A 222,763-nucleotide genomic window follows, 5' to 3' on the forward strand; every position below is an offset into this window, starting at 1 on the left:
AAGATACAGTGATATTTAGATAAACATCTCAAAGAATGTAGATGTAGTATACAGATGTGGTGTAATGGTAATCTGTTACTCTGTATTAAGGATAATGTGCATAGCTAATTAAGTTAGTAAACAGAGTAAGGAGTTCCCTTTAACCTGATCATTGGGTCAACCTGTTTTCATTCAATTTCGATTTTGATTTTTGATTAACAAATGTGCCAATGGTCTGAATAATCCATTGGCAGGTAAATGCACAGCTTTGTTCTTCCCATTATATTAGAGAGATTAAGCAAAAAACTAGTTTTAATCACTAAGTACACAATGAGAAAAGATATACCATTCTGTTAACTACCATGCTACCTTTCAGCACAACCTTCAGTTAAAAATCTTTGCATTGTAGATCGTTGCCATTAATATTCTCTGAATGTAAGTGCAGAAAGCATAACGTACATGTATGTTTACAAAATGTGCACAAGTCTGCAATGCCAATAAAAATAATTTTATTACTTGCCTAATAGCCTAATGGAGGAGTACTGGCTGTATCTGATGGCAATGCATATTTAGTGAATTAATCGTTGCATTTTTAATCAAGGGTAATGACTGGAAACAGGTAAAGATCAGAAATCAGTTTAAAGGGAAGGTCTTTGCCTAGTCAATTTTCATCTCAGCAGCCACCACTGCTGTTACTCCATTAGGAATAAGACACATGTAGGGGTCACTTATTAAATAAGAATTCAGGCTCGGAATTTCTATGTGATCTGGGTCTCTTCTTTGGGACTGTGAACTTGATTCCACTGGTCTAGAGAGTGGGCTTAGCTATCTCCTTCTATGCACCTCATTCATCACTGACTATTTCTGGAAATTCGCCCTTTCCGACCACACCGAGAGAATTCAATCTTTCCATGCCTTCGGGCCACCTCCAGCAATGCATTTGATTGCCCTTCACAGAAGTCTCAGCCTGCCAATACTGAGGGCTAGGAGAATGAGTGACAAGAGGACCAAGGCTCATGAGCTTTCTGCATGCGTTCTGATTCCTGTTTGCACTATCCTGACAGAGGAAGGGGATATTAAACTTATATTAAGAGCTGTTAAGGCACTTACGCAAACCAAAAGCAGTGGTTTTAGGAGAAGGAAAAGGTGGCCATGTGCCAAACATGTGCAATGAAATGAGTATTGTTGGTGAAATTCACCATTTTGCATATGTGGAAACTGATATTATAAGGCACCCATGATTGTTCTGATCTCTGAAACATTCAGCAAATGTATCTAATTAGAGACTGAAATGTGTTTTGTACCTGTTCCTGCTATTGTTAGGGGTTTAAGCAGTGACATTGCTGCAAAATTATTGTTATTGTTATTTATTTGGTGGTTTATTTATTTATTTTCCTTTTTACTGCTGGAACTTGTGGACTGGTGTAGTGTCAGCATGTGGCTAATCAGTGAGGAATTTGGCGAATTCGTTTTTTTTTGAGTAACTCTCTTTCAAAGTGTCAGGTTTCATTAGAATCGGGGTGATTAGGCCAGAACTAAGGACAGTGGCCAGAAAGTAATCATCTAAAATGACATTAATCAAAATATCATGGATTAATCATAGAGATTGTATGAACTGCTGATGAATCTTGGTACAAAATTGGTGATCTCATGTCATATGGGTCAGAATGCTTTCAAAATGTGCATCTTATATAGTACCACCATGTGACCAGTTCCACAGAAACCATGCTTGAGCAATTTACTGTTCTCTATGAACACACCAAATCTTGTGTTCGTCCCTGTAGTTGTATTGCCATTTTTGGCTGCCATAAAAAAAAGAAAATCCGAACAACTTATATAGGGTATTTACACATCGGATGTGTTTTCTCCCCCAAAGAAGTCAGTAAAATGACAATGGGGTTCCAGCACATACAATGCTGTACTGTTGGAACCCCCTCTAGGTGTGGTTATGGATATCAGCATGCGCACCAAGAGTGAAGAAACCCATGCAGGGCTGGCTCAGATGAAATGAGATACACTGGTCCACAGGCACTGCTTAGGCTTGCCTTGTATAGCCATTTTTACCAGCCAAAGGCCAGACGACGTCCGCTGGGAGTATGAGGGATCGACGTCCGAAAGGTGGCTTGGCGGGTCAGGGCGCCAGTCGAAGCTCAGTCTAACTGTGCCTCATCATATCAGGAAACTGATCTTGCTGGGTGCAGCGCACCGTTTTTCCCCCCTTGAACTTACAGAGACGCCAACACCGATCCTCATACAGCACACGTCTGCTGCACCATGGCGACCGCTGCCATTCTGCGCTCTCTGTCAGCGTGCGGCGTGAAAAAGGTCCAGCACGCTGTCCTCCAGAAGTGATTTTGCAGAATGGTGTCCCTAGGGGCCTGGCTGAGGCAGTGCCCCGAGGAAATCCAGTTCATTTTCTGCAGCGCCTGGTCATTTTGGTATGAGAAATAGGCTGAGCTGCTCATTTACGGGCAACCTGGAAAGGGAAGTGCTACTTTAGAAACTGTGTATGTAGAATTGCACTTGACTTTTGTGACAGAATCACTGAACTGACCTGCACAGGATTCTAGCTTAGAGAATGGGCTAAATAACAGCATGTCTCTAGTAGATTTAATAATAACAAAAATAATAATGTTATATATCAAATTTGTAATGCGCTTTTCATTATATGGACAATCTCAAAGCTAAAATTAATATATGTGGCATTTTGGAACAGTTACATGTATGTATACATGTATGTATGTATCTACAGTATGTGTGTGAGTATTTTCGTACGTATTTATGTCTTGTCGTTTGTAACAGTTTACTTCATGCACAGTCTTGGCAGCATCTGATGTTTCCTGCAGGATGTGTGATATGGCACTTAGTTATTTAAATGGCAGACCATTTTAATATTTATGCATTTTGTGAATATTTTTTGGAAATGACTTGATATATCACAAATGTCACAGTACACTTCAGAAAATACAGGCATTGGGAGGAATGCATAATTTTAATAAATTACTCCCTGAGATATGAATAAAGCTTATAATGAAATGAATAACATCCAATCGAATATGAGCAATAGTGCAACTGGCTCTGTGTTACTTCAATATTGGCCGCTACTAAACATAATCAAGAAAATGTCAAGTTTGGTCTTTCAGCCAGCTCCAGGAATTTGAATACAACCATCCTTAGCTCTGTAATTAAATGTAATAACTGGGGTAATGTAACAGCTGGGAAATTTCAGCATCTGTGAATTTGTAAAAGAGAGAAAAATGCACCACGTGGAATTAGAACACGTGAATGAATGGAAGAAGAGAGGATTGTGCAGAGCTGTTTCAGGGAACTTCATGGATTCAAAGTTCAGTGCAAAGGCAGGGGTATGCAAAATATTATGTCCCAGGGAGATAGTGTTGGGGTCCATGAGATACTATGCACCTCCTCAAACGGATTTATGCAGTCCTACAAAGAACTGAACTTGCCATTGTAACTTGGTGTTCCAAATGAGAGAATAAATAATAAATTGGGAAAATTGGTTAATAATTGCAAAACAATTCTGCAGTGTGCCTGCATACGTGTGTGCATGCAGGCATGCATGCGTCCATGCATGCTTTTGCATTTAACTTACTCCTTTACAGTACACCCCGAATATAGTGTGAATATTTCAGAGAAGTGCTCGAACAAGGCAAATGTATAGACACAGTTTACAAGCCAAATAAAAATTTATGCTACAATGAATGTTATTGACACTGGTATTCTGTTCAAAGTAATGCTTGTTCTGTAAAGTGAATGTCCTACCTGACTGACACTGGTTTTCATTTGTTGGTATCCTTTTATTTATAAAATAGGTTTCCCTCATGGTCAGGTTGTTGGTAATATTTGGCAGAAATATTTTATCTCAAAAAGGGAATTCAACTATGATGCTCTTTGCATCCCTACTGTGCCTAGAGTGAATTACCATACTTATTTTACATACAATTAATAATGTAGGATATTTAACTGAGGTGCATCTGGTAAGTAGAGTACTCGAATGTGTACAGCATTGTCTCTCTATGAATTTGAATTGTAACGTTGAGGCTGTAAGCCTAATTCATCAAGTACTTCATTGAACGGCCATCCCATTTAAATGAACTCAGTTACAGGCATTTTCTTTCCATGGATGCAGCTGAATGTGCATCCATCATGCTTCAGGGAATGTAGAATCAGTTCTTCAATGCAATTAAAGTGAGCTGATGTGTTAAGCAGTGAACACAAGCTATCTCCGGTCACTGGAACTTGGTTGGCATGACAGCAGTTTTCAGCATAACATGGCCTCCTTGCAGAACCTGTTCCGGCAATATCCAGGGAACAAAGAGACCTCACCTCTCAAACCATTTTTTTCCAGGCAAACATTAGTTTTAGCCGAAAAGCCGAATTCCAAATAAAACTCGAAGCTTCAGTCAATCAATACCGATTCCATTCTAGATATGTCCCAACACTGTCCCCAAGTGGAAGAGACTGGGTATAACATAATACTGTCATGCTGATCGGCACTTAGCGGTTTGTACTTTCACCTTATTTGAGGTGGGGATACTTTTATTTTTAAGATGTGAGCTTAATAGTATGCTGTTCTGGGTGGATGTTCATTTTACAAAGTGCGATCACCAGGTGTTTTTAATGAAGGGAATTAGAATTAGAATTGAAACCTTTCAACACGATAAAAAATTTCTAAATGTATCTTACCCAATATTATTCTTTTGATCAGGATGTCTCCATTTACATATTTTTTATTTATTTCATTTTTTGTGATAACTTGTAAAAAATACTTAACAATATATATATTTTAAAAAGGCCTCAACATGCACTTGTTTACACTTTCCAGTTTTAATGTCAAAAGATTTTACTTATTTTAATCTATTTTAGCTGATTCTTCTCATCAAACAGACCAAACTTTTCATTAAATGGGCCATTGAAAATGTGATTTATTCTGAGAACTCGTTTTGTGGCTGAGTGAGCTCTTCCATGCGGATGGGCTGCCCTTCAGGTTTGCAGTGGATGTTATTAAATATACAGCGGGAAAATGTTGACAATCATGTCAGAAAGTTTCAGTGAAAGTGACTGAAATCCCGACCTGCCACGGTGACATGCGAGTTTCTAATCGGTAGGTACAGTGCGCATCGCAGTGCAGGTCCAGGAGATGGAGCAGGCTAAATAATTCAGTAGGCACAATATGTTGCACCCTGCGCAACCTGTCTAAAATCACAGTCCTGTCAGCCAGCTGCCTGCAGCCATCGAAACATCGGTGGAAATGTCAAAAAGACTCTGCAGTGACACTCTAACTCACTTCTCTCTCTAATCCCACGGCGCAAGACAGTGCAGTGATTTCAGTCTCTCTCGTTGTTTCTTTTTGCTTTCTGAAAAATGTCTTTTTTTCAGAAAATCATGGAAGCCTGGTTGCCATGACAACTAAGTGGAATCTCATACTGGATATCACCTCCGCTGTTTCCACTCACCTGACGCTCCCTCCACTGAGCAAACATGGATCCCTCCCCTCACAGAGTCCGCTGGGCTGGTCTTGAACTGCCGCCTTCCTCTCTCCCCTCATTCTCTTCTTTGCCTCTTCATTTCCTTTTCACCCGCCAAAATCCCATCTCTCCCCAAAATATTTGTGTGTCACACTTGCCCTCTTTCAGCTCCCCTTGCTCACTTCTCTTTTTCTCTGTCTCTATATCTCTCCCTGTCTCTTTCTTACTTCTTGAATCTCTCTCCATTTTGGTCTCTCTCTATCACACACACACACATACAGTATACTCTCACCCTTTCTCTCCCTGTCTTTTTGTTTTCTTGGGCTTAGAGAGAAGACAAGTTTGCAATCAGATTTCTTTTTGTATCCAATGAGCAAAATAAAAGGTAAATTCATAAAAAAGTGGGCCCTTGGGAAGTTCAAAGAAGAAAAGACAGTTTGAAAAATAGAAGACCAAGAGAAGATCCCATAAGTAATGGCACCAGTTTGTCTTCCCTTGTTTTCTTGCATTGTATTTCAGTACTCAAACAACTAGAAGTCACAATAGTCTCCGTCAAGCCATTATCCCATTTGCACCACTTCAATAATCTAAGCTGATACTAATTGCTGCTAATTAAGCAAAGATGATGGTTGACAGTGATGTTTACAAGTGACACTCACATGTTAAATTTTTACTGTCGTGGATATTCCACAGTATTTTTAAATGTTGTTAGAAGCAGTGGGGAATTCCTACATTACAAATTAGAGCAGTTATATAACATTTAACTTGCACACAAAAAGTAAAAATTCATGATTCAACTAATTAGTAATCAAGGTCTTCAATGAAGACTTTAATTAGAATCAGGCGTCTGAGTGCTGGGCTAAAACAAAAACCTGCAGCCACACCAGTCGGCACCCTGAGCCGACCAGAGGAGGATGGGTTTCCCGCTTGAGCCTGGTTCCTTCCAAGGTTTCTTCCCATCTGCCACAGGGAGTTTTTCCTTGCCACTGTTGCCTTAGGCTTGCTCCTGTGGGGGTTTAGGCCAGGGTTGTCTGTAAAGCGTATTGTGACAACTGCTGTAAAATACGCTATACAAATAAAATTTGATTGATTGATGATTTGACACCAGCCCTTTTCAGGTTAAATTGGACGTCCCTGCATTTTATTCATGGGTTTTTCTTTTTACTGCAATGGTCCTGGAGAGGCACAGAGACTGCTGAATGTAGTTTTTGTCTCAAGATTAGTGACCGATTCAGACCCAAAAAACCTGGTGACCCGAGTTAACTGTGTAATAAATTGGTTTACTTGGTCAATGGCTGTGCTATTCAAGTTCTGAGTAACAACAAGTGCCATCAGACCAGAAGTGAGGACTATTGGCTCAAAGACATGCTTTTTATAGCATTTAAACTTCCATCCATGTTTTCTTTTCATTCAGACTCTTTGCATATTATCAACAGAATGTATTTAATAAACGTCTCAATTATAAACTCAAATTCGCTTGAATGTCTGTTGGAGTGCCTATGGGGACCCCTGGTGGATAACCATTGAAATACATGTTTAAATCCCTGCAGGTCACATGGTGGAGACAAACTGGTGGCCCTAATCATAAGTATGTGTAAACAGCTGTTCTTTTATTTAATATTATTCACTTTTATTTCTTTATTTTCTTTTACAATCATTGATTTATTGTTTACAAATACATATGTCGTAAAGGTTTTTAGCAGGCCGATGCCCAGGTTGGCCTCAAAGTCCCATTCCCCAGTTTGGGGGGAAATGGGTTTTCTCTGCCAAAAAGTACTGTAAGATGAGACAATGTCTTTTTATGTCGTGCCATCTTCTCAGTGGGAAGCAAAGCATGTGAGCGCAGCTGAACAGGTATAAATGCCAAGCATCACTCTGTATTTTATGTTTCATATTTGTACTCAGGTGTTTTGTAGTGTTGCCAATGGCTCTCTTGTTTACCATCCTCTTCAAAGTCACCTTTCATTACGCATTTTTATTTTTTTCTTTGTGAAAATAGTCATTAAACTCTGTTTTGAAACAGGCTTGCTAAATCTTTTTTTAGCGCAATGTTGACATGCAATTGCATGCTGGGATGCCAAAGCATGTGCTTTGCTTGTGGATCTAAAGTATGGAGTGAGAGAGAAGGCCGATGCTATGACATCATGCTCATATGCTCAACTACACTCCTTGCTCCTCCCCATCTAATCATGCAATAGTTGATTTCACAGCTACAGTTTGCCTGCAGCAGTTGCAAAAGATGTAGTTCTCTATGTAGTTTTATTTTTAAAAAGTTGTTTTTAAAAGACAATTTACATTCTAAAATAATCATCAGTGAGTCTTCCGAATGTGAACATTTGTTGTCAATATAAATGGCAATCTTGCAAGTTTTGGAGATACAGTATATACCTTTATCCAACAGAATAGACTTTGATCTGTACTCAAATCTGACGTCAAAACATTTATAACTCAGCCAAGAGTGGGCCATTTTATTGGTTTTTATTTTGTATCTCTAATGCACAATTGTTTTCGTTTTAAATAATGTATTTGTTTTTTTTTTAAATGAAAACATTGCATTAAAAGTGAAATGAACAGTCAAGTCTTTGGAGGCTGTTGAGAGAATTTGCTTTACAGATAAAAATGACAGGTCATGGCGGTATTCATTGCTCTGTAAAATGTTTCCAGTGACGAAAGTCCAATAAAGAGCGCAACAAAAAAATACACTAGTTAAAAATTAAACCATGATCTGTTCATCAGTATAAAACACTGGCCTTTTCCAAAAAGGAGCATGAGTATGAACACTTTGGCTTACATCACAGTGCTTTAAACTCATGCATTAAATTTTCAACTTTTTAACAGAAGGACCACGTCTTGAATCTCTCATGCATATCGTATGCCTTGTTCTCCATTTTTCACAGAAATAATTTATTGCACATCATATACACAGTATAGACTAGATACTGAATTCTCTCTTATACACACACCTAACTAATCAAATAAACCTGTGCTCTTTGCTCTTTGTCCCAAACATCATGGCTGTTGGACCTCACCAGTGAGGATGGGGGTGAGCAGTCTCACCCACTTTTCCAGGGTCCCACATTTCCTGCTCCACAATGCGCTTGAAGGTGTGCAGAGAAGCTTCCAAATCATCACCTTCAGCCATTTTGGTGAGATGATCTTTAGCGGTGGTGGTATGACAGGGCACGGTGGAGCGATGGCTGCGCAGGACTTCAACCAGGTGGGCAACTTGCCTGGCCGCCATCATAACTGAGCCTCTTTTAATATGCTTTGAATTGCTCTTCGGCCATGATGAAATTAGCAGTTGACTATGACACAAAGGTACAGTTTTTAAAGAAAGAAATGGGGTGATCTGATCATATACCCAAAGCCCCACCACACCTGCAGTTATTTTTTCTTATCAAACTGCGTCACAGTTGTGCTGAAGCCTGGGGTCATAAAATTACGAAAATTGAGTTAAACATGGTTACCCCCCTAAAGCTTTGTATTCAGCAATATTTAATTTGCACTCATAATTCTTCAATCAATTCAGTTTGATCTCCAACTAGTCCTACTTCTTAAGGCATTGTCACTCCTGGGAAATCAGAAAAGGAAAACAGCCATTGTCTTCGGTTAATAACATACCTTCATCAGAAGATCATGGGGTAAAATCAAGGTCATTTCCGAAAGGGCCAGAGGTAGAGGAGTCCCACTGAGACAAAATGCCTTGCAAATATGTCCTCAATTACAGTTTAAATCTATAAAGTTTATTCACAGCAAGCCAACCTCACAGAAAACCTGAATTATCTATGGATAATGTAAAGAATGCAGAGAAATGGCCCTGGGTGAGTTTATGCAGGTGGCTCAAAATGACATGCAGTCTCTTCTCTCTTTACAATATATAATATATAAATGGATACATAGATATAATATATAAATAAATTAACACAATTAACACACTTGAAAAATCATGGGAAATCCTCACCTGAAACAATGCATGACAAACAACATTTTTTGTATTCATTCACAAAATTCATCTGATAAAATAAAACTTTTTTTTTTAGTTTAAGATAACATTTGGCACCAACCTGGGGCTGAACATGTCCCGGTCCCACTCTAATTTTGAATATCCAATTCCAGAATCAATAACAATTCAACTGGGTCCCCACTTGAGTCTCATTCCTATTTGAAGCAGTCAAAACTCATTATGGGGATATTTTGGGGACATAGATATATGACAGTATAGCCATGAAGGTCTCTGTGCCTTGTTGGTGACACTGCATTTATGTATTCCTGAGAGTGACACTGATGTTTTACACTATAAAAAGTGATTGTAATTTAATGAAATATAGAGAAAGGAATCTCTCTTTGTTTCCAAAGAACGGCAGAAAAGTTCAATAAATATTTTGGGAGATTGCCAAAAGTCTACAGGAATCGTGATACGTGAAGTGTTCAGTTGAGCGTGTATTTCAAGGAATCCAAATGTAAACAGTCAGATTGCACAACAGATTGCATAGTTCTGAAATAGCACACAAGCTTGCAGAGATTGCTAACCAGGCAAAGGGGCAGACTCCCCTTCTTTGTAATATAAGGAAATAAACCCTGGGGACAGCTAAACCAGCACAGACAGGTAAGCAAAAAAATACATTTTTTAACTATTTTGTTAAAATTAATTTAAAGACTCACACACTAACCATGGTTCCCTCTCCCCCCTTACAGGAACCCCCGGTTTCAGTAACACGTACACGCACACGCAGGGGCTTCATAGTGGGGGGAAAAGTGGAACTGACTACCCAGGGCCCGAATGGGGGGAGGGCCCTCGAAAAGCCTGGAATGATGCGTGAGAGACATGGATCGAGATAGGAAGGGGGCCCACAGAGACTGCTTATGTATAGGGCCCAGAATTTTGTGCTACACCCCTGCGGCACACGCACGTAATGCAGCTGAACTCACACACTGTTGTGCCTCCCCCCAGGTCCCAACAATGTCCCTTTCCCCTTCTGGCCAGGCTCAAGTACACTGTTGCGTGTGCCATGATCGTTCCCACTGTATAGACATCCATTCATCAAAATTAAAAACCCAAATTCCTATACCGCCTTTCTGAATGATTAGCACAGGCCAGGATAAATTGTGCAGTGACATCAGGAACCTCCTCCCACTCCCCACTACTTCCCCACACAATCAGACAAATTAACAAGGAAATCCCACTCTCCCCCAATCTACACCTTTTCCACTTCCAGTCAATCATTGCCCTAATTCACAAACCAATTGCATGAACTCCATTCATTCCCATTCACGCTTGTAGGCAAAAAAGCTTCACTGTAGCTTAGGGTAAGGAGTAAAAAGGCTGAAATGAAAAAATCAGGCATTTAAGGTTTCATTTTTTTAATGAGATCGCTGATTTGTTTACAATTTGGAGTCCACGTGTATGGCAATGAACGGGTCCTCATCCATGTTGCTAATTCTAAAGTGAGCACGCCCATCGCTGTCCACGGTCACCTGCTTGCCACTGCAACGGCTGCCCTCCTTCTGACCAGAGATGATGTCACAGTATGTCCCACCGGACAGACTGGTGTTCAGAGTCATGTCAAGGTGCCTGTCGGTCAGAGAGATCATGTCATAGTTTGTGTGGCTTGGGAACATGTAACACTTGTCAGTGTCAAGGTCAATTATGACAATGGGTGACAGAGGGGATATCATTGGAACAGATGAAAAAGCACATTCAAGTTTGAGAAATAATTGTTAATATTTGCTCAAATATGTACATTATATAATATATAGTGTATACTATTATATAAAAACAATATTACAATATTCATACTCATAATGATACATATTCATAATGATAATGTATTCAATTTTGCTTCACAAGGTTCCAAATATTTGACTTATGTAATATTTTTTATGAGGTTTATTATTTTTGGTGTTTTGATTCTTTTTAGAATATCTCTTCAGAATACACAGAGAGTTTAATCTGAATTATCCTTACCGGTCATCATTATTGAAGACAATGAACCCACGGTTTCCACGGCCAAAAGCAACCTGGTTGCTCCCGTTATCCCACCAGTGTGAGATTGGCTGGTTGTTGACAACATTACGGAAAATGACCATGTTCCTGCATAAGGAAAGGACAGAGTTCACCTAATTTTGTATGAGTTCTACATTAAAGGTTCCATTTTCGCAAATGTAACCAATAGTTGTCGGACAACATGCTCACCTGATCTGGCGCCACCTGTGCTCGCACACCCAGTTGTCCCCGCAGGTGGTGTCCGGGTTGATGAGGACAGGCTTGGTAGAACCGTCTGGGTAGCTTGGCGGACCCATCCAGTCATTCTGGTCCTGAACAGTGCAGCAAACAGTGTAAATGTGAATGTCAGCATGGGAATAGCACTGAATGTGTTAATTGCTAACGGAGGTTGCAGCATGTGAAATCACCTTTCCATCCACGATATGACGATTCCATCGAAAGCTCGACATTACCCTGGTTACTCCATATGGATGGGCCAGCATAAAACCTGTAGCCATTTTGTAAATTCTGAGCAACAAGAATAACAAAAATTAGACACAACAGTGAAGGGAACTCTTTCCTATGGTCCCTACGCCTAGAGTGGTACTGAGGTAACAAAGGTTACCTGGGGTCCCAGAAGGTGATAACTGAGCTACCCCCGGCTCCATGGCCCCTCTGGTTGTCGTGATTGTCCACAAACACCAAGGCATTGTCCGAGGTCATGAATCCCCATCCTTCACCCCAGGTTCTGGAACAGACCCAGGGCAATTTTCCCAGTTAGGAACACATATGCACAAGCACACATATACAGGAACACACAAATGCATATATGCAAATAAACATATGCCCACACACATACACACAAAGACATACAATCATATCCAGATTCAGTAACTGCCTCCTGTTCAATCTACAAATACAAAATAATTTATCTTAACTGGTTTCTAAGGTTTCATTTATTGCCATCATTGTTAACAGATCTATACATTCATTTTTCAGACATTGCTTTACAGGGCCTATATACTAAAACCTCAGATATCTTACCTCAGATAGGCCATCTTTTCACCATTCCATTTCCGGATGACAGTTCCCAGTTTGGCACTATACTTGAACTCTGTGACCCGACCAATTCCAGCATACTCACTTGCCGTAATGGGTTCTCCACCAAGGTCAATCACCTAGAATGAGGGAAACACAAAGGCTAAATTAACGCTCCATCCACAGGGTCAACATACCCTTATGCCTGATGTCCTTACTATGTGAATGCTAGTAAGCACACCTCTTGGTAGATGAAAGGCTTGGAGTTGTTGGGGAACCAGCTGGTGTTGAGGTTGTGGAGGCGACTGGACACAGCCTGCAGGTCTCCAGGCCACATATGCTTGCAGGCGTCTACCCTAAATCCGGCCACGCCCATGTCAATTAGTGTGTTCATGTACTCCGCCACCTTGTCACGGACATAGTCCTTCTGCAGGTTCAAGTCCAAGAGGCTCACCAGCCGGCAGTCCCGCACCTGTCAGAACCATAGGCTGTAAATAAATATGGACAAAGTGACTGATGTCACCTATTGACATTCCCTGGGCTTGCAAAAAGCATTTTGAACCCAGGGAAGCCAGGGAAGTGTAGTTTTTGTATCGCCACATAATATTAAGATATTGTCCAAATATAACAATAACTTAAGAAACTGGAGAGATATTAGACAAAGAAAAAATGTGTTGCAACTACATGTTCTTGTGGGAATTTTTTTTTAACTTTGCATTTTGACCGCATCGGTACCACTGACTTACACTGAAACGAGTGGCAGAAAGACCTATACTGGAGCCATCCGCGCTGGCACTAGAGGGCAATGTCTCTCAACAAAACCAAGAGTGAGCTTAAAGAACAATGCCCGTACCTGGCCCCTTTGTCAGAACACATGCAGGTATCCCATCACCCAGACAGAACCCTGGGAGTGCCGCCACTTTGAATACATGCTACTAAACAATACGTATGTACAATAAGTACTGTATGTTCTACCATAATCCCTGAAATTTCATAAAAGTACAAATGTGTCAAATGTTCAAAATAACAAGTCTACACAGAGAATAGGTTAATTCAATCAAATATGAAGTTATTCTTTATAATTATACCTGGAATATGTCATGGTAGTTCTCGATTTCACCGCTGTTGGTCTTGCATTTGCCATCGTTGAAGTCCCAGGAGGAGTAGGGCACGGCGGGGAAGTCCTTCTTGTGGGAATTAAAGTATGAACCACAGGACGAATGCTTACCTTCTCCCCCACCCGCTCCACACATGTGGTTGATAACTGCATCGACGTAGATATTCACCTGGAGGAACGTGTCATCATTATGTGCCACACTAATGAACATGGCATTCGGTAGGTAGAAGCACACAGACCACTGCATGTTACCTCGGCACATGCATGATATGAAGGAGTGAACAAAAAATGAATGTAAATACAGTTGACATTTTTTAATGTAAAAGTTGTTGCCATGCGTATGATAACACTGTGAATCAAGACTAGCAAGTAAGTGTATGTATATAAATATAAAAGCTTGGAGAAAAATATATCTACAAAACAAATAGGCGTTTGTAGGGAAATTCATTATTCTAGTGTGAATTTGATAAGAAATACCTGTTTGAAAGTTGCATGCTCACTAATTACATCTAATTACTTCTACCTAATTTTCTGTCTCCTTTGGTTACTGCAGTACATGTCTCATTTCTGGACTTTCTGCTGCAGAAGTGTATGCTGCATTCAATCACAGAAAATATAATGTTTTACCCCAACGTTATTGCATCTGGTGACCATATCTCTCAGTTCTTTCTCAGTTCCTGATCGAGAGCACAAGTTGTAGCTGATTGGCTGGTATCTCTCATACCAGGGCCTCCAGGGATTTTGGAGAACAATGCTCTCACTGGGAGGGGAAATCTGACAGAACAGATATGTCCATCAATCAAAGGCACTGTGGTCTAGCAACAACAGAAACATCACCATAATCAACAACACCAGAGTCAAGACACCCTTCTTATGGTCAAACAAGCAAAATTACATGCTCCTGTAGATGATTAGACCCCTTCAAGAACACTTTTTAGATCAATGGTTGTCTCTTCAGTTTGTGAAGTACCTGTGGCAAAAACTGGTGAGTCTGTGGTTTAAAATAGCTGTAGTTTAGAATGTTAGTTGGATGTATATATGTATTATTTGATTTTATTTTTTAAATGGACAACATTTTTTTACCACTTCATTTCATTGCATTCCATTAATAAAGTTCTAGAGAATGCACTGGATTGAGTGAAATGCATACGGTAGTAGCATTAATAGTAGACAGATAATGGGTATTGTAGTTTGAACTGTGTAAACAGAGGTTAAGCTCTACATTGCTATTCTATAAAGTAGGGACCTTTCCTTGGTCAAGGAGGTTTATAAGACCTTATTTAATCATGCTGTCTCGTTCAAACTAACTGCAATAGGTTTTGCTTGCCATGACATTTTGAGTGAACTGTTACTTTCAATGCCTTTCACAATGCAGTCAACCATTTCCAACAATCTTATGAGTCAGATGTGTATATATACACACATTGCGTTGCTGAGAATAAAGCCTAGTGCTAGATATTATTGACAGCATACTGAAATGTGCACGCTTGTAGATTAGCAGGCCAGTTCTTTTGGACATTATACACGGTTAGCTTAATGGGTCTTTGTGATTGTACTTACCTGAACTCCAGCAAAGCCATTGGGTGCTAAGTACCGCTCACATTCATCCGCTATGTCAGCCCAGCGCCACTCAAATAAGTGAACTATGGACGTCCTTCCATGTTTCATATGAGGGTCATGTTGAGCAAGACTCACACCAAGGACTAACGCCAATATGAAAATCCCCATTTTCACCTGGTGAAGGGAAGACACATCACCCAGAGTTTCAGCAACTGTATATATACACACGGTAATACATTCACACTGTCCAATGAAATCTGTCAACTGTTTTTTTATTGTATAACTGTATCTGAATCAGAAGTAAGGAAAGTGATTAGCTAACAGGTGCAAAGTGTTGTTTGTTTCTCATCAGAAGGCTGGTTACACATTCACAAATCAAGGCTGACCTGTTTATTTAAACAGGATATATATAGTATACAAAATACCCAGAGTAAGTTTGTGAAGGTCATATCACTAATTCAAGCTGTGTATACATCTGTATATCCATTAAAGTTTGTCATAATGGTTAACAACCTAATGGATGCATATTGCTGTGGATACTTTATCAGATTACCATATTCAGTCCTTTAATATTCCAGCACAAATGTTTTTTTTAAGGAATTGTGTACAATATATTGTTGCCAAGTAAAGCAGAGCAGTAGTTTTGTGCCTTCCACAACAGATCTGTGTAATGACAGGAAAATTGAAATGCCACTTACTACAACCTCCTGTATGGCCACAGTGTCCAAGTGCCGTCTTGGGAAAATGTTCCTAAAAGTCATGCTGAACAGTTTATGTAAACAAGTGAATGGCACAGACATGGCTGCTTGGAAAATCATTATGTAACAAAAATACATACATTACTTTTTTTTAAATAAAAATGACGATGTTAAAATATATGTTGAGTTAACTGGTAAATGTCATACATGGCATGATCAAAGCTATGTAAATTATGTTATAAAACTGTTGGGTAGTTTTGAATCAGCACTCTTTTGTTTTATATTCCCGTACCTAAATTTGTCCTCAGAGCAATTATTATACCAATGGCACCAAACAGGCTTTTAAGGAATGTAGTTTTTCTAAGAGAAAAACCTTCGCTTGATCAGTCTACGAAATCTGAAATCAAAAGGCAACTGGGGTTGTTTGGTAAGAAATATAAAACCAGGATTTTAATGGATATAGTACAAAATATTTATAAATCAGCCTTAAAATGGGTTACTTGATTGTTCTCCAATCTGTATCTCTACCAACCGATTGTTTTGATTTTAAATACAAAATTTAAATACAGAATAATTAGCAAAACAGAATTATGATTAAATTGCAACTACAAATGAAATGTGTGGTCTTGAGTGACCTTTTTAAAACACTGTCTTGCACACAGACAAATAATGGCAGTATTCAATTGACTACAAAATGTGGTTTTCCAACAAAAATAAAGACGTAAGAAAATGTGCAGTTTTTTGAGAGATCAAATAAAAAAATCTGCAAGATAACGCCACTTTCTGTTTATTCATTACACAACATTGGCCTTTCCCCTTTCCACAAGCAGTGTGCACACCTGGGATTGCCTCACAGTGCTTTAAATAACTCATGTGGCGTGTTTTTTAAAAAAAAAAACTTTTTTTGAGTCTTTTACTCATAGACTACATATGGGCATATATATATATATATATATATATATATATATATAGATGTTTATCTGGCAAAGAACACTGATCACTGAGAAGGTCAATGCAGCATGTTTGTATTGCCAGGCAAAGTGCTTTCTTCTCCAGTGACTCACACTTTTACTGAAAGCATAACCTTTGTCTTCAGCAATATTCAACTTACACTCATAATTCTTCAATCAATGTAGTCTAAACTACAATTAGTCCCTTTTCTTAAGGCATTGCCACTCCTGGGAAATCAGAAAAGGAAAACAGGCATTGTCCACTTTTAATAACATTTTTTCCCTAGGAGACCATGGGGTAAAAGCAAGGTAGGTGACACGTTTCATTTTAGACAGGCCAGACGTAGAGTAATTCAGATATTCTCATTGCAACTAAATAACTTACACATCTGTCCTTGATCAAAAATCAATTAAACTTTAAAAAGCAAATTCAAATTTAGCCATCCTCTGTGAAGACTTGAAATCCACGAATAGTGTGGATTATCAAGGACTTTCCATAAAACTTACTGGGTATGTTTTTACAGGTCACTGTTTTCTGTTTTCTCACAATACATGCATAGATAAATAGCACACTTGAGAAATTGTGGAGCATGCTCAGATGAAGCTAAATCAGTTGGAATTGTTTTACAGTTCATTCACAAAATCCATCATTACGTGATAAAAGTGTCAAATCTAGTTTTATTAGACACCTGTAGCGCAGATATAGAATCCATAAGTACTGGCCCACACTTGAGTTTATTTCATTATATTCGAAGCAGTACACATTCAATATGGGGATATTTTGGAGACACCGCGAGATGACAGTGCTAAAAAAAATGCTGCATGGTGTAATACAGACATGAAGGATGGATAATGGCAGGGACTATTAGTGAGCCGAGGTGAGGCCAAAAACCTTCCTTTAAACTTATCATGGGTATCATCCTCTTTTTATTCATTACCTTTGATAAACAAGCGTGCCAACGACTTGACTATTCAATTGACAAGTAACGCGCAGTTTCTTCACATCGTGTTAGGGAGATTAACTGATAAATTCCATTTTTTAAAATCCGTTTTAATCACTAAGTGCACTTAACGATCAAGCTACACCATTCTGTTAACTACAGCCTCAGGTTTCAGCTAACCAGCAATAACAAAATATTCACTTCATGATTTGCACATTGCAGATCTTTACCAGCTGAGTGTGGGTATGGAGAAAGACGTGGTCACATAATGTTGATAATGTCCATCATTTTTCAATGCAGGTAAAAATAATTGTATTAGTCGCTAAATGGCCCAATTGAAGAGAGCTGGTTATATGGTACTGAGTAGGCTATTTTATAAATTATTCGCTTTTTTGATAATCAAAGAAAATGACTCAGTTTAAGGGAAAGACCCCACCAGTTTTGCGCCCGTCAACCGCTGCTGGAAAATGGACTTTCATTATCCTGGAGTCAATAAAGTCTGTCATTGCTACCCGAAAGTACGGATCCTTAATATAATCGCCATAGCATGTCGTTCTAGATGACCCGACCTATTCTATTCATTATAAATTTTACGTTCCCTGCCCCTCTATAATTGTGTATTGTAGCCTCGCATTAATTAATTAATTATAATCATTGTATAACAATTAAACGAAAACGCCCTTGAAAGAAACACACATGGTGTTATTTCGTTTACCCTTACTATAGTGAAAATGCTTGCTAGCGATCTGACTGGTGACAATGTATAGCAATATGGGAGAATGAATGAACGGAGTCTATGTTGTCGGTTGCCAACGTTAGTTGACTTGGCTAACTTGTTTCATTAAATCACCTTAGTTCAATCCAAACTACCTACCTCTCAGAATGCGGGTGGATCAGGGTTAGATTTTTTTTTCAACAGTGCAGGTGTGCTTAGCTTTGAGGATACTTGCTGTTGCATGGGCAGCAGTAGTAGGGGGTTGGACAGCCCTGGGTATTTTTGGGTTCAGTCTTTTGGCCTACCCCCCATTCCAAAGGGCACAAATCAAAAAAAAAAGGTGGAACAGAGGACACTAAGGGCATATGCATCCAATTCAAAGAAAGTCTGAAGCTCTCATGAGCAGGGCATTTGAAATATTTGCCTAAATTCCACTTCAAAGGTGCTGAGATGAATGCTTCCCATATGGGTCTGTTTAATGGTGAGACAATAAAATAAGAAAAATACAATTGACAAAATATGATTCCATGGTTTCTTCAAATACAGTTTTTTTTTCCCCTCTTGAATGGTACCAAAATACAAATAGATACAACAGTATTATTTCATTTCACTTAACACAGTACTTTATAAAACTGGTAAAACCATTATTAAAACAATTTTATGTAGTATACTGTAGTAATAATAATACTAATAATAATAATAATAATAATAATAATGTTTGACCACAACACATTTTATTGTACATAAGCTTAGTAACCATAGTTTTATCAATTTCAGCTTAATAGCAATTGAATCCCTTGTTTAGAAAAAAAATAAAAAAACTTGTAACCAATACCACCATCATGAAATGATGCTTAAGATGGGAAACAGACCATGTAAAAGAACTCAAATCAAGATGTTGTAGGGTCAATTGCTACATGTTTAGCTGCAGTTTAAACCTCAGTTTTAAACCTCAGAACTGGATTACAATTGGAACATATATCCAAGTCTGTTAAATAAGGATTAGTTGTTCCAGTTGTAATGCAGTTCTGTGGTCTGGGGCTTTCCACACTGCAATTCAACCATGCTGTCTAAATAGATGTTCTCTGGCTAAGACATGAGAGATGAGATCAGAGACACAAATTATTCAGATAGCAGCAATAAAGGCTGTACATGTTTGGTGGGCAGATTGAAGTGAACAATCTATCCTACAGGCCTTGAATTTGACTGCTTGTGCTATATCTTTAATGTCCATATTAAATCCTGCTCATTGTAATACAGAATACACTGCCAAAGGAGGGAGCTTTAGGCCACTTGGCACAAAACTTGTATTGGTCCTTTAAGTTGCTGGATATTATTTTACCAACAGAGGTCACTATTAAGCAACAAAATAAATGATGGTATTTATGTCCTTTTGAGCACATTATGAAAAGTAATGGGATGTTGAATATTTTCAGCTATTGACATGCAGATGTATTGTATAATATGGATCAGCTTCCAATGAATGGCTTAACGCAATACTTAACATAGTAAATTAGAGGTAAGCTAAACCTTTCTGCCAGGAAATAAAATTAAAACAATAAAAATCCTCATTTCAAGACTACTTGTCTATACTCCGATTACAAATAAATTGACACATGTTTATGTGTTGATATAGATTGTATTCAGCTAACCTAGTGATCTTTGCCTGTAATCAGACACCTGACTTATATTACCCGGCTTCTGACCAAACTGGCCTTCTGTTAATTACAATGAGGGCAAACCATAAGTGCATAGGTGGATGAAATAATGAGTTAATTGCCTAAGGAATATTAACAATATGCTTGCCCTTCCATATGAACATGAATTTCAGTAGATGCTACCAAACAAGAGACATCTGAAACTTGTTAACAGGTTGAAAATATAAAATTGTATTTATACAGTACATATTACCTGTTCAAATAGAAAAAAGTGTCCTTCTCAGAGATTAACAGCAGTGCCCCACCTGGAATTCTAACTGGTAACCTTCTTGTTAGGAACCCAGTTCTCAAAACATTGCTCCCTATTGCTGCCATAGTAGAAAGTTCTCTTTCTTTAGTAGATGGGCTATAAATACAGAAGCATACAACTGCAAAGATTTGTAAACATGTATATGACCAAATCTGAGATTTGGTAGTGTGTGGTTTTACCTTTTAAAAAAAAGTCCAGCTACTTCCTCTAATATGTCCACTCTGATGTGTAAAAGTACGATACAGCCAGTTTTGTATTTCAGTTTCAAAACCACGGGGGATTTCAGCTCTCTCTCTCTGTGGAAAATGAAGTTTTTATTAAATGGAACAGAAATGGTGACGTCTGACCCATTCTTGTGGCCCCGTATCAGGTGGTATGGAAACTGCATCCACGTAGATGACGTACAGAGGAACATTTCGAAGAAGAGCAGCAAGGTTGTGAGGGCTTTAGCACAACAATCTTCCCTGCGTTCTCAGGGAGACTCCACATTCTTTCCGGTATGCAGTTTTTTTTGTACTGGCTCAAGGCATACTTTTGGGGATTGGGAGGGAGGTGGGACGGAGGGGTGTTGGACAATGTGTCTTTTCAGTCACTCTCTGAAATTTTTATGAGTGAAGGGACAGTGGTGGTCATACAATCACACTTTCCGACCAGCAGAGAGAGTGAGAGAGAGGGCTAGTCCTGGATGGAGCGGTTAGTCTGCCAGGCAGTTAGCAATTATGTGGCCAGGCTGCAGGCCCCTGTGAAACAAGAGCTCTCCCCTGTGGTGTGTGACACTTTGATTAAATACACAACCCTGCAGATTTTGTGCATATTTTGTCATCATAAATTTACTGATGTATATAATCAAAAGGCTAACAAATGGTCAGTTTTTCTCACCAATTGTAAAAATTGGCATTATATAAAATGCATTCATGCCCTTATACTCACACCTTGTAAAGTAATGTTTCTAAATGAAACTGCTTTCAGAAATGTTTATTTTCAGTGCAGAATTGGAAAATTCCAGTGCAAAAACAACTTAAAACATCTTTCTGTTGGCTGACAGTCCATCGTTCCTCAATTTACATGAACTATGGCCCACATTTGGATTTCAGCCTCATCACTCTAAGCAATGCTACGTTTTAGTCGTAACAGTCTTTACATTTGTGACAAACTGACCAAAAACTGACGAAAGATGAAAATCAAGCTGGGGACTTAGCGGTTTCCATTATTTGTACTGCGCTGTGATTTATGCGCAACTTTGAACAAGTCATGCAAACATTACTTGTTTTTGTTTCCTACCCACGAGTTTCGGTGACACATTCACTCATGCTCATTGTTAAAAGCTGAAGGCAGACTGCAATGTGAGATGGCAGGCCACATAGTCCCTTACAAAAAAGATGCCTGATTTTCTGCAGTGCCAAAACATGGAGATGTAATGATCTGCAATTATCATTCAAAGAATTAGTCAACTCATTTGGTACAGGACATGCCTTGAAACAAAGAATATTGAGTCTGTTCACACTGTTGCCATTATCAGTTTTTTCCAGAAAATAATACAAGATGTTACAATCCCAGTGAGCATGTTCACTGTTGTGACAGACATGGATTGGAGCGTCCATGAATTGAAACTGAGCCATTGTAGTATAGCTCAGCATAAGTTCTGCGATGTGTTTGTTAGTCTTTTGTCCATATGTATACCCTATTTTTATTTTTCCTCGAAATATGGAATGCCTAATCATATTTGTAACTTTTGTCCTAGCACTGTAAAATCTTTAATCAATTCATAACAGCGTAGTCTAGGATAAATGTCCACCAAAGTGCATGCTGCCACACTTTTTTACCCCTGTCCACAATCTGAGCTGCGGTCAATATACTGTATGTTAATGACAATACTCCTCACACAATATTTATAGTAGACAAATAGTAGTATACTCGGACACAGTTGTAGCAATAATTTACAAAGAATATTGTCATACCATAGAGATGTCCCCCAACTGAAACTGTGGATAGCTTACTCCCAGATTTGTTGATGATCATTTCATGCACTCTATACAGTCTGTGAATTGTAATTTAAGTCAAAGATCAGGAAAGAAAAAAGCCCGTGGAGTAAACCTGAGCAATTTAAAAACAGTCCCACTGCTGAAGAGTTACTTTTCACCATCTCTTACTTCCTATATATTCCCCAAACTTGTACTCTTCAATATAAGATCACTGAGATCAAGAATTTATTGTTATGACATTATTGAACAGCATAAGCTTGATTTCATGCTCCTAACAGAAAACTGGCTGGGCTCAGACACTGCAGTCTGTCTCAAAGAAGCCAATCCTCCCCCCTATTCCTTATCACACGAATCCAGACAACACAAGTGGGTTGGTAGTATTACAAGTATTTATTTATAAACATATGATTGCAAACAAGTGTCTTTTGGTGATTTCTCCACTTTTGAATAATTTGCAATGATACGTATGTGTGGTATTCCTGTACTACTGTACTTATCACTGTTTATCGTCCAAAAATAGCCCGCATTTCTCTCAAAATTAGCTTAATTCCTATCTATAAAGTCGTTGGAATATGATATGAGTTCTTGTGGCTGGGGATCTAAACCTACACTGTCAAATACCAAAGCAAGGCACAAAATTTTGTTACACTGTTTGAAAAACTGGGTTGGTCTATCCGAAACAGTATTACAATGGTTTTCATCTTATCTAACAGGAAGAGCATTTTATGTCATTCTTGGAGACTATGCATCTGAAAAGACTATGCATCTGCTCTTTTTTGTATATGCCCTCTCTTTGTAGAATAATAAGTGATCATGGGATACATTTTGTATACATATGACATGCAATTGCACACCTCTGTGTCACTTGAAGATACAAGCTCAATCTAAAGCTCTTAATGGATCAGCACCTGAATACATTTCCATTTCTTTTAATTTATTAACAATCAGAACTTTGAGATCTGCTGAAGCAAAGCTCTTGTGTGTTCCAAAGCTGACTTATATACAAAGTGGTAAAGCATCCTTTTCTGTGTATGCAACAAAACTATGTTTACCAGAAAAAGAGAAACTTCATTGCAACTGCATTCCTGTTTAAGATGTAATCATTGTTGATTTTATCCTCTTTTTCTGTTTTTATTATTTTATCCATGTATTTGACTCTGTATTGTATCCTAATTTTTAACGTATCATTGATTTTTACTCCACTATGAAGCACTATTAAGGTTGAATGAAAGGTCTGGAAAAGCTGTCCATATAGGCACAAAGTCCCTTTCATCTTTCTTTCAACTTTTCTCTCTCGTGCGCAGAATGATTAGAACAACTCGTTTGTAATTTATCCTTAATATGCAAAGAAAGTATTCTTTTCTATTTGGTGAAAAGGTTTAGCAAGTATATTTTAGTGATTGCTGATTTGACCGAACTATATTTTTGAAAGAATAAGGCTGGACCATTGACCATTTTCAGACCTTTCGCAATTGACAATACATTTCAGTTCAGTGTGTTTTTTATTTTATTTTATTTTATTTGTTGGGTTTTTTTTACATATTGTAAACAATTTTATAATATATGAATGAAACAAAATACAAGAAAATACAAAACAAAAGAAATAGCACATGTTCTTCAATTCATTAGCCAGATAGAAGAACAATTGTTAACATGCTAGGATGGAAGCCAGGCATTGGCCTAGTGTTAGTGACAAGCAGAGGAACAGACGAGTTTGGCTCTTCTAGTCAAAAACAATAAAACATATTAAAAACAAAAGGCATGACAAGAAATGTCTCTCACAAAGAGACACTTCAATACCCAAAGGCAACTTTTATTTTCAGGTTCGACTAAATGTGCCAAATCAGACCAATTAATCATGTCAATCTTTCAAATAGAAAAAAAAGTCTTATATGAAGCCTCTTTACTGCTCATTTTAAACCCCTTTAATCAACAACTCTGGAGCAGGTCAAGCTATGTCTCTAAATCTACTTATTTTTTTCTTCTCTTTCCATCTTTCCATACATGTGGTAAACGATTTAATGCTTCGCGAAGAAGAGAAGGGGGGAAAAAAAACAAGGGCCGGTCCGGAGGAACACCGCACTGCATCGGATCGCTGGAAAGTCGGCTGTAAAAATACAGATGGAGGCAAGTTTATTATCCTCTTTCACAGTAGTCAGCAGGAAAAAAAGCGTTTCAGTTTTCATGGTCACAGCCCCAGAATCACTGCACTATTAGGAGCCTTCCGAGTTGCCTAGGGAACCATGCCACGTAACGTTCCTTTCCATTCCTGCCATACCATTGCCTCCATTGGATTCTTGGCAAACAGAAGTCATGGCAACTCCGGAAACCCACAACCTGGGAGGAGGTCTGGTTCCTCGCATAGCGTGTGGCTTCTCAAAAAACCTTAGCATAATAGCCGCAGCCTGGATTCAGTCGTGACTTTTTAGGTTTCTTTTTTGTTACTACAAATGTGTTTCAAAGAAATCCCAATTTTTATCACTGTATGTTTGTAACAATTAGCTTATAAATAAGGATAAATGTTCATGAAATCCAGCCCTGGAAGCTGATACTTATAGTAATTATACTGTCATAGGCCCATACTGTCTCTTAAAGTCTCCTAAAACAACAGGATTTTAAATTATTTTAAATGTTTAAATAACATTATTGCAGAGGTTTTCAAACTTTTCTAATCCAGGAAGCTTCAGCCAGTCTCAAACACATCATAAGTTAATAATTTTATTTTTAATTTTTTAATTTTTATTGTCAAATCTACAATAAGTGATCACTTTATTTGGTACACCTATCTTGTACCAGGTAGGACCCCCCTTTTGCCTCCAGAGCAGAGTTCTTCAAAGCATGGATTCAACAAGGTACTGGAAACATTCCTTAGGGATTTTGGTCCCTGCTGACTTGCTAGCATCACTCAGTTCTTGCAAATTTTCAGCCACACATTCATGCTTTGAACCTCTCATCCCACCTCACCCAAACATGCTCTATTGTGTGGGGGCGCTGTGCAGGCCATTGGAGTAAACTGAACTCACTGTCATGTTCCTGGCACCAGCTTGAGATGATTCATGCTTTGTGACATGGCACATTATCCTGTATGAAAAAGGGTCAACTGTGGCCATAAAGGGTTCCATGTAGTCAGCAACAATGCATAGGCATGCTGTGGAAGTCAAATGTGGTCAATTTGAAATAAGGGGCCAAACAACTTTCCCCACACCATCACACCACACCAGGCGGGATGGATCCATGGACTCTTGCTGTTTTCGCCAAATTCTGATCCTACCTTCTCCATCTTTCAGCAAAAATATAGATTTCTCAAACCAGGTGACATGTTTTTCCTAGAATGTCACATCTTCAGTCATCTAGTATTGGGGATCACGCGGCCACTTTCGCCTCCTCTTCCTGTTCTTAGCTGACTGTGAAAACTCTGAGGTCATCTGCTGTAGCCCATCCACTTCACGGTTCATGTGTTATGCATTTAGGAATGACCTTCTGCACACCACTCTTTTGACCAGCTCTTATTTCAGAATTCCTGGCCTTTCTGTTAACTTGAACGAGTTCAGCCATTCTCCTATGACCTTTCATTACCAAGGTGTTTTTGCCTACAGAACTGCAGCGCACTGGATATTTTTTGTATATCACACCATTCTCTGCAAACTCTAGAAACGGTAGTGTGTGAAAATCCCACCATGTCTGGCTCCAGCACTCATACCACACTCAAAGTCACTTAGCTCATGTGTCTTGCCCATTACTAATGTTTGGTTAAACAACAACTAAAAAGCTTCACAATGTCTGCTTACTTTTTAAATTGATTTGCAGTCACATGGTTCACTGTTTGCAGGAGCAGGCTATTTGCATTAATATGCCAGTGTGGGCCTGCTTAATTTAGTGGGCATGAGTGTATATATTGTCATTGCATATCAGCTCTGACCAGGTACCCCCTGCAGCACCTTTTAGTACCCCCAGGGGTCTGCAGATCCCCTGTTTAAACCCCAGGCACTATTGCATCATACTACTACCACCAGTATATGCATAGCTTTGAATATCATCCATTGTCACATAGTGACATTAATCACAACTGATGACACAGACAGAAATAGCCCTGTCAAACAAAACCTGGCATAGACTGTTTTTCAAATATTAATCAGACCTGTAAATGATGTTAAGCTTATTTAATTACTCAGTGATTGTAGCTTCTCATGAATACTTAATGTTGAAGAAACGGACATGAGCCTCAGCTCTTTATTAACAAGAACTTTCAATTTGCTGAATATCTCTGGATTAGATTTTACAAATGTCATTTTGAAAGATTCATCAGACAGTAGAGTCACCAAATGGGATTCAGCGTCAATCAATATCTGGCCATAGTATTTGGAATAGAACATAGAAAATAAAAGTGCTAAACCCCATATAGAGTGTGTTTTAAATTTTACTTAAAAACTGAACTTATTACATTGTCCTACAGTGTGACATATCTTGATATTCAAGTATTAGTACTGTAATTTACTGTATCTAGTTAAGCACACAGTGGCGCTTATCAACATAAAAAATCATAAAAATAAGATTTGTGATTTCCTCCCTGCCAACTGTCACCCACATTTGTCTACCCCCTGCAGCCCCTCTTTCCATCCACCAGCATTTATTCATGTCCACCAGCATCAAATTTCAATTCCTCCTTTCCCCAAAAGTGTGCACCACCTTTAAAATTTTAAATTGAATTTTCTATTTTAAGTTTCTTGGCGCTTGGTGACTGGTTGGCTCAATGACTAAATTTAAAAATAGTTATTTATCTGTTTATCAAAAACAGATCAAAACAGTAGTGTTTGGTTAGACATACCAAGCATTTTTAAACCTGAATTGCAATAGACAGCGTTGTGTGCTTGGATCATCTAGCCAAGGACTTGTGTTGGGTTGACATACAGCAATGTGCTTGCTCCCACATTGGGTATGAGACAGTTTGTCTGTTTTTGGCTTCGAAAATCTGAAGGGACTAGACTGACGAGACAAGCTTTCTGAAATCTGAGAACCTTGTCCCTTTGTTCTCTGCCATGCTATGACGTGTTTTATTCTGCTATGGCCCTGCTTTTTTCAGTAAATCACACTGTAAAGGGCTGAAACAGCTGTTTCTCTTGTTGGCGTCTCCTCGGAGAGTGAAAGCAAGATCCGGGTGATAATTGGGTGGGGATTTATGCTTTCAGCACACAGGCGGAGACTAAAGGCAAATTCTGTGGGTAGGCCTTGCTTGCTGCTGACAGTAGAGATCAATAAAAGCCACTCTCTCTCTGTCTCTGTTTTGCTCACTCTTTCACCATTTTTTCTCACCACCATTCTCTCCTGTTCTTTTCTTCTGTCTCCCTGTTTCTCTCTTTCTATTTTCCACCCATTCTTTCTCAGAAATTATTTAATAGTTACAAGTACTTCGTAATTTAATTTCTTATAACTTAATTTAGTCCCTTCTCAAGCTGCTATATTTTCTCTTCATTTTCTGTCTTGACCCTTCTGCCTTTTCTCCTTCCCCTCTCTTCTTTTCTGAGAATTCAGTTTAACTCATATATGTATATACATCCACAAAAAGAAAAAAAATTGAATGGATATTTAATTTATAGGAGTATAATATAGACATATTGTTTGTTTGGCCAGTCCATGGTTCTCTCTCTCTCTCTCTCTCTCTCTCTCTCTCTCTCACATAACACACACACGCGCACACACACACAAACACGTACTCTCTCGCTCTTTGTCTATTTCTCTTTTATCTATATCATCTATATTTGTTTAAAAAGAAACCTTTGTGAAAGCTGTATGGGATGTAGGCTATGTTGTGCTATGGTTTATACTTTAAACAACATGAAACACAAAGAGCCTTAAAGATAAGATATTTCAGGGAACTATCAATATATTAAATATAGAACTGCAAAAAAACCTGTTCTTCCCCATTCAAATATTAAAATGTACCTGTAATTTGTTCAACAGTGGCTTGCACATTTAGATTTGCCTTTATTTTAGCATTTGAAGCATCCGTCTTTATTATGTTTACAGTCCATAATGATAGCCAAAAGGAGTCTATGCACAAATTTACATCAACATACATGCTTTTAAATTAACTAAACTACAAGTAGTTCAGACTCAATTTGCATTTTGAATGGTCTATTTTGTTTTTAAATAAAGTAAATTTTATGTGACTGCCATCTCTTCCCAAACATATGGGAAGCAAAAATATTGTCCTAATTATTGTGAATGATGAAGGGTTTTGATGTATTTTATCAGTAGTAATTAACATTAATTGGGGATTGGTTGACACAAGTTTCATTTAATACATTTATGGATTGCATTTAAATTCCTCCTTAAAGTGAGGCAGGCTTCAGTAATGCCAACTACCCGTTGACAACTCCATATTTTTGTTCTGTAAATTGATTCTGGGTTAGAATTCCCAGAATCAAACTGGGGCAGAGTAGATCTAGTTTATCTAGAGGTGCACAAAACAGGAAAATAGAAAACCTAGGATGCCCTCAATCATTTCTAGCAACATACAATTTCCCTGTGAGCAGATGTAATCTACAGAATTATTTCTGGGTACTGCTGAGTGGCAGAACACTTTTGTCTGGCTGCAAATGATTTGTTTAAGTTTGGCTACGATCCTTCCGTTCTGTGTGGACAGGGGCAGTTTAACTGTTTTGTTTGTAAGAGCTTTTTCCAAGCCACATGGACAAGAATGGCGGACAGCAACACCAGCAGTGCTGCCCAGACATGTTTAAATGTCCCTGAGGGTGGAGAGAGGCCAAAAATCTGGGACAGGGTAAAATGCTGAGAATGTTGCCCAAAGCTGTTAGAACCCAAGAAGTCACTTTTGGATTGGAAGTTTTCCAATGTTTTATGTCTCCTTCCCCACCAGCTTTGTGGCTGTGTAAATATGAAACAGAGCATCACCCTTCTGCCAGTGTAATGCTATGGTGATTGCAGTTAAGGTCTGCTCTAGTGAAATGTTATATATTTGTGAATGCAATGTGGTAACAAAGCAATATAGCTTCGACAGCTGGCATAAATGCTGGTAAGTTCTTTTTTTTTTTTGTAGATTTGTAGTTTTGTAACCTTTATGTGAAAATAGCTAATTACAAGATCCTAATTTTAAGTGAACTGAAAATGCAAATATGAGAAATATGATTTTTAAGAAATTACTTATGAATTTGGATTGGTACAACTGAATCCTAACAATAAATACTAAAATTTGTATTTTAGTTATTTTTATCCTATTATTATTAGGACTTAACTACACAGCTTGTGAAAATTCAGTGGGCCCTTTAATATGTTCTACTATGGTAGAAAAGGTTTGTTTGGCTGGTCTTGACACCTACTGTAAGTACTGTATGCACACGCAAATACTCACACAGTAACACCTTATAAGCACTGCATAAGCACCTGTATGCACTGCCATTAGGCTACACACTTTCCTAATGCTATGACATGATCCCCATCGAAAGTGATATCACCAGTCTGATTTCATTCAACAAGGGTGCTGATATATCACATCATTATTCAGGACTTTTTGTGTGGCCAGTGCAGTTACTCTTCATTGTTGTTACAGAACTGCCCTTTGCTGCTACTACTACAGTATATGAGGTCTGGCGCTCAAGGTCTATTCTACACATGCAACAGATTTATAGTTGACATCTGTTGAATTACACAATTATCTAGCCTACAAATCTAGTTACGATGTACCTCAGGCTGTTCCTGCTATCTTTTCATTATTTATGTTCATGACCTTACCTTGCTTTTTGAGGCTGTTGTGCATGAATTTCTGCCAGTTTTATTTGGATCTGAGAGATTTCCACGGAAGAATAAATAGTGGCGACTGGAAGACGTGGATCTGTGAATACTGCCCAACACAGAGAAACACACAGAAAGCATACTTGATACAACCACTTAATATAAGGCCCAGGGAAAATATCCAAAAGCAGATGGGTACTCTGGAGATGGAGGTAAGTGAAATAACAAAGGACTTTCCTAGAACGTGGAAAAAAGAAACAAAACAACAAACAGTAGCAACACGAGGGGAAAAAAACCTATGTCTAGTCACAAGGTGGCTAGCGGCTGGTAATGCGTTCACAAAAAACACTAAGACACGAATACACAGTGGGAGCAAGGAATTTAATTACACAGTGAAACGGGTGAAAAGGATAATACACTGATAATGAGGACTGACCGTGCAGAAAAAAAGGACAAACTAGGGTTAGGGAGCTGGCGGCTTCTGGTGGTCAGGACTAGGAACTGTAACACCACTGGCATGTAAACACTCATGATGCAGAAAGCCTGGCAAGACATCACTGATTTTTTGTATTTGGGCTTAAAAACTGATGTTCTATTGATTTTGGTCCAACAGAACATTTGACACACATAATTAGGACATTTTATTCATGGAGAAGAAAGCAAGCCTCAGACAGACATTGTGTATACAAACAAATGACTTAAACACAAATTTCTCTCTCAAGCCTACCTTTTTCAAGACTGAGTTTTGTTTTTTTAAACAAATCACAGTATGCTTTCCTATTTGAGTTGAAAAAATACAAATCAGTTTGGCAATGCTCAGTAGAAATATAATTTGTGAACCTGGGAATATGCAATATCTTGTCTTATCTTCTAATCATCTAAATGAGGATCCAAGCCCTAAGGACTTGCCTAAGTCCTAACCAAGCCTGACCTATGATCTATATTTTACATATTTTTGGTCAATAAAACTTGTTGTAAGATACTGGAATTTGAAACAATGGTCTTGTACCACGAATTGCAGCAATGCCTGAGTTTATGAACAACTACAGTAACTGGAAAAAATATCTTGCAGCCAAATTTGCTTGCCAAAGAGTTGGATAGACTAGCTAAGCCAAGTTAAAAGACCTTATAGTTCCGCACTTGGCTAACCTTAGAAATGACACTGTTTTTCAATTAAAATGCATTATTTGTTCTCAATTCTGGCAAGCACAATTTCCCAGAAAGGATGTTTATGTGTGTCATTTTCACAAGTTTATATATGTAGACTGAGGTACGCTAAAAAAACGAACGCCATATATTTGTACTTTAGAATAATTTTTAAAAGTGGTGGCTCCGAAAATAAAATCTATTTGTTCAAAAAGTGGGCCATGCACTGTGAAATTTTGGCAACAGCTGTTTAAATAATCTCCTCCATGTTAAGCTATCCATCAGTTTTGCCATCTCATCTGACTCCGTCTGAACAAAGGCATATGCCATAACATCAAGAAACTGAGTTTATGCACCATTCTTTGAAAAAAATCTATTTTTAAGTCAATTATAATTCTACAGTATGCCCCACTTCAACCATACATGCTCCCCTCTCTTCTCTTATTAAGAGAGGACATTGTGGTTCAGTGGTTAAGGTGCTGGTCCTGCAGTCTTAAATTTGAAGGATTTAATCCAAAACTGGGTACTTGACATTCCCTACACATGCCTACTACTCTCTCACTTCAGTAAATATCCAGCAGTATAAATGCGTACTTCAAATATTATTGCTGTACTATAACCTTCTCTGGATAAGGGTGCAGTAATTTTTAAACTCATGGCCATCTAAAAAGAATACCCTGTGGCTGAGGACCCCCCCAGTTCAATTCAATTTAATTTCATTTGTATAGCACTTTTTTACAAAAGGCATTGTCACAAAGCAGCTTTACAGAGATGTGGGCCTAAACCCCCAAGAGCACTTTGCGGGCGACAGAGGCTCAGAAAAATTCTCTGGCTGGAAATCAGAAGAAACCTTGAGCAGAACCTGACTCGGGGGGGGAGCCCATCTGCCGCCGGCTGGCATCGGTTAGGTGACTATTTATAGACTATCCGTCTATAAAACAGACGTAGACACCATAGACACATTCATCCAACACCAAATGGAATAGTTGTTTAATACACCAGTATTTGCGTTCAATCAGTATTTCTCATGAAAACATAGAAATATAAACAAAATACAAAAAAAGTCCCCCTTTTGTTAAAGAACCCTAGTTTGCAAAATCTGGAGTCATAATGTTAGGACGTACATGGGCCTCTGCCTGTGGAGTTTCCATTCACTGTTATCAGCCTCTTTACTCTCACTATATTGTACACAGCAAACTCCACTCCCCCATCTTCATCTCAATCTCCATCTCCTTTGAGAAAGGGTTTTCCAACATAAAATAATTGTAACAAGCAAAAAGTGTAAAAAAAATAATAATCTCTCGACTGCCTTCCTGAAATGTTTCATGCTGGAAATAACCTAGAAAATTGACTGGAAGCAATGTGAAAGATCTCCCAGCTTTCTGTTAATATCTTCAGTCAGTATACACAAATTCCATCCATGGAAAAGGGGGGAAATACCTGAAGTATTATAAAAAAAAAAAAATTTTTAAAAGCTCCAGTTCAGGAAGAAATTACTCCACATGCAGAATCCATTCAAAGTGTTTAAATGATTCCAGACATGCTATATGCTTCACACAGTTAGTAGCTGCCACGTTAATATGAAGACTGCATACCATTTCTGTAGTGTTCGTGTACTCTTCTATCTGACACTTGTCAAAGACTTATCATAGTGGCCAAAAGCCAGAAGCAAAAATGCACAGAGGATTGTGCGTAAGCTATCCTCTGTCTTTTCTTTTTTCACATTGTTTCCGTTGGATGGAAATGTATCAAAGTCAGAAAAAAAAATGTTTATGATGGTCTTAAATATTATTGCAGCTCCTCTGAAGCAGGAAGCCAGATGTTGGATTCTACATAATTTTTGCAACTCTTTTATGATCAAACCCTATCAGCCAGCTTTAAAAAAGTGACAGTTTGATGGGAGTTAATTCCATGGTCAATGTTGCACATGCCTTATTTTTTGGCTTGCACTGGATGTTAGACAACACATGTCTAGAATGGATGAAAGTTATTTGAAGAGGTTCATTTGTAATTTGACATATTAAAAGGCATATTGTTACAAAATATGATTGTGAATGAACTTGATGATCAGCAGTAAAAGACCTCATTTAAATTTAAAAGCTAGTAACTAGGGTTCAATATGCATTTGTCCTTTGTTTTTGGAAAACATTCATCCTTTTGTAGACTGAATGCTGGCATTTACAACCCTTCTGGGAAAAAGACAGGATTTGCAGGTTAACTCAGGGGAAATGCTGGATGAACTGATTGCACACAAATGGGCCTTGTGGGGCTGGATTGCAAATGCTTGAAAGGGCCAGACGTTTTCTCTGAGGTTTGCCCTGTACCACACTCTCTCCAGAGTTACCCTTAAAAGGCACCTACTTCTGTCCTGTGCTTATTATTGTAGCATTCTTCTCCCACGCAAACAAGTCGTTGGATACTTAACTCCATCCCAGCTTTTTAAATTCCACCAGCCTTTTTACGGCACCTTTTACAGTAAATGACCACATCTGTCTTTATATGGTCCTAGTGTGGACAACCAAAGGGTTCCTCTGTTCCTCTTCTCGTTGGAGAAGAAAACCAAATTCATTTAGAGAAATGGCTAACTATCCTGCAGTTTAATGTTTTAATGTGCATCGATTACAATCCTGCTGAATTCAATTACTCCCTCATTCCAGTCAATTGATAAATCTTTATTAAAGCCTGGCTGTCAGTTTGTTTTATTGTATAAATTTACCTGGCTGCTTAGCATTGTTGGTTGGTTCAATCCCTAATTCACAAGGACCCCTGTGCACTGAGTACACAAAGACCCAAGCAGTCTGATAATTACCACTTTTGGTCCCAATGCCTGGTTGCATTCTTGTGTGCCCTTATGGAGGACCTCCCTCGCTGTCCTATGGATTGCACTGGTTTGGTTTCGGTCTAGAAACTACACAGGGGAGACTTTCAGACAAGGCTCATTTTCTGACAGCCAGTGCCTCCTCCTGAATTGACAATGGGGCTTATACTCTTATTGTAATAACAACAGGGAGATCAGAAGATAATGGGGAAATAACTTCAGGGTAAGAGTGTACTGCACTGCTGAAATTAAGGCATAAAATTGGTCAAATTCTGTATTTGTAAAAAACAGATACTCGGCTCCACATTCCTAATATTTAATCATATCCTAATCATTTATTTAATCTTTTGAAGGGATATGACAAAATGTGGTGTTGCACCAGGGGTGTTCTCTACCCTAATATTACATGTGCTACCAAACACAGCCTCCTGTCATTAGGAGATAGACAGGAAGAAACACAGGAGCTGCCAACCTGGTAAGTTTAGCATTTGAGGCAAAATAGACCCTCCAATCATGTTTTTATTGTTCCACGTTTCATTGTTCCATGAGCACTGTCTTACACAAGTGTGACAACAGACAAAATAACTAAATAATCTCTGTCCTCGAAATGGTGGGGTCACAAAAAGAAAATAAAAATTCCAACTGAAATCAAATTAGAAAGGTAAATTAACAGAGGAATTACATTAATGATGTGCTGAGTTGAATTGGGGCTTCGGAATATTTCAGACTGCATTTTAAAAATGTGCCACCCTGAAGGAACACTAGCCCAACATGATGTTCTGAAGAGAGGCAAAGGGCCTTTTCACAAGACCAATTAAGTGAGCGCACACAAGTTCTACTTTGCGGTTACTCCAGCCAGTTCATTAAGGAGAGAATTATTTGGCCCTAATACGCCAACATGTAGCTAACTTACTACTCAATGATCGTGGAGTGAGTGTTGCCTGCCGCAGAGTTACTTGAACTACATGATTATGAACTGACACACAATGCAACAATCGTGGCCATTGTGAATGAGTTGATACAGGCCAGCTCTGGTTTGCAGCCAGTGTGAATGTAGAAACATTGATAAAATGTCTCTTAATGGAAACCCAGTGTGGAGCTCCTTCCTTTCTTTAAGCATTTAAAGGAATTCTCAGTGACTGCTGTCTAGTTTGTGGACGGTTTTGTAATTAAAAACGGCATGCACATGTGGAAACAATGTTTATACAAGACAGTAATTTAAAAACCATGATTGTAGCAACCCGGCTATTAGCATGTGCGATTCTGTCAACTTTTAACTTATATATATCATTATGCTACTTTGACTACCCACCTTTTCCTGAGGAAAGCATTTAAACTTCCAGGACATTTCAAAAAATGGACTAAAGATTTTTAGCTTCACTGCTATGAGTCACGGGACAGATCTTTTGTACGTGTAATTGCCATTGAAAGAGATCAGGTTTGCTGATAAGCCCTGTAGATGTGTGTTTTGGAAAATATTACACTAAGATTCCCTTTCTTAGTGGTATCCCTTGTGTAACTCATAAAAGCACGAATATTTGGATACAAAAAACATCTTTCATTATGACACAGGGTCTGCTCAAGGTAGAAAAAGAGGCTGCTGATTTTCCTCCCATTGAAAACGATATGATGAACTGTGGCTCGTAATCAAATTCACGTGTTTTTCCGACCCCACCAGCCAGAAATGGCCTCTTTGGTGCTCAGCTTGGATTCACTTGGATGGCTGGGGAATCACGTCAAGATGTTTTGGATTTGTATTTTTGCTGTTGTGATGAGTGGCGACGGGCAGCCATATCCCTCAACTAGATAATAACAGCAATGATACATAACTACGACACCTTTTTAACAAGAAGTGTTGTACCTATGTGCTTTGCATGATGTTTTCATGCATTCATCAATAGTACTTATTTATCAGTCATTCGACACTTACAATGGCAGGAAGCCAGATTTTACCTTGCTACTATTTGCGTTGAGCAAAAGTAACGCTGAGTGATATACTGTATTTTGGTAAGTGTCAAATTTTGCAACTCATACCAAATAATTCCCATTTGCTTTAGCAGCTTCTTGCTTAATATTTTGTAAAAATAGTAATGCTTCTGCTGTAATTAATTTAATTAAAACATACTGCGGTCACACTGAATCTGGGCTCGGCCGACAACGAGTATGTGCAAAGTGTGTGTTCTGCTCATAAGAAAATTAGATAAATCTTGTACGGATGTAAAGTGCATACCAGGCAAATTACTTCCAGTGCTGACTCAGACAAGCAGCATGGCAAAACTGCCCGGTGATTGACATCAGCAACATTTTCAAACCCCTAAATAAATTTGTTTGCTCAAATCATCACTTTCATTTCTCTGTTATTTTTCCAAAAATAATTGACTGCAATATAAAATGAGAAAGTTTCTCAAAGTAAAACGAGAAGCTGGGAAAGTCTGGCTTTATTTATTTATTTTGCAATCCCCAACAGTAGTCATTCAACAACAGTAAAAAGAGAAAAAAGGCCATTGTAGTATCAGAACTAAAAGGCAGAGCATAGCTGTATTCTTCTTCCTGCAGTGCTATAGTAAATCGCATGAGCAGGTTAGCTAAATAAACCATACTGCAGTAGCGGGAAAGGACTACTGTAAATGTCTTCAGGCTGTGAAACGGGGAAAAAGCATTATAAGCACAGAAGACCTTCGCCATTGGTGGTTTAATGATTTGTGATTTTCAGTGTGTTATGCATGAGGCTCAGATTCATAATTTCATAACTTCCCATTATTACTGTATGTACTGTATATACATACCACATGTACTGTATGTTTTGTATTGCACTACTACATGGTTTTTATATGCAGCACATGCCAGGTTCATGTTTAGAACAAATCCCCTTTGTGAATTTTAATGTTGTTACAGTGGTGTATTCACTGAGTTTCCCATCTACATGGATTTTAACAATGCATCCTCTGTGAATGGTGAGAGTCTGCTTAATGAAATAATTTACAAAATAATAAATTGCACAATATCTAAATCAAACGTATACTATTAAAACATTTTAAACATACCAAAGCAAGAATCAAAATATTGTCTAAATATTCATGCATTATGATTTTAAATGTACGGATAATACAGAATATAGCATTTCACATGTATTTCAGTATAGAAAAAGATGATATTTTGGGCTTCCCAAATATTCACTTTGCCAGCCTGGTTTCTAGAGAGGAATGAGTATGGTATCTGGTTTGGGTAGAATGCTTAACTTCCTGTTTAGTCTATGAATTTCCCCTGGGCAGACTTAAAGGGGATGGAACGTCAGTGTGTGTGTGTTCTCAAGTATGCATAGTCCAAAAAAAAAGACAACAAAAAAAAAACCATGTAAGACAAAAGAAGCAAAGGAACAGAGTTGGTGTTTTTTTTTTCTTTTTACTGAAGAAGCCGGTCCTTGGGCTAACCCATCACTCATTATATTAGAAGTTAGAATGTTAGAATGTACTAATTCATCATTCATGCTATCAGAAGAGGCTTTTCTCATAACTTGACATTTGTAAAGGACATGCCATTTCCATAATCATATGCTTAACAAATAATTTTTACAACATACCAGTACAACCTTTGAATAAATGTCATGCATCACAGCTTGTCATAGCATCTTTATGTGGCTGGTTCTAGTGGTGCACTGTACAAAACTTCTATTGTGATTCTCTGTGAGCAGGTATTCGAGGGAGTGGCATAGTGGACTCTGGAGCAGTGGAAATGCATTCTCTGGAGTGATGAATCACGCTTCACTATCTGGCAGTCTGACAGACGAATCTGGGTTTGGCGGAATGGATAGTGCCAACTGTACTGGCCCGAATAGTGCCAACTGTAAAGTTTGGTGGAGGAGGAATCCTGGTCTGTGGCTGTTTTTCATGGTTCAGGCTAGGCCCCTTAGTTCCATTGAAGGGAAATCTTAATTCTACAGCATACAGTCACATTTTACAGAATTTTGCGCTTCCAACTTTGTGGCAACAGGTTGGGAAGGCCCTTCCCTGTTTCAGCATGACAATGCCCCCATGCAACAAAGCAAGGTTTTCTGAGTTTGGTGGGAACCTGACTGGCCTGCACAGAGCCCTGACCTGTACCCCATAAAACACCTTGGGGATGAATTGGAATGTCGACTGCGAGCCAGGCCTTACGACCATCATCAGTGCCTGACCTCACTAATGCTCTTGTGGCTAAATGGAAGCGAAACCCTGCAGCCATTTTCCAAACTCTAGTGGAAAGTCTTTCCAGAAGAGTGGAGGCTGTTACAGCAGCAAATTGGGGGTCCAACTCCATATTAATACCCATGGTTCTGGAATGAGATGTTTCACAAGTACATATGGGTGTGATGTTCAAGTGTGCACATACTTTTGAAAATCTGTGTGTGCATATCACATTTTTTTAAACAAACACACTTTTTGAAAACAAAAACTTAAGAACTTGTTAATATTTCAAAGTGTCAGTATTGCAAACCTTGAAAAAGTTAAATTCAAGATCAAATATTGGGCCTTTACACACATGAATACTAAGACACAGCATGTCACTGTTCCATTGTGGTCTGGATCTATTGATTCACTGTCACCTTTGCAGCTCGATAAGGAATGACAATGAGTGGTTTCTGCTGAAGGGATATCTTTAAGATCTTCATCAGTCACCAGTGAGATATCTATCACTCCTGCAAGCTGTCCGCCATGTCACAGTACTTCACAGAGAGGAGGCTTAGCTCTGGGCAGGATTGGAGAGCCCCCTTCACAGTGGAATGCTTGTTAAATGACCGGATCACTGTCAGGCAAGGGGTGATTATCACCACCCCTTGACCCCACTGTGAAATACGATGAACATAGCTTCATGTTGTCTGGTGTTAGAATATGTGGCACCTTATACTGACTCAGCTAAGATGTCTAGCAATGGTTAAATAAAAATGATACATTTTTACAGTAGCATGCCGAGTTCAGCACCACAGAAAACAAGGCAGTGCGGTTGAAGAGCTGTCTTTTAATATATCAAAAGAGCCAATCTAATCTGATAATGTGTTAATGATTATCTGTCGTCACTTGATTCATTTACAACATAAGATATAAACGTGTCTGCAGTTTAAAATGTATGACTTACATAGAGTGGTTACATAGAGCAACCAATCGCATGTGGTAGGCGGGGCTTACTAACTTGCAGCAAATACTGTGCCATTTTTATTTCCCAGGCAGGGTCAACCCTGGCATGTGATTTGGCAGAACTGACATATTATGTTTCATACAGCCATGAGAATGATCATTTGTGCTGTAAATTATGCTACACAGATGAATGCAAATAGAGTTATGTTGTCTACTGTTTTATTGGACCTAACTAAATTTATCCTGTGAGAGTAAGGGCTCATACATTTTGATGTTTTCAAGAAAATAAATTTTGTCTTGTGTTTTTTAAGACCCGTATTCAGTCAATATTTGTGCATAACTGACGTTCAAACGAATGCATGTGCTACTTTCTCAGTGTACGCACACATAAAATCATAAACGGTCATTGAATGATCATTGCATTTAAAGACAAAAGACGACTGCATTCAGGCCTATGTTATAAAATCACCAAATGATCATCTTTAGAAAATGATTACCTTCAAATGGTTTCTATTTAAATCTGAGGGAAATGTAGTTCTGCACCTTAAAGATTTAATTAGGCAGGGGTTTTAGTTACCCTATAGCTATAACATGCTTGCCCAGACGTATATGCATTCCAGTCCTAAGCAAAGTCTCATTGTCTGGATGTGTTGTAAAAGCTCTTCCCATTTACAAATGATGCTTCTTTTTTCACAAAGCCCAGAAGTACTTGTTCCAAATGAGTTACCGCATATCTGAAAGCAAGAGAGCCTCAGTCCTTTAGTTCCTAATCTGCTGCTTATTTCAGAAAAATAAACCTGGCTTCAATTTAAAAATGCTGCATGTGTATGACATATTTTAATTATCTAGCTTAATAAAACCAAGATATGAGAGTACAAATACATGTAAAATGTTTAAAAGAACATTGGCAATAGTGCTTCCTGATCATCAGTGCTAATTCACTGCAAATGAGATAATAGTATGTACAGTATGTAACACTGATACATATCCAGTTACCCAGTACATACTGCTGATTTTCTTTTCTTTTTTGCACAATAAATTACAAGCATGATTCAAATAAGGTTCTTTAGGAGGAGAAAAAACTATAATTTATACTTTGTCCTGTTCAGTTTGAGTCAAATTCGCTGACTTTCGAAATTGAATTATTGTAAAATATCTTGCTATATTTCAGTTCACAAAATCATTATCCTGGAAGTAAAGTTATGACTTTCTTTTCAATGCCTCCATACCCGGAAGTTATCATCCTGTTCTAAGACATTCTAACTGAATTAAGTTAACAGACATTGGCACAGCAATTAAAATGGTGCACCAAAACCATTTGCTATGTAAATGAAAAACCACATACACTCATACATTTTCATTTGTATTGTGTGTGTGTGTGTGTGTGTGTGTTGTGTGAGGAGAATGTCAAAAAGTCTATTAAACAGCATCTTTGCCAATGTGAACCAAGCTCAAATTTAAAAAAGAATGTTCTAGAGAAAGAACGTGTTATACTTCTTCCATAAAGCTACGAGTTTAGACACTGACTGTGTAGCTGGCGGGTGGGGGGGGGGGGGTGGGGGTGGGGTGGGGGGGGGTAGTGTGTATCTGTGGAAACTACTTCTCTTGTGACACTGCACAATAGTCAGTCTCATCAGACCCAAGTTGCAAATGTGGAAAAAAATCCTCATTTATTAAGAGTTTTTTTCTTGAGAGTTTATGTACTTCTGTATTATATCATGGAAAAACATTGAAGATTCCACAGACCACATCATACCACAAAGAACAATTGCTACTTTTTATGACAGGAAAAAAAATGTAAAAATTCACACTAAAGATTTTAATATGTGAATTCTTTAATTATATTGTGTCGTGGGAATGCTGAGTTGCCTGGAGGTTTTTATAGTGTCACTGCATTTGATGTCTGTTTTTCAAAGCATTAAAACTAAGCTAGTCCTGACTTTGGGGTTTAGTTTACCCTATTAGAATCAAGTCTTTGCATGCCCTGGATCTGAGGAAAATGCAGCCATGTCCTTTTCTATCGTCATCTTTTCTACTCTCTGGTTCGTCATTACCCATGACTGGAAACTGGTGATTTTGAGGTCGTAAAATAAAAGATTTAGCACCACCTAGCATGGGGTCAAACAGTCAATTCCCTTGTGAAGGACATTGGAATCCACCTTTGGTTACAAAAGAAGCCCTTTTTCAGCATGGTGCCAATGTGCAGCAGCAGTTGTAGTGGTAGCAGTTAGAGACATGAACCTTTAATGAAACAACGTCACAGTGAAATTCTGAGTAGGGCACAGCTTATGTACTCTTATTCAAAACACATTTTTAAATTTTTTTATTTATTTACAAAACACATTTTTTTATTTATTGTAGTCTGCAAGCTAAATGTAGACTAAATATAGACTTTCATTGCTATAGTTAAATATTACCTATAGTCAGGATTATGCTTTTGTTTTCCAACAAAACAACTGTTTTCTGTAACACTGTTAAAAAGTTACAAATGTCATGTACATACTGGTTATAATACAGTAATGAATACAAACTTTAAAAACCTGCATAGCATCACTCACTGGTTTTGCAGTTTAAAAGAGCTTTACTGGCTAACTAATGTATCATCCTAATAAAAAAAATATGTGTGCATTTCCCATAAAAGCCACTGAGGTTCAAAATGCATATGTATAATTTTACCTAGCTGTCAAAAGGACAGATTTCCCATAGACATAGCATTGATGCATGATGTAGCGCAGTTCATACTGAAGTAATAAAATAGTCTAGCCAACTAATTACTTTGTTTTCATTATACAACAAAGAACAGTGAGGTACCCAGCAAGATGCATTAACACCCAACTAGCTGGTGTCTGTAAACTGAAGGTAAGGCCAAAATAATCAAACATTTCACCACAGAGAAGTGGAACAAGTGGAGCAAACTCATAATCAGCTCATTTCTGAACTCAAGGAACTGTGATTTTAACTGCTAGGTTACACCAGCCTTAAACTGCTCTTAGTCCTGATTACAGAGGGATCCTGTACTCAAAGACAGTAAATTGGAGATCCATAACCGTGTGAATTATTATTTTCGTAATACTAAGGGTCTGATTTTGGTTTTTGAACTTAAAAATAGATATGAACTTGTTTAGCCTGGAAGGGGGCTAAACTTCTGCACATGAGCAGCCTTTTATGTAAACACAAAAAATGACAAAAAAAATATGAATCAAGAAAAACAAGATTTTTTTCTGCAGTGAAAATAACCATCCAACCCAACATAGTTTCAGCATCAAACTTTTTTTGGACTGTTAGTCTATTTAAATGCATTAAATTGTACACACTTTATAACATATTATCACAAGAGGTCAAGACCCACTGGGCAGACCACCAATTTTATTAGAGCCAGAGAGATACCAAAGTCAGCTCCAAAAGCAGCTCCTGGACTTCTTAACACTGCTCAAGGCACAGCAGTTGGTGGATTTACTATATCAAGCAACTCTTGTTTCCTCCAAATGTGGCCAAGACCACTGTCAGATCTGAAGTGCATCGTCATGCTGGAGCCAACTGTTCCTTGGGAATACTGGATGGAGGAAGCCTTTGAGAGAAAGAAGGCTGGATTCCAGGGTCTGGTCAGCATTGGCCAGAAGCAAGACTGGAGAGTAAGGTGCTTGCACATTAAGGTGGGGTGAAGAGGCTTTGCAGGGTGATCACCCTACAAGACCTACAGTAGTATACTTGGCATCACAGCGGCACACAGATGAAGGGCCGTTGTTGGCCTCCAGATCTATGGCTATGGATCTGAAGAGCTGATCCATTGGAGGCTGATCCTAGGGCAAAAGCTGAGACTTGATCAACCTTGCCTGGGTCGCCTGGGTGACAATGTCTGATGTTGAAAGACCTGAAACATGCAGGTTACATCATTGATGGTGAGCCCTAGCCAGCATCTGAAGATGCATCTTTTAAACAGGAAGCAACCAAAATGTGTGGAACATAGGTTTTTATGCATATTTGCCCACTCATATATGTGATGTATTTACATACCCCCCCATTTCAACATAACAGTTTCATTTACTATATCTCTCTACCTTGTAATGAAAGTGCCCATGTGTGATGAAGTAGTGGGAGGTAAGGTTCAGGAGCTGGAGCTGGGTTCTTCAGTTGGCTGTTGGAAGCAGTAAAGAAGCTGCTGATATCCCAGCCCAATTCAACAATATAGTTAAGATACTGAAATACTGAAAAATGTCCATAGTTTATCAATAGTTTAATTAACTAGCATCTTAGGAGTAGTGTTAGTCATTAGCATGTTCACTAGCATGTGAATTATGTTCTGGTTTTAAACATTTGTTTCATAATATGTAATTAATTGGAGACGTAAGTAACATTTGCTTTACTTCTCTGGTACTTGGTAAAATGTACACACATGTGTAGATGCACAATGGCTTTATTCACTCAAACACACATAAAGTAAGTATATTGTGACTGTTATAAGAAAAACACAACATAAAACATACAATGTACTGCTTATACATGGTGGAGGAATTATGTACCAGCTGAAATGGGGAGACTACGTACGAAAAGTGTGTAGGTCCTACAAGGTTGGCCCAATGGATGAAACAATTTTCAAAATAAAGCTGACATTTTATTGTTTCATTTCAAATGCAATGTGCCAGAGTACAAAATGATGTACTGTGAGACTTTAAAAAGTGCTGCAATTTCTGCATGGAGGCATTAACATGTCTAAAAATACCTTTAAACTCTGAGAATGTGCACTGTAACCACATGTGAATTGTTTGATTACAAATCTAAAATTGTGGAGTAGAGCCAAATCAAGAAAAAAATCAAATCTTTATTTTCCCCAAACATTATGGACATTGCTTCTCACAAATTGTACAGAACACATTAAGATGCATCATTCAGAAACACGTTTAGAATACTTTTCGGTTCCCAGGATCTCTGGGGTTTCTGTTAGATGTATTTCTTTCCAGATACTTCACACAGAACAATTATAAAACTGTTACTGTTTGGCAGAGAATGTGTTGGTCCATTCTTGCTCAAATACACTACTTAAGTCTGACGTAAAATTGCAGGCCTCTGTATTTACCCCACTTTTATATCCCTGTATCTAAAGTCTGCCAGGCAAAATCAAATAAAAGTTGTATTTTTAGGCAAAGTTGCATTTTATTTGTGTCAACACTGGCTGCTCTTAAATGAAAGTAATTACTTCTGGCTGCTGTCCGAAAAAACAGCACGAGCTGCAGGTCTGCAATTTCCTCTAGACGTGAAATAGCCCCACCCATGTTGTGTGTCATAAGTTTTAGGAGCCTAGCAGTGAACCAAGCTGAGAGAATACAGCTGTACATGTACCATGGGGCAAGAACTAATTCTAGGAATCCACCATATGCATTTAAAGCCATGGCTCAATGTAAAAAGACATCCAGTGGTTTTCTTACTGAAATCAATCTAAAGACAAGTTCTGGTAGTCGGCAGTCACACAAATATATATTTTTTTACCATCAAATTTAGAATGCCAAATCCAATCCCAACTGCAAGGCCATCCCCACTTCTGCAATGCCCACTCTCAATTTGAGCAGCTGCAGATTAGTATACACATCCTCCCAAAGGCATGCAGCCAGGAACTGCTTCTTTTCACCCCACAAGTAACCACTGAAGTGCAAAGATATTGCCCTGGAGGACTGCAAATCTTGTGTGCCCGGGGCAAGTAGTCATGCAGACCTGGCCGTGACTGACCACAGGAGCGATTACGTGACATAGCATGAGGTGTGCTGCTGACCCGAATATCCCCCCCAGCACACTCATCCCCCAACACCCCCCCCCCCCCCCAAACAGGAGTCCTGGCCACCGTCAGTGCAGACATGGTCAGGGTTTGATTACAACTTATGGCGCATATCACTGCACTGAGAGCCAGCGCTTTAGCTGGAACGCCAAGTGGGAGCCTCCATAAATCATCTCAGAAAAAGCCATTGACAGGCATGTGCTTGGTACATCGAACTTAAGTTTTCCAAAACAAAACGTCATCGTTTTCGCACGGGCTTTCGGAGGCACAGAAATGCACGTGCTGCACAGAAGTGTCCGTGCTGCACAGAAGTGTCCATGCTGCACAGAAGCGCCCGTGCTGCACAGAAGTGTCCATGCTGCACAGAAGTGTCCGTGCTGCACAGAAGTGTCCGTGCTGCACAGAAGCGCCCGTGCTGCACAGAAGTGTCCGTGCTGCACAGAAGTGTCCGTGCTGCACAGAAGCGCCCGTGCTGCACAGAAGTGTCCGTGCTGCACAGAAGTGTCCGTGCTGCACAGAAGTGCCCGTGCTGCACAGAAGTGTCTGTGCTGCACAGAAGTGTCTGTGCTGCACAGAAGTGTCCGTGCTGCACAGAAGTGCCCGTGCTGCACAGAAGTGTCTGTGCTGCACAGACTCATCGACTGACAATCATTTGGTGCCATGTGGAAACACTCCTGCTCCTGTTCCCATTCAGCTCTGGAAATCAGCCTCGCACAAACAAAATGATGTACTGTGAGACCGAACGATACATCAGTGCTCAAACAGACATTCTGGCCGGCAGCGTGTGCTTCGTCAGATCTTAATCCAGTTCAAACATTGAAAGAGGAGGAAAGTAAAGAAAGAAAGGAATCCCTTCTGCCACAGATTTGATGTATTACTTCATATTGTACTCAGAGAAGATTTTTCATTTTCGTCAGCCTTAGCCACACCAGGGACTTTACTCACACGGTGAAGGTGAAGCAGTATAGTATGAAACAAATAACTTTTTTTTCCCTTGCCTGGCCTGGTTAGTGAGAGGCAATAAGCTAATTTAAGGTGAAAGGACTATGGAAATGAAACTGTGTTAACCAAAATGTTCAGGCACACCATGTGGCAGAGTGTGATAAATATTTCTGTAGACAGTGGGTACAATAAGAGCGAAAACAAAAAACAATACCATATTGTGGTTTTCTAATTAATCACTTTATTATGTACACTTGGATTTCCATTCCCTCGAAAGGATGACAAAACAAAGACAAGGAAGTTATTGGCAACACAGTGGCTGAATTATAAACACACTTTGCTGGCGTTTCTGTTTCTTCAGCCATTTTCTCACAACTCTTGAGGCTGAGACATTTGCTGCACATCAGAGTCCCTTAAATCATTTCTCCGTAATATGAGAATGAAATAGTTCATTCTCCACTTTCACAAAAATATGCAAAATGCAACTACGTACAAGCCAACAGATCTTTAGTGTCTGGAGCCAGAGCCACCTGAGGAGGTTTACAGATGAGGAGGACAGACGGTGCCTGTCCTGGATGGAGTGCATAGCTTACCTCTTCTTTCTGCCCCAGAGGTATGTCAGTACGCAGTGAAACAATTACTCAATGGACAGGTTCAGTTGCAATAGTTATAATGCATGGACAAATAAGTAAATAAATAAATAAAGTTCTTGAAATCTGTTCTAAATTTGCGTAGCAATTATTGTCATTACACAGTCACAGACAGTTTTAATGTTGCGAAAAGCACAGCACTGAGCTCAAAATTATATGGCTGCCACCTGTACTTCCATTCTGCATCAGCCAATGGTCCTTTTTTTCCATTAATTATTTTCAGAAGGGGAGAGCTGCTTCAATCCAAAAAATACAGACTGTAAAAGAAGACTTTTGAGAACGTGGAAAGTATTTTCTCCTGGCGAGGGTAATATCTGCCCCATCGTTTGGCCTGGCCCCTGCGTGCTGTCTGTGCTTTCCATCTTATTTTCAGATTCCACACACTTTCAGGAAATATTTGGGAGGACTGAGCGCCCCTCCCTGCAATTTAACGTGCAATACCAATGAATAACCTTGTTTCAACACAGATCTTTCTTTTGTGTATCCATAAAGGAATTTCCTCCCATTTGTAACAGAAAAGGTTTATTCATGTTAGAAATTTTGATGTGTTGAGAAAATTATATATAGTTTTGTAGGCTGGGGGACACAAATAAATACCAATATGACCAAAAGTATGTGGACACCGCTCAGTCTAGGACAGTTTTTCATGGTTTGGTCTAGGTCCCTTAATTCCAGTTAAGGAGAATCTTAATGCTACAGCATATAATCACATTCTAGGTGATTCTGTGCTTCCTCAACATTTTGGGGAACGCCCTTTCCTGTTTCAGCAGGAGAATGCCCCCAGGCGCACAGCGAGGTCCATATAAAAATGGTTTTGTCAAGAATGGTGGGGAAGAACTTGACTGGCCTGCACAGAGTCCTGAGCTCAACCCTATCCAATATCTTTGGGATCAATTGTAAAACTAGCTGCGAGCCAGGCCTAATTGCCCAATCTGTGCCCGACCTCACTAATGCTCTTCTGTCTGATTGTAAGCATATCCCTGCAGCAATGCTCCAACAGTATAAAGCCTTCCCAGAAGAGAGGAGTTGTTATAGCAGCAATGGGTGGACCAACTCCATATTAATTGCTATTAAACTGGTAAAAGTTTCAAAATATGCCGGGACTTCGACAAAGTATGAAAGAACTTAAACTCATGATACAATATTTGTACCTTGCTGGATGGATTATCTGAGGTCAAGTGGAATATGATCTATGATCTGAAGGGGGATGTGAAATGTATTTTCATGTCATTGTTTTTGTGAGATTTTTTTCTTCATCAGATGCATGCACCCACACACTTTACTGATACAATATAGACAGATACCACTCTTTTAATCACCTCATCCTACATAGTCTTATACTGAGTACACACATATTACAGGGCTGGACTGAGAAAGAAACTCTGGTATAAAAATGTAAATGTACTGTAAAAAAACAAAACAAAACACCCGAGTTAGCTGCCTCAAATTCACCACCATAGCTAATATGGTGTAGTAACTATGTAGCTAGGTGTTTTAGTCAACAAATAAACTCATGCCTCAAGAAAGACATAATGGCCACTTGTAGGCTTCATAACTTTACTGTGACAATCTAGGTACAATAACGCAACTAATAGTATTCTATGAATAAAATGTTTATCATGTACATGTAGTGGACTCAAAGAAACCAACTGAAATCAGACAGATACCTATTTACATACCTCATAGTCATTTGGTACAGTATTGCAGTTCTGACTGAGAAAAAAACGTTAAGATATGCAATCTCCAGACTGCAGTAAAGTGGTAATATCAGACTAGGCCAACTCATGCCTCAAGAAAGACATAATGGCCACTTGTAGGCTTCATAACTTTTACTGTATATCAATCTTAAGGTACTAAAACTATATTAGTTCTACTAATAAGGGGAATGGTAACATGTACTGTAGTACCCGGAAAGGAAACACAATCTGATGAGGTAGCTAATTCTACAACCCTTACATGTCAGATTTTGCTACAGTAGCAAATTCTGACAGAGGAACAAAAAGTTAGATTATGGCAGCCCAAAATAGTAAAAAAATCAGACTGGCCCATCTGCCATTTGCCCAAACTTCCAGATGGCCAGTCCGGGCTTGAACACATGTAGATAACATGTATTTTATTTGTAAAACATCAACTAGATCGCCTAAGATAAATCAGTGAGTGTAATGAGTGTAGCCAGTGAGTGTACACAGAATTGGTTACACTGACTGACTTTCCTTGTGTAAACAAATTTTTACAGGGAATTGCTTTGTCATCTATGCCATATCATGATCCTGAACATAAATGTATATATTGACTGTGTATATATTTCTGTTAAAGAAAATCGTTTAAATAGTACAATTTAACTAATGGTACATGACCTTCACAAGCATGATGAACACGATTGATCATATCATGAAGTTCACATCATTAATAATGAATTTAATTTTAATGTTTTGTGTTTACTTCAGTTTCCCTTTGTCTAATATTAAATTCTGTCGAAAGATATGAAACAAATTCAGTGTGACAAATATTCAATAACAAAGGAAAGGGCAATTTTTTTTTCATAGCATTGCATATTATCAAATAATTAAGGTAGGCTTAGTCAGGACTCTATGCAAGAGTCTTTATCATATCATGTCCTGACATGGGTACTGTTAGTGATATGAACAAAATCAGTGTTTTCTTATTGGCATGCCATTGATTTTGGAAATTGTGGAGTGCAGAGCCAAATTAAGACAAAAAAATATGCCTTTGTCCCATACATTATGGAGGGCACGATAGTTTACTGTATAGAACAAGAACGCACAAGTTGGAACAGATTCCCCTGACAATTTATAAGTTATACGGACAGATGCATTTGGCTTCCTGAAATTGGACTGCACCATAGGACAACCTAAAAATAGGAAACTCCCACATACCTATTCTCAGGAACAGGGCTGGTTCTAGCCATAGGCAACAAGGGCAATTATAGGGCACCACCCGTCTCAGTGGGCAGCAAATCAAAGGGAAACAAATAAAAATAGAAGTGCTGTGTCCATCATAGCTGGTGGACCCCCCAATCTCATCTTGGGTGGCAGAAAGGCTAAAGCCACGTCTGTGCAGGAATTAAATAATATTTTGAAAAAGATATGAAGAATTCTTATTCACAAAGTATCTTAAGTATCTTTAGTAATTATAAATGCACACAAAAACGTATCATCATAAAAATAAAATCTAATGGTTCTCTTTATCAAATCTATCATGCAACCATGATGGAAACTACTGTAGCCTACTATTACATGATAATTACATTATTTAGTATATTAGTTCGTTTAGTTAAAATGAGGAAAACTTAAAGAATACCACATTCATCACTTTCAATCATATCGTCACGACTGCAATAGAAACATAACGATATACTTTCTAACGAAAGTCCCAATGTGAGGCTAAGTGTCACGTTTCTGGCATATCAAAGAGCATACTCACTTCATTATTGGTGATGTCTCCTGCAAAGTTGTCCCTGCAGTTAACCTATTCTTATAATTTTTTGTTGGTTGCAGTGATCGCGCATATCTTGTTTCCAGTTGTAAGCGCATAATTGATGAGAAAACTGGCTTGTTCAGTCATCCATAAAGGCGTCAATCCGTGTTGATGCAATGACGACTACGTGCTCACGCATTGTTGTAGTACTGCAGGGCTCGAGGTTATTTGATCCTCGTCACACACAACAAGCATGTCGAGGGAACACGCTGATTCACTGTGTGGGAAGTCAACAACTTGCGTTTAATTCCTGAGTGAAACCTAGGCGATGCCTAGGTGATGTTGGTCGAACAAGCATCGGTATGTGGCATAAGGTTGAGTACTCAGTGTGCGTATTCGGTGGATTGACAATACGAACTACTGCTAGTAATACCCCCCTCCCCCGGCATTCGCCCAGTCATTCCGTCTGTCCCCCGGGGGGCGGGGGGTGATTCAATCAAAGTTGGGAGACTTGGAAAGTTCAGTAAAACTGAGGGGCGGGTCCAGAGACAAATCTGAAGGCCGTGATTCGCTAATCAAAGGATTTTCACTTGTCATTTTCCTGCAGCCGTGGGTCTGGTTTACGCTGCTCGTCCGGCCCTCCTTACGGTAAGGCTCTAGTGGAATCTAATTGTCTCTGCATTTTGACTGAAGCCCAAATACCTTCAGTCTGAAGGCAGGGCTCAGGGAAGGAAGAACGGAAGGGCCTGGACCGGCCGCACGAGGAAAAATTGCTTTTCACTTATGGCTGCATAGAACAGGTTTAACACATTTTTGTTGGGATTGTGGAAGGGACTGACTTTTGCGTGAAGTATCCCGTTTTTGTCACTGTCGTGGGCGCCGATCATGGAGATGCAACTGTGGTCCACGAGGTGGAAAACGAAAAGGTGGCTTTTGGATTCCGGTTTAACCACAATTATCACCTTTACTCTCCTTCTGCAGGCTGCCAATGTCAGAGCAGGTAAGACACGCAAGGGAAAACATATATTTGTTAATAGCCTGCTAGACATTTTAAGTCAGCCCTTGGACATCCTGACTTTAGTCGAGTGATACAACTGCTGTTATGATAAACGATTCATTGACTCACAGCTGAAGTTCTGGAGTCGATTATAACTCGCGTTAATGTGCCCAAGATTTCCGAAGCGCAAGGCATCTCACAGAGACGAGCAATCCCTTCAGATGAGTAATTTTAATAAGCGGTCTGTGTAACACACTAGGCTGTTTAACGGAATGAAACACAGGTATTCTCATAAGATAAAGTGTGAATACAAAGTCATTGTGTACTTTTGATACAATTCTGAGCTCAATAGCCTACAACTTTATATTTTTAAGATGCCTCTGTGTTTCATTTTATCCACAAAACGTTTGTATTCATCTGACTACATATTTTATTAATTTTGTAGGCATAATTTAAAGTATTTCCATCAGTTTCCGTTAAACGTGCTATGACTGGACTTTAGTTCGCACACTTTTGAGACTGATGCTTGGATGTCGGCTTGGTTACACGTATGGTACGTGGCATTACGTATTGATGGAGCCAAACTCAAAATGTGTGGACGCGCTTTCTACACTACTGCTTTAAAAATATTGAACCTTGTAGAGCCTAATAGCCTGCTTTTTACCAGTATGGTCCGTTAGGTGTGTGTGGACACGGTTAGCAGGGTGGAATTTTGTTGCGTTTGCGCTCTCTTCCTCAGTTTGGTTGAAAATATACAGACCTGGGTTATCCTTGATTTTTGCGTTATAGCTAAGTATCCACCAGTTATAAATGAACGTGCTGATATTGGTGTGCATATAATACTGGTGTGTATCACATTGGCATTATTACATATTAATTGTTTAATTTTTGTCACATTTAATTTATTAAAAGTCTAATTAAAATGTAACATTGGGTGTGTTTACGAATATTCATATTGAATTATTTATTTCTACCAATACTCATATTTATAAATAATATTTGGAGGTGTCACATATCGAAAATCGAACTCTGCAGAAGGTCTTGCCTATCGGATGGTCACGCCAAGACTGCTTTTTTTTTAAAAAAAGGGGAAAGATTATTTGAACGAGTTGTACTCCTCCCCCACGCAATTACGCACATAGTCTATGTAGGATACCAATCGACAGTGAGCCGATTTGATCTAATTGATGTTATGTCATCTTTTCTTCTGAAAAATATCCTTTCGGCGTCAAGTTACATTTTGGATTAGTATTTGATCCCCTGTACGCATTGAGTTATGGAGATATGTTGCATAGGCCTATGCGACACCTGGACGGTACGAGAGTGATAGATTCCTGAGGAACTTTCACTGGCCAGAAGGAATACCCTTTCACCACACTACCCCGGTTCTCACTGAAGACTAGAAGGGATATTCACAGACAGTTATTTCGGGAATTTTACTGTTTTTGAGTTTCCATAATAATCTTTATCTGTTTACATATCAAACATTGTTAAATTTATTGAACAAAATATTTCTGAGATAAAGATGGTATGTATGATGATTATCACCTCTCATTATTATTCTTTTAGATTTTCCCCCATGTGTAGCTCCAAAAGGTTGAGTAGTGTATTTGTCTTTGTATGTGCCTCAGTCATAAAATACGTAAAATAATACCTATATATCACAAACGTACACATTTATTTGCTGATTTTAAATTTTCCTGGTTTACGTGCAGTTTCATCAGCCATAAATAAATAAATTCAACTTAAATGTCACTGCATTGAGTACTATATTACATTCTGAATGTAAAAGTGTGCATTTAGTCCATGGACTACTGATCTTATGTTTTGTGTTTTATGAGTGTGCGGTGTTTAGACATACCATAATTGTATGATGTACTCTTTTACAGTTCTTTTACAAGCCCTCACAAGTAATTATGTCTTATATTGGCAACTTTATGTGAAATGCCCATGATAACTAACAGTGCAATGATGCTATCCCTGGATGGGCTCTCAAATTGTAGGGCACCAAAATACATTGAAAACCCAATAATTTGCAGAATCGCAAAAGGCATCTCATGAGAAAGACAGAATGACTCTGATATAAGGACTGTGTCCAGGCTATGAGAGCAGTGCTTTCTTGTGCTCTCAGAAGAGTGGCATTCTGGCTGAACAGATTATTTGAGTCTCAGGGACCAGGAGGAGAATAGGTTTTATTTTTTCTTTCCCAGAATTGTTCAAAAACAAAGCAAAGAACTAATATGTATTTTTTGTTCTGCCTGTTTGATTCCTTGTGATGCTGCCGACTCCTCAGTCAGCTGACCTCAGCTGCACTAAGCGTTCTAGTGTGTGCAGCTGGGCTGCATCATATCCTTTAATATTGTCTGTAATGTCTGCTTGTTAACATGAGATTAATTAAATCAGGCATCGAGAAGCACTATGCAAATGTAGACAGACACCTCCCACTCATATCCCTGCTTGTGGGTAACCAATAGCTTGCAGCCAACATGGAAGCCTCTGTCTGCTTGAACCATTTCCTTTTTCGAAGAATGTCTCCCTCCTGGCCGTAAAATTTAGGGTTTCCCCTCAAAGGTGTAAGGATTGGAATCCTTGTTTCAACAATGACCAGGGGTGTGCAGCATTGTGTCATCAATTAAGATTTTTTTTTACTGGCTACTGTGCATGCTTTTTTGAGTTTTAATGCACTTCAATGAGGGGTGCAGAGTGTGAGCATTGGGGCTGGGGAGCTGGGGGCTGTAGCACAGTTGAGAAGGGAAGGGGGGAGGGGGGGGGGGGGGCTGGCCAAGTCGGCACATCTGGAATATATGAGCCTGGAGGTATGCAGTATGCAGAAAGGAGTTCTGAAGCTCACAAAGAGATCCTTAGTTCAGTTTTCTTTTTTCTTTTTTTTGAAAACCGGTAGCAGTGTAGTTTTGCAATATACAGCTAAAGCAAGTAGTCAGACACAATTTCCCCTCTTCTTTTCAAAAATTTTAGATGTTATTCTGTTTCTTAGCTTCACCTATAACTTACAAAACCTCAGAAAAGTGGCTGGACATACCAAGCGTTTATAAATCTACCAATTAAGGGACATTACATTGTTTTGTGGTAGGCACTGTACATCCCCCAAATACTTCCTGTTGAATTCATTTGTCAAGCTGATGGGACTACAGGAAAAGTTCCAAATTTGTATACATGCAAATTGACAATTTACAACAGGTAAACTACAGACTTTTTCATAAAAAAGACCTGGGAACTCTTTGGAAGGTGTTGCGAGGGCAGGTTACAATTTTGTTTTGTGCTCAAGGGTTCTGGAATTTTGAAGTATTTAGCGAGAGCGTTTGTACTGCCACCTAAATCAGATTAGAAGATGTTGAATCGTATGATGAGGCCAGAAGAGGCCATGTGGGTTTGAGATCTCTGGTAATGTCAAAGGCCCCTCGGCACATGTGTTTCTTTAAAATGGTAAACACCGAAGACCCAGGGAATGGGGGCACATGCAAGCGGTATCACAGTCTTAATGCATTCAAGATGCTCAGAGGTTCACCTGGGTACCACAGCAGACCGGAAACTGCAAGCTCAGCATTTCCTGCAGATGTCAAGCAATCCGGCCAGTATATTTCATAAAATAGTAACCAGCCTGTATTTAATCAATGATAAAAGCACAGGAACACACATGTAATGATAATGGATGCTTTTACACAGCTGTTTTCATGCCATGACCTCAAAATGCTTTACAATAGAGTGTTACAGTTACCTCAAATATCACTAATACTAATTTCACAAATAGTGGTGTTTTGCACTGTACTGTATTGGAAATTAGAAATATGATTGATTGCATGATAATGATAATTTATAAACAAATAAAATGTAAAAAGAGAAAAAGTATCTACTGTAGGATACCTTTTATCAGCCATTGTCATACAATGTGACTTTCAGAATTAATGCCTTAAATGCATTGGTTTCCAATGGGGAAGTATAAGGGAAATGATTATGTGCATTTGTGTGCATGCGTACCATTCTATTGTGTCATTCTTTTACAAAGAATGAAGCCATTGTTTTAGTTGGAAGAGATTCATGGTGGATCAGGGCATTACTTTTTTCATGTTGATCCAAGACATTATTTTCCAAATATTCCATAAAAGTAAATCACAAGGTTACCGTCTGCTTACCCAAGGTGAAACTGGAATTTCCCTGGTAATGTGTAAGTAGAAGGAGATTAGAAAGACATTATCTATGAAATCCTAGAATGAAATGCATTAAGAATTCTGAATAAGCTAGCTTACAGAAACAGTATTTTTAGACCTTTAAAAACATTTTTAAACCATGCTTAGAGAAAGTAACACTTCTGGTAAGATAAAGAATTGAACTGTTTGTTGTATGTGGATTTTTGCATTTTTGAATCATTTAAGAAAAACACTCATACTGTGGATGTCTGCTCAAAGGATTAGTGAGTCTGTTATGCAGTGTGGCGAGTTTGGCCTGGGATATGTACATGTCCTATTCTGCAGGAACTTCCTTTGCTTTTTTCCATTATTTGAGATTGGATAGTAAGAGGCATGATATGTTTTAAGAAAGGCTGCATTATTGTCTGTCGAAGGCACTTTCCCAAGGGATCCTCTGGGTGAGATCAAACAAAAAAAGACACTATGCAAAATAAATCAGATAGCAAGGAACAGAGAGCACTGCTTATCATTGAAAAAAACATCCGAAAATTCCTTTTGCATTTTTGGCAAACCACGGACACATTGTTGGGCTTTGAAAGGGCCATTTCCTGTCTTGTGAACAGCACAGTTCATCAACCAACCCATTGGTGGAAGGCAACTAGTTGTATGAAGCTTCTGGTCCAACCACCCCATTGGTTGGACCGAAAGTTTAGGCCAATTGATTGCCTTCATTAATTAATAATTATATAAAAATAATAAAATAATGATAGTACTACTGGCTAGTGTTTCAAAAGGAACAGTGACTAAAGTGAAATCTGCATTTAGATATTGTAAATAATAAAATAGTACTACTGGCTAGTGTTTCAAAAGGAACAGTGACTAAAGTGAAATCTGCATTTAGCATCTGTGAATTGGACAGAAAAACAAACAGAAAAGAAACAGAAAAACAACTGTTCTTCACGTGGATGAGAATGTCAATGCAGGACATGATCAGACTGTGTCAACAAGAACAGTCTATCGACAACTAGCTATATAGAGAGGGATATTATAGTAGGGTTGCATTGCATAAACCCCTCATTACCATAGGCGCTGGTCTACAGAGATGTGGAAAAAAGTGATATGGTCAGAGGAGTCACCCTTCACTATATTTTTGTCAAGTGGGGGAGTGCGTTTGTGGTGTACACCAAGAGAACAGTACAGGCCTGAATGCTTGACCCGTATAGTGAGGGGGTCCAGTGGCTCTGTTATGCTGTGGTGTTCATTTTCCTGGCATGGTTTGGGTTCACTATTCCCCATAGAGGGAGGAGTCACTGCAAGTTATTCTGAGTGGTCACCTTTATCCTATAAAGAAACATTTATGTCCTGATGGTCTCTTCCAGGAAGACAATGCCCCTATTCAGTGGGCATGAGGGGTCACTGAATGATTTGATGAGTATGGAAATGATGTGAATCTTATGCTATGGCCTTCACAGTATCCAGATCTCAACCCAATTGAACACCTATTGGAGATTCTGGACAGACATGTTAGACGTCGCTCTCCACCGCCATCATCAAACCACCAACTGAGAGTATTCCTTTCAGAAGAATGATATTCCATCCCTCCAGTAGAGTTCCAGAGACTTGTAGAATGTGTAACAAGGAACATTGAAGTTATGGTGCCTTGTGGTGTCCCAATACCTTACTAAGACACTTTATGTTGGTTTTTCCTTTAATTTGTCTCCTGTCTGTATATGTATATATACTTCAACATATAAACATTTGTGTTGCTGTAAAGTGGCATCTTTTTATGATTATTGTCCTTGTTCGAAAGAGAGGCATTTTATCAAAGATTAAAAGGTTATGTGGTGAAGAGGGACTATGAATGAAGCTTTTGGGGTGGTGGTTGATTGGGTGGTTGGCTGGTATTGGTGCAGTTGGGTTCAAACTATAGCAACCGTGTATGTATATGTGTAATGTGTGTGTGGGCGGAGGGCAGCAGGGGTGCTACTAATGCTACTGGAGAAGAAACACAGAGCTAAACCTAAATACCAGTTGTGTGTTATGTTGTCTTTTGTGCGGTTTCAGTTCAACGCTGCCATTTAAAAGCAGGATAACCACTCTAAACTATGCTGAAGAAATTTATCAGAACATTCTGTCCATCAGAGCTTTTACAAGGAAAACAATATATTTTGGGTTATTGGAACTACAAATTATATTGTTTACCCACTGGCTTCACAGTGCAACTTAAGTAGGTCAACCATTGCTTGTCTGTGGATTTGCACGTTCTGTCGCACTTCTTCAGATGGGTTTTCACCCTGTTGCTTTCACATGCTGCTTGTGGCTTCCCCATGGACCACATTTGGATAGAATTGTGTAGCATTATGTGTTAATCGCATTGCTTATTATCAACACAGACATCTGTAATTAGTTTATCACTTAGCTCAAATTTAAAAAAAAATAATTTAAAAAACTGAGGTCATGAGTACCTGGGTGGGTTGGCTGCACTGCACAGATTTAGGGCTTCCTCTGAATGACGCATGAATGATGAAAATGTCCATTTTCCACAGTGTGAGTCAGTGGGCCGTTGCTGCTCCTGGGGGGAGCTTCAAAGTCATAAACTGCGGGGCTTCGGAATCTAATCTGGATGGATTGTAGTAGCCACGTCGTCTCCCTGTGGCCTCATCTATCAGCCCTGTCCTGGTCATGGGACCCTACCACACTTTACATTCATGATTTTAAAATAAAACTCAACATAAACATTGGTGTCCTTCTTGTATACAGTGTCTATCAATAGGTTATTGCAGGAAAGCACTTCCCAGGCATTTGAACAACTTTCAATTTTAAGATTTCAGTTATTTAATTCTTCCCCATGTCTGTTGTCGTTTCACCCTGTGTGTTCTTGTGTCTCTGCTTTTAGCTGTGACTACATTGCCCCTTGGGGATGATAAAGATGTATGGAATTGTAACTGAATTATTGGGCTATTACTATGTCATTCAAGTACCAACTTTCTGTGTTAATTTAAAAACCATAATTCTGGACATTATGGGAATCTTAAGAATCCTGTGACAATCAGTCTTAACATAAAGCTTTAAAGGGAGTTTGCTCCCTTTGTCTAACTGTGACACATTAGCTGTGAACTTGCAAATATTCATTATTAGGGGGCCAAGCACTGAAGATCCTATTGTATTCCCTGTTATTATCATTATGAGATCTGGCACAAATCCCGGGCAGCGTTTTTTTTTTTTTAACCAAACTTGGCACATTGATAGAGGGTTACTCTGAATAGCCAATGAGTGACACTTAATGATGCTACAACAAATGGTTGAAAATTCAGATTTGGACCACAACACTGTATTGAAAAAGCATAAAATCTATCTCTTCCAAGACATTTTTACCCATTTGCACCTTGGAATGTAGCATATACTTGCAAATATCTTTAGAAGTTATATACACAAAAGTTTCTACACTTAAAAGTGCCCACAATCACAGGAAAATCACAGTTGTTTGCACTCAGCTGGCTACAGTGACTAATCACTTAATCAGGAGTATGAATATTTACGTTGCGGTCATTGTGATCTTGAATTGGCGGCCATTTTGGATTTTGATTTTTCAATTGTTACTTTTCCCACTTTCACCTGGTTGATTCACATGAAACTTGGTACACTTATACAGGGTACCGCCCAACCAGCACTGATCATTTGACCATATTCTTTGCTATTGCAGTAAACTGAATTTCCAAATATAAATTAATGATAAGTCCAGCTCCATTTTACTTGGAACTAATGTCACAAGATTCCCTTCTCACACAGAATAAGTTTGTCCATTACCCATAACCCTACTATTGTGGATTTACTGCCATTTTGAGTTAATATAAAGCACTAAATATCTCCTCCAAGACAGTTTGTTCCAATTACATGAAACTTGCCATAAAACATACATCTATAGATGAACTCCTCTAGGTATTGTATAGAAAATATTGCTATGCAAAAATTGTGGCAGCAGTAAGCTATCTAGAATGCAAAGTTTATGAATTAACTTTAGTGTGGTTGCTTCAGCAGTTCATTAGCTGTTACCTTATGAAAAGGTTAGAGAGCTGTAGTATCTTAAAAATTTACCAAGGTTACCTTATGACCATTACAATCTAAATTAATTTTGTACTCTATCAAATAGTGGCACTATGTCACCAAATTGTCCCCCACTTCCAGACATCCAGAAAAAGGACCCAAATTAAATACTATGAATATCAACTATTATGACAACTCAAAATATATACATGCAATCTGCTTGGAATGGGCAGCTTAAAATCTGTTGTTGTACTGTGCAGAAATTTAGGCAGAAAATAATACTATGTGCAGTACATGGGGGGAATGAGAAACTTTGAGATGCACCCATTCCTTCATTTTAAAATCGCCCCATATTATGTGAATGTGTGTTTTTTATATTTTTTTAAATCTAGACATGAGAGTATGCAAACCTTTTTGCTAATTTTTCTTTTTACGTTTTCAATATCACCTTTGATATAAAAGGAAAACGCAACAATCAAATAACACAAAGTGCATTTATTTAAATTAAGTGGTTTTGCATGTGTCCATGAGTTTGCTTCACCACTCTTTTCAGGATGTGCTGTCTGCCTCTGAGAAAAACAAAAAAAGCCATGCACACATATGATGCTAGTCCATTTGACACAGTCGATCGTGCAAGCACACGCTTGTCTTCAGTAATTTTCTTAATTAAATTCAGGAAAGGTACTGCAGTCATGAATGACATGTCATGTTATGGTATAAATGTGCAAATACAAGCTCATGAACCTTGTTCCTTGAGTTTTTTTACAACACAAACTAAATGGTTTTCCATCCGCTCCCTTTTCATCAACACTAGCCTATCTCCATTTATTTTACTGGTTTTACAATTCAGCTTGTCCCTGGTTGAGGCCTCCATTCTCTCTCATCAACTAACATCAGTTTAAATGATAAGATAAATGTATAATTGATTATCAGCAGCCTAACGGCTAAGCGGATTCTGAACGGTAACACTAATATACAAGTTCACACTGCAGAGTGCAGCATACCAGTGTATCCTGCAAGAAGATGTAACCAATATTCTGCTTTTGTCACACATCTTGTGTGACTTCAATACGGTAGCTAATGAATAGGTTTAAGTGTGTGCTATCGTGGATAGTATTACAATTAATACTATTATAAGTATTTGGTTCTTATTATCAGTTTGAGCTGCTCAGTCAACATGCAGGATCTTAAGTATTTTTCTCTCGCGAAATAGCATCACATGTACTAAGTCGTCACAAGGCTCAGCATTCCGTATTTATTGCATTCAAAAAACTGTGTACAAGCACACCACTCTCAGAGCCAAGCTGAATATTGTAAAGTTGGAATGACATGTCTAGCTTAAAAGCTATAGGAGATGTGTGCACAAATTTAGGCAGAAAGAAAATAAGAATAGAAAGTATGCAAGAGAACAGGCAGCGAGTTGCTGAAGCAACCACACTAAGCATTTAAGCATAGTTTATTGAAAAGAAGCTAATAAATTAAATAATGAAATAGTTTGACATAAAGTGATGGAGTTGGAATGTTTATTCACACATAAATCCTGATGGCAACCCTTAGGAAATAGACAATTCAGAAGACACGGTGGTGCAATAGAGCTCCAAATATGAAAAAATAAAAATTAATTTAAAATAACTGTTATTTAACAGATATTTCAAACATGCGACTGATTTCCGCATCAGGAACATGCACATTTGAATTGTGCTACATAGTCTAGTCAAAATAAAATGTTGCTTTGCATTGCATGCAAATTCCAAAATTCTGAAGGTTGGAAGTTCTGTAATAATGGAAATTCACGTCTAATTCATTATAAATTAATGACAAGAATATACTATAGTAGAGACAAAATTCATAAGTTTTACACCAGCTCCTCTGATAGATGTTTAAAATGTGGCACGCAGAGTGACTCTCTCATACATGCCTTTTGTTATTGTGAGAAAATTAGAAAGATTCGGGAGAATATTGAAAGATGGGTTTCAAGAACTTGTAATTGCAAAGTTGCATTTTCACCAATGATCTGTCTCTTTCAAAATGTTGGGAAAATAAGATACCCAACTGGATGGCAAATTCTTTTTTCGTCATTAGTTTATAAGAAGCTAATATTGCAAAACTGTAAAAAATAAAGAAGCACCTACACTTCAAAAATAGAAAACATTAATGAAATATTACTTGAGTGTTGAAAGGACAATGTCGGAGAACAGTAACAAAGAGAAACAATTTCACAAGATATGGAGCTCAATTTGCTAAGCTCTGTAGATTGAGTGGAGCCGCAAAATCACCCAGCATCCATACATTTTAAGGAACCTTGTGTTTTGTGTTCTGTTTTGTTGTGTGTTTGTGTGTGTGTGTGTGTGTGTGTGTGGGCAGGTATTACTATCTTTGTGAGAACCAAATGTCCCCACAAGGATAGAAAGATGAGGAAAATTACGCAAGGTGGGGACCTTTTGCTGGTCCCCACAAGTTCAAGAGGCTGTTTTAGGGTAGGTAGGGTTAGGGTTACAATTAGGTTAAGGTTAGGGTTAAGGTTAGGCATGTAGTGGTTGGGGTTAGGGTTAGAGGTTAAGGAATGAATGTAAGTCAATGGGAAGTCCTCACAAGTATAGCAATACAAACGTGTGTGTGTGTGCGTGTGTGAGTGATAAGTGTGTATAAGTTTGCATGGGTGGGGATGCAGTATTACCTGTGATGACAGCCGTATGTGACTGTAGGGTGCTTGTGGGTGAGCAACTCAAACAGGGTCAAATCATATAATTTCATTCCTTCAAAAAATGATGATTATGTAACATGTTGAAATATTGTTTGTATTATATTCAGACTCTTACTCACTCAATAAAAAATAATGAAGGTGTTTTAGCCTACAATTAATTTTAGAATTGTAGCATTTGCAGCTATATTGCTTTTTATATTTCTCATGACATTACATAACAGGCATTTAGCTCTTATCCCGAGTGACTTACACAACGTTTTACATAGCATCCATTTATACAGCTGGATATTTACTGAAGCAATGCAGTTTTAGTACTTTGCTCAAGGGTACAATCCAAGTATTGAACCTGTGACCTTTAGGTTACAAGATCATCTCCTTACCCGTTATACTACACTGCCGCCCCATGATTCACATAGTGTTTATTAATGCCAGCAATCATTTATCTGATCATTTGAAATTATGGACAGAACATTTTAATGTTAAAGGTGGAGGGCCTAGGGTCAATGCATAGATGGAGTAAAGGCAGCTGTGGCAATATAACACAGTAGTATTTCATTTCATCATTGCGAGTGACGTTGTACCAAAAGGAGAATAGTTTACAGGGATGCAGTGCTTTTATAATTATATGGGTTGTCATAGAATGTATCAGCTTGATGTGGTAAAGCCTGCTTCCCTGAACTCCAAACCCCGAAAGTCATGTTTTACCCCAGACCATTTGTATATATTTTTCATGGGTTTATGTTCAGGATGACCAGTTATCCCAGCTGCATGCCTCTTTTGATGCCATTGCTCAGGGCTCTCAGGAAACAGTTGCACAAACTGTAACATCACAGATGTAGCATGGCTGTCAATAGCTTGCTTTCTAGACATAATAATCAAAAGTGAGTTGTCTGTCTGTTTTACACATTTCTTTTCTGTGGCTGAATGTTATCTTGAACAATTGAAGTTGAATGTCTTGTATGAGGACATAACAATAACGGAGAGTAAAACAATCTGATCTTCAAATTCCCCACCTTCTAGCTGCAAGCATGGTTCACTAGGATCAATACGCTCCTGGCCACAACCTTATACTATATGGAGAAAATAAATCTCTGGACACTCAATACACTCAGATGTTTACCGTAGTGTAGTTGGCATATTTATATGTTTACTATTATACAGGCATTAAGAAAATGCATTTATCATCTTCAATATCATTACTCCATGTGTTCCTTATGGTACACATGTACATTCTATCTTGACATTATTTTATAATACTATAGGTTCTGTGTTTTGCAATTAATTCACTAAAGTGGTATTGAACATGAATTACTGATGGGTCTAATGGCAGAAACCGACAGGTCTGAACTTCAGCAGACTCAGAAAAGGACCAACTTTAATATGTAGTGTACCCAATGTGGATGTATACCTCAACGTTAAGTCTTGTCCCTTTGCTCTTATCTCACACAGCAGAGCCAGTGGACGTGCTTAAAGTATTAGAATTTCACCAGGCTCCGGAAGGGGTCAAGAAAACGACGGGTTTTTGCGTAAATAGGAAAGCATCGCAGCCAGACACAGCCTTCAGAGTGGGGAAGCATGCACAGATCAGTGCCCCGACCAAGCAGCTCTTCCCAGGTAAGCAATCCCATTCTTGCCCTGACCTTTGTTCTTGCCTTGGTACATTGTCCTCGTCCTCTTTTCTGTTGCTGGTGAAACTATTTACTCGGGGGATTGAGGTCAGTTAGGTCCAACTAAATTTTTCTTGACAGGGAATGTTCACAAAAAAGACTCCTGAATAAGGTAGGCTGGCAAAACCATGTAACACCAATTACAATATGAAAAACTCCACTTTCAGATACTTTATGCTAAAAATTTAATTCAAACGTTACAACAGTCCAACGTTCCCTGTCAGTGAAACTTAGTTTGACCTAATTTGTCTGCTTGGATACTTCCCCTTCCTCTTCCTGCGCTGTGTGGTCCACTTTCCCTCAGCCTAGTGTTTCAGTGCAGTGTCCTAGAACTATAAAATTGGCAGGAAATGCTCTCTTTTTCCTCCCATCTTTTCTGAATGCACAATGAGTCATAACTTTAGAGATGCAGTTCCCAGCCCTTGATGTCAGAAATGATCTGATATTTATATTGTTTTAGGAGTGAGTCCATCAGAAGAGGCAAAAAAAGGTCCTTGATAATGTTTCCTTTGGGCTGGCTACTGTCTGAAGCTACTTATTACTTTCTGGCTAACAGTTTTTATAATAAACAACCTAAGTTACCCGGTAAATAAGGAAGTTTTTCATTACTTGAACAATGCAATTCCTGCTCAACCCTTGTCTGGCAATGCAAAGCAATTTTACCAGCTAATTTTTTACTTCATAAAACTCATAATATAATGTTTCAAGGATGTCTTTGTGTAAGAAACATACTGGGCGATATTTCAGTTTTACATAATATCTGAACATTTTGTTGTTTTATAAGAGCTGGTCATATAGTAAATGCCTCGACAAGAAATTAATAGCTCCAGCTCCAGGGTGTATTCCTGTCTCTCGCCCAATGCGTACTGGAATAGGCTCCAGCATATCCCGCGACCCTGACCAGGAGTATTCAGGTATAGATAATGGATGGCTGGTTAAAATGGTTAAAGTTCTTAGAGTGCATGGTAATTTAATAAGCAGAATAAAGGTCTTGTATTTCTGCACTCTGAAGGCACAATTACTGAGAGAAATGTGTTATGAAATTACAAATTTTCTTAGTGTGCTTTGGTTTTGGTTTTTTCCAAATTGGCAAGTCTGTACAGGAAAATTGAAACACTGAATTGCGGGAGATTAAATTAATAATTCCACTTCTGTGAGTTTTGGCAGAAAATAATTTCCCCAAACCCTATGCCTTTAAGACTGGAAACTTAAGTAACTAATAGGTTTTCATCAGAAAATGAAAAAGAAAAAAACTTTCTTTTTGCATAACTTTTGAATGAGCTGTCAGAGGTTTCATAGTCTGAGGAATATTTCCTTTCCAATTGTTTTACTTAATTTCCATTTCTTTGGGAACCAAAAATGTTATTTATAACGTCTGTTACAATTACTCATTGAAGTGGGCCCAGTATTATTTTAAAACAAAAGAAGCTCAAAGAAGGGTAATTTGACATGGTAAGATTATTTGTCTTCTTTTAAGGCCTGGCCAATAACTTTGTTTGTACTTTGTTTTTGGAATTAACAAAAATTATTTTTGATATTTGCTTGGCTGGAGGTATGACTAAGTTATCAAAGCAGTACACAGCAGTATAAAATAAATAATGAACCTTTTTCTACTCGTTTCAAAATTGAATCAATCAGTTGTGCAATCCATCTCCTGGATTTCTCTGTCTTGGGAATATTCTCAAGGTATACTTTTGCATGTGTACACAATTAAGAAATAGTTCAGCTGTAATATGTGTTCATAAGCCTCAGGTTTTAAACTTTTTAGAAGGCATACCAAAAGATGTGATGAACTCCCTGACCTTGAGACCAAGGTCTCCAGGGAATCAATCACACTTTTGTTTGGGCTCTAAGCATGTGAAATCATCTTACAGTGGTGGTTCCCTAACCATGATCCTGGAGTGCCACATGTTTTTGATGTTACTCAGATCTTAACTGAACTTTGAATGCGTTTCATTGCACAGTTTACACAAATTGCATGGTTTATTGTGTGTAAATCGGTTGCTCTCGTCCCAGCTGGAGTGTTCCCTGAGGATTTCTCCATCCTCATGACCATCAAGCCCAAGCCTGGGATTCAGTCCTTCCTGCTGTCCATCTATAATGAGCAAGGCATTCAGCAGCTGGGAGTGGAGGTGGGAAGATCTCCTGTCTTCCTGTATGAAGACCAGCACGGAAAACCTGCCCCCGAGGACTACCCCTTGTTTCGGACCATCAACCTTGCTGATGGAAAGTAAGTACAGTAAAGCTTGGCCCAGTCCACATACCTTAGTAGGTTGAACTTTAAAAAATGCTCACCACATCCAAGAAGATACTGTCTGTTCCTTATAGTGAGAGGAGAGCAAGTCTTGCAAACCCTCATTGTGGCTTCCAAGTGCCATCAGTCACAGATTTGTTATTATTACAACCATGGCCCAGATTCCATCAACATTTGTCCTTAACTTTGAAATGCAATTAAATTTTTACCTTGTTTCTTGACAGGCATGTTTAGCAAATTCATTTTGCCAATTGTGATTATCTTGTCAGTGTGGCTGCAGTTCAATCAACATTTCTTTTTGAATTTGAGTAACACTTAAAAGCAAGAATAAAAAAGCAAAAAAAAGCACTTGCTTAATAAATTGAGACTGTGAAGAAAAAGTGTAACACTTGTGTTTACCTGTAATTAGTTAAAGACATAAGTAAATACAGGTTACAAAAGTTTAAAAAAAAAAAGTTAATACAGTTAAGCATTTGTCCAGAAACGAAGTAACAGTTGTTTGTAATTGACAGCCAAAGTTAAACACAGATGTTGATTGGATCCAGGCCTCAGATACAGTCAGAGAGTTGCTGGTAACTTGTGGGCATCGTGGGAGTCCGTGACCATTCACTGTTACATCGGAACTTTCTAATATTACATAAGATGCATGGGGCAGTAAAATCCTTAGAGGCTTCTAGAATTTATACACAGTCAAATGTTCAGTGTTAAGTCAACTCTTGCAGAGTACATACGGCCCCTGTTGGGCTCATATGCACTGCAAGATCACTTAAAAGCAGCAATTTTTTCCAAACGTATGTAGCAAGGAGGTTGTGATGCTGTATTTGAAGGAGACAAACCTATCATAGCACACAGGCCTCGTCATCTCGGCAAAGCAATCTCCACTCTGTTGTTTGAAAGAGGAGAAGATTATTCCCTTCCTGGATTACCTCAGCCAATTCATGCTTCTCGGAGTCTCGTTTCCTGTCGGTTGAAGCCATAGGGCTTGGAAACCCTGGATTCCTTAGTAAGTACAGCAGCTTAGTTATAAAAACCGGAAGTCTGGAGGCAGGGAGGACCAAACAGGCTGTTTTATAATGTTATGTCAGTATTCACAGCCTCTTTTCATCATTAACATTTTGGGCTGAACGTTCAGATTTTTAAAAAATATTATGGCTAGCCTAGTTTGGACTGTTGAATTATTTTGAGTTTCATTAAATAAAATGATGAAGTGTGTTTGGAAATGGCACTTTATCATTGAGTTTCTGACAGTACCTTATCTGAAAATGACACAAAAAGTCACTTAATACATCTGCCATGAGCTTTATATCCACAGTTTTTGGATTTGGCAGTACTGCTCTGCTCTGGTTTCACCACACGCAGCACACACGGCAGCCGCGCGTCTGCTTTTCTGCCACGAGTCATAGATTTTCCACACTACAACCCAAACAGTGTACTGTGGGAGAGCGTGCACCTCTCAGCTGGAAGACAGGCATCAATGTTGATTGAATCCAGACCTCTGTCATAGAAGACTAATGAATCCTAAAAAATATCTCAGCATCGTCAAATATATTCTTGAGATTAAGACCAGGGATTCATGTCACCTATAGGGAACAGAATGAAGTGCAGGGTCTTAGGAGGCTAAAATTAAAAATAACAAGAACTAACATAATAGGTAACCATATCTGTACACGTCTCAATATATTCACCACTTTTAGGGGTAAAAACCTTAGAAAATTAGCAGTAATTTATACAGGTGTTATCCACAAGCTAAACATTTTCCATTTTGACTTATATTTCAGAATTTGTGGTGTTCTGAGTGTATCTTGATGGGATAACCATCATATTTAAAACTATTACACAGTTGTGTCTTAACTTGGCAACCCATTTATGTGTGACTACCCAAAGCTTTTATTTACAATGCTTCGGGGGTTATTGTACAGTTATTCACCAAAGTACATGTATGGCTCAGATTTTATTTAATTTAAAAAAATAATTTATTAAACTGTCAAGTTATAATGTTGCTCATGAGTCAGATCTCAGTTTAATTTGAAACAAGTGTGCTTTTCTGTCAAACACAATGCCTGTTATTGTACTGTGCGAAAGGGCTGCAAATGAAATCCGTTCCTTTTCTAAACCCACTGGTGAGACTTTCAGATTTGGTCCTCTTTGCTTCTCATGTATATCAGATGATCTCTAATCATTTATGCTGTCATAGCCTCTCACCTGGACTGTGGTTGGTCTGGAGAAGCCTCAGCCTGAAGAGGCAGTTCAGTCCAACAGCAGAGCAACATGGCTTTAAAGGGAATCCTGTGTTGGCTCTCTGTAAAATCAGAAGTATTTTACATTTCACTTAACTCTTCTACCTAATTTGAGATTCTGGTCATTATTCTGTTATTCTTTGCTCTTTATTAGACAGGATCTGAAAATTAATCCCAGGAAAAGCCCTTTGTTGAACACACTTATCCCAGACCCAGGAATGTCCAATTGAACATTTTCCTTGAGTTTCTCAAAGAACGACTAAATGTGTGTACATTTGAGAAAGAACTTATTCTGCTGCCAATTACCGGACACATTTAACATTTTATTTCAAAATGAAATGTAAAACTATTGTAAGATTTTTTTGCGGTCAAAAAAGTCCTTGACTGGTAATGGCCCTGTAATCTACAGTTCTGCTCAATAAGGTTACTGGCGTTTCTTCGTGGTGTTTACAGTGTCTGTCAAAGTGAATACCCAGGAAGAGGATTATATTTAACAAGTATTTAACAAGTTTAATCCAGTATAATAAGGTTTGAAAAAGAAAATCCAGTGTGGAGGAATGGAGTTGTATGCCATGGGGCAAAATGCAACATTTCACCATGGTGGCTAGTCACAATGATCAGAACAGGCTTGTCTCACATATAATTCTTGTCAATTTGCATTCTTCATTGATAGGTGGCACCGGGTAGCTATCAGTGTCCATAAGAAAACTGTCACCATGATTGTGGACTGTAAAAAGAAAGTCTCCAAACCACTGGGCAGAGGTGACCGCGCCGCCATCAACACCAACGGGATCACCGTGTTCGGGACCAGGATTCTCGATGACGAGGTCTTTGAGGTAATGCCTTCCAAATTCCAATTTCTCGTTTTACAAAGATTTGATTTTAAAATTGCATCCATTTACTCAATTTATCAGCATTGCTAAGGTTGGTTTTGCTTTGTCTTCTTTTTTTTGTTTCTAAAATGCAAACATGAAGCATTAATTATACTGTTTCCTGAAGCCATATGGGCTATTCTATTGTTGAACTGTTGTAATCATCACAGACTTTTGATTCTGGTGATGGTATGCATCACTCATACCAGTGATAGTTGCAGACTGTACATTGTACTTGTACATTTTATAAATACTGGTTATTGTTATTTTAAGTGAATGAGATGTTCAACACAAGTATTAAGATGGTTTTGTGCATATACTTAGCATTTGGCTTCAAAAATGTGTAGACCAAATTTAAGTCATCAAATGCAGCAATCATTATTGTGTTGGCTCTGCACAGTGTATAGCTAGTTGAAACACAGTTTGTATATTGATTATTACAGTGCTAGATACATGGTTGGGACATCCATGGTTGGGAGAAAAGTTATCTATATTTCTGTATTTTAAATAGTTGTTTTCTTGTCATCACAACCAGTTTTTGTATTCACCCAATGTACCATGCTAAATAGTAAATTACAGAATTACATTCTAAATTATAAATTCTGTTTTATTGGGCAGAGTTCCCTGCTGAAAATTACTGGTAAGACGACCTGGGATTCTAAGCTAGTTTAAAATGGTTTAAGTGGTGTTTATGACTCTTCTAGCTGGTAATTTCTGGTCTGTGGCTGATCAAAGCTGGTCTCTAGCTGGACAAAGCAGGTCAAAGGTAGTTAAACTGGTAGGGTGAGCTAGTGCTCAACTGAATATAGGCTGATCAGCTGGTGAACAGCTGGTTGACCAGCTAAAAATGTCGAAAGCATAGCTTAAACAAGCTTCACCAGCTTTGGCTGGTTTAAGCTTTCATTTTCAGTTGGGTTAACCAATAAAATAGATGCCTAATAAATGAGCAAAGGGTTTATTCCAGGATAACTTAAAACACTGTGCATTTTGAGGCTGCCGAACAGCCAAACTATTAATGAAAGTGCCACTCGCAAATATCTTGATTGATGGTTGTGGAAACATGTGTCTGAATAGAGGGGACTCTGAAGAAAAAAAATAGCCAGGGAAATTTGGTTTGGCATTTGGTTTGAAGTGCGTTCATTCACATAGGAAAACCTTGTTACTTCAAATATTTTTATTTTAACAACAGCTGTAGTTCTATAGTTCAAGACTATTCACTCAATAATGAGGAAAAAGAGACCACCTGCAACTGCCAATGAAATTAATTCATATTTACTACAGCAATAAATTTCTAATCCTATTTCTGAATGTCCTTTATATTTAATAGGGGCCAAGGTTTTCTTTGGTTGGGGTACATGTGCAGTTTCATTTGTGCAATAATTTATTTCTGAATGTTTATAGAGAAAAATTGTGGCAAAAATATTTTTTGACTTGGTAAAGTATGCTTGCAGAAAGTATAGTGATCTTTCTGAGTGAAAAGTAGCTTATATTACTGCCATGGCTAGATTAACTGCAATGCATTACTGGCACCGTGTAACCGGAAACCATTTGTCTGTGAAGTCAAGTGTCCCTCTGAGATTACATGTCCACCGTTATTTGTCCATGGTGGTGACCTGTTTGAGTTCAGTTGTTGGGAGGTATTTATTCTTTGGAAGTGAAATATTGTAGACTCCCCAAAGCGGTTTGGGAAGAGGGTGGGGGGTGCTTGCTGGGTGCTAATACAGAGGCAATGAAGAAAGACTTGGCCATCGGGCAATCTTTTTCAGAGTCAAGTTAAAGCCAGTTAAAGGACTGCAAACTGAAAATAGCAGAGTAGTTTACCTAGCATTTACTCTTGATCGTGTAGGTAGTCAGTACATTTTTCATATTGAATCACAAGGAAATTATTTGGTTGGACATTATGGACACAAGACAATTCCCATGGTGCAATGCGTTGTGGTATTTGTCCTAAAGCCTGTAAATAATGTTTATTGGTTGTATTGGAGTATTGAACAGAGGCAACCGGGCCATGGCTATTTTTCTTCCGAAATGGGCAACCAGGCTGTTCCTATTTTGAAGGACAGTCAGGTTTGCAGGTTTTACGTCATAGCACAGACTTGTTTTCACCTCCCAACAGCCCAATCAGGCCTATTTGTAAATATGATTACCCAACCACTTCCCCAGGGTTTATATTTCCTCTCCGGTCAAAATGCTTTTTAAGGCTAGAGGATGCCTGCTCTGCTTTGAGTCTGCTTAATGTCATAGAGTTTGGGAAACTACAGCACAGCATGACTGAGTGTGTCACACTCCCCTAAAGGTGCATATGCCGTTTTTTGGGGGAAGACTTGTCTGTATTTGTTGAGGAACATCTGGCATCACATTGTAGCCAATTTAGTTTTCTGGGCCAGGGGTATTAAGAAGATTGTTTTATTTGTCCCTCAGTTGCTATTGTTCTCAATTAAAGCCGGCAGTGGGCATGTTCTGGATTTTCACTGCATTTCTTTGTAATTCAAAGCTAACTACAAATGTTGATTGAATCCAGGCCATGGTGCTGGAAACAAACCACTCAGTGATTACCTCCGCCAGGGAGGTTATGTAATGCTTTTCGTCTGTCTATCCATCCATTTGTCTGTCTGTCCACGACAGATATATGTGGAAAAGTAATACTTGGATTGTCCTAAAAATTTTACTGTGCCCATCCATGTTCTCTAAGGAGAAAACCTATTGATTTTGGTGATCTCATGACCTTTCCACTAGCACCAGCATCACCCCAAAAGTTCAATTTATGACTGCCATATCTCAAGAAGTAATGGCTGGATTGCCATGAAATTTGCAGTGCACATTCATGTTCCCAAAAGAATATTTTTGGGACCCCATGACCTTTCCTCTAGCACCACCATCAGGACAAATATATCTTGAAAAGTAATGACTGGATTGCCGAAACATTTTCAATGCACTTTCATGCAAAGGGGGGTTGTTGTGTCTTGGCAGAGGTCTGCACTTTACTGAGTGCATTCTTAATGGCTTTTGAGTGGTTTTTTTCTGATTTCAATCTGCATAATTGAAAGCAATCTGTGAAACAATAAACACTTTTGGTGGGGAAGAAAATGTATTGTGGGGAGTTGCAATACAGTGCCTATCTGATACTGGTGGGAGCTGAGGCTGTTAGGCCTAGTTTTTTTTTTTTTTTGCAAAACTTCAGAAATCGTGTTTGCTAGCCATTTATTGTTCCTGGTAATTTGCTGAGTGTTTTCTCTGCATCCAGGGTATGCCTGACACGACATCTTGTTCACCCTATTTCACCCTAAAATTGTTGCATTATCTGACATTCCAATTTAAATTTGTAAAAATAAAATTTTACGAATTGCCAAAAAATAAATTTTCATAATATGCAAATGTAATGAGTGCAGACGATTTACACTGGAATCTCTTATACATATGTGGAGGATATGGTTTCTCAGTACCTGAGACGAAGTCGTGTACTGGCATACAGTCCAGCCTTCTTATCCCAATTTTGAGAGAGAGAGAGAGAGAGAGAGAGAGAGAGCTATAGTGGAATCTTGTGTGTCTGGCATTTTTTAATTAGTTTTTTTTTTTTTAAGCACATCACATTTCCAATGGTGAGCCCTAGGTGGTCGCTCGCACGTATGGGTGTAATTTAGCTGAAATCCATTTGTCACGTGGCATCAGAACGCCTGCCTTAATGGACTGGGAGCAGCACATCTGGGAACCAGCAGTCATTGTTTGACGGTTTGTTTGTTTGTTAGAGGCTGTGAATTTGTGCCAGGCAGCCCCCCCACGTCTCTTCCCAACTCCAATGGTTCACCTTGGCTTGACTGATGAATCCCTTCACGGCTTCAAAGGGACCCTTGGTGTGGCTGTGTCATCACTCCAGTTAGTGATATCCCAAAGGGCCTGTGAGACTCATTTGTGATGACATAGAAGTATGAAGTCTGATAGGCCATAGTAGGTAGGAGTCTGCTTGCTTCTTCTACTTGATGATGCAACATTCCCTCCTTAAAAATTTGGCTGAACGTGAGATATTGCAGCTATGTTAAGATGGCCAAATAAACATGGCCTTCTGCTTCCACTTGCTGGACCCCACCTTGAATTTGCAACATTTAGTGCGTTCTGACTTCTGCAGTTTACTGTTTACTGTATATCCCGTTTAAACAATAATGGAGAATATAGTTAAAGTTTTAATTGGCTTAGCAACTTTCTCCCCAACCTCAGCTGGAATGTAATGCACACTGATAAAATGAAGGACAACCATAATGCAGGCAGCTTACACATTGGTTGTGAATAAGGTGAGCCATCCCCCTTCACTGTGAAGGGAAATTATGAAAAAATGCTATATAAATTCAATCCATTATTTGTTATTATAACTGAGCAATGAGCCAACATGGAGGTGCCTCAAAATGACATTCACTGATACTTCACAAAATGTACTCTGATAAATGGATTAACAACGAGCAGATTATTCCTGTTAATATACTAATCAGCATCTAGAATGGTCTTGTCAAGACTTCAACCCCATGGAAAGTGTTTTGTTTTGTGTGGCAAGCACTTACCAAAACTCCCTGAAAGATGTGCACATTCAACCAAACTTACATTAAAATGTTAACACCAAATTATATTGGTAGTGTTTTAGGGGGGAGGGAAACCATACATATGTGCGTCGCAGCAAATTTGTTTCTTGACGTCCCAGCTAAATGCTTGAGTGTGGGTGTGGCTCCGGAGGAAAAAAAATTGTGATCGTTGCACGATTTTTTTCTGGCAATGGAAATGTGGCTGTTTTAGAGATACAGTAAGCAGCCGGAGTCTGGCTGGTCAAGTCATTTGTGCGATGAAACCCACAAGAGGCATTACTCAATGTCACCAAACTGTTTTATCTTTTCTTTTTCAGAAGGGTGCACAGCCAGACTGAAAATAGAGAACCTGCATGGGTTCCCATCAGGCAGCGATCTCTCCAGGGGGGGGCCCATAGACTTTGACTCCCCTCCCTTGTGTATAGACCTCATAATCAATCATAACTGGTTTTAATATGGCTTTGGCAGACGAATAATCAGGTTTGCTAAACAACAGCTCATTTAGCCAAACACCATATTTTTGAGTACCTTGTGGATCTGGTCCTGTTCCAACAGTGTCGGACACTTTTATCGATCATGAATGTGATTTTTGAAATACATTGCGTTTCAAATGTGTTTTTTTTTTTTTTACTATAAAAAATTTTTTTTGTTTATTTTCTTTTTTTCTAAAAAAAAAAAAAATCCTGCCAGCTCACAGCTGATTGGGAACCTGACAGTTTCAGCCCTGCGAACCGCACTTTGTGAATGAAGGCCTTTCATTCCTCCTCTTCCCTTCTTCTTCCCCCTATCCCCCTAGCCTAGCTCTCTGTGGAGCCGAGGCCATAAGACTGACTATTCATCAGGCTCTGACATTTCTTGTCAGACGCATGGATGTTATACACCCCCAGATTGCCCCCATTACCCTCCCCTTGCTCTGTCTCCTGCACTCCTGCTTAACATGCTTTACTACTTAAGGGGTCCCAACAGAACTATAAGGTATCGCTTGACTGTTCTGGGGCGCGTTCACTGGGGCGCTTCGGTGGAATTCAGTAGCTGCTGCAAAGAAAGAGAGAGTATATGGGGGAGATATTAAAATCAAAACCTACCATGGAGGTATTGCATTGTGTGAGCCCGTCTGGAGACTGCATTAATATTCATTCTGCAGATGCCATCTGTCTCTCCCTCCATTCTTAAAAAGAAACGTTATCCCTTCTTTGTCCACAGAGGCCACATTTGATGAAGGCTGTAGAGCATTAAGGCTTTTTGGTATTTGCTGATGTCACCAGCGCAGGTCGGAAAGGAAGCGATCGGATTGAGGCGTGCCCGCCTTTATGCACGTCAGCCCGCTGTCTGGGTTGTGGTTGAAAGTTGTGGCCTCGGGGACAGCTGACTTAATGTCCTGCCAATGCAGACATTACTTCTCATTGCATTTGTGCCTGCCATCATTTCTGCACAGCAGCCCTGTAATTATTATCACTACTATACTACAAATTATAACAGTAATTATGTGGATCCATCTGAAGATGGTAGTTTTATATAGAAGGAAATTTTCAGGCCCTATTTCCTAGCTTTGTTTGATGTTACATCTGAGTAAGTTTAGACTTGCTTTGTGTAGTCATTTCTGGTGCTTACCCAGTTTCAAAAACACTACAACCATGCTTTTGTTACTCTCTGAAATACTTTATAAGATTAAGCTATATAATTTACGACTTGAAGCATTGTGTCAATTTAAGGAGTAACACGTGAAATAGTAATTGATGTACAGAAACAGAACATTCTGTCATTCTGTTTCTATCAACAGGCTCAACAGCCATTGAGCTGATTCCAGTGCCACAATAATAGCACACACCAGTGAAAACACAGAAACACACAGTATGTGCATTGCACTAAAGTAACTGTCAAGTGTAATAACAATCTATAAAAACATTGACTCAGGGCTGCTCTGAGAAATTATCATGGTGCTTATTTATTCTTATTTAACCTGTGTACCTAACTGGAGCTCACTGAGCACAGTGGGCCATGTGTGGCATATAAATGCTTGCTGCTTCTAATACTGTCCTTAGAGTTCAGTTTCTCAGAGTTCTTCCCAAGGTATCTTTAATGACAAAGGTCAAAGCTCAGTGACCTAGGGGTTTAATGCATTTTTAAAAAATATATTACTGGGGGCAAAGTTATGGTTCCCATTCCTGTTTAGAGGTTTCTGTATGAAGAGAATTGGAGCAGGATTAGGGAATTGCTTGTGACCAATAACAGTGAGCAAATACTGAACAAATGTATGATGTGTGATGCTTTCTTCTTTGCCAAACCTCAGAAGTGGTGTTTTCCTGTGTTTTCCAAAAACTGGTCACATTTGTATCTTTACATTCGGGGGACGACCTTCCTTATCTCTAATCTGTGACCGGATGTGACTGTGCAACACAACCTCAAACAGGTCAAATTTAATACACTATATGCTGAACTGCGGTCAAAGAAAGGTCAGGTTTTTACTCTTCGTTGATAAAGAAAGGTTAAAAGATCATTTGTTTTTTTCAGAAATACAGATCTTTGGATAAACAGTGGCTCAAAATACAGTGACATGCAGTCACAATTATGAAACTGTGGATGTCTGACATGTTATTGACCTCAGAACTTGCCTTTCACAAGTTTTAAAACACACATACCATAGGGTAGCCTATATCTCTGACAAACATAACCGCGTAGATCTCTACTCACTTTGTGCATGTATTGAATGCTGGGCCTTAATATTTTTAGTTATGGAATAGCATAGTAACTATTTGAAAATGAGCCCAACAGGAAGGTGTTTTTAGGAATGTACCAGAAAGGGGATGACCTTTACGTGGCTTTTTGTAAAGACTTGGTTCATCCAACCAAACACTTTCACTGAGTTTATGAGGTGAGAAGAGCTCCTTGTTGCCCCCTTAACTTCATGCTATGCACCTGAATGATCACCTTTGCCCCATTTGCAAGAAGTGGGGCATTCCAACTACAAACAATGCATTTATAATCACAGATGTCTAGGAAGCCAGGGGCTGTCCCCTGCGACCTTAGTGAAAATCTCCCCCCAGCTTACTACTGAATATGTGCTTCAAAAGGTCTTCTGCACTTGCCAGGTGTTCACAAACAAAAAATGCAGACACTTTTGTCTACCTGGACTCAAAATAACTGTTTTCTCCAGCATATCTAAAGCCCCTACATGACACACTGAATCAGAATATATGAATGCACATATAGCTATTGTCTTACAGAGTGACATATAGATATTGTCACTTTACAGTAAAATCTGAAATTTATTGTAACGCATGTCTTACAATGGCTTCTCTTGGTAATTTGTTCTTGCTATTTCACTGAATCCATTCATAGTGTTCGAAGAGGGATAATAACAAAAATGTACAAAAAATTGGCCCTTCACATCTGCACTCTTAATCATGCCCGCATATTTGATTAGCTACACAATTCTTTGCATTTCCTGTCTACTTTGATTCTCCAAGTTATCACTGCAAGTAACAATTGAGTTCTCCGTTAAATTAAAATCAAATGAAAGTAAGTATTTTGGCAGAGCAGTGGACAGGTTACTGGGCTTTTAACCAAAGGGGTGTTTAATCAAATTCTGGCTGGCACAATCCTTCTGTAAAAGCCCAGTGTGTAAAGATGTGATTATAGCAGAAGCTTTTTAAGTTTCTCCGGATGATGGGGTTGTGCCAAGCAGATGGTGCAGCAATGTGTTTTCAATTGGCCGTTGCAGCCAATAACTTTACCAAAAAAGAAGCAGTAGCAAAATTCTGCAGACAGCAGACTTTAGCCTGGATTTAATTAGCATTTTAATTTAAACATTCCTTATGAGTAATTGTGATTGTTTATTTTTTCAGCTTGGCAAGTTAATGTTGATTGCTGAACTTGGCCCAGTGTTCATAAAGAGAAAAATCTAAGTTACAGGAAAAGTTTCATTGAGTCCAGGACATAGGTGTATTAAGCCATTCCTCAGGTGTGGCTTAATACAGGGATTTGCTTCTGTTCAGCCAGCAGAGCATTAGTCAGGTCGGGCGCTGATTGGGCAATCAGGCCTGGCTCGCAGTTGGCTTTCCAATTGATCCCAATTTTGTTGGATGGGGTTGAGATCAGTGCTTTGTGTAGGCCAGTCAAGTTCTTCCACACCGGTCTTGACAAAACCATTTCAATATGGACCTCGCTGTGTGCTTGGTGGCATTGTCATGCTGAAACAGGAAAGGGCCTTCCCCAAAGTGTTGGAGAAGTGCATAATCATTTAGAATACTGTCTAGATACTTGTCCAGATAATTTTGGTCATATAGTGCAATGCTTTTTTTCTGCCCCCCCCTTTGCCCCTCCCACTGCTGTTGTACCAACCCTTGATGTTATATAGGTGATAATCTTAATAAAGATTTAAGAGTGCACTGCCAGTGATGAGCTAATCTGGGAGCATCCTTCTAGGTCATACATGCAATTTATAGTCTTAATACTAGTCAGGTTCAACAAGCACAGTAAGACACTGATTCAGTCATCACTAAGCTTTCAGTCAGGCTGCAGTTTATTTGCCCAGCTCAGTGTTCCCACTCTCAGTTTATTGCCAAGTGTAGCTGGTGCATGGGCTTATGTTATCATACACATACAGCATGTACCCTGCTGTGTTTGGACTAACTCTGCAAGGCCTGCCAAACAAAACAAAAAAAGAAAGATTTTTTGAAGAAGATTAGAAAAATGTGACATTGGGCAGTGAAGTTAAGTCAATGGCAACATGCAGCAAGATCGTAGGAGTTTCATCCATGGCTCTGGTGTTGATATTGTACTGTATATGTGTATGTATGCTTGTGTATTCCAATGCAAGTGAGTGTGTGAACATTTCACAGTGCTGCATGTGAGGTGAAACGTGAATGAAGTCCCTAGCAGTAGCTCATAATGTTCATTTATATTATCTGGAGACAGATTTATTACTTCACACTTTCTGCCAAACATCCTGCAACAAAGCCACGCTGATGTATCATCAAAAGCATTCTGAGCAGCCTTCAAATCATGCCAATGAGGCTGGAGGTCTGTAAAACAATATGAATAACTGCTGCACGAGAGTCTGAGGCCAGGGTAACTATGTTCTAGGAGCTCGTCTTAGGAGTTTTAGTTTTTTTTTTTGAGTGTAAACTCCAGAGCAAACAAGAAGAGACGTCATTGCCGTGTGTCAATTAAACAGAAACTGATACAATAAAATGAGCTGTGTAACAGCTGAGTGTAGTGCTGAGTAATGAGATGATGCAAAGTTGAAATTTAAATTAAAGCCTCGCTACATTTATGGTTCACCCTTACGATATTCCACTTTGTGCTTAATTTATGAACTGTGTCATGCAAGAATTGTTTTTAATTCTTATTTTATTACTTAAAAACAGTTCATTGGTGTTAGCTGGATTGAATAGCTATCATAGTTTTATTTGCTGATAATTTTACACACATAGTTTTGCACAGTACCTTCACAAAATTAAGTAAACACATTAAAGGCTATATTTTCTGTGTAGTTCTCTGAAATTCATGACCCTAGCAGAGGAAAAGTAATAAAATAGCACGTAGATAAAGAAAAAAGGAAATTACATGCAAGTTGCACAGAGCATACATTGTGTGGGGTCAAGCAGACCTGAAACGTAATAGCTGGGTTTAGTTCTTAAAAATTATGAGGCAGTAAATTTGAGTGTGTGAGTGTGCATGTATTAGGGTTGCCAGATGTAAAATGTGTCAAAACCAGACAACATGCACAGCTGGAAGCATGGTCACAAACGAGCCTTTAGACCGGGAACCAATGTCAGAACAGAACTACCTGTAAACTACCAGTAAATTTATTTTGTCGGTTACTCAGACTGGACTTTACACTGTCCGGTCAGGACTGCAAAGTGGAGATGTACAAATAATTTGAAGACTGGATATTTATATATTCGAAAAACGGACGTCCTGCAACCCTAGCGCGTGTTTGTGTCTGTGTTTGTGAATGTGATTCCATGTGTCATTTGCATCTCTGCATGCTCGAGGTTGTCAAAAATAAACATTCCCTATCCATTGCAGAAACAAGTGTCAGAATGCAAATATCTGAAAAATGAACAACTTCACGTGCCGCCTCATGAAGATTTATGTGGTGGTCTTTCACAACATATATTTATGAGACACCAGGTAGTGGGGAGTAACACACCTCCTAGAGAGTTAAGCTCACACAGATGGAATGTCTGTTGTTATGTATCAATTGCACATCTTTATTTGTTTTCAAGGGCCACCCTGTTTGTGTTCATATTTTCACATGGTGTCAATTTGAGGCAACATCTCATTTTTATGGCATAGTATACCATAGACTGATTGTCACCCCCAGAGCTTATGCAGGTCAAGTAAGGTATTCATGTGGTCTTGTGGAGGCACATTTTCTGCAGTGGCTGAAATGATCCTGGTGAGGCTTTGGATTTTAACCTCCCCTCCCCCACTTTTGGTGGAGCATTTGGGGTGGGGGTATAATTTCCTTCTCCAAATGTTCATGAAAAACAGACCATTTAGGATGTTTTCACATAAGTACAGTCTCTGGTTATTTATCTTACCATTCCTTTACAATTAAAGCACAACTCTACTGTGAAATGTGACTCTGAATCATTAATGCTTTGGGAAGGAAAATACAGTGTAACAGCCCCTGAGCTGCAGACAGACCCCACCCATCCAACGTACACACAAAGACGGCTGCCGCCTGCCATTTTTCTCTCTCCAACTCTACCATTCCTTCTGTCTGTGTTGGGACCCACTCAGCATCAAGCACAGGGTGTTGGTCTTATAAAATTTAAATCTGGCTGAAGTAAAAAGAGATATGCAAAGCAGAATACAAATCAGATGTCACTGTTGATATCATAATACATTTCATTGTTGTCTGCTTAACAAAATTCCAAAATAAGTATTGTTTTCTGAGAAGGAATGATGGCTGGTCAATTTTCACAACCACAATGGCTAATTAACAGAAAGTTAATTTCCTCATACAAATGAATCATTTATGTATTTTTTTATTTATTGGCACTCATTTTGAGAGTACATTAAATAATTGACAATTGTTAAAATGATTCCCCAAAGTTTGATCAATAATTGTATATGTGAGTGATTCTATGTTCTAAAAACATAAAAATAAAAAAGTGCATTGTTTGATTCCTACATACTGAAAGACAATAATTAATATACCTCAATAGGCATGGAGCTTGGAGTTTCTTTTGCTTCCTGGAAAATACAGGATATATAAGGGTATATATCAAGGCACATTGTGCTCAGAACTGGTTGCTTTGATATCATATTAGTTCAAATTCCTGCAAAACTGTGTAATTCAGGTTGACTGGTTTCCTGTGAAGGAAAATGCCTAAGCCATGAGCATGAGCAATTTGGTTACCATGGGAATGCAGAAAGTATATATATTGGCAGTGATGTGTAGACTCATTTGGCTTAGATTGACCGTGCTTCCCAGGAGAATCGAGCAGCACCATGAGCTATGTGATCACAATGCAGAAGCGCAGAGGCATGAGGTGTTAACGCACTGTTGAATGTTATGATTTTTTTCCAGGGCGACATCCAGCAGCTGCTCATTGTGGCTGATCCAAGAGCTGCCTATGACTACTGTGAGCACTACAGCCCCGACTGCGAGACTCCCCACCGTGACACACCCCAAGCCCAGGAGCCCGAGGACGAGGTTAGTATCGGGGGCCCCATGGCCTGTACTGTATGTGACTACCAAGAACATCCCTACGCTTGTCCCTGAGGGCCTGCTACCTGGAGAGGGGCCTTACCAACCTCTGCAGCCTATTAGAACAGGACTTTTAGAGGTGTTCATTTTCAACCACTGAGCTCACAGCACACATTTGTTCTAGATTGTTTACATATGAGGACTTAAAAAAAAAAATATTGTGTTGATTCAAGAAAAGTAGCCAAGGGAGTACAGCTGAATAAGTTGCTTTAACTATTTGAAGAAATATCTCTATTTGTCTTTGTCCATATATTTCATTTCAATGTGGGGTTTTATGATTACTGGCAGATACAGCTTCAGTTTTACCGTCTCATAGGGTTTAACTTAGTAGTCGATTTCATAATCGAAATACAGTGCATTCTGCCTGGCCTTTTGGTATTCATTTTTCCTCTGGCAGGCAGACATTTTCCTTTGGTATTTGACTAAATAGCGGATGAGATCACGGTGGAAACTTTTTTTTTTTCCGTGAAGTCTGAGTCCACTTTGGAGTTGCCTGTGATTTATTCCATTAATGAGTTCTGCAGGTTCTTCCCTTTGCTCAGACTGAAACTGTACCCCTCTACTCCATAGCCCTCAAACAAGGCTGAGTCTGAAGGCCCAAAGCATATTGTCTTATAAGACCATCAAAAAGCTTTTAAAACAAGGAACACATTTCTTAAATGTAATTATAACCAAAACCAATCAGTCATGGGAATGTTCAATTTGCTTACTATAATGTTAAAAAAACTGGATTTTATTATGCTAAAATCATTTGGGAAATCAGCTTGTCAATAGTGAAAGAAATTAAAGACGTGCAATGCAGCCTGATTGGTCTGATGACTGCAGCTTGGCTCAGCATGCCCTTTGTTTACTTAGAAATTAAGGCTCCCCATGCTGTTTTTCAAATGACTAGAACGCATCTCCCATCGCTTTATGGCTCGGCTTTGGCTTTCACAAATTCCTTCCCAAGAGGCTTTGCTGCACAACGCCACATGCTGGAGCAATATACCTGCTAACACATGCGGGCGGAGGTGGAAGACGTTATTATTGCAGCTAGATATTTATGACTTTCATTCAGTGGCCCTGCCTCTCACGGTGAGTGCTCTTGGCCAGGAATGCGGAGAAACATAAATTGACATGCTCTACTGGCTCTCTTTTCCACAGTCCTTCTCTGCGGTCTGGTGGAAGGTGGCCAGCTCAGCAGACCCTGAGTTTTTTTTTATTAGCTCAGCTGCTGTATCGGGACTAATATTTATTCATCCCTGATGGATGTGGAGATATCAGGATTCGCCTGTTAACTTAATCCGTTTTGTCTTTGTTTTGACTGCTGATGTTCTTTAAAAAAAAAAAAAAAAAAGAGCAGGGGAAAAAAGAAAAAAGCGAGACCAGGAACTCCCTGCAAATATGCAGACAAAAATAAATAATTAACGGATGTGTTTGAAATGTTTTTCAGCTCATTACAGTTTGGTGCCTTTATTAAAAATGTAAAATGTATTTACTTTCTGAGAGCTTCTGAGTAAAATATTTTTACAGATATTTTATTTATGTGGTTGCAGAGTTGACTGCCATTTTTGCAAACATTTTTGTGTTTATTGACGTCTCCAGTGAGGCAGAAAGGCTTCTGACACAGAGCAAATTTATAATAGAAATTATGGCAACACCAATAGACCCAGAGCCTGATGGTACCTGGACAAAGTTACAGTTATGCCACATACAAGCTCCATGCCATTCGCTTTCCTCCCTGCCAAATGTCCTGCTTGATGCTCACTTGGATCTTTTGCTGCTCCTGTTGACAGGAGGGGTGGTGACAAGGAGCTTTCCACAGGTTATGTGACGTGGCATACACAGGGACCCAGAAAAATATTGTATCAATTAGCACAGGCCACAAACTGAAACCTTTTCTTTCCCAGACTAGATTTCACTATTGTTCATGGTCAAATATATTTTTTTATGCTGAAGTTGGCCATGAGCAACATTATTGCACTGTATGCTTTTCTTTTTTCTCACATTGTCAGCACTAAATTCATGCTCTTTTACTTGTGTGATGCATGTCATGTAAGCTCTATGTGTTAAAATATAACAGCAATATGGCTGCGAAGAGATGCTGACATCTATGAAGTATGACACTACATATTTGCACAAAGCGATTTTTTTCTTCTTAAAATGAATAAAAATAGATGTGTGTGTGTGTTGTGCATACACATACACACTATGTAAGTGTGCAAACATGTGAGAAAATGTTGGTTATTACTACTACCCATTTACAATGCTATTATAGAATATATAAAATATACATTTTATATAGTAAAATGTATTCTATGCATTGCATTTATTATAGTGGAAATAACTGACATTAAAATACTGGATTTAACATGATTTATAATTTGGTTTAGCTTGCTGATGCATAGAGAGAGCTCTAGAATGTTTGGGACAAAGCTACACTACATGGCCAAAAGTGTGTGAACATCTCACATCCAACAAGTCATCCATAATTATGGGCATTAATATAGAGTTGGTCCAGCCTTTGATGGTATAACAACCTCAACTGTTCTGGGAAAGCTTCTGGGAAAGCTCTGGGAATACTAGATGTTGGAGCTTTGCTGCAGGGATTTGCTTCCATTCAGCCAGAAGAGCATTAGTAAGGTCGGGCACTGATTGGGAAATTAAGCCTGGCTGCAGTTGGCTTTCCAATTGATCCCAAAGGTTTTGAATGGGATTGAGGTCATTAAAGTTTTTCCACGCTGGTCTCAACAAAACCATTTTTATATGGACCTTGTGTGCCCGGGGGCATTGTCACACTGAAACAGGAAAGGGTCTTTCCCAAACTGTTGGGGAAGCACATAATCATCTATAATGTCATTGTATGCTGTAGCATTAAGATTGACCTTCACTGGAATGAATGGGCCTAGTTCAAACCATGAAAACCAGCCCCAGATCAAGTGGTGTCCAGATACTTTTGGTCATGTAGTGTATTTTTTCTTGATTTGGCTCAGTATGCCACACATTTTCACGTGGTTAAAATGCACATTCTCAGCTTTTGTTTTTGCATTTTGGTTTCACCATGTAGAAATTACAGCACTTTTTATAAATAGTCCATAGCATTTGAGACAAATGGCTTCACAGGTCACATGTATTTTAATTTGTCAGGTGTGTTCAGTTGCTTTCTTAGTGCAGGTATAAGACAGCTTTCAGTGTCTAGTCTTGATTAAAGGCTTTTCATTGCCTTTGCAGTCAGAGTACAGATCCAAATGAAGAAAAATGTGTCTTTGTCCCAAACATTATGGAGCTCACTGTATGGCCATATTCACTCATGTTGCTTAATTTGCTTCTACTATGGCCATACGTTAAATGCATAAAATAAAAATGTAAATATGTTTAATAGTTTTAGAGGTTTGGTATACACATTTGGTTACAAACCCAATGTGTTGTTTACATTTAACACTGGCACATACTAACAGTGCTGTGCTTCATTTCCTTCTCATTGAATCCAGTACACCACTGATTTAGAGTACAGTGAATTCTATGAGTACAGTGAAGGAGATCAAACTGAACCTGCAGTCCCCCCAACTGAAGAGGCCTATTCCGAAACAGAGGTAAAAAAAAGTGTCTTACTATCAGTCCTCATGGGATTCACTGTTCCCCTCCCCCTTAATTAACACCATGGCCACTGTGTGTGGTCTGTCACTCTGTCTGCCCCAGTTCATCTCTGTGTGTAACTCCACCTCCTTCCTCGCACCCAGATGGAAGACCACCTGAAAACCCTGGGTGTTTATTACTCATCCCTCTTTCCTCATTCTGTTTCATCTGTTTCCTCCTTGTTTTATGAGCCCTCATGTTGTCTTTATTCCATTCATTCTTTCACCGCACTTTTTCCAGAAAATGAAACTTATCTCTTCAGGCAAAGCGAAGAGAACCCTAAAGTTGTCTAGCTCTATGGCTGGACTGCTAAGGGATAAACAGGTAGCTGCTAAGAAGAAGCAAGCGATGTCCGACTACCAAGCTACTGCACCGTTGAAGCCAGCAGTTGCTCTAGGGGTAAAGATAGAGCAGATGAGCACATCAAGACCTTTCCTGTGACTGTAACAGGAAAATCTTTGATGAAGACTGAAGCTCCCTGCCTAATCCGCTGTAGACCATAGAAATTCTAGACCAAGGATAGGCAAACCTGACCCTGGGCTTCCAGAAATGTTTATGTTCTTTGTTCCTTCTAGCTTGATTACACCGTTTGATTAACCACATGCATTGATTAAACTTTATGATAATTAAAACCAGAAACATCTCTGGTACTCCAGGGATGCCTATCCTGCTCTCGACCAGTGTTTCTCAACCCTGGTCCTGGGGACCCACTGCCCTGCATGTTTCCCTGCTCCAACACACCTGATTCAAATGAATGGGTCGTTATCAGGCTTCTGCAGAACTTGATAACGACCCATTCATTTGAATGCAGGGCAGTGGGTCCCCAGGACCAGGGTTGAGAAGTACTGCTCTAGACCATTAGTAGTTCCTAGTGACATGCTCCTTCTGTTTTAACACTGTTATTTTTCTTCTTCTTCTCTTTCAATATGACATGAATGCAGCTTAATGTTGATGGGGAATATTATACTGACAGTGAAACTGACTACGGAACTGTAGAGGGTTATCAGACACAGGCTCCAGTTAAACCAAAACAGGTAAATGTTCCATGTTTCTATATTTTTTATTTGCTTTATGTTTGTGAACCCTGTGAAAAGACCAATGTACCTCTCGGGCTGGTTACTGGGAATGTACAGAGAAAACCATGGATGACAATGTGAGTCAATCTGTAGCAACTGCTTTCTGTTTTTTTTATTTTTTATTTTCCAAAAATGTGTATATATACAACATTTGGAATAAGGCTAGAAATAATAGTAGGACACTTGGATTAAAGCTAGTATTACAAAATACAGATTAAAAAATTTAACATCAAATTCCTGTTTGTTCCAGCCCCTTGAATTTACAACCGTAATGCCTTTTGGCACTTCTTTTAAGTGTCATATATTATTTTAGAGAATTGCAAGTGCATTCATTCTATGAGGAACCAGTAAATTCAGCATTGATATAGAACATTTACTGGCCTTATTTTGTATGTTAAAGATGGGTAAGGCTGCAATTCTGCAAAACCTGTCAGACTTTAATGTTGTACAATGTTTGAGAGGGAAAAAAATCAAGTGAATCACCACAACCAGTTTCCATTTTTTCATGTAGTTGCAATGTGCATTCTCATTAGTTCTCATCAACCCATTTAAAATTGTTTTTCTTTTTTGCTTTAATTGTTTTGCATTCATTTAAGTACCATCCAAGATAATAACGGTTGTGTAAGCAATTAAAAAGTAAATTAATGTATACATTCTTAAGGACAACGCAAAGACTGGATAAACTGTTAAGGCCTTAAATCTCAATTCCTAAAGAAAACCTAACATACAGTAACTCTCAAATATTTATGCAAGAAAAAGGTTGAGAAATTGTGTCTTTAGAAGTGGCACCTGACAGGTACAGGGAAGCATCAGGGAAACACCTGCTGTGACACCTGCAATGCATTCAGACTGGCATTTCAATGATGGAAAGTCATATCAACATATCACAGTGATGCCTAGCTTTGTGATATGCCAAAAATCTCTTAGAGGGAAAATATAAGCCAACAAAACATAAGCTGGCAAGTCAGATCAGGACTGCTTGTTCCAGGAACACCACCATCAGTTTCAATATCAAAGCCTTTTGTTACATTTTTCATTTAATTGTGTCTTAATGTTGGCAATTTATCCACTCTTACTCTAACATGTAGCATGGGTTGCCACAAGCATTCACATCACTTCCTGCAGCCTGCATAAAGTCTCTAGCTCAGCAGCCAAATTATATTTCTTTGTACAGTTTGCACCATACAATAGTTCTATTTGCCTTTTCATGGCTGTCTGTGACTCCAAAGAAAAGACCAATATGTATCAGGAGGCTGAGGTTGTGACAGAAATGAAGAAGGAGGAGACATGTTAAGCACATTAGCATGAGTTGGCATTCATTACAGGAAATGGCATCAGAGTCATCAGTTCTTCTGCCAAGGGACCCAAAATGCTCACTTGACGTGGTAACCAGATCTTCTGGCACGCTGTGCAGTCATGGTTCTTCTTCAAAACCTGCAGTCATTTATATGCCATTTATAAAGAGATGGAAAACCACAGAATCATAGCCCTTGTGGATTACAGTTGGGCATCCATGCGCTATGACATCATTTCATTCCTTGCTCAAAATGGGCAGCATTAAATATTTCTGCTTTGAAATCTGTTGATCTGCATCCGTAAGCGTTCACTGATGGGTAAGTAATTCTGAGCGTTAGAGATTGAAGTAATGAAAACAAAAGCTGAAAGCAAGTTAGAAGTTCAAATAAAAGATCAAATAAAGAAAGATTTGGATGGTAGCCCTGTGTTTGTTTTGAAAATTTGGTAGTTGCCATCTAAAAAAAAAAAAAAACTCTTGTAAGTACAAATAAAATAATGAAAACCATCCCGTGAGAAAGCAAAAAAAGAACATTTTAATTTGAAGAGAAGCAAGCATTGTGCCTCTTCATGAACCTAAAGGCAAAAAAGGGTTGGCTTGGTGGGCAAATGAGCCTCCAATCTGCAGAATTACTGTGGTAATAAAGGCCTTTATCAAAATCTATTTTGCTTTCTGCTTGAAGAAAATTGGCTCAAATTTGGCAAATGCAGCTTTACCCATAATTGACATGATTATATGGCAAGTAATTGCTGTTTTTAAAATATTTTCTTTAGAAAAGAGAATATTTAACTGCGTAGTTAAGCCACATTGCTACAAAGCTATGCTTTTCTGGATCATGTTATGCGGTCCATCCTCCAGTGAGATATGACATCAAAGCTGTTGCTCCTGCATTTCTGTGCTGTAGCTCATCACATCATCTGCAACATACTGATTTAACGGTTCTGATCTGATTGATCAGTGTTGCTGCAGGGTATTTGCAGCTACTGTAGCACTCTGTAAAACCATGTTAACTATAGGCAGACTACTGGCTGAATGGATATGATGCGACAGGTGAGTAAGTAGCTTGGTCCATGTTGATCCAGGGCTGTATAGGTGCACCTGTTGCATTATATATATATATATATATATATATATATATATATATATATATATATATTGTGCACACATCTAAATGATCCAAGCCTGTCAATTGCACGTATGTATTTCTCCCATTGTTATGTATTTAAGAGGTGTGTCAAGTACTGAGTACTTTTCAAAATCTTCCAAAATTGTTTAAAAATGTTAATTGATCACTCCTGTGTTCATATGAAATAAGTGAGAATATCAGTGCTTTTCTGTACATTGCTGCAGGTTATGTATTTTACACACCTCAGATGTCATTTTTTGTTTTTAGCAAATAATTAAAAATTGGCCTAAAAGGTCCCTATTCATACTTGCAATGTACTTTGGCAAATTTAAGACATGTATGTTGTTTGATTCTTGCATGTTATTTTGAATTCTGTTTTCTTACCTCAAAATGTCCTGAATGAAACAACAAAAATACATTAACTGCTTAAAGTCATTTGTCAGACAGACATCAGATATTCACATCCCTTTTCCAATACACATAATTTTAGTTTAAAATGATGTGCATCCACTGAAGAGGGGGACTACAAATAGGTTTGTATTATAATTTATGATTAGCTGATAATTTTGCAGAATAACTTGTAATCATCAAGCAATACCTTATTTTTTGGCCCCTGTGTATTGCCGTGGAAATTATGTTTTGGGTTACTTGGCCTTGTAGAAGTTTTCCAAAGACTACTATAGTTGAATTGTTAACAAGGTGGCCCACTCTTCTCTCTTATATGTGTCAGAAGATCAAGCAAACCAAAATGATACTAACATCTAAATATACAATTTTGGTGACTCTGCCAACAGTCATTAATAAAGATATTTTGTCTTTGTATTGTAGCGGCATAAAATAGAGTAAAGATTGGGCACAGTTAGATATTGAATTATTGAATCGCTATTTGAGATTATTTAGTTATTTAAGTGAATCTAACCTGAGTGGTACGTGTGATACAGTGGTTTGTTTGGAATTTTTTCTCCCTGTTCCAGTTTTGCCAAACATCTACTGTGCATTAATAAGTTGCATTTTGAAAGCAGTGTTATAATCACACTGACTGAAATTAATTACGGTTTACCATTTATGGGTATAAAATGAGGTATTGCCATTGATAGATTACCTGTCCAACTGCATTTTCTGTACATGTTCATTTTCTGAGCTCTGGAACATGAACATGTGTGTCTGTGGCCTAACTGCTTAACTAACAATCATGTCCATTCCTTTTTTCAACGCTATGCTTTATTGCTTGGGCAATAAAAGCCGGTTGAAGAGGAAATTATTGATGACTATATTACTGGAGTGGATCAAGTCGGTGTGGATCCTAGCCCAGCTACATCCGTGGTGGAGACAGTGGAGACCAAAGAGAAGGTGGACCTGGATTCCGATTCGTATGACTTTAAGGAGTACGATATTAAGGAATACAATACGGGCTATCCTGACAAAAAGCCATATGAGTACTACGATGAGTACGACATTCTTGAGCTTAAGCCCACCACCAGCTCCTACAAGGATGAGTTTGGGCCTGGCGAGCCTGCGGAGACTGACATCACAGAAAGCAGCGTGAGTATGCACTGTCCCCTCACCCCCACGTGCCACTGTCTCCTCCCACTTTGGACCGGCACCAATCAGGATTGGCCTGTAATCTGGATCCGAACACATGATCATTATCTAATTTACATTCTAACGTGACAGTTCGATAATTTGCATCCAAACCTGATCATCCAATGTTTTTGTCTTGTGGTTATTATATTGCATTATGTGCATGCTGCTACATTAAAGCTATAGATCTTTATTCCAAGCACAAAGCACATGCACATGAAATGATACCATAAACATGTGGTAGGCAAGCATTAGGTATTGGGATGGGAGAAGGAGAACATGAAGAACAAAAAGGCACAAAGAGAAAGGCACAGGAAGAAGCAAAAGAGCACTTCCTGGGAATAGACATGCTGTGCAAAAACTGTGCATATGGTATAGCTATAAAGCCATCATGTCGTCATCTGTTTTTAAGTTGTTCAGGATGTAATGTACCTCTGCAGAACTACACCTGAGACATGTTTTCAGTGATCTGCTCTGTCAAGAAGCTGTTTTAAAAAATGAATACAAATAACCTGACCAACAAAAGGGCCCCCTTAAATCATACATGATATGCAGTGATTTCCATGTTAAATATGTGCACACACATGGACAAACATATGTCGACATGCACTTTTATAGACATACATGACCTTCTACAGAAAACACCCACTAACTGGTTGTGACCTGTTTCGCTGCAGTCAGTGAATGCCCGCTTCATGTAGTGTACTGTACTGAGAGTATAACAGAATATATAAATATTTGGTTGGACATAGCAACATTTCGTTATCTGATTTGTAGGCCTTTGACTTATTGTGACTCTTGTATATTGTAGTTAAACTATTTTGGAGAACAGCTCGATGTTGCCTTAAATTTAATAAACAAGGTTTATGAAATCCTTTGTGCCAAAAGGCTCTGTTACTAGGGAGGAAACCTAATGCCATTTTTGCCAACAATACTTTTCCACTGACATTCTTGAGTCTCCAAGACAGGAAATTAGTTAGTGTCTGTCTGAAAGCTCCATATTGATTTCAGACTGAGGCCTCCTATTATAGCGACTCATCTGTGGTGTTTTGCGAAGCTCTGACTGCACAATGCAAACACAAGCCCAGACCACAGAGCAGTCTATGGTTTTAGCTCCTGGACGGACAAGTGCCAGGGACATTCAATGCTGAATAGCTTGATTCTCAAATGCCACACTCGTGAGGTAATTGTTAAAACAGCACCTGGCCGCTCCGTTCCAAGCCACAACTTTTTATTACCTACTTCAAATACTATTTTATAAACTACAAATTGCAATACAAACCAGTGCAATTCAATATAATACAATACGACTGTATATTCCCTCCCATCATGGCGGAAAGAACCATTTGCACGGATAAAAAAATTTGCACCCACATGCAATGACTGCATGTAATATAAATAGCCTACCTGCCCATGCCAGGAGCAAGCAGTGAGAAAGCTACCTACCTTTTATTTATTTTTTATTCATTTTATTTATTTATTTATTTTTTTTTGGGGGGGTTGGGGGGGTTGGGCAGAGCTACTTTCATTGTACATAATTAGAACATTTACTAACATAATTTACCGGCAGACATTCATATAGCACATATATGTGTGCAATAGGATGGAAATATTAATATTCATGCTGCAGTGTCATTCTATGTTCATGCTGCCAGTTTCAAGCTGGTTGGGGTCCTTATTGCACCCAACATCACGTCACGCGTGATGTCACTTAATTATTCACTTTTTCAACTTCTCGTTCTCTTTCACTTGTGTCCTGTAGAAACGTTGCATTAATCCTTTATCTAATTCCTTAGAAAGTAGATTTTGCATGTTTCTCTAATATGAATCCCCTTTTCAATTCCCTTCACAATCGTGATTTGATATTGGAACTGGATTGATAGTATGGCGGACAGTGACTTTCATTTCTTTGTTTGCAGGTTGGGAGCGATCTTGGCTTCTTTGGAGAAAAAGGCGAGAAGGGTGAACCAGCCGTAATTGAGCCCGTACGTCTGCCACCGACATTGCAGATTTTATTCATAATGCCTAAATAGAGAATGGAAAAATACAGTCTTGTGATTTTGACTTGCTCCAGACATTTGTCAACAGGAACTGTAATCATAATCATTGTCATCACTTAAACAATGGAATCACCTTTATCAAAATCTTCAGTCAAATAGCTTCCATAAACAGTATATGGACAGAACGAGACTCAGCGATGGAAGCAAAGTACAGACATGGCCTCTCAGTCTGCATACGGTGGTCTCGGTTCTTTTTCCCCTTTCTGTGGGCCGTTAATAATATTTGCTACCGTTTGCTCTTTTTTTTTTTCCAGGGTATGCTTGTTGAAGGCCCCCCTGGACCACCAGGCCCCGCCGTGAGTATCCCATTCATGTCAGCCTCTTTCTCAAACCAGTCCCCCCCCCCCGTTTTTCTTTTTTCTTTTCTTCGAGTGGAGGAACAGTATGGAAAAAAGGCTTAAAGGAAAAGGTCTCAAGCCAAATGAGTATAGACAGCATAGCCTAAGTAAAAGTTTAGTATGTCCTGTGGCATTTTGCCTCTAAATGAAAAGTCACTACATAAAGACTGGAAAGTGCATTGTCTTCCATTTACACAAGGGTGTTACTGACTGCTTTGTTTTTTTTCAGGGTCTTCCAGGTTCCTCTGGTCTACCCGGTACCCCAGGTCCCCCTGGAGATGCCGGTGAAAGAGTAAGTGTTGGTTTTCCAGGGTCCCATCATCTTGGGCCTGTCCCTGGCATGTGGTACAGGCTGTGACCCCTATGGTACGATCAGGGAGGTCTCACGGAACCACTCACTCAACCCCCCCTCCTCTGAGTATCCTTTAACTATTTTTTATACCCTATGAGCATTTCTAAAAACGAGTGAGTGGTTTGCACAGCTATTAAACTGTCATCTCCTCTTTAAATCTGACATTTTGTAATGGTGCAAAATCTACAGGGGAATTGCTCAGTAAAAAGTGGTCCCAGATGACTTTTTTTCCCTAAAGTAAATAAATAAAAATATTAATTTCCACAACATAGGTAAGCATATACAATCCCATAGGAGCATGTTGTTTTGGTTACTTCTCTATTATGTTCACCATAGAGTATTCTGTTCTACTGTGTTTTATTCTGTCTTGATCAAATCACAATGTACACAGTTCTGTGTATTTTGTCGGTACTGTACTGCTGTGCTGCCATTAAGTAATTTATAGTTGGGCTGTTGGGCAATACTCATATATATATGAGTATTGGATGTGTGATTACCTTGTCAATTGCTTCACATTGATGTGAGCTTAGCTTTCCAGAATTGCAGGCACATATTGATGCACTCCTCTCTGGAGAGTCTGCAGACACAGGCCAGTGTCAGGCCATAAGTAAAATGACACGGTGAAGTGCAGTACACCACACACAGCTGGATCTGGTTGTTAAAGCTGTCAGCAGAGCTTGGGCGATACAGGACTTGGTAGTCATTATCCCATCGTGCCACAGATACCGCAGACACCAGCTTAATTGTGCCAGATTGGTCCACTGGTGCGCCAGTTCACAGGGGCCCAATAGCAGAAGCTTGCATATGACATCACCACCAGCAGTACTTTACTCTGCCTCAAGAAAATTCTCTAAGGCCCCCAAATGTTTGGTGATTGATTCTGAAGCACTGTGTAAGTGAAGCTGAAAGCTGGAGGGCAGATTGTTTTTGCAGACTGTGATCACAACCCCCACTCACCCCCCCCCCCCCCCCCTCAAAAAAAAAACATCTGGGAGGATTAACCCTTTAAATTCACCCACTGACACAAAGAAGTAGAATCTCTGAAACAATGAATTCATTGTGAGTGCGGAAGCATCTTTTTTTGATATGGAACACTACTCTTCCTGACAAGAAGCAGAGAAGCAGGAGGTTCCCTGAGGGAAAGAAGCAGGCTGCCCGATATGGAGCCAGTGTGTGGTTTCACTGACATGCGGTTGCCCTGAATCCCAGGCCAGAAATTTGTATCCTTGCATTCGGCTAATTTTTCCCAAACCCTGTAACTCAAAGGCACTAGATGGCACTGTGTCACTTATCTGGCCCACTGGAGCATATTTTCCTTTCGTAGCTTGGCCAGAGTGCACATGGGAGCAATTAGATTTGAGCAGATTGATGAAGAACCGTGTATGAAATACTAATTTGTTTTCAGCTTATTTCACTTTTTTTTTATTCAACTAAAATAGAACTCCATCTGTACTTTTCTACTTCAATGAGTACCATATACGATATGCATTTTGTGTCTGCTATGAAATCATCACTTTGTGGTGAATACATATACTTTATTTTCTATTAAACTAAACAGTTATTTTAAACTATTTATTGGAAGTCTAAATATTGCCTCTCTGGTAGGTTCATTAGTCTTGTTGGCCAGGCGCAGTACGTTTCCCATACAAGGGACTTTTAAGGCGTCGTCAACTCGGACGCTCACTGTTTTGACTTATTTGGATTTATCCTGGGTGCTGTAAATATAAGCGTCCTTACATTTTTTGGGGAATTTTATACCCAATTTTTTTTTTCTCGGAACTTGGAATTGTCCAATCATTTTTGGTGGCCTGTCCCATTGCTAAAGCAGATTAGCTTTAGCATTAACACAGTGTCCTTGCCCTCTGAAGTGTGTTCTGTGAGCCACCCTTGTTCATCTGCATTTATCAGTGGAGCTCTGCAGTCATTGCACTTATAGCTAGTGCAGACAGACTGCAGGTGCCCAATCAACCAGATGCGTCATTGTTTTACAATAGGGGGAACCCTACTGGTTGAAGCCCTCCATGCCTGTATTATGCTAATGGCTAATTGTGCCTTGTCTTCTGGAAGTCGCACCATAGTTCGCTTTGGTACAGTGAGGATTTCATTCTGGACCAAGGGACACGTCAGTGCACCGAGCTTCAGCTATTCTGGAAGGCCTGGATATATTTTATTTCTGTAATAATTAAAATGTAAATCTTGAACCCCATTTCAAAGTGCACCCAATGAAATAAGTGTTCATTTAATTATATTTTGCCCTTGCTAGTTAGTATTCTGTTACTGAAGAACAACATATGATTGCCAAGTCATTACAGCATTCCAACTGCGGCTGTACACTCCTGAATTCAGTCCTTCTTTCATCCCTCTTTTTCATCGTTCTCTCACTCTGGCTTTTGATCTCTTTCGCTCTCTCCCATTTCTGTCTCTCCAATCATAGTCTCATTTGGTGCTGTGATGCATAAGTGATTTCACAGTGGTTTGTATCTCTCCCTTTCTCTCACACACCCTCCCTCTGTCTCTCAGGGCCCTGCTGGACGGTCAGGTCTTCCAGGAGCAGATGGTATTCCTGGACCTCCAGGTACCATACTGATGCTGCCGGTAAGTCCACCTTCACTGCAGAAACCAAAGAATAAGTCAACCCTAACAAGTAGTTTAGTCTTATATTTAGATTTACCTTATTTCTGCTGTTTTTTTTTCTAAGCATGACAAAAAGATTGCCAATGAGGTGTGACAGTTTGATTCATTTCTAGATTTTCCAATGGGATAAGACAGTTTCACTTGACAAGCAAAAAGTAATTTTAAACATTAATTTTAAACAATTTAAAACATTATTTTCTATTTGATGGGAGGGGGGGGGGAGATTTTAAGTCTCATTACAAGATTAAAACACTTGTAAAAAACAAACTTTTTTTACTGTTACTTCCTGTCCCATAACCTGTCCTGTCCTGTCACATAACCCAGAGATACCCTGGGTTAAATAATGCACAGTGAAGAAAGATGAACTCTCACAGATCCCTAGGCTCATAATTGGCAATATTCTCATTTGACAAAAATATTTTACTGTAGGTTCCACCTTCTCAGGATAAAGTAATTTTCACTGTATTATAGCTTAAATGACAAGTAGGACTATACTCAGTGAATGCTATACTCTTACTGTAATCATCAATATCTAAATCGATCTAAATATTCTGCCATAACATTTTAGTTGTACTTACTATACTTAAGTCAGTCTGCCACTATACAGAAATTAGCTGAAGGGGAAAAGCTTTTATTTTGACCGGCCCAAGCAAATGACCCTTATGAGGCAATATCCATGTATCCACTTTCTCTTAGACTTTACTTTTTCATGGAACCACCTTCTCATAAAACAGACCGTTAACAATGGCAAACAAGTCCTCCCCCTGTCCCTCCTATCGCTGTCTGTGAGGGATCAGTGTGGTGCTCAGCAGCTTAATAACAGCTTTAACGAGACTGCTCCCTTGGAGGGAATGCTAATAGGGGGTTGAGTTAATCTCCTGTTTCCGGACAGTTCCGTGCTGGCGGCGACGGGCAGAAAGGCCCTGTGGTGTCTGCTCAGGAGGCCCAGGCTCAGGCGATCCTCTCTCAGGCTCGGGTGAGTAGCAATGCACTGTGGGTAATCCGGGCCAAACGGTCAGGCGAGCGCATTACGAGTGGTGAGGCCTGGCCTTTATCGGCGCCAGTGGGTTTGTCTGGCCTCAGGTTTAGAGAGGGCGAGATGCTCTCTGCGGCCCAGGGCAGGGCGCATGTTCAGGGTGTCGTTAAACCCGTCACAGGGGCCCGTGACCTCAGTGTGGCCCCCTGGAACAGGTGTCGGACGGAAGCACAGCACAGGAATTCAGCCAGTTAGCCAGCTTTGAATGTTCAAGCACTGCTGCTTTTTTAAGTGTTAATGTTGAGAGAAATTTAGAAAGCACAGCTATCCCAGAGTAACTACAGAATCACTTGGTAACAAACAAGCTAGTACAAATAATAATCTTTATACACTTGCATGGCACCACTACACACCTAAGAACTGTGCATAGAGGTTTCAATGATTATATTACATTATAATTTTTTATTGTGTGAGTAGGCACTTAAGCCCATCGTATGTCTACTCTCATGAGAGCATCTAGATCATCTAGACCTTCCTGTATAACACACTGTCAATTAATATTCTTGCCATTGAAATAAAGCACTGAAGTAGTTAAAGGGATTGTACAGCCATTTGGTTTTACGCATTCCGATGTGTTCATTCCATATTTGAACACATGTCTTCATATATATTTTATCTATATTTTCATTGTGGGTAGAAAATATACAGGAAAATATATTTGCTCATTAAACGAGTCGTGGGCTAAATAAATTTAAGAGTCTCAGGACACGGTTGCTTTTTGTGGGAATCTGGTATGGCTAGGTATGGTAGGGTGGCATGGGTAGGTGGACCGAGTTTTGGCTAGCGTGAGAGAAGGCAGTTTCTCAGACGCCTGCATGCCTGACAGGCATGCATCGGCCAGACTGCCCCCCAGACACCTAGTCCTGACAGCTTATTTATGGTCCCCACAGCTCGCCATGAGGGGTCCCCCAGGACCGATGGGACTGACAGGAAGGTCCGGACCTGTGGTAAGTCTCTCCCCTTCTCCCGGGCACGTTCTCCGCCGTGCTGACCGTCGAGAACCGCCGCGCCGCGCTCCACGTCCTCCGGCCTGCACAGCGTGGGTTCCCCGTTCCTCGCCGGTCGGCCAGCTCCGGCGGCCCGTGGCGCGGAGGCCCCGTTGGCCGCGGCGACATGTGTTTTTTCCATAAGGGGCACGTTATTTACGAGCGGTGTGTCGGTTCCTTTAGCGCACCGGGTTTATGGCTGTTAGTCAGCGCATAATTCTGTCGGAGGCTTCTCCCGCGCCGTCCTCTTCTCGGGGCATTCTGACGTAAACGCCGCTCAGTACAGTAGCTCTCCTCGGCCCTAATGACCAGGCTACTGCTGTGCATCATCTCTCTAATTCCCCCTTACTCCCTCTCTTCGCAACGGCCAGTTTACAGTAATTCCCACTCAGCTGGGTTGCAGGTTTGCTGGCTGGAAACCAAGTTTGGCCCCTTGGCTATGTCTGAGCTGAGAAGCTATAGGCAAAGCTGCATAGATTATTTTAGAAACCTGGGACTTGGTCATTAACAGATTACAAAGTATTAAGACTTCATATAGAAATGTTACTCTATTATAATGCTAAAAGTATTTAAGTATGCATTTTTTATATATTTATTTACTTATTTGGCTAACATCCTTGTTAACAGCATTTGAAATGTTTTTTGATTGACATCACATTTAAAGTCATAAGTTTAAACATTTAAAGTCCTGGCAGCAAGCCCAAGTATATCTTACTATCAATATTTGCGGTGCATATATTCCTGTAGATCTCCTTAGAGACGAGAGCTACTAAACAAGTAGAAAATACAGAACACAAGCAAAAAGTGACTTTTACACGTTAATTATGTGATGCTCAACTTTATTTTGTATGCATAAGACAGCACTGTACACTGCTGGACTGATCTTGATCCCATTATGAAATACCAAGAGGAACATCTGACCAATTGGAACACCATCTTCGTAATTACCTTGGCATGCTTGCATTTAGAAGGACCTGAGATCTGCTCTGTGACTGGAAATGGGAATTTGCGAATGGAGCTTTAAGGGACGGACCCCCCTCTAAATGTTCACCAAGAAAATGGTTTGCATGTTGACCATGTCATCATTGCTGTACATTTTACGAAAACTTGCTAACAGTGTTTGCTAACAGAGGAAGACTTGGGGGGTTACTGTTAAGTGTCTCTCTCACGCAGGGTGGTCCCGGTGCCACGGGACTCAAAGGAGACAGCGGAGATCCCGGACCCCAGGTAAGACCTCTCTGTCTGTGAGGTTTTACAACTTCCTGCTTCTTCATCATCATTTTTAACTCCCTGCGTTTGCCTGTTGCTTTCCTCCCTGGGGTCACACTGGCACCACTTGAAACAGCCTTGCTAACAAAACAAGCCTCAATTAATAGAACATCGTAACACGCATCTCCAGCTGTTACAAGTAAAACAACAAAAAATATGTAAGAGGGACTGTTGTTTGTTTTTACCTACCTGAATATTATTATTTGCTTTGGGAGAAATGACGGCAAGTAAGCGTGATTTTAAAAAATCAAGTGGAACAAGCTTAAAAGCTTAAAACCATTAAAGATCAAAGTAAAACTTGACGTAAAAATGTAAAGGTGCTGATAAAATGACCATTTGCGAGGAATCCTCAGTGCTTATCACCAAAAAAGATTTCCGAGGAATGTGGGACTGGTCTCAATTATGGTCTGTTTTAGGGCCCAAGGGGAATCCAAGGACCTTCTGGGCTGCCAGGAAAATCTGGAAAGAGGGTAAACACATTGCATATGACACTGACACCTTTGTTCAGTGTTGAACTCACCATTGTTCACTACTGTTTACATGTGCCTCTCTCCGAACTCACGCTAGCGCAACATGGGAAATTTCTCATCATGCCACCAAGTCTCAACTTATTTAACATTGCAACACTTACCTCCTTTGCAGATTTGGGTAAAATATGTTACAAACATTGTACCAGTTAAATGATGGAAAAGATGCATCAAATTGATTATGAGTGTTTATGTAAAGCATACTTTTAAGAGCCGTTCTTGTAGTATTACTCCCGGTCTAGATTGAAATACACTGTAACCCACAGAGGCATGGTAAATCAATGATTACTCCACCATTTCATGTGCCTGCATCAGGACTTCCGCTCTTTATACTGACAAACTCCTCAAATTGGACACACATTCCCGAGCCAGAACTCTGTATTCTCATGCCAGCCCACCCGGCAGTAAAGTTCTTATAGCTGGCCTGTCTAAAATTTGTAAATAGGTTCCTCACTTCTCCTCATATTTAACAACATGGGGACAACTCACACCCCGGAAGACTCACAATGATATGCTAATAGCAGCGATCCTGATTCTTTTTGGTGCTTTGTATGTGCGTTGCGTTTGTCCGATTCTCATTCTGAATTCTTTCAAAGGGACGGTCTGGAGCTGATGGAGGTAGAGGAATGCCAGGAGAGTCCGGAGGCAAGGTATGACCTCTAATATGTCTGAGGGGCTTTTCTTTACGTCTTATACAGTCAAAATAGGTCTTTTTTATTTTATATTCTGCATGGGCATTTGCATTCCAATAAGCATTCAGGGCTAAAGACTCAGGTCTCTTTTTTGGGGAGCTAGTCAAATTCTTTGCCTGTTTTTCTATGAGGGGTGATGGTACCTCATGTCACCAATGACACATGCATGCGCAATAGTTATTTTTAGTGCCATCAGTAATATGTAAAATATGAAAGACATTCTGAACATTTCAGAACAAGGGTATAAAACACATCCATATCACTATGTCACTGGTGAAGGTAGTATGTTGAAACCGTTGGATCTTTAGCCTTGTCTCTACTGGAAAACATGCTAGGGCTGTGGTAACCCACCCTGTTCCTGGAGATCTGCAGTCTAATAGGTTTTCACTCCCACCCTAAGAATGCATACCAATGCTAAGGATCTGCATTGAGCTGCTAATTAGTAGAGTCAGGTGTGCCAAATTATGGTTGAAATGAAAACCTTTAGGAGGGTAGATACCAGGGACAGGGTTGGTTTCTACTGTTCTAGGGATTATTTACAAAGCTACATATGAAGGTGTTGCACCAGAAACCTTGATGATGGAAGAGCAGCAGAGAAACTGGCTATGTGTCTTGTTGTATTTTATATTCATGTCATTGTTACCATGTCCTTGCAGGGTGACAGGGGTTTTGATGGACTTCCCGGCCTTCCTGGTGACAAGGGCCATCGCGTATGTACTGTACACAATGATACAAAATGGTTTGTATGTATGTGTGTGTGTGGTAAATGCTGTTCCAGAGACACAAAACAATACCTGGCAGGGGTGAGGGATAGAGGAAAAGTGTGAGCAATACACAGGACTGATCACTGAAAAAATCAGGGAGCATTATATTTGAAAATTAACTACGGGGAAGGCATTTAGTTTTAGGGACCAATAACAAGTCAATGGCACCCACAACACTGCTTTATACATGTGCATTATGTCCAAAGACTCCCCATGGGCTTTACAGTATGTTCATGTAATAAATTTGGATTAAGGAGAATCTCTAAAATGGCCGACTTCGTCATCTGCCTGTTGTTTCAGCTTGTCCTAATGTGGTGCTCTCTAACTGATTACTCCTCAACTTTTTCCAATCCGTTTTTCTTTGGCAGGCTTTTGTGCTAGAAGGATGCATTGGTGTGTGCTGGGGGAGGGCCAGATAAACCTCACCGCGCTCCCCATTTAACATGTCAACAGGAACAAACATCTGCCTAGGCCCCCGAGTTTAGATGCTGCCATTTAATAGGCCTGATCTCCCAGTGAGGAAATCAGCCAGCCACAAAAACATTTAGTCATGTTAGCACTGCACCAGCTCTAAATCTGCACTCATAAAATAAACAAATTAATTCAGTTAGTCATTTGCAGGATTCAGCAGCAGTTGACAGACAACTGAAATAACACTAACTCTTCTAAAACGATGACGACAGGCACAGGTGTAGAGACGTTTAAGCCAAGCCACATGTGTTCAAAACGTTAGGCATTTCAAATAATTCCTGTCCGGCTGAGAAATGCAAGCTGGTTTAAGAGAATTGGATAGCAGTAAATATAATTTGTTAAAAATGTAAGTTAAAAATTGTTCAAAAAATGCTAATGCTCATCCTTGAAACACTGGGATTCCGATATACAGATATACAGAATTAGTATTGCGCAGCGCCAACTGGGTCTGCCAGTCCCATGGCTGTTTGAACTCATTATTCAATTTTAGAGTTGAGATTATTTTTTTAAATTGTAGTTAACTCATGAGTGTTACATGAGCAATTTGTTATTTCGCTATTTATAGTGTTATGTTGAAACAATTTTCTCCGCTGTCTCTCAAGCAGAATTTTACTTCATAAAAGCATTTTATAATTAGCGTTGGGTAAACTAAGGTCATGATGAGCGGGACAAATTTTGGAATTTTGATCCCTGCATTTTTCCATGTATTTGGAGTTGGCTTGGCTGCATTCAAACCAACACCAAAGATGGTGACAGCTACCCCAGTGCTTGCCTCCACCCTCTGACCCCCCCCCCCCCACCCCCAAGAACTTTGAGAAGTTTTAACACCACCACTGACAGTAGCACTTGGCAGAAATTTTGGTTTGAGAAAATTGTGGGACCACAGAAAGGGGCCTTTCCAGCAGAGATATTTCCAGGCCCAGCTTTACATTCCTAATCCTTCTCTGGGTAATTACAGGCCACCTCTGAGCAGGCTTGGCTGTGTGCCTTCCAAAGGAGGGCTGTAAATAGTGGCTATTTTCTTAAACAATGCTATAGGCCCAAACCGGTAATGTTGGGAATAACCCATCTTGTCATGTCAGGCAAGGGAAAATATAGTTTCAAATGGAACAAAGCACCTTTAATGGCATCAGTAGTTATTGCAAGGAATAGTGTCAAACTGTTCCAGATTTCCAGTGTGATAACATTTGTTTTCCTCTTGGACCTTACCCAAAACATAAAGTGGTCATGTGGAGCACTGTGTTCTGTTCTGCTGAGGATTGGTGTGTTTCTGTTATAGATCTACCATTCCTGTTCCAGTTCTGACTTTTAACATCTCTTTTTTTGTTTTTAACTGGATCCCGTCTTTCTCTATATTTCTCTCTCAGGGTGAAATTGGACCAATTGGCCCACCTGGATCTCCCGGAGACGATGGCCCAAGAGTGAGTATACCACCCTCCAAAAACAGTATTTTTTAAATTCTCATCCTTCTACCCATCTCACCACTGCCAATTCCCTTCATGTTTGCAGGGAGAAGATGGAGAGATTGGGCCAAGGGGTCTTGCTGGAGAGAGCGTAAGCATGTTTTTTGTATCTGAACCTGACTGAAGGGAGTTGGGCAAAGCACTCACTCAGTTCATCATTGCCGAGTCAACTGGACATGATTTTTTTTTAATTGTTGTTGGATTTTTATGGTGCATGGCTACATAGTTTAGCTGCCAAATCTCTTAAATATAGGTTGCACTTACGTTCTGCTCAACATATTCGAGACTCAAACTCAGTATTCGATTTGATTTTAGGTAACCAAAATATTTCTATTTCTTTTGCCTTTCAGGGACCAAGAGGATTGCTTGGTCCAAGAGGGTCTACTGGTCCACCTGGACAGCCTGTGGGTGCACTTGAATAATTTTCAAAATTTAATTCACATGAAACTTCACCCAGCCCAGTAAATTGGCCTGTACCCATCAACTGTGCTCTATTTCCACAGGGTGTTGCTGGTATTGATGGTCCTCCTGGTCCAAAAGGAAACATGGTAATTTCAGATATGTGTGATTGCATATTTATAAACAGACCTTTATTTCTTTACAAAGAATGACATAGCTGGATGTACATTTTCCTCTAGTTTACCTTAAAAGTTTGAAAGGAAAGTATTTGAGTGGCCATGTCACTGCTCGCTGTTATGTTACCAAAAAGTTTTGTTTTCATACTGTCATGCTTCAAAACATTAGACAGATAATCAGATAATCGACCCTTTCAAACCTTACTGCCAGGAAGGTCAAAGTTCATGAGCTCGCATGAGTGCTTTCAAAGCAGGGTGAAACAGTTTCAAAAATGATGCTGGCGACCATATGGATGGGGCTGTGCGAAAGCCCTGCTGTGTATGTATTACCACCTGCCTGCCACCTGGGGGCGACAGTTAGGTTCCACCCTCTAATATTTACAAAGTAAATGCAGGGCAGGACATTGGCACACCTCTAGGGTTTTTACACCAATGGCATCTTTTCTGTGCCTAAAGGAATGGTAACGAGTTGGAGAGTCTTTGGTTGAAACAGCAGGCCACAAAGCAAATAAACAGAGTATTTCAACATTTTCCCTGTCAGGTTGCATGTTGTTTGCACATGTTTCCCTCTGGCAGTTGAGAAAATAAACACGCGCTGGCTTCTGAATGCTCTTTCAATGACTCATGGAGAGGAGCGTGACGAACAGATGATTGTGGCCGTACGGCTAAAGATGTTAAGACGGCTACCGCACAAGAGCCTGTCCACACAATGCTGTCAGTCTTTTAGAAGTTGTGTTGATGGCCAAAATAAACAATCACGTCTTGTGTTAAAACATACGGCGAGACATCAACACAACAGTAAATGGAAACAAAAACGTTCAAAGCTGAAATTAATTTCTTACACAGATAAGAAAAAAAATGTTCTGGCTCTGGTGCCCATGAAATGTAAGAAGCTGATGATTTTTGGTGTAATACAGCTATGACAATAATTAGTACTTTTGTATTTATATTTATATGCTGCACACTGTAACTTGAAGAGGCTGACACGATGACCTTCAATGACTGAGTGCTTGCAGTGGCAACAAGACTGACATCACAAGAGGCCTGAAACAAAGTTTGATTGTTTAAATCCCTGGCCTGTGATTGGGTCAGTTACACGGCTCCCCTGTTGAATAGGTGGACATGCCACACCTGTTGAGTGTCTCCTGACTACTGTCCACAACAGGTTATCATGTTAAACTGGCAGACACATGCCACACAGATCCCTGGGACTTCACTCCTTTCTGTGACCTCTCAATGTGATGGAAGGCATCATCTTAGCATTGGTTTGACATTAGACTGAATACAACAGCCCTTAGCCACAGAGATACTCAACCGACACAGAATAGTTCTCCTTTTCCTTAAGATATGTCCAGCTATTATATGTATTTATGCAATTTGACAGTCGTGCATGAAAGTTGTCTGTGCAAGTTTCAGTGTGGTGAATTGGCCATTTGATTCATATTTAATTAACTTTATTCCAGCATTCAAATTGTCATTTTCTACTATTTTTTCAAAATCATTCTATTTTTAACATAATGGGTGTTTGAGGTGTACTCAAAACAGCATAATCCCTGCTCTGAGGACATAACTGTACAGCCTTAAACAACTTTTGAAGGTTTGTTTGGTCAGCATTTAAGTTTTTGGACTGATAATTGGTCATTTTTTATTAAATAGAAGAAGCTTTGTCTCTGTTTTGGTTGAAATATTATTTTATAACGGCTCTTGACACTCGTCATGGGTATGGACAATTTATGATTTATCTGAATGATTGCCATTGTTTGGCAACAAAAGTACACATCCACACCCAGAACAGACATTTACGCACACTGAAAATATTTCTGAAAAACTATCACATTTATGAAAGAATATCACATTTTTTTCTTTCATAGGGACCTCAAGGAGAATCAGGACCACCTGGCCAGCAAGGCAACCCCGGAGGTCAAGTGAGTATCAAAAAAAGAGACTTTTGTTTGTTCATCTCCGAAGACCCATTTGACTGTATTTCTATGTTGCAATCAGGGTTAGTATGACTGTAGATGGTCTGAATCATGTTTTCAAGCGTGTGTGTAGCGTGCATGTTTTAAAAAAAAAAAAAATCTCCTTAAGGTAATGCTGGGCACACAAGCATAACGTCTGGCAGTTCTGGGATGTTTGAAAGCATGTAATTCTGATCAGGAAAGCCTCTGGGAGACCAAGGAGGGAGATTGCATACAGTATCTTCCATAGGCCTATTTGCCATGGCCTCTACTAAGTTAAGACAATCTATGGAAAAAAGATTGACATCATAACTGTAACATCAATAAATTGCTTTAGTGGGCCATGACCTTCTCTACTCTCTTGCAACTTGTTATCTATCACTCAAACAAATGCTCTGATCACTAAAACAAGTGGCATCCTCTATTACCATGTTAAACGGCTCAGTTTAATCTGTGTTTCAGGGTCTCGTTGGTCCACAAGGCCCCATAGGACCACCTGGAGAAAAAGTGAGTGTTTGAGGCTTTTCCCCCACCCCAAATGGCCTCTGTTTTTTCACACAGTTTGCAGGCTGACTCCGTAAGTGCTTTAGCAGACTCATTGGTTTTCAAGCTGTGGCTCCCTACTGGCTGACTCACACACACACACACACACAAACACACACATACACGCACACACGCCCACACAGACACAGAAACACACATGTGCACACACCCACACACACACACACACAGTATATACTATGATCATATATATTAGAAAATCATATACTTCAATCAAGACATTGAATTATAATTAACATAATTAATCAGCATTTATCATTGTTTATTTAAATAGAATGTCAAAAGCACAAACTATTGCAGTTTCCTGCAATATGTAGACCCTAATCTGAACAAACTGTTCAGGTGAGTTGTGTTCTGTTCTGTTCTGTAGAAGTGGTCAGGAATAATTTGTTCCTGCAGTAAAACTACCATTCCTGCTTCTGACCTTTAACCTGCCCTTCTCTTTCTCGCCCCCCCCTTCTTTCTCACTCACTTTTTCTCTCTATTTCTCTCCCCCCCAGGGACCTCAGGGCAGAGGTGGGCTCCCTGGCTTGCCTGGTGCGGACGGGCCTCCTGTAAGTCTGTCTCTCACCGTGTGACTGTTGTAATTTGGCCGTCTTTTACTGTGTTACCCTCGGGACACACTGCTCATTCTGTCTGCATAGTTAACTCATCTATAAATTCATTCCGTTGTTTTTGTTTCCTTCTCTTTTTTTGTGGAGGGGGGGGCGGGGGCGTCGTAAAGATTTTGGTTTTCTGTGAATCATTTGCAAAAAGAGGCGGCACGTTGAATTCGTTTTGCTCTGTGCAAAATGTGGTCTACAATTCTTCCACGGGAAGCCGGATATGCCGTTTAGCCTCTTGGCCTTGTAACCGTTCACAATTTCTCATTTAGCAGAGCAGTGCTTTTCAACCGGTGGCCCAGAGGCCTTATTCAGCCTGCCACAGCCCCTTGGTCATTTTATAAATTATACTGATCCATCAGTAAATGTTGTCAGCTTTCCTCCCACTAGTGAGAAAATAATACCTAATATTTATGTATTATTTTTAAGTATGCATCAAGCAGACATCTTTTTTTCCCCACATGTGCCATACGTCTTTTTCACACTGTTTTGTAAATGAAACATGGCAATTGTTTGCCCCACATGCATCATTTTAAAAAAGAATCGCCCCTCCCAGGTTTACGAACGCTAACCTTGACTAAATACTAATGGGAATCTGGAATGGGGGGGAAAGACAACGCGCTAGATTTGTTGCAGGACGGCCAAGGATAAACAAAGCCTTATGTAAATGACATAACATGACATATTGCGAATAATGAGATCAATTATTGAATTACTCATTTCTTTTTTTCCATAGGGTCACCCAGGGAAGGAAGGGCCGGCTGGAGAGAAAGGTGCTCTTGTGAGTGTTTTCCTTTCGTTTCTGCATCTGGACAGCCTTCACGTGTCACAGCACGTCTGCGAGCGAGCTCTGTCTACAAGGACGTCCCCATATGGAGGGGCTCCAGCTGTCACAACAGCAAAAAATTCAGCATAACTGTAAATACAAAAAGAAATGCTAAAAATGTCAAGGGTACTCTGAGGAGATGGAAAATTATCTCAGGTTCCCTCTGTGATGAGTAAAACGGCTACAACGACGGTAAAATAACTCAGGAGCGAGGGCTGAATTTTCTTGGACAATCGGATCGGTGACAGAGCTGTGGTTGAGGTGGCTGTAGATGTTGCTTGTTGCTGGTGTTAATGTGTCTCCAAATAAACTGACGGCTTTGTTTTTGGGATTGTTTTTAGGGTCAGGCTGGTCCGCAAGGCCCCATCGGGTACCCGGGCCCACGTGGAGTAAAGGTACCTCTGAAGTCTGTTGCTCTTGTGATGGTTGTGGTTCAGTGGTATTTTTGCTGTGGGTGACACCGTGATCTCTCTCTCTGACAGGGTGCCGATGGAGTTCGTGGTCTTAAGGGGGGGAAAGGAGAAAAGGTAATTCTATTGTCGGCGTTCATTTCTTGAGTGTGTACGTGCGTCTGTGCACGTGTGTATGTGCGAGCATGTGAGTACAGTATGTACTTGAGTGTGTTTTTCTCTGTATGGATGTATGTATATATGGGATATTTCTGTTGTAACCAAGTTGGATACAAGCATGGTATGTAAGCACATATGGAAATATGTAGAGAGAGACTGAGGAGTTTGGTTAGCTTTCATTCAAAACTGAAGCAGTTTTAGTCAATTAGGCTCAAATGAGCTGTGTTACATTACAACGGGAGTAGGCCCCGGTTCAGGCAGCCAGAGGTATTATGCGAAGGAAATGGATATGACGGCCCTGCCATTTTCCCCAGGTGGTTTGCTAAAGACCCTCGCTGTGGTGTGAGCCTGTCCTTTTTGCCCTTCATCGAGTTTTCCCTGTAAGTCAGCGAAAAGGGGAAGCCGTAGTGGTGTTAGATCGACCACAGACAGCCCGATGCACAGTCGCTGTTGGGAGGCTGCCCGTACATCAGGGGCTCATGCATACAGCATGTTGTGTTTTCATAGCACTTAAGCAAATTCATTTTCGGGGAGAGATTCTGGCTCCAGTTAGTTGGCTGAAGTGCGCGTACAGTGTCTTCAGGAAGTGTTCACCATTGAACAAAATTGAACATTTTGTTCTGTTACTCCTTTAAATACATTTCAATATTTCTTCCTCTTCACAAACACAAATCAACACATTTGTGGTGCAAAAATAATTGTATTGCCGTTTCTTTCTGAAATGAAAGACATTTCTTATTTACAAAAATATTCATTACTTCTTCACAAAAGAGTCATTAGGCCTTTGGCAGCAATTAGTCTTCTTAAGTATGTCTAATGAGCTTTGCACATTTAGATTTTGGAAGTTTTTCCTCATTCCTTCATGCGAGGTTTCTCCAGCTCTGGCAATTTGGATGGAGAGCATCGGGGGACAGCAATTTTCAGGTCATACCGCAGATTTTCGATGGGATTTAAGTCTGGGCTCTGGCAGGGCCAATGCGAAATACAGAACACTTTGTAGTTCTTGCGGTGTCCTTTGGGCCATTGATCTTAGGAACGTGAATCTGTGCCCTGACTGCGGAGCTCTTGCGGACTGAAACAGGTTGCGCTCAAGGCTTTCGCCTGTATTTGTCTCCAACCATCTTGCATTCGATGGCAATAATCATCCCAATCCCTCCAGCTAAAAAGTAACCCCACAGCGTGATGCTGACATCACCATGCTTGAATGGTAGAGATGGTGTCACCAAGATAGAAGCCAAATCTTTGAACTGCTGAAGAGAATGTTGACAGTTTTTTTTGTTTTTTGTTTTAGCTAAAGAGATCTGCACCTTGCCCCTTTCATCCAGTAGCTCAGCACAGTAGCATGGCCTGGTTTTGGTAGTGTCTGGGTTTTGAAATATTTCAAATCCTGGCCGGTTTTTTTATAATCTTCTCCAGCTTTTTACCTCCTAACAACTACATCTGGAAGTTCTACAGGCGAGTCTCTGGTATTCATGACAGCATGACTGGTCTGATCTGCTCCAGTAGATCTATACACCAGTGATACTTATTTGGGATACACCTGGCCCAATTTAAGTTGTAATACAAAGGGTGTAAATATTTATGAATAAGTCATTTTGTAGTTTTTATAATAATATAATTCTTTTGACATCCCAGTACTTTTTCATTTTGACATTATAGAGTTACTTAGTATAATATGAAAAATGAAAAAAGGCATTGTATGTGTCTGGGTGTAAGCAGCTATAGAGTATGTGGGTCTCTGCATATGTGTGTGAGTACATGCATCTATGCACATGACTGTTTGCTTTTGCATGCACGTCTGTGTGTGTGTGTGTGTGTGGAGATGTATACGGGGAAGTATGCATGCTTGTATGTGATACACACATGTACTGAGGAGTTTGTGCACACACACACGTAGTGCTTATCATGGCACAGAGGAATATAATGACTAAGATCAGTGTCTCCCTTCTGACAGCACTCATTACCTTTGACATACACATCCCTGCCTGTTCACACTCAGCACAGGCTGAATATCTGTACATTAACAGTAAAGGCCCCTGAAAAACTATAGCTCTCTGACTGCAGTCATTGCTGGGATTTTGTTTGGTGGTTAGACAAACAATACAGTGTCATGGAAAACCTGATTATGCTGGGATAGATGAATCAGAATTATCACAGTCTATGGGACCAGAGCTTATTTACACTTCAGATCCAAAAATGAGCTCTGTGGACCTGGTCTCTCAGTGTGTCTATTATCTGAGCCTCATCATATAAAAAGAGCCAATCTATTTGCACAATACACTTATGTACTGTATAAAGCTGCTAGTCACCACAGTATACCAGATGGATGGCCCCAAATTATCACTTATGGCTAACTGTCTATCACAAAGGCTTAGTCAGTACCAAATAAGTAATTCATACCATTCATTTTATAATTTTACAGTTGCTTGAGACAAAAGGGTCATTAAACCAGTGATATTGAAATGTGTTCGCTTGATCAGCAGTTTATGCAGACTGGTTCACAAACTTGCGGAAATTTCAATAAAACCCAAAGCAGTATTCAGCCGGAAAATTGAATCCCTTGGCATTATGCCAAACGCATTTTTAAGCGCACGTAATTGCCATGTAGTCATAGTTCTTAAGGCTTACTTTTTAAAGGCTAATGATTGCTGTCATTTCCAAATCATATTTCTAATCTGGCAAAGTTTTCTATTATGACACTAGTTTTTGTAATAGAGTTAATTCTGTGTTTATTGCCTACATGCTTACACTTACACAGACTGTATATCATTTGGCCTTCTGTAGTTTGAAATGTTGTTGAATCCCTCCTCCCTACAATCACTCAATTACATTTTACAATCCGTATAATACTGCTTGTGTAAATCAACAGGCAGCATGTTCCCTAATGGAAATTTTTTTCTTCTGAGAAACAGCAGATCATAAATATTTTTTTTTAGCTCACAGAGTCATTGAAAGTCACAAGATATGTTCCCATTAGCATGAGCTTCTGAAGCTGTTGAATTTACAATTCCGTGCAGCTTGCCTCTTGGAAATATCTCCCAATGCTGAAAGTCAACATAATAAAGGAAACACGATGGTTGGCATGTGTAACATAATTCACATTGAAGCTTACAGAAAGTACAGAGAAAGTAAGTGTGGCAACAAATCTTGCTGGCTACACTAGCCTCATGTTTTTCATAAAATATAGTATGATATATGCTAATTTGAGGGCAGCAAGTAACCTAAACCACATTTCTCACAGAACACACACTGAGACCAAAGTACTATTGCCACATAATTATATTACTGCTGTACTCTTCAAATGTATCTCTACAAATGGCTGTCTAAATAAACTATATATAGTATCTCAAATTAAATTTATTAATATCAACGGCATATTAGACCCAGGTTTATAAGCGTCTATGTAATGTTAAAAATCTGTGTATAAACTGCTCACTGCAGCCCATAATTCCCTGTGTGGGTGCAGTCTGTAGAATCACCAGCAGATGTCACTTGATTTAATACAATACAACTCACACTGACTGAGACGTGGAAAACTCTGTTCCCAGTCAGAGGTGGTCTGCCATAGCACTAGGATTATAAAAAGTGTTTATTGAGTGTGTTTATTAAGTGTACAACCAACAAGGAATATTCCCTGCGCCATTGTGTATTTTATATGCAGCTAATTTTATTACACAGTCCTCCATTCATTTATTCATTTAAACATGCAGTTCATAGAGCTACCACAAGGTGTCAGCATGGTTCATGGTTCAAGTCGCAATAAAGCATGCATGTGGGTACGAATTACAATAGATATATGCATTAGTGCCGCATAAAGTCTAAAAGCCTAAGAATTCAGATTTATAGCAGATATTTATTTTATATTATATTTATACCTATATCATAATTCTACTATCTGGACATTCTATTCATAGATTGCAAACCTTCAACTAATGAATAGATCACACATACTATTAGGCCAACAGATCAAATTATATTGATTGAGTAAGCACATAAAAGCTTTTTCCCATGCCGTCTCCATTTGCCTGTGTTTTACTTACACCATCACGCACTCTGTCAATAATCTATACAGACACAGTAAATACTTTTCAGCTCCAGTAGCATCCACTGGCATTGAGTGGAAGTATGGGTTTGCTACAAGGTCATGAAAAAGGTCTTCAGTTGAACATGAATTCACTTGTGCTTACAGGGAGAAGATGGTTTCCCTGGATTCAAGGGTGACATGGGTCTCAAGGGTGACCGGGTAAGTGTCAAAACCTGTGTCCTGAATGTCCTTCATGAAATCAGATTCCTATCCTATCATAACCTGAATTAATCTTTTGAAATAAGAAATAACACTTGTGAAACAAGTAAGCTGGATCAGTGTATCTACCAAGCAAGTGAAACAATGAAACCCCTAAATGTGAAAGTGTTTTTGGGGAATAATCCCTCTCTTTGCTGTGTTTTCAAAGGGTGAGACTGGTCTGTTGGGATCACGAGGAGAAGATGGGCCAGAGGGACCAAAAGGTCGGTCTGGCCCTGGCGGAGAGGCTGGACCCCTGGGTCTGGCCGGAGAAAAGGTATGTTCACCAATGTTACTGGCCGGCTCTCTTTGTTCTGTCTGTTCATTTCTCTTGGAGAGGAGAAAAACCAGTACGGATGGGGTTGAGATTTAGTATTTAGTATTCATTTTCTGTACCCTTGAATTAAAGAAACCGTTTAGCAAGTTCAGCGCTCACCCACACTAACTGACCATACTGTGGAAAAAATAAACATTTGTACAGGAAATATATGTACACATGTTGATCTGGTCCCAGCAAGTGTCTGGTGTCTGCATTATGGAATGCTGATTAGATGAAGAGATATGAGTGCAGAACTGTGAATTGTGTTTTGCTATGCATTTTCAGGTGAAATAAATGTTTCGAAAGTCAGTTTGTTCCATTTTGTCACTGTCCTTTCTGTATCTGTCAGGGTAAACTAGGAGTTCCTGGTTTACCTGGGTACCCAGGAAGACAAGGACCAAAGGTATGTAAACACAAGAGGAAGTCGCATGAGAGTGGATGTTTTAGGTGCAAAACAAAAACAAGGTTCTCAGGCCTAAATTATGAGCTACAAATGATAGCAGTATCTGAAATGTTTCTCACTGAAGTAATTTTTATGGTGCTAGATGGTTAGACAACACGATTCATGTAGTAATCTTTTTTTGTTCGTTTTAATTCGTGAGAAATTGTGGATATTTAAGATTGTGTCTTGTGTGGATATTTTATGTTGTATATCAACAGAATAGCATTTTTTCTACATTCAGGTGGACTGTGTGGTGTAGCTGTATAAACAAGAAAAACTTATCTGTCACAGTGCTATGCTGAACAGTAGCCATCTACAAATACATGCATTGATATTGGCTCACCAGCAGGTGTCTCTCTTTGCCTGCATAGCTCTGAAAGGCGCTTAATCTTACACCCCCACTTCAGAAAGATATAAAATTGAAGCATTCTTTTCTTCCTTTGATCCTTACGGTTCATACAACATGCTTTTCTTTCTTTCCAAATCATTCAGTCTTATTTTTTCATTGTCTCTTTTCATCCACCATTCCATTATTTCCTTGTATTAATCATTTTAAAAACCTGCAATTACAGCACAGAGCCTCAGGAATAGGAAATGGGAAAAAAAGTTTGGAAAATTAATATTTTAACTGTAAGCGTAGGGGATTGCTCAGAGTTGGCTGGCGGTTGGGATTATACTGGGCTGTTGTCTCCCTGTCGACTCCCTGTTAAACTCGCGTAGGCATCCTCGTGTGTCTGGGGCTTGGTGATAAAGTCTCTTTGGCACTTGTGGAGAGCATTAGTCTCTGGCTGGGTGTCACTCCAGTAGTTTGTCATGTGACCGAGCATCTGCCACATTGTCTATTAATGCTTTTGTCACCAGAGCTAACGAGGACCCTGTCAGCTACTTCTGCCTTTTAATTTTCCGAAGGCACAAAGCAACGTAGTCTACATGATGCTCTTCTTTTCAAGAACCATTTTGGGACAAAGTAAAATTCATTATAATAGCATGGACATCCCTCCATCTTCGGTTAATGTTATGTGTTTTCTAAAACCTGAGTGCCACTGCACTGCATGATGTGTGCTGTACTGCACCTGTTTGGCCAAGCACGCCTTCTACTCCAATCACATTAGAACATTTTGAGATTAATGCAGAGCTACTGTAAATCAGGATAGAAACGTATCACACGTTTATCAAAATGTATTACATCATGATGTACACGTACTATACTTGCACCTTGGCTTAAAATGTCCACTTCCTATCATGAAATCATAAAGGTAACGTTCGTTCTGTAAAATCTGTTGAGAAAATTTGACAAAGGTTTATTGAAGTTGTTAAAAGAATTCAGAGCTGCTTTTGTATAAAGTGATGGTGGTCGGGACCCCTGAATATATCACCCGACAGTCTCTTCAAGAAGAGACTCTCAGTGAAAACAAAGGCTTGGATTGGCTGTGAACTCACACGTAGTCGGTTTTGGCAGTGAATGCTCAGAAGTGAATTGGGCGAGACAGATACACATTTGCACTCCGCCTGCAAAGGTTTTATCACTTTGATGACAGTTTGTCTCAGGCACAATGCAGAAGCTCTTCAGAGGAGATACTGTTGCACAATGAGCCGAGGAGAGCCCAGCTAATGGAATCCCTGCCTCCCACTATCTCAGTACTAGAGGCGTAATGTCCTGCTCTGCAGGACTGCCAGCCACAGCACTAGTCAGACCATAGGGAATGTTGCAACTCTGAAACCCTGTAGGTTATCAGGATCCTATACAGAAACTAAACATACTGAAATATATTTAATTTAAATATATTTGATCAGAAATTATACTGCAACATTTTACTATGAACAAATGTATACGTTCTTGCTGCTTTCAGATGTTTCAATATATCATTTAAATGCATTTCTATGAAATTCCTTAAAAGGATGAACCACTAAAGCCACTTTGTATGCATTTGATAAAAGAGTATGCAGCTAGAGTGGTGTCAAACTGAATCCCAAGGGGACCGCAGTGTCTGCAGGTCTTTGTGGTTTCCTTTCAATCAGTTGCCAGTTTAAGCCTTGAGAACACGATGTGTGGATTCCTTAGCCAATCAATGACTTAAATGTAACACTTCGCTGAGAAAACCAGCCGACACTATGGCCTCCCAAGACTGGAGTTTGATGCTTGTGAGCTAGTAGATGCTTTGGCAGTCCTTACGCTGTCGGAGCCACCGTGCTCTGATCTTTTATCACTGTCTGTATGGAAACAGCAAACATTTCATTGATATCAAAACATACTACCTATGTCTAACACAAAAAGAAATGAAAAACATACTAGCTGTGTCTGACACAATGAGAAATGAAAAACATACTAGCTGTGTCTGACACAATGAGAAATGAAAAACATACTAGCTGTGTCTGACACAATGAGAAATGAAACATTAGCTGTGTCTGAACAATGAGAATGAAACAACAATAAAATGAAAACATACTAGCTGTGTCTGACACAATGAGAAATGAAAAACATACTAGCTGTGTCTGACACAATGAGAAATGAAAAACATACTAGCTGTGTCTGACACAATGAGAAATGAAAAACATACTAGCTGTGTCTGACACAATGAGAAATGGAATGAAATGCAGTTATGGCGTACATTGGGGCTCGTGGGTTTAAGATGTCAGCATACTTGATTGTTAAGGGCTGTATAAAGGTAAAGCTGTTGGGAGCTCTGAATTACAACCTTGTGTTATTTTTTTGAGAGGTGGATTTTGAGTAACGCAATTTCTCAGTTGAAGGCATTGTCAATGCCTTTGGAGTTCTTGGTGCAAAAAGGATTAGGCACATTTATTTATATCTGACTTTTGTGTTGGGGAACGGTGCATTAAATTGCCATTTCCGTGTATAGTTATGTACAGGAAATTGTATTCAAAGGAAAGTATAAAGCTGTGCATTGATGACATTGTTAATGCTTTCAATGCTTCCTGGACTGAGAGTACGATGGTAAGCTCTTTTCAGTTCTCACTCCTTGTAAGCCGTGAATCTGATTCTGCGGTGGGTTTTTGTGAAGCTCCTTGTTTTGTCTGTGCAGTGATTACCTATAAAGAACATGTAGTGCCCGATAATTACATTTTAGAATTACTTTTGCAAAATACAGTAAGATGTGCTTTCTTCCTTTGTACCAGTGTGCTAAATACCCACGGCACTGTAGCCTGTAGAGGGCGTTAGTTAAAGCTGCCAAATGTTACCATTTAAAGAAAAGACTGAAATAATTAAAGGTTTGGAAACCCTTGTCCAGCTACAGTAAGTACAGTAACTAGCTAATGGCCATTGAAGTTAAGTATTTCAAGTTTCCGAATGGGGGCAGACTGTGTGACCCCGTGCCAGCCTACAGGGCTCGGCATTCAGTGCAGAACAGCACTGGTTTAAATTGGTCCCACAGCCTGTAGTGGCCTGAGTGAATGCTTAGGAAAGAATAAAAAGCCTGGCGACTCTGAGCCTCCTCTTCTTCCATTTTTGATCTGCAGGGTTCCACTGGCTTCCCCGGATTTTCAGGAGCCAACGGGGAGAAAGGAGGGAGGGTAAGTAGTCTGCATTGTGCATTGTGGGTTTGTTTCCCCTGAACAAGCAACAAGTAGCTTCATAACGCAAATGCATTTGTGTCAGGGTTCGAAAGAACAAACGCTGTCATAATTGATGCCATTCACAGCCAATGCTGTGCAGACCCACCCATCAGCTCTCACTGCACAATTAAGGCTGTGTCAGCTGCCAAGGAATTCTTGAAAATCCTCTAATTTAGAAAAATTATGGTTGACTTCAACTATTTTCGGGGAAAATGAAAGATGCTGACAGTGGTTGTGAGATTTGTTGATCACCTTCAACAGCTTCTTATCCCCATTTTATGTAACTACTAAGGCCTTTAAAACCTGAACAAGAATCCACTCAACTAAAAATAGTCTGGAATTTAGGCCTTCATATGCTAAAACTGATTATTATTAGTTGTGCTGTACTTGTAGGGTCATGAAATACAGTGTACTGATTTGTCAACTTGCATTGTTAGGACCTTTACGTATTACTGGCATTGCTTACACTGGCAGGGAGGGTGTAATTCCATTGGTGTTAATTAGTCCTAATCGAATATTATTGAACTATAGTGTCCTCCTATATATACAGTCTATTTCATTTCAATAGCAGTTTCTTATTTCTATAGATATGTTGATTTAAATGTCTGTAGAAATGATCTCAACTTAAATGCCATTAGATCTGAATAAATAAGCAAGGCTGTAGTAGACACTGTCTCAATCTAATCCAAGAAAAAACACAAATGGTAAATAGAGTCAAATTCAATACACCAGACATTGATCAATTATTATGACTATGTCATTGAATTTTTACAAGTTTCTTGGGTTTTAAACTCCTGTAAAGTACTAAACAGTAAACAGTCATCACACCAGACAGTCATAACAGCACCTGCACACAACCATTAAACCTGCACATCTATATGCCCATAATTCCTGGACAAAACAAATCTTCAATGTTTAGTATCCAAGAGTGATTTCAAGTAAAACTACCAGTCCGAAACAAGACGAAGACCATCAAAATGTGGTCTTAAGACTGGTCTTGAGTACCACTACCCCTCTCAGAAGTGGACTATCCTACTGTCAGACTGACATTTTGAATTAAACATAAAATTGCTTTAACACTGGTTAAAAATGCATTATCAGTCTGCTGGATGATTTCCTGGAAGTGTGAAACATTATGTATGTGGTAAGTCAATACATTATTAAAACCAATAAACTAACTTAAATTCATTATGAAATGTGAAATAAAGTATTGGTTAAAGTCCTACAGAGTACATTGTTAATATTGTTTTCTGGCACAAGGACACAAAACAAAATCACATGAATCACATTTTAATGAGATATATCATCCCATAGTCAATTGTTCTTTCAGTGCTGATTGATTTCAGCATTGACTTGTCATGTCCAACCAAAAGGGCTGTCTTGCGTTTCCCCACAGAGGGTCAGGCTTGGTAGGGTGGAACAGGCGGAGGAAATGTCAGCATATATGCAACACGTCCATCCCCAGGCCCCAGATGTAATATAGCGCGCACATCTGAGATCTGCCATTTATCCTATTACCCAGAATCCCACAGGGCACATACCGTTGCACTCTGTCAGACAGGCCCTCTTCCTTCAAACTTGAAGATACGCAGTGGGAGGCTGCGTGTCAGCCGGTAGATTGTTTAAACCGTGAATTGCCAAAGGGGATCCTTTAACTCTGCTTTTTTCAATTTATTTATTAATTTTAGCTCGATGCTATTGTTCTTGGTTTTATAGACTGAAACCTTTTGGCAGAAGTGTTGTTTTGATGTGCGATACAAGCAAGATCTCAACATGCCTTTTAAATGCGGAATGGACTGCAAATTATTTTCAAATTATTGCAGATTTACATCTTTCTGACAATTAATTTTGCCTTTTTTTTCAAGGGTGTGGCAGGCAAAGCTGGTCCAAGAGGACAAAGAGGTCCAACGGTAATTGATTCCAATCCGCCTTCTGGCTTTTAATATCAATTCAGCCATTTTCAAGTTTGAATACTGAAATATATATATTTTTTTTTCCGTATTCCTCCAATATTTTAGGGTCCACGTGGTGGTAGAGGTGCAAGAGGTCCCACTGGAAAACCAGGCCCCAAGGTGACTGACATCCTTTCACTGGACAGACTCCCAGTTTGGACCTGATTGGGCATGCTCACGGTTTATTTCATTTGACCTTGCGAGACAGACTCACAGTTTAAGCCTCATTGAGCCCAGTTTATTCCTCTAGATTTCACTGAGCTTGCTCACAGTTTATCCCCCAAATCCAAACAGTCCTGATTACTGCAGGGCATTATATTTTATATAATTATATGTTGTTAGTTGTGATATTAGTCATATCTGTACTTTCTTGCTTTTCACTTGTCTGTGCTAATGCACTCTGTGTTTCTCATAACGAGTCTGTCACTAATGGCAATGCTTTTGATGATGTAACATTCACAAGAAAATGGCAGGTATGACAATATGCTGACTCCCTCTCTTCTTTTCTCTGTGCAGGGCACTTCTGGTAATGATGGACCAGCAGGCGGCCCAGGAGAAAGAGTAAGTGTAGGAACATGTGGACCTGTCTCTGGTGTGGGGGAGGAGTATGCACCACAGAGCAGCAGAGTTTTAACAGCATGAGATTATAGAATAAGACTGTTAACCAGTGCTTGGTTTGCTGGCACTTGCACATTCCTTGGTCAGATTCGAACATATTGGGTTATTTTTGAAAAGGCTGGTTTTTAACAGGATGTCAGGGAGTTCAACTTATTAACTTCGGCAGATCTTGGCTTCTAATTCTAATTATAATACATTTTTACACAGGGTTTTCAGGTCTTAATGGCTTTGATTGTTTTATTTATTTATTTGCTATCAGTAAGATCTAACATAAACAGGCAATTGTCACTAAAACTCTGACCAGCTGACCAACATTATTTCCATGGGTCATTTAATGTGTACAAGGGATAAAGAATGAGACTATTTTAATGATAAAGGGTTTTTTAAATTTTCTTGTGTATGCAGCGTCAGGAATACATCCCCCACTCATGTTCAGGGAACACAAGACTACTTTTACATATTTTGTCATCAAAAATGAATATGCAAGTACAGAAATGGTGTTTCTGACTTTTTTCAGTTTAGGCAAAATGTAGTTATGAGCTTTAAAAAAAATTTCTGTGTTGAACTGAGAACCAAAGACCCCCAAATGAAAAGAGGCATTGGAAGTTTCTGTACTGAACCCTAGCTAAAGAAATATACACGTGTTCCATGGATGGAACACACATAATTAGTTTCCATATCAGGGTGATACAAGAACCACGTGACTGTTCTGTTTATAACTGCATGTCTTTTTATACTTTCCCACTCTCTTCTTCCCAGTTTGGAGTGGCCAATTATATTTATCATTGCTCATTGCTGCAGCCTCTGCTGTCAATTTGGGAGAGCTCAGACACGCATGTCCTACCTCCGAAGCTTGTGATGTCAGGCCCTGGTTCTTGTCACACTGGTAGCTTGCGCAGACATGAATCAGAAGATGCTTCATTTGCAGTTTAAGATGCAGACTTGTGGGTGCACGATTGACCAGTGGGGGGTCGCTGGTGTACAAGGAGGAGGCACTGGCATCCCAGCCAAGTGGCCATCCATACACAAGAACAGTGCCTTAACAGGATGAGCCACCCAGCAGCCTTATGAATGCATGACTAACTGACTTCTATGTGTTTTCTAGGGACCTCAAGGACCCCAGGGCCCTGTCGGCTTCCCAGGACCAAAGGGACCCCCTGTAAGTATCCTCGATTGACATGCCTTTTTCCCGCTAGTTCTTATCGGTGACATTTAGCCAAACTCATTGTATTGTGCAGCCCAGTCGAATCTATTTCTCTAAGGAGAAAAAGCCTTTGAAGTTTAGTCTGCTGTGATGGGATGCCTTTTGTTTGCTAAACAATGCTATATCAGGCCTCTGAGAAGACTTTGCATTAATGAGGCATTATACTGTAGCTTCTGTCTGTGTGAATGTACGTCAGTAACTTTGGATTTTGTTTTAAATGTGAGAGATAAGTACAGCAAATTACTGCTGCATGGTAATTGTGTGATATTTGAATGATCTTAGGGACCAGCCGGAAAAGACGGGCTGCCTGGTCACCCAGGACAACGAGGAGAGACTGTAAGTGAACCTGGATCGTTCCTCTCAGCTTTTCCGTACAGAATTGCAGTCCAGCCTTTGTCAGTGAGCCAGAAAACTTTGCTATACCGTTTCAACCCAACCCCCAAACTCTTCTCACCTGGGCAGATATGAATCACAGAGCCTGTAGTAGGACGACAACATATCTGTTTATTGATACGTGAAAGCACATTTATGCATGAGTCTCACTTTAGGGGATAATTCACTTTCTGCAGTCTTTTGATATTATTTCACGTTTAATGTAAGTTTTCTACTGGACCAGCCAGTTTGTCAAGCAGTAAAGGACATTTTAGATATTTACAGAAATTTCAGATGACTCATTGTTATAATTGCAGGTTTCGCAGGTTTAAAGCATGGTTACATTTTCACAATTATAAGCATAATCATGAGAAAAGGCACAATCCATTTTCAGTCCTGTCGTTTTGTTGTTGCTTTTGTTTTCTCTCTCATGCCATAATTAACTTCTCTCCACTTGTAACCATCAGTATCACTGATATAGAAAGCCATGTGTGCCTCATAGTTCCAACAAAAATGTACGCATTTGAATTTTCATGAAGTGTATTATTAACAAATGAAGATAGCTAAACATCTACATTGCAGTGAGTTTCAACCACAGTCGATGTGCAGCCAAATGCTCCCCCTTGGCTCACACATCTTTGTAGAACAGCCTCAGGTGGCTTGTCGTGTTATATCCAAAGGCCGACGTGTCTGAGAGAGAAACGCTCTTAAAACCATGTTGTTGTTCACTCTTCTGACTGATCTCTCCCGAGCACTGAACTCCTGCTCTCGTGCAAGCAGACCTGATAAGATCAAGAGCCTTTGAAGTGGCTGTAGAAAAGATTTCATTCATCATTGTTTTTAGAAAGCCCTAGTCTTGCACTGACAAGAGCTACAATTTGCCAATATACCACATGGATGGCCAGTCCTTTGTATATATGAAAGAGACACCAATTTATAAATTACATCTGGACATGTACAACTAGTATGATATAGAGCATATTTTGCATTATTTTTATTTTTGGATTTAAAATTTGGACTCATCATACATTATTGTACGTAACAAAGAAGATAATTAAAAATATAACCTATTTTGTTTTAATTTTTTTTTGTTGTTGTTGGGTATAAGAACTTTATGTCATCTGCCAGTTTCAGAGAGTGCAGAGTGCCTCAGACATTCTCCAAACATATGTGCAGCGAAGACGCTTCTTGTTAACCTCTAGTCCAGCTGGTGACATGACTTGTGTATCTACTGTTCAACCAGCACAGTCAGGCTGTAGCCACTTAATCAGCTAAACGTGTTGGTAATGCACAATGAAATGAGGAATTCCCTTTTTACTTCCTGAGTGACAGTATAGTAACCTCTGCACTGCTTTGGAGTAAATGATTTGCTATGTTTCATAACAGCACCATGTAACAGTGAATTTAAACTGATATTAACATTAGTATATCTTAAAAGAGTTCTCCACTGTTGGTTAATATGCTGCACATATGTCTTGTTTTAAACAGTTACCTCAGTGTCAAATAGTAAATAGAACTGAGAAAACTAATTAAATTAATTCAATGGAATCATTCTTGGAAACTGAGGAACTATACAGTATATGAGTCCATTACAATCAAAGTATACTGCCAGTCTGTGTTCGCACTGTTGACTACAGACTGCCCAGATGAAGCACCCATGCTAAAAGCCTGAATAAAACACTGGCTGCTGTACAGTCGTTCTCCATCCACTGCCCCTCCACCGAACGATCTTTTAGCCTCAGAGCTGGCTCAGTCCAGTTCCTGCATGCTAATGGGGCATCAAATCGATGTTTATAATGCCTGATTTATTAGCCGGCAAACAGCTCAACAAGCCTTGGATATCGGAATCGATCGCACCGGCGAGGCGGCGGCAGGCGGGGAATAATGTCGGCTTTGCTTATGCAGAATGATTTCTGTCACAGTTGATTCCTACTGCATTCTGTAATTTAAGCAGCCAACCGGCCAGCCTGTAGACCACCGGTTCTGCTGCGGCTGCTTTGTCTTTCATTCTGATTGATGATCTTACACATAAACCTTCTTTACACGTAATTTGTATGAGAATTCCATCCCTTTATGAGCTTTTCACTTTTAGAATAAAAACAATTTGGCTGTATAGTTGCTCTGCAAGCTTTTTTATTTTGGGCATATTGTCTTGCTAAACAATGAGAATGCCTAGTGGAGTTTCAGTGAAGAAACACAGATATAATTGTGTGTATGATATAAGTTTAACATTATCTTTTTTAAAACATGATAAACACGTGATTGTTATTGTCTGAAGCCATGTAATGCATACATGTAGAGATTAGTTGGTTACTAAAAGAAGTGCAATTCTTGTTTTATTTTCTGTTTAAAATTTTTGGTTTTTGGCATTTTTCAGGGTTTCCAAGGCAAAACTGGACCACCAGGCCCTGGAGGAGTGGTGGGGCCACAGGTGAGAATATCACACCCTCACTGGTTCAAGCCCAGCAGGCATGTCCTGCAGCAGTGTTTCTCAACCCGGAGTCCTTGGGGGAATGACTATAATATTCTATTATTTGCATATATTTCCATAGTTTATAAATAGCTCAGTCTGATTTAACAATTGAACCAGTGAACAATACCAGTCGAGTGTAAACAGCCATACATTTCTGACACGACAACAAGCCATTTAAATGATGAACATCACCAACATTGCAGTCTCATTTGTTATGCCAAAAATGATCACCGCAACAGCTACAAAATATAGGCTATAAAATGATGCCGAGCTTAACTAACCCACTCATTTGCATCAGTAACCTAAATTAGGATTGACAGTATCGTTTTTCAGCTGAATTAAATCCTTTCTTTAATCTCTACATCTTGAATGCTAGGTTCAAGCAGCCGGCATGGCTGATGTCTTGTCAGTCAGTCCCAGTCCTATGGTCCTAGAATTAATTTCCTGGGCTAGTTCTTCTGCTGCTATTATTGTTTAGAATTTTAGTTTGTGAGCTATTTTGAATGAGCATTCTTCTGCCTTTAGCCAGCATCATTAATGTTTAAGACTATTATTATTATTACTCCTATTTTTGCTTCCAATCGAAGGGGAAGCAGACTTTTGCCATTCTGTGTAGTAATTGTAGTTTTAAGTCCAGTTCGGATCAAAGATGAAATGACGCAAGACAAGACAGTAATGTTTTATCAGAAAATTTGTCTTTAAATGTCTTCTGTAGAATTGTGGTTGTTCATGTATGTTTATTTTATTTTGAAAGTTGGCAATGTTCAAACAAAATACAGAACCTGTTACATGTACATTTGTATGCAGCGTGTCTAGAATTTTTTTCTGTGCTCTGAGCAATAAATAGATTGTAATGCTGTTTTTGGGTACGTGACCTCAGAACCAAATGGGAATTAAGCTGGAATTAGAATTCTTGTAATTTTTTGTATATTCATGCCTTGATGTTGAGTAACTTACGCTGTCATGGTGTGGCCCAACAGGGTCCTACTGGAGAGACGGGTCCAATTGGGGAGAGAGGTCACCCAGGCCCCTCTGGTCCACCTGGTGAGCAGGGTCTACCTGGTGCTGCTGGGAAGGAGGGAGCAAAGGTACAGTACGGTCTGCCCGATGGCTCTTCTTTGCTCAACCCCATAAACCCCAATAACCCCGACCCCAAATGTGAAAGTGACCGCTCATCCTATTAAATCACCTACACAAGAGCACACAAGCTGAAGATATTTATCAAGGTAAATCTTATCAAAGGACCATCCTTTGGACAACTCCCAAGACTAAAGATGTGCATTTTAGAAATAATCTTATCAAGGAGGTAGCTTTATGCATGTATCTCCATATCCCTGGCTCTTTGCCCAATAGTCCAACAAGTATAGAGGAAGGACGGATGAAAATGCTTTCAGATAGCTGCTGCATCAGTTGGAATGGGTACCCTTTGCTTTCCTTGAGAGTTTGGTCACTCCTGGTCACTCTCCTCTGCATATTATCATATGCTACTGTAAGTGCCTAGCTTACCTTTCTGGTGTCCTCCTTGTCTGTTTAGGGTGATCCAGGTCCTCAGGGACCAACTGGGAAAGATGGCCCATCAGGTCTGAGAGGATTCCCTGGAGAGAGAGGACTTCCTGGAGCCATGGTAAGGAACCCTTTCCACAAACATCATACGATTTTATAGGTATGGTGCAGTTAAAAAACATCACGTACACATTTGACATCTTGGAGGCACTGCTGTGCAAAGTAAGTTAAGTCTAATTTCACAAATAAAGGCATAGCACCAGTTAAAATTTTTTAACTAGAATGTTTCGTTCTCATATTTATGTCACCATCATGGAAAACCATTAAGTACATAACATATAGTGTATCAGGTCATTTTAGAAAATCATTTGGTTGGCAACAGTAAGCAAACAGAGTCTAATCTAGGATCAGTTATCATTATTTTTGTTGTACTGCACAATCAGAGCTGCTACCAGTAATACATTAGGATGGATGGGAAGCACCAGTGTTTGCTTCGGTTATCCCCAAGGTCGGGTCATGCTGAGGCAGCCCTGGCTGTTCTGTGGAGGGATAATTTACCACCTCTCACATCCACAAGGCCGCATTCCTGGACCCTGGTCCAGCGAGGTGCCACTTCGAGGAGTTGACCTTCCTGGTGTTTTAGTTCATTACTTCATCCATTTTTTAATAGTGACTGCCCAGGGAGACAGGTGATGAACCCGGACACACAATGTCCAAGACATCATTAACAGAATGCAGTTTTAGCATTTTTGTACACACAGTATAGCAGGAGAGCATTGGAGAGGTTCAGAGACCAAAGGAGAGATTCAGAACTGGTGTTGTGAGTATACAGAAAGGGATTATGGGTAAAATTCTGAGCTGGTATTGTAGAGAAGTGCAGTGTGGGCCAGATTCAGGAGCTGGTGTTTTGATATAAGGGGCAGGGATTGTAGGATAGATTCTGAACTCTACCTACAGCTCTGGTACTACACAAATCACTCATGAGTCATTACTTATTGCTGCTGAAACACTAGTGCTGCACTCTTGCCAGGTTTAGACAGTTTTCCTGTCTTTCTTTGGGAATTGTAGTCCTGTAACCCTCTATATGCAACAAAGGGGCCCAGAGTGATATTTGCATAATATATGTTGTCTCGGTCTTGCTTGGTTCTGTACTTCCTCTGGGGCTGCCGGTATTAATACAAGGAAGCTGGCCAAAACAAAAAGGGGTGTTAGCATCAAGAAAAGAAGTGGCTCAAGCTTTCCATTTACAAAAGAGAGCAGTGCAACCGTGGCCTGCATCTAATCGACATTCAATTTGTCCTTAACTTTGACAAATTGAGTGTTGCCTTCTTAGTTTGTAACTGTAGTTCTAAAGAGTAAAGATGGATCCCCATTACATTACCTTGCATTAACATTACAATGGATCCCCATTACAATCATTTTGCCGACTATGCTTCTTTTCGAGAAATGGGAAATACATTTTTTCAGGAAGTCCCAGGATCTTAGTTCCCTGCTTTCATGCGTAGTACTATGCTCACTGTAAGGCAGAGAGTCAGCAGGTCTTGTTAGGCTGGTTCATAAATGCTTATCAGATCCAACTTTAATTGGGTTGGTATGTGAATGTTTTTAAAAATCAAATCCTGGGTCTTGCATGCCTAAGTTTGAAACGTGCACTGTTCAGAAATTGAAATGGAATTCAGCAGATGTGGCAAGGACGTGCTGTTGTCTTCGTTAATGAATTTCCCCCCTAATTAAATTTTTTTCTGTGCTCTTCTTTCAGGGTCCAGCTGGCTTGAAGGGAGGAGAGGGTCCACAAGGTCCACCTGGGCCCATTGTAAGTACCCAGTTACCATGGTTACCTAGCCACATTGTGAGAACAATGCTCTGGCATTGCAGGAGAGGGGAGGGCATCTAGATCTCCTTAAAACAGGTGGCCTTAATGTGACAGCTGATCATTTCAGTTCCCTGATTAGTCCAACGGGGATCACATTACCATATGGGTGCTGTGTAATGAACCCATCACATTTTGTTGTCTCTGTGTGAAGGCAACAGTCATTCTTTAGCTTTATGCACCCGATAGTAATGGCAGTAGCCAAGGTGATGACATAGATTTTCACAAGTGTGTGTATGTATGTGTGCTTGCTTGTGTGCGTGCATGTGTGTTCACCTGTGTGTGCATGCATGCTTTTGTGAGAATGTATGTGGTGGCCTGAAAGGGGGGGGGGGGGGCATGGAATTGTTTCCTCAGTCATGAGGGACAGATATAATTTGGGCCCTGCCATTTGCTGCAACATACAATTAAAAATTCAAGCACTAGAAGGCAGTTTATTACCCTTTATGAAAGTGTAAATTCCAGTCCCTCTTCTAATGTTGAGTTATTTGAATCTGAGTTTCAGTTGGTGTTTCTTGACATTTTATTCTGAGTGTCTGCCAAAAAACAAATTAAGGAAACAGGTGCAGTGTCTTTAAATAGCAATTTCGCTGGTAGCATTCGTTCTTTATCAAATTGTCACCAAAACGGCTGAGGTACGTCAAAATCCAATGGCGAAAACACCACTTCGCCAGCGCCACGGCTCGCAACACACCAAGCGCCAGCCTGAAAATACAGCCCGTTGCCTTCAAATAAACGCTCGTTGTTAAGACCGAAAGCGCAATGACAGGCATTCCACGGAACGGTATGTATGTTTCAGGAAGCGTCGGTGTTATGTCATGAAGACATTCTTTCACGTGAAAAGATTTTCTTGTACTCGTATGTCATATCACCGAGGCTCTGTGGGCAGGTCGCATCGGTGTCCACGGAAAGCAGCAATTGAATTTTTTTTTTTATGGACGCCCCGCTGGCAGACGGGACATGGTTCTCTGTGTGTGTGTGCTGCCGAGGCGTCGGTGTCTGGCTCCGAGCTCTGAGGTCTGGCAGAAGTGATCTGTTTCGAGATCGGCCTCCGTGAGCCAGGCGGTTCCTCGAGAGGCAGATGAGATTCTGACTCACAGGCGGAATCGCTTCAGAATCACACCTTGATTGTCTCCCACAGACCGTTTTTAACCGTGTGTGTGTGTGTGTTTTTTTTTTTTTTGTATGTTTGTGAGCGTGTGTATCGCCCAAATGTGCATGTCTATGTGTGTGTTCCAACGAATAAGCAGCATGCACCTTTTTTCAATGCGTAAAGAGTACATACATGTGTGTGTTCATGAAAGGCTTTGTTTTTATTTGCATTGGTAATGTATATATACATATTGGCGAGTATGTGTGCATGATCCTACATAATGGCACTTGTTTACAGGTGCGTGCACACACATATACATACACACACACACACACACATACACACACACACACACCTGCTGCCACCGTTTTTTCCCGCTTGTCTGAGTCAGACATCCATAACCTCATGCGAAGTATCTAAGACTAGACTTTTTACACAACGTGGGAAGAAAATTAAGCTAACACAGATGGCTCCAGGAGGAACTTTAATAGCACCAAAGCAATGTTTGATGTGGTGCTTACAAACCATGAAACCAATCATGTTTTACAATGTTTCCTTGATGTTGGGAGTTTCACACAACACCAGACTATGAATCAAGAGCTTGTTCTCTGGCTGAAGAAGCCTAGTTGAGCAGTGTTTTTCATTAGCGTAAAATGCTTAGCCTGATTCCAGAAGCCTTTATTGGGTTGTGATGATGTTTTCTCTGCTGTAGGGATCTCCTGGAGAGCGAGGAGCCGCCGGGCCTGGAGGACCAATCGGTCTCTCTGGTCGCACAGGCCCTCAGGGACCCCCGGGCCCAGCAGGAGAGAAGGGCGGCCCGGTGAGTACCGACGCCCTGGCTGAACGCCAAGTTCCCGTTTGGCTCGTCCGCATGTCACTCTCCCCATTAGAGGCAGGCCTTCAAATCTGGGGCACTTAACTTCCCACTTGAGTTTGACCACGGCTTGATTTATGTGTAATTGTAATGGCTCCCGAGGAGGTGAATAACAAATAAACATGAATAAAATGATTAAGTGCATCATTTGTTCCATTATTCATACAATTAACATGACTTGGAAATCAGAATCCCTTGGGGCCCATCACAACTAGCCACCGTTAATGCTGGATTATCATTATCTTGAAATATGCGTATTTGTTTATGGAACACTTGTTTTGTATTCCAATATTAAATGTCAAACTCATATTGTCCATAGGTTTCATTCGAAATAGGACCATAATGTTCAGTGGTTTATACTGTACATACATGTGTATATACTGTATGTGTGTGTATATACCATTGTACCTGCATATATATACAGTGTGGTAAATATATATATATATATATATATATATATATATATATATAAATGATTTTTCCTTCTTTTTTTCAGGGTGAGAAAGGTCCTACAGGGCCAGCTGGCCGTGATGGTATCCAGGGCCCCGTTGGTCTACCTGGCCCAGCTGGACCTCAAGGACCACCCGGAGAGGATGGTGACAAGGTAAGCCTTTCCACACCACTAGGCCCAAAAACAGCTGCTCACACGCTTTCTGCATTAAGAATAGAAATACAGAAAATATTCCCATGATCCATCATCATCACAGGCCGACATTCAGAACATCTGTACCATAGATACACGTTCCTCTGCCATCCATCATCATAACCAAATGTGACATAAAATCTCATTAACTGAGATATAAAAATGAAACAGTGTTGGTGTTTTATTGACGTTTTATCGCCTACCCTCGTTTATGAGCCATGTGAAATATGGACAGTATCTGAGATGCCAGAGACACACAGCTGTATTTGTTGGTTGTGTCAGTTTATGGTAGCCTTAGGCTGTGAGAAAAAAAAATCAACATCCCTGCTAATGTAAAATGAAATGTACCGTTGTGCATTTGCCACACTCTTCATCGCTCCTGGGGATATAGAACATAGCATCATCGATACTGGCACCAGTCAAATAAAGAAAGCCGGCCAGAAAATCAATTAATAGCAAACCAACCCCTTGCCCCAGGGCCTTTGTGGTACGATGAAATGAATGTCTCTCTTGTGATATATATAGCACAGTAATGTTAAATGTGGTATGAAAGAGTGAAATATATTTAAAGTGTGTCATGACGAACTGAAAACTCTTTTTGCGGTCTTTACAAGGGAGAAGTTGGTGAGCCGGGTCAGAAGGGAAGCAAAGGCGACAAGGGCGAACATGTGAGTCCCTCGTGTTGCCACCTTTAAGTTTCGTTTGTTTGTCAATTGCTTGGTCAATCATGTCTTCAAAGCTTCCAAAAAGGCTTTGGTTCCCCATAATCCTCCTGTGATTTCCCTTAACTTTTGTTCATCTGCTGTCACCTGCATTTAGCATTGATTGCACATGTTCACAGTCTTCACTGAGAAAATGCTGTCTACAGCTAATATAGCAATGCAAGACTGGTGCATTAAAGCTGAGATGACTCAGGAATACACTATTTCTCTGGGCTTTTTTTAAAATAAGAAGGTAATTTACATTCAGACACCACATGGCTGATTTCAGTACCCTCATCACAACTACCTGCCAGTTGATTAGTTATTCAGGAGGTATATTGCTCAGCTTCAGCTCAATTGCTGCATTGAGCTTTTTTATGCAGTGCAAACAGAGGTACTGTAACACCCCAAGGGCATATTTTTTTCCTTAACTAGTAATGCTGGGGAAATATACATATCCACCATCATTATATCAGATTTTCACCAAAAAGCTGAGTTTTTGAGCTGTGGTACATTTATTGTAAAACTGGAACATATTTAAAAATGCAAAAGAAAAAAATGGTTTTCTGTGCTATGATCCCTTCTGTATCTGTCACTCTGTCTACTTTCCACCTGTCCAAATAAAGTTAAAAAATACAAAGGAAGGGCAGACTGTCTCCTCTCCTGTTTTCACAGAACAAGAAAAGGTGAGTAGGCCAGAATCTCACGGGCGTTAAGCACAGGGTGACCTTTTTTTCTTCTGTTTGCTGCTTCCAGGGTCCTCCGGGTGCAGCTGGTCTTCAGGGTGTGATTGGTGCCCCTGGTCCTGCGGTGAGTATCTGTTCATTGCCACATCCAGCTTCACATTTGTTTATTCTTCTCCTGTCAACAGACCAGAAACTGTGTGTTGCATCGCTTGCTTTAATATCAGTTGAATTCAGAATGCTTTGTTGGCATTTCCAAAGCCAAATATTTACATCCTAGTACACAAAATTATACCCCTCTGTCCTCTGACTGTCATATACACTACATGGCCAAAAGTATTTGGACACCTGAACATCATACCCATATGTGCTTGTTGAATACCTCATTCTAAAACCATGGCATTAATTTGGAGTTGGTCTCCCCCCTGTGCTGCTATAACAGCCTCCATTCTTATGGGAAGGCTTTCCACTAGATTTCAGAACATGGCTGCGAGGATTTGGCTCCATTCAGCCACAAGAGCATTAGTGAGGTCAGGCACTGATGTTGGACGATAAGGCCTCGCTCACAGTCAGCATTCCAATTCATCCCAAAGGTGTTCAGTGGGGTTGAGATCAGGGCTTTGTGCAGGCCAATCAAATTCTTCCACACCAAATGCAAAAAACCATGCCTTTATGGATCTTGCTTTGTGCCTTGTCATGCTGAAACAAGAAAGGGCCTTCCCCGAACTGTTGCCACAAAGTTGGAAGCACACATTTCTCTACCATTTACCATTTACCATTACTCTAGAAAGCTATGCTGTAGCATTAAGATTTTTCTTCACTGGAGCTAAGGGGTCTAACCCAAACCATGAAAAACAGCCCCATACCATGACTGCTCGTTCATGGAAACCCATTTCCTGAAGCTCCCGACAAACGGTTCTTGTGCTGATGTTGTTTCCAGAGGCAGTCTGGAACTCGGTAGTGAGTGCTGCGACAGAGGACAGATGATTTGTTTGATGATGTGTTTCAGCACTCATTGGACCTGTTCTGTGAGTTTGTGAGGCCTACCGATTCGTGGCTGAGCTGTTGTTACTCATAGACGTTTCCACTTCACAATGACAGCACTTACAGTTAACCGGGGTAGCTCTAGCATGGTACACATTTGAAGAACTGACTTGTTGGAAAGGTGGCATCCTATGGCAGTACCACGTTGAAAGTCACTGAGCTCTTCAGTATGACCCATTCTACTGCCAATGTTTGTCTGTGGAGATTCCGTGGCTGTATGCTTGATTTTATGCACCAACTCTTTGGCTGACTTTGTATGCAAATCTATGCAATAAAGCAGCATCTTTCTGTCAGAGAATTCTTCGTATTGAGTCTGGAATAAGATTAAACAGCAGTTTATTTTATTTTTTTTCACTTTTATTCACTGTAACCCCAGGCAATGCATGTCCCTTGGGTGCAACTATATATTTGGGCTCTTTTATATACAGAAACCCTGTGTGATTTTTCCACTGAAAATTTCATTTCATTTCTCAGCACTTCCCTGACACTTTGCATCGCCTGTCGTATATGTTTAAAATTCGGACAGTATTTGCCATGTTTTTCTAAAATGTATTGGCTTTTTTTTTTTTTTAGAAAACCTTTTCAAATTAATATATAATATTAAATAAATATAATTGTTATTAGTAAAGGTGATAGATTGATCTGGAACACAGAACAATAAAATGAATGAGGCAATTCATAGTGCTCTCATTCTCAAAAATGATGCTGTGTAACCCAGGGCGTTTTCTCATTTTTCAATAAAAATGATTGGATTTTCCAGCTCAAATAAAAAATATGATCTTTTTTATGAATAGCAAGGGTTATGCCCTGAAATTCACAGAATAAGTTTTTGAAAATAAGTATATTACAGGTACACCTGCCGCACTGTGTCAGACGGCTACAGCTAAATCAGGGAGTCACACTGGCAAACCAAAGAGTTTCAGGATCGTGGAATCATGCTAGGTGTCTTCACCCCAGGGCATGGGTTCTGTAATTATTATGAGCTTGGCTGTTTCCTTTATAGCTTCCTCACTGGACTACTGCATACACTAGATAACTCTGAGATATACACAATCAGCAGTAGCTGCCAAATCTCTATTGCCTTGTATACTGTGGCAGTTTTGATTCTGCAGATGGCTCAGAACAACATTTAATGTTGTTGAATTGCCGTAATGGTCATTTTTCATTTAGCATTGACTGTCCTTGAATATTGGCTCGTGGACCATTGCACACAATTATGATGAAGAGAATCTGAATTGAAATTGACTCAAAGCTCCAGTGCTTCCAGGCAGTAAGCACCTTATTCATTGTAAGGTCTGCACTATCAAGCACAATGCGCAATTTCGGCTCGCATCTGCCAGGAAACGCAGCCAACCCAGTGCAGATGTGATCAGACATGTCGTGCATCAGTGTGATTGGCAGCTAATCGTTGCTTCTGTGCTACAGGGAGCTGATGGAGAGGCGGGACCCCGTGGTCAGCAGGGCATGTTTGGACAGAAAGGAGATGAAGGATCACGAGGGTTCCCCGGTCCCCCAGGCCCCATCGGATTGCAGGTGAGTCCTACACACATACACAAGTATGAACACACTCACATACAGATATGCACTGAACGCACCTACATGCATACAAACTACACAGAAAACATGGGGTTGTGGTGTGGTAGGTTACCAGAAGAAGAAATTTTACATAGCATTGAGACGCGTGACCACTGTGGGTCCACAGAAATTCAATATTTTGCTAATTAAGGTTTAGTGTAAAAATTAACTGGTAGACTACCATGCACTAGCCATTTGAACTATGGTCATGATGCAGTGGAGTACTGGAGACTGAGAAAATGTCACATTTACTGGTCAAGCCGTCATATGTAAGGTGAATGAATGAAAACCTAACACTTGCTGCATTACCTTGAATGAAGTGGCCATTAAGTGATCCTTAAGTCATTTTATAATGAAATTTCACAGACCGCAGCTGCTATTAGATCAGAATCTGTAGTCCTTCACTGCAACAGACTTTTAATTGGACTAAAAGTACACTCATTAATCGATTTGGCTAACCTCCAACTCAAATAGGCTGAATTCCATTGAATATGTAGCATTCATTGTAATTATAGTAGTCATTAATGATCTTTAATGGAGGCACATTGAAGTTGGAGGTTTTTTAAAGAGGAGTGAAGGAGTAACTATTCGTAATTTTATGTATTGCCTATATACAGTTGTTGGCTTCTTTTAATAGTTAAGGCTAAAAGCCAACAAGCAAGAATATATAGATTGAGTATCTGTTTCAATGAGAAAATATCACAGTCTTTCTGTGTGCATTTTTTTAGAACACCTGTTACCACATTTTAAAGGAAATTGAGTCTTTATGTAACTATTCCATTCCATTGGTCCATGCATAACAAACTAAAGGGGCTGTGAATTATTTTACTCACTGCAACCCATGCAGCACTACAGAAGAGCTAAAGCCTATCAGAGGAGGGTTAACGCTGATGCCTGCTTATGAGGCAGTGACTGACTCACACACTGCAGGCCACTGAGTACTGCAGGAGGAACTACTACCATGGTTACCTGAAAAAACCGTAGTCATATTCTTACCATCCTAACAATGGTGGAATGAAGCAAATTGACCAACTCATTTTTGTAAACAGCTAGGAGCGTAGCCCAGGCTCAAACCTACAATTATCCTGGGCTCTGTGGCACAGTTTGCGGCAAGCACTCTGGAGCCTGTGAGTAGTTATTCTGTCTGTCACATCTTAATGTGTTTATGCACTTGCATCTGTCCATTTCCGTATAAAGGAGAATAAAGAAATGTATGTGGGTGGGTGTACAGTATGTGCAATAATGTATGTCTGTGTGTTTGTGTGTTTTTGTGGGGCATGTGTGGGCATGCGTGAATCCGAAACTCCTGAGAGACAGATATTTCTGTGCATTTAATAAAGCTCTAACTGTTTCATCTTTCTTCCCTCCAATTATCTTCAATTTTAGACTAAATTTAATAAGTTTAATTTAATTTAAAGGGTAAGCACCAGATATAAAAATGAAATACACCAGCCAAATGGAAGAAGTAGTCCTATTTTAGGAAAAGTGAATTTCCCAGAAAGTACTCTGGTTGTTAGCTTCAAAATGAATTCCTCAAATCCGATCACCTCTGGCTCAAAGCTGAACAGTAGTATTGCGGTATCAGAATCAGGGATTATGTCTTCTGCAGACTCTTCAGTCATCCGAGTCATCTGAGTCACTGATAATGTGCTTTGATTCAGAATCAGATATTTCAATGCTGTCCATTTCTGTCATTTTTTACCAAATGCTGTCCATTTCTGTCATCTTTTCAACTGAAAGGTGTAATAGCAGATATGTGTGTGTTTTCTACTTATTGTGTCACGCATCACATGAGTAATCTTCCAGTGTGTCTTTGGGTGTTTTCGTCAGGAGTGATCAGTTCTTCAAATTTGAAGCCATACGAATAACAATTTCAGCTTAATTTAATGAAAAACCTCTAGACTAAAATGAATTTGTCTAATATCGTTGAGGGATGCCATTATGTGGTGCTTACCCTTTAATTAAAACAAAATAGTGTTTAACTGATATTCCAAGAAACAATATACAGTGTGTGCAGCCATATTTCAGGACATCAAAATCAGTGTTTAAATGTGGTGTTTCTGTATCATGAATTTGAAGTGACTTCATTGTTGCCAAAAGTAAACCACCCAAATGTGTGTAATGAAGGCCTTTTTTATTAAAACTGGTATATTCTGCATGCAAAATAAAATGGCAGCATCTTCAACGGATAAGAAAAATCCATTTAACATTTATTATGTGAGATTGCTAAGCGCATTAACAGTTTAACTGTGTCAAATCATCAGCAGTTTTTTTTTTCACCATGGACCTGTGCAAATTTAATAGAATATTACAACTAGCTTTACTGCCATTTGTTATGATTGCTTTACTTCCATTCCCTGTTTCAATTCACTTCCACAGTGATTTTTTTTTTCCTTTACTTATCACACATAAATACAGTAACTATGCAGTAAATACTTTGAATGCTAATAGACTTAGAGCACCATGTGACTAATTAACTTGCAAGGAGCATTTATCTAATATCCTCAAAATGAATTAAAAACCCATACAAATTCCAGTTTAATTTATCATTGTAGACCATTCATTATCATATTCCAGGGATTCAACTGCAACATCTTGTAAATCAAGTGAGAACTGGAATTTTCTTATCTCAGAATTCTGTGAGGAAACCATTGTTCCATCAAAGACATTGAAGGCATTCTCAAACAGCAAGCCCTGGGTTACAAAGGAGCTTAACATTAAGGAAAGGAGCGCATCAGGAGTCAAAACTCATCCAGGTCTGGCTAAATAAATAAATCAAAGAGGTGAAGAGGACATATAAAGAGAAGTTTGAAAATCTGTTGCAAGAGGGGCAGATGAGAGATGCTTGGAGAGGAATAAAAATCTTCTAAGCGGGTCTAAGCAGAATAACCCTGGCCTTCAGTCCGTGGAATACTGCAGCCGATTTGCTGAGACTCTTAACCACTTTTACTGCAGTTTCATTTCATATAATTCCCTGTAGTCTCCCCCCCCAGGAAAAAAAAAAGTTATTCTATTCTACTTATGTAATTTCAAACACTGATAAGATGTATGTTATCAGTTCCAATGAAATAGCAACTGATAATGGCAATCCGTTCGGAAAAAAAAGCATAAATATCTCACTCAAAACAAAAGGGGACCGCTTCCTGGCACTTACTGTAACTTCCTGTTTCCTCAAAGGGTCTTCCTGGACCACCAGGCGAAAAGGGAGAGAATGGTGACGTGGGACCGATGGTGAGTTTCCCCTATTTTAACAAAAACCTCCATATGAAGATGCACATCACTGTCCTGACAGCTGGTGCAAAGTTGTCTTTTGCCATCATTGAACAAGTTACATCAAGTCATTCATCCATTCAGCAAGGAATTATATTCCTCTTTAGTAAAAGAGGAATATATTTCCTCTTTAATTTCGTTATAGATATTTTCTTTTTTCAGTGAGAACACATAAATTTGTCTTCTTTTCTGGCTCATTTTCATCTTTTTGCACATATCATTTGGCCTTTTTTTGGCAAGTTGCTTAGCTTGGAAATCAGTGTTTCATGAGCCAACTTCACCTAATTTTGAGTGCTCCAAGTTCTCCAATGTCTTTCCATGTATCTCATTACTTTTGGAGAGGACATTTAAAAGCAAACATTCTACTACACTCCCTTTACTGCATACCCTGGTATAATCTTATTTGTCCCTGTTCAAGTTTAAAATGAAGCCCCTTTAGAATCACAAGAACAGCTGTTTGCACATGCTCTCTCAGTTCCTCATTAATAATACTTCACTGCAGTGCAGTGGTTCTCAACGCTTTAGATAATGAAGACCACATGTCCCAGCCAGAAGGTATGAGCCACAATGATGGAAAATATAAATCTGAGAATCAAAACATATTCCAGTAGAAACCAGTGGATGGATCCAGAATAATACTCATAAACAGAATAATAATACAATAATATTTTATTGCATTTGTGTCATTTTCTTCACTGACATTTCAATTCTATATATAAATCCACATATACTATTTTCAACACATTGCGATTTGGCCACATGTTGTGAAACAGCACTGTCACTGTAATACTCACTGACAGTTAGTGTCCGTGGTTTACAGTAAAGCACCTTCAAAATAGTACCATTTAATTTCAGTTACAGTATGCTGCCCCACTATAGAAGTTGGTTATATGGGACATGGGAAATGTGCAGCCAGCGCATTAAACTGCAATTGTTTTTTTCCCCATAGGGTCCACCTGGTCCCCCTGGCCCAAGAGGTCCTCAGGGGCCAAGCGGAGCTGATGTAAGTAGAGCAGTGGTGTTTACCTTTCTTCAAGGTGTATATGCAATAGCATTATGCTCTTATTAACTTTGATGTCTACCGTATTCATTTAACTGACATTCTTCACTCTTAATGTATTTGCCAGTTACATTTCGCTTTATATAAACTTGTCTACTCTTTGTTTGCCTCATGCTGTTTTGTGTTTTACTGACAGGGTGCACAGGGTCCCACGGGTGGTGTGGGCTCAGTGGGAGCAGTGGGAGAGAAGGTGAGAGTCTTCTTCATATCCGTGAAGCAATATCTGTTGGAAGCTGCACCATAGTTGAAGCCTGTACTTTTCCTTACACAGGCTGGAAACCAACCATCATGGTATCGGGCATGCTAGTCCTACATTTATTTATTTGCAGCTATTCATTTGTTCAAAATTTGCTTCCTCACTGTGCAGTTTTTTACTGGAGTCATTCGAGTTCGGTGCCTTGCTCTAGCAACAGCTGGGTTTCACCTGGAAATCGAACCCACAGTTCTGCTGTGTGGACTTCCTGTCTCAAAGAGTTTGTTCATTTCAGCAGCAGGCCTTGTTTTGAGCCAAAATCCCAGACATAATTAATGTCTAATTTGCAGCACTTCCATCAACACCACTCGTGTTCTACTGCCATTTGGCCACCTTCCTCATGCCATAATATCATGTCTGGCAGTGGCACTATTCCTGCTAAATTTACCATGGAGCGTTATCATCATGCTGATTGTACCAAAAAAGCTTGTTCCCACTTCTGCCAATATGCAGTCCAACATTATTCTTAAAATCCACTTGTAAAGTGAAGGGGTACACCACTTCATCAGGAGTGTTTATATGGCAGTGTACAACAATAAGGTCAGAGAGGGCTACGGTCTCTCTTTTGCGTTCAGTGAAATCCAGTCCAAGAGGAATCCGTCAGTGAAAACTAGCGATGGGGAGAGCAAAATGCCGATGGCAATGTGTGTATACTCGTGTCCATATGGGATGCCTTGGCTTAATGTCACATTTTATCCTTTTGTCAACATTTCTTTTTCCTTCAGTGAACTGCTAATCCCCATGTCCTTAATTGGTTCAGCACAGAGCCCACTGTCACAGCTTCGCTGCCTGTTTGACATGCAACGGTGGCCAGTCAGCTAGTCCGCTCATTTTAAGCTTTCCTCATTCCAGCTTCATATTCCAGTTTGATGCTGACATCTGAAAGTTAGCCATGCTGTGCTAATGCCTCTGGGCGGTGACTTAATCAAATATTGTGTCCCCAAAGACATGGCTGCATTTGCATTGGGTTCTTTTCTGTGTATAATTCATGAAAAGTAAGCAATTTGTCAAGAAAATGTAGGTATATTGTAAAAGCAAACAAACAAAAAAGATTCAATGTTAGTTTGAGGTTTGAATTTGGAATGACATAATACTGAAATAGCACAAATTAGCAGCTAATAGCAGTAAAACAAAGTGTTGTGTAATTGTATTTTAATGATACCCATGATTACAAAATTATTCCACATAACAGCCTTTATTCACTTGCTAGGCTCTGATGAGGTCTGATTACCGTGGTGACGTGACCAATGTAATGTTCCGCAGGGTGAACACGGTGAAGCTGGTAATCCTGGACCACCTGGGGAGGCCGGCATTGCAGTAAGTGTCACGCTGCCATTGTATTACTGTGTGCGTGTAAATGGGTTGTGATTAATATTCAGCTGCGCTTCTAATTAAGCCTCCTGTTTGTTGCCAAGCTCCATCGTAGCAGGGAACTCGCATATCTGCTCATCAAATAACTACCCATTTTATACACTCTAAAAGGACCACCACTGCAGGCTCTTGTGGACTGTACTTGGTATGTTCTTTAGGAACCTCGTGAAAATTCTCATACTGTTTGAATTGCTGTATCGCAGAATATTTATCACCGCCCAGCAGACAATATGTCAAGTGCCTGTGAGAGGAGAGATGCTATTATCAATATTTATATTTTTTGATATATTATCATGTGTGTAGGCTGGTATATAAAGTAATTCACTTTGACATTGTCATTAATCTTGTCTGAATGAAGGGTCCTGTACGGTCAGCTCAGCGTTGGGTTGGGTTATTCTTAAGCTTGTCTGTCACATTATATCAATGTGCTGGTTCTATCATTTTAATTGACTGATGGACGTGCAGAGTCCATGCTATTGATTGAAAAGGAACCATTGTGCCATTGAGTGGAAGAGTGTCTCCTTAATGGGGCTGACAGTATCCTGTCTCAGATCCTATATTTATACTGTTTACTCCACTGCAGAGGCCCCTCAGCACGCTGTTGTTCCTGTCTGCTCTTAGACAGGGCTTGTATCCAATTTAGCACCCTTAATTAGAGTGATATTTGCAACGCATGCTGTGCAGGTCTTTATTAGTTATAATGCTTCTGACATATTACTTAGAGTACTTTAAACCTATGCTTGGAACCATTGCAAGGGGATGGGACTATCCATGTAAATATCTAGATTTCAGTCATTTTACCCACATCCAGATTTATGTAAGTGCATTTTTTTTCCACTTTCTCCTGAGCTTATTTTTCTTCGCAATGCGTTTTCACTGTTGACGTCTTGCTTTATACAGTAGTGCTTTGAGTGCACTGCTTTAAAATAGCTATGTATAGGTATTTATTATTCTTATGTTTATTTTGTGCCAAGGATATTGATGGCCCTAATGTCATTTGCAGGGACCCAGAGGTGAGCGAGGAGATAAGGGAGAGGCAGGTCCACCTGGAGCTGCTGGTCCCGCTGGAGCCAAAGGGCCCCCCGGAGACGACGGCCCCAAAGGCAACCCTGTACGTTACCCAAGTTTCCCCAGAATTGAGTCCTTTTAAGTGAATGAAGAATTTAAGCACCATTTCAGGGTTCCGTACCCAATCATTCTTAAGTCTTATTGTACAGTAAACAGATGCATGACTCTACCTGGCTTGAAGTTTTATGAAAGGCATCCACACTTGTAAAGGTCAACAATTCAACTCTTATGAGTGCTTCAGCTATGATACAGGTTCAAAAACTCAATGAACCCCCGAAAATGTGCATTTTAGCCAATATAAATGCAGGAATTTACCTTAATATTTGAACAAAATTGAAATACTGCATAATTACTGGTGTGTTTTATTTAACGGTATTAACAAAACAGTGATTGTTAGGGCTATATTGCCTGTGTTTAGGTTGAATCAAAACTGTCATTCTGTGACTGATGCTAGTTCTCAATCTATTGTACCAATGTTATATAGGGTCCCGTTGGATTCCCTGGAGATCCTGGTCCTCCTGGAGAGCCTGGTGTTGCTGTGAGTATAGTGCATAAACTGCAATGCAATTCAATCTACAAGTGCTTTTCTGCCACACCAGTATTTTCAACATGGTCTTGAAAATGAGGAAATCATGAGTAATCTGAAGTTTTGTCTGAAAAAATATTGACAGAATATATCTGTTGTAATGACCCTGGACCTTGAGTGAACAAGCAATTCATCTTCATCTTTGATGTCATGTGGACCCGGGTTAGAACACGATCTTGAAAGAATATCCTTGGCTTTGTACAAAGTCGAGCTTCATGAAAAGTACGAGTGAATAGGTGCTCCACAGTGGCATGGTCTGGAAAGATATTTTAATGACAGTTTGGCTTCTGTAACCTTGGGAGTCCATAGAAGCATTATGTACTCCCGAGATATTCACCAGGCACCTGTAGGTTACCATTTGTCTTCAGCAAGGGATTTCTCTCCATTTTGTGATTTTTGGGCCGTGGTGTGTCTCGTGAATGAGTGCAGGTGGGGCAGCACACTAGAGAGTAACTGGAGGGAAACAACCGTTGATTCCAAATTGTGGAGCAAAGAAATCATAAAGAATAAATAATTAAAAAATTTCTAATGAATTGATGTTCATTCTATGGATGAGATTTCATTTTTAAATTTGTTTTATTCCAGGGAGTTGATGGGGCTGCAGGTGATAAGGGAGACGATGGAGAATCCGGTCAACCAGTAAGTTTTTTTTCTTTTTTTTTGTTGATAGAATTCATAAAGTGCTAAATTCAGCAATGGCTGAATCAGCCACATTGCCATAAGTGTACTACACATTCACAGTCACAGTCAGAATATATGACTGTGACATTTAGGGCCCAATTTTCACCATCACAATTGACAAACTCTAGCGTGTTTATGTAATCTGATTGTATGAACAATCTGATTAGCTGCTTTCTCTCTCTTAAATACATTTGCATCAAGGCAAAGAGAATGTTTGTCTGGGAGACAAACATTGCTACTAGCCCAGTGCAAAATGTTTTTGACACCCCCTATTGGGTTGACTCAAATTAGTTTATTGAACAACATGGAAGTATCTGGGCAAAGGTGAAAAATATTCCTTTTGGACTACTGTTGTCAGCAAAAAGGGACAGGAATATTGCAATAATATTATACGGAATCAATGCAGTAGTAGCAACTTCTTGTTAAGTGATATATATAATTATATATAATATTTATCTCAGATCAGTTGACTATAATTGAATTGAATGTAAATCATAATAATGAATTCAGCAGTAATGCAGAATTCATCGTCTTTAATAGAATAACAATAAACAGTAGCTATACATAAATCAGATATACATATTTAGAAAATGGGATCATAGAAAGTATTGAATAAAGTAATAATAATTTTATAATTTAGTTTAGATTTGGGAAATGCATTTCCCATTAATTAGCAATATAAAGTTTCAGTATCCACCCATTTTCCAGCGGAATAGTTCTGAGCACTTCTATCCATCTTTGTGGTTTTTATTTCTCATCTTAATTTGTTTGGCTTGCATCCATTATCTGTTAGCTCATCTGGAAAGGCTAAAATGGAAAAGCAGTATTTTATTTCGGCACTTAAATGGAGTTATCTCAAAAAAAGTTCTAAAACCAGGTTTCACCTCACAAAAAATCCTGGTAGGTATTCATTAGAACCATACCTTAGATAAAAACTCCATTGTGTTTTTATCATATTCCATTGTGGAAAGAAAACAATGACTACTAAAATGTGTTTTAACACGCACTTAGAAAATGTCTTAAATCATAAATCTGACATATTTTGTAAATAAGAAGCATCTCCAATGTGATTTATGTTTGTTTCCACATCAATCAAGGAATGTTGTTTTAGCATGCACTTTCTTATGCCTATAGTCCTACGTAGGCATTTAGACTTACAGAATTGTGCATCTACATCATCTAGCATTCCCACAAATACTCAAAAAAGCCAATTGTGCCTAGTAGAAACACCTTTCATGTGCTGTACATCTTTGTGGTTTAAGTACACATCAGTGCATAATTAATACACTAAAAATTGATGGGAAATTACTATTATTACATGGAATGACTGAAAATGAGCACTTGCCATGTTATGTATGTCCCTGCAAGCAGAGAGCAGCACTGGCAGACAAAATAGTCAGTAGGTATTCCTGACCTCATGCTGATCAAGAGATTATCACCATGGACTACATATCAATGAACCAGTCTGTCTACCTAGTATGCTTGAGTTTGAACCCTCAGAGCTCATCCTTCTCTCATATTTTAGGGTCCCCCTGGTCCCTCTGGTGAAGCTGGCCCACCAGGTCCTCCTGGAAAGAGAGTGAGTACCCACATATCTCCTTATTTTGCACAGGAAGTGACATCATTGTGGAGTTTGTAGAGTTCATATGGCGTTAATAGAGTACATATGGACCCTGTTGAACTCCATATTAGATTTTTTTCGCTATGTCTGTGAGCATCTGAATGCAGAAACGCCAGTATTGCTTCGCTCTGAATATGAAAAATATGTGAATATGTAGTTTTGTAAAGTTTAATGTTTTCTTGAACAAAACAATTCTGTGCACTTTTGGATATTGAAAATTTGTATTTATTCTCTGTTACTAAAAAGTATTTATTATAATACTTGTTATAATTGTCATTGTATATCCACACACACATACATATTTACATTTTATATTTGTATTTGGAAATCAAAAAACATGTTTGCTTTCAGGATCAGAAACTTTTAGTTAACAATATTCATGTGCTGCTTTTAAGAGAAAATCTATGTCCAATTGAAAAGTGTCATACTAAAGAATGTTGTTTGCATTCATGTGTGTGTGTTTGTGTGTGTTTTTCAATCAACTTTGTACCATGCAGCACTTATATTGTCTAAAAGGTGATTGAAAATGTAGACCGAGATTTAGCCAGCCATTGCAATGAATGGCTGGTGAATGGAAATAAAAATATATCAAATCTCAGAGAGAAAGCAATTTGACACTAATATTAAATCCGTATGTGAAATTGAAATGTGCTAAATGTGCTCACCTCCAAGCTTATTTAGGTAGAGTACTATAGCCTTCAGGTTAACATAAATATAGTTGTTTAATAGAATATGGATCTCAGTTGATTGAAACTCATAAATGAAAAGCGTAGTATACTGAAAGAATTCAGTTACCACCAAAGGGAAAGAGGAAATGAGGATGCCAATTTTTAAAATGCACCTAGAGCTTGTATTTTGAAGTCCCATCTTCAAAACGTAATTTTTCAGTCTGCTGAAATTACTGACATAATTGCATAATTTGACCAGTCTTCTACAAAGCAAAAGCTTTTCTCTGCACATTTAAGGCAAGTGATAAACAATTTAAGAGGCAAAGTTAAATGAAAACTCTGCAAAATGTGGATAAAGGGTGTTGTTTAAACTGAACTGGTGTTGGTTAATTTACATCCTAATGTGGGGATTTGAATTGCCATGGTTTCTCTCTCTCTCTCTCTCTCTCTCTCTCTCTCACACACACACACACATACACATACACACACACACACACACACACGCACACACACACACACACATTCAGAGCATCTTTCTTGGATTTTATGGGTGTTATTACCATCACCCACCCCCTGTCCCATCCATGTTTATACTTCAAAACAGCTATCTGTTGAAAAGGACACAGAGTCGGATGAGGACTCTTCTGGCAAAAAAACAAACTAATCTTTGTTGCAGATGTGCAGCCAACATTCAGGGCAGTTGCCAACGCAGTAATAATCATGGCAATATGACCTATAACCTTCAACATTACAAATGTTTTCCCTAAGGCAAAGCTTTTTCATCACAAATAAGGATAGGTTTCATTGAGCTGTCATTAATATACAATTTGTTTCAAAGATATTTAAGAGAAAGTGCAATTTTGGCTTTTTTGGCATTCATATAAAATATTAACAGTGTAATATCAGCTGTACCATGGCAGTGAGTATATCATTGAGAATATATTAGTGATTTGATCAAATTATATACTGATGATTTCTGCAAGTTTGCTGCATCAGGCAATTTGCTGCATCAGAAGTAGTGTCATGCCATTTTCTTCCATAGGTTATGTGGGTGCGCAACTCACTATTCCTTACCCTATTTGGTAATTTTCGTTGTTCACCTACTAAAAAAAAAAAGAATCTTTATAAAGATGCAAAATGTAGAGATGATTTAAATAGGCTCTAAAATGTGCAGAACTGCCATGTTGTCAGTGACTCAGTGGCATTGCATTTCACTGAAGACTAAAATGTTTTTATTGGTTCAAGCAAGTCAGCGATTAAATTAACATTAATTTCAATGTGGTTTGGGCCAATTGGAATGTTGGCTGCATGATTTGATTTCAAATAGGGGTGTAACAGTATGAGGTTGTCATGGTTTTTTAGCCTTGATTGTCTTTCTGCATTCAGTCACAACCATATCTTTTTAAAACCTTCCAAACTTATGTATGGGAGAAAAACATGAGGGTCTATGTAAAGTGAATCATCAAGTATGCTTGAATAATAGTTACAAACCAAGCTACTTTAGCTACACTTGAAGAGCTGTCAAATTCAGTGAGGCCTGATAGACTAGGGGGGGGGGAAAGCCTTGCTCCACCAACTCAGTTGTTACAGAATAAATGCTACATTTTAGTAAAGACTCATGCTAAACCTTTGCTGCTAGATGTCATCATGTATAGCATGGCATGTTTTTAACTTAGGAGATTACCGTTCTATTATTTAATATTGTGGTATAGCGTCATACCAGTATACCATTTCATCCTTGGTCTCAACTATACCCCCACCCCTATAATAAAAAAATGGCAAAGCATGGCCCAAACAGCTCTTCTCAATCTTCTTGCAAAGTGCTTCTATGGTTTTTCGATGCAAAGGCTTCTCAACAAGCTGAAAGAACTGTCTTAGGCTCCAGAGGTTTCGATCGGGAGAACTGCTGACCTGGAAAACCTAAAATAATTGGAGGACCATTAGTGCTATCTGGCCTAGAAAGCCACCATGTCCTTTTGTTCTGTAGGCCCTAGAGGCAGTGACATTGGTATGAAAACACACATCACAGCCAGATGCAATATATATGCTGTAGAGGATCTTGAATCTAAGATTTTCTTTTATTACAGTAACAGTGCATGGTTCTGTTCAGTCGAGACAAATTGTTCATTTTTGTGACTCATGGAGACTTCTTATTTTTCCCTGCTGGTAGTACACACACACACGCACAAACACACACACATTCCCTTCATGTCGATAGTCTCTATGCATGTGGGCACTGAACTGCATCATCAATGAAATGCATCTGCATTAAAGATGCCTGGGTATTGTTTATGAGGGAATAAATTACAGCAGGTGCACCTCAGGGTAATGTTTCTTCACAATAAAGTGCATTGGATTGAAAGAAGAAAAATCCTTCCATTCACTAGTGAGCCATATACTGAGTAATGTATGTTATAGTCTACAGGGTTCATTGTACATCCCATTAGATTGTCGCTGAACTCTAAATGGTACTCAGCAAGCAGGACTGTGTCCACAGGCAATTTCTGTGACAGCTGATTTAAATTCAGCCTTGTAGCACCAAAAGAATATAGGCACTAGTGTTCACATTGTGATTATTCTGTTTGCTTGGATGTAACGTATTAAGCTAATGCAGACATGTTTGTTTCACATGTCTGTATTGTCCCTGGATGTCTTCTTTCTTTTTAAAATTTGTGGCCTCGTACGCTATCAAGGGTAACTTATAATAATTAATAGTAACTAATAGTAGTTATGCACTTTCTTTTTTTAGGGACCCTTAGGCCCATTTGGTGCTGAAGGCAGGCAAGGAGAAAAAGGCGCAAAGGTAAGATGTACATCAACGATAGGAGTTTTCCTTTTCCAAATGGACTCAGTCACTCTCGAGGTCTGTTTTGTGTAGAGCATTCTGCTTCAGTCATGGTCATGTGACTAATGCCTTTGACTGAAACTGAAACACACATCAGACCCCCTCCCCCCCCCATATCACCCTTAAATGTTTTTTGACTGTATTTATATCGTCACACCAGAGCCTCAAAATGTATCTAAGGACATGCTAGCATAATTTGTCTATAGTGAATTATTGTAAAAGTGGTCGGCCATAAATTATTTCCTACTAAAAAAGACTGGTGAGGGCTGCCTCATATTCTCCTCTCCTGCTGGCCCTCCCATTTTTCAACATGCCTTGCTGCCATTTCCCAATAGGTCTTGCATAGTGTGGTTAAAGCATTGACAAGCACAGTATATAGAGCTAGACTGGAAATCATGCCCTCAGCCAGCCTAAGAAGTGAAGTCCCCAAAGTAAGCCTGCACTGTGAGGGAAAAATCCTGGAGTTTCTCATTGAAACCAAAGTCCTGCAACTTTGAAGTCAAAATAAAATATCTTAGAGGATTTATGATACGCCATTTACCATTGTTATAGTATTATGAGCGTATGCTGAAAATGTTTAAGCACACTTAAGGCGAATGGCTTTTTTCCCCAATATAAAGTATATTGAGTACCAAGTCATGGGGATTGCATAGACTAGTATTTAGCTTCATGCCGTGTAAGCAGACATCACTGTTCCAAATAGGACAGTTCAACTGACCACACACACATACACACATCTATGGTAAAAGGTATATTTTTCAGATAAGACCGCGCTGCAGCAGGACACTATTGTCTTGCTACGACCATCTTAACGGCAAAACGAATCTGACTTCCTAGGATCTGGAGAGCAAAGCATTGGCATAATTGAATGTCAAGACATATCTAGCCACTCGCACCAAAGTCCGTTATTCAGATTGACATGAAATCCATGCCAATTCTAAAGTTCAGGACTCATTTCATGAACAGTGTCACACTAGTGTGGTTACCACAGTCTGGTGGTAACACTTTTGGTACATTGTTGTAACATTTACCTTCAGTCATTCAGCTCCACCATTATACAAGAAATAGAATTGTGTGAAACTAACTGTAGAAATGAAAAGATTTGTGGAGTGAATAAAGCAAGTGATTCCAGAAAGGGTTCAAGCAGGAGTGTTGATGGGTTTTTACCCAGCCAGTGTAGGAATTGGCAAGCAGTGTAACATAAATCAAACCAAGGAAGGAGAAAGTCTGTTAGCAAGAGCAGGGTCAGTGTGGAAACACCATTGACTGTGTGTTCTCATGTGGAAACCCTATGAGAGCCCGGTATGTTTCAGTGCAGAAGCCCTATGAGAGCCCTGTATGTTTCAGGGCAGAAGCCCAATGAGAGCCCTGTATGTTTCAGTGCAGAAGCCCTATGAGAGCCCTGTATGTTTCAGGGCAGAAGCCCAATGAGAGCCCGGTATGTTTGAGTGCAGAAGCCCTATGAGAGCCCTGTATGTTTCAGTGCAGAAGACCTATGAGAGCCCTGTATGCTTTACTTAATCTGTATCTAATCACAGGGTGAAGCTGGAGCAGAGGGTCCGGCAGGTAAAACTGGGCCCGTCGGTCCCCAGGGCCCTCCTGGAAAGACCGGTCCAGAGGGTCTACGTGGAATCCCTGGTCCTGTTGTGAGTTAACCATTCTAAAATATGTTTTACACGATTTTATTAGCATTTTACTGTACATATACACAATAAAATGCATTTTATAATCTTAAAATTTTTGCAACCTGTGTACAATACAATTTCACCTAATATTTATTTCTGCAGATCTGCCATTAATTTTGTTATTAGCTCATATGAGTCTTGACATCTCCTTATATTACTGAGAACTGATTTGAACCTTACTCATGCTAGTTTTACGTCTTTAAAAGGACATGATGTCCAATTGTTACCATGGGCTTTTTTACATAAGCAAGTAATTGTATAATCTGTCACAACACAGTCACTAAATCTGCAAGAACCCAGCAAGTTAAGGCATTTTCTAAAAATCAAAGTCAATTTTCATGTGTTCTGGATGTATATGTCGACATATGGAACATTCCATAGGGGCACACAAGGACAATGCATTATATAACCGAATTAATCCTTGCAGGGTGAACAAGGACTCCCTGGTGCTTCTGGCCAAGACGGTCCCCCTGGACCTATGGTAAGTGAAGAGATGCTTTCATGTGAACACAGTGAAGACACCCTTTGAACAGTGATTTCTCAGTGCCTTTCTGTTCCCATGTTTAGGGCCCCCCTGGTCTTCCTGGCTTGAAGGGCGATACTGGCTCCAAGGGCGAGAAGGTAATATGATATTTTCTTGAAGGGTTGTTTTTAATTTAATTTAGGATATCCCGAAATTTGGTGAGTTTCAGTCTGAGAGGAGGTCTTTCCTTGTAAACAAGAATGAAAGCAATGCCCCAGTGAATGAGTGGGAAGTTGTGCTTTAGGAATCATCTTTTGAAAATTTAAACCGAAAGGGAAAAATAGTGCCTGCTGACAGTACATGCCCCGGCACCTACCTGAATTTATGAAGGATATTGCAATGATGGGATGGGTCTACCAAAATAATTGGGCATTTCAAATTGGGAGTCAAAAAATGGTTGTCTAACAGTTGTTAAAAAGTGTACTGTTCTTCACCCTCAAGACATGAACAATCCTCACTGCTTTTTTGTTTTCTTGCTGCAGGGTCACCCAGGTCTGATCGGTCTGATCGGCCCCCCTGGTGAACAGGGTGAGAAGGGAGACAGAGGTTTGCCTGGCCCACAAGGTATTGCAGGAGGCAAGGGTGATATTGTAAGTGTTGAGTCAAATGTCCGCTGCACTGATCTCACACATACATTTAGCTCTCACCTTATCATATATTTACTGTCATTTGTTTCCTGTTGTTGAAACCTCATGATTCTCTCACTGATACCTTGTACAGCTCACTGAAAGCTTGGGCTTGACTCAATGGTCTCATTCTCTCTACACAGGGCCTTAGTGGTGCAGGAGGCCCTCTCGGTCCACCTGGTCCTCCTGGCCTGCCTGTAAGTTGTAACTGACTTTTATTCCTATACAAGAGATTAACAGCATTACGGCCATGTTGATGCATCACTGTCCTTTTCTTTTTGTTTAGGGTCCTCTAGGTCCAAAGGGTTCCAAGGGTTCCTCCGTGAGTCTAGTTCTTGTTTTTTTTTGTTGATCATGTACTGTAAAGCAAGGACCTAACTGTGTCTTTATCAAGGCATTATCTTTCTCTATTCAGAAGTACTGAGGCATTTTTTTTATGTTTTTCAGGGTCCAGCTGGACAGAAAGGAGACACTGGATTGATCGGGCCACCCGGTCCACCTGTGAGTAACCCATTTTAATGAAGCACCATTTCAAAGAAAATTATGAATTTTTGTTAAGGGTAATCATCCAAGCTGAAGCTTCTGTTTAGAATTGAATGATCATTAGCAACTGGTCCTGTCACTGAAGGAAAGTTTCAATTTTCACAAAAATCAATCCAAGCACCTCTTTCCTGTTCAGACAGAGAAACAGACACAAGGGGCGGTAGCCTGACCTAAGTTGCTCCCCGTTATGACAAAGGGGATGATGTGAGGGTTTTAGTGGCTGACAGTGTCATTTCCATTCACCAAGGGTCCACCCGGCGACATCATCCAACCGCTGCCAATCCAGTCGCGGGGGAAGACGCGGCGGTCGGCCGACAACCAGGCTGACACCCAGGCCGACGAAGCCATGGCGGACTATGGGGAAGGCATGGAGGACATCTTCGGGTCACTCAACAACCTCAAGCAAGACATTGAGCGTATGAAGTTCCCCATGGGTACACAGGACAACCCGGCCAGGACCTGCAAAGACCTCAGTCTCGGCCATCCGGAGTTCCCCGACGGTGAGTGATGTCGGACCTGTGTTCTGTCCGATCAAGTCCCTGACATGGCGCAGCTCAGTGGTACCGTAAAATTAATACATTGATGAATGCATGCTGGCCAAGGGCTTGCAGGACATTTGCAAGGCTAAATACTGTTGATATGAGAGTAGAGAGAGTAGAGTATGAGAGTGGATTGCTGCTGTCATTTCCTTATTGTTTCAGTTAATCTTGCTCAGATTTTTATCAAATTTCATCTTCTTTGGTTGTAACGGTTTTCAATAAAATACAACCATGTGCTGTTTTCGGCAGTTTAATACATTAGATATCAAGCTATTTCTTGAGGAAAAACCTGTTAAATTCAAATGACCTTTTTCTCAAGACAGGATATCAGATGTTGTACTTACTTATTTTCCCTATGTGTCTGAGATTGAGTAAACCAATTAAGGGTGTGACATCATCTCTTTAAATTAGCTCCGTTGGCTTGTAGAGTGATCACAATGAATTTGCACAGCTCTGTATTTTATGGGGTTTTTCTACACTTAGAATAAAATGTGGGTGTTTTGCCCCACAGGCGAATACTGGATCGATCCAAACCAAGGCTGTATGAGTGACTCCTTCAAAGTATTCTGTAACTTCACGTCTGGAGGAGAGACATGCATCTACCCAGATAAGAAGTCCACTGGAGTAAGTGACATTTATTCAGTTGTGTCAGAGTCAGGAAAAAGCCATCACCCTCCAGCACTTGCAATAAAGATCATTTTTAGCTTGGGGAAGTAGAACCCTTATGTAGTAGGCTTTATTTTAATGCAATTTAAATCACCATTTTTCATTTCAGGAAGTCATATTGTGTATTATTCAAATGTAATAGTTTTACATACAATTGAGCATGCTCTGTATCTTGTTTTGTTTGTGCTGATCAATATTTTGAAAAGTCAGAAACAATTCTTGTCTCCTGTGCATTTGAGAAAATGCAAATGGGTGGGGAGAGTCCTTTGTGCAAGCCTTCATCGCCATCCTTTCTTTGGCACAATAGGTCAGATTATCTTCCTGGCCAAAAGAGGCTCCCGGATCATGGTTCAGTGAATTTAAACGTGGCAAAATCGTAAGTGGACATCCTTCCCGTTCTCACAAAGCATCTGCCATTTGTTCGGTACAAAGCTAAAAGGCCTCTGCTTTCCACTAAGCAGCCACAGCGTACTCATTTCTTCAATCTGTCAGTACCACTTTGAAGCTTGTGAGACAGAAATAGCAGCTAGGAACAGTAGGACCGCGGCACAAATGCACAGGTTTCCACAAATCTGGACTGCCTTCTGAAAGAGCTGAGCATTCATTGATCAAGTATGTCTTTCTTTGATGTTCAGAAGATTACATAATGTAATTACCACATATAGGGGAAAATGATTAAATTCCATTTATGGAGCCCTGAATTAATTTATTTAAGGTTGGAATGCATACATGGAATGCTTCCCATGGCTGCTGTGACAAAAAACAATATAAGATTGTGAAATACATAGTAAACAAAACACCAACATATCTAGAATTGTGTGTAAATGGCAAGTGAGCGTATTCTAGCATATTGTTAGAAAATACATTATTTCACCAGTCTTTTTTGCACCGTTTAATAATAAAAAATACATTCACATACAGAATATGCTCCATATTAGCTCAGATAGAAATATGTTCATATTTTAAATGGACACCTGTATACATTTTGTAGGAGATAAAGCATTGTTAGTCATGTTTCATATTGGTTCCACGATTTCCTCATGCATGGATTTTCTAAGTACTGCTTTACAGTTCTTCAGCAGTTGACCCATTATGATCTATCACACGCTGTCTTCAGCAGTCATACGAACACATTGATGAGTTGCACTTTTCTCTCATCTTACTCTCGCCTTATTTTCCTCCCGTAGCTCTCCTACGTTGACCTCGATGACAACGCCATAAACATGGTCCAGATGACGTTCCTGAAGCTGCTGAGCGCTTCGGCCCGGCAGAACTTCACCTACATCTGCCACAACTCTGCCGCCTGGCACGACGCCAAGGCCGACAGCTACGACCGAGCGCTGCGGTTCCTGGGCTCCAACGACGAGGAGATGTCCTACGACAACAACCCCTACATCTACGCCGTCTCAGACGGCTGCGCGGTGAGTGCATTCCCATTGGCTCTGAGTGCTGATTCTGTGCGAAACATTGCCAAGATTGAACCAGGCTGAAGCTCATTATAATTGCATAGTGTACATTTACATACTCCCTTTAATTGCAAGGTATGAGGCTAGAAACTGTTTTAACTTATATTGTCTATGGCTGTAGAGAGAATTTTTAATTTCCCAGTATGTCATCATAAGGACTAAAATTCCATGGCATAGAATGAGGTTTGAACTGGCTTTTTACTTATATTGGTTATGTGAATACTCATATAATACAGCAAAGTGTATTACTTAAATCACTTTTCCAGAGCATGTGCAATTATCAGTACTTGATGCTATGTCATAAAGAAGGTTAAGGGCAGGAACAGTCTGAACCCTATAGTTTACGCATCACAAGGTTTAAGTTTTATTTGTGTCATTACCTAACTATGCCATTACCCAATGCACAATTGGCTTTCCCCTGCCCGGGGAATGATAGGTTTAATTCAGCCATTGATCCTTAGGTCACCATGGCATTAGCCCCTCCGAATAAATCCACATCTTACCGGTTGTTGTCAGGGAGAGAGAACCCAATCTTCTGACTGACGCTAGCACTCCTGTAGTGAGGAGTATTTTAAGTAGCTGACGTTGAATTAATTCAACAAGTTGACCAGAAAACGTATTACATTTTGAAAATCTAAATAGTCAAAAAATTGGATTTTAGCTAGTTGCTCATTCTGCCCTGCAGCAAGGTGCTTATTCCTGTTAAGGGAAACTGGGAAAGAACTTCAAATTCATGACTGATGGAGACAGCATGTGGGTTCAGGGAGTCCTAGCACTACACTGAAAGCGTTTTGTTCTTCTTTCTTGAAGTCGAGACAGGGCTACGGAAAGACTGTGATGGAAATCGACACTCCGAAAATCGACCAGGTGCCAATCATTGACGTGATGTTTAATGACTTTGGAGATTCAAACCAGAGATTTGGGTTTGAGGTCGGACCTGTCTGTTTCCTCGGGTAAACTTGATGGGATGTCAGAACGCCAAGCAAGCCAAGACGTAGTACCACCGATTCCTCCACTTGCCACATGCAAGTTTTGAATAGGGACAGTGCGGAGAGTATGCCTTGCCGTGTATGTACGTACTATCTATAAATTACTTGTTGCCCTTGTAGGGCCAGAATCACATGACTTAAACCTGTTATGGAAGCTCGTAAAGGACATTTGATGGTGTGGCAGAGAGTGGGGCGCAAGTAACATCACAGGGAGATCCACAGAGCAGTGGAGAATCTCCAGGTGCTTTACAAGAAATAACTACGATGGCGCTTGTTCCGAAGACAAACTCTGAGGTGCTAAAAAGGTGTTATTTTGTTAAACTGTAATTATTTTTTGTACAATACTGTGATATCTGAATCCACTTTCAAAACTTGCATGTGTATCAGAATTGCATCTGTCTAATTCTGTATATGTATGTGTGTGTGTTTTTGTGTGTTTGTGTGTGTATGGGTGTGTGTGTCTGTGGGTGTGTATGAATTCATGCACACCCACAGACACACACACATGCATACAAAGTCAATAATAATTATATGTTGTTAATGAATACTGTTTACCTGTATTAAGCAAATAAAACAAGCTTTTTCAGTCAAACAATTCCCAATTTCTAATTATAATAAATCCCCTTGTATATATTGACAACCAAAATTGTTTAGGATTAGCAATTGGCTTCAGGACTCCAGATGGCACAACTGGAAGATGTTCATTGGTGCACTCAAATCTGATTGGTTCATAATCACGTGTTCTTGTTTTAAGCAATCACGGCATTCAATCTTGCGACATTTCATTTTCTGTTCCAGCTGTGCTACATTCTCATTAAGTAGTGATTATTTTGTTTTGTATAAAAAATAAAATTCTGTGAGAATGTTTAGTGTCAGCTGGATTTTTTTCAGGTGCTATACCTTAATCTATCACAATAATTGTTAAAATGCAAGGATTTTATGCCCTGTATATACCGTGATAACTAAATTTATATATTTGGGGTGGGGAATTTTTTAAAGAAAAATACTTATTTGTTAGCCATTTTGTGAATGCAATGAATAGCCCTTTAGATAACCATTTTTTGTAACTAAACTGAGAAAATGTTTTAATGTGCTTTCTATGGTTCATTTAAAATATTAAAACTGGATTCAAAACAACAACAACAAATCAAATGTGTGCATTGTTTACTTTAATTGTCAACACCTGCATATTCATCTACCTTTTCTGCCAAGTGCTTTTGTCTTGCGCTTCTGAATGAGATTATTATTTACATAATATGTCTAGGTCATGTGATTCTACCTTGCAAAGCAACACTTTGTAGGACTGCTACCTTCAGAGATTTCCATCTGTTGCCAAGATCTGTCTGGTTCAAGATATGTTTGCATTAATGAAATACATTTTGGTTCCTTCATTCTGTGTCTCATCTGCAGCAGTTATCAAAGTTGTTGAATCATTTTTAACTTCCAGGAACTGTGTGTAATTTCCATAATATATGTATGATTTGAAATGAATGTTTGGACATTTGCTTAATACATATTAAAAATAATTGGATGAAGTCAGAATCTACAGTATACATCACCTTTTTTGCCGAATATATCTGGAACAATGTGCAGACATAGAAACTGAATTGTTGACAAAATATGCATTCCATTCCTTTCATGATTTATATATATAGTAGTTGCAGTAAAAGATGAGTAAAATAGTTAATTTCTTAAGACAAACAATTAAAGACAACTGGGTGGCTTCCACATTGGCACAAGACAAAGCAAAACATTTATGCTGCGCTTGTACTTATATTCTGGCCTGCAACACCATAGTAGTTAAGATTTGATGACCGTGATGTTCAATAAAAGCAGTACTTTAAATTTTAGTATTGTCAACCTGCACAAAATAACCGCTATTAAATTCTTTGGACATAGCCATAGTACATGGAGTAGTCACATGAATAAAATATATCTTAATCAAATGAACTCTTAAACATCATGCAACTCAAATGTAAGCATAAAACATGGAGTTCCATTTTTATCCCAGCTTCATCTCAAGAGAGTTGTGGGCATGTGTAATATTTTACAGAATTCAGAAAAAGCCGTATACTATTAGAAATATCAACATAAATGTCTACATAAGAACAGCAGCTGTAGAAGAACCATTTGATGAATCAGTTTCTTAGCAGTGAAATTTCTCTCCTCTTTCTTGCTGAAGCTGAGACCTTGCATTTTCACAAATGTTATTTATATTTATGAGGGCAGGAGTGCAAACAAAAGCAGTGGAACACGGATGTTCTTCCTTGGCACACCTCATGCACAAACTAATATAGCACTATAAACAACTCTGGCGTAAGGAACAACTTAAGGAATACATGAGCTTAAGCTCTGATTGCTATAGAGAATATGTGGTAACAACACAGTAGCGAGGGTAAAATGTCTGTGTCTTCGAAATGTTGCATAGAATTGATACTAAAACAGTTTGGGCAATACGCTTGCTATTTGTGTTCAGTTTACAATTGTCACATATGGGTGTTATGCAGCGAATATTTCACAATGTGTTGTGAATATCTGTCAAAGTTGAGAAGCAAATATTAGTCATTTGCTGGTAGCATACATCCAAACCAGTGGAGCTTATGTATGTCAGTGTTTCTGTAAAAAATTTAGACTGGTTTATATAGTGGTCTTCTATCTGTGTCCCAGGTATAGTTCAGCAAGCATGGGCAGCTTTATCAACAGGCCCAGTAAAGTGTTCCTTGAGGTTAACAGAAATTGGCTGTCTCTTCCAGTTAGTTCGTTCAATGGACTAGCTCCCTTAAATGGTGGGCTTTAAACAATTTGCACATGATGTGCAAAGGTTCTACAATGTACACACCACAAGGTGAAAGGCAAACAGCGGTTATCACAGTTCATATGTAAATTATGGATGATTCCAGATAATATGCATATTTAATTCCTGAATATGAATATTTGAAGATGAATCTTTGTGACTAAATCCAAATAAATCTTACAGGGCCAGTAGAACCCACTGAAAATTTTAATTAGTGACTTTGCGACACTGAATACTGTGGTGGTACCATTGGTACCACTTAATGCTCTTGGTTACTCAACATTGCAAACAGTGCTATGTATTTAAGATAAAAGTGACCATAGAATTTCTTACAGTAATTGCGGACCTTAACATAAAATATTTTACGTTTTTTTTTTTTGTACGACTTTCTCCATAAGTGACAACTGTGGAGCTAAGGAAATCCAGTTTTACTGTCCTTCACCTAAATGTAGAATATGCCTTTTTATCATGTCACACTGGAAAATGGTATTGTCATCAGCAGAATTTGTCATTTAAATGCAGAATGTTTGATCTTCCATCATGCTGACTGCAAGTATTCTGACAACACACTGGTACATGCATTAATGCCATGTATAGGAAAATCGTGATTGCCAGTTACCAAGAAATAAAGATGAAAAGCCTGCTGCCCTGGAAAGCAAAATGCATGAAAGAGAAGATAAAAACTCCATCATTCATCACTGGCTGAGCGTAATTCCCTTCACAAATTAGAATTAATCGCACAGTAAGCTTCATATATCTGTCATATTTGCCCTTATATGTCATCCTCCAAAGGCTCCGCACTGCTCCAAGTTATTGTTCCTGAACAGCCACTGGGGAAATCCAATCAACTCAAGACTTTCTCTGCTGTGGGATGTGACCTACTCACGGAGAGACTGAAAATATATGACTGTGCATTGGACTGCAACGGCTATGATTAAGTTCCCAAAAGAAAGCAACAACCAGTCAGCCGTCTGACCCTGCTAACTCAAATGAAGTGTGGATAAACAAGCTCTAGAAAAACATTTACGTGCATTATGCAATAATGTTTCGCTACACTGCCACACCTCCCTAGAGAGAAGAGAAACAACACAAGGAAAATATTTCTACTTATCTTCTCCTTTGCGTGATTATACTAAGTGACTCTGCTTCCCACATCCCACAGGGTAAAAAATTCAGATATAAAATAACAATAACAGTCAATGTAAGGATAATGTATGTAGTTAACCTGCCACCTGAATGTGTTTATGATTGGTCAAACAACAACCTATCCAGGTCTAGTGGACAGGTGGTCAGGTTATGGGAGTGATTAAATTGAGATGCATCTGCATCTGTACTGGGGAGGCACAAAGATGGCAGGGGAAGAGAGAAAGGAGAGAGGAGAAGGGGAGGCTTGAGAAGGTAATGAGTAAGGGACAGGAATATCTGGCCATCTTTAGAAATGTGAGGATGTTATCAACTTTCTCCTCAATGCAGACATTGTAGACATCAGCAGAATTGGTAGAGGGAGGTAGGGATTTGGATTTGATAAAAGTTCATCTTAGCAGAAATGCCAGCTCATGAAAATGCAGAAAGCAGGGTCTGGTACGTGGACAGAGCAACAGGATTTTGGTTAACTGCACCTGGATTTAAGTTTCCCCCTTAAGTTGCTGCCCATAGTTGGGTCCCGGTGGCCTGTAGGTTGTCAGATAATCAAGAACAGGAGAGGATGCCGGAAAAGGTCCAGGAACAAGTGGGCCAAGGTGAGTCGGCCACTGAAAAGAGAGACAAAAGCAGAGTGTGTTGCCGTGTCAGTAGAAAGATGAGAAAAAAGAGGTGGGGGGAAGTAGTAACTTTGGAAGAGAGGGGTATTGGGTGAGAGGTTTCTGATCCATGAAAGGAAATCTTTGTGCAAGCAAATTTTCATTTGAGAAAGAAGTTGTTGCTACAGTGACTCTGCACCTTAAATAAGGACTGATATAAACAACAAAAAAATGTACCTACTAAAACTAGTCAAATAACTAACTATGAAGTACAACATGACAACTATGAAACAGACAAATCAATACTAAACTCTACTGAATACCAAAAAGAAAGCCTTCGCCAGCTCCTGAAGACAGTGATGCAATTACTAAATAACTAAATAACAGCAACATATGTTGATACCTTTTTAGCATCCTTATCGATATATATATAACCTTCTTTATTATGATGCACTTAACCTCTTACTAAGTTTCCTTTTCCTACTGTAGTACTGAAAAAAGAAAAACTTAAGATGACTTTGACAACATGGGCAATTTGCCTTTCAAAGAGCCTTCTAGCTACCCTTATTTATTTTTTGAGCCTTCGCATATTACTGTATTCCACCTTATTTCTCTCAGAAATGGTCTTATTGTGCCTCAAACTCCTAATGACATGCATCCATTAAGATTTTGGAATTAATTTTGGAATTAATTTGCCATATGCAGTGCACAAGAATTTTAAAACAGCACCACTTCTCATGCCCATTTTTGTAATCAAGGAGTTGCACCCTGTCTATATTACTCAAAATGCTCTTGCACCTAATTAAAGTTAATGCATATGAAGTTCAAAATTGTAGAGCTAGATGATATGATCTTAATTTGCCAAAATACATCAAAGCTAACATGACTATAAAGTCCACAATGTGTGTTTTTGGCTGCACCTAGTTTTGACAGAGGATGACAGAGGACAGAAATGAAACAGGCCTTTGAACACAACTGGTATACACTGGTGAAAATACATTTAATCTCAAATCTGATACAACAGAGTTATCTCGTTGTATTTGTACATTTCATCTGAACAGAGACAGTTAAGTATATTGGTTTACAGCTTCATAAAAAAAATAATCCCTCTTTCCACCCAGTACCGATCTCTCAAAGATACTATGAGAGACAAAGATCATTTCTTTGATGGACCATTGAACACAAAAACTTTCAGGAAAAAAGAAATCTATATCCAAACCCAAGACAGGCGTTTGAATGAAAACATGGTACATCAATCTCAAACATTATTCAGATACTCACACTTTCATTGATTTCTGTCCCAGGTATCACTAGAAGAGAAAAAATGTATTTCTTGTATTTCATTGGTAACCCCACTTAGAAAGGTTTTTTCCCATCCGGCTGCCTGTTCACAGTTCAAACAGTATATTATTTTGAGACAGACCTATACTACCAGTCATATGATGTAATCTCTATGGGAAAGATGGTTCTATTCCAGTTATTTTCACATATATTGAATTTGTGAAGTCCAAGGCAGTTGACTTTTTTTCTAATATGAAAAATGACATATGGCTCCTTCCTGTGCACAGCAAACATATAAATCTGAAGTTACTTCATCTCTGAGATAAGACATAAAAGTCTTTATGGTTTCTTTGAAGTTTTTTGACATATTGAATACTTTTTTTATTAAAAACACAACACCAAGACCAGATGGTCTTTTCATCGTTCCTAAGTAGGGCTGATAGGTCAAGGGTTTTCCACAGAACTTCACTGTATTAATTAGACCTTTAATATAACAGATTAACACTATTCAGAAGGTAACATTACCGTGTTGGGTGTGAAATTATGAAAGCGAGGCTCTTGTGCTTAATGTTTATTGTCAACAATGAGAAAGCTCCTGAACTGCCAATCACTTGAAAGGTCCATCTTGCAAACAAGGTTTCTGTGGCAATATGTAGGCGTTATGCCTTCATTAAAATTTGAAGAACATCACACACCTACTCAGAAATCAAAGTACAGTCTCACGCCAAGGAATCTGATGAAAAGAACTTAACAATTAGCACTTTCTCTTTAACTTTTTTGGAAAGTCCATGACATCTCATCGATACATACATGACTTGGAATGGCTGAAGCAACAGTGACATAAGCTTCATTGCTACAGTGGTAGAAAAATACTGCTGAAAATATGTACTCCAATCTCCTATTCTGAGAAAAATTCTTAGGTCAGAATCAGGGAATCAAAAAAAAAATGTATTTCATCATTGTCTTCAATGATTTCTGTAGACATCGAAACATCAGTCCTACCCTGTTCATTAAAACAGTGCCTTTTGCCCTGACCAAAGTGTGCTCCAGTGTTTGGGCCAGTCCCCGTGAAGTGCCCAAGTAAGTGCCCATCTTAAAAATGCATTTGTTTTTACCAAATAAAGACTAAACTACTACTGTTGAAACCATCAATCATTAATAGAGCTTTCACATAAATCACATGGGCAACTTTGTGCACCCTAAATTTGGAGACAGAATTTGAACTTCAGTAAATCAGAGGCATTTATATGATTTTCTCTCGCCCAAAGAGTTGAATTTCACATTTCAAACACATTCTGTGTAGCAGGTAGGAAAAAATCAAATGTGTCGGTCATATTTGCAACCTTTCAACTAGTCCATCAAGAAAGAAAACAAAAAAACATGGTAACTGGATCAGCGTTGTGTCTTAACAATATAAAAAAAACACTGTACAAACACTGAATAATTTTATGGTACTATTGTATATTTTATAAAGAACCAGGAGATTTGAAATGATATGCAGTTGACATATCTTATAGCTAGATAAACTCATACATCAAGCAGTATCATCCTGCACACAGAACATGGCTATACAAACATATCTCTTCTTTTGATTCTTCTATTCAACAAAAAAATTCATCTTTCCTCAGTGATGGCCTGAAATATAAAATAAGATACTTCACACAGGATTAACAGAACTCTGAAGAGTATATTTGCATGCAGAAAGATGCCAAAGCATAAACCACGTTAGAGCATAAACCATGGCAAGTATTTCTCAGGTGAGAAGTATCTCTCAAGCACGGTGGCCCAACCCTGTTACTGGAGATCTACAATCTGTACATTTTCATTTCAACACTAATTTGGCACACACGATTCAACTAATTAGCAGGGGAACAAGATTTCTAGCTGTTGTATGAGGCATGCTTTGTTATGTTTGGAGTGAAAACCTACAAGATGGTAGATCTCCAGGAATTGGGTTGGGCGGCCCTGCTCTAAAGGATAGAATATAATCATTGTACGACTCAACTCATTTCTCACACCGTGTTTTGCACCTGGGGTGACATGTTTTAAAAACTAGCCCAATGAAAATCTTTAGTGGTGGACAATCACTGAACAACATTCCACTGCCAAAGCAAAACACATTGATGGTTTAACTGTTATAGTGGACATAATAATTTTTCAAAACTACAGCCAAAGCTTTGTTTTAAAATTCCTACCATACCATGAAGACAATGTCATATAATAAGAGATACCTGCACGTGTATAAGCTTATACATTTGAAAATATGCCGCAAACATTACAGGAGTGCAGTTAACCAAAGTTGTGAGAAGGAATCCTTATGCAACAATCAATTTCTCAAAGTCATGCTAGGAATGCCCCTCCAGTTACCGTCCTCAAGAATACAAGATGGCTTCAAACTCTTTTGCTGGAAGCGTTACCATGGTAACCAATCTCCAGGAGACCTGTGGAACACAATCCAGCTCTTAATCACTGCCGTGCATGCAGAACAAGACTTTAATTCTCATTAAATGTAGATGACAATGCCCTGAAGAAGTTTGAGGAGCATTTGTTATTTAACTGTATAAGTGTATGATGCGTTAAAAATTCTGGGTAAGGGCATCAGTGAACTTATTGTAGTTCAACAAACACAGAAATAACATAAGGGTCCTTCACCATTTTCCCAATTTTAATTGAACTTTAAGTGCTCATTGAGTAAAAAGAATGTTAAAGCCTTCTCATACCATAGGACACCCTGTCTGTAAGCAGAACTCAGCTCCATAACTGCAGGATCAATCCTTTGTTTTTTTTTTGCCTTGTCTCTGAAATATCCTCCCTGACCACATCAGGGATCACCAATCAAAAGCTGGCCTAAAAATTGATGTGTATCCTGTTTTGTAACTCTGTGTATAATATTATAATTTGTATGTATATTTATCATTGTTCATTTACCATAACTTTAATTATTATATTCAATTTAACCTTTTTTTTTTTTTTTTTGAATGCATTGGGTTTATATTCAGTGCCAAGATAAGATAATTAGTGGTTTAGAGCAGAAAGGGTCAGTTTAGGTATAGCATGACAACTTTACAGAGAAAAATGATACATAAGAAATTTAAATGAATAAAACTCAATGTCAAAGCCACAGTAATTTCACTGAGACTTTATTAAATCAAATCAACATTTGTCCTTTTAATAAATCCAGGTATTATTTTATTCACCAGCACAGTCAGATTTGTTAGACTTGGTAGCTTTTGAACAACTGTAAATGTACATCAAAGTAAAGGACTAAGAGTCTGAAATTTTACACTGCTCGATTTTACAGGAGGAAAACAATGTTTGCAGTTTGCATGAAAAACTGACAGCATTTGTAAAATAAATCTCAGATATATTGATTGTTACTGGCAGGCAAATTAAAAAAATTAATTATCATTGTCCTTGATTCTGATTGATAGTCTTTATAGGTCAAAGACCATTTCACCAGGATTTCATTTTTGTGGTCTCAGGTGGTCATTCATGTCCTCTAAATGTTCTCCCTTGTTTGAATGTCATAATAAAAGAACACATTAATACTCAAGGATGAAACAAACTCTTGCTGTGACCATCTTATACATGAGTGTCTTCAAATCATAGCGAAACTGCTCAGAGAAATAGAAACCAGGCTTTTCATTAGAGTTTAGAGGCCAAATTCTCTTAAGGAGGCAGCTGCATTGTAATTTCTTATTGTTATTCACAACAAAACCAGTCTTTCTGAGGTGTCCAGCTAGAGTAATAGATGGAACAGGTTAACTGAAATCCATAAATCATCAAATTACTTTTTTTCTCTATTCATGCTCACTCTGATATATGTATGTATGTTAACAATTCATATTTAAAATGCCTACATAAGAATGCCAACATTTAAATTACTATACAGACACATGCAAAGACACGTGGATGTCTATTGAGGTCTTAGGGTCATTGGGCACAAATAGTGGGGTTTTTTGATTGCATTTACATAGAGTTTGCACCAAATGCTTTGGTTGAAAGTATAGGCCTTTGTCCTTGTCATTGTTTCTCTATGCATTTGTAAGCGCCTGCAGGTATTTTTGCATGCACAATTATAATTATTTCAGAGGAGGCACTGTGCACTTGTCTCTTATTTAGAGCAGTCTCACTTTCACCCCCTGACAAAACTAGAGAACATCAGATGATTGTCTTTCAAACTATCACAGGAAACTTCAATGGTTTCATTTTACAAAAAAAAAAAATCAAAGATTAAAAGCGAGGCACTGTGCAAAGCTGCTCAAAGATTCTAGAAGCTTCTTGAAGCTATGCTCTCGAGGGTAGATCCACTATGGAACAATACAGTGCAGTGTAAAAATGACCGATTGAATAAACCACACTATTCACTCACAATAATACTGATGCAAATCAAGAAACTCATAATAATGCCCAAGTAGTTGGTTAAAGCATGTTAGCGATGCTACAAAAGAACAAGACCAAGACTTTTAGAAACAAGTGAAAACAATGGCAGGGCAAAAGAGTTTTCTAAACAGGAAATTAAGATCTTGGCACTGTGGTTCAGTGCTAACTTGCCAAAACTGAATTAAAGAATTCAACTGCAATGGAAAAGTCTCAGATATGAAAGTAAATCACACATAGTATCAGAATTTTAGGTGCTACTTGATGTGATGGAGCAGATGTAAAAATAAAATAAAATAAAATAAAAGGACTGATCTTAAAAGGAGCACCAAAGGAAAAGGGTTTCCAGTTCATCTCAGACACCATTTATGGGTGGGGTCCTCCAGCTGAGTAGAGACTTGATGGTAATGTATTGTATGTAATGAAATCTATGATCTGGAAGAAACTGCCCAGAAAAGTATTCAACCAGCTAAAGTGGTCAAACTGTATGACACTGGCACTGTTCAAACTCACACTCAAGGTGAGCTAATTAAATTACGCTATATTACAAACACTGTCATTCGGCTTTTTTATATGCATTTTATTAGTATGTTTCGTGTAGCCTATGCCATTTTACAATGGCACAGAGAAAGTACCAATTTGTTTTAACACCTAATTCCATTTCCACTGGCTTTCAGGCAGAATTTAAGGGGCTTTCTGGATAGTCTGAATCTAACCGCTGTCCAAATTTTTCTACTATATTTGCTGTAGCCCACAGTTTTAACTGACCTCTTACAGCAGATGGACCTTAAAAGAAGAAGAGGCGGGATCACCAGCACAGGTACAATAATGTGTTATCTTTTCAGTTGCAAAACAGGACGTCTCAGTAATAATAACCACGTTTCAACGTCTCTGCTGCATTTGGTTTTCACGTGAGGCTGAGCCTCAGATGATTATCTGAGCACAATTATGTATTTTTCAAAATTCAAAATGGGCCTTGGTGTCAAGTCTCGGAATTATCTCGGAATCTACAAATAAAGTGAAAGGCTCATTTCGTTCACAGCTATTTTTGAAGCTGAACAAGTGCTGATTCAATACCAATTATTGGGAAATTGCCTCTCATTTTACAAGGTAATCATTTCAATTTGGCACACAAATAATGGCGCAGGAATAATAATGACTAAAAAAGGAACCATTGAGCCATAGATATGATTGGTTGATTGACCAGCGAATGGAATCCTTCAATATTTCTCAGAACAACTTACTATGTCAATTCATAGAATTGGCCCATTTCAAATAAATTATTTTTTATTAAAGTAACATTCTTACTGGAGTTGTTAAAGCACTTGTTGACATACAATGAAATAGTCTACTTTAATTATAGCAGAACAAAATTACATGTAGCAGGTGTTCAACATCATCTTTGTTGTCAAGCATAGTATTGAATGACTCAGCCTGTAACAACAAATCATTTCTGTCACTTTAAAACCCTAACAGGGATATTGTTGTAAAGAAGATCCACTTTCTTGCACGCCTAATATCAGTGGTGTCTTCCTCTTACAACTATGACAGCTGCTTTTGTCATTGACAAGTTTACGCATTACGTGGCTTTTATATAGAATGTGCTACATTAACCATAGGGTGTCGTGTTGTCTTAAGTGGATGTAATACGAATTGTGAATGTTAATTTACAATCATCTTTGTGAATCAGACAAGCATTGTATTGCGACATGCTTTGGGCTGATTGAACTGGCCAATTAGATTTACAGTAAATTACGCCTCAGTTATATAGTTTAAATAAAGAATGAACATTCTAGCTTCACATTAAGCGTGAACACTTTGTATGAGGACCAGAGTTAATGAATGAATATTATCTTCTAATAATGGTTAAACAATAAAAATTGGCTCCACTAACTAATAAGAAAATTTAAGACAAAGACATATCTCTGTTTCAGATATTTTTGCTTAACTAATGCACAGTTATGTATGACAATGGATGACACTAATGTTATGCTGTCGAATTGCTAGTAAAACTGGATAAATATACTCAACCTTACAAGGCCGATGAAACTGTACTGTAGGTAATAGATTCATGCAAGGCAGACAAGTAACAACGAAAAATACTACTTTACGACAGTAACATCCAAAGTCCAAAGCCTCATTGTCAAATTAGCATACAAAAAAAACATTGATATACAAAACAGATCAAATTCTTAACTGTGAGGCCAACATCCAGTACTCACAAATATATAGAGCACATACTTGTATTGCCAAACACTCATGTGCACATGTATACATACGACATACATACAACTGTTCTTATGCATGCCAGCAGCACACCCACAGACAAACATACTTTGCCAAAAGCCTTGTAGAGTTGCAAATATGAAAAAAAACCTCTTTGTAATATATTAGTGTAGTTCTTACCTGTAGTATGAGGAGATAAACTTATTTTCCAGGTTTACGGTGTTTCCTGGAGGACTTGGCCTTGCTTAAATGAAACATATCGGCCAAAGAAAGAATCGTTCTTAGTGGCAATTATACACAATCATACATAAATGCATTTATGATGACAAACAATCAAATAAAACAAGTTAGAGTTTATGTTTTGAAGGGGGATATGCATAGTTTCCATGCATATCCAAGTGTGGACCGATACACCGATTACTATGTGCCTGTGTACTGAAGGTGATAAGGCATTGTTCATTGTTAAGATAGAGATTGATGCGTATCATTATGTTCTGGAATTACTGTTGTAAAGGCTTTATGGTGCGCCATTAGTATTAAATACTCATTTTGGTGCAATTACTTTGTAAATCCATCTTAATCAGCTGTTGTAAAACAAATATTCCTGATTGTCTAGTTTTATTTGACTGAACAAGACACGCACATGCAGTGTACCAGTGCTGAAGCAAGTCTGGTCTGCAGAAAAAATGACAGAGCAAAGACTGCATTATAAGCCAATCAATACGAATATATTTATGGCCTATACTGACATAAACACAGTGGGATTATGTCAAAGTGCTGAAAAGGACTGCAGTGTTCTGTAGTGTTCTGTACTGCATAGCATTTCCACAGCATGTCAAATATCCAATTCAAGCATGCAAATGAGTTTAATCCCTGTGCTAAGGTTTAAAGAAGTGATTTGTTAAGTGAAAGAGGGCAATATCTATAAGGGACCACACAAAAAAGTCAATCTTATGAAATTAATGTTGAGTGAAAAAGACATTTGCATAGTCTGTTGTGGAATAATTCTACCCAGCTCTTGGCTGAATCAGTTCCGCTACCAAGCACAGGCTGTTGCCAAGTTCAGAGGTGAGCAAATGATTCATGCTTGGTCAGTTAGCGATTCTTTTAATACAAGTTTGAGCTTCTTTAACTGTTACTTTAATGTCAGTGGTATACTTTAAATAGATGCTATAATTAACCCTGTTTAATTGAGACATTCAGATACTTTAAAATGCGTTATCATGGTGATATGTTTTACATTTTCAAGTGTTTCATCTTAGATATATTACATAATTAAAACTCTTTTATAAAGATTTTTGAGCATGTGTCTTGTGTGCTGTTTGAATGTGAGAGTCCTTTCACCAAACTTGGCAAAACTCTGACACACGATTAGTTCATCCAGCTAAAGATTTTGGTACCTACACATGAAAAGAAATTATACCTGGCTGAAGGGGTGTGATGTGACTTACTGTAGCTTATAGCAGTGGAACCCAATAATATGTGTAGGTTTTCATTCCAACCAATCACTACACCTGCAGGTGCAGTAATTGGTTGGAATTAAAACCTGCATATCTTGGCAGACCATGGCATATGATAGGGTACCACTAGGTGATAGCTAACTACAGCTTTTGAGATCAACTACACATGCACTAACACATATTCGCAGATATTATAATGGTGTTTCCGCAAATTAATTTTTCGCCTTATTTTCAGTTTTAGCACACATCCTGAGTAACTCCATCCCTTTTTTCAAAGTAAACTCAATTTGTGCATTTGAAGACTAGTTATGAACTATGAACTATGAATCAACGGTGGTGTAATAAACAAATATAAATGCCTGTAATATAAATGGATTCAAAAGCCAATGTGCAATGGCAAAAGTGTCAGTCATTTGGAGGCTGGGAGGGAGACGCATATGGTCCCATGAATTACAGCAGAATTGACTGTGTGAATTATTAAAGAGATAGATAATGTTGTGTTTATGCTGCCCGTTACTCCGTAATTACCATCTTATAGATTATTAAAGACTCAGACCATTTAACTGTAAATCAAACTCAAAATGGCCAGCCATTCCAGGCTCCATCATTGATGTCATTAAAGAGAATCATTCAAGGACTGTGAAGTGTAAGGTAAGTAGTCTGTTTACGAAAGGGGCATTAATAGTGTGTGCTTGAAGGGAAATCTTTGAGTAGATGCAAATGAATATTAACTTATAGCTTAAAGAAAATAGTGTATGTGTGTAAGACACTCAACAGCTGGGGACAAGGTGGATGGGTAGGCAAATTCAGTAGACAAAGCTGTTGGAGGCCAGTATACCAGTATAACAGAACCCTACATCTGATGTATGTGTATATTAATATTTATTATAATAATAATAATGTATTTGTATTCTTCTGGTTATTATATAATTATAAAAATATTATACAAATATATGATTTCAACAGCTGAAAATGACATTGTGCTCTAAATGTAGTTTTCTGTAGAAATAAGTCATTAGGGCAAATGCAAGTTATTTCCTGCATTTTCACTACAACCCTAGGCATTGTGGTACATTGACAGCCTTCAGTTGTGAAAAAAAATGTATTATTCACTATTTATTATTATTTATCCCGTCTGCTATCGAAAATAAAAAGCATTACGATTAAACGTTAATTATTAATTACACAAGAAATGACCCTTTGACCCACCTCACCCCCCAGCCAGGTATAATGCATTTGCATGTTCCCAAAACAGGCTATATCTAGTTTTGACCTGAGCAGCTTGCAGTCAATACAGCTAGCTGCTATGGCTCATAAATACCATGTTTATGGATGCTGGGGTGTTTCTGGCAGTAAGGACAGGCTCATTCTTCAGCGGCCTCACGGGAGCCCTCTGTGCTGAATTGGGAGCACTCCGTTCACCCCCTTGATCCAAGCTGTGGCAGGCTACAGCAGTGGGTACGGGCCAGGCTGTGGAAGGGGACGTGACTGGGGTTTAATGGTCTCTCTGGTTCAGTCAGGAATCTTTACTTGCCAGATCTATCTCAAGCTACGTGTAATGAGAGCTCTAGCCTTCACTTTCGATGAGCTTATTTTATTAGGGATGGAGAGAGGGAGAGAGACAGAGAGAGTGAGAGAGTGAGAGAGAGAGGGATACAGTTAAAAGCAAAAAGTACAAGCCATGATTCAATATTTAAGAGCAAACATTTATAAAAGGACTGTTTTTGTACCTCACGAACCCTAAATATGCCTGTCATGTAAGGGATTTGAAGAGCTTGAATGAACTTGTAAAACAGTGCTACTCAGCAGTGTGTGCAGGTATTTGCTCCAACCATGCACTGCACCATCTGATTTCACTAATTACATTACATTACATCCTAGGTTCAGGAAGTAGCTCTACTAACAAAGATCTGTCGCTGGTCAATACCACGTTATTTTTACAACTTACAACATCGCAGTAATGTCAAAATAGACATCGTGGGGACTACATGTAAGTTCCTTTTAATGACATTATTGCGTAGCGGCATTGTACTCACTTCCCATTGATGCCCATTATGTTGTGAAGACTATAAATGTGAAGTTCCTTTTAGTCGCATTGTGACAGCGTTAGCTTTAGGTTGTTTTATTGTTTTAAAATGTAATTAGCCTACATTACACGTACATTGCAGATGCTCGTGTTGATTTACACAACTTAATCATTTTTACATACTACACATACATGCACAGCAGATTCAGATTAAGCACCTGGTTCAAGGGCACAACGGCAGTGTCTTACCTGGGAATCAAACCTTCAACTGTGAAGTTACAAACGTAGTTCCTTTACTATTGCACTGGGTCATGACCCACACAAAGGTGGTCCGAATTGATGTCTTAGCAGTGACTTTGCTCTGACTTTACCATCGCCACTACCACCAATGACCACAACATACATGACACAAATGCAACACAGTATTGCACTTCGAATGCAACTGACCCTTCAAAGGATGAACATATTTAAAGGTATAAAGTGGGTTAAATGTACAATGGGAAAAAAGAAAATTATTTTGTTGAAGTGTTATCTGGCATCACATGGATGACAGAAAAATATAGTGCTTCCAATTTCTCTGCAGGGTCGGTCACAGCTCCTGTCTGCCAGCAGGTGTCTCCATAGTGTTTCGGTGTCCTGTGTTTCTCCCTGATTGTTCTGATTGTTGTGTTAGTCAGTTTCACCTGTGTCTAGTTAGTATTTGTCATCACGAACACATGAACCTAGCTGAGGCAAACCTGTTTCTTACTGCGATTGCTACACAGGGTACCACAACTGCCCATCATAAACAACATATGCACTTTAATGAGAACCTGTAGTTCCTCACTGCCTCAGTGCTCCAGCTGTCACCTCCAGAGGGGATTTGCGTACTGTGACCACTGGCCCAGTCATCAGTGAAGCTGGATGCCTCCGGCAGGAATCACATCTCCTTCCACCAGAGCAATATGACGGGGAGCACGAAAAATGCAAGAGCTTTCTGACTCAGTGCTCCCTAGAATTTGAGCTACAGTCCTTGTGTTTCCTCACAGAGCACGCAAAAATCACTTATCTCCTTGCTGCCCAGGAAAGCCCTCACTTGGGCAACTGCACCCTGGGATCAGCAGGACTCAGTTTTTTTTCTGTTATCAAGTCTTTGTCAGTGAAGTGAACACCGAAAAGTCTTTATGATTTCTGTTAACTGCCATTCCACATGCAGGAGATTGCTGACCTTGAAACTACAGTCCAGCACTGTTGCAGACTTCTCCATTGACTTTTGTACAATGGCCATTAAGTGCAACTGGAATGAGGAGGATTTAAATTCTCCCAAGTCTCTTTCCTTGGTTTTATTGTGTCTCAAGGTCATGGACCCGAAGGAAGCACAAGCTGTGCTGGAATAGTCGACTCAAATTTGTAAAGCAAATACAATTGTTTCTTACAATGGACTTTTATCACAAGTTAATTAGGAACTTTAGTTCTGTTACTAGTAACTATCTGTTACTAAGTTGGAAGCAATGGAACAATGTAAAACAGAATCATTTTAGGGGAGTAACCATGTTACCATGTTTAAGTAGTTCATATTCAAAAGGCTCTATTTTATGAAACAGAATCTCAGCACCTTTACAACAGGAAGAGAGCAACCGAGATTCTGAACCTTTTGAATATGAAGTACTCAAACATGTTTACTCCCCTAAATGGATTCTATTTTGCATCGCTCCACCACTTCCAAGATGGAATCTTTGAAATCCTGAATTACAGGCTGCCCAACAAACTCACCATTATAGGACAGCTGAACAATAAGAGACATAACTAATGCTTGTTAATGAAATATCTAGCTTCTTCACGGACTAGGCTTTCAGACACCTACGGAAAATGTTTGGTCCATATCTGACATTTCTACTAGTACATCTTCCATTAATTTGTACAAACAGATTAAACGGTTGTTTGTAAGAAAATTATACAAGGCAGAGACACAAAAGTACAAAGATGATGTACACCTTTCTTGGAGGTATCTGATACTTTAGCTGGATATTCCGCCTGACCGCATGTAAGTGATGGTTTCAAATAATCTATTTTGGAATCTATGTTGGAAGTGATGGAACCATGTAAACAGAACCAATTTAGGGGAATAACCATGTTTTTATGTACTTCATATTCAAAAGGCTCTATTTTATGAAACAGAATCACAGCACCTTTACAACAGGAAGTGAGCTGCTGGGATTCTGTTTCATAAAATAGAACCTTTTGAATATGAAGTACTCAAACATGTTTACTTCCCTAAATGGATTCTATTTTACATCACTCCACCACTTCCAAGACTTGATGGAATCTTTGAAATCCTCAATTACAGGCTGTCAGGTGGCCTAGCCTGCTAAAGTACCAGGTGCCACCAAGGCAGAGAGGGTAAAAACATGGAGGTGAGATGAATGTACAGAAAATAGCTGGCTGATATGTAAAAGAAAACTGAAGTAGGGTGAAGGAGTGATTACTGCATATTATTTGCGGTTGAGAAGATGGATGACAAATAAAAATATACAACAAATTTTTAAAAAAACCTATTCATTAGAGTTAACAGGTGGTCTGGGTGGGATAAAATGCAAACAAATTATTCATTGCCAAATCAGCAGTTTCAAATAGCTTCATTTCAAAGGCGGTGCTAGGGTAGCGCATTTGGCAAAGCTAATTAGTTGGCTTTTGTTTTTGTTTTTTTTCCAGCTGATACAACTCTTAACACCAATGTGGTTCAGTTGGTATCAGAATACTCTGAAGAAAGGAAACTTTACAGGACCTAAAACCTAAAATATAATACTTCATGTAATGTTGGAAGCCAACAGTGGGACTTAGCATCATGTGTCAGCCATCTGTCTGGGTTTAATCTTCCACGTGCTGTCTGACTAGATGCGGAGAAGTGATAGAGAAGACACTGGCTCTTGGCCCATAGTGGCTGTCAGTCCCATACACCACAGACAGTGAAAACCAGGTCCCTGGCACTACATACAAACTGCTGGCATAGGGAGCAGAACATTGCATCTGCTTGCTTGCTGTACTCGAACCATGCAAATGTCTTAACATATTCAGGAGGGAAGGCTCGCATCTGCGTACCAAAAACAGTTTTGCGATACTCCGGTAAACCAGGCTGAACTGGTCCACCATCCTTTGTGGTTAGTGGGTGCTAGATTGACTTGCTCCCTCACATTCTCCTGGAATGCTGCTCTGGTGCAGATTGCAATCCTACCTCCAACGGTGTAACATATATACATTGTTTCTATATGCTTTGTAACAAGCTTTTAAATTATATGAGCAAAATTAAAGCCAGGATTCAGAAGTAGTGAAGAAAATGAGCATAAACCTTGTATACCCCATCTTCTGATTTTTATTTATTTGGGGGGGGTTTGGGAAACTTAGCTTTTCCAGCCTCTTAATAGCACCACCTATAGACACACCCCTTGTACCACTCAACCCATGTTGATGCCAATAGGTCTGCAACTAGTACCAAACCAGAGAAGGGAGGAGAAAAAATACTATTTGCACTATACAAAATGATCAATTCCTAATACTGCTGTCACCTAAATAGGCCCCAAAAAGTACAACTGAGTATCAAAACGAACCTATCTTCAAAATGTTCGCAAAGTTAATTTGTTTGCATCTTGCAGTGTAGCCTCTAATTCTGTTCTCAAAGTTTTCTGCATATGGTGGCTTGCGATTTCCCCCTTCCCCCCCCTCCCTCTGGAGACTGCTGGTGATGCTTATTTATGTCTATTAAGTCCACCAAAAGATGGAAAACGAGTCCAATACATGAGTTTATATAGTTTTCAGAGACAAAGAATTGTTGTTCCAACCTATGAGATTAATTCAATCACCATATTCAAAAGTTAATATTGCGGGTCAGGGAGTCTATACCAAGACTGACCATGTGGGTCTCCTCCAAATTTGATAGTCCTTTGATCCCTTAATGCCCTTGATTTATACTGCAGCTAGCGTCTATCTGCTCTGGCTTACATTGCAACAGATACATTGTACAGGGTGAAACAGTGTACTATTACATATATAGGCTATTAAAAGTAAACATTCAGGACCTATTGAAATATACTTGTTCAATTACCATAAGGCCAGTATGGCATTTTATATAATAGCTTTTATAACGATTTATGTAAGTCGACATTTCTATCATAGTCCAGCAGTTTTCTGACTCATTGCAATGACCTTGCATGTAGACCTGAATGTGATGAAATATACTTTGATTTCGTATTGCATTTGACTTTCATGTTATGAATGATATCAACAGTAACTCATAAATATGCAATCTGCACTTGCAGAGCATCCGGTTTTGAGATTAGGGTTACGTAAAAGGTCTCTATGACAGCAGGCTGCAAACATTTGGACTGGATAAATAGGAAGGAAATTAGTCATTCGTGAAGCATGTAACTTCTCAAACCAAATGACACTACACATCTGGAGAAAGAAAGTGCACAAATAAAATTAGAATGAAACTCTTCACACAACAGCTGTACATAGACATTACCAGTTGATTCAAAATAAAACAGCCACAATAAAGGGTAATGCAATGGCAGTGCACGTATACATTTTTTAAAAGAAATCATCCAATATAATAATCCAGAGCCAAATGAGTTCAATATCACATCCTCAGATGTTACATTTGCATGCATACCTAGAGTCCATCAATCACAAAAGTATAAATCTCAATGGAAAGCAAATCTGTAATTAGCTGTTGGGTAAGACTTTGAGTGGGAACACAGGCCTTTCATCTCAACCAAAGTTGTGAATAGAATGAATGAAAAAGTAGCTCTGATGGACCCTGCACTCTGAGGCTGTTGCCGAGCAACTACTCCCGAGGGGCGGGAAAGTTCAATTCCTCACTGGCTCACTCAGAACCACTGCCTCGAAGACCTTGTCAGGGAGAACAGCAGGTGCACTTAGGCTGAACTGGTGCAAGCCACAAATCTTTTTTTTTTTTTCTGTGGAAAGCTTAGCAGCCGTACGATCTGAGAACCCTCAAAGTCAGTCAATCTTGAGTCCATGATATGAATTAATGGACCTGTGTGTGTTTGCGTGTATGTGTGTGTGTGTGTGTGTGTGTGCGTGTGTGTGAGTGTGTGTGTGTGTTTGTGCGTGTGTGTATGTGTTTGTGCGTGTGTGCGTGTGTATGTGTGTGTGAGTAAGGAAATGGTTTCACACTCTGATTTATTAATTTTTGCAAATGATGGCATTTGTTCCTATCATTTTTGGTACTGAAAGAATATACATGCAGAACCTTAGCTCGCTCTTCCATCCATAAATTATATAAATTTTGGAAATAAAACTTGGTAAAATCTTTTTGGCAGACTAATCCAACCAAAAATATATGCAACAGAGACCTTTTTCAGGGTAAGAAAATGAATACTTTAACATTCATTTTCAGGGTGAACTCTTTCCCTTTAACATTCATTTAAAGTTTACCTTTAACATTTTTGGATTAGATAAGTATTTGAAAATGACCTCTCGAGAATGGACAAGAGAATAAGACACAGAGCCACTTTTCTTATTTCCTCAGAGCCACTCTAGACATGGTTGAAATTGTTTCAGCTGCTGTGAAAGAAGCAATACGGCCTGGATATTGGCTGTTGACTTTTGGCATAGTTTCTGCCGACAGTTTATCAGATATGAGAATAAAGAATAGACAGAATGTTTGTGTGTTTCTGAAAACTTTTTGTTTGTACTTGTCTTCAAGGAAGAGTAGTGTGCAAAATTTTACCAGATAAACAATTATGTTCTGTAATATGCAGTAGAACGGGCATAAAATGGGCAGTAAACCTGAAAGGTTCATACCCTTGAAGGCCAAACATTGTTTTAACCAGAATGCATTAATGAGGAATTCAATACCATAGACCGCTGCCTTTTACCATTGACTATTTTATCAGAAACAGGCATGTAATTACGTGGATCGCATTTAAAAAGTTGCCCTTTGTGAATATCTCATTACAGCATGAACTCCAGCTGAGCCGGGCTGTACCCACCCTGCTCATGAATAAAGCCTTCCGCTTTTAAATCCTATTATCGGGCAAATGCGATGTAAAACACAGTTCGGAGACGTAATTCCCTCTGGATGGCCTTGGTGAGACTGATTTGAATATCTACTCTGTTTTTTTTTGCCTCTAATGTCCCAGAAATCAAACTTTGAAATGTCAGCTCCTCGCTTTTCCTTTCGCTTGTTGTGCCCTCCCAACCCAAAGGTAAATTAAATATCTAATTACTGCTTGAGGTGCACTGGCATAGCACTATTTCTGAAGCAGTATTTAGACTGAAGAGCAATGACAACTCTGATGAAAGGAAAGGTCTTAATATATGTTCCATTTTATTATTCGAAAAGCATATTATATGGTGGACAGTGCATAATGTAGTCTGCACAGGGACCAAATACATAATTCCGCCTATTTGTGAAGTATGAGTGATGAGAAAAAAACCGATGTCCTCATTTTCAGGGTATAAATGCAGCTAGCAATCACTATCACATAAAAAGAAATTCCCAGCTTACAGTTTTGTTCTTCCTCAAAAGATTCTTTGCTGGTATGTCTTATGTTTAAAAACAAAAAAAATGTTAAATGGATTAATAGTGAATTTTTTTTAGTCCTTTATCTCTCGCACCACTTTCTCAAGGCAATCAGGATTGCTTGTTTCAATCTCTGCATAATCTTTATATTCAGATAATATCCTACTATTTGAAGGTAATCCGCAATTATTATTGCCCCACATCATAAATACTCTGGATAAGTGCGATATCTTAATCTTACAGTGAAATAAACTGGCCAAAGTATGCAAAGCTTGTTAATGGACATTTCAATCCCACCAAACATAAAAAAATAATTTTAATGACCCACGACACCTGGGTTTAATATGCATTTGCAATACTTTAACTCTTTTCATATGCCAGTAAAACTTCAAAGGGTTAAAGTAAATTGTTTATTATTATGTAGAATAATCATTTTACCCATGTCTGCAATTTACCAATCATTTTTGCTTACCTCTAAATCCTTGAATAAAGGGCACAGTAATATTTAGGTAGACCTTAATAGATTGATCCAAATATCAATATTGTTGTAAAAATGTATCTTAAGCTGTAATTAATTATCATTTCTAATTTTATATGGAACAAAGCAACTGTGAATAAAATTCTCATAATTAAACTGCAGACTGCCTAAAATAGCATACTACTCATAAGCATCCTCGTTGGAAGAGTATTCTCATGATATTTCTCTAAAAATTCCACTAACTTTGCAGAAATAAATATGGTTTATCCCTACACACTCTGAAGGGCCTTCTGTAGCCCCTTCAAGAAAGTGTAAAATATGATTTGATTTTAATGCATTGTATTAAATATGGTTTTGGGCATCTGTTCTGCAAACATTATTTTACTGAGGAACCAGTTCTGATTTTTGAATCTGGGCAAAATAATCACTCCAAACAAATGTAATGTTCCAGCCTCAAAAATGCTATAAACTACGATTGCCACATGAATGAATGATTTCCACTGCATTAGCAGTTAATGTAACATTGTTATGTAAAATTACTAAAATCTCTCAAATCAAGGGCTAATATATTTACTCTGAAAGCAAAGTAGAAAGTGCAGATCTGGGTCCCATTTTGCCATTTAGCTCATCAAAAGAAAGGCATGTCCACTTCCCCATTTTAACAGCCATCCATTACATTCACGTGGAAGTTTGTTCTCTTTTCACAGACTGTCTAAAAACAGTATACCTGCTATTTCTGATGATTTTGATGATTGATGATTTTTCTAATGGCCTTTGTTTGTTCTAGGATATAGAGCAATAGTTAAAAGAAGAGTGGACCATTCTCCCTGTTTTCATATTTTTACTTTATCAGACAAGAGTACAGAGGGTAACAGGTAGAGAAGGGACCACAGCACAGAAAGTGTACATGAAAACAGTGTCAAGCCCTTGTAATCTGTGTTGTGAGAAGGTCATGGATTTTAGTCCTTTAAATGCATGATGCAGAAATGCCCAAACGTGTACTCGTTTGGACCCACGTTTCTGCAAATAAATAAGACAAAACTTAAAAATGTTTGACGACAAGAACAAGAACAAGTGCACCATTCAACTGCTGACTTGAGAATATCTAGCAGTGCGTCAAGCCTGGTCTTCAACACTCCAAGGGTTATTGCTCCTAGTCTCGTCTCTCTATTCCATGGACTGTGTGAAATAATGTCTCCTGATCAGTGCAGAATTTATTCTTTAACTAAATTCCAACTTGGGCCCTTTGTTCAACTGGGAGAACTGAAGAACTCAGATTATCCCTTGTTCACCAACTAACCTACTTTCTTTAAGTCTCTTCATGTCTACATTCTATAAACCAAAACAAACAAATCTGGCACAATAGAGTGACAGTTATAAGGTGACAGTCTGTTCTCACACCTGTCATATCATTATGGTGAGACGTCAACCAATTGGCACAAAATGGCGTGACAACAGGTTGCTTTCATCAGTATTTTACTGATTTCAAGGTCATTAAGGGTTTATGTCCTCATTAGTCTTATAAGGAAGCCATTCATTTGATGAGTAATCTGTGAAAAATATAGGGTGAGCCAGAGAAAGGGGAAATCCAATGAACGGTTAGTTTCCAGCACCTAAGGCAGAATCATCAATATTAAGGATTTAAGCTTAACAGGGAAAAAAGAGAAAATATGAACCTGTGACTTGCCAGTCTCGAGAAATAATCAAACTCATGTGTTGCCTTTTGTATAGAAATAGTACAATAATAGGTAAAGGTTCCTGCCGCACAAAATGCTGCATAGTTCACGAGTCAGTAAGCTAGATGAGTGTAAATATCTCAACCCCATGCACACACATAGAATCATATATTACTGGAGATAGTAATGCCAGACCTACTGTATATGTGCTGCAAACTACTGCACCGAATACCCACTGGTCCAATGAACATTTGTCCTTAATCTTCCATAAAAAAAGGTTATACTTATTTATTTGCCATATATGTTTATTTAATGTGTATGGCCTCCAATTTTGTCATCGCTGTACATGCCAAACTGGGTCTGTGGAGAAAAAGTAGCTCTTGCATCTCATTTTGAGTGAGTTTTAAGGACGACTGAGCAGAACTGTTTTTTTTTTTAATTTTTTAAAAAGAGATCTAAATATTTTGTTATTTTTTATGTTTCCATCATACTGCCCGTCAGACAAAATGAACAGCAGGTTCACATACCCACATCCATATAATAAGATGTCTACCAATGAAATTTAACAATTTCATCTGTAAGAGACTATGTTTTAAGAAATTAAAATGTGATTGTGAGTTTTGCAAAAATATTATAACATAAAACAAGACACTAAACAGTGGCAACTAATTGCATAGTGGGCACAACGAAAAATAATGAACCATGTATTTTCTATGTGAACATTTGAGTTTTTAATTATAATATTTTTTTTTCCAATATGCTGTTGCTTTTTTGTAGTACATAAATATATGAATTACCATTTATTGAATATAATAATTGCTTCCTTGTTATTGATTAGATGTTCTCAAGGCAAAAACAGCTGATTGATGCTTCAGGACTGTGGACCTTTCAAGGACTATGAGTACCCGACTTACGTTTATGTTTTACAGGAGCCTAACTGAATTCTGTACTCTCTCTCGCTCTCTGTATGTGTGTGTGTGATCATACGTTGGTTTATGCCGCGCACTGTCCTTATCCTGATCAACATGAGCACTTATTGCAGAAGACCCACGAGAACGATCAAATCCACCAAATGATGTCATTTCAGACATACAGGTCTCAACACCTCCCTCGCAGCCTACCATTGCTATCCATCTGCTCAAACTTTTCTGTGGTCAGTGCCACGCGACGCGTTCCGACGCGACGAAAGCCCACGGAGCGGTAATGAAAGTGGATCTATCTCTTCTTTTCTTTTGGGAGGACTTTCACCGTCGGCCGCTAACCACTAGTAAAGCTTACAAGGTCCCGCTGTGAACACTGCGCGCGAATAAACGAGGAAAAGACAACTGTCGCCATACAGAATGCGGGCACTGTGCAGTATTCTGGATCCTGTACTGCTGCTGATACTGTTCGGATACTACCCGTCTATGGTGAGTACCCACTATCGTTTCGTAGGCTGCATGCTTGATATCAATAAGCACGTCTAAAGAAGGAAGACTGGAAAAGTGACTATAAGGAACACAAATACTCAAACATAGGCGCTCTTAATATTGGGAAATGTGTCGACACCGAAATCGCAAAGAACACTGCATTTGAAATAATATTTAAAAAACTAAATTGATATTTTTTTAAACTAAAAAAACGACGCTACATTAACGAGGAAATTGCTGCTATTCAGCATCCAATGCAACACACTGTAGATTTTCATATTCGAAGATCATGGGCTATCGGGCGTTTCTCTCATCCGAATGACAGCGCGGTCATTGAAAATATTTGAGTAGCATACAGCCAAGTACATACTGGACTCAATTAATGTCATTCAAGGCATTGATCTTGGGGAAAAAGTACAAGTGGGCTTAACCGAGTAGAGTGGTCGTAAGTGTTGTTACACAGTTAGAAAATTGTTTCTATCTTAGGTAGGCTATCTGAAGTTTAAAACACATTTGTACCTATATCTTTTGTCTATCGGGTTTTTTTAATTAAAACTTACTGTGAGCTGTTCGGAAAACCTGCGAATTGTGTGACATCCTATATGAACAGCTTGTCCATGAAAGAAGGTGAATTTAATTTTCACTAGAAATCGTGGAGGATTTGTATCATGAATGTGAATGGGTAGTTCTTGCAACCGTGCACTTGTATTAGGCTATATATTGTTTGAAAATGCCCGTTTGTGACGCAGTATTTTTCGTATCTATATTGGTATGTGGGTTTTCAATTAAAATAGGCTAATAAAGACAACTGCGCGACTTCCTATTATAATCGGCCAATTAGGCTACTTTCCAACAGGGCAGTCGTGTTCAGGTTTGGTCACGCTTTGTAACAAATTCAAAAACCGTCACGACAATGTTGCCTAAACGTAAATGGCCGATACTGATTGCCAATGCTTACGACAATACATAGGCCTATACTGTTGTGGCATAAACTTGTGTTGTTTATTAATGCTACAGATATGGTCAACGTGACAGATAATATTTGCACTAGTAATTCCTCTCTTGAACACACGAGCAAGTTCATTCTTGAGAATCACTTTTCCATTACGCGCATGCAACATGAATATGTAAGCTACAGCAGAGAACTAATACTACATTGAACAAAAATAATTAGACTGACTGAATATTTCAGTTATGTCTCAGCTAATGCTTTCATGTGCGATTTGCAGCAGGGCTTCGCCTACCAAATACGGGTATGGTTGCTCCTGTCTCAGAGCAAAGCATGTTAACTGTAGGCGTCTGTTCTACACGCGCACATGTAACCACATGCCTGCTGAGAAATATAGTGAAAAAGTGTTCAATTAGGGGTGTATTTACTTCAAAGACTTACCTTCCAACTTTTTACACTAGCCTACTTGTTTATGTTTATGTTATCCAATGTTGGTCAATGTTTGACTGAAACATCCACTTCCCGGCATTTTTATCGAATTCACTTCTCTAATGAACGTTGCCCGACGATTAAAAACGGAAAGTCCCCCACGCTTTGGTGATTCCGTTTTATTTTTTATTTTTTTCACGAATCAATCATTCCTTGCCAAATTTATCTTACCCACCTCGCTCGCAAGCACCATTGTGGTCGATAGCGCATGTCCAGTGTATGATTAAACATTATATTGGTAAACAGGTAGTGGTGAGCATTACCGTTTTATTTATTTATTTATTATTATTATTATTATTATTATTATTATTATTATTATTTAGTTTTGTTCGATTTTGATTCGGTTTTGGAAAATAATCACGGTTTTCGGTTTCGATTTCAGTTTATTTATTTATTTATTTTAATAAATATGAATGCATCATGAAATAATGGCAATTGAAATTATTTTTGAATGTATTTTTTATTGAAATTGCATCTTCAAAAAATATAAATTTGCAAAGGCTTCAATGTTGTGACTGCATATTGCAGCAGTTCACTTGCAAAAATGATCATTAATTTGGTCTTTAAAAGTGGATGTGAATATTTCAAGTGTGAATATTCAATATATTGTATCACACTCTATTGGCTCTGGAAGTAAAGGGATTTTCTCTTTGGCAGGCAGGCAGCCAGCAGTGGTGGGTGGACCGATTCTTTTCACAGTATCGGTTCCTTCGAGCTGATACATGTAAATGTATTGAACCTTTCAAACCTCCCGGGTTTTCATACTTTTTCTAAAAATGGCGTCAGTTTCTCCGTGACACTTTGTTATAGTACATGCACGTTCGACAACTAGTGCTGCACACCCCACCAAACTCTTCAATGCATTACCATTCATCATGTATAAATTTACATTAGTAAAGATTAATATTAATTTTAATACATTGATTCTGCATCGTACTTGTATGTAGGTAGGCTATGTAAGCCCAATACGATGTTACAAAAATGTGACTTGACTACATCAATTTGTCGTTCTTCCTGGGCAAGTAGCAGACGTCTTAGTTCGAGAGAACGGTTCATTCGATCTCGTTCAGTGAGTGCAGGCTGCCCGTCTCGACTCAAGTCCGATTCAACTCGCTCATTCATTGACGTCCTATAGTTTGAGAGGACGGTTCATTCGATCTCGTTCAGTGAGTGCAGGATGTCTGTCTCGAGTCAAGTCCGATTCAACTCGCTCATTAATTGACGTCCTATAGTTCGAGACAACAGTTCATTCGATCTCGCTCATTCACTGGTTGTCCCATTGACGTCCTATAGCTCGAGAGAACCGTTCATTCGATCTCGCTCATTCATTGGTTGTTCCGCTTGCTATGCTTTGAGCGCTGCACCTACCGTAGCAGGCAGCAGTTTTGAGTGGAAAAATGCAGGGAGAGTCCGATTCATGAGCACTCGGACATTCGACAGGCTTGCCCGGTACATACCGGACACTAAAGAGTCGTTCAAAAAGATTAGTTCATTCATTTTCGCCCATCACTACTAGCCATCACCATTCAATGTCATCAGCCTACTGTTTTCGGGTTTCCTTAGTAGAAACATTAGCATCTCAACTAGTAATGTTGACAAAATCATTACACCAATTTTGAGGCAGATATGACATTCGGCTGAGTAAAAACTAGGCTACCATTTTGTTAGAAGCATTTTTACGGGATATATATTTGTTTTTGGGTACAATCACACAAGCTAGTTAACACTTGACTGTAATATTCAAACTAGCTGTTAAGCTATGTTCAAGTCTAGCCGTCTAACTGGAAAGCTACAGCTATCTAGCTAGCTAGACAGTGGAACATTTGTACTGTTGCTAGCTAACTAATTTTTCCGAACAATACTAACATTCGGTGGCTGGAACTTCTCTGTAACATAAAGAGGCCTAATCATAGCTGGCTGGCCAGCAGTCTATAAGTGTCGTGCACTGTCAGCCATTCTGTGTTATCATAGCTAGTTAGCTACTGTTTTAAGCAGATAGACAAGTGACTTCTGAAATAAAGAGAAATGTGGTCGGTAACTTGGTAATTAGATTGTAGTCCAATGTAAACAGGTGCTTTCCGGAGACAGAAATGACCTTGCTATGGTTCCTATCTATTCCTAGCCTGTGCTACATTACATTACATTACATTACAGGCATTTGGCAGACGCTCTTATCCAGAGCGACGTACAACAAAGTGTATAACCATAACCAGGAACAAGTGTGCCAAAAACCCTAGAGAGAAGTACTGTTCCAAGTGCAGGGAACAACCGCATAGTTTAACTTGGACCCTGTAAGTTAAACTGATTAACACTAACACAAACAAGAACAGTAACAACACAGTCTATGCAGAAATAGAAGCAGTAGTTAAGACACAAGAGCATTAACTAAGTCAACTACGAAACAGCTACCTAGTTACAACAAAGTGCTGAAGTCCTTTATATATGCTTTATATTTTTGGCTGGGTCTATAAACAATGTGTAAAAATAACATAAGAGTTTGCCACTTAGATGCAACATTGGCTCATTTTAATTTGTTATAGGAAAAAGTACAATATGGGCAAAGACATTCTATATGATTGGCTGTACTGTAATGTTACTATCCTGAACTCGGGTACTAACATAATGTAAGCAGTACACGGTGGAAATTGTTCAAGATGTCATTGCCTAGGGCTGATAAATCTACCCCACCACTTTGAAACTGTCCCGGTCAATTATGCTTTATGTTATGCTTTATGTTTATATTCATTTATTCGTCAGGATTGATCACCATGAACAATGGACACAAGAACGTTATGGCAGGTAACATTATTATTAGTAATATAAATAATATCAATAACAATATAATAAAAACTATAATGATGGTGGATTTGTGTAATCTTAGGTCAAGGTTTAATACTGAATGTATTCAGATACACCAGATCTGTGCAGGCAAGTCTCAATATAACCCTTTTCAGCATTGATGAGTCAATCACAGCCTCATGCTCGTTCATGCACGGGTGTGCCCGTGTAAGCAGGTGCGTGCACAGTCACATAAAACCATCCAGACCAAATTGGAATGAAATAAATCTTGTATATTCTTCTGTGGGGCTCAGAAAAAAATTGGTGCCTGGAGAGTAATTGGTTAAGTGTTAAGAGAATTTTTTTAGTTTTAAAGTACTGCCCAAAATAATTTTATTTGGCCAGGGTAAATTCATAGTTTTGAATTGACTTTAATATGGAAAGAAGCGTACCAAACTGCAATACCTCGAGTAAGCACTGGAGTTTGCGAGCTTTATGGAGAATGGCAATCCCAGGTCCCCTGGTGTGTCCAAACTATCACATAACTTGTGTGTCAGTAGGCACAGTGGACTATGGTCATTGTAGTTCTTCTGGTGCTTATTTCGGCTCAAACTGTGTTGAGTTGCCGAAATCAAAACTATCTGGCTTTTAAAAACTACAACTTAAAAAGTACTATACCAAGCGTGGAGAAAAACACAGTTCATCCTCTGAATTAAGCCAATTAGAATAATCAAACGACGTTGATAAATTAATTATTTAAATGCAGGAAAAAAAACACATAAATGTGAGTTATTCACCCTGCACTAGAAACAGGGCATCTGCTTAGTGGGCTGGTCTTACATTTTGAGCCACTCATTAAACTGACTCATTGCTCAAAATAAGAGGTTGTTGTATGACTACACCCCATCTGTTTATTGAAAACCATGATATGACGTGGACATGTTGGTCGTTATTCCATGAAAGCCTTGACTATAGACTGTGGGTTAGAGTGAACTACAACACTGCTGTCTTCCAGAATGATGTTGTTTATTTGATGAGTTGGTAATGTTGCTAAATATTGGATTTAGTGTGCCACTGCGATTCTGGGAAAACTATAGAGGTGTCACTTCAGGAAAGGGTTCAAACAGAAATAATGGATTGCCAACATGAACAACGTGGTTAAAAGAATCACCAGTATACCACCAAGGGTTAAGGCTTGTGCTGGCCATTTTATGACTTGACTTTCTTAATCCATCTGAACACAGGGTAGGATACACCAAAATGTAACTTTCTTTTTGTTTTCCCTGAAAATGTAAATAGTCTGCACGTCAGTCTGAAATGTGCATGAGCAACACATGGATTCAGCACTGGTGACATGTAAACAACCAGTCCTTTTCACAGACAAGCTTTTGGTAGTCCACCCACTCATATCTGCCATGTGGTTTTTAGACATCACCAGACAGCAAATTCCATATTCTGAGCGAATCTCAGAATCGTGAAGGGCTGTTTGTATTGGACACTTTGATTTCAAACTAGGTTGAGTCAGCGCGACGAAACAATAAATATAAGGAAACTGTCAACGGCTGGGGTGCTGGCACAGTGCATGTTGAGAAAATATTACTGCATCCCTTATCACAGCTGAATATTAGCATGCATTATTCATTCCAACAGACCATTTATGTTTTTTTTGTTTGTTTTTTTAAGATCTATGAATATTCCATGCCAGGGAAAAATGTTGTGCTCTTGTCTGAAGAGAGAACATTTTGAACTGAGGAGAATTATATGGTATATGTTTTTATTATGGTGAAAAAAAGCATCACTGAATATCCAAATTTATGTCAAAAGAAGAATAAAATCGGCCAAAATTATGTCCACCAGATGCTGCAAATGTAGTAAAATGATTGTATTATGCAGATATATAACATTAAGGTTCCTTGGCTCCAAAAAAAAAAAAAAAACTGCAAGATGCATTTCTGCTAATTGGAAACAGGATCACTAATTCAGGTGATTAACATGGCAATGCAGACTTAATCTTCTACTTATTTATTTCATTGAACAGCTGTGGCTGTTATGGATGTCCTAGGAGTAGGAAAACAGAATTGCACCTTGAAATTATATAAATAAATGGAAATAACTTTGTTTTGATCAATACTTCTCCCATAATGCAATCACAAGGTGCATTCAGTCGACGTGTACTAAGTAGGGCTGTCACGATGCCAAAATTGTAACTTTGGTACCGATACCAGCACAAGTATCAGGATTCTGATACTAAAATGAAGGCATGGTGAGGAGGGTATCTCACAGATGAATTGACCAGGGTCGCTATTTAATGCAGAACCACCTTAAGTCATGTCCGACCTGTCTGCTAGCCCGTCATCTGTTGAAGCCCCTGAAGTGGTCGGGATGGTTACTGTACTTGCTTAGCTAATTTGGACACATTGCCTCGCTTAGGCTCTTAATTTTTTGTATGTTTTTTATTTTATTTTATTTTTTATTTTATTTTTTGCACAAAGAGTTTGGAGTGTCTCTGGGGCACCCATCTCATCATTTGCTCTTGTAGCCCCAATTACGTGTCGGCATCTAAAAATGTGATTCTTTTACATTTTTGCTTTCATTGGTTGCTGATTCAAGGTGCACTGGCATAACACCTACACCACTGTAAAGCGTTGACTCTTCTCACATTGATGCAAAAAAAAAGAAAACTCAGCCTTGATCTGTATAATACTACAGATAACACAAAAGAAGTGACGAGGTAATCCTCTTCTTGAAAGTAAGGCTGAAAATAAATAGGTTTATTTTCAGTTTGATGATTATGGTATTTTATAATCCAATAATTGTCTGTGACAAGTCAAACAACTGCTAATACTACAGTGATGGCATTAATAGCGCTAAAACCCCCCATCTGATCCCTAAGCAATCAATCTGCTCTTTGTATACAGTCTAGCAGCAGTCATTATTCATTATGCGTTGTTTCCATTTAGCTGAAAGTGTTTTCATGAGCATATGAAAACAAGTATTTCTATGTATGTAAATATAATGTCAAACGCGAAGTGCTGTTTTACTAAAAAAGCCACTTCTTACCTTACAAACAGTGAAAACTTATCTCAATTAGATAATCTAGGGCTGAGTAAATAACCTAAAAGTAAGCTGCTGCTACCCCCTCTATGAACTACTATATGGCAATATATTATTGTAAATCATGTATGATTTATATTTTTGTCATTTAACTCTTGAGCTTTCAATCTGTTGTGATCAGGAGGTTTACTGCTGACCAGCCTGATTTACAGAAGTGTAGCAGCTGATTGCAGGTCAGAGCATTCAGCAAGGTAAAACAAAGTGGTTTGATTGTTTCTAAGTGAATTTAATTTGTTTATTAACTAACAATTATGAAGATTTTGTGCATAGAAGTTCTCCAAAGGACAGCATTTGACTGAAATGTAGGGCTTAGTAAAAAAAGAGAGAATGGTAAATATAGAATATTTGTTTTGTGGAGTTCCAGAGGGTACCACTCTCAATGGAATTAGCATCTGGAAATGGAATATGGCTGGGAAAAGAGATATACCCTATATTACCATTTGGAGAAGTTTGGTGCCATTTGTATAAGTTTTTGAGAGATTTGGGCCCACAGTTGGGAAAATGCATGTAAAATTTACTTCTTTGTTCAATCCACTCCAAACTTTTTTCCTGGTGTTTTATACATCCTGTGGTATGATTGGGGGGAAGAAATATTGTATCATCCAGTATCAGAAGTACATATAATCACTACAGAATAAAGAAAATACAAAACAATTTTTTTTTTCAGTCCTGTATGATTGCGAAGTGAGACTTCCTTAGGTTCAGGGGATTTGGTCATTTTGATATAAATATCCTCTTTATTCAAGCTTTGAACCATGCCTGTACTGTATTCATTTTGGAGATAATGGGGTTTATTTGAGACAGGGGGATTCTTAAAAAGCCATGGATTTTAAGTGGGATTCAAGGGGTTAAGTAAAGTAGTGCCGTACTTCACTTCTGGCATCTGTTTTGCGGACAATGGGATGGCCAGGATATAAACAGTTTTTTATAGTATGCTGGTGGCACTATTACTGCCTCAGAAATTCAGCCTGTGGGACTGTATACAGGCCATTGGCAGGGGCCATGAATAGCAACAAAAAAAAAAAAGGGAGCCTTGTGTAGCACATCCAGCTAAAGCACTGGCCTTTAATGTCATGGCACCCCCCCCTCCCCATAGTCTGGAATCAAATCCACATCTGACAGTTCAGGTGTCCCACAAGGTGTTGGTTGTTCAAAAGCCTTAGCCACACAGACAGCATTACTGTTAGGAAGGAATGTCCAATATTATAGTGGCTCTAGGTGCACATGAACTGCAATCCTCATAAAAAATGTGCAGCACGGCTGGTAGACTGACTGAGAAGAGGAGGCTGGCAGGATGCACCTCAGAAGTCTGGGGAATGAGTTATCCTGAATTGGAGGATATTACCCTGACAAGACAGGATGACATATTAGGCTGCTCTTCCAAATATTGAAAAATTTTAAAAGGGCATATCTCAACAGGGGTTTAATATGGGCAGAAATTAGTGCCAGCAGAACATTAATCTAAATAGCAAAACTTGAGTTTGCATTGCAGTAATTTGAATTTGTCATGTTTAAACTAAATTATTTTATTAATTATATATATATATATATATATATATATATATATATATAAAATTTGAATTGCACATCTTGAATTTGTATTTCACTATTTGAAATTGAATGTAATGTTTGAAATTAAATTTAGGCACTCAATTTTCACTTTTAATTTACAGTTAAAAAATCAAGTTCAATACTATTTCAAATTCAGTTCTTACACAATTGAATTTCAGTTTTCTGGAACACACAGCCAGGTAAAAGCAAACAAGCCAAAATTCAGTCAAACTTATTTTCTATCCTCTTTTTGTATTGTGGTGGTATGCAGTGCACATAACAAAGCTTTATGTCACTGAATCCTACCCAAATAAAAGTAAGATCTTGTGCTGTTTAAGAGTTTCAAATTCTGACCACAGATTTTACATTATGGAAATTAGAATTCTGAGTGTATGTGGACATTATTAAAAAAACCTGTTAGCAATTAAGGGTTGTAGAAAGGTGTGATTAAAAGACAGGTGTTACATCACAGCGAAAGCAGAGGATGTGAGATGACAGAACCATGCTTGCTTCAGAACAAACATGAAAAACACCCAACTGCACCCTCTGCTTGCCTTTATGTTCATCCGCCAGTCTGATTTGCATAATAATGTAGAGCTACTCATTAACATGGCTGCAAATACCTGAAAACACATCTTTCCTGGTTTTGTGGAATTGAACAGAAATGTGGCAGACCTCATTGCAGTGATGCAGGGCACCAGATCCAGGTTGCCCAGGGCAACAGCAGGCAGCACGCTCTTGATATTTGACAGTAACTAGAGTGTTTGGTGGGGCTGAAATGCTGTTGGGTTCAGTTACACTCTTAAACACTTTTCATGGAAAAAATAAATACAGAATGTTGGGGTACATGATGGTTATTATCTACCATTATTGCAGGTAATACATATAGAAATTCATTATATATAGATACATATGTCATATGAAACTGGACATACACTATATGGCCAAAAGTATGTGGACACCCCGTCTACTGAAGTAGTAGGTCGGCTACATCAGTCATACTCATTGCCAAGCGGTGCATAAAATTAAGCATACAGCCATGCGATCGCCATAGACAAACACTGGCAGTAGAAGAGCTCAGTGACTCAAAAAGTAAGTTTGTCAAATTTCTGCCCTGCTAGAGCTGCCCTGGTCAACTGCTAAGTGCTGTTATTGTGAAGTGGAAATGTCTAGGAGCAACAACAGCTCAGTCGCGATTGGTAGGCCACACAAGCTCACAGAATGTGACCTCCGAGTGCTGAAGAGGTCATTTTTAAATTTTATTTGGTGGGATAACAGGAATCTCAGCAATGGGCTCATTCCAGCTATCCTATTTAACACTATGTTTGCTTCTTGAGGCAATAGGTTGAAATACATCAGGCATCAAACTTTAGAAGGTATGTCTAAAAACAACACAATTGCCTTCTTCATAATGTAGCTGTATAATTCACAAGTCACTACCAGAATTAATGGGAATAGTACAAACTTTCTGCTCTACATAGTTTGTGTGAGGAGCACTTAGAGTTTCAGCCTCACTTGCCTAAAACCAACACTTTTCTGCCTGGTAGTTAATTGGTTGAGTAATGTCTGCGATTGGCCAGTGATTACACTCACTTGGTGTCCCAAGATCAGAGGGAAGAATCTAAATCAGCAGCACTACTGACCTCTAGGGCCATATCTTAATGTCCCTGAACAGCTCTCCTTGGTCTTTGCCTAGGTGATATAGCCTTCCATAGAATTTTGCTACGTAACATCTAGAGTTAAGGGATTCATCAAACAAATACACTAAGCTTCAACCTTGAAGAAAAGTGCAGATTTGACTGTAGATAGAGGTATTGGGTTAAGAAGGTGTATTATGAATATTTCAAAACTAAAATATAAATGGGAAGAACTCTTCCATTGAAATCCTATGAGCAGTTTACAAACATTCTCTACAGCTGATTCAAATTCTCTACAGAATCTTTTTGGTTGGGTCTTTTAACATCCTGTTTAAACTTGGAAATAGCTGCTTAAAAGCATGCAATTTGTGGCTTAATCATGCTGCGAGGATGGTGGCGTGTTCACAACATCCTTTCTGGGTTTTCCAAGAGAAGTGGAGGAGCCACTGAAAGGCCATGCTGCATAGGGAGAGGTGATTAATCATACCTAGAACACACTATTTACTCAAATAACCCCCCGGAGAATCAACATTTTACCGCGGGCTGCAGCATCTTTTATTATAGACTGCTCCTCCACCCCCACCCTCACGTATGCCGGAAACAAAGGCATTAAGAAAATTGAAATCTGAGCAGATAGCCTAAGTATTATTGCTGTAATCAATGCATTGTGTAGGATGAATGACTGTAGGCTTTCAAAGGGTCTCAAAGTCTGGGTGAGTGATATATGACTCACTTGAGTGAAGGGCACGTAGGCACATGAATGGCTTCCTTTTTATTCCTTAACCAAAGAGTTGAGGTGCATGTGTGTTGTGTGTGTGTGCGCGCGTATTGACAGGGACTCTCTCCCCACAGACCGTCGGCCCTAAGGAGGGCTGGCAGGTGTACAGTTCGGCCCAGGATGCTGACGGCCGATGCATCTGCACCGTGGTGGCCCCAGAACAGAACCTCTGCTCCAGAGATGCCAAGAGCAGACAGCTCCGCCAACTGCTGGAGAAGGTACAGTACGTTCACATACACAGACATTCACAATACCCATACACACAAGCATACGTACGCATGAATGTTCATAAAGACCTGACTGAGTGAATGAATTCAGACTCCAGGCAATCAGCGAGATTTATTAAACAATTCTTGGAACCACAGTTTTTATATTAGTTGAGTTTATAGACTTTCATCTTTCATAAAAAGACTGTGTCCTTGGTCCGTTCTTTCAGAATTTTGTTCTTAGCCTCAGGTCTTAGGCTCTAGAAGTCAGAGGTTGAATGTTGGGCTGCTTCACAGTGTCAAACACCCTGAAATTGTGGAATATACTGTGCAGCACAGAGTAGAACACATATGAACACATAGTCTATACCATATAAACTCAATAAAGGGAATATAAGCCAATATCCCCCTGTTACTATATGAAGGGCTTTCTGTTTGTGTAATTTCTGGGTGTTCACACTCTATTGTTTAATTGTTATTTATTATTGTTGTGGTAATTATTTTATTTTTATCGGTAACAAAATGTGTGAAAGTAATAGGAATTATAAAATATAAAATAATTATGAAATATAAAAAACGAATATTATCCATCTGTCTGACAAGACAGTGATGTCGTAAAATAAGACACAGACCTCAATCATAAAAAGAATTATCACTCCACTCATTTCTAAAGGACACTCCATAATTTTCATGAATCGTTGGTAGTTGGTTGCTTGTGGATTTGCTTTATGCTGCAAAAAAGATGAAATCATTACCACTTATTGATTAAACTTGTAAGACACAATCAGGTTAATCATATACACTGCATTTCCAAAAGTATGTGGACTCCCCTTCTAATTATTGTATATTGTTATTGTGAAATAGAAACATATTGGAGCAACAACAGGTCAGCCAAAAAGTGGTAGGCCACACAAGCTCACAGAACGGGACCGTCGAGCGCTGACGCATGTAACAATCATCCTCGGTTGCGACACTCACTAAAGAGTTCCAAACTACCTCTGGAAACAACATCAACACAAGCACTGTTCATCAAGAGCTTTATGCAATGGGTTAACAATGCCAAGCAGCCATACACAAGCCTAAGATCACCACGCACAATGCCAAGCGTCAGCTGGAGTGACGTGAAGCACACCGCCGGACTCTGGAGCACTGAAAACGTGTTCTCTGGAGTGATGAATCACGCTTCACTATCTTCCAGTCTGAAGGAGGAATCTGGGTTTGGCAGAATGCATAGAGCGAACTGTACTAGCCCAAATAGTGTCAACTGTAAAGTTTGGTGGAGGAGGAATAATGGTCTGGGGCTGTTTTCTTGGTTTGGGCTAGGGCCCTTAGTTCCAGTGAAGGGAGATCTGAATGCTACATCATTCAATGGCATTCTAGAGAACTGTGCGCTTCCAACTTTGTGGCAAGGTCCTTTCCTGTTTCAGTATGACAATGCTTCCCTGCACAAAGCAAGATCCATGAAGAAATTGTTTGCCAAGTCTGATCGGGAAGAACCTAACTGGCCTGCACAGAGCCCTGGCCTCTATCCCACCAAATACCTTTGGGATGAATTGCAATGCTGACTGCGATCAATATTAGTGCCCAACCTCACTAATGCTCTTGTGGCTGAAAGGAATCGAATCCCCACAGCCAAGTACATATGGGTGGGATGTTCATACTTTTGGAAATGTAGTTCATTATAAATCTTTTACAGGGTCTCTTAGCCACTGGTTTTATGTGTTCCTGTTTTCTGCCCTAAACCTGATTAATATAGCTTTAAAATTATGAATGTGATGCTTTAGTCATGTGCAGAGTTCAGTTTTTCTCCATATTTGGAAAAAAGGAATATATATTACTGTAAGAAAAGCTTAAAGTAACCAACATTTTGATCAGATAATGACAGCACTGGAATAATGTAAGTTTAACAGCATCTGTGTTGCTTGGTGAGTGCTTTAGCAGATTTAACGTTATTGTGTATTCTACAGGTACAGAATATGTCCCAGTCAATTGAAGTGTTGAACTTACGAACACAGAGGGATTTTCAGTACGTTATTAAAATGGAAAGTCAGATGAAAGGACTGAGATCAAAGTTCAGACAGATCGAGGCTGACAGGAAAACAAAAATGACGAGAAACTTTCAGGTAAGTGCTTTTTCCTGGTTTCCTTTAATTGTTTTGACTGCTATGATGGCCTTTTATTGTAACATAGAACGTATTGAACTTGGGTACTCAGCAGTTGTAAACAGAGAAGAAAATAACAACATATTTAATGCATCAAAACCCCTATGCATGACACTATTTGAGTAGTAAAATCATATTGTAGTATAAGGTCACCCCAAGACAATGACTGCCTCATCAACCATGACATCAAAATAATGTGTAAACTTCTGCAGAAAATAGGGTTTGCTTCACAAAAACACAAGAATCACTAGGACTCACATGGCTAACATGGAGTAACCTAATACATGGTAGAATAACAAGTACTGAAACAAATAAAGCCAACCAAAACCATGGAATAGTACATTGGGGAAACACATCAGATAAGCAAGAATACTAACCAAGAAGCATAGCAGCCAAGAGTCTTGTTAAGCTAATGCTAATGTTACCTTTCTAGCTGCAGAACCACCATTAATTTTGTACAGTAATGTCAGCTCAGTGGCTAGCAATGAGAAGACACCAGCTTTCAGAAATCTGCAGTCTCATAACCCATGCAATGGAAATGTCTGTGTTTAGTCTGGGTTATTCCTGCATTCAATACATTTACAGGTATGTTGCACTGTATTTCGTGGAATCCTCTCCACAGAAAGACACTGTTTTGTGAGTCACTTATGGGGCTTGTGAAACCTCAGTCATATCTCAAGATTCTGTACTGCACATGCAGTAAAAGAAAAACAGGGCATTTTGTTGTCACAGAGTGGTCCCTACAATGTGTAACTGACTTTAAGTTCAATGTCTAATTAAGTCGTTTTGTAGTCCAAGTGAAGTAGAAAGCGAGAGCCACACTAAAAACAGTTGTAGCAGATGCATCAATTAGGCAAATATGTTATAAAAATCTGTGTATTTGCAATCCATGAACAGGCTTCCCATGCATCTAGCCGGTGATTCAGTGTCTTAATTTGTGAATTAAAAAAAATTAGGATTAGGTGTAGGCCAATGTGTTTATGCTTTCATCCACGTGTCACAGGAGTTGAAGGATAAAATGGATGCGCTGCAGCCCTTGATCCCAGTGCTGGAGCAGTACAAAATGGATGCCAAACTGATCTCCCAGTTTAAAGACGAGATCAGAAATCTGTCTGTGGCACTGATAGGGATCCAGGAGGAGATTGGGGCCTACGACTATGAGGAACTGCACCAGAGGGTCCTCAGCCTGGAGAGTCGGCTGAGGAACTGCATGAGCAAACTGAGTGAGACCCCTTTTTCACTGGCTCCGCTACGTGCCTCATGACCAAAAGCACCATGTAGGACAGGAGGCAGCCGCATATTAAAATAAGCCTGAATGCTGGTTACAATGGTACTTACACTTAATGCCAAGGTGTATTACAAGCAAGGCAAGCTAGGTGAATAGCTAACAAGGTCTAAAAAAGTAAACGTTTGGATAAATGTAACATTGTTTGAATCTTTCAAAAAATGCTAGCTAGTTATATTATCAAAATGATTTTTGCATGCTGGTGAAAAATAGCCACCTTATAAATTGTCTAATCTTGGATTAGCTAAGATATTACTATCTTTATTTGATCTGAACTCCTACAAATGTCACACTTAAAAGAAACACCTTACCACATTCAGTTTTTATGTGGTGTCTCTTGCTTTCTTGCAAGCACAGGCTGCTGGCATGCTGGACCTCATAAAGAAGGAAAGTGCAGAAATTCAATCTCCACTCCACCCATACAAGTCAGTGCTTTGCACTGTCGGGAACCCTGCCGATCTAATCAAGGGAGAATCAATTTAAGCTCCCCTCACAGAAATGACCAGTCAGATTTATTTATTTCTTTATTTATCTATCAGTCTCAACAAACCATTTTCTTCCAGGACCGTGTGAATTTATTGGTTGTCCGTTGGGCTTTGAAGTGCCACTGTCTGGGAAAACACATGGTATCCCTGGTCATCCAGACTATTTTGGCCACCCCGATGGTGGTCAGCAACAGTGCATTAGGCAAAATTGCTCATTTAAATTTTCACACAGCCAGAAATGAGACGACATGGACGTTTGTGGTGGCATTGTGGTTGTAATATGCACAGAGTAATGAAACTAGTTTGGTTGCAGAGGCTTGGAACTGACTTTTTAAATGATATCCATGTTTCTTCATTAACAGCATGTGGCAAATTAATGAAAATCACTGGACCTGTGACAGTAAAGACATCCGGAACCCGGTTCGGGGCATGGATGACTGACCCTCAGGCATCTCTAGAAAATAACAGGGTGAGCCTTGCCAGTCAGGAACTGTCCTTGTGTACTTAATCAGTTTGTTTTCTCAGTTGCATTACTACATGCATATACAGGACAAGCATGAACGGCATTCTCAGTCTATAAATGGCTATGGTTTATAAAATTATTTTGTATTGTTGGGTTAATTTATATTAGTGTGCTAATAAAATTTTGTGGCTTCAGATGTAATAATCGTATAATTAAGATGGCTGTGAGAACATAAATCTGTCTTTCCCCACTATTTTTGGATACAGGTTTGGTATATGGACAGTTACACCAACAACAAGATTGTCCGTGAGTTCAAGTCAATGGATGACTTTGTGTCTGGAGTGGAGTCGCGAACCTACAACCTGCCTTTCAAATGGGCCGGGACCAACCACGTGGTCTACAATGGCTCCTTGTACTACAACAAGTACCAGAGCAACATCATTGTCAAGTACAGCTTCGAGACGGGCCGTATCCTGGCCCAGCGGGCGCTGGAGTACGCCGGCTTTCACAATGTCTATCCATACACGTGGGGGGGCTTCTCGGACATCGACCTCATGGCAGACGAGCTGGGTCTCTGGGCTGTGTACGCCACCAATCAGAATGCCGGCAACATAGTCATAAGCCAATTGGACCCTCAGACTCTGGAGGTTCTCAAGACCTGGTACACAGAGTATTCCAAGCGGAACGCCGGGGAGTCTTTCATGATCTGCGGGACCCTCTACATCACTAACTCTCACCTGACCGGAGCCAAAGTCTACTACGCCTATTCCACCAAGACATCCACGTACGAGTACACGGACATCCCCATTCACAACCAGTACTTTCACATGTCCATGCTAGATTACAACGCCAGAGACAGGTCCCTCTACGCCTGGAACAATGGCCACCAAGTTCTGTTCAACGTCACGCTTTTCCACATCATCAAAACAGACGATGACTCTTAAAAAGGAATACTTTACAGAAAAAAAAAATACTTATCATTCCTGGTGAAGCACTTTTGTAAAAATATATTTTTCATTCCTCCAAAGTGGACTGCATTTACATTTATCATTGTTCCTTGAAATAATGCCTTTTATAGATTTGCTTGAAAAAAAAAAAACAGCTATAGCCTCCAATACAATTAAGTTATGAAGAGAATTTATTTATTTATTCTTGTCCTGCTTTGCATTTTTTCCCAAAATTAGTGATTACACAAGTGATTAGTTCTTGTGTAATTGTGCTAATGAAAGCATGGAGTTGGAACACTGACCAGTGCCCTTATTTTTCTCTAAGCACCAATAAGCTTGCCTTATTTACAGTACCTAATTCTGATGATGTTGTTGATGAAAGTTCTGTCAGCATTCGCTAATAGTATGGAAATAATTTACCAGATTTTCCATCATTCTTAATAATTTGCTAATGATTTAAATTTAGTCATTTAAATATTCAGTTGCTTACACAGTTCATAAATGTTTAAGGAACAAAATGCAGTAAGGCCTCTTGCTGCAACCTTCATGCAGTTGGTGACATCATAAACTGCGCTGTGTAAGGTTAAGGCCACAGTCCTTGACAATGGGCTATATCAGATGTTTTCATAAACCAGTATTTTGAATTAAACTTTAAGGGGTAGGGATATCACCAGTCACGTATGGCCTCAACCTTCCTTCTTACACACAGTGAAAATAATTAATATTTTGCAATAGGGGAAACTTCATTTTGTACAAGAATGATTAGCATCCCTGTTGCCTGGAAAACTTCAAAATATGAGCTGTTCTGTCGTATAAACAGTTTTAATTTGTGATAAGCTGCCATTATGCCAAAAATGTTTTCTATCTTTGAATCTATATCCAACCAGGGCACTGTTTCCCAAAGCCCTCATCGTGCTAAGATCACCGTAAGAACCCTGGTAAGGTGCATCATTGATATTCAAGGTGTCCTCACAACTAACATTGCTCTTAAAAACCATCATAACTTGCCCCAGACCACTCAGGGCAGCTAAGTGTATCGTAAAGGCACAGAACTGCAGTTCCAAGCGCTCTCCAGTTTCTTCCTACACTAAGGAAAGCATTTAGAATCGAAACACAGAATAAATGAACTAAATTAAACTGAATGTCTGCTCATACAGTATTTCATTATCAAAGTCAAAATAATGTGGGTACAGCTAACAAATTAAATGCAACGCATATGAATACATTTATAGTAAAGAGATGGTAAAAGGATGTAAATGGGATTATATGTAAAGAACGTAAACTGTGTAAGTCACTCTAAATAAGAGTCTCTGCTAAATGGCTAAAGTGTGAAATGAATACAAACTATATTTAAATTTTATGTCCACAAAATGAAATTGCGGTTTTGATTATTTTTAGACAGACTAGTCATCCTTAATGAGCATTTAACTCTGCCTATGATGTACTCTGTGCCGTTTTGGTCAGAATGTAACAGAAATGTAACATGTTAGCAATGATGAATCTTTAAGTTCTGTTATATTGGGAAACAGTGCTCTGTTCCTAAAGAATATTGTAAATTATTGCGGCCACCATCCCATTTACCTGTAAGAATCAATGCATTGTTTTCATTAAGTACAGTGAGCTGTGATAAGTTGTTTTCCCTGTTAAATTGGAATCATATATGTGTACGTGTTATCAGTATTATTTTGTGTTTGTATGGACATTCACTGCTGTATATTTATCTTGTATTTAAGAATATTCATTTTAATGTGAACAGTTGAATATATATTGTAAGTTGATGTAGTCTTGTCACAGCTGCTGGTGTAAATGGTTTTAAGTGACAGCATCATACTTATAGTCAAACAATTTAACTTAATAAGAGCACAGTAAATTTATGAGAATGAAGGTGGTGTGAAACATTTGCCATCTTCTGTCATTTAATCCCTGTAATGTTGTTTTGTGCTGTAGCTATAGCACAGTCTGTGGTTCGACCACACCTGGTCTCGTCTTCTCGTTTGTACTGAGCCTTCAGTGCCAGTATCTGAAATTTACCTCAGTCCAGATGGCCAATTTACACCCCCACATGTTTAGGATGGAGAAAACTTTGAAAATATTTTTTAGTCACTTTCCCGTTATCTGCATTATTCTGTACTATGTAGGATTGGATTTTAACGTCTGTCTATAACGACAGGACAGTGAGCACACTAGCATCGTAGTTATGATCAAAGATGCTGGTCTTAATTTAAACGTGATGCACTTCTATATTTATTTTCTGGTTTGTACCCATTTATTTTCTTCCACTTTTTCGCCCAGCGGAAACTTGTTGAAATTGTGAACTGAGGATTATCGTGATATAAGTCACTTTTGAGTCGCATGTACTTGTCCAACGGAGGAGGGAGGATCTAATGTGCTGATGTGGCAGTAATTCAAGGAACGCTGACTGGCTCAAACTCATCCAACCCCGGATAAGACGAGGTGGCGTCCTGATGGCGTGTGAGTCCCGGTATAGTTCACTAATGACTGACCTGGCATTTAGACCACCAGTAGATACAGTGCTTGTGCTTTATGGTCTGAACACTAAAGGTACAATATTGATGAAGGTCAATCGCAATCCCAAAGCACATGATCATCTTTGCAGTGTAAGAGGGTTCCCTGGCATGTGGAAGGTTCCCGTGCTTCCACAGGGACTGGTGGATAGACAAAGGCTTTGTGCTCGTGCGGACCTTTAAGATGTGTGCTCCCAAACTTACACATTATTGAGAAATGCACACACTCAGTTTTCCAAATGAACCACTGAATTATCCAGCAATCTCAGCCCTCCGAACAAACAGTCCTCGCTTGAAGAATGCCTTCCTGGGTCCCTTCTCAAGGCAGTAAAATTGTCAGCCAATACCGTGTATGATTTGTTTTGGAACTGCCTTTTCAATCTGAAAAGTTTATTTCCCTTAGGAGAAAATCCCAGTTTAAAATGTCACTACATTGTAGTAGACCACAGAATGGTTCATGCTTTCATCCAGATTGTTATGTTGACAACGGTCCTCCTTTAAGTGGCACATCTCTGAAAGTATTTTTCGCGTTGTCATTTTTTAAAGTAAATGTTATCATCCTTTATATTTTATCACTGATTAATATCCCCTGATAACAAGAACTCAGAAATACTTAAGTTAACCATCGACTACAATTGGTACTGTAACTTTAGCACCCAAGTAGAAGAAAAGCCAGACACACTGCAGTAAATATCAGTGAAGCCACATAATATGACACTATTAACACCATTAAGTATTAGCAGTTTTGAGACCATGCTGCATGCAAGCCTTAAAATTGTTAATGTATTACAACTTACATATTTACAGCCTCCTGATAAAATTTAACAGGTCACCTCTCCTGAAATTTTTATGTCAGTGTCAGTTTATTTGTTTTTTTTTTTACCGATGTTTATTAATGTTTTCCTGTTTGCTTCCTAACCGCAGGCCTCTTTGTGCCTTATGTGAATTTAAATGTAGACAAAGAGGGAATATGCTGCTAAAGGCACATATTCTCATATTGTGAGGAGGACCACCTGCCAACACATAACCTTGCATGCGGCACAGAAACTCACCTCCAGTCACGCTTTCCCCAAAAGGTTCACCGAGGTGTTTAGCTCCTGCAGTGCTTCCATGGTAACAAGGAAGGACAGACCTCTGGAAGCATTTTATTTTTAGGTGGCTTGATTCATAGTCCTAGTAAATGTTACTTTATATTCACAGTGTTGATATAAATGCTGATATAAAAATTTAGGCCAAAAAAACAAGTTTGGGAACAGATGTTTGGCTTGATTAGGACATAAGGTGTGCTGATTAATACACACACACACACACACACAAAAAAACAAGATTCTGGGTGTTTAATCCCAGAATGCAATACCACCCATTTTCTGTCTCAACCAACACCTAGGAAAAGCCAGAGTATCAACTTTTATCATTTCAGGCAAAGATATGAAATGCATTTTACCACACAATGTTATTTCTCCTACCAAATCTCTTTCAATTGCAGTGCTAAAGTAGAGGAAATTCATACTGACCTCCATTTAAAATAATAGTAAAAATATTGTTTTGACTTATGACTTTGTCTTTTACCGAATTAGAAAGCTACTATTATAAAAAAAAGTGGGAAGCGAATGCAGTTTTTCAGAGCCAGGAAATTAAATGTTAAATGTTATTAATGAAAAGCTCAAATGTTAAGGGCAAACTGCCAAAACAGGTAATCTGTTATGTTGCTTCTGGCCTTTAAAACAGTTTGTTGTCATATTGTTCATCAGAGAGGTGTGTCCTCAAAGTGCTCTGTGCCACCTAGAGGCAAAAACTGCACAAGCCAGTAATATTCTGCCGATCTCCATTGTTATTTATTTTGCATATAAGTGCCATTTCCAGAATACTGGAATCTTTAAACTGTGAATCTTAATGCATGATGTCCGCCAGGGGATTGCCCAAAAACACAATATTTTCCCTAAACATAAAAAAACATAATTTTAAAAAATGATATATTTCATCATTTCTTAGACATTAGTATAAACTAAACCTTGACTGGTTCATATATCCTTGTTAATTTTGTGATAATTGAAATTAAATATTTTTGTTGCCATTTGTGGATATGTAAAATATAGATTCTAAAATATGACATCAGAATTTGCATATGTAACAGTGTGTTCGTTAACTGAGCTATTCAAATTTCACTATATTCTTGAGGTAGGGGTCCACAGCCAAAGGGCAATCATTTTAGAAGTCTTTGAGCTGACAACCTTGGAAACCCCTGTGTTAAGCCATAAAAAAGTGTTGTAACAACAGTACTAACTGTTTTAAACATGAGAAAAGAGTAAAGATAAAATGCGATGTAATATTTTGTCTCCCCTGCAAATGCCTGAGACAGAAGTCCCATCTGTGGTTCAGAGATATGCAACAAGGTCATATGTTTCTTGTATTGATCTGTGTGTGGTATTCGCAGTATTTCAAAAAGAGGGCATATTCCATTGTTGAGCAGAGAAATTCACTAAGAATAACCAGGCACGATGAGGTATATCGGTATAAGAAAAAAGAATTCATTTCTGCAGAAAGAGTTCAACACTTACACACAACGAGATGAACTAGCCCGAACTGAAGAAAACGGGCAGTCGCTGCTTTTCATAAGCAGAAAGTGTTTTGCCAATAACATACACAATTCTATGTCTGATTGCTACATGGTTAAAACATTTCATACATCCAGTTATATGAACCTTTACTCAAATGAAGATCGGGAGGATAACAAATCACAAATGCACTGCCTGTTTATATAAGGAATCAAATACATTTTGATTATATGAATTCCAGACAATAAAATGAACATCCCATTTGTATGTAAAATCACGGTCCTGAAAAAAATCTCATGGAACGTATTGAAAAGGTAGGAGAGTGATCCTGGTATCCCAGCAATATTACCAAATTGGCTCCATGCCTGCGGCTACCCAATCAACTGCAGCCGATTGGCGACACAATCCCTCGCAGTCTCTACAGCCACCTTGATTCATTCACATTTACATTTCACATCCCCCAGGTCATCCACAAGCCTATCAACAATATCCATCAGAAAAGCCACAATTCTTTTAGACACAGTCAAACAGAAATCCTCTCAGCTACGTCTTCCACCTGCTGAATTTGAAATGTGTGTGAAATCCCTGTTTGTATAATGGAAAAGACAGCAGGTGTCCACAAATTCAATGCGAGGCCCTTTGACAGCAACAAAATATGATGCTCCACGAGACGCACAGTGAATTTCAAAGGAAATCAAAAAAGTACACAGGCTTTCTTTAACCAAGTTTTTTCTACGGCTTAAGGGCTATAAAGCCAATTAAATTATACTCTATTGTCTTAAGTTCTAGCAAATCCGGTTATGTAAATGTAAAGGATTTATTTTCTTGGTGGATCTTTGTTTCATAATACTGAAGGTATTCTGCGGGATTTATTGTTTTTCCAAAGGATTTTGTGACATTATTTTTAGTCTGATTAAAAATTTCTACTTTAGCCCCTGCTGCACAGTAATAGATTGATTCAGTCTTCTTCTGTAAGACTACCCATTTGTTCCTCTATGGTTTAGACTACTTCTTTTCAAAAGATATTCATTTTTATTTTACATACTGCGTGGCTGTCCAGAAAATGTAAATAAGGACAGATAAACAGGAAGTCTGGCAGACATTAAATGCATGGGGCTTACTGGTTTGATTGCACTCACTTGTGTCCAGATGATTACTGACCTGCAGTGTCGATGGTGGGAAGGACAAAACCCTGTGGGATGCAGGGAAAAAGGCAGTTATGAAGCAGAAATGCCTGATTACCCCAGCAAGAGGAAAACAAGTTTCGTGTTTATTATAAGACAGCATGCTGGCACTGGCACCTCTGACATTTTTTACTAAATTAGCTGCATTGTCACTGATAATTCCATTATGTGGAATTGCAGGTTATGCTTAACAATCAGGATCTGAGTTGTGGTGAGTGCTTAGAGTATGGTTGAACCCAAGCCTCTGTACTGGCTGCTGGTAGGTGAGGTGACTGCCACTGTGGGGTGTCTCTTAAAGAATTGAACTTGATTAAGTTCCTAGGTGCATCAGAAGAACATTGGCAATGCTTTTGGATACTTTTGCCCCATACATCAAGCATTGGCTACATCATTGCAAGCTTTGTAGCATCCTCCTACCCTGCACGTATTTTAAAGGCAGACTATGCCATTTGTCCAGCCCTGAACATACAATATAGACAAAATCCTATACTAGGACAACCGTAATATGTAACGGTCAGCTAGAAGAGGTTGGGATATGCTGTAATGACTTAAAAATAATTTTACACTCATAAAACTTTCAAGTCCTACCGTCAAGTCCTATATATTCTGCACTTTTGTATACAACATGAGGATATTTTATAACTACTTCTATCAGGTTTCTTAAGACAATTCTCATCAAGAAGGTTTGAGTGGTTCTCACTAAACTAGCCTCCCATACAGACATTGTGAAAAGATGTAATTAAGATAATGTGCAGCGAGGAGCCGTGCCGAATCAAATTTTCAAGCCTTGGTTTTAAACAAATGGATTCATTCCCATGTGAAAACCAAATCCAGGTATGACCACACATAAATCAAAACTAGCCTTGACAAACATCTTTATACTGGGAGGGAATAAAACTGTCCCTAGAGCCTACAACTTAAATGGCATGCTATTAAAAAGCTGTAATACAATGGTGATAATTACCATTTATATTTTATTAATATAGATTTTTTATTTTTTTTACTGCTGATTCATAATCCAGAATTCTGACACTTCTTTCTGATGAAACCAAGTTTGATGCGGTATGTATGACTCACCAAACCCTATATTCAACCCCTAATATTGTAGAAAAATCAGTTAAGACTGCATTGGTTGTATACCAATTGTGGATATGTAAAATTACATTTTGGATTAACTGCACAGCAGATCTACTTTTTAATTAAATAGCACATTACAGTTTTTTTCACAATATTTAAATTATGTGTTTATGTTTGTCTTTGGGAAACAATAAGCTCCCACACAATTCAGTGCTTGATACAGCAAAGAAAAAATAAGTGGCTGAAAGAATGGACAGTATTGCACATACATTATTATATATATGACATTATGATGAATAATCATTCATACCATATGCACATCACTCCTCATGCCCACTGTTGCATTAAAGAAGAAAAATGTGTACCCAGCAAAAACCCAACAGTTTCAATTAGGAGGCAAAATGTAAAGCTTATTAATGCATTTTTTACAAATCCTATTTTACCTGAAGGTTAGTTTCTCATTTAGCAAAGATATCCTTAAGTGAACTACAGGCTGTAAAACGAGGGAAACATTTCCTTTTTATTTGAACATCACATTCATCACTGAAAACCAGCATATGTGTCTGAGATCACACAGTTTGGACTGGAGGTACATTCATTTGTGTTGTAATTAAACTTAATTGTGTATTTATTGCTTTTGACAATTAATAATAAACTATATTTTACCTATATTATGCATGTCTCTATATCCATTTTGATGTAGTTCCTTATATTCTCTGATTCTGACTACTTCTCATATCTCTTTGTTGGATAGTGTGCTTGTACACTAAAAAGTGCTAAATAAATAAAATATATTTTACATATGAATATTTTTTTTAAAACATGACCATAACAAATGCCTTACTATTAATGTCTTACTACTGGTACATTCATGTATAAATGATCTGAAATTGGAATTAAAACCATATAAAAGCTCCACCTTCCCTTTAAAGTTAAATAAATGCAGGAATTAGCAAATCCAGGTGAGGTCCTAGCCAAAATACAGGAGCCTGGATTTTCCACCACTGCCCTCTGCAACTCCAGTTCCTGTATCCATTCATAAGCACAATGATACCAAGTTGGAAAAGCTAAACATCATCAATTATGAATAAGTTGACAAGGCAAGAATCAGCTTAACACGCTAAAAAGTTTAGCCCAGGTAATGTTAACATGATTTATGCGTTCAGCAAAGTGGGATATATCAAGTCAAGATGGCATCCATTTTTTAAAGACATACTGATCTCCAGGTTTCTGAGCATCTGTCTGTGCTTTCAATGACCACAAATTGCAAGCACTCAGCAACCCATGTCGCCGCCTTAGTACAATGCTGTAAAACTAAAACTTATAATGAACTACATAACAAGCTTCTTATGTTCTGTTTAATTGAGTTTACTTTTCATAGTTTCAAATGAAGAAACCGGAAAATGTCAAATGAGAGTTTTGATAGAGATATGTGTTTCACTTTTCATTTAGCACAACACAGTTCCCATGAAGCACTCCGAAGTCAATGACAAGGCACAGCATGCAACTAATTGAATCCCAGTTGCAACTAATGCTAGATAAGCCCTTCAAGACAGAATCCTGCGTCATACTCAGTTGCTATATTTTCATAATTTACTGCTATTAATTTACTGTCAAGCCTTCTTTAAAAAACATTCAATTCTTAATTTATTTATTTTCTCCCAGTTTACGATGCCCTTTTTTCCAACATTTAAGTCCATCTCATTGTGTCTGTGAATAAAGACAAGGACGTCTTTCAAAGACTGTTTTTACTCCGCAGTCCACCAGTTGACTTATGTAATCATTGCATCATCAAAGTATGCTTTATAGACTACAGGTGGCTGATCAAAAGTAAAATTCATCTGTAACCAGAAAGCTTGACTTTGGTAAGCACAAAAAAAGATTGTTTTCCCCAAGTCTTCTTCATCCCGGTAGTAAAGAATCTTAAATGTACATTGCTCCATTTTGCCTCCTCTTGTTTTTCATTTATTTTCAAACAGATGACATGCTATCAGATTTTGCTAACTCCATCAGCACTGAACACTGTGTTACTATGCTACATGATCTCCACTAAACACTTTTGCAAAGTACAAATTTATATTAAAACATGAACACTCTCATTATTTTTGATCATATCTTTGCAATAATATTAATTTACACTTGAAATATTTAGTTTCACGCCATCATCTTGACTCCACCATTATGATTCATTATATTTCAGTGTTATCTGAAAATATGGCCTGACTGAAAATGAAGCCAAATTTGACAGCTAATTCAGGACAGCCAACTGGCTATGCACAGTCCCTTTTAATAAATATACACAGGAGTCCGACATTTTTACTTCTCACTCTCAGAGAGATATGGATCATGCGGCATTGGTAATACCATTATTGATAATAAAGGCTGACACTACTTCCATAAATTACATACACTCACAAGACCTACATTACCTCTTAGCTGAAATGAACCCTCATGGCTGTTATTTACATCCTATGCATTGGGCCAGTACAGATTAAATTGTTTCTATAAATTTCGAAATTGGAGTCCTTCCAATTGACAATGACTGCTGTTCCTCGTCTTCTGGCTAATGTGGAACTGCACTTTCAGAAAACCATGACTATCCTCCAGTGCTTCAACACATTTTTCATTTATCAAACTTGACATAAATTTCACTCTAAATTTGACTCAAATCGATAATCCTGCATATGCATAAAAATGTATTTGTCAAGGTTGTGGATACCCCACATAGTAACGGTTTCCCTGATGAATCACACTTATCTTACAAATTTGTGTGTCTGCATGAGCACAGGCTCCAAGCTCCTTAACTAGACTTACATGGTGTGCCATTCATTAAATATTCATCAACATAAAGTTGTTTTGCCTATATCTTCTAATACAGTGGTTCCCAACCTTGGTCCTGGAGTACCTCTGTGTTTGCCGGTTTTCATTCCAACCACATTTGCAATCCCAGAATTTTAACAAGTTGATATTTTTTCTTAATTAGGTGTTTAGAGGGATTATTTACCCTCTGAATGAAAACCAGTATACACAAGGCTACTCCAGGAATGAGGTTCGGGAACCTCTGTTTTAATGAGAGCATCTTCAAATACATAATATACAACATGATTTAGAAAGACCTCAGTGTAATAATGTTCCACTGTATTACAGTCTTTAATGGGCATTGAAAAAAGGTTTAAAAAAGAACCATTTGGAGGTCATGGGGGTCCTTAGCCACAGGGCTCTCATTTTTTAGTTTTGAGATTAATAAATTGTGGGTACAAATCCTATAGTACATTAAAAAAAAATGTAATTCCATTACATGGTGAAATCAAACCATTTGTTATAATTCGAATATCAGAGCAAGCAAGCTGCAATATTTTTTACATTGTGCCAAAGTGATGACAGGCATATATGCACCCACCAGAATTATGCTACACAAGTGACTGCACCAAATATGCTGCATAACATACAATTTGGCCAAATAATCCTGAAAAATAATTGATGCGCACTTAGTTTGAGGATTTTCCTTTTCCAAATTTATTTCAGCAATTACACAACCCTCCCTCTTTACTTCTTAACTCTCCTTCTCCTCCATTCCTTTCGACAAATGAATTTTAAGACCATTTCTGCAAGACAACAGCAGACATCCGCAGTCACAGCCCCCCTCTTGCCCCCTTATCCATCTGATTCTATGACCCACTCTCCTCTGCCCAACCTTCATTTTAGAATCTTGCCTTACAGGCACTGAGATATCTCAACCGCTACCATCACATCAACCAGTTGACTATAACCCTTGACCCCATTTCCTCACCTCTTCTCCAGCATCCAGCATATCTGCAGTATCCAGCATACTCCTATTAATTTTCAAGGAAAGACCCCATTGAAGAAAAAGACTCAAGACCCTTCCGGCATCCAGAGTTATTGCCCCATCTCTAATCCTCTTTCCCACCAAACCATGGAACCTGCGGCATCTAATCAACTTTCTTACTTCATCTCGCAGAATGATCTTTTTGACCACTTTTAGTCTAGTTTCAAGGCTAGTTGTCAAATCAGACTGCCCTCTTCTCCATCACTGAAGCATTTCAGGCAGCTGGAGTATCTTCCCTCTTTTCTGTTCTAATCCTGCCTAAGATGTATGCAGCTTTTGATATTGTAAACCACACACTCTATCTCTCCGCCCTGACTACACTTGGACAAAGAGCGGCAATGTAGCCTAGTGGTTAGGCAACTGGGATTGTGACTCAGAAGGTTTCGGATTTAATTCCTAGGAGGGGCGTAACAGATGTACCCTTGAGCAAAGTAATTTTACTTAATTACTTCAGTTAAATGTCCACGCATATAAATCGATTCTATGTATAAATATGATCTGTGGAAATCGCTTTGAATACAAGTGTCTCCTAAATGCTGAAATGTCAGACACATCTTTGAAGTGGACTGAATTCCACACCTCAGGAAGGTCGTTTAGGGTTTCCTGACAGAGTGGCATGCCCATAACCTTCCTACGATTATCCAATGTTCTGTAATTGTCCCGTCCTCTTTTTCCTTTACGTGCACTCTCTTCTCCCCCACTCGTGGGGCTCCTTCCTTGGTTTTTCAGATCTTTTCCTCTCTTCTCTTCCATGCAACACTCACATTTCACTATGCACACCTCAGCTTGCCCCTTTATTTCCTTCTTGTCAGGAAGGTCCCTTTCTTCCCATTACGACTGCTAGCAGTAGTTCAGTGGGTACACACAAAGCTGACAGATCGGAAATTGCCCAGCGACAGACAGAGAGTCGGAGGCTAAAAGTACCACCTAATTTGTGCCGGACATTTTCTGAATCGCTGCACAGTGGGGAGGGGCAAGAGTCCTGGAGACTGAATGATGTCAACAGAGCCACGGGGAGTGGAGGTGTTTTTGTGTGAATGATAAAAGGATGATTTGATTAAACTCTCATTGGAATTTATTTAGATTAGTACAAGAGCACTCAGAATTAAAAAGCACTTTGCTGTACAGCTGTGGTATCCTCCTCTGCAAGAGGCTACTCCCCCACTCCCCAACTCAGCAGTCTCCTTGTTTAAATACAGCACATTCTTGCAGTTTGATAGCTTACAGGTAACCATTTGGACTCCTCTGCTAAGTGACTGTACAGCATCATTATGCTGTCACCATTTTGTGTACATTGTGTATGGAACTGTGCCTAACAAATGCCCTCAGGGCACGTCCTGGGTAAATAAGAGACGATGTGCTACAGATTTACTGCGTCCTAATGGTCGGTGTCAAGTTAAGGCACCCAGGTACCATTATAACAATGATGCACCTGTTGGAAGGGAAACAGAAAAGTAATTTGTTTGAGATGTGCCCACAAAAGCAAGGTGTGGCATTTGCTCACTTAAAAAATGGTTCTTGCATCTGGCTAAGTACACTGCTTGCAGTGGCCTTTTTGTTATTGATGACACGCTTGCAGCAGGATAGTGCATGACTGTGTATGTAACCTAGCTACAGTAGGTTGACCGCAGTTTTGTTACTCACAGACCACCTTTGGAAAGCCATTAAAGTCACAGTGTGAGCACACACATTTCTCAAACAGAGCACTGTTAAGGCTCTATTTCCTGAATCAATTTTGCATGGGTATAGTCAATGGCGCGGCATGTGGGTGCACTGGGCATGGCTATTTAATGCTGGTATTTTGTGACCAAGGGCGAGGAGCACACAGCTCAAAGTGGTTGGTACAGGTGGAAAATAGGCTGGATTATGATGATTATCAGTGGATGTGTTGCAGCTGCATTCGTTCACAACCAATCAAACCTCGTTTCATTCCCTTTCCAATTTCCATGGTCTACCACTGCAATCAAAGATCAGGATGAGGATATACACTATATGACTATGGGTGGTATGTGGCTGTTTTTCATGGTTTTGGCTAGGCCCTTTAGTTCCAGAGAAGACATATCTTAATGCTACAGTATACAACCACATTCTAGACGATTCTGTGCTTCCTCAACAGTTTGAGGAAGCCCTTTCTTGTTTCAGGATGCCATTATCAGTATCATCCTGTACACTGCCCCAGGGCCTTGGATTGACTTGGTCCAGAGGTTACCTTGCCTTCTATAGGGCTATTGGGCAATGTAGCAACCGGCACAGTTCGTCATATACACATGCATAAACATACTGCAGCCCCAAACATGAAATACTGTATCTGTGACAACTGAAAGTCAACTGAAAACTGTGCAACTGAAAGTCACTCCAATCACCTTGATCTATTTTTCTTCTGATTTTTGTTTGTGGTGATCATAATCACCATTATTACTGTGTCTAGTGGATATTGATCTGCAGCTTTTATATCCTTTTTTTACCAAATTAATATTTTAGAGTATTGCAAAGAGCTTGAGAAGGCTCAGCTAACCACCTTGAATGAAATGCTGCAGAGGTATTCAAATTCGATTTACCGCATAACATTTATCTTGCCAAACATATTTCCTGTAACCCCCACATGACTATACATGAGGTTCTAAGCGAACCTGTCATTATTGTGAACTGCACACACTTTAATGTGTAACATTAGTCCAATTTCATGACACATATATTCTCTGAATTGTTATCCACTGTTACAACAGATCATTGCAAGTCCTGACGCATGCTGTGTTGGTACGACTACACAGCTTCACTGTGCACTGTTCTTAAAAGGAACCAAAGGCAAATGATGTCTGGTGTGGGAAGAAGCCTCAGTTTTCCACCCCCTCTTCTCATTAAATCTTTGAATAAATATGCAAATGAGACTCTTATTGAAGTTTGTCCAATGTGTCCTGATGTTGATTAGCCTGGCGCTGTGTAGTGCCCTGTCAGCCCAGGAACATAGGGCTTCCAGTGGGCACGGTGACTGACAGGCCCCGGGCAGACGGGGACCCATCACCAGCAGGGCAGCTGCACGTTGAGTCAGATTAATTTCAATGACGCCACTGCCCAGACCAGAGTGTTCTGCACATCACAATAAAAACTATTATGGAAAGTAGCTCTACAAATGCGTCTTTGCGGAGATTGATTGACGCCGGCTTAAACCATTTCGTTTTTCATCAGTATTACAAAGAGAGCCAAGATGTTTCCTATGCAGGGTTTTTTTTGTAGGGAAAGGTTCAAATGAATGCTACAAGATGGACAGTAAGGATAAGACTGCATGAGAGGAGAGGCTTGAAGTACCTGTCATTTGTGTTGTTGGTTCATGGTTTACTATTGCTTAGCAGCTCCAGTACAGAGGGACCATGAAATGTATGTGTGTGTGCGTGTGTGTGTGTGTGTGCGGAGGTTTGCAAAACTGCAAGTTCAACTGAATCTGTGTTGTTCTCCAACTGACTCGAGGCACATCCTTTTCACTATTCATGATTCTGTTTATTTGTCTGTGAATGTGAACACTGAACCATCAGCCAAGAGAGGCACAGTCTTAAGCGTCTCGGTTTCTACCCCTCATATGTCAAAGCATTACGCGCAGCAAAATGAAAATGGATTTATGCCACATTACCAGACAAATGTGTTTACATTTATGCAGTTCTGCAGCATATGATGTTTCTCAGAGTAATTTAACACTATCTATGAAATTAAACGTCCAAATTTTCCCTGTGGCTTCTGTAGCGCATTTCATCTATATTTAACGGACAATGCAATCTATTTATTAAAACAGTTCATTTCCTCTAAACACCGAACCCAATATACAAACAAATTGCTGTCACCGCAAAAGCTGCAATAATAAATTTAGTGCAGACAATGGGCCTCATTCGTACAACTTTTCTTAAATTATTCTTCATTTTGTTCTTTGAAATGTTCCTACAAAAAAAGGGATTCATGACACATGAGCAGACCTTTGTTTTTGTGCATATCCTAGGTGTATTAGAATGAATGCTGACTGTTTGTAAATTTCATGCACAATCCTGTTCATGTGATTAGCATAAGGAAACGGCCATGAACAAATACAAATAAGAAAAAAATGATGACTTCCGAATTGTTCTTGGAAACGTTCCTACGCACATTTTACGATCAAATGTGATCATACACATTTCGCGAATGAGGCCCAATGTTCACAATATATTGTATATGTCACCAATGCAGTGCGATAGGCTATCCAGATAACTAATCCTTATCTGGTTTACTAAAATCACAACTCAAATGGAAAAACAGGGAACTGAAGACATTATTATGGGATTATTACGATGTGTCGAATTTAGCCTATAGTTTCTTTTGGTAAGGCTGTCCTAATTGCATTTATTTTAATTTATTCAACTAATTCAGCTACCAGGTATTTAAAAATGGTGTTGGGTTTGCTTAGATTCACAGGACGTTCGCATTGGACCAATCATCGATTTACAGGACTGCTAGCTACACCCCAAAATTCCTAGTACTTTTTTTTGGCAACTCTCTGAAAGAGTGGAAAAATTTAGTTCTGAGAACTATCACGATTCGCTTCTGCTGCCAATGGCAATGCATCCAGAACCAGTGATCACTTTTTCACAGCACGGTACAGTACAGCTCAGCCATGGAAAAGGGGCTATAGAGACATGAATGATCTATATACAGTTTAGCACGATTCTCTGTTTGTAGTTCATTATTTACTTTTTAATTACCATTTGCCCAATGGGCTAGTGCTCTCTTTTTGGTACTCGCCCTTTTTCTAAACCGCTTGCTTTTGGTGAGCAGGCAACCTTAATTTCCAGCCCTGTTTATGGCTCTTCAATGGATGTTTTTGGAAGAATTCTTTGTGGCTTAATCTGCTAGCACACATCGTGATAAGTCTAGGAATTTTCTGTGCTAATAAGTCATCTACAGTAGCAGCCCATGGGAAAGGGGTCTGTTCAGCATTGTTCACACAGAACTGGTCATTGTGGATGGCTGTAGGATTGTTCAATGTGAGAAGAATGGCCCCTTTTTAACCTTCATAACATTCACTGTGTGGTCCCAGAACATACATGACCTGACCACAGGAACAGAGGGAAACGCATTTTCAGCATTCTTATTCTTTAAAAAGGCTTCTTACTTTCTTTCAGCTTCACTTCTCGACAACATTGTTGTAATATGAATGGAATTGTGAGGTCAGGCTTTAGTAAAGAGTGGTGGTTGTGGCTCAGGTGGTGTTTAATGTTCATCTGTGTACAGATTAACAGTAAATGGCTGTACGCCGAACTGGCCGAGCTCACTTTGAGTCCGCTGTCACGCACGGCTCCAGACAGCAGGAGGCCATGTTCTCCTGGCCCTAGATGGGATTTTGTCTTGCGCGTACGTGAGCGGAATGACACAGAGCCCCCCCCCCCCCCCCCCCCCCTTTCCTGTTCCGGGGAGTACAGAAATCAGGAGCTCTATCAGATCTGGTTACAGTGGGATACGGGTGGCCAGCTTTCACACTGCCTTTTCCTGGGGAAATAATCCTGCGGCATCATTCTGCGAGACTGCGAGAATCGAGCCTTCAGCCTTTTTCTGAAGTACGTGAGACATTCAGCCCTGCAAGCATGGAGGTCTTGAGAGCTATGAAATGAAAATGAAACGAATTGAAATGAGCATCCCCTCTGGAAGCACGGATGTAAAAGTACCTGCCCTTGTTATCAGTCATTCCTCAGCTCTCTACAGATATGGAGAAAGGTGCATTTGGTTTGGCTAAATGGTCTGGACAGGATCAGCAGCCTCCTGGAAAATCACAATGCCCTGCAGTATGTACTGCAGGGCATTGTGATTACACTACAGTATGTACACTGAATTCACTTGCACATGGCGAGGGCAGTATCATGTCTGACTATACAGTTTTGATCCAAGGACATTTTTTAAATCGCAACATGCATTGTGGCGAGTGTATTTTTAGCTGCCAACCACTGCAGTTTTGAATAAATCATAAACATCGGTTTTTATATTCCAAGCACACTGCATTCCAATTTTTTGAAGAATCTGCCTGAATTATCAGTACATGGCAAAGGCTTACAGCATCTGGCCAAATGTAAAACCATTGCTATCTGCTGCAATGATGTTCTCCCATCTACTTACTTGCTGCATGGGCCTTCTGGTATATACTGTAGGCATCAAAGACCACACATCTTGACTAAGACTTTATATTTTTTATGCTAATGTTTAGCTTTGTTCTTCCTTCATTAATTAATATGCATTTTTCACTGTTTAATATTTGAATATATGTTTATTTTAAGGAAATTTTTATTTCTTACCTTTGACTTGTCTAGTTTCTTTTTCATCTTAGCAAATATTTGCATATGAAACACCTTTCCATTGTGTGATTGCATTGTTTTCATCACCTTTTAAATATAAACAGTTGGCATTTTGAGTAAACATGCCAACAGTATGGTTTAATGTTTCTTCAGCTTTCCACAAAAACTCAGTGTTCAGTCAGTGACCTTCGTGCAATCATCAGAGGCATGTCTGAGATAAGCTCATGTTCCCTTTCCCTGGATTTACAAGATGGATTTACAAGACCCAGCACCGCATCAACATACCTAAAACCTGTGCCATCAAAGGCTTCTGAGCTCAAGTAGGATTCAGCATAAAGTGCAATGCAGAGCGAAGCTAAAGCACGCTAATCTGTATCATTCAAGTGATTTCGCTACGCATACAATATACAGGGACATTCATTACTCAGCATAATACAATACCCGCAGTTCAATATCCAGTCAATGGAGAAAGCCTGCAGGTCAAGACACTGCTACTGTACTGCACATAAAACTGTTGACTAGGCTCTCAGGGGGTCCCATGGAACTAGGTAATTAATGCATTTTGTCACTGTTATAATTCTTTAAACACTTGCTGATGTAATTTATAGCGACCGCAAGTGTTGATCACCAGATGTGGCACATGTAGCTACAGATTTGTTATTAATAGTTTTAGACTGATAGTAGAATACACCACATCTCTGATAATACTGCCATACGAGACACATTACATACAGCGGTTGATGGTGTGAATCTGGATTTTTTGGATGAAGAATGATGTGTCATAATGATTTTTTTAAAATTCATCACACATACAAACACACAGTATATGAAAAACAGAATTATATCAACTGAATCTATAAAACACCAAGAGGGAACATATTTGTGAAGGAAACAAAGAATTCATTTCTATTCCAAACGTGGTATACAGATCACACTGGATTCTTGGATTTTAAGCCTCAAGGTTGCTTACAGCGTTTTAGCTGAAGCAAACAAAATAAAAAATAATCCAAAACAAACATCTCTCCCTGTTCAACACAACAAAAATGTCTGATATTGTGCATACCTCAAACTTCTCTGCCTACGAATCAACTTCTTGGACCAGCGATTATGAGGGCCAACATCATGCGCACCACTGCACCTGTGCTAAACATTTTTTCTGCACAGCGCAGATATACCAAGTCTAACTGCATTCCTGAGTTTAGCAAAGGTTTAAACAGAATTACGTGTTCTAAGCTGGGGGCTGGAAATGGACAGTTGAATCTTTCCAAAGATGAGTGTTATTAGAAGCTGATAGGGACAAGCGCCCATTAATATTAAGAGAATAAATGTATTTCTGTATAGCAGGCCTATCTGCGACGGCCATGGTGTAAGTTAGAACAATACATGTGATGTCAGATTTACGTAGTTTGTGCTAGTACTCAAAAGACCAAATCGAAGCTATAGCAATACCTGAGAAAAAAGTAGTGTATCTTCATCTCGAATTTTAAGAGCCCGCTCGGACCGCTGCGTTTCCAGGAAGCCAGGATACAAATCACTCCAGTAGGGGCAGTTCTTAAAATTTTCAAAGCACCCGAAGCTTATTGTAGAACGTAAATGATGGTGCGAGCCGAACAATCTCTCAGCATCCCCTAGGAGCACGGGCAATACTTAGCCAAGAACACATCAAGAGATAACGACAACATCGCAACTTTGATCAATTTGCCGAGAAAGAAACATGCATCACGGCTCCCTCAGTTACTCTAACGCTGTTGTTCATTTGGTCTTTCAAACTTTGGGGGAGGAGTAGATGGGGGAATGTGACGCACCAGGGAATTTAATAAAATACGGACAGCTTCACGAACTACTGACTGATTGAACAGCTGGCCGAGCTACTGCTTAATTTGAGTTAATTTTTACCCCATTTAGAAATGATCAGGTTTCTCTTTTCCTTTTTGTCACTCACAGGTTTGGAGTGAATGCACGAGGTGCTGCTATTGCCCCCTGGTGGTGAAAAAGAGATACACGGATAAATACACTGATCCACTGTCTGCACCTCGAAGGCATGCAGTCGTTATGGCATAATGGCACCCTGGGCTGCTCTACGGAAAATACCAGCAGTTAAAAAAATTAATACTTCTAATGATCGGTACTTCGTTGTTATGCATACCTAAATTTAGCTTTAAATGTATTAGTCAGACATGGATATAATGCTTCAAGTCAATAATATAGGAATTAAGTGCTGTCCATCCAACCATTCATTATCTATACCAACTTATCTTGGTCAGGCTTGCGGGGGATGCTGGAGCCTATCCCAGTGGGTATTGGGCAAGAGCCAGGAATAAAGCAACGTGCAACTGCTTATTTTGAAGTAACACAAGTAGAGATGGGAGTGGGAAGTTTCTCCGACACTAAAATTAGCTGAACTATCAATTTATCAGTAGCATGTTGAAGGATACACAGTGTACTAGAATTAAGAAATGACAAGCATGTGGTAGCTCCACCCATTCATGAAGCCTCAATCTCCAAAAAATAAACACACAGCAAGTGAAGAGCCTTTGCAAGACAAATTGTCAATATTTCTTTAAATACAACACATTGTGTGAGTGCAGGGATATTAACTAAATTAATTTATATTGGAATACTGTGGCAATATTTAATGGAACAGCAGTGCTTTGGACATGTTTAGATATTTTATGACAAGATGAAATAATCTAAGACCACGGGGCTTGAAATAAGCCTCTTTGGATTTCGATGAACTATTTTTCTTTCCTCTGGAAACTTTCTTTTCTGTTTTTTCTTTCTATATTTTTCCTCATATCTGTAAAACTTTACAACCAGCTTCCACAGTCTCTTCAGAAACCTTGGAAAAGGAAAGCATTTTTGCCACTGACATGGAATGCTGCTGTGCATACTTTCGAGTCGAGCACACTTTCTCACTTTCACTTTCTTGTCGCTTTTCTTTGGGATTTTTTTTTTTTTTTAAACAACAACTCACAGAATGTCGTGGGCGTGTTTGCAATGCAGCTAGCCCTTAGTTCAGTTATCGGTTCAATAGCAGGTCTCAGTGATGCTTTGATTCAGAGCACTTTGGTGTAACACAGGTGGAGGAAAATCCAGTAGAATCTGTATGATTTATACCTCCTCAAATTACCTTTGATGACTTGGGCAGGCCCTGCTCTATGAGCAGATGACCGCATCCAGACACTTTGAGACTGTGGGCCTGGGGGAAGCTGGGGAAGTTGACTACCTTTAGATTGTGCTCCTTAGTGGTTTTCAGAGCTGAAGGGATCATAGCACCCAATGTGAAAGTCAATAAAGACTTCAATGAACTCGGAAACAATGATTGCACTGTCACTGCTCCCCAGTGTTTTCATTAATGGGGACTTTAGGCATGGACAGTGACGCCTTACTTAAAGTGACACATGTCACAATCATCAACTAGGTGACCACTAGGTGATTTATACATAGCAGAATTGTTATTGCCAATTCCATGTGAATGACTGATGCTGTCATTCGCCTTATAAATCATTCATTATTTGCCCAGATGGTTGAATTGTACTACTTGTAGGTGAATATGGAGAATCTCCAGTCCACAACTAAGTTTTAAATCAAGCTTCAGTTTGAACATTTATAGAAGATCCCTCATGTAATTACATGAACCTGCAAAACAGGGTTGTCTATGATTACAACCAAGATATCCTCACCTTTGGTATCAGCAATTTTCAGCATCCCTCCACCTGCTTTTTTCTTTATATTTTCAAATAATACTTTATTTTTCTTGTGGTCATAATCCCTTCCTTGGACTCTATGCCCAAGCTTAAAACTAAAGAAAACAACTGGGTTTTGTAATGCGATTCAACCTGCAAAATGTCTTATCCTTAAATTTACAAAACCCCTGACTCTACTTTATAGGTCTCAGAGGAGTGATCAGTTTAATTGGCATCAAGCATTACAGAAAGATTTGGAAATAAGTGAGAGCTTTGCCTATACCTTTTCTTTTTCCTTCTCTTTCTGCACCAAATTCTGGTACTTCACTATTAGGGATGAGTACATCAGGAATGGGCCTGCAGGCAGAAGGTGACAGTATATACACCACAGAGAGCATGCGGTGAGAAAACAGGTGTGCTGTTGAATGTGGGCATGCTCACTGTTCCAGAGCAAGAACAGAAGAGTATGGTCAATGCAAGCCAATGCTGGCAAAGAGAATTTACCAGTGGCCTTCCATCCTGCAGTTCCACCGAGAATAGTCGATTCAAAGCTTAGTACACTGATCACGTAATGAAAGAAGCACAAGCGCAGAGTCCTTAGGAAAATAATAGGCAGAGAAAAAATGCGTTCACTTGTTATCTCAGTTGGAACTTGACCCCAGGGAATCTGACCAAGGGGCTGATTTTTATCCCGCCTCATTAGTGCATCAGTTCCTTGTCCCTTGTACCATTTCACATGCACTTCGAATGAAACGGGTTGAAACACCGCACTCTACACAAAATACTGCTGTCTCGTGTTTTATAAAATCTGTACATAGGTGACAGGCAGCTTGTTCAAGTTTAACCGGAAGATTCCATGCGTGCGTTAATTAATCACTCGCCACACTGCAGCGGTGCTACATTATGTTAAATGATCTGTAACCACAAGGCCCATTTTCATGCCAGATGTCATTTTATTATTTTTTATAATTGTGTACTTGTACCTGTGACCAAACAGGATCCTTGTTGAGGCAACTCATTTCTGATTCATCTGTTATGTTCCCCCTTTTTTCTCCCCAGTTTGGAATTGAGCATGTCTAAATCACAGCACTGCCATCTACACCTACAAAAGGAGCAGAAAATACCTAATGCCCATTGCTATGATAGAGTGCTGTGCATTGCCCTGAGGCTGCTCTGCACATACTGCTTTTTCTTCCAAGCATAAATGCAGTCACTGAATTACAACAATCATAACAAGCTTCTAATTGCTCTTAATTAGGCACTTTTATTAGCAACTAAAAGATGATTAACACTTTAAAATTTTACCAGGCCACATTATCACACGTAACAATGCATATCATTAATAATACACATCCCATATTCACATCCCAGCACCGTTAACCAGTCTGATCAGCTAAGGCTTTTATTTTCTGTAATCTGTTATATGACAAATGATAAAAATAAGAAAATTATAAAATTAAAATGAAACTATGGGCTAACGGGGGAAATCGGTCTCAGTTGCTGAAAGCATGGATGCTTGCTCACTGAAATGAAACAATGTGAGCAGTAATAGGAGTAGGCTCTGATAGGCATGCTGAGTTTTTCCATTTCATCAAATTGTTTATATACAACTTTATGAAGAATGTAAATCTAATGAGGTGCCTGTGATGTACGGTGAGCAGGAGTGTAGTATAATGGGTAAGGAGCTGGTCTTGTAACCTAAAGCTCACAGGTTTGATTTCCTGGCAGGGCACTGCTGTTGTACATGTGAGCAAGGTACTTAACCTGTATTGCTTCAGTATATATCCAGCTGCATAAATTGGTGCAATGTAAATGCTATGTAAAAAGTTGTGAATGTCCCCTCTGGATCTGCTAAATGTCTGTAATGTAATCAGTTCAATGTAATGTCATCACTCGCTCAACAGAATACAGAGTCTCAATAATATCGGGTTTGGAATAATGTGTGTGTGTCTGAGAGTAAGCCGGCATGTATGTGTGTATGTTTTTGTGTCATTATTTACATTTATTTAACCAGATAAGTCAGTTGAGATCTTTATTCCTATTTGCAGTTGCAAATCAGAGAGGGCAGAGTACTTTAGCTCCCCAGGTATAGCCAGTCAGATGTAGTAGCAGGTCTTTGGGAAATTAACAAGGACACCAGGCTTAACGTCCTTATGTTAACCTATACGGTGCGATCTTTAATGACCACTGTGAGGCAGGACCTTGAATTAAGGTATCGTCCAAAGGAAGGCAGTACATCACCTTCAACAGCACATTCCTCACAGCTGTGCTGAGGCACTGAATTTTACTTGGTCCTGAGGGAAGGCTACGTCTTATCAGCCTACCCACACCAACCACCCTGCACAGAAAAGTCTTCAGCTGTTTTCTGTTTTTGACATTAGCAGGATGCATGGTGGCATTGGGTGTTTGTGTGTGTGTGTGTGAAGGCGAGAGAGAGAGAGAGAGAGAGAGAGAGCATGAGTGTATGTGCATTTTTTTCCATGTACCCAGTAATTTTACTAACCAATTGAAAGGTTATTATAGGGCCAGTCAGTCCTCTGACAGATGTGCCAGCTCAGCAGGTGTGGCTGTTCAGATTACAGCCTGCAGCAGCCAATACACATACAGTGCCCTGTAGATCAGAGCCCAGTGAAAATAAAATGGCCAGACAGATAAGGGAAATCTTTTGATCCCACCAAGTGGCCAGGTATTGGTCAAACTGAACAGTTGCACCATCTGAGGACTATAGGATGGTTGACCTGTTTTGTTTATATTTTGGTTGACATTTTTATTAAGACGTTAAAGGCCTTTACACCTTTGCCAATAAGTTAATCTCTGTTACTATGGACTATAAATATGAAATAGGGAAGACTGTCTGCTCTTCTTTTATTTACAAAAAATGTAGTGAATGTGTCAGCTACAATATAGTGGCCTCTGTCCACATTTACGGTGTTTGGACTGGTGAGTATGGGCAAAGCCCTCACAGGAGTATGATTTGGGCTCTGGCTGGGCAGATTCACAGATCTGCTGCTATCGGTTGGTAATGTTTGCTTTTTTAAATGAACAATTTGATTTAACCACAGACTGTTGAGGAAATGTCACCCTGCTGTTGCATACAGCAAATGGTTTCCCTAGGAGTGCAGCCCAGGAAAGAAGGGTCTCACCAGGGTTTCTCACCTCATCACACATTAGCCCCTCCTTTTAGTGATGAGGTCCCTGCCGTTCACCTGCGGCAGCAGCTGAGCTGGTTTAGTCATCCGACACTATGGCGGTGCAATGGCCTGTAGAGGGAAGAGAAATAAATACAACAGTCTAGCATCCTCTGTCTCAATAAACAGAATCCTGAACCCACAGCACAGATACAATGCATTCATCATCATCATCACCATCATCATCAACTTTTTGTTAACTGTTTTCCAAGAAAGAAAATTGATCGTATAAAAGAAATAATCCCTTGCACATGTATTTGGTTTATTTTGTACAGATAAAACATATACATTTAAAAACTCTACAGAGTGGAGTATTATTTTACTGAAACCCTCAACTTACTTCATTTACATTAACATAAAGTGGTTTACAATTACAAGCATTTTTGCACATTTCTTTTTAGAGAATAAATGTATTCTTGATCACAAAAAATAATTGTTTGTTTTTTTATTGCTTGCATTTGGCACTCAGAATTAACTGAGACAACACTGCTTGAAATTATCTAGTTTTTTTTCCAATTTACATCACAGAGCATTGCATTTCTGCTGTCCTTTATGCCTTTGTTAAAGCAATGCTGTGCAGAATTTATGAAGTACATAAGCACTGTCCTTTACAGTGTCATTGGTAAAAAAGAAGCCTCTCTAAAGGCTGATTTGATTAGAGGCCATCTAATCATTTTGGTAACATCGAAATAGCTACAATATAATGTGTGCAGTGTGATTGCATTGCAACGAGCCGAAAGCTCATTTGAATAACTTGATTTGTTTCCGTCCACAAGTTTGCTTTAGTTATCTGGCTAACATTATTCAGCAGCATGTCAAATGTGGCCCAGGGTTTATAGAAGGCCACCTTTTCTCTCCTGCAGAATCACAATGAGTTGTCGATTGGATGCAAACTGCGATTCTTAAGATTCTACATCATCACAGACTATGCACTATGCATTCCTAAAATGCAGCAATTTGCATAATATTGTGTACAAAAAACCTTGATGGTGGGGTTTTAATTCGACATTTCTCTTTCCGGATGTTATGTAGGAGGACTGCACTGAGGTAAGCGACAATGTAATAATCATTGTGTACCTCAAAATGCCAGAAATTATAATACAAGGAAGGTGCATGTACATTTTGTGTGAATTGCAATTGTTTTCATAAACTCTCATAGTGGGCTTAGGGGGTAACTTTTGAATACAGCTAAAGATTATATAAAGTTTCATTGGCTTCTCACTTCCTGGTTATTTTTCTTCGTTATATTCTTTTCTATCCTTCCGTCAGTAGTGGAAGATGAGCAGTGCTTTGACTCTTGACAACTGCTTACATTTAGTTGTCAGGTTGTGCTTGCATAATAGTTCTGTTAGTCTTAAATCCTATTTTGTTATCTGGCATATTTGCTGTCAGAAGCTGAAGCACTCATGAGATATGAGGATATATGGCTGTTGGGACCACTGCAATGTGGGCTCTTGCAAATTAATTTCACTCTTCCGACTTACTGTGTAGCGATATAAATACAAGGCTCCATGAATCTCCTAAATGAGTGGAGCAATCAAGTTATCAGTGACTCACCGCTTTCAGTGAATTGCTGCATTTTGCTGCAGAGCAAAGGCTTTTAGTTTTGTATATGGGTAGTGACTGTCAGCACGCGGTTGATCTGCCTATTATGGGATTCCTGGAGTCACGGTCATCGACCGCCATTGGCTTTTCTTTCAAATGTGTTAGGGCTGGAGAGTGGTGATGTTATTGTCCTTCATTCTCTGATATTTATCCCATAAAGCAGTTCATATCCATTATGATCCGTACCAATCAATGTCATATGATTTCTGACCCTGTCCCTGTCTTTTTTATGGATGGCCCTGCTTCTCACTGAGATGTCACTGGAGCCATCACATTAATTGGAGAACTTTTGCACCACACTCACTTTTCCCCATTGACAGGCTCTTGGACCCCTAGGACCCCCTTTACTGTGGGATCGCTGGGCTAACAGATGGCTCACAAACTGTAGGGGGGAAAACTGATTCCCTCTCGTGCTGACAGCCCCTCACTCCCAGCATGCTCTGTTCCTCTACAGAGGCCAACATCTACATGTGCTCCATGGTGTGCAGAGATCTCTGGTTGTCCTCAACCAGATGGTGCTCTCTTTCAGAAGTCTGGAATCTTGCAAATCTATATTAAATCCACACCAGAACTTTGCATAAGCACTGCAATGCAGTTATTATTTGAAACACCAGGACACTACTACACTGTCCACTCATATAGAGAAA

The 222,763-nt window shown here is 39.2% G+C and overlaps 3 protein-coding genes across 6 annotated transcripts; 2 read left to right on the forward strand and 1 right to left on the reverse strand.

Annotated features, from left to right (window-relative positions):
- Positions 1 to 10,809: 10,809 nt before the first annotated feature.
- amy2a (amylase alpha 2A) lies at positions 10,810 to 18,733 on the reverse strand. Of its 3 annotated transcripts, XM_064338665.1 has the most exons (13): positions 18,627 to 18,702; positions 16,973 to 17,039; positions 15,862 to 15,925; positions 15,164 to 15,337; positions 14,231 to 14,377; positions 13,575 to 13,772; positions 12,728 to 12,958; positions 12,493 to 12,626; positions 12,074 to 12,196; positions 11,877 to 11,976; positions 11,659 to 11,780; positions 11,431 to 11,556; positions 10,810 to 11,037 (listed from the first exon to the last, which is right to left on the reverse strand). In XM_064338665.1, the coding sequence occupies exons 3-13, from the start codon at positions 15,922 to 15,924 to the stop codon at positions 10,848 to 10,850; spliced, it is 1,608 nt and encodes a 535-aa protein (XP_064194735.1). In that variant the 5' UTR covers position 15,925; positions 16,973 to 17,039; positions 18,627 to 18,702; the 3' UTR covers positions 10,810 to 10,847. The 3 variants fall into 3 exon arrangements, with proteins under 3 accessions (XP_064194735.1, XP_064194734.1, XP_064194736.1); XM_064338664.1 differs by lacking the exon at positions 16,973 to 17,039 and having other exon boundaries at positions 18,627 to 18,733; XM_064338666.1 differs by lacking the exon at positions 16,973 to 17,039 and having other exon boundaries at positions 15,862 to 15,913; positions 18,627 to 18,707.
- A 31,910-nt stretch (positions 18,734 to 50,643) lies between these two features.
- Positions 50,644 to 154,853, forward strand: LOC135256671 (collagen alpha-1(XI) chain-like). Of its 2 annotated transcripts, XM_064338667.1 has the most exons (67): positions 50,644 to 51,038; positions 63,378 to 63,542; positions 65,612 to 65,825; positions 68,760 to 68,922; positions 81,073 to 81,198; positions 84,723 to 84,824; positions 85,809 to 85,901; positions 89,606 to 89,905; positions 91,864 to 91,929; positions 92,259 to 92,300; positions 92,572 to 92,634; positions 95,215 to 95,289; positions 96,221 to 96,304; positions 97,255 to 97,311; positions 98,524 to 98,577; positions 99,036 to 99,089; positions 99,743 to 99,796; positions 100,495 to 100,548; positions 102,441 to 102,494; positions 102,583 to 102,627; positions 102,887 to 102,940; positions 103,040 to 103,084; positions 104,983 to 105,036; positions 105,532 to 105,576; positions 106,131 to 106,184; positions 106,969 to 107,013; positions 107,400 to 107,453; positions 107,541 to 107,585; positions 111,817 to 111,870; positions 112,079 to 112,186; positions 112,578 to 112,631; positions 116,151 to 116,204; positions 118,112 to 118,156; positions 118,265 to 118,318; positions 118,715 to 118,759; positions 119,922 to 119,975; positions 120,303 to 120,356; positions 122,770 to 122,823; positions 123,846 to 123,953; positions 124,400 to 124,489; positions 126,128 to 126,181; positions 128,044 to 128,151; positions 128,702 to 128,809; positions 129,463 to 129,516; positions 130,306 to 130,359; positions 132,702 to 132,809; positions 136,029 to 136,082; positions 137,071 to 137,124; positions 137,318 to 137,371; positions 138,698 to 138,751; positions 139,809 to 139,916; positions 140,358 to 140,411; positions 141,045 to 141,098; positions 142,666 to 142,719; positions 146,179 to 146,232; positions 147,813 to 147,920; positions 148,387 to 148,440; positions 148,527 to 148,580; positions 148,965 to 149,072; positions 149,252 to 149,305; positions 149,395 to 149,430; positions 149,556 to 149,609; positions 149,899 to 150,151; positions 150,702 to 150,814; positions 151,164 to 151,232; positions 152,044 to 152,277; positions 153,133 to 154,853. In XM_064338667.1, the coding sequence occupies exons 1-67, from the start codon at positions 50,924 to 50,926 to the stop codon at positions 153,277 to 153,279; spliced, it is 5,460 nt and encodes a 1,819-aa protein (XP_064194737.1). In that variant the 5' UTR covers positions 50,644 to 50,923; the 3' UTR covers positions 153,280 to 154,853. The 2 variants fall into 2 exon arrangements, with proteins under 2 accessions (XP_064194737.1, XP_064194738.1); XM_064338668.1 differs by lacking the exon at positions 84,723 to 84,824.
- Positions 154,854 to 178,846: 23,993 nt separating this feature from the next.
- LOC135256672 (noelin-3-like) lies at positions 178,847 to 199,325 on the forward strand. Its single transcript, XM_064338669.1, has 6 exons — positions 178,847 to 179,303; positions 190,674 to 190,817; positions 192,773 to 192,928; positions 193,971 to 194,190; positions 195,100 to 195,206; positions 195,467 to 199,325. The coding sequence occupies exons 1-6, from the start codon at positions 179,235 to 179,237 to the stop codon at positions 196,142 to 196,144; spliced, it is 1,374 nt and encodes a 457-aa protein (XP_064194739.1). The 5' UTR covers positions 178,847 to 179,234; the 3' UTR covers positions 196,145 to 199,325.
- Positions 199,326 to 222,763: the final 23,438 nt, after the last annotated feature.

Source organism: Anguilla rostrata, chromosome 6 (assembly GCF_018555375.3).
Source record: "Anguilla rostrata isolate EN2019 chromosome 6, ASM1855537v3, whole genome shotgun sequence".
Classification (NCBI taxonomy): domain Eukaryota; kingdom Metazoa; phylum Chordata; class Actinopteri; order Anguilliformes; family Anguillidae; genus Anguilla; species Anguilla rostrata.

Bases quoted from the DNA above. Each gene is read 5' to 3' on its own strand.
- LOC135256672 (XM_064338669.1), top strand. From the start codon at position 179,235: ATGCGGGCACTGTGCAGTATTCTGGATCCTGTACTGCTGCTGATACTG. The intron at 179,304-190,673 runs GTGAGTACCCAC...CTCTCCCCACAG, and splicing joins TCGGATACTACCCGTCTATG to ACCGTCGGCCCTAAGGAGGG. The intron at 194,191-195,099 runs GTGAGACCCCTT...CTTCATTAACAG, and splicing joins GAACTGCATGAGCAAACTGA to CATGTGGCAAATTAATGAAA.
- LOC135256671 (XM_064338667.1), top strand. From the start codon at position 50,924: ATGGAGATGCAACTGTGGTCCACGAGGTGGAAAACGAAAAGGTGGCTT. The intron at 118,319-118,714 runs GTGACTGACATC...TTCTCTGTGCAG, and splicing joins CTGGAAAACCAGGCCCCAAG to GGCACTTCTGGTAATGATGG. The intron at 150,815-151,163 runs GTAAGTGACATT...TTGGCACAATAG, and splicing joins CAGATAAGAAGTCCACTGGA to GTCAGATTATCTTCCTGGCC.
- amy2a (XM_064338664.1), bottom strand. From the start codon at position 15,924: ATGACTTTTAGGAACATTTTCCCAAGACGGCACTTGGACACTGTGGCC. The intron at 15,338-15,861 runs GTAAGTGGCATT...TCCCTTCACCAG, and splicing joins TGGCCATACAGGAGGTTGTA to GTGAAAATGGGGATTTTCAT. The intron at 11,557-11,658 runs GTGAGCATGTTG...TTCCTTATGCAG, and splicing joins CACAGGTGGCGCCAGATCAG to GAACATGGTCATTTTCCGTA.